Here is a 288,358-nt window from a genome sequence, read left to right on the forward strand (position 1 = left end):
GTTCTCTGCAGTACTGGTGATCGGGTGACCAGATGCTAGCCAAGTGGTAAGTGGATCCATGCACTGCTTCTCTCCTCTGATAACGAGGAGTAATCTGTGGAAGGTTAAAGTTCCCTTCATGAAAACATTCACTTTTACTTGAGGCATTTTTTTCCTGGTCAGTATATGCACAGGTCTAGGGGATTAAAAAATTCACTTATTTTTGAAACCCAGTGGTCTTTTCCTTTGCCTCTAAACCATCGTATTGACAAACAAGTGACAGCAAAGAGAGAATTAAACCAGGCTCTAGAAGGTTCTTTTGGGGCTTGCCCTGCCAATCCCTATGAGACTGTCCCATCCACAGGTTATTCGGGGTCACCGGAGGCTTGGATGCCCACACTTCTCAGACCTGTTGTCACTTCGTCTGGAGGCTTGTGTCTGGGAAAGACCACCGAGCCAGCACCTGTTGTCACTTCATCTGGAGGCTTGTGTCCAGGAAAGACCACCGAGCCAGCACATAGCCAGTGACATTCAAGCTCCACTCAATTTATGTCAGTAGACCAGTGACGAAATTCACAACTCCATCGTCCTTGGGGGCTGCTAGGGTTGTCTGATGGGATGGAGTCTTGTGGTGACCTGCGCCAGGAGCCACAGTAAGTCCTTCTCCCTGCCTGTTGATGAGCTGCAGCTCCAAGAGATAACTTGGGAATGTGCTGACAGCAGGAGCCGGCTCAACACTCTGACCCATTTGTGCTAGGACCCACATGGGCATGAGGCTCTCAGCTGCTGCCAGTCAGGAGGAGGAGGGACCATGCTTCCTTATGGTGAGCTTCTTCACAATATTCCATCAGCTTTGGGCAGAATTCAGAAATACCCACAGGGTGTAGAAGTGAAACCGACACATGCGTATCTAGTTGGCTCTGAAGCACTATCTTCTGCAGTCTTTGCAGAACTGGGTTCTTGCAGAAGCTGGCCAGTCCTACTAGCATACAGACTCGGCAAAGGCAGCCTTGCCTCCTGGTCCTCACACGTAGGTTGGCACAGAGGATCATCATGGGAGCCCAGGAGAGCCGTTTGACTGTGTCCAAAGCCCTTGGTTCCACTCATGGCTCTGACACTTTTTTTATTGACATGGGACAAGTAGCTTGGTGTCTAGGGGACATCCTTATCCTCCTCATGACTTCTGAGAAGCGATCAGGGGGTTCACCACACATGCATAAGGTATCTGCTTCCAGGGACATGGATATAAGGTGGGGACACTGAGTGTGCAGCCACCTCCAGCTCTGTTTCCTCCTGAGAGTGTGGCCAGTGCCTCAAGCCACTCCCTCAGCTTCCAGGACTCTGGTAAATCAGGTGACATGATAGGGCAGCCAGTTGTGATTTCACTGCCTTCTTAATGGAGGAAGGAGCTGCTGCCCTAAGAGCTTAAACAATGCACCCAGTCTTGTGTGTCCTGAGAGCGGGTGTCATCATCTATGCCTTCCATTCTGAACTGTTTTCCCAATGAAACAAATGACCAAACCAGCCCCCCTAAGACAGAACACTAGTAACAGTAAAAATATCCTTATAAGGGCTTGGGGAGATGACCTCCTTGCACACGTGAGGACCTGAGTTCAGATCTGGCCACGACAGCAGACACTTGCAGTCCCAATTCCCAGAAGCAGAGATAGACGAGATTTGGGGCTGACTGGAAAGCCTTCCTCGCCTGATGGGTCAACCACAGGTCTCAGAAAGCAAGGTAGCTGGCTCCTGAAGAAGACAGTCTCTAAGGTGTACACGTATACATGCTCACACGCATCTATACCCACCCACGTAAGCACACACACAATGAATTTAAAATGCGAATGCTGGAAAAACAAGTTCTTGCCAGGGTCTCAGCAGCAATCCCTTCCCCGATTCCTGTGTATGTAAGGCAGACCGTGGGGTGACCGCCTGTGATTCTCTGTGTGTGTCCCGTGCTCTGTCTTGCTGGTGTATCTCAGCTAGAGAGCTGCTAACCAGAGGTGGCGAGGGCGACTTAAGTCCATCAGGACCTGAGTGCCGGCTGGTCTCTGCTGGGTACAGTTGACAGAAGAAGTCTGTAGACCCTTCTGGAACAACCGAGAGATTCTGCATCTGTCCTGTCCAGGACAGCAGCATGTGGCCGCATGTAACTACTGATCCTTGATTGGGCTCATGCCACTGAGAAACTGAATTTTAGGCTTATTTCTTTTTAACTGATTCGTGTGTGAAGTTATACTGCCACATGGAGCCAGCGGCTTCTACACTGGACAGCACAGGATAGCCTGCTCTGTCTGGCTACGGTGGCCTGCTGTGAACACGTCCCTCTACGAGGATGAACTGCTTGCTCCTCTGGACTATGCTCACTGCAGGCCTACTCTTTACCACCATTTTGGGTTCAGCGTGTCTCTTCTATTATGTATTGCACATACATCTCTCCTTGGTATCTCTGATGATTCAGTTCCCCATGACTTAAACTGTGTGGACAAGGGAGGGATGTAAGGGGCATCAAATCACGTCCTCCACCCTCAGTGAATGATCTCCTTAGCTCTTGTCCCTCTGTATAGTCAAAAACTGCTCTTTCGTTTCTGGGCCACCCAGATCCAAATAATCACACAGAAACTATGATAATTAAAACACAGTTTGATCTATTAGCTCAGGCTTCTTATTAATTGACTCTTACACCTTAAATTAACCCATTTCTATTATTTTATGTTTTACCATGAGGTTTGTGGTTTGTTACCTCTTGCTTCTTAGGCAGCTACATGGTGCCTCTCTGACTTTGCCTACTCTCTCTTTATATCTCTTCCAGCCTGGCTATATTCTGCCCTGCTATAGGCCAAAGTAGCTTCTTTTTAATCGATGGTAATAAAACATACTCACAGCATACAGAGGGGAATCCCACATCACCTCTGTACTCTTATATGAGTACCGAGTTCACTGCTCAATGAAGAATCAGCTACTCTCTACTCTGGTTTTGAAAGTGAGGTTGTGCATATTCTTTTCCAATATCTGGTCTTGCCTTGATAGCACCCCTTCCCTTCCAGCATCCTCCCCTCTACAGTCCCCTCCCCTCCAGCACCCTCCTCTACAGCACCTTCTCCTCTACAGCACCCTCCCTTTCCAGCACCCTACCCTCTATAGTACCTTTCCCTACAGCACCCTCCCCTCTCCAGTACCCTCCCCGCTATAGCACCCTCTCCTAGTGGCTGAAGGCAGCAGCCACAGCTAGACTTCTTTTTTTAAATTGATTTTTATTGAGCTATACATTTTTCTCTGCTCCCCTCTTTCTCTCCCATCACCTCTTCAACCCTCTCCCGAGGTCCCCATGCTCCCAATTTACTCAAGAGATCTTGTCTTTTCTACTTCTCAAGTAGATTAGATCTATGTAAGTCTCTCTTAGGGTCTTCATTGTTGTCTAAGTTCTCCGGGATTGTGATTTGTAGGCTGTTTTTCTTTGCTTTATGCTTAAAAACCATCTATGAGTGAGTACATGTGATAATTGTCTTTCTGTGTCTGGGTTACCTCACTCAAAATGATGTTTTCTAGCTCCATCCATTTTCCTGCAAAATTTAAGATGTCGTTATTTTTTCTGCTGTGTAGTACTCCATTGTATAAATGTACCACATTTTCCTTATTCATTCTTTAGTCGAGGGGAATTTAGGTTGTTTCCAGGTTCTAGCTATGACAAACACTGCTGCTATAAACATAGTTGAGCACATGTCTTTGTGGCACAATCGAGCATCCTTTGGATATATACCCAAAAGTGGTATTACTGGGTTTTGAGGAAGGTTGTTTCCTAATTTTCTGAGAAATCGCCACACTGACATCCAAAGGGGTTGTACCAGCTTGCATTCCCACCAGCAATGCAGAAGTGTTCCCTTTACCCCACAACCTCTCCAGCATAAGTTGTCATCAGTGTTTTTGATCTTCACTATTCTTGCAGGTGTAAGATAGAATCTCAGAGTTGTTTTGATTTGCATTTCTCTGATGACTAAGGATGTTGAACATTTCCTTAAGTTCCCTTAAGTGTCTTTCAGCCATTTTAGATCCCTCTGTTAAGACTTCTCTGTTTAGATCTGTACTCCATTTCTTATTGGATTATTTGTTCTTTTGATGACCAATTTCTTGAGTTCTTGTATATTTTGGAGATCAGACGTCTGTCTTATGTGGGGTTAGCAAAGATCTTTGCCAATTCAGTAGGCTGCCGTTTTTGTCTTGTTGACCATGTCCTTTGCTTTACAGAAGCTTTTCAGTTTCAGGAGGTCCCATTTATTAATTGTTTCCCTTCATTATCTGTGCTGCTGTGGTTATATTTAGAAAGTGGTCTCCTGTGCCAATGCATTCAAGTGTACTCTCCACTTTCTCTTCTATGAGATTCAGTGTGGTTGGCTTTATGTTGAGGTGTTTGATCCATTTGGACTTGAGTTTTATGCATGGTGGGTCTATTTTCATACATGTCTACATGTTGATATCCAGTTATGCCTGCACCACTTATTAAATATGCTTTCTTTTTTCCATTTGATTTTTTTGCTTCTTTGCCAAAAATCAGGTGTTTGAAGGTGTGTGGATTAACATCCAGGTCTTTGATTTGGTTCCATTGGTTCTCCTGTCTGTTCTTATGACAATACCAGGCTGTTTTCAGTACTGTAGCTCTGTAGTAGAGTTTGAAGTCAGGGATTATGATGCATCTAGAAGTTCTTTTATTGTACAGGATTGTTTTGACTATCTTGGGATTTTTTTGCCTGTATTGATTCTCATATTTATTTTTATTTATTTATTTATTAAAGATTTCTGCCTCCTCCCCTCCACTGCCTCCCATATCCCTCCCCCTCCCCCAACCCAGTCCCCCTCCCTCATCAGCCCGAAGAGCAGTCCGGGTTCCCTGCCTTGTGGGAAGTCCAAGGACCTCCCACCTCCTTCCAGGTCTAGTAAGGTGAGCATCCAAACTGCCTAGGCTCCTACAAAGCCCGTACGTGCAGTAGGATCAAAATCCAGTGTCATTGATCTTGACTTCTCAGCAGTCCTCATTGTCCGCTATGTTCAGCGAGTCCAGTTTTATCCCATGCTTTTTCAGACCCCGTCCAGCTGGCCTTGGTGAGTTCCCGATAGATCATCCCCAATGTCTCAGTATGTGGGTGCACCCCTCGCGGTCCTGAGTTCCTTGGTCGTGCTCTCTCTCTCCTTCTGCTCCTGATTTGGACCTTGGGATTTCAGTCTGGTGCTCCAATTTGGGTCTCTGTCTCTGTCTCCTTTCATCGCCTGATGAAAGTTAATCTCCATAAGGTTGACTATATGTCTTTCTTTGGGTTCACCTTCCTATTTAGCTTCTCTAGGGTCACGAATTATAGGCTCAATGTCCTTTATTTATGGCTAGAAACCAAATATGAGTGAGTACATCCCATGTTCCTCTTTTTTTTAATTTATTTATTTATTAAAGATTTCTGTCTCTTCCCCGCCGCCGCCTCCCATTTCCCTCCCCCTCCCCCAATCAAATCCCCCTCTCTTCAGCCCAAAGAGCGATCAGGGTTCCCTGACCTGTGGGAAGTCCAAGAACCACCCACCTCCATCCAGGTCTAGTAAGGTGAGCATCCAAACTGCCTAGGCTCCCCCAAAGCCAGTACGTGCAGTAGGATCAAAAACCCATAGCCATTGTTCTTGAGTTCTCAGTAGTCCTCATTGTCCGCTATGTTCAGCAAGTCCGGTTTTATCCCAGGCTTTTTCAGACCCAGGCCAGCTGGCCTTGGTGAGTTCCCGATAGATCATCCCCATTGTCTCAGTATGTGGGTGCACCCCTCACGGTCCTGAGTTCCTTGGTCGTGCTCTCTCTCCTTCTGCTCCTGATTTGGACCTTGAGATTTCTGTCTGGTGCTTCAATGTGGGTCTCTGTCTCTGTCTGTTTTCATCGCCTGATGAAGGTTAATATTCAGGATGATGCCTATATGTTTTTCTTTGGGTTCACCTTCTTATTTAGCTTCTCTAGGATCATGAATTATAGGCTCAATGTCCTTTATTTATGGCTAGAAACCAAATATGAGTGAGTACATCCCATGTTCATCTATTTGGGTCTGGCTTACCTCACTCAGGATAGTGTTTTCTATTTCCGTCCATTTGCATGCAAAATTCAAGAAGTCATTGTTTTTTTACTGCTGAGTAGTACTCTAATATGTATATATTCCATACTTTCTTTATCCATTCTTCCATTGAAGGGCATCTAGGTTGTTTCCAGGTTCTGGCTATTACAAACAATGCTGCTGCTATGAACATAGTTGAGCATATACTTTTGTTGTATGATAGGGCATCTCTTGGGTATATTCCCAAGAGTGGAATTGCTGGGTCCAGGGGTAGGTTGATCCCGAATTTCCTGAGAAACCGCCACACTGCTTTCCAAAGTGGTTGCACAAGTTTGCATTCCCACCAGCAATGGATGAGTGTACCCCTTACTCCACAAGCTCTCCAGCAAAGGCTATCATTGGTGTTTTTGATTTTAGCCATTCTGGCAAGTGTAAGATGGTATCTTAAAGTTGTCTTGATTTGCATTTCCCTGATCGCTAAGCATGACCTTAAGTGTCTTTTGGCCATTTGAAATTCTTCTGTTGAGAATTTTCTGTTCAGCTCAGTTCCCCATTTTATAATTGGGTTGATTAGTTTTTTACAGTCTAGTTTCTTGAGTTCTTTATATATTTTGGAAATCAGACCTTTGTCAGTTGCGGGGTTGGTGAAGATCTTCTCCCAGTCAGCAGGTTGCCTTTTTGTCTTAGTGACAGTGTCCTTTGCTTTACAGAAGCTTCTCAGTTTCAGGAGGTCCCATTTATTCAATGAGGCCCTTAATGTCTGTGCTGCTGGGGTTATACGTAGGAAGTGGTCTCCTGTGCCCATGTGTTGTAGAGTACTTCCCACTTTCTCTTCTATCAGGTTCAGTGTGTTTGGACTGATATTGAGGTCTTTAATCCATTTGGACTTGCGTTTTGTGCATGGTGATAGATATGGATCTATTTCATTCTTCTACAGATTGACATCCAGTTATGCCAGCACACTTTGTTGAGGATGCTCTCTTTTTTCCATTGTATATTTTTAGCTCCTTTATTGAAAATAAGGTTTTCATAGGTTTGTTGGTTAAAGTCCAGGTCTTCTGTTTGATTCCATTGGTCGACTTCTCTGTTTTTATGCCAATACCAAGCTGTTTTCAGTACTGTAGCTCTGTAATAGAGTTTGAAGTCAGGGATGGTAATGCCTCCAGACAATCCTTTATTGTATAGGATTGGTTTTGGCTATCCTGGGTTTTTGTTTTTCCATATAAAGTTGATTATTGTCTTCTCCAGGTCTGTGAAGAATTTTGATGGGATTTTGATGGGGATTGCATTGAATCTATAGAATGCTTTTGGTAGAATTGCCATTTTTACTATGTTGATCCTCCCAATCCAAGAGCAAGAGAGATCATTCCATTTTCTGGTGTCCTCTTCAATTTCTTTCTTCAAAGACTTAAAGTTCTTGTCAAATAGATCTTTCACTTCCTTGGTCAGAGTTACCCCAAGATATTTTATGCTATTTGTGGCTATCATGAAAGGTGATACTTCTTTGATTTCCCTCTCTGCTTCCTTGTCCTTAGTGTAAAGGAAGGCAATTGATTTTTTGGAGTTGATCTTGTATCCTGCCACATTACTAAAGGTGTTTATCAGCTGTAGGAGTTCTTTGGTAGAGTTTTTGGGGTCGCTTATGTATACTATCATATCATCTGCAAATAACGAGAGCTCAACTTCTTCCTTTCCAATACGAATCCCCTTGATCCTATTGCTAGAACTTCAAGCACTATATTGAAGAGGTATGGAGAGAGTGGACATCCTTGTCGTGTTCCTGATTTTAGTGAGATGGCTTTAAGTTTTTCTCCGTTTAATTTAATGTTAGCTGTTGGCTTGCTGTAAATAGCTTTTATTATATTTAGGTAGGACCCTTGTATCCCTAATCTCTCCAAGACTTTTATCATAAAGGGGTGTTGAATTTTGTCAAATGCTTTTTCAGCATCTAATGAAATGATCATATGTTTTTTTTCTTTCAGTTTATTAATATGGTGGATTACATTGATAGATTTGCATATGTTCAGCCAGCCCTGCATCTCTGGGATGAAGCCTACTTGATCATAATGGATAATTTTTCTTATGTGTTCTTGGATTCGGTTTGCCAGTATTTTACTGAGAATTTTTGCATCGAGGTTCATGAGTGAAATAGGCCTGTAATTCTCTTTCTTGGTTGGGTGTTTGTGTGGTTTTGGTATCAGGGTAACTGTAGCTTCATAAAAGGAATTTGGCAATGACTCTTCTGTTTCTATATTGTGAAATACATTAAGGAGTATAGGTATTAGCTCTTCTTGGAAGTTCTGGTAGAATTCTGCATTGAAATTTTCTGGTACTGAGCTTTTTTTGGATGGGAGATTTTTGATAACAGTTTCTAATTCTTCGCAACTAACAGGTCTATTTAGATTGTTCACCTGGTCTTGGTTTAACTTTGGTATATGGTACTTATCTAAAAAAAATGTCCATTTCTTTTGTATTTTCCAGTTTTGTGGCATACAGGCTTTTGTAGTAATGATTCTCTGAATTTCCTCTGTGTCTGTGGTTATGTCCCCCTTTTCATTTCTGATCTTATTTATTTGTGTGTTCTCTCTCTGTCGTTTAATTAGTTTGGATAGGGGTTTGTTGATCTTGTTGATTTTCTCCAAGAACCAACTTGATTCTTTGGACTGTTTTCTGTGTTTCTATTTTGTTGATTTCCTCCCTCAGTTTGATTATTTCCAGTCTTCTACTACTCCTGGGTGCATTTGCTTCTTTTTTTTTCTAGAGCTTTCAGGTGTGCTGTTAAGTCCCCAATGTATGCTTTCTCTGTTTTCTTTAAGTGGGCACTTAATGCTATGAACTCTCCTCTTAGCACTGCTTTCATCTTGTCCCATAGGTTTGAGTATGTTGTCTCTTTATTTACATTAAATTCAAGAAAGACTTTAATTTCTTTCTTAATTTCTTCCTTGACCCAGCTGTGGTTTAGTAGTTGACTGTTCAGTTTCCATGAGTTTGTCGGTTTTCTGGGGGTAGCACCATTGTTGCCTTCTAACTTTAATCCGTGGTGATCTGATAAGACACAGGTGGACACTGATATTTTTCTGTATATGTGGAGGTTTCCTTTGTTACCGAGTATGTGGTCAATTTTTGAGAAGGTTCCATGAGCTGCAGAGAAGAAGGTATATTCTTTCCTATTTGGGTGGAGTGTTCTATAGATGTCTGTTAAGTCCATTTGCTTCATTACCTCCAATAATTCTCTATTAGGTTTCTGTCTGATTGATCTGTCCATTGGTGAGAGAGGTGTGTTGAAGTCTCCCACTACTAGTGTGTGTGGTTTGATGTCTGCCTTGAGTTTTAGTAATATTCCTTTTACATAAGTGGGTGCTTCTATGTTAGGGGCATAGATATTCAGGATTGAGACTTCCTCCTGATGAATTGTTCCTGTTATGAGTATAAAATGTCCATCTCGATCTCTTCTGATTGATTTTAGTTTGAAGTCCATTTTGTTAGAAATTAGTATGGCCACACCTGCTTTTTTCTTAGAACCATTTGCTTGAAAAACCTTTTCCCAACTATTTACTCTGAGTAGATGCCTGTCTTTGTGGTTGAGATGTGTTTCTTGTAAGCAACAAAATGTTGGATCCTGTTTTTGTTTCCAATCTCTTAGCCTGTGCCTTTTTATAGGTGAATTGAGTCCATTAATATTAAGTGATATTAATGACCAGTGGTTGTTTACTCCGGTTCTTCTTATTGTTTTTGGTAGTAGAGTTTGTGTGTCCCCCTTCTTTGAGTTGTGCTGGTGAAGGGTCGCTAGACGCCTGAGGTATTGTAGGCAGTGTTGGCAATGTTGGATTCCTTGGGTTGTGATTTTCCTTCTGTAACTTTCTGTAAGGCTGGATTTGTGGCTACATATTGTTTAAATTTGTTCTTATCCTGGAATGTCTTGTTTTCTCCATTGATAGTGAAAAATAGCTTGGCTGGGTATTGTAGTTTGGGTTTGCATCCATGGTCTCTTAGTTTCTGCAGTACCTCTATCCAGGACCTTCTGGCTTTCATGGTTTCCATTGAGAAGTCAGGTGTAAGTCTGATCAGTTTACCTTTATAAGTTACTTGGCCTTTTTCCTTTGCAGCTCTTAATATTCTTTCTTTAATCTGTATATTTTGTGTTTTGATTATTATATGGCAAGGGGATGGTTTTTTTTTTGATCCAGTCTATTTGGTGTTCTGTATGCTTTGTGAATATTCAAAGTAATATCTTTCTTTATGTTGGGAAAGTTTTCTTCCATAATTTTGTTAAAAATATTTTCTGGGCCTTTGAGCTGTGACTCTTCTCCTTCTTCTATTCCTATTATTCTTAGGTTTGGTCTTTTTATCATGTCCCATATTTCCTGAATGTTTTGTGATGAGATTTTTGTTGGCTTTGCTGTTTTCTGTGATCAGTCATTAATTTTCTCTATGGTATCCTTAGAATCTGAGATTCTTTCTTCTATCTCTTGTATTCTATTAATTATGCTTGTTTCTTTAGTCTCTGCTCGTTGACGTAGATTTTCCATATCCAGCTGGTCCTCGGTTTGTGTTTTCTTCCTTGCTTCCATTTCAGTTTTCAATTCTTGAACAGTTTCCATTACCTGTTTGATCATTTTTTCTTGGTTTCCCAGGGTATCATTTATGTATTTACTCATTTCTTCAAACTTTTTGTTATACTTCTCATCCATTTCTATAAGGGCATTTTTTACAAGTTGTTTAAGGGACTCTAATGCTTTCATAAAGTCAATTTTTTCCACTTCTTCTATGTTAAGGTGTTCCAGACCTTCAGTTGTAAGATCATTGGGTTCTGGTGTTTTCATGTTGTTTTTCAGATTGTTGGGTGAATTTTTGCCTTGGCACCTGCCCATCTCCTCCTATTGATGTATCTAATGGGTTTGATTTAATTGTAGTGGGGCGATCTGCTGTCAGTGTGGGCTACGATGTTTCAAGCTTGGACCATCCTGTCTGCGCTGGTCTCCGCGAGGCCGCGTGTCTGCGCCCGTCTCTCTGAGCCGTGGTGTCTGCCTATCCTGGGATTTTTGCTTTTCCATATGAATTTGAGTACCATTCTTTTGAGGTCTGTGAAGAATTTTGCTGGGATTTTGATGGGCATTGTATTGAATCTGTAAATTGATTTTGGTAAGATTGCCATTTTTACTATGTTAATTCTACCTACCCAAGAACATGGGAGATCTTTCCACTTTCTGGTGTCTTCTTCAATTTCTTTCTTCAAAGATTTAAAGTACTTGTCATACAAGTCTTCCACTTGTTTGGTTACAGTTATTCTGAGGTATTTTATGCTATCTGTGGCTATTGTGAAGGGTGTTGTTTCTCTGACTTCTTTCCCAGCCCTTTTATCATCAGTGTACAGGAGGGCTCCTGATTTTTTTGAGTTACTCTTGTATCCTGATACATTATTGAAAGTGTTTATGAGTTGTAAAAGTTCCTTGGTAGAATTTCTTGTGATCGCTTATTCAAACTATCATATAATCAGCAAACAGTGAGAGTTTGACTTCTTCTTTTCCAATTTGTATTCCCTTGATCTCCTTTTGGTGTCTTATTGCTCTAGCTAGGACCTCAAGAACTATATTGAATAGATATGGAGAGAGTGGACAACCTTGTCTTGTTCCTGATTTCAGTGGAATCACAGGGAGTTAACCAAAAGGCAGAGAGAGAATATCCAAATTAACAAAATCAGAAATGAAAAGGGAGACATAACAACAGACATGGAGGAAATCCAGAGAATCATCAGGTCATATTTCGAAAACCTGCACTCCACAAAATAGGAAAATTTTAAGGAAATGGACAACTTTTCTGGATAAATATCACTTACCAAAATTAAATCAAGACCAGATAAGCAAATTAAACAGACCTATAACTGTTGAAGAAATAGAAACAGTCATCAAAAGTCCCCAACCACAAAAGCCCAGGGCCAAATGGTTTCAGCTCAGAATTCTACAAGACTTTCAAAGAAGAACTAATTCCAATACTCCTCACATTATTCCAGACAATAGAAACAGAAGGAACATTGCCAAACTCTTTTTATGAGGCTACAATAACCCTGATACCCAAACCACAGAAAGACATTACTAAGAAAGAGAATTACAGACCAATCTCATTCATGAACATTGATGCAAAAATACTAAATAAAATACTGGCAAATCGAATCCAAGAACACATCAGAACCATCATCCACCATGATCAAGTCGGCTTCATTCCAGAGATACAGAGATACAAAAATCTGTCAATGTAATCCACCATATAAACAAAATGAAAAATAAAAACAACATGATCATCTCATTCGATGCCAAAAAAAAATTCAACAAAATACAACATCCCTTCATGATAAAGGTCTTAGAGAGAGCAGAGATACAAGGAACATACCTAAACATAATAAATATAATAAATAACATACCTTGCAATATACAGAAAGCCAACAGCCAACATCAAACTAAATGGGGAGAAACCCACAGTTTGACTTCTACAGCTCTACTGCTAAGCTGGCAAGAATGGCTGCGGCCTGAGTGAGTGGGCACTGATTCATAGAAGCAGACCTTCTCAAATGATGCATGGTCTTTGCACAAACTGGTCCATTGTAGCCATTCCTAAAGGCCTCTGTTGACTGCCAGAAATGATCTCAACTCATTTTCTTTTCTTTTGAAAACTTTATTTTCAGTGCTACCAGTTTTTAGGGAGTCAGACAATTTAAGGGATTTTTGCTGGGTGTTTGTTTGTATGTTTTGTAGGCTTAAAATGTCTCCACCAAACGTCTTTGAGAAAATAAAATTGCAGTTAGACTTTCAGTTTCCAGAAAGATGGTCTTTGGAAGCACGCTCACAAGTTGGTGTAGTGAACTCCCGGTTAGTGGCAGTTCCTCTCTTCTGGTGCTCAGAAGACAAGCACCCAGGTAACTTTGAATCCTCCTTCTCTCACACACAGCTCAGCAGAGAGGCGAGGTTGGACACCTTGCCCTCCTGTCACTGCCACCTGCTGGCCTCAGCCATCACAGGCTCTCGCGGGTTAGTGCAGAGGATGCTCGCTTGACCTCCTCACTGCATTTCATGTGCCTCCAAGATCTGTCTTCTACCCATCAGCCAAAGGGTCCAGCCCTGTTCTCCTCCTTGGCTCTCCTTTTCATTCAAGTACAGATTTTTCACTCAAGTACAGATGTGAGTCAGCTGGATAAAAGTGATCACTGTGCACAATGGATGGAGCCAAGTGACTCCCAAAACTCTTCCTCTGACTCCAGACCTGAACTGTGGTACAGATGTATCTTTACACACACACACACACACACACACGCAGATGTACACACATACATACTTGTGCACACCTACACACACACACATTTATGCACACAAACCAATACACAGCATCTGCATTCCCATATACACATGTGCACATGCACACCTCATACAATACACATAAATAAGCAACAGACACCCACACACATGCACACAGATGCATATGCACACAATACACACACAGCACTAATAAAATGTAAAAAATAAGGCTTGTAAAAATGAAGAACACAAAGAGTAAGATTTTCGTGGTCAGCCTTCTTCCTCACCTCTACTCCTTTGCACACTCGTCTGCCCCGTGCTTTTCCTGGGGAGGCCCTGCTCTTCCCTCTCATCCTAACTCCCCCAAAGCCTCTGTCCTCACTGTTTCCACTGCCAGAATGCTTCTCTCTGGCCTCAGCATCTCCTCAACTCTCCGCTCCTTCCTCAGCCCCCTAGTTGCTGTTCACCTTGCTTTGGTTTCTCTGCGAGCATTTCACGTTCTCAAGCACTTCTTAGTTGTCCTGTTCACCTCCAATCTTCCTCCATCAAAATATAGTTACTGCCCAGAGAAGCACCTAGCACTCAGGAATATTTAAGTGACTCCATGAATAAGTCTCCTCCAGGGCAGGACCCATATTCTGTGTTTTGCTGTGAATCTTGGCTTCCTTGACCAGACCCACCCTCTAGTGTGATATGGTTGCATCATGGAGATGGGAGTCTAAAATTTTGTACTAAGTTTAAGGGAAAAAAACCCCAATATTTTGATGTGTAAACAATGTAAAACAAATAGCACATGTTTCAAATGAAAAATGCGTTGTTTTGAATTATATTATTTAATTTCTAGCTCTGTGGGAACTCTGCAATGATCTTCCTATTGTTGATTTCTAACCTGCCTGAGCTGTGGTCAGACGACACATTGTGTCAACAGGAGACTTTTGAACATAGCGAGACTTACTTTCTAGAATGTGACTGCCTTTGTACTTGGTACTTGCTTACTCTACTAGAAAAAAGGGTGCAGTTTTCTCTTTGGGGAAGAGGAGGGACAAATGGCCAATAGGTGGCCTGCCTGGCACCTCTGTCTCTGTGTCCCAGCCCCTTCAGTGTCTGTGTGCCTGTCTGTCACCTACTGATCTCCCACTGTCATCAGGGGACCTTGTTGTTCCTCTCACACCAGCTGGTTTCTGCGTCATGGTTTTTGAAGCTCTGTTGTTAGCTACACAGACTTCCAGGATTATTTTATCCACTTAATGAATTAACCCTTTAAGCTAGAGAAAGTCTTTTTACACATGGTTCTTGCTTGGTCTATGTTTTTCTTTGTTAGACAGAAACTCTAGGTTTTTGGTCTAGTGTTATATGTCACAACTTTTTGCCCTCCTTTGCCTTTTATCCTGGGTTTTCTTTCTTCATACTTATTTATCTTTTGCTTACAAGCAGCATTTAATTGGATTTTACCTTGTGTATACGGTGACAGTTTGTGCCTTTTCTTCCTTTTACTTGGACCTTTGGGCTCACTGTCTTAATTTCTTTCTCCATTGCTGTGATAAAATTCTGTGAAAAACTTAGGGGAGTAAGGCTTTATTGTCACAGCTCAGGGGTACAGTCTATTGTGGCGGGGGAGTGGGGTGGGAGGAGCTAGTGGCAGCTGGGCACACACCATGTACTATCTCAGGGAGCAGGGACACAAATGAGTTCAATTCTTAATGCTCGTTTCCCCACTATGCAATTTGCTAATGATTTATCTTAATTTTTAAAGAGATTTACTCATCTTTAATAAATATGTCTGTGTGAGTATATGTATACACATGTGTGCCCACACAATAGACATTTCTATGAGAAAAACAGGCTCTAGTTTCTATGTTGGAACTGACCAGATGAGTGGGTTGTGGGTCTTGCTCCCCAGGTAATAGATGCCATAAATACTGCACAGATGCAGCTATGTCCCCTTGGCTATCTCTCACTAGCAGGCAGGCACCCCTTGTTCTGTGTGGGGAGAGGCTACTCTATCACCTGGGGTTCTGTCGTCCCTGTGAAGAACCCAGGAAGTTGGCAAAGTTCATTTCTTTAAATCCCGCCTTTTGCGCCCCTGAGAATTTTATGACCCAAGCCCCCATGGTGTTTAAAATCGAAGCTCAAAGGAGCACGGCACCTGGAAACACCCCTCATGACGTGGTCTGAAGACGCTGGACTATTTTGACATTTCCCTAGCCGTTCCACAAGGGTTCTGAATCCGCGGTAGCATTTCCATACACGGTCTTCCCGTACTCTGGTTCATGGGTTCACAGAGGTCAGAAAAACAGAAATGGGCACAGTCAGGCCCACGGCAGCCCAGAAATAGCCTGTCCTTTGCCAGAGCTGAGAACACACAGCACTGGTGCACTTAGAAACCTGGACATTTGCACCAGTGCCTCCTGCACCCTGCCGTCTATTTTTGGTCTTTGGCATTGTCAGAGCTTTGACCTACAAATATGGCCAAAATTTCAATAGCTTTAAAAAAAATTCTATTCCTTTTTATAATTTGTGATGAGATTGAATTTTAATATGGACTATAGTATTTACTTGGCCGCTGTGAATACTGCCTGTAAGTGTGGCTGTGAGGGTGTGCCACCGAAGAATCCTTCAGGTGTCCACCTTGACGTGGCAGAGCTGGGTCACGTGCTATGTCTGTGAGTAGCTTTTTTTGGAACTTGGTATTCCCGCCAGCACTGTATGAGTGTTCCTCTTTCTCCAACTCCTTGCCAGCATTTGTTGTCTGTTTTAAAAAGATTTATTTATTTGTATTTCACGTGTATGTGTGTTTCACCTGCATGTATGTATGAGCACCATTGGACGGGCATGTTGCCTAGGGAAGTTAGAAGAAAGTGCCGGACGCCCCTGAAACGGGAGTCATAGATGGTTGTGGGCCACCGTGTGGGTGCTGAGACTGAACCCAAGTCTTATGCAAGAACAAGTGCTCTTCACCCCGAGCCTACTCTCCAGCCCCACATTTATAGCCATTTTGAATGGAGTCAGATGAAATCTCAGTGACGTTTCCTTGGTAGCAAAGGATGTTGAACACTTTTCAGTTTTGGCTAACTGTATTTCTTCCTTTGAAAATTGTCTAGTTCATTAGCTCACTTACTGATTTTGGATTTAAAATTTCAAGTTCTTCCTAGGGTCTAGAGTTTAAACTCAAATTGGATGTATACCTGGCTTGAACATTCTTCTATTTTTCAGGCTGTCTCTTAGCTTTGATACTGTGTTCCTTTGCTGTACAGAACTTTTTAATTTTGTGTGATCCACATACAAAATTTTGGGCTCATTTTCTGTGCTATGGTTTCTCCAGAAATTCCAGGGTTCTAGGTATTGCATCAATTTACTTGTGATTGAGTTTTGCGCAGGGTAATAGGACACAGAGACCTAGTTTTGTTCTTTTCCATATTTTTTTCTCAGCAACATTTATTGAAGAGGATTTCCCCCCACTGTGTGTGTGTGTGTGCATGTGTGTATACATAATACATATACCCATACAATGTATATATACATATGTATATATCTTTATAATTTTGTCAAAACTTACACAGCTATAAGCCATGGTTGCTTCTGTGTCCTCTATTTTATTCCTCTGGGTCTTTGCATCTGCTCTCGTGTCAGTGCCATGCTGTTTTGTCACTGTGGCTCTGCAGTATGGTTTGGGATCAGGTGTTATGATATCTCTGGTGTTGTTCTCACTGCCTAGGATTGCTTTGTTTGGGGTCTTTTGTACTTTCGTGTAAATTTTTAGAATTTCTTTTCTATTTTTGTATAGAATATCAGTGGGATTTTAAAGGGGGACTGTGTTTTTTCTGTAGACTGTATTCAGCAACCTAGTGATTGTCACATGCTAATTTGACCAACCCATGAGCACAAGGGGTCTTTCTGTCTTCTGATGCCTTTAATTCCTTCTATGTTTTAAAGTTTTCATTGTACAGGTCTCGAACATTCTTCCTAACCTTCTGAGAGATTCTTGGATGCCTTCCTTTCCTGTGTGCATCTCTTTGGTTTATTTTTCTTAGCTTACTACTCTAGCTAAGACTTGGAGCACAATACTGAGTAAAAGATATGACAGTGGGCATCCTTGTCTTGGCCCTGATTTTAGAGGAAATGCCCTCAGTTTTCCATTTAGTACAATGTTATCCTTAGGTTTGTTGTATACAGCCTTTATCGTATTGAGGTGTCCTCATTATATTCATAGTTTCTTCAGGGATTTTATTATGAATGGATGATAAACTTTGTCAAAGTGCTTCCTGGGGTCTGGAGAAATGTTTCAGTGGTTAAGAGCTCTTGTTTTCGCAGAGGACCTGGGTTTGATTCCCAGCATCCACATGACATCTCACAATAGTACATAACTCTGGCTCCAGGGTATCTAGTATCTCCTTCTGATCTCTACAGGCACCAGGCCCACACAAGATGTACAGATATACATATAAACAAAACCTATATACATAAATTAAGTATGAAATTATTTAAGTGCTTTTTATATCAACTGCAATGACTTGAAATTTCTACCTTTAAGTTTATTTATATATATTATTATGTTTATTGATTCATGTAAGTTGGACCATCCTGGCATCCCTGGAATGACTGCAACTTGGTCATTAGCTTAATATATATTCTTGAATTTGTTTGGTAAGACTTTTATTGGGAATTTTATGTTTATGTTCATCTGGGAAACTGATGTATAGTTTACTGTTCTATCCTTACCCAGCTTTAGTATCAGGGTAAGGTTGACTTTATAAAATGAGTTTGGCAGAGCTGCTTCTGTTTCTATTTCATACAGCTATTAGAGGAGCATTGATGCTTTAAAGACTGAGTGGAATTCAACAGTGAACCCATCTGGTTCTGGGCTTTTCTCAGAGGGTGACTGTTGTAGGAGGCCGCTTGTTCCTTCCCAGCTGCCTAGACCACAAAATAATCACTCAGAAACTATATTATTTGCAATACTGTTTGGCCAATAGCTTAAGCATATTTCTAGCTAGCTCTTATATCCTAAACTAACCCATCTCTATTAATCTGTGCATCACAATGAAGTCATGACCTACCGGCAAGATTCTAGCGCAACTGTCTCCAGAGGCAGGCAACGTGGCTTCTCACTGACTCTGCCTTCTGTCTCTCAGCATTCAGTTTAGTTTTCCCTGCCTAGCTCTATTCTGCCGTATCAGAGGTCAAGGAGCTTCTTTATTCATTAACTAACAAAAGCAACACATACATAGGAGGACTCCCCACACCATTGGCTTGTACATTCTCCTCTGGTGGCTCCATGGTGTCTTTCTGACTCTGCCTACTCTCTCTCTATATATCTCTTTCTGCCTGACTTTACTCTGTTAAGCCATTGGCTGAAAACAGCTTCTTTATTAACCAATGGCAATAATATGTATTCACAGCGTACATCACCTCCCACATCAGGAGACTTCTTATTACTAATTATTATTAATCTCATTGGCATGACTTTATTAAAATTATTTATGTCCTCTCCATTTAATTTTGATAAATTGTTTGTGTCTAGGAATTTAACCATTTCTTTTAAGTGTTTCAGTATTTTATATTATAGATTTTCAATATTTCTCCTAGGGTTCTCTGGATGTCGTTGTAATCTGTCACGATGCCTACATTTCATCTTTAAATTTTACTGATTAGGGTCTTATCTCTCTTTTCCTTGGTTAGTTTGGTTAGCAGTTTTGTTGATTTTATGTTTTCAGAGAACTAACTCTTCATTTTGTTGATTCTATGCATTTCTCTTGTAGTCTCCCTTTCATTGATTTCTACCTGATTTATTATTATTATTTATTTAGATCTACTGCTATTGGGTTTGATTTGTTCTTGTTTTTCTATGACCTTGAAATACATCATTAGGTTATAATATAACTGTCTGGCAACTTAATGTAAGCGTGTGTAGATATCAACTTTCCTCTTAGAATTTCCTTCACTATATTTTACAGGATCTGATATATTGGGCCTTCATTTTTATTTGTTTCTAAGAATTTTAAAATTACTTCTTGATTTCTTCAATGGCTTATGGGTCATTCTGGAGTTTATTGTTTGGTCTCTAAGTATTTCTGCCGTTTCTATAGTTTTTCTTGCTAATTATGCCTACTGTTATTCCACTATAATCTGACAAAATATAAGAGTTGTTCGTTAAGATTTTCTGGACATAGAGAGACAGCATAGCATTTAAGAGCACTGCTTGCTTTTCCAGAGGACCTGGGCATGATTCCCTGCATCCACATGACAGCTCACAACCATCTGTAACTTCAGTCCCAAGGAAGCTGATGTCTTCTTCTGGCTTCCTCATGTACCGGACATGCATGTGGTGCACAGACATACATGCAGACAAAACATCCCTACATATAAAATAAATAAATATAAAAAATATTCTTTGTGAGCTACGATGTGATCTATTTCAGAGAAGTTTGCATGGACTGCTGAGAATATATTCTTATCTGTTGGATGGAATATTCTGCAAATGTCTATTGAGTCCTTTTGATGTATGACACAGTTAACTTTTAAGCTTCTTAGTTAATCTTTAGCTTGCATGACCTGCATAAGGACAAGAGTGGGGTATTGAAATTGTCTACTATGATTTTATCAGGACCATGTGACCTTTTGTACCCATTAGTGTTTGTTTTTATAAAATTAGGAAGCACAACTTTTGGTGATTGAATATTTAAAGTTGTTATGTTTTCTTGATGAAGCATTCCTTTATTAATTTGTAATGGCTTTCTCTATCACTATTGACTAATTTTGGCCTCACGCATACTTCATTGGATATCAGAATAGCTATGCCAGTGAGATGGTTAGTGCTGGTTTTGTCAGTGTAACGAAATCTAGGATTACCCAGGAGATGGGTCTCTGGGTGGAGGGTTTCATTGATTGCCTTACTGTAGGTGGGAACACCTGTGCCCTGTGCATGGTGCCATTCCCTGGCTGGGATTTTGGACCACTTCAGTGGAGAATGAGACCAGGCAGGATGCCTGCATGTGTTGCTCTCTCCTATTGACTGTAGATGTGGGGGGATGGGCTGCTTCAAGCTCCTGCTGCCTTCAGTTCCCCACCATGATAGACTGTACCTTCATAAACTGTGAGCTAAACAAACACTGGCTCCCTTAAGTTGCTTTGTTGGGACATTTGATCACGGAGAAAATAAGGCAGATGCCTGCTTTTCAGCTTCTGCTTGCTTGGTTAGTGGACTCTATACTTAGACTCCTAGTTGTAGTAAGAGGCTGCTTGTTCGTTTCCCAGTGGCCAGACTCCTGAAATAACCACACAGAAACTGTATTAATTAAATCACTGCTTGGCCAATTACTTCAGTGTATTGATAGCTAGCTCTTACATCTAGAATTAATCCTCTCCATTATTTTATATTTTATCACAAGGCTTGTGGCCTACCAGCAAGGTTTTGGCATGTCTGTCTCTGAAGGTGGCTCCATGGCTTCTCCCAGCATTCAGTTTAGTTTTCCCTGCCTAGCTCCATTCTACTCTATCACAGGCTCAAGACAGTTTCTTTATTAACCAATGGTATTCACAGTGTACAGAGGGGACTCCCACACCACCTAGTTTTTGGATGTCTTTGCTTATTAGATATATTTCTTGGGGACAATAGATAGTTTATCTTTCTTTTTAAGACTAGCCAGTCTGTATCTCTACTAGTGAACTGAGTCCATGCAGTTTAAGGGTGGACTTTTGTTAATTCCTGTAAATTTGTTGGTTCTTTCTGTGGTTGGTTGGATCATACTGCCCTCCCCACCCACTCACTAGAGTCTATTTTCCTTGTCCTGACTGCTCTTTTTTACTGGGCCATAAAGAAGTAATTACCAGTCTTTAGTCTGCCATCTTACCCAGAAATTGATATTTTCTTATTTCAAGGGATTTTTTTCTCTCTAAGTTATGACCTATTTTATAGGAAATTTATTGAGGTATAAGATAAGGCATTTATATTATCTTTTCCAAAATTAAAAAAATTTATAACACTTATCTAAGGCATCCATCTCCAGTAACTTGTGACACCACTTTTATGGAATGTTTATTACTGATATGTCATAAATTCTGGTTATGGGCCCTCTGCTCTGTTTTAGTTATCTTCCTATTTCTCATTAGCTCTGTACTGCATATCAAAATCACTTTAACTTTGTGTGTGTTTATGTGTGTGCACATGAGGCATCCAGGGGACAGCCTCAGCTGCTATCCTCAGCTGCTATCCTCTTCCTATTTTGAAAGAGTTTTTTTTCCCACTGGTCTGGAGCTGACTGACTGCAGGCAAGGCTGGCTCACTGCAGGCAAGGCTGGCTCACTGCAGGCAAGGCTGGCTCACTATAGGCAAGGCTGGCTCACTATAGGGAAGGCTGGCTCACTATAGGCAAGGCTGGCTCACTATAGGCAAGGCTGGCTCACCATAGGGAAGGCTGGCTCACTGCAGGCAAGGCTGGCTCACTATAAGGAAGGCTGGCTCACTATAGGCAAGGCTGGCATACCCAAAGGGAAACTTGTTAACATCTCCTGGACTTCCATCCCCTGGGAGATCACGAATGCTGATAATATTTAAAGATATTCTCACTTAAAGGAGTATCTGAAAATAGCACTGGCTAGAAGGACGAAGCTGAGAACAGAGCCACAAACACTGTCTGGTGCCATGTCCTTTTCTCCCTGAAGAAGCTGCTCTCCTTACTTTTTTCTTCCTCGGAATCCCTCCGGGCTCACAGATGGAGGGGAAAGGGGAGGTTTCAGAAAAACAAACCAAGACAACGTAAACAGATTGGAGAACAGACAGAGGAGGTAAAAAGGCTAAAGAAAGAGGCCTGGGGGCAGCAAATGGAACACAGCACCCTGGGGTGCAAGAATTAGAGGACCCTGCTCCACTGCAGCAGTGCAGGGAAGGGCTTTTGCCCACAAGGCTCACCCATGCGGAGCCTCGCATGCCTGTCCCAGCAGGCAGGGTTCAGGGCACAGTGGGCAGCATGAATGGTCCTGTTTGTCCAGAGAGGCCTGCAAAAATAAAATCTGAACCCAAGAAACTAGATATCAAGAAAACAAATTACCTAATTAAATAATAGGGTATAGATCTAAACAGAGACTTCTCAAAGGAAACTGAAATGGCCGAGAAACACTTAGAGAAATGCTCAACATCCTTAGCCATCAGGGAAAAGCAATCAAAGCTATGAGATTCCATCATCCACCTCTCAGAATGGCCAAGATCAATACCACAAGTGACAGCTCATGCTGGCAAGGATGTGGAGCAAGGGGAAGATTCCTTCATTGCTGGTGGGAGTGAAAACTTGTACAATCACTATGGAAATCAATATGGAGGTTCCCCAGAAAACTGACAATCAATCTACCCTAAGACCTGGCAATACCACTCTTGGGAAATACTTAGAGGACACTCCATCCAACCACAAGGTCACTTGCTCACCTATGTTTATTGCTGCATTTTTCATAATAGCCAGAAACTGGAACTGAAGAACGGATAAAAGAAAATGTGGTCATTTACACAATGGAGTGTTACTCAGCTGTTAAAAATGGCATCGTGAAATTTGCAGGCAAATGGGTGGAACTAGAAAAAAATGATCCTGAGTGAAGTCACCCAGAACCAGAAAGACAAATTTGGTACGTATTCAGTTATAAGTGGATGCTAGCCATTAAGTAAATGATAAACAAGCTACAGTCCATAGACCCAGAGAGGTTAGGTAAAGAAGAGATTGGGAGATGCATGGATCTCCCTGGGAAGGGGAGATAGAAAAGATTTTGTGGGTGAACTGGGAGAGAGTGGAGATGGGAGCAGCAGGGATCAAATGAAGAGGAGAGATGGGATGGAGGGAGAGATGGCTGGAACTGAGGGCATTTGGAGGTCAGTGTGGAAACCTAGTGCAGTGGAAACTTCCAGGAATTTATGAGGGTGACCATTGTGAGGACCCCTAGTAATGGGAGACATGGAGTCTGAACCGGCCATCTCTTGTAGCCAGGTAAGGTTTCCAGTGGCAAGACCGGTTTTCATTCGGTTGAGTTGTTGGTTGAGGGGGCCCTGTGGCCATCACCAAAAGACCCAGGTTGATGCTAGGAAAGAGGGTTGCTCTCTGCAAACTCACAGCAGGGGCCCCATTGCAGAGGACAACGCGCAAACAGCTCAATGACCTGATGCCGCATGGAGCCTTCACCCTTACATTCTAATCTCTTTGGTGCAATCAGGTCTCTGCAGGCTAGGGAAAGAGAAACCTGGACACCAACCTAGTGACAAAACCTTCAACCTACAACCTTTCCTGCCTGCAAGACGTACTGGAGCAATGGTGGCACAGACTTGAGAGAGTGGCCAATTGATGTCTGATTTAACTTGGGGTTCATTCCAAGAGAGGGAGCCCATGCTTGACACTGATTGAATAACCAGGAACCTGAGACTGGATAGACCAGAGACCTTGGGTAGAACAAAATACCACTGGTCAAAAAATAAATCAATGCAATGATTCCTAATGATATTCTGTATACTCATAGATTGGTGCCTTGTCCAGCTGTCATCAGAGAGCCAACCTTCAGCAGCAGAGGGGAGCTGATGCAGAGACCCACAGTCACACATGGAGGAGACAGAGTCTAAATTGGATGCCTCCATGGGGTCCCTCCCCTTGGAACTATATGGGCTCACCGAGCCTGAAGCAACAAGCATGGGGCCTGCACAGGTCTGCACCAAGTCGTCTGTGTATGTGTGGTGGCTGTCAGCTTGGTGTTTTGTGGGACTCCTAATTGTGCGAACAGGGGTGTCTCTGACTCTGTTGCCTACTCCTAGGACTCTTTTCCTCCTGTCATGTTGCCTCGTCCAGCCTCAGTTTGAGGATGTTTGTCTTGTCTTATTGTATTTTGTTTTGTTGTGTTTGGATGTTTTTTCTTGCAGGTCTGTCTTTTCTGAAGGGAGGCAGAGGGGGAAGGGATCTGAGAGAGAGGAGAGGAAGGTGGGGAGCTGGGGGGAGTGGGAGGAGGGGAAAGTGTGTTGGGATGTATTGTATGAGAGAAGAAGGAAGAAGGGAAAAAAAGATGAAGAAGAAGAAAAAATCTGATGGTTCATTTTGAAAGATGCCTAGAGTTAACTTAGGTCCAACTACAAATGAACAGAAAATACTAGACCCCTGCTATTGTCTGAAGTCCAGCTCCCTCCTGCTAATTCTGCTAAGATGCTTTCCCCACCCAAAATAGAAGAATAGTGTGGAAAATTGCTAACAGCCCAGCTTGCCTTCAAGGTCACACAGCTGAAAATGTTTAAAACGAATGGTGTGAAATGTATGGCTAAACCCATGTGTACTTTCTGTTGAGAAAAAGAGAAATATAAGCAATAGAAAGAAAGGTAAGACCCAGATGATGTATAAGACACACACACACACAAATGATACTAATTTTAAATTAAATTGGCTTTTAATAAAACTGAAAGTCACAGAGTCAAGGCTCTCTCTCTCTCTCTCTCTCTCTCTCTCTCTCTCTCTCTCTCTGAAAGACTCCAACCAAGATGAAAATTCTGAACCATGGCAGGAAAGGGGTCCTGCCCATGGGCAGCAGCTCTTGCAAGTTTTATCAAAAGGCAGAACATGTGTGCACAGAGCCAGGAGACACTGTCCCGTTGCCACCTAATCTGTGTGACATGAGGACCCCACTGGGGAACTGAGCAGAGGGATTCCTCCACTCCTTGTTCGTGTTCCCTTCACTGTCATTCCTGGACTGCCTGGGAGGCAGAGGAGGGAGAGCCTTGAGGGTGTCCAAGCTACACAACTGGACATCCTGTCAGAAGAGGGTCCTCTGGCTGCTGCCCCCAGCCTGGCTGCTGTGCTGTGTGCTGGGGAGGGAGCGGCAGCCTTGCTGAGTGCCTGGTGGGAAAACCATTATCCTCCTTAGCTGTCTTGTGCAGCCACATCAGACTCCAGAGGGAAAAGCTGTGGGAAACTCCCGATCTCATGGGCATAGGTAAGATCTTTCTAGACCGTATATCTAGATTAGCCTGAATTAATTGCAGTGATGACAAGCCTTTCTTGTAATTGGATTTTTATCCCTTATGAAGCAATCTCCCAGAATAACCCCTAAAGTAATGAGGAGCTATTAATGATCATAAAAGTTAGTACTATAAACTCAGCCAAGAACCTGTGGTTGGCATGGGCAACTAGAGAAGAACTCATTGTTATTTGTAAATGCAGACTGCTCACTTGTTTCCTGGCCTCCCAGACCCGAATAATCACACAGAAATAATATTAATAACAACATTGTGTGGCCTATTAGATCAGGCTTATTATTAACTAACTCTTCTTAAATTAACCCATTTCTATTAATCTAGGTGTCACCATGAGGCTGTGGCCTACTGGTAAGATTCTGGCATCTGACTCCTTTAGCAGCTACATGGCTTATCTTTGACTCTGCCTACTTTCTCTCTCTATCTCTGTTCAGATTTCCCACCTAGCTTTACTCTGCTAAGACATTGGCTGAAACAGCTTTATTCATCAACCAATAAAAGCAACACATATACAGAAGGACCTCCCACATCAGTTATTGATTTAGCTAAGTGGGTGCAGTATCAAATCCACCTCTAAACACTTATCTTCACAGCCATAGATTAGTCCAGCTCTTAGCCAGAGAAGTTTTTATAATGAAGTAGACAGTGGTTAATACAGAAACTCATGATTGGTCAAGGTGCAAAGGGACACCTGTATCACACATGCTTCTATATACATGAAAAGGCCCAGGGAACCTGGAGGAAGAGAGTTGGGGACACTGCTGGGAAATGGCGTCTTCAGGTCATCCTACGGCAACTGAAGCCATGAACTCACAGATCTGGTTGCCTACACAAGACCTGTTCAAGACTAGGCCAGTCAAGATTTCATCACAGAAAGGGAAGGCCTCAGGTAGTTCCACCCCTTTCTGAGGGACTATTGACAATGGTGCCTGGGAGAAGAGCTGTCACTGTCTTGATTAGTGTAGATGCTGATGAATTGCCCATCTCCAGCAAATACCCTCCCACCTGTGCTCACGGGGTAGCCTGACCAAGCTCCTTGGTTCACACACACACACACACACACACACACACACACACACCATATAAAAAGAGGGTGACTTTTCATTTTGCTCTTGGATTTGGGAATTGGAAGGGAACAAGTTAGTCTGACATCAGACAGACTCTCAGCAATGACCATTGCTCTATCACTGGTATTTTGAAAATGGTATCTGGGATATTTCCTCTGCTAGGAGTTTTCTTCAGATAAATACAGTGCCCTACTGGATGGCTTGTGTGTTCTAAGATACCATGGACCATGTGAGAACAAACCCAAAGCTGGGTGTTATGGCTCATACCTGCAATCCCAGCACTCAGGAGGCAGAAATGGGGAATCACCTAGGAGTTCAAGGTTAGCAAGTTCAAGGCCAAGCAGACCTTATCTCTAGAAATAGCCACAAACAGACATAAAGAACAAAGGGGGCTGGAGAGATAGTTTGTTTAGTAAAAAAGGCTTGTTGTTGATCACGAGGACCCTAGTCCAAGCTCCACAAGCCACAAAAAATGCCAGGTATGCGGGTGCAGGAGCAGAGACAAGTGGGTCCTTGTGGCTCTCTGGTGGTCAGCCATGCCTGCTCAGGCCAGTGAGAAACACTGTCTCAGAAACAAGGTGAATGGTTTCTCAGGAACCTGTGGCCTCCACACAGGTTCACCTGCACATGCACATACACCCTCCCCTCATACACACACCAAAACAAAACAGAAATGTGAAGTTTTTTTATTTTAGAGATTTGTTACATGGATTATTGAGCCCTGTCCTCATGGGATCTGAATCAAAGACTGGCTTCCTAAGCGGGCCTCTTAGGCTGAGTTATTTGGGAGTCACAGTCTCGACCTCTAAATGACGGTCTGGCCAGCATATGGTGACAACCTCAGTATCCCACACTAGTAGGTAGGGCACCAACCTGAGGGCCATGATCCTATTTACATGCCACACATGGAATATGTACCTCATGTCCCTGATGCTTCTGTGTGCTGCTTTGGCTGGACTACGCGCTGTTCTGTTCACATGTGTGCTTGGCCCCCAACACTGTGCCTGCAATAAGGTCCGTCTATAATACCTCCATCTTTCATGCTTAGGACATGCACTCAGCAAGTTACCTACAACGAAGTTAACAAGACGCACCATGAACACATTGACCCTATGTGGCTATCACTTGGTGCCTTTATATAGTTTGAGCAGTGTTCCACTCCTGCTGGAGTCCCAGGTAACCAAAATTCTCTGATTTTGATGTGGGCAGTGATTGGAAACACATGGCCCCACCAGAGTCAAACCTAAGGCCTGGACAGGCCTCCTCTCTTTCAGGAACTCTGACATCTGAGCAGGACCCTTGGCTCCTTGGAAGGACACCCCATTTGGTCACCCTGCTCTTGTTCACTCAACCATCACGTAGTTCCCTACTAGTGCAGACACCTTGGTGCCATATTCAGGAAGTCTTCCTCACCCTGATCAAACTCAACATCTCCCACGGGAGGACTTCTACCTGCTCAGCCCCAGTGGCTATTGGTCTGTCACTCAGAAAGGAAGGTGAGGGGAGAGGAAAGAAAGAAGGGAAGGGAAGTGAAGGGAGTGGACGGGTCAAGGGAGAGGGGAAGAGAAGAGAAGGAAGGGGGGATGAAGGCAGAGGGGAAGAGGTGAGGAGGAGGGGAGGGGCAAGGCAGGGAGGAGGGGGAAGGCAGGAGGGGGAAGGCAGGAGGGGGAAGGGAGGAGGAGGAAGGAAGGAAGGAGAAGAAAGGGAGAGGGGAAGGCAGGGAGAAGGAGGAGAGAAGGAGGGGGAAGGCAGGGAGGAGGGGAAGGTAGGGAGGAGGGGAAAGGCAGAGAGAAGGGGGAAGGAAGGGAGGAGAAGAGGGAAGAAAGAACCATATGTTATCATTCTCATTTATCAACAGCCCCGACATCTCTCCAAGTAATTTCACCAGGGCAAGAGCAGCAGTGTTCCTTGGTATGTGTGTCAGGTGGACGCCACCAGGCTCCTTTTGATGAGCATCCCTCATGTTTCCCGTGTTTGGCTAGGATTGATATCCCTTTGCGTGCCCTCATATACTTTGACTTTTTTTACAGGACCAATTCCCAGAGGTGTGTGGAATGCTGGATCTAAATTAAAGACATTAATAGCACCTGGGCATTCTAAGTCTCTGTGAAACAGCTGTTTTTTTCTGATGGGAAACTGAGGCACTGAGAGGCATCTGATTACCATAGCAGCCACGGAGCTTGGCTAGCCTCTAGCTAGGCTGGGGGAAGGTGTAGGGGGCGGGGTTCGTGTGTGGGAGTCCAGTAAGTGGGCTCTTTGCAGTCTCTTCTCAAAGCATCCCGCTTCACTCCCGCTGTTCACCACAAGGGGGCGCAGCACACCCCACCCTCAACCTTCAGGAAGTCACAGTTCAGAACCCCGGGTTCAGCCACAGGTGCGCACAGCCTGCCGGCCACACACAGACCAACAGACCTTTGCCCACCTCACAGCGCTGCTAGGAGCTCTGAGATCTCGGAGCAGGGCACCTTGACGCCCAAGCAGGGTGCAACCAGGACTTCCCAGAAGGGTGACTGGTACTGAAGGGCATGCAGGTGCCAGTCTGGCAAAGCCCACAGGTGTGTATGACTAGGAAAACAGGCAGGGAGGCGTGGCTTATTCGGGAAAGCCTTTCTTCCTCCAGCTTCCAGGCACCGGGTGGAGCCTGTGTCTGCCAGGATCTCCCTCAGCTTTGTCCCCACCAGGAGCAAGGGCCCAGTTCAGACTTGTGTTGGGTTTTGTCAACTGGATACAAAGTAGAGACAGCTGAGACGGGGGAACGAACATCAGCCTAGGAATCGCCTCCATTAGGCTGGCCTGTGCGCATGTCTGTAGGACCAGTGTGGACAAGGCTCCCTGGGCAGGGCTGAGCAAACCAGGGGGCCAAGCCAGTGAGCAGCGCTCCTCCAGGGTCCCGGATTCAGTTCCTACCTCCAGGTTCCTGCTCTGGCTTTCCAGGTTGCCAGACAAACCCTTCTCAAGCTGGTTTAGTCCTGTGTTTTATCACAACAACAGAAACCAAAGTAAATCAGGACCTCTCTTTCTAGAAAAACCCTTTCCCACGTCATCTGGGAGGTCTTTCATGACTGCGGACACTTACTGCTGACGCCCAGAATATGCCCTACCAGCGTTTACAAGACAGGCCCTTGGGCAGGCCGGTGGTCCTCTACCGGAGTGCGGGTCCACTGTGCTCACAAAGCCCCTTCCTAAGCCTGGATCGCGGACCGTGGCTCAGCTCCGTGCTAGAGACTTGAGCAGTGCCCTGATGCTGCCCTGGGCATCCTGCAGGCCTCAGCTGTTGGAAATCTCTGTCCCCATTCCGAGTCTTAGCCAGGAATGTGGAGAGGATACTCGTCCTACTTTTGTTTTTGGGTAAGTCTTCCAATTTGCAGTTTGCCCATGGTGGGGTCAGGCACAGAATTATCCTGCCCACAGGAAGAGAAAAAGTTGTTTTTCTACACATTTTGTCTGCCACCAGCGTTGGCAAGCTGAGAAACCTCTGTAAGGACTTTCCTGGCAAAATTTGGCTCAGGGACCTTTGAGCTGTGTCTTAATTAAGCTTTTGTGTTTATTTTTATGTGTACGGGTGTTTTGCATGTGTAAGCGTGTGTACTGCGTGTGTGCCTGGTGTTCAAAGGGACCAGAGGAGCAAGCACATCAGATCCCCTAGAACTGGAATTGCAGATGGTTGTATGCTACCAGGGCTTCTGGAATAGCAGCCAGCGCTCTTGACAACTGAGCCGTCTCCCAGCTCCTGCATCTCGCTTTAAATGGACCTTGTAGAGTTGACACAGTCTTGAACCAGGAGGGGCATGAGTCACTGTGCTGCTGGTCCCTCTGTGTTCTGGATCATTCCTTGGGCTAAGTGACAGTAGCTGGACATCTGAACCACACTGAGAATACAATTCTCCAGCAGCCCCCACCTGCCCAGGGCCAGTGACACATACTTGGTGACATTTCTGAGGTCTGGCTTCTTATAGACCTACTAAATTTGTCGCTGAAGCTGATTGTTCTCTTTGACCCATATTTTGCAATCTAAACAAAAGTTCCGTTCTTTTTAATTTCAAGTTAAAACAGTTTAAACCAAACTCATGTTCGCAGGATGTTTTGATAAGGCATAAGATGCCTGAACTAAAGTGTTTCCTGGGGCCCTGAGCCTTGAACCCATTAGCTGCCTAAGCACCCTTCTGCCCCTGCTGGTAACTGCAGGGTCCAGATTTAGAAAAGGACTCACTCTGAGGATCTGATCAATCCCAGGCTGACACTATTTCTAGGCAATTGTTCCTGCTGGTAACCAGTTCCGAGAGCGTCCTTGACACAAGAGCTGACAGTCAGCTGGCTAGACTCTGAGAGTCAGTGTGTGAAATCACCCACAAGTTCTCCCAGGAAACACACCCAGGTGTCACGTGGTCAGTGTTACCTGCTCCAGCAGGAGGGGACCGGTGGAGGTTCCCGTTCCTCTCCAAACTAGTTTTCTGTGCCTTGGTCTTGTTGGAGGTAGTGGTGTAGAACCCTGCACAGACAGACATTGCCTGTGGAGACTCCTTCTGGCATAAGTTGGCCCATTTCTCCCATTACTGCTGTGGGTCTTGCTTATTTCGATGCCACTGCCTGGGTCAGGGTGGGACAGCCCTGAGAGGGTGTGTGAGGGAGGCAGATCTTCACTTGAGACAGGTACTGAGTCTAACCGGGAAGGAGGGGGTTCTGGGAAGGAGAAGGTCATTGTTGGTGCCTTAAGGGCACCAGGCAGGGATGGGAGAATGGGAGTCTGGGTGAGAAGAGAGGGTGAGAAGCGAAGGTCACACACTCCAGATGTTTTCATTAGCTGTTGGCAGGTGGGGCACAGGCTTGTTGGAGAGAGTCGTGTATGCAGTTGAGGATTCTCCTGACTGGACGGCTCCGGTTGGGTTGCCTTCATGGGTCAGGAAAGGACATTTCAAGAATGTCACTGGTGACATGGAGTTACTAGTGACAATTAAATATAAACACAAATCAAAGCAACGGTGGCCCAACCCCCAAATTCTCTTTTCACTCATTTGAGAGATAAGAATTCACTGACAGGCGTGAGAGGGGCCTCAGAGATGAGAGCAGAAGAATAAAAGTTTTAACAATTGATTGATAAACATCAGATAACACTAGCACAGAGCGGTGCTGTGGTAGAAACCACCCATTGTACAGTCAGGGAAACTGAGCCTTACATAGAATCACGGAAGAGCGGATTTGAAAATATAAGAATACATCTTGCTAGTATTTACAGGGAGTGACATAAAGCAGACTTCCTTACGAGCTATCAGTACTCTAAATTCTAGAAACTCTACAATGAAAAGCCTTGGAATTGAAGTTATGGAATCACGAAGCAAAAGAGACTAAACCAGAAAATTTTTTTTTTAAAAAAATCATCTATGCATGAGCCCTTGAAGATCCTCCACGGTGTTGTCATCCTAATGCCTGGTGTGTGACACACGGCATGTGTGGAGGGACCAAATGCATCTGCTGCGATGCGCAGTTGTGGGGCTGAGGTGGGCAGCAGAAGCGGGTCTGGCGGGAAGCTTTCTGTGCAGGAAGAACACGTTTGTCAGGGCATGATGACTCTAAGCTGATCCTGACCCGGATTTCAGGAAACTACGGCCTTGCCGTATTCTCCTGCCTGTTCTTTACAAACTGCTCAGGAGGCTGATCTGAGCATGGTGGGCCGGGAAACACTGCCAAATGCTGGACTGGATCTGTGTCCATTTTCAGGGTTGGCCAGATGGCATAGGGGCCCTGTCAAGCTTTTACCAGAACAGAATGAAGGGTTGTCTGGGGGACTGCCCTGAAGGTAGGCAGCAGTCAACGCTGTCTGCCACTCAGAGAAGCTGTGTCTTTAAAATGGGAATGTGTGGGAGCTAGCTGTCACACCCCATGCTTGGCAAGCTCCTTCTACCCAGAATTCACCTCAGGAGTTACCAGGCTAGGGGTTAAATACTTATAATCAAAGGACAGTTTGGATGTTTCTGCAGAAGAAAAAAGCACCAAAATTAACCATGGTGGCTACGTCTGGGTCCCTCACTTATAGGAACCTGCAGTCCCAGCACTTGGGAGATTGTGGCTGAGAAAGTCTGAGTTTGGGACTACCTTGGGCTACTGTAGTAAAACCCTGTCTTGAATAACTTTTAAAATAACAACAGCAAAAATATCCAAATTAAAAGTTAACTGGATGTAAGCTTCTATTTATATAAACATACTTGATCATATGGCATTTATTCTTTCCCCGTGGCCATCATTTTTGGAGGGTGAGCACCGTGGTTTGGTGTTTTGATCCAATCTGAACTCAGTGTCTCTCTAACTCAGAAATCTAACACACGCTCTTTAACTGAAGGACAAGCTGTAATTGAATGTAAGCAAAAATAGGCTGCTTTCTGTAAAGATGACTATGTGGTTACGATAGCCCGAAAACCAATGGTCCCCACCGCTGAGACCAAGTCCCTTCAACAGAGACCCTGGTTTTCTGAGCTGTCAGCCTCTTTCCTCGAAGAGCTGCTTCCTCTGTCTCTCCCTCCACTTTCCTGGCTCTCAGAACTTTCCTGATCAGTCTCCTATCACAATGCTGTGCCAAGGGAAAGATGTTGCTTCCAGCTACAGTTGCTAATGTGACCAGCATAGCCTCTATGCTCCTGGGGGAACATTCTGTGTGGAAAACTTGTCGGGAATTATGCAAGGGAAATGTTGCTGTCAAATACAGAATTTCACAATCAAGTAAGAGATACTTCAGAAACCAAGCCTTACATATACCTTGACATATTAAAAAAACACAAGTATTTTTAAGTTCTTTTTTTTTGTTGTTTTTTGTTTTTTTTGAGACAGGGTTTCTCTGTGGTTTTGGAGCCTGTCCTGGAACTAGCTCTTGTAGACCAGGCTGGTCTTGAACTCACAGAGATCCGCCTGCCTCTGCCTCCCAAGTGCTGGGATTAAAGGCGTGCGCCACCACCGCCCGGCAGTTCTTTTTTCTTTAATATTTTGTTTTATGTTTTAATTATGTGTATGTGAGTTTGGTGGAGCCGAGTGTGCATTCATGAATTCAAAAGAGGGCTGGAGTTACAAGTAGTTGTGAGTCCCACAGTGTGGGTTGTGGGAATTGAACTCAGGTCCTTTGGAAGAGCAACAAGACCTCTTAAGTACTGAATTAAGTACTGAATACTTAACATAGATATGCTAAAAAAGCATATTAATAAGCAGTCTTTGGCTAACCCAAGAATGTCAATCCAGTCTTACTTCCCTGTCAACAACAGACATCTGAGGAGCAGGGCTCTCAGCTTTACAAGTATCTTCCAGGGCATGCTGTTGGAGGAAGGCAGGTTGTTTGTCCCGGCCACCCAGAACTGAAATAATGACACAGAAACTATATTATTTAAATCACTGCTTGGTCCATTAGCTCTAGCTTCTTATTGGCTTACTCTTACATATTAATATTACCCATCTCTAGTAATCTGTGTATTGCCACGTAGCTGTGGCTTACTGGGTAAAGTTCCATCTGGCTCCGGCAAGGCTATATGGCTTCTCTGACTCCGCCTTCCTTTCTTCCAGCATTCAGCTTAAACCCCCCCCCCACACACACACACCTACGTATATTCTGCCCTGCACAGGCCCAAAACAGTCCTTTATTAACCAATGGTATTCACAGCATCCAGAGGGGAACCCCACATCAGCCAGCAGGTCAAGCTTCCTGCCTAGGTCCCTCACTGAGACCCCATTAGCAAGAGTCCCCTTTGGCTACTTTTCAACTGAATGAAATTCCTGCTGAGTGGGACTAGGTGCAGACTGAGATGGGGGCTTCATTTTAGCTAAATCTCTCTGCCAGGTTAGGGTGAGAACAAAATATATAAGCTTCCCTTGAACAATCCAGATCATTAGCAATGCTGGGATTACCAAAAGAAAAAAATAACCCACAAGACACAAGCAACCACAAAACATTTATGCAATCCTATATAACAGAAAAATCATCAAAACCGATCGCATACAAAGTCAGCAGTCACAAACAAGGAACAAAACTGTAGGTAGGGATTGCAGTCAGGCCTTGGCGCTTCTTGATGGGCTCATGGCCTGTGTGTATGCACCAAAGGATGTATTCAGTAATCAGTATTCTTTTTTATTTATTTTTTATTATTAATTTTATTGAGCTATACATTTTTCTCTGCTCCCTTCCCTTTTTTCTCCCCTCCCCTTCAACCCTCTCCCATGGTCCCCATGCTCCCAATTTACTCAGGAGATCTTGTCTTTTTCTATTTCCCATGCAGATTATATCCATATGTGTCTCTCTTAGAGACCTCATTGTTGTCTAGGTTCTCTGGGATTGCGATTTGTAGGCTGGTTTTCTTTTCTTTTTTTGTTTGTTTGTTTGTTTAAAAGCCACTTATGAGTGAATACATGTGATAATTGTCTTTCTGGGTCTGGGTTACCGCACTCAAAATGATGTTTTCTAGCTCCATTCATTTGCCTGCAAGTTTCAAGATGTCAGTATTTTTCTCAGCTATGTAGTACTCCATTGTGTAAATGTACCATATTTTCCTTATCCATTCTTCCGTTGAGGGACATTTAGGTTGTTTCCAGTTTTGGGCTATGACAAGCAATGCTGCTGTGAACATAGTTGAGCACATGTCCTTGTGGCACGATTGAGCATCCTTTGGATATATACCCAAAAGTGGTATTACTGGGTCTTGAGGAAGGATGTTTCCTAATTTTCTGAGAAATCGCCATACTAATATCCAAAGGGGCTATACCAGCTTGCATTCCCACCAGCAATGCAAGAATGTTCCCTTTACCCCACAATCTCTCCAGCATAAGCTGTCGTCAGTGTTTTTTTATATGGGCCATTCATACAGGTGTAAGATAGAATCTCAGAGTTGTTTTGATTTGCATTTCTCTGATGGCTAAGGATGTTGAACATTTCCTTAAGTGTCTTTCAGCCATTTTAGATTCCTTTGTTGAGAGTTCTCTGTTTAATTGGGTTATTTATTTTTTAATTGGGTTATTTATTATTTGATGACCAATTTGTTGAGTTCTTTGTATATTTTGGGGATCAGTCCTCTGTCTGATGTGGGGTTGGTGAAGATCTTTGCCCATTCTGTAGGCTGCCATTTTGTCTTGTTGAGTGTGTCCTTTGCTTTACTGAAGCTCTTCAGTTTCAGGAGGTCCCAATTATTGTTTCTCTCAGTGTCTGTACTGCTGGGGTTATATTTAGGAATTGGTCTCCAGTGCCAATGCGTTCAAGTGTGCTCCCCACCTTCTCTTCTATGAGATTCAGTGTGGCTGGCTTTATGTTGAGGTCTTTGATCCATTTGGACTTGAGTTTTGTGCATTATGATAGATATGGGTCTATTTTCATTCTTCTACATGTTGGTATCCAGTTATGCCAGCACCATTTGTTAAATATGCTTTCTTTTTTTCATTTTATATTTTTTGCTTCTTTGTCAAAAATCAGGTGTTCATAGGTGCTTGGATTAATATCCATGCTGTGGGACATAGGTCTTTTTATCCTGTCACGTGTATTATTTTTAATAAAATGTTGATTGGCCAGGAGCCAGGCAAGAAGTATAGGTGGGGCAATGGCAACCAGGCAGGAAGTAGAGGTGTGGCAATGAGAATTCTGGGAAGAGGGAATTTTCAGTCTGCAGTTGTCACCCAGACACGGAGCAAGCAAGATGTGACTGCCTCACCAAAAAAGCTACCAAGCCAATGGATAACACAGACAAGAATTATGGGCTAATATAAGTTACAAGAGTTAATAAGAAGCCTGAGCTAATAGGCCAATCAGTTTATAATTAATGTAGGCCTCTCTGTGTTTCTTTGACTGTAGGACCTGATGGGACAGAAATCTCAGTCAACATATCTGGGCCTTTGATTTGGTTCCATTGGTCCTCCTGTCTGGTTTTTTTTTTTTGTTTTGTTTTGTTTTTTGCCAATACCAGGCTGTTTTCAGTACTGTAGCTCTGTAGTAGAGTTTGAAGTCTGGGATTGTAATGTCTCCAGAAGTTCTTTTATTGTACAGGATTGTTTTGGCTATTCTGGTTTTTTTTACTTTTCCCTATGAAGTTCAGTACCATTCTTTCAAGGTCTGTGAAAAATTTGCTGGGATTTTGATAGGCATTGCATTGAATCTGTAGATTGCTTTTGGTAAGATTGCTGTTTTTACTATGTTAATTCTACCTACCCAAGAGCATGGGTGATCTTTCCACTTTCTGATGTCTTTTTCAATTTCTTTCTTCAAAGATTTAAAGTTCTTGTCATACAAGTCTTTCACTTGTTTGGTTAGAGTTACCTCAAGATATTTTATGCTATTTGTGGCTATTGTGAAGGGTGATGTTTCTCTGATTTCTTTCTCAGCCTATTTATCATCTGTGTACAGGAGGAATACTGATTTTTTGGGGGGGTAATTTTGTATCCTGCTACATAACTGAAAGTGTTTATGAGTTGAAGAATTTCCTTGGTAGAATTTTTAGGATCACTTATGTAAACTATCCTATCATCAGCAAACAGTGAGTTTGACTTCTTTTTTTTTCAATTTGTATCCCCTTGATCTCCTTTTGTTGTCTTATTGCTCTAGCTAGGACCCCAAGAACTATATTGAATAGATATGGAGAGAGTGGACAACCTTATCTTGTTCCTGATTTCAGTGGGATCGCTGTGACTTTCTCTTCATTTAGTTTGATGTTGGCTTTTGGCTTGCTATATATTGACTTTATTATGTTTAGGTATGTTCCTTGTATCCCTGCTCTCTCCAAGAGATCATGAAGGGATGTTACATTTTGTCACAAAAGCCTTTTCAGCATCTAATGAGATGATCATGTTGTTTTTATTTTTCAGTTTGTTTATATGGTGGATTACGTCGTCAGATTTTTGTATGTTGAACCATCTTTGCATCTCTGGGATAAAGTCGACTTGATCATAATGGATGATGGTTCTAATATGTTCTTGGATTTGATTTGCCAGTATTTTATTTAGTATTTTTGCATCAATGTTCATGAATGAGATTGGTCTGTAATTCTCTTTCTTAGTAATATCTTTATATGGTTTGGGTATCAGGGTAATTGTAGCCTCATAAAAAGAGTTTGACAATATTCCTTCTGTTTCTATTGGGTAGAACAATTCAAGGAGTATTGGTATTAGTTCTTCTTTGAAATTCTTGTAGAATTCTGAGCTGAAACCATCTGGTCCTGGGCTTATTTATTTATTTATTTATTTGGTTGGGAGACTTTTGATGACTGTTTCTATTTCTTTTGCAGTTATAGATATATTTAATTTGCTTATCTGGTCTTGATTTAATTTTGGTGAAGTGATATTTATCTAGAAAGTTGTCCATTTCCTTTAAGTTTTCCAATTTTGTGGGGTGTAGCTTTTCAAAATATGACCTGATGATTCTCTCGATTTCCTCCATGCCTATTGTTATGTCCTCCTTTTCATTTCTGAGTAATCGGTATTCTTAACTCAAGGTTGGAGGTCACCACTCTCTGTGGTTCTCACATGGATTTGGACATCTTCAACTGTAAAACCCATTGGTAAGACCCTTCTGGCTGGCCATGGGAGAAACAAATGTTCTTGGATGTTTTGAGACACATTCCCGAGTGTGAAATGCCTGGAACTGGATGGGACTCCTGGAGAGAATACTTTTTGAAGCTCTCTTGGAGCAGACGAGGGAGAAATTGCGCTTAATGTTTTTGCAAAATGGGGAAGGAGACCCAGGGGAATTGTTCTATGCACTAGGTTAGGTTTGATGGGGAAAGTGGCATTTGTAGCTGTACATAGAACCCTGGTGGCCCATTCCAGTCCTCCCCAGAACAGGATACCTTGTGGGATCCTGAGTGGGTGGGGTTTATTTTTGGTCATAGAGAGGAGGATTCTGAGACACTGAGGTACTTATTTTGTTGTTTTTGTTTATTTTGTTCTGTTTTGTTTGAGGCAGGCTCTCATATAGTTGTGGTTAGTTCTGAACTTGCTATATAGCTGAAAATGACCTTGAACTTCTGATCTTCCTTCCACTGGCTCTTGAGTGCTGGGATTATAGGCCTGGGCTGCCCTGTTGGCGGAGGCTGCTTATTCATTTCCTGACTGCTCAGACCCAAATAATCACTCAGAAACTGTATTAATTACATCACTGCTTGGACTATTAGCTTATGCATATTTCTAGCTAACTCTTGCATCTTAAATTAACCCATTTCTATTAATCTGTGTATTGCCATGTGTTTGTGGCCTACTGGTAAGGTTCTGTCTAGAGTCTCGTGTCCAGCATCAGACCTCTGTGGTAGCTGCATGGCTTCTCACTGACTCTGGCTTCTTTCTCCCAGCATTCAATTTAGTTTTCCCGCCTAGCACTATTCTGCCCTATCACAGGCCAAAGCAGCTTCTTTATTCATTAACGAACAAAAGCAACACACATACAGAAAGGAATCTGATATCACCACCCCACCTGCTTTATGTATTGCTAGGGGTTGATCCAAGGGCTTCCTGCATGCTAAGCAAGTGTTCTATCAACCGAGCCCCAGAGAACCAAATGTGGTATCTCCAAGGATGTTAATCATGACTGATGATGCTGGAGATGGGGGTGAGATTTGCCTTGTCCAATGGTTAGAGAACCTCTGAAGAAGGCAAAGGTTCTCTCTCTCTCTCTCTCTCTCTGTCTGTCTTCTTCTTCTTCTTCTTCTTCTTCTTCTTCTTCTTCTTCTTCTATCTCTTCATCTCTCCCCTTCCTCTTCTCTCCTCTCCCTCTCTCCTTCCTTCCCCTTCTCCCCCTCATTCCTTCTCCCTCTTTCCCTTTCTCTACTCTCCCTCTCTCTCTCCCTCCTCTCTCTTCTCCTTCCCTCCCCTCCCCTCTCTTTCCCTCCACTCTTTTTCCCTCCCCTCCTCCTCTCCCTCTCTCCCTTCTCTTCCCTCTCCCTCCCCTCTCTTTCCCTCCCCTCCTCCTCTTCCTCTCTCTCTCCCTCCTCTTTCCTCTCCCTCCCCTCCCCTCTCTTTCCCTCCCCTCCTTCCCTCTTCCTCCCCCTCTCTCCCTCCCCCTTGCTCTCTCCTTCCCTCCCTCTCTCTCTTGCTCTGTAATTTTTTTCTGAGGTAGGTTGTCATGTGTCTTAGGCTAGCTTTGAACCCAGCACATAGCTGAGGATGACTGTGAACTTCTGATCCTCTTGCTGCTGAACCAGCCTGCCTTCATCTTAGTCTTAAAAGCCATCTTACATAAGTAAAGGCAAACTAGGTTCATTCCTATTTGATTAATTCTCTGTTTTTCAATGATCAGGCTATACCCCACCTTTAACCTTAAGGGGTTTATACTGCTTCTTCCAGGAGACTGCAACCATGACTTTGTTTTATTTTTTTATTTTTTTTTTCATTTTTTATTGAGAAAAGGAGACAAAAAAAAACAAGTTTCCACCTCCTCCCAGCCTCCCTTTTCCCTCCCCCTCCTCCCACCCTTCTCCCCCTCCTCCCACCCTTCTCCCCCTCCCCCAACTCCTCTCCCCCTCCCTCTCCAGTCCAAAGAGCAGTCAGGGTTCCCTGCCCTGTGGTAAGTCCTAGGTCCTCCCCTCTCCGTCCATTCCTAGGAAGGTGAACATCCAAACTGGCTAGGCTCCCACAAAGCCAGCACATTACGTAGGTTCAAAACCCCGTGCCATTGTCCTTGGCTTCTCATCAGCCCTTATTGTTCGTCATGCTCAGAGAGTCCAGTTTTATCCCATGCTTTTTCAGTCACAGTCCAGCTGGCCTTGGTGAGCTCCCAATAGATCAGATCCACTGTCTCAGTGGGTGGGTGCTCCCCTCGTGGTCTCGACTTCTTTGCTCATGTTCTCCCTCCTTCTGCTCCTCATTGGGACCTTGGGAGCTCAGTCCAGTGCTCCAGTGTGGGTCTCTGTCTCTATCTCCATCCATCAACAGATGAAGGTTCTTCTTACTTAGCTTCTTTGGGATCACCAATTGTAGACTCCGTGACCCTTGTTTATGGCTAGAAACCAATTATGAGTGAGTACATCCCATATTCATCTTTTTGGGTCTGGGTTACCTCACTCAGGATAGTGTTTTCTATTTCCATCCATTTGCATGCAAAATTTGAGAAGTCATTGTTTTTTACCGCAGCGTAGTACTCTAATGTGTAGATATTCCACACTTTCTTCATCCATTCTTCCATTGAAGGGCATCTAGGTTGTTTCCAGGTTCTGGCTATTACAAATAATACTGCTATGAACATAGTTGAACAAATGCTCTTGTCATATGATAGGGCATCTCTTGGGTATATTCCCAGGAGTGGTATTGCTGGGTCCAGGGGTAGGTTGATCCCGAATTTCCTGAGAAACCGAAACACTTTAGTAATGTGGCAGGATACAAGATCAATTCCAAAAAATCAGTCGCCCTCTTATACACAAAGGATATGGAAGCAGAGAGGGAAATCAGAGAAGCTTCACCTTTCACGATAGCCACAAACAGCATAAAATATCTTGGGGTAACTCTAACCAAGGAAGTGAAAGATCTATTTGACAAGAACTTTAAGGCATTGAAGAAAGAAACTGAGGAGTATACCAGAAAATGGAAGGACCTCCCTTGCTCTTGGATTGGGAGGATCAACATAGTAAAAATGGCAATTCTACCAAAAGCATTCTATAGATTCAATGCAATCCCCATCAAAATCCCATCAAAATTCTTCACAGACCTGGAGAAGACAATAATCAACTTTATATGGAAAAACAAAAACCCAGGATAGCCAAAACAATCCTATACAATAAAGGATTGTCTGAAGGCATTACCATCCCTGACTTCAAACTCTATTACAGAGCTACAGTGATGAAAACAGTGTGGTACTGGGATAAAAACAGAGAAGTCGACCAATGGAATCATATAGAAGACCCGAATTTTGACCCACAAACCTATGAACACCTCATTTTTGATAAAGGAGCCAAAAGTATACAATGGAAGAAAGAAAGCATCTTCAACAAATGGTGCTGGCATAACTGGATGTCAACTTGTAGAAGAATAAAAATAGACCCATATATATCACCATGCACAAAACTCAAGTCCAAATGGATTAAAGACCTCACTATCAGTCACAACACATTGAACCTGATAGAAGAGAAAGTGGGAAGTACCCTACAGGAGATGGGCACAGGAGATCGCTTCCTATGTGTAACCCCAACAGCACAGACATTAAGGGCAACATTGAATAAATGGGACCTCCTGAGACTGAGAAGCTTCTGTAAAGCAAAGGACACTGTCACCAAGACAAAAAGGCAACCTACTGACTGGGAGAAGATCTTCACCAACCCCGCAACAGACAAAGGTCTGATCTCCAAAATATATACAGAACTCAGGAAACTAGACTTTAAAATGCTAATTAACCCAATTAAAAAATGGGGCACTGAACTGAATAGAGAATTCTCAGCAGAGGAAGTTCAAATGGCCAAAAGACACTTAAGGTCATGCTCAACCTCCTTAGCGATCAGGGAAATGCAAATCAAAACAACTTTGAGATATCATCTTACACCTGTCAGAATGGCTAAAATAAAAAACTCCAATGATAGCCTTTGCTGGAGAGGCTGTGGAGGAAGGGGTACCCTCACCCATTGCTGGTGGGAATGCAATCTTGTGCAACCACTGTGACTTTGTTTTAAAACTTGTCATTACCATTTTGAAACCCTACCTCTGTCTCAAAGAAGGTTTGTTATGACCACTTGGTTATAACCACCTTGCTATGTTGCTCCTGCAGCCCCACCTATTTGCCTGCCAAGTCCCCCATTTGAAAACCCCAATCTCTGAGCTATAAAACTTATTTTGCCCATGTCCAAGGCTGACGTTTTGAACCCCACTTGAGGGGGAGGCAGCCTGTGTACTTGAATGAAAAAGCTTGCTTTAATAAATTGCTTGCTTTAATTAACTTGATTACAATGATTTAAGTCTTGTCTCTCTCCTAGAAATTTTGGAATTAAGCCTTCCTCTTCCTCCTGAATGTTGGGGTGTAGGCACACACTACCACGCCTGGTTTGTGTAGTCCTGGGGCTGCAGCTGGTCTAGTGCTGCCCTGCATGCGTGGAGATCTTGGGTGTGGAGATCCTGAGACAAGCAGGAGCTGTGATCAGCCTTGTTCTCTGGCCACCAAAGCACCCTAGGCTCAGCGCTTATGCCCTTTGAGCAGTCCACAGCACCGAGCACGGCAGCACACCAGCTCCGGGGCTGATGCGGGCCACCTCACAAGTCTAGGGCACAAGCACCGAGGGGTCGGGGGACCTGCTGCAGCAGAAAGGCCTATGGCAGTAGAAGACTGTACAAGGCCTCTGCATGTCGAGAGCATAGTGAGGAGAGACTTGCAGGGAGGATGTGGAGATGGAGGCAGAGACCGGGTGGGGTAGCCATCTGCTCGGGAATACGTGATTCTCAGGAGATGGAAGAGCTAAGGAATGGAGCCTCCCTAGTAGCTCTGAAGGGAGCTTGGCTCTGCCAGCAGCTTTGTGTCCCTGTGTCCCCCCACCTGATACTCCCCTCCATCTCTCTGGCCTCTAGAACTATGAAGGGAATAGATGTTTGTTGGTTTGAAGTCCACGTTTATGGTCGTCTGGTCTCTGGTTCTCAGCATTTTGTTTTCTGCCTCTCCATTTCTGGCTGCCCTGTCGGGAGATAATTTTAGTTAGACTGTGCTCAGAGCAGATAAGTACTGTGGCTGAATGAGCGAATTCCAATGAGAGAGGCCTTATTTCTGGACAGCAAAACCGCAAGTATTTCTCCAGGGATGAACTTGTGGTCTATGAGGTGCACTGTGGGGTTCTGGAACTTTCCACTCACTGACCATGTGGAGAGTCCCTACACTTCTGACAGGGGATGTGGAGAGTAGACTACCAGCAATATGGGGTATCAATCTCTTCATCCTTCATGATGATGGCAGAGTTAAGGTTTCTAGAACCAGAGATAGAGATTTATATAATATATAGAACTCAAAATTAATCTGTAGTCATAAAATACTGCTAGGCGTGATGGATCATACCCATAGTCCCAGCACTAAGAATGCTAACAAGGCAAGGTTATTACCAAGAGTTTAACACCTAGCATGGGCTGCATAATAGGCCATAGGCCAGCCTGGGTTATACAGAGTGAGACCTTTAGAAGACCAGAGAATTATGGGAAAGAACAAAATGACAGCTTGCTCTTTTATCCCTTGTCATCACTGTCTGGGCTACCAAGCAGAAAAGGGAAGTGGGGCTTAGGGCTTGTGTTCCAACATCAACTGCCAGGAGGCAGACAGCTCTTAAGAGCTGAGCTCCTAAGAGAATTTTCTGTTCTGGGGAAGGAACAGTACAGAAAGAGCTTTATGGGAGATATTTTCCCCATATTTTATTTGTATCTTTCTAATATTTTTATTAAATATTTTAAAATAAAACAACCCAATGCTGCAACGTATTTTCAAAGGAGAGGTAGAGACTGAGAGGAAACGCTAGTCTATGTAGCCTAGGCCCATCTGGGCTCCTTCCTCACCCCAGATGTCAGGCGTCGGGGCCCAAAGGGAACAACCCGTAACAGACTGAAAAGTTCTTGGAAGGGTCTTGGGACCACTGATCCCCTGGTTGTTCCTAGCTTCAGGATTTATGCTTTGCAAAGCTACCTCTGGCTGCACCACAGAGCTTCTGTGCCAAGCTGGGTGTGGATCTTAGACTGTGAAGGCAAAGGGGGAGGGGGTTAGAGATGGGGCTGAATCAGTGGTTCTCAACCTGTGGGTCACAACACACGATTTAGAGCTTGGATTTGCTGAACCTCATGTCGCCTCCCACTGATGCACATTTGTTCCTATTTTAACACCAGTCTCTCTGAAAGAGAGAAAGCAGAGTGGCCAAGTGCATACTCTATTGCTTTACAATTTGTTTTGCATTCCCTTTGTAATGAAAAATATTTTTCCATACAACGTGTTCTGATCATGGTTTACTCTCCTACATCTCTTCCAAGATCCCCCACCTCCCCACCCATCCAGCTTCATGCCTTCTGCCTCTATCTTTTTAGAAAACAAGCAAATATTTTAAAAAGCAGAGTAATAAAAAAAAGACCAATAACAGAGAAGTCTGAGAAACACATACATATGCAGACACATACACACTCAAACAAGCAAACAAACGCAAAACTTATAAAATCACAGAATCAGAAACAATAATATCTAAGCAAAGGATAAGTCAGAGATAGAAAAATGCCCAAACAAAGCAATATGAGACAAAAAAAACCCTCAAAAATTACCATTGAGTTCATTTTGTGCTGCCAGTCTACTGCTGGGCATGCAGCCTGCCCTTAGATATGAGCTGTACACTCAGTGAGACCATATCAGACAAAACTAAATCTTACTTTGTAAGTGGTTGTTAATTTGAGATAGCTTCTTGGTCATGGTCGGGGTCTTATGTCTACTTCCTCTCCCAGTCTTGGGACCCCGTCTGGCTTAAACCTGTACAGGCCCTGTGCACACTGTCACAGTCTCTGTGAGTTTATATGTTCATCAGTCCTGCCATATTTCCTTGCTGTCTTCTGATGTGGGAGGTCCTTCTGTACGCTGTGAATATGTGCTGCTTTTATTGGTTGATGAATAAGGCTGCTTTGGCCTGTAGCAGGGCAGAATATAGCAGGAAAGCCAAACTGAATAAGGGAGAAGGAAGGCAGAGTCGAGAGAGATGCCAGTTGCCGCTAGGGAAGCAAGGTGTGAGGTAATAAGCCATAAGCCTCGTGGTAAAATATAGACTATTAGAAATGAGTTCATTTAAATGTAAGAGATGGACAGTAATAAGCCTGAACCATTGGTCAAACATGTTATAATTGATATAAGCCTCTGAGTGGTTATTTTATAATTGGCTATGGGACTGGATGGGATGCAGAAAAGTCTCTGGCTATTGTCTTCCATCCCCCCTGGTTCTTATAATCTATATCTTCCACATAATTCCCTGAGTCCTGAGGTGGGGGATTTAATGAAGACTTCCCATTAGGCCTGAATGTTTCAAAGTCTCCCTTTCTCTGCACATTGTCAGTTGTGGATCTGTATATTTATTCCTATCTATCGTAGGAAGAAGGTTCTCTGATGAGGGCTGAGCCAGACAGCAATCAAACAGTACAGCAGAATGCTGTTAGGAGTCATTATATTGCTATGTTCCTTTAGCAGAACAATATTGTTTGGTTTTCCCCATGGCATATCTAGTCTCTAATTGTTGGTCACCTGAACAGTGTCAAGCATTGGTTGCATCCTATGGAGTGGGCCTTACATCCAATCAGATAGTGGTTGGTTTCTCCTATAGCATTTGTACCACCGTTACATCAGCTTGTCGTTCAGGTAGATCACCATTGCAGATCCCAGGGTTTGTAGTGTGGAGTTCTGGTAGTATCCTGAGTACCTTTTACTACCATGAACACTAGTCAATAGACATGGAGTCTCTAGTTAGGCAGCAAGTAGACATCCCAGCGGTCAATTAGGTATGTCAGCTGTCTTAGCAATATGGCCTAACCATCAGTTTGTGGAGAGCAACCAATATCCTTGGCAATAGCTTGTGCTGTTTGGGGGGGTTTTATGGGACCCCTTTGGCTAACAACTCAATCAGATGTAACCCACTCTGGCACTGGAACTTTCTCTTGATGTTGAGAGATGCCTCCCTGTTATTTGGTGACTCCATTTAGAGATCGTTCATGGCTCTTAGTGTTAGCCGCCCCTCTCTGTATTCCCTTCCTTACCCTTCTTCCCCCTCTCTGTTTAATCCCTTTTGTTCTAGTCTCCCCTCTGTTTGAATCCCTGCCTTCCTCTACAAATAGACCAGACAGATTAAATGAGATGAAAGTGTAGGACTGTTTGGAGGCATCACAGTAAGTGTTCCTCCCAAAGAGGTGAGAATTGAAAAAGTAAAATAAAATAAAAGTCTGTGGAAATGAGGTAGATGAAAGAGGGAAGCAGTGTGGATCAGGGAAGAGGAACAGAATTTGAATCCATGAGGTGTAGCTGTTGAGACGACCCAGTGCAGTGCCCTCCTGGTTTGCACATTGACTTTGAGCCCTTTCATACTTGGGGGTGCAGTTGCTCCTATACCTGCGCCCCCTCCATGATGACTGCCCAAGATTTCATAGTTGAGGAGGGTATCCCGGATAGGACCCCAGGAAGACTCACGTGAAGGATGGGTAGAGTGAGGTACCCACTGATAAGCCTGAGGGGTGGGCTTTGAGAAGCCGGTGTTGTGGATGCTGATAAGAAAGGACACAGTTAAGGCGGACACAATACATCGGGTTGTTGGCACGTTCTGAACTGAGTTTTTCTGGGCTTGAGCCTTTGTGTGTCTAGCACTGCTCATGATAGCCAGGAAGTCAGCCTAGATAGCTGTCAGCTCATGAATGGATGAAGAAAATGTGGCATGTGTACAAGACAGCATATCCCTCAACCATTAAGAAAAATGAAATCATGTCATTTACAGGAAAATGGACAAACCTGGAGATCATTGTGTTATTATAATAATCCACACTCAGAAAAAAGAAAGTATGCTTTTTATTACACGTGCAACCTAACAAACAAACAAAGTAAAAACATGACTTTAAGGAACTAGGGAGGAAACAGAGGGGGGTAGTGAACAGGAGAGAAATGTGGATAACAGGATATTACAAGTAACCATATAATTTCATATATATACATATATATGTATATATATCTATGAAACAAATCTGTTTTGTACAACTAATGTGCACTACTAAGAAAATTACTAATCAAAAAATGAATCAAGTCTTACTGACTGGATGTGTTTATCCTCTTTCACAATTCCACCAAGAGGGTAAGGGTTGAGCCCATGCCAAAGACTGGTAGAAGGAGAGGGAAGACGGCCTTTGACTGAGCAGGGGTGGGGAGTGCTTGGAGGCCAAAGGTGTCTATGGGGGACATGATTCCTTCTGCCTCGCCCCCCTCATTAGTTCTCTTTGTCCTCATTCCATCCTTTGAACTTCTGTCTTTGGTTTTGTGAGAAGGGTCTTGGAATGCATGCTGCCTGGGAAGCCTGAAACTCCTCCTAAACACTGGGGCTACTAGTGTGTACCCTCCCTTCTTTGAAGCCTCCTTAAATTCTAAGAAAAAGAAAAACAGAAGATATAGACACATGATTTCTCACCCCTTGCCCATGTGATTTCATTGCACAACCTCTGAAATGCCAGCCAGCGGCCCCCTGGGTACTTGGAGTCTCACTGTCTAAAATCCACCCGTCCGTCCTGCCGGTCTCTTGCTTCTTTGTCCCCGTGGCCAAGTCTGACACCGGTGGGGCAGCCTGGAAGCCTGTTTCTCCCACCTCTTCTAACTTCAGGCATTTCTATCTCCCCTGTTCCTTCCGGTACGTGACCTCTCTGCTGGCCGCCGCCAGGGGCTCCCGAGAGGCCACTTTGCTTCTAGTCTCCGCTGCTTTTCGCTCAAGCTCATCATCAGGAGTTTTCAGAGTTCCAGCTGTTTGAATGATTTGCACCCTGGCTAGTTCACGTTTTTAAATCTGAACTTCTAGGGAGGGTCCTTGGGTGTGTCTATCCATGCACCCTAGACAGAAACACGCACCTTCTGTGTAAGAGGTACCTTTAAAGACACTCGGTCACACTCACATCCACTTGGCTTCTGCCAGTGAACTGGAGTCCATTTTGTGTCATCATCCTTCTGCCGTCCTTTCCCTGAAGCTTCAGAGGCCGCTGCATCAGTCAGAGCTTGGGCCTGCTCCTGCAGCAGGGGCACTTCCCACCGTGACTCCTGAAGGGAAGAGGAATTTCAAAATCTATCCTAGAAGTGGCGTGGGAGAGCCCAGCTTCACGGCTCTTCCTACTTCAGTTCCTAAGAATGTGGATTGAGTCACACTGTCAGTAACCACACCGAGCCACTTGGGAAGCCCTCCCTGTGATTTGCAGGGCATCTGCGCCACTTCACAGCTGAGGGGGGCTGAGGCTGATGGCCCCTGACATCTTCAGATCTTGTAGAAATTGTCTGATGTCCCCGAGAGGCAGCTTCACAGTCATAAAATACCCATGGAAAAATTTCTGCAATTAGTTTTTCTGCCACCGTATCTGCAATGAGAAGCACACTCTCTCAAGCCGACGCCTGCCTCTCAGATCGTGTTTGTGGAACACCTGCGAGGGCAAATCAGAAGCCACCCTGCCAAGTTTCCTTTGGGAACTGTCGTGTTGGCATCACCCATTCGTGATAGGCTGGTCAGAGGCACAGTGGAAAACGTCCGTTGGGCAATAATTAGTAACTGCGTCAGACATCTGGGCCCATTTTGATAAGGTGAGATCATGGGTGTCTTGCTCTTGGATGAACAGGAAGGAGCGTTTTCTGGAAGCCATGGGGGACCTAATCTATTTTCCCTGTTTGGTTCTGGGGAAGGTATTAGTAAGCGAACGTATCAAAAGACAAAGAGGCCCAGGAAGTATGAGTCTTCTAAGGCGGTAGGTGACTAGTGAGTGAGTCACCGTGTTTCCTTCAGAAGGACCCAGAGAACAAGAGGAGCATTGGCAGTGCTGTCCCGAGTACTTCCCAGTGGGAGAGATATGTGATGTGGTCCCCATCACACTGAGAAGAGGGTGCCAGCACTAGCAATGGGATTCCCAAGGAGGAAAGCACCCCGCAGCTCAGTGGGTTGTGTGAGGCTAAGTATGCAGGGGGTGACACGGGCACCCGCACTTCAGAGTTAAGAGAAAAAAGTAGATTTTAGTGAAGAGGCATGAGAAAGTAACTTGGAAATACAAATATTTTTTAAAAATAGCTAATGTTAAGGGTTTAGCTCCAGAGTTTCACCCTAAGGTGCCAACCGAGTGAATTCTTTTCTTTGTCTCCAGTTTCGTCCTCTGCTTCTAAGACAGTGGTTCTCAACCTGGGGACCGAATGAGCCTTTCACAGAGGTGTCCTAAGACCATCAGAAAATACAGATATTTATATCACAATTCATAACAGTAGCAATTATAGCTATGAAGTAGCAGCAACAATAATTTTATGGCTGGGCATCACCATGAGGAAGTGTGTTAAAGGGTCGCAGTGTTAGGAAGGCTGAGGACAGTTGCTCTGAGGAGTGAAATGAGGGACAGAGGTGGAGTTCCAGATCTGAGCCTGGGAGCTGAGCGAATAACCATCTTGCTACAATAACTAATTCAGTTACAGTCGAGGGTACAGGAGTGGATGTGAATTGAGGGTGCAGTGCAGGGTGAACATTAGATAATAATAAGAAAGAATTCCAGAATGGAAAGGAGTATTGAGCTCAGTAGAACAGTGGGAACCAGACTGAGCTGGGGTGGTAGCAGTAGGGAAATCGACTGACGGGTGGAAAAAATAGATCTAGTCAGGGCCAGGTGGGCAGGTTAGGTGGTCAGGGCCAGGTGGTCAGGCTAGGTGGTCAGGGTCATGTGGTCAGGGCCAGGTGGTCAGACCAGGTGGTTGGGCTGGGTGGTCAGGGCCAGGTGGTCAGGTCAGGTGGTCAGGGCCAGATAACAGGTCATGTGGTCAGAGGTTAGGTTATATACGGCTTTGGTCGGCAGGTAGTCTTGGCATACAGCAGAGGAGGGACTGTCTGGAGTTTGGATTTGAATCTGTGCTGGCTGGCCAAATAGATGACAACCAAAATTGGAGCCTGGGCAAAGAGGGTGTTGGGTGAACAATACAGATGCTCAGGGATATCCCTGGTTTGATCAGAGATCAGGGAATCTGAGGAAAGAACTTGGACTCAGGATGCAGGCCTATGCAGACGTAGGGATAAACTAGCGGCAGGGGTCACTGGAAGCCATTGCTCACACAGCAAAGGAGCAGGAGAAACACGAAACCTCTGCCCAGGCACCATTTCCTCCTGGGACTTGGCTTGGGCAAATATGGCTGATCACTGTATTGACCAGATCCGCTTCTTTGTCTATGTAAAGACCAATTCCAATAGAAGAAATCCACAGCCCGCAGCTTTGTTTCTCCTGCCCCATAAGTTAAATGTCCTCTAGGCGAAGGCTGCTCTCAGGACAGAAAGCAGGCACACAAACTCCAGCAGAAAAGAAGTCTGGCTGCAAGAATACTCTTGTAAACTGGTTTTCTGGAATGCTGAAGCATTTCCTGCGGAAATAGTGGAGTCAGAACTCAGGCTCTCCTGTAAATCTGTCTGAGCTCTGGAGTGAACCGAGCCATTGAGCAACACTAGGGCTGAGGATGGGGCACCTCTGGGGGCTGCACTTGAGGTTCCCTGCGGATTTCGTCATGTTTTTCTGAGGAAGAGCTCAATGGCATGATCATTTTGCCACAAGGTTTTCAGGACTCTCTAGCCTACAGTGGATCAGTACCAGTACTCAGAAATACCTTTTCTTTCTAAAATAGTTTAAGACCCAAAGGAGTTGTAAAAATAGCACGGTGAGTTCCCATGGTTCTTTTTTTTTTTTTTTTTTTTTTTATTTTTCGAGACAGGGTTTCTCCGTAGCTTTTGGTTCCTGTCCTGGAACTAGCTCTTGTAGACCAGGCTGGCCTCGAACTCACAGAGATCCGCCTGCCTCTGCCTCCCGAGTGCTGGGATTAAAGGCGTGCGCCACCACCGCCCGGCTCCCATGGTTCTTTATGGGTTTGTTGTTGTTGCTCTGAGAGAAGAGATCTCAGGGATGGGGCTGGCTTAGAACTCACTATGGAGCTGAGGGTGACCCTGGACTTCTGGTTCTCTGGATTACAGGTGTGTGCCTCTGCACCGGGTTTCATGCAGTGCTGGAGACTGAATCCAGGGCTTTGTGAATGCTACACAGCCCCTCTGTCAGCTGAACCATGTCCCCAGACCCTCAGGGATTCTTTTCTGTGATTAAGGACTAATTGCATCAGCAGAATTAGGAAATGAATGTTGGCACCATCCTCTGAGGGAAAGAGCTCACTCTGACTTCACAAGCCGTCTTTACTTTGTCCTAAGCAAATATAGAACTTAGAAGTTGTTGAATTGTTTTCGTTTTCAAGTCATATGAATACTCAAAATCTTTACCTTGGCAATATAAAGCTTCCATTTATTTCCTGTGGGGGGAAAATTATTTTTACTGACAATGTTCTTTTGGCTGAAGACTGAGTAAATTTTCTTATATTCACACAAATTAATTTTAATAATTATTTAAAAAATTGTCTACGGTGTATTACATTTTTGACAAAAAGAATGACCTACAAATGAGAGATTCCAAGAATCAGTGTGAGCTGGAGAACTTATAGTTGTGTGCAAACCTGGGTTCGAGCCCACTGCTGCTATAAACTGAGCAAAGCCATTCGCTTGAGTCTCTTACACTCTTTGGTCTCTCGTTGGCTGACTGAAAAAGAAGGAAATCAGAGTGATTGGGGCTTTGAGAATATCTTTCAGTTTTGAAAATGAAAAGTTCTTGATAGTCCAATGCCAAAGATAGTCTATATTGAAAGCATACAATGGTTTTATTTAAAAAACAAACAAGCAAACAACAACAACAACAAAAAAAACCCAGAAAACGGGCTGGCAATAGGGCTCAGCAGTCAAGATCTCTTAATGTTCTACTGGAGGACTGGAGTTTGGATTCTAGCATCCACATCGGGTGGCTCACAAATACCTGTAATTCTAGCTCCAAGTCCACAGCCCCTGTTCTGACTCTCTCTGGCACTCTGCATGAAAAAAATAAAATAAGCCCGCTCCCCCTTTTTTTAAAAGATGGAGCACAAGTGAAGTTTTATATTTGCAGAAAGTCACAGAAGAGGGAATGGAGCATTTCACAGCTGTGGCGGTGATGAGGATACCCAGAGGTGCTGAGGATGGAGAAGAGGACATTGTAGTCTGAATTCCCCGAGTCGTCTACCCTTCCTGGGAGGTACCTGATTAATGGGACTCTAAGATGAAAGGTGAGACAATATATAAAGCACACAGGAGCAGCCCTGGCAAGGGGCCTCATGCTATGAATGCTAAGAGACCAGAGAATGCTGTCCTTGGATCTGGAATGTTCTCCAAAGTTCATACACAGAGAGCTTAGCCCACAGCCTGGCACCATTGAAGTATGTGGCTGGCTTTCCTCAGAAAGTGAGGGAGGGAGATGCGCAGTTGGAGCATGCTCTGGATTGGCAGAGGAGCGGTGTTGATGGCCCCAAAGGAAAAACAAAGACAAAATGAAAACAATAGTTGATTCTGAGCTGCATATGAGTGACACAGATTCAGGTTGCTTTGGGTGACATGTACCTCTGGAGAAGAGGTTACATGAACATTCTTTGTCAGTCACAGAACAACAGAAAGTCAGAAATCAGCACATGAATTAATTCACAGGCTGCTTTGCTAGGACATTCTGTCGAGCCCTTGACAGCAGAGTACGCTACTAGGAGAATTAAGATAGGACCATGGCTGCTTTGGCTCTCAATTTTCAACATCCCATCTCTCCACACCGTGATTCCATTCAGCCAAGTCTTCTGCCAGATCTTTACCACAGAAGTGGCTTCCTCAGAGAACATCAGTCTACAGCAGAAAACTGAACACTGGGGTGTTGATGGAGGTTTCTGTCCCACCCGGTCCTGAAGCCATTCAGTCCCAAAGAATCACACAGAGGTCTGCATTAACAGTAAACTGATTGGCCTATTAACTTAGGCTTCTTACTAACTCTTATAACTTACATTAGCCCATAATTCTTATCTGTGTTAGCCATGTGTCTTGGTACCTTTTTCAGTGAGGCAGTCACATCTTGCTTCCTCTGTGTCTGGGTGACAACTGCAGACTGACTCTTTCCTCTTCCCAGAATTCTCCTGTTCTCATTGCCCCGCCTCTACTTCCTGCCTGGTCACCCTGCCTATGCTTCCTGCCTAGTTACTGGCCAATCTGCATTTTATTAAACAAGTACAAGAAACAAATCTTTACAGGGTAAAATCATTGTCCCATAGCACTGGATCCCCAATCTGTCTTTAGAAAAAGTAACACATCCCACACAACTCTTGCTGTGGATTTGAGATCAGATTTCGGGCTGTGGATTCCAATGACTGCCTATCTGAAACGTCATAATCTGAAAACAAGACAACTGTGGTCTACAGTCTCACTCAGCATGGCTCCTATGAGATGTGCACGTGTGAACCTCTTCTTCCTTGGCTTTCCTCTCTTGCTAGTGCTCTCAGATGTAGCTTCCACTTGCTGTCAATCAGGACCATTGAATACGGAATCTGCCAGCCTTCTATGCTCTGTATTAGCAAACTCGTCTCAGTAAATTTAAGGAAGTTGCTTTAGAAATGACCTGAGTTACTGCACTGTCTGCATTTTCTTTGTAGTTAAAGGAAAAGACAGTTTGAACCCATAGCCCGTCACAAACGGGAAGTGGACTTGTGTTACTTTCTTGGCACTGCAGCCAAATAACCAGACGATAAGCAGCTTGAGGGAGAAAGGGCTCATCTTGGCTCACACTTTGAGGGAACACAGGCCACTGTGGTGGGGAGGACATGCTGCCAGGAGAGGGACACCAACCGGTCACATTGTGTCTATGATCAGGAAGCAGAAAGAGGACAGAACAGGAAGTGAATTCCAGCCATAAAGAACCTCAGAGCCCACCCCCAGTGACTCACTTCTTCCCGTGAGGCTCCACCTCCTAAAGGTTTCTCAACCTTCCCAAATTGTCCCACCAGCTGGGGACTAAGAGTCCAGGGAGATTAGTGGCTCCTGGGCTGAAGCCATGAACTTCGCAAGGGCAGATACTCTGTAGCCCAGGGTGGAAGATGAAGACTGGTCACTCCCAGAAGAAAGCCAGCCTCCTCCCTGTGTGACCCAAGCCCTCCCATGATGTCCCCCAGACAGTGCTCTACTGAGCCCAGAGGAGAGACGCCATATTCCACTCTGTGATTTTGATTATTTTATTTTATTATTTTGTGACCCAAGTTAGCACATGGACTTTTAAGCTGTTACAGACTTGATCTCTTTTGCCTGTGACTGATGCAAGCCTGGCTGAGAAGGGTTTTGTTTTCCTGCTAATATCGCCGTTTCCTGTCTGAGGACATTCGCGCCTTTGCAGGCTTCACACGGTGACGGTAGCTCTTGGTTGTCATCTTCAGCCTCTCGCTGACTGCTCAGGATTCTCGCTGGAAGCAACTGGATGTCAACTGTCTCAGTCTGCCTGTCTGCTGAGATGGACACCACTCATGGGGACCCTGAATGACAGACACTGATTTTCCCACGGTCCTGCAGCTGGAGGTCCAAGCTATAGCAGCGGCTGGTCAGAGAGGCTTTCTTCTCTCGCTCTGCTCCTTTAAAGGAACACATATCATTTAAAGAAAGACACTTATCTCATCACGAGGGCCCCATTCTCGTGACCTCACCTCACCTAAGTATCTACCAAAAGCCATCTCAGTGGAGGCTAAGGCTTTGAGACAGGAACCCGGTGGGTCACGTTTATGTCTAAAGTGTCAGTGCTGGCAAAATAAGAGATCTACCCAGAGGGATCAGGCAACAGGAGGGCTGCAGAACGGGAACCGGAAGGTGTCCTTCCTGATCAGAGGAGAAGTCAAGCAACAGGCGTCACCACCCAGGGTGTGTCCAGAGCTGGTCCCAGCAGGATTAACCATAGAACATATGCATTTTGAAAAGGATACAGTATCAGCAGCTTTTCTTCTCAAATAAAGGTTTCTTCCAGGGAAGTAAATAAAATCAATCGACAAAGTGAAAGGTGATGATGGCCATTGGCCAGTTCAGTTGGGGCTGGGGTGGGGCAGCTGCAGCCGTCGAGTAAGGGCAGTGCCCAGGAGGAGCTCCTGCTACACTAAAAACGAAGGTGGAAAGAGCCGCTCCACGGTGCTAACTATGGAGGAACAAGTCTTGGGGCATTCGGACCTACTCCTTGAAACCGGGGAAGGAAGATGTGAGTCCTTTTGCTCTCTGCCCTAAGCATGCACTGGTCCCAGCTCACCTGCCAAGTCCTCTTCAGTGCATTGACAAAGACTGTATCTTAGCATTTATCATAGTTTTCCAAGACAAATAAATTGTGGTATGTGTGAGTGTGTGTGCATGCATTCACACTTGTGTGGGTGTGTGTACGAGCACATGCTTTACTCTGTCCAAACAGAATAAATGAGATATACTTAACTTGGTCACTCAGTATATGGCGAGTATAATGCCTTATATTTACCAGTCCACAACTATCAGAATGACGTCTATAATTTTCAGACAAGTAAACCAAACAATCATGTTTCCAGAGCTGGAGAAATGGCTCAGTGGTTATACACACGTATACTTTCCCAGAGATACTGTTTGCTATACCGTTCCTATGTCGGAAGGCTCACAACTGCCTGGCACTCCAGCTCCATGGATCCCATGACGTCTTCTGGCTTCTCATGTGCACATAGCCACATACAGACACACAAGCCTAACTAAAAGTGAACACACACATAATTAAAAGTGATCTTTAAAAAAATCAATCACATGAGTGTGTTTTACAAAAGCTGAAGGCAGAGGGAAATTAATTATTATTCAATTAGCATTTTATCTTTCAAATGGATATATATTGCTTATATATGTTTGTGGAGTGTGGTATAGTAGGTTTTGACCAAATCAGGCTAATCAGCCTTTCAATCTCTTTAAAACTGGTCATTTCTTTGTATTGTGAGCCTTTGGACTTTTCTAACTGCTTAGAAATGCATCTTAAATTGTGGTGCCATGTGCTTACCTGATTGCGTCAGGTAACGCTGGGACTTAATTCCTCCTTCAGCTGCATTTGGTAACTGATCTATAACCTCTGTCTCCATCTCCTCCACCTCTCCTGGGCTTCAGCAACCAGTGATCCTCCTCTTCCCTGAGTCAGGTCAGTCTTTGAAGTTTTCACACGTGAGTGAGAACACGTGGGTTTGACTTTCTGTGTCCAGCTTATTTTATTTAACATGACATATCCGAGTTCCAGCCAGTCCCGCAAGTGGCTGGATTTCATTCTTTTACTCTGGCTGAAAAACATCCACTTGTACACATCCACTCGCACACTGTCTACATAGACATATATTTTTTCTTCATCCCTTCATCTACTGATACACAGATCCTTCACTCATGTATGCATGGAAGTCATATGTGGTTCCATACCTTGCTTGTTAGAAATGGTGTTAAAATGAACATAGGAGTAAAAGTATTTTCATTATATCGTTTTATTCCTCTGGTGGCTATGTAGTGAGTGGTATGGCTAGGGGTTCTATTTCTGGTTGTTTTTGGAAACCCCAACTAGAATTAGTTGGTCACAATGTCTAGTCAGTAGTATGCCCCAGAATGATGTCCCCAGGTAAAGGAAAAGATATTCTTTTTTTTTTTTCAGAAAGCACATGTTAGCCACTAAACACATGTGGCCACGAGGAACACAGTTTGTCATCTTTTCCTTTTCATGAATGAGAGTTTAAGAACTTGTGTCTAACTGTACCACATTGGATGGTGTAGGTGAAGAGCAGTGTGTGATGGGTTTGTTGTTTTCATCGAGACCGGCTCTTACGACATAGCCCTGGATGGTCAAAATTTACCATATAGACAAGACTGGCCCTAAAATTGTGGCTGTCTTCCTGCCTCTACCTCTCAAGTGCTGGGATTACAGGTGCGTGGCAATATACCCAACTGCTTTTAGTGTTTTGAAGATAAAAAAGGCCAAGGTCTGGCAATATAGCTCATTGGTAGAGCTCTTGCCTAACACAACTGTGTCCCAGGGCTACCTCTCAGCACTGAAATATATGTATATTGTACATACATATATGTGCATATGCTATATATATAGTATATACTCATATACAATATGTGTGTGTGAATATGTGTGCCCACGTGTGTAGACATGAGAGAAAGAGAGAGAGAGAGAGAGAGAAAAGAGATATTAGGTTTTTTTTCTCTCAAATTCCCTTCAAAGCAGAGGTGAAAAATAAAGCACACATATGACTTTAAATAAAAGTCTCAGTCAAATATGTATGGAATTTATCAAAATGTAAAGTGCATCTGGAAGATAAGAGCCCCAGGAATGGCCAAGTTCACTCTGAAGAGGGCGGGTTGAGTGGGGAGGAGAGGCAGGACTGGCTATACTAGTTATTATGGCTGTGATAGACAGTGGTGAACAGTGGCGCAGCTTGGGGACAGACAGCCACAGGCCAGGATGAAGGGCACGGGTCAGGTTCTTCCGGCACAACTAGGGGCCTCATAAAGACAGAGACAGAGCTGTGAATCCAGGCGAAGTTATGTGCGTTCAGCGCGCTGCTCGATCATATGGAAGGCACGAGTAAAATTAGATCCTGCCATACTCTGCACAGAATTCGCTCCAGAGATATTAAAATTCAATGTGAAAATACCATTTAATAAAGCTTTATAAAGGACCAGGGTGTAGTGCTGTCTAGCACTGAGTGCTGGACAGTGTATATGTGTGTGCACGAATATGAGAAAGCATGATTATTATTGACAAGCTATGAAAAAGGAGTATTTTATTCCGTCCAAATTGAGATTTCTTATAGTGTCAGACAAACAGATGTTAATCCACAGATTAAGAAGATGGCACTCATGTTATCACACAGGTTCATTCATGAGCAAAGCCCACAGATATGCAAATAAGGTCTCCCCCAAACCCAACAAGTCCTCAAGAAACAGAAATACGCAAGCAGGGGACAGAAAGAGAAGGTTAGGACTTGGAAAGAGCGTTGAGATGAAGGTTTGACTTGGAGAACAAGACGTGTCCCTGAAGAACCGCCAAGCTGTCTGCCTCATGGAAAGTCGTCCTCAGAGCAGGCTGGCCCAGAGGACAGAGGCTGCCGTGCCTAGAGCAGCTGACCGTCAGCAAGGACCAGAAGTCGGAAAAGAGGGAGACAGGGCACACTCAAAACTGGCAGGACATGACAATCAGCCTGCGTTTATCACAGGAACGTTTGCTAGGGACGTGTTGTGCGTGATTGTTGGTACCGACCTGAGGCCCAGAGCAAACTTTTCTCCCTGTGTGAAACTTGAGATGTCGGGGAGAAAGAATGAGGTCACGAGTAAAACTATAAGATGAACGAATAAATGCGTACAGGGATTAGCTGGGGGTGAGAGCTTTGAAGACAGGACAGGAAAAGGAGCCTGGGGTGTGCTTGTGTGGGGTCAGGGGTTGAGCGTCTACTTGCATAGTCACCTGAGTTAAAAACTAAGGAGTGAGAGGGACTGGGGTGCTCCTGAGATTCTGAGTCTGGGGCAGGAGAGATATGCTTTCAGCAACAGCCAGGTCAGGAGGCAGAAGTGGGCTGGAGAGGGGAGGCCTACTGGGTGTGGTGGCTGGGGTGGGGAGATTCCAGCAGACAGTTACAAATGGGCCGAGGGAGGTGTGAAATACACAAATGCAGAAGTGGCTGGGGAGTAGGTGGTGTGAGGGAGAGAGAGGGAGAGAGAGGGAGAGAGATAGAGAGAGGGAGAAAGGGAGGGGGAAAGAGAGAGGGGGTGGTCTTTCTATGCCCTATGATTGCAGCAATTCTTGAGCTCATCGGTGGTGATGTCTGCTCAGTAGCAAAGAGCAGCTGCAGGTATGATTACTGAGTGAAAACCCGGAGCCTTTTCTGGTGTTTTCCTCTTGTTAATCCACTCAGTCTTCGTGGGGGACCCTATAAAGTAGGTATGTTGATAGACCCACTTAGAAGATGGAAAAATCAGGGCTGGTCAATTAAATTCCTCCGGGTCACAAGTAGTAAGGGGAACGAGATGGGCTGGAACAAGGCAGCCTGGCTCTGCCATGTTTGCTGTATGCGGGGAAGGAGTTAGATCTGCACTCTCTGGGTCCCTTGAGAAAGTTAGCTAAAGGCTGGTTGATGGCATGAGTTAGGGGCCGGGAGAAGAGCTGGCTGGAGAAATTAGAATACTGAGCAGAGCATGCTAACTCAGATGCACTGGTCAGCACTGGGGAACCTGCAGCCTGGTGGCTGATTGCTAACACACTGGACCTGCCGATGGGGCGTTGTGGTGCGGACCACACATGCTGTGCATATTACAGGATCTGCAGATCTTAGAGACGCAGCAAAGACGTTATGATGGAGTCAAATGACCAAACACCACTGTTTCCCAGAGATTCAGGATGCGAGTACATGCAAAAGACTTTGCCTTAAAGTGGTAGCTTCTCCTGTTGAACTTTAGGGCCAAACAAATCTCTTAGCCCTGTGTGCTGTCCCTCTGTCCTGCTGGAATAGTTATCAGTTTCTGCTATGTCTCCAACGTCCCAGGCAGGGCAGGGGCAGGTGTGAAGCCCTGTTCCTGGAGCTGGCCGACTGTCACCTTGGGATTTCAGTGGCTTCTGCTCCAGCAGCCTCAGAACACTGGAGGCTAGTCCTGGAGTCTGCAGAGTTCGGGGTCTGTGAGGCTGGGTGATCCTGGAACCCAGGGAACTCTGACCCGGGGTTGTTTCTTTAGGGCAGGCTACAGGTCCGGGACCTTGGTGCACGGTGGCACCGCTGTGAACCCACCCCCAACCTGCTCTCCGGGTCTGCGCCAGCCCAGGGCGCGAACGGCCGGGAGGCCGGGAGCCTGGAGCGGGAGGAGCGGCCCGGGGCGGGCTGCCAGGGCGAGAGAGGAGCGAACGAGGCGGGGGCGGCGGGTGCAGAGCTGCGGGCGGCGGCGCCCGCGGGTCACTTGCAGGCGGAGCGGCGGGCGGCAGGACGCGGGGTGGCGGGGCGCACCATGCCCACGTTCGACCAGGCGCTGAGGAAGGCGGGCGAGTTCGGGCGCTTCCAGCGGCGCGTGTTCCTGCTGCTGTGCCTGACCGGTGTCACCTTCGCTTTCCTCTTCGTCGGCGTGGTCTTCCTGGGCAGCCAGCCCGACTACTATTGGTGTCGTGGGCCGCGTGCCACCGAGCTAGCCGAGCGCTGCTCCTGGAGCCCGGAGGAGGAGTGGAACCTCACCGCACCGGAGCTCCGCGCTCCGGCCGAACGCCGAGGCCAAGGCCACTGCCACCGCTACCTGCTGGAAGCCACCAATGCCAGTCCGGAGCTCAGCTGCGACCCACTCGCTGCCTTCCCCAACCGCTCCGCGCCCCTGGTGCCCTGCAGCGGGGACTGGCACTATGTGGAGACCCACTCCACCATCGTCAGCCAGGTAAGCATGGCTCTGTGCTTCACCTCGCCGTCACACTGCAAGTGTGGGAAGGTGGTCGCCAGACTAGGTCTCTGAAGTTTTCCTGACTTGGAGACCCAACTCCGGATGATCAGCTTTGGGGACCCACTAGGTTTCAGTGCATGCTTACAACTGCTGTATTGAAAATACCCGGGAAAGTCTTTTGTTTATGTCCCTGTCCCAAGGCTAAGAGATGATCTGATTTCAGGTGAAAATAAAAACTTTCCTAGAAGCCAACTCGGAGATGCTTCACACACCTGCCCCCTCGGTTGTCACTGAGATGTGTTGGCATAGTGATTGGAGGTTATGGGTCCCCTTTTGACTGGGGACTTTCTGCTTTCAAGTGGTGTTGAACTATGTTGGTATGTCTGGGTTGGTTTATCCCCGCGGGGGCAGGGGAGGGGGACTAGGAGAGGAGAACTTGACTTTGGAGACTTGAGGACCAGCAATTTTTTTTTTTCCAGTGCCCAAATGATTATCTGAAATGCAGGAGACAAAGGTCGAGGCTCTCCCGGGTAGTAATTTTGGCAAAACTGCTTGGGAACAAAGAGCAGCAATTGAAGAGAAGTTGGGAAAGCTGGGGTATTGGAAAGAGTTTATGATTTTTCCACTAGTAAACTATAGAAAGGCAGCAGGAGGGGCACCCACTCCACACACTATGGTGGCTGCTGGAGTCTGAGGAGGAGGCGATTCTCACACTTTTAGGGGGTCTCTCTCCCTCTCAGAACCTAACTTAAGTCTGATTCTACACCCTCTGGCACCATGAGCTGGGAGGCTGCTGAGTTCATGTTTGAAGTAAGCTTAGAGACTGCCTCAGAGGCACCCAGTCCACGGGACTAACTGTTCTAAGTCTGCCTAAGTCACTGCTCAGCTTAATCTTGTAAGATGGTTGACTGTACTCAGGTAAATGCAGGAAGGACAATTTTCTTCTCTTAGTTCTTGTCCAAAACACTCGCTTAGGCAACAAGGAACACCAGGAGACAGGAATGCCTTTCCTGTAGTTTCTCTGTCTTGGTGGTCGTGTGTCAAGTTAGGATACAGCTCCATGAAGCTGTTCTTTCCTGTAAGGCTATACATGGGTATGGTAGCCTACTCAGTGAAGTTCTGGAGATCCTGCCTCAAAAAACAAGTTGCTGGGTGGTGGTGGCGCAGTACTAGGGAGGCAGAGGCAGGTGGATCCCTGTTAGAAACCTGTGTGCAAATCCTCTGACGGCTACTTCAGGATTGTACTGGGGGGTTCCGGGGTTGATAGAACTTTACTGAGTGATTGACAGTTCCTAAAAATGGAGCAGAGGAATAGGAAGTCAGGAGATGGTCCTGTCAGGGCCTCTAGGGGGCTGGGTGGCTACAGTGTGTCAGTTGCTTCTTCAGCCCCGGCTTCTCATTCTATTCATGCCATTATGGTCACTAGCAGGTGATGTCTCAGTGTGCACAGAACAGGGGTCAGACTGCTTCACGGGCGAGCTAAAGGGTTATTTAGGACTGTCTTCCTTAAAGCTGCAGATGAGGTTTTGAAACCTACTGGAAAGATTTCGCTTCTTGTGGCTCATCTTTCATGTGTCAGCTCCCGGGAGAAACCCTCCCTCTCCCATCTATCCTGAAAGCCTTGCCCCCGAAAGTAACTCAGAATCCCACAGACCCTCCCAGACTCCCTCTTGCTTTCTTTCATTTTGAATGTGAACAAATTCATTTCTGACATTTCAGATACTATCAAAGTCGTGAGCACAACTGTGGTTCTAGCTTCCGCAGATGTTATGGACTGAGCAATATTTCCAGGGACCTGAAGTTTAAGACATACAAAGGGGACACCCTGGAAGAAGTGAAAGTGGACAGGCTGTGGTGGTACTTGTAGGGGCAGACATGATAGATGGTCTTAGCTTCGTAGAAGGAAGAGCTGAGGCTGGTAATGTCAGAGAACCTGTCAGGGTCCCAAGCTGTCATGGAGGTTGCCATAGGTCAAATTTAGCTCTCTATTCCTATGGTGGTCCTCCAGTCAATGTGCCCTGTGTTTCACTTGGTGGCATTGGGAATACACCAGCCAGACTGGCTGTTGGGGAAGCTGTGACATCATTGGTGCAATGGGTTCTTATCATCCTTGTGAACAAGGGAAAGAGGTTGTTTTGAACACATTCACCCTAGCCATAGCTTCCTAACAACTGGAAGGAACTCCAAGGAGCTAACTCAGGAGCGACTGTCAATGTCTATACTCAAGGAGATTTCATATCTGTGCTGAACTCCTCAGGATGGACTTTTTGTTAGTTATGGGGCAGAATCACCTCAATGGAATATAAACCTTAAATCAAAGCCCTTACCCACTGAATGTTTCAAATCACTACCCAGGGAGGGAGCCTTTAAGACTGATGGTGAGAATTTTTTGAGTGCTTGCTAGCACCAGGAAGGAACAAAAGTCATCTTTCTATTTCAGGGTAAACCATTGCTTTGCCATCTCTTTTCTTCTGAAATACAAGAAAGGTCAAGATGTGGATGATCTGTTGGAGAGAGTGCTGGCTACTTTGTTCTCAGGCTTCCTCCTTATCCCTTAAAAGCCTGGTTTGATTCCTGTGCAATTGTCCTAAGATAAAGGCCAACTGGGTAGGGTGATCCCCCACAGTGCCAGCCTAATGCTGGCTCCCTAAGGATTTGCTAAGTGCTTTACTGAGCTATTGCGTGTGCTGGAGAAGGGTGTTAGTCAAGCCACAGTTCTGGCCTAAGCAGGATCTCTAGTTCACTATTGATGCTTTAGAAAGAAGTACTGGGGCTGGAGAGATGATTTAGTGGCTAAAAGCCCTGACTGCTCTTCCAGAGCAGGTTCAATTCCCAGCATCACATGGATGCTTACAGCAATCTGTAACTCCAGTTCCAGAGCATCCAAATCCCTCTTCTCACTTTCATGGATACTAGGGATGCATGTGGTATACAGACATACATGCAGGCAAAATATACATTTAAAATTTCCAGAGAGATTATATTGCTATATTATTTGAATGTGTAATGTCATTTGAGTCTTCCTTTTTCCCCCTCTCCATTAGCTTGATCACTGGAGTATCTCTAATGTTATTTATTTAAATACACAATTTTGGCATCATTTGTTTTCCACCTCATTTTCTCCTCTTTACTAATTGTTGGTATGTTTTTCCCAGGCTAAGTTGAATCTTCTACTCAAATTTTCTAGCCTTTTTAAGAATAATGTAAATATTTAAAGCTATGAATTTGCTTCTATGGACTCCCTTGGCTGCACTTCAACAAGTTTCTAAATGTGTCGTTTTCAAAATAGTATCAGATTTAGTCTGTGAGCAAATACAGATGTATGTTATTGTCTGGGCTGCGTCTATATGCAGAGCAAAGGATGACGCGTAAAGTGTGGTGTGCCTCTTTGAATCCAAGCAGCAGTAAAAATCCATCTTTACTAGCTCATATCTGAGGAGCAGAATCAATGCTGTGTGTGGCAACTGAGTCACCTTGTTCAGTTCAGCATTCGCTGACTGTTTCGTGTGTAACCCCCAGACCCCCAGGAGAGGAGTGAGAGTTCTAGGTGTTTTAAGGAATGAAATTTTATCATCAAGGAGACTTTTCTTTCCTACAAATAAGCCAAAATGAAAACAAAATCAAACATGCAAAGAGAAGGCGAGAGGGCTAAGGTGAGTTAGCACACACCTGTAATCCCAGGCACTTGGTCTGACCTAGGAGAGTCGCTTGTGCCCAACAGTTTAAGGCACAACAGCAGAGCTCCATCTCAAAATGTAACATAAATTACACCGAGATGTCCACACCCTTAAAGCGCCCCACTGGAAGAATTACTCTTTAAAACCGCATCTATCAGTTATCTCCTTCCAATACGTGAGTCCTGGGACTGGAACGCAGGCTTGGCAGCAGGTGCCTTTACATAGTGAGTCATTTCACTGGCCTTGAAGGAAACCCTCTTAGACTAATCAAGCTGTTTAATGTCCTGGCATAAAAACACAAATACAAGAAATTATTATAAAGTAATAAATGTCTGTGCATGTCGGGTGTGGCAGCGCACAGCTGTAATCTCTGTATTTGCGGAGGCTGATGCAGTTCAAAGATCAGATATTTAAGGCCAGGCTGGTTGCACATTAAGATGGGGGGGGGGGGGCAAATTTAAACATAAACATTGGTATCTGCTATTTTTACCACATTCTTACCTCTAATACCCAACTTCTGACTCCAATAGACTATGAAGCAGTTTGGTAACTTATATCTGTGTACAAAGGCTCCTAAACAGACACTAGTCTTTTAGTGACTCTGAACGGTCTTAGAATGCTGGCCCTGGTGACTGTAGTTCCACAGGGCAGGAGGTGGAAGAAGAGAGGTTATTAACTGGAGACCAGCCTGGATATACAGAGAGTCTCTGCCTGGAAGCTAACAAACAGGAAGCAAAAGAAAGAGGGAGGGGATGAGAGAAGAGAACATGAAGGAGGGAAGGGGAGGGAAGGAGAGGGAATGGAAGTGGAGGGGAGGGGAGGAGAGGGAATGGAAGTGGAGGGGAGGGGAGGGGAGGGAAGGAAATGGAAGTGGAGGTGAGTGGAGGTGAGGGGAGGGAAGGAGAGGGAATGGAAGTGGAGGGGAGGTGAGGGGAGGGAAGGAAATGGAAGTGGAATGGAGGGGAGGGGAGGAGAGGGAATGGAAGTGGAGGTGAGGGGAGGTGAGGGGAGGGAAGGAGAGGGAATGGAAGTGGAGGGGAGGGGAAGGGAGGGGAGGGAAGAATCCTGGAGACATATGCCTTTAGGTACAGTAACTTCAAAGCCTCCATCATTGTTAAAGCTAATCAAATGAACGAGACTAGCCTGTCATCTGGAACCTGTGTTTGAACATAGATACTTTTCTGCCCTGGCTCTTCACATAGACAAGTTGAAGGTTATAGGAGGAAGAACAAATTCAGCCTTCTCTCAGTATATACATTTCCCTACATGAGTATATACTGTACTTGGTCCCAAATCATCAGATTGCAAAAAAGAATAAAAAAAAGAGAAGTTAAAACACTGAGAAAGGCCATTCTCCACCTGCTGGGACAATCAGAGTCTCTACCACTTCACCCTTGTGATCTCACCAGCTCCTCTCTGCTGTGGGGAAGATCCCTGTCATTTTCAGCTCCGTGTCTTCCTTCTCAATTGCCACCCGCGTCTTTTTCATAAGCTCCTCTTTATCCTCATACACAGTTTCCAATGGACTCTAGCTTCCCGCGGCAGCCAGTGACCTGCCCTGCGTCCTTCGGAGGACTTCATACGTCTCTTGCGGCCAGGGGTGTCAGCCCTGGCTGCTGCTCACATCTCTAGAGCTGTCTCCCTGCACCAGCCACCACATCCACCCTGCCAAAATGTGTATGTTAACTGTTACTCAGTTCTTAGTATTTTAAATCCTCATTGCTCTTCCTTCCTTGAATCATACTTTATTTTTAGAGGCTAATTATTAAACTAATTTAAGCTGGCTCCTTTTTAAATTTTTTTTGCGTTCTTTTTCTCGGTGATATGGTCAGAGAATGTGATTTTTATGATACTGATTTTTTTTTTAACTTTTATTAACTTTGAGTGTTGTAAGTGTTCCTTTTATGCTTGGCAAGAATGTTTGGTTTTTAGTATAAAGTGTAGGTTTTATAGATATTCAACAACTGGACCCAGCTATGTCTACTGTTAAAGCATCCTATATCTGAGTTCAGTTTTCATATGCTGGTGATTAATAATTACAAAACATTATTTTATTTAGGATTTTTTATACAAGATGTAATTTTACTGAATGTGTGTGTGAATTCTTCATAGTGAATTGAAGGCTTTATTATAGTATAAGATCTGATAGGAGATCCAGGGTATGTTTTATATTAATATCTTTATTATCTGCTATTAATATGGCAATTCCATCTTTTCTTTGGTTAGTATTTACCTATAATTAATCTTTTGCTACCTTGAATTTCCAATCTCCCATTTTCCAGTAGTTTTAAGGGGCTCCTAAGATGCACAGAAGATGATTTTGCTTTTCTGGAACATGCTTTAGTGTCCATGTGGTAGTCAGCTCTCCCTTTCGGTGGCAAAATACCAGAGACAATCAGCTTACAACGAGGAAGCTGTATGTCAGCTCGCGGTTTCAGAAGATTCAGCCCTTGGCCACTTGACCACATCACTTGGGCCTGTGATGACACAGCTTCTCATGGTGGAAGTCTGTGCACAGTCTGGAAGCAGGGTAGATGGGTGCCCTGTTGTTGCTTTCAAGGGTACTTCCTTGTACGAGGCTCCCCGTCATAAAGGTTCCATTGTGTCCCGATAGCACCCAAGGTCCCAGCCTCAGTGCTCCTTAAGTAGTGTGGTACTTGATCTCTTTAAATGTGCGTGGGAAATTGGTGAGTTTAGGCTTGTTAGACCATGTTTTTTCTCTTAATCTTGGCCTTTCTATGTTTTTCCTTCTGTGAAAGCAAAATAGTTAGACCTGCTTTTCCTACTCCATTTTATTCCTTCTTTTATTTGTTGGAAATGTAGCGCCTTTATTTCACCTCTTGTAGTGATTACTCCTGGAACGGTGAACACGCTTATTTAACTGAGCCTGAATTTAATGTGGGGGCTTCTTCCACCTCAAGAAAGGATTATGTATGCGTGTGCATGTGTGCCTGTGTGCATGTATGTGTGCCACTTCTGTACAGGTGGCCATAAGGTGTTAGAATTCCTAGAACTGAAGTTATAGGCAGTTGTAAGAGGCTGTATGGATGCTGGAACAGAACCTTGGTCCTTTGCAAGAGAAGCAAGTGCTCGTAACCACTGGGCCATCTCTCTAACCCCCTAGATCTTCTCTTAGACAATCTAAGAAACTTAGAACACTTGAATATAGCCGCTGCTCCCCCATCTTTTGATCAGTATTATAAATGTTCTTTGTCATTCTATTATTAATTCATGTTTTTTAAATGTTGTTTATTGTGCCTTGGTTCATATCCATACTATATTTACCCATTATTCTATAGGATATCTCCTTTCCACCTTTCCTCAGTGGTTCTCAACCTATGGGTCTCAAGCCCCTTGGGGGGAGGCCAAATGACCCTTTCTCAGGAGGTGAATATCAGATACCCTACATATCAGATATTTGCATTACGATTCATAACAGTAGCAAAATTACAGTTACAAAGTAGCAACAAAAATAATTTTATTGTTGGGGGCGGTCACCATAACACGAGGAACTGTATTAAAGGGGCACAGCATTAGGAAGGTTGAGAACTGCTGCTTTAATGTATATTTGTAGGTAAGAAATGTGTTTTGGGTTTTTTATATTTATATATTTTTATTTCATCATTAGTCTTGAAAGTCATCTTTCCATGTGAGTGGCCCCCTGTCATTAGCTGTTTTCCTTCTCTAAGAGAAGTTTTAGGTCAAAGGGCCAGCTTGCTGGACTCCAATATGTCGGGTCCAGCCACTCTCTCTGAGGGGAGCAAAGAAAGGCAGTGATGGTAAAATGACACGCGTGGCTGGTGATGCCATAATGGGGCCTCCTACTTTGTATGATAACCAAAAACTTAGAAAAGAGTCTAATTGACATGAAAAATGGGGACCATAAAGAGTCTCTCAGGCCACTGTCAGTGTAGTGACACGTACTTTAAGTGGGAAGTGTCTGGGCACGGGCGAGAGGGCTATAGAGCAGAGTGGTCTCCACCAACCCCGGGGATGCTCACATCTCAGGGCTGGTTCTGCAAGTAGGTGGGGCTTGGAGAAGCCTTTTTGCTTGGCATACACACTAAGAGATGCTGCTTCTGCTTGGGGGTGATCGCATCATGGGATGATACGTGAGGGACCTACAACCCAAGGAGACAACGGTTTAGAACAGTGGAGACTTTGGGCCACCTTTTCAGAGTTCTGGAATAGGATATTCATAAATGCTGGCATCAAAATACCTTGGTCTTGTCTTTGCGTCTTCAGCCTTGAAGAGGCTGTGATGGGTTTGAACGTCAGGTCTGGAACTGCGAGCACCGCCCCTTGAGTGCTAAACACGACGATGTGCAGAGTCAAGCAGGAGAGTGGAGCAAAGTAGAGGAGCTGGACCCAAGGGATGGGGCAGGGAGGGCAGGCATCCATCCTGCTTCTGTGCACCTCGGGGGCCCAGAAGGAAGATGCAGTGTTCTTCAGTAAAGGCTGTTTCTAATCCTCGCTCCATTTTGAAGAATGTGGATCTGTCCCGCACCTTCCATCTTGCTCTGGAGAAATCTGTCGTGAGTCTTTCTGTCCTGGTGCAGAAGATCTTGTTTTCTCTTGGAAGAGTTGCCTCTAAAACACAATGGGCATGCGCTAAGCACTCACTAAATGTTTCTTGAGTGAATGAGTATGTTTTCTCTGCATTTGGCCTGTTAATCGCTTCTGAATGACACTCCGCCATTCTCTCTCCAGTGCGGCCTTTCCATCCTCGGCCTTGCCTGCTGAGATTCTCGTTAGATATAAGTTGGACTTGCTCTTCCTTCCCTTGGTGACTTCCTCTCATATTGTCCGTTTCTGTGTCTATAGATACAGTCTGGCTCGCGGTGTCAAATCTTCTGTTTAACCCATCCTTCGAACTTTTCATATGCCTGGTCATTTATTGGTGGCTTTCTTCTTGCTTCCTCTCTCTACTTTTTTAAATCTCTTTAATTCATTTCCCCACAACTGCTTTTACTTCGCATGTGGCGACTACCCGATGTCCTTGATGTTCTCTATTGTTTGTGCCTTACTGTGTGTTTAATGATTGTTGGCTTATATGTTCCCAGTCCTTGGTTGTCTCTGTGGGAGTTTAGTTCCTTCCATGCAGGATTTCTTCTCACTTCCTTAGATGCTTGGAGACCGCAGTTGCCTGGAACTCTGCCTCCCTTCTAGGCAGCCTGGCTGGATCGAGAATGACTGAGGCTTTTGCCTGTTTTGATTGGAAGTATGAGCTTTCTCTTTACTTCCTGAACCACTTTAGCATAAGGCCATCACAGTAACTGTTTATTTCAGGCAGTGACAAATGTGTCTTAGTAGTATGTGTTTTTAATGGAGTAAAATCAGGACCCTAATGAATGGGGCCACACCACTAAATGTCTGCTCTGAGGTTTAGGTAGGAAGACCAAACAGATGCACCATCCGGTGAAATTTGTGGACCCCAGAACAACCAAGAAAGTGTTTGCAACAGGGCCCTCATTGTGGGAATGTGTGAGAGCCCTTCCTGCTTCCCCTGGCAGCTGGCATTCTGGGTTATCAACAACAGTACCCACGGAGATTATTTACATTCAGTGCACGCCAGGCACTGGGCCGGGCCGGAGATACAAGGATGAGTGAGATCCTTTCTCCACCGAGCTCCGGGCCTGGCAGGGCAGACTCTTCTGAGACCGCAGTGAGATGAGTTCTGTGGTGAGGGCCCGCCTTTTCTCGGGTGCCAGGTGAGCCAGGGCGCCATGTATGCTGACCTGGATCTCAGTCTTGGAGGACAAGGATGGGTTCGGGATAAAAATGCCAGAGAAGCAGTGTTTGGTTTTCGCATTCTCTCATCTTTATCTTCCATTCCTCTGTAGCCCTTGAGGGCCCCGCAGCAGGGCTGGCCATGCATTCCTAGGTCCCACCCGTAGAGTTTGGAATCCAAAGATGGGGCTGGGTTCAGGACTCTTTCTTACTTTCAAGCACCCTAGGTCCTTGCAGGTGGCCCACGGACCTCCCAGGGAGACATACTCTGTTTCTTAATGAGGAGTGTGATGAGAACCTCATGACAGGAAGACAAATCAGCAACGGATCTGCCAAACTCACCCTGCAGACTCTGGGGTGAATGTCCTTTCCCTTTAGCTCCCGGCAGAAGTCCTGGTCTTCTCTGATGAGATGCCTTTGTTTATTCCCCAAGATCTCTGCACTCCCCAGAGATGCACAGCAGATAGGAAGATTCTTTGACTGATGGGGGCAGGGCCTAGCTGGGCCACACTGTGACAGTCTTACCGAAGGTTGGAGAGGAACTGATACAAAGACACTGCCGTATGCAGGTCAGACAGGTGTGGCATCTTCACAATCTATGGCTGTGTTTTTTCTTTTTCTTGCTATTGTGTCAAATGCCTGGCAAGGAGTGGTGTATTCTGGTTCCCAGCTTGGCTCTGCAGACCACCATGGTGTAGAAGGCACAGAGGCAGGAGCAGGAGGCAGCTGGGCACATTGCATGTGCAGTCAGGAAGCAGGGAGTGAGGAACGCTGGCTTAGCTCACTTTCTCCTTTCATTCATCCCAGACCCCTAGCACATGCAAGGGTGCTACCTACATCCGGGGTAGGAACAGAGCTGATTCAATCCAAACAGTTCCTTACAGACACGCCCAAGGGGTTATCTCCTAGTGATTGTGGATTCGGTTGACACTATTCATCATCACAACTGGCTAAAGTGTTTTGTGTAAACATTGTAGTAGACTGGAAAGGGAGCACTTCCTGGATTAGATGGTGCTGGGCCTAGATCCCAGCTCCTCTGTCTCCCAACCTCAGCAACAAGTCCAGCAAATGCCCGACTTAGTTCTGGGGTAGCCATGTGTTGGGATGCCTAGCATGCACTGTTTGGGGAGACTGTGGAACCTTGGGGTGTGGGGCTTAGCTGGTGGGCATAGGTCATTGGGGCAGGCCTTTGAAGACTAGATGGGCTATTGGTTGTATCTGCTGACTGTTGTAGCCGGAATTCTCTGCCTGCTGTCTGGTACCATGGTGGAAGGAGCCACAGATGCCTGTCTTACCTGCCACAAACTCTGCCACATTCTCTCTATTATGAAAGACTAAGTCTTATGAGACTGTGAACCTAAAGTAGTGCTTCCTTCTCTCCTTGAGTTTCTTCTCTGTGTTACTAGATCACAGAGACATAAAAGCCACTAACCAGAAGCTAACTAAAAGTAGCTAGCCCCTCCTTAGTGGTTGTTTGGTGTGAGATGGGTAGCTACTTTTGTATCTAGAGGGGTAGCGACCTTTGTGTCTAGACATTGTATCTATCAAGCCATCCAGCTGCTCAAAACGGTGGCTTTATGTGACTGTGTAAGGACTTTTGAGTCAGGTGGAACCTGAGGGAAAGCAACAGAGAACAGGCTGACAGACAGGTATGGCCCTGGGACTGCAGTTTGTGGACTCCTAGTCTAATGTAATAGATCACTAATAAGTTCTCCCTTAAGAAAAGGTCACTAATTTCTGAGGCAGTCATTTGCACTCGAAGCTGAGACTATGCCAGGACTTGCCCTCTGGGATGCACAGCTGGGTCACGTTATCCAAGTCTCTTTGCGACTTGTAGGACAATGTGACCAAGTCCTGGTCAGTGGGGGGAGGGGGAGAGACATGGGACCTCAAACAATACTGCAAGGCCCAGAGACAAAAGAACCTTCCCTTTGCATCCCACCCCTGTTGTTTTCTTCTAGTACTTGGCAGCAGCGAACCTCAAAACCTTAGTGGCTGAGGGATTCTTTAGATGGAAAAAAACAGATTCGGAAAGTCTGCAGGAATGGCAGCCCCTCCCCACACTCAATTGACCTGAATGAGAGTATGTGACTATGGATGAGACAAACTTTAATTGTTTTTTCAAGGCAGAAAGGGTCATGTATACTAGGCTGGTCTTGAACTCTTGCAGCCCACGCTGACCTTGAGGTTCAGATACCTCTGCCTCCCCCAACTCCCCTGCCCTGGTTCTGGGATGACATGAGTTCATCATATCTAGTTCATGTGATGCCAGGAGTTGAACTCAGGGCTCTGTGCATCTTAAACAAACACTCCATCATCCGAGCCCCAAGAGACAAACTTTCTGATATAAACCACTGTCTGTTATAGCTCTTCCTGTGAGCCAGTTCCGAGTGATGAATTTTGGTTCATTTCCTATCAGAGGGAAGACCATAAGGTTATAGACTTCAACACAACAGCAGAACGTTGACTCCTGGTCTCCCTTGTCTGGCATACAGGGTCCTGGGTGATCCTGCCCACTCACTGGCTATGCATCTGGGGCTCCTCTCCTCTCTTGTGTCCCTGGACCCAATGAGGCACGCCTGCCCTCACATGGGTCCTTGCGTATGTCCTTCTACTTCTCCAAACACCTTTCTTCTTTCTTCCCAGTCATCCCAGTTTTCCCCTTAGCATTCACATTAGAAGTTGCTGGCATGGACAGAGTGTCCCCTGACCCTCACCTCCACCCTGGGGCTAAGGCTGGGTTCCTTTCTCTGCCTCCTATTTCTCTCCCACTAAGTGTTGATGGTTGAACAGCTGCCTGCCTTATCGAGAAAGCACGGGTATTCTGACCCTCTTCTTAACACAGCACTTAGTATATATTTCTGAGGAATTTCATGAGTGAACGAGAAAGGGGCTGAGTGGCGAGTTCACCCCTTGTTGTAACTCTCGCTAAGCTAATCCTGAAATGGACTGCCATAGACTGAGAGAAGCCACTGTCTCCTGACATTGCAGCTTCTTAATGACGCACGACAGACAGGTCCTCGTGCCTTTCTCCTCCCTAGATCTGTGAGGTGTGACCACTCATCAGGTGGTCAGGACCACATACAAACAGCGTCAGAGTGCTCCGATCCTCCCTTGACTGGTGTCTGCCTGCGTGTGGGCTGTCGTCTGTGGGTGCGTCCTCTGAGGGATGTGACCTGGCACATGAAGAGAACAGGGGGAATGGAGCTGTCGGCTTCCTGAGGTCATCATTTTTATGTGCTGACGTCCATTGTGCAGAAAAGACTTTTCTCAGCTGTCCTGGCTCTCCTCGGCAGGCCTATGTCGTCAGCAGAGCCTTCTGTGGGGGCAGCTGGCCACAGGCGCAGGGCTCGGCAGAGGCAAGGGGCACGCAGGAGCTGGTGCTTGCAGTGCCAAGGGACAGCTGGACCCTCTGCCCTCTAAGGAGTCGGAGCCAAAAACATGCCACCCAACCTTCGCAACAAAAGGAAACTTTCCAATGTTCTTTCTGCCCACCCTACCCCCTTAAACAAAGACCAAGAAAGGAGTTTATTTCTACAGTGTGAGGGAAGTGGACTCCCTGGCCTTCTCAGGATGGTGCTTGCAGAGTGAGAAATGCCCGAAGAGGGAGCAGATGGCTCCTTTATCTGAACAAGGGATCAGAAACGAGGCTTCTAGGAGACTGTAGTCTCTTGTTTCTCTTCTGTGTTTGTAATAAAACAAAAACACTTTGGGGCTGGTTCCTGTGTGATAACAGAGAGCCACAGGGAGGATGAAGGCTGGGGGCTTCTAAAAAAGGAGGTAAGCCGGGCGGTGGTGGCGCACGCCTTTAATCCCAGCACTCGGGAGGCAGAGGCAGGAGGATCTCTGTGAGTTCGAGACCAGCCTGGTCTACAAGAGCGAGTTCCAGGACAGGCTCCAAAACCACAGAGAAACCCTGTCTCGAAAAACCAAAAAAGAAAGAAAAAAAAAAAAGGAGGTAAATGTGATATTCTAAAAGCCCTTGTGCACTACAGTGGTTTGATTGGTGGGTGGTAAGGACCCAGTGTAGCCTTCAAAATCAAAACTAATTTAGCATTTTTAATCTTCAAAACTGAGGTCGGGGAGGAAAACTGAAAGTCAGGCAGGAATATGGGGCTATTGTCAAATAGCTTCCAAGACCTCTGGTGCCCATGTTTGTCTAATCAGAGAAGCAGGCACTGTGGTAGGAAGACTGCAGGGTCCCTCTGGTTGTGTCATTTTCCTGGCAGCTGAGTCAGTCAGTGTTCAGGTTCCTGAGGTGTTTAATCCCCAGCCCTGCATTCAGAGATACCAGATCTATGTGCAAGCAGGAAGATGTCTCAGGATGAAACCAAACTAACATGGAGGTGCGGGCTTCCTGAAATCAAGATTTCTCGAGTCCCTCCCAGGGTGACCTTTCTTCCTGGTGGGTTTGCCACGCCACACATGGCATTGACAGAGATCTGGTTTGTCTGCTAAACATCTAGACCCTCATAGGTGGTCAAGGAGAGAACCTGACATAGGCTAGGAAAATGCTACATGGAGGTAGAGTGGGCTCAGCCTCAGACTTAAGAAACATGGATATTTGCTCTTCTGCCAAACCCAGTCCTAAGGAATGAGGATATAGCACACACACACCGTGCAGAAATCTGTGAGTCAGGTCACCAGCACTGATCAACTGAGCCAAGGGAGTACATGCCTAAATCCAAGCACATGGGCCGTAGACACCAGGGGATCAGAAGTTCAAGGGTATCTTTTCAACCTGGGGGTTCAAGGCCAGTCTGAAGTACGTGGTCCTGCCTCAGAGTCCAGCAAGGAAACAGCCCGGTCCTTGGAAGGAGCTGCCCTCCTGTGTAGGATCACTGTAGGGCAGAGGAGAGAGCCGAGTGACATGCAGGGCTCTGGCTTTCCCTCCCGACAGCAGTGCCCAATCACAAATGAATCAGAGCATTAGAAGTCCGTCCACACCCAAGGCTTCCCCACAAAGGTCTGATTGTAGCCGCTGATCTTAATTACTGGTTTGATTGAACAGAGAAATGCAGATTAGTGAGACACACCTCCACACGTATCTTACACGGATGTCATGAGACTCTGTGCTGAGAGTGGATCAGTCCTTTTCATGGCTTCCTACCATGGCCATGAAGGAGGAGGTCGAGCTTAGCTGGAAGGTGGAGATTGCTGCAGGTGAGCTCTTGGGATCTATGTCATGCCCGCCTCCTTCCTGCATCTCCTCCCTCTACTTCTGTTCACCAAGAAGTTGTTTCTTTACTACATGCTCCCACTGCCATGTTGATCTGCCAAGCCTGTGGGCCTAAGTGACCATGGGCTGAACCCTCTACAACTGTAAGCCGAATAAATAATTCCTCCTGTTAAATTGTTCTGTTTGGTATTTAGTTCATAGCAAATCAAAAATAGCTAATGCAATATTTAAATATTTAACTTCACATTTCACTTACCTGGTATAACAGTCAATGTCTTATACTAACTTTGATAATATCACATCTGCTTAGGCTTGACTAAGTTTTTGGTAGGTTTTGTTGCTAACTTATGCCTTATTTATGAGTAAAGATATCCTATAAGCATGGGATACTATACTTTCTTGTTGCTCAGAAATAGTGCAGGATAAAATTTAGGAGCATCAAATGCTATGACAGCCTGAATGTCCCCTTTTTCTGAGGACGTTTGCTGTTCCTGTGTAGGCAGAGAGCATGCAGGAGTCATTTTCCTCTCCCACCCAGCAGACGTTGGAGTCCTTGTGCAGATCTCTTGCTGGTTTCTGCTGCTTTGGTAGCTGTGCATTGAGATGACACTGTCCCATCTCCCCATGGCTTCCTCATATAGAAAGGACAGGTTTGGCAGAGACCTCAGGGAGTTGCATGGGGTATGTTTGATCTCTAAGGACCAGTAGGTCCTTAGAGAGAGTTTCTATTTTCCCCATGTGGTATGGAGGTAGATTGGGTGGAATGGTGGCTTACTATGATGTACACAGTGGTATCTAGAAACAGACACTCAGAGGAAGGCCTCTACCAAACTCAGGTGGGATTTTGAAGGTCCTCTCCTAAAAGGAGTGGGGACAGAGACAGACGGAATGCCTTAGACATCATAAATGCTGATACAGACTGGGCTCAACGTGATCTATGTTGTAGTGAGGGACCTGGTTGTCACACACTGAAGAGGCCGAGGGCACCGGGATCCTTCTGAGAGCAGCCTGGACCACCGTTGTCTGGACCACACTTTGTCAGTAGCATACAAACCATTCTGAGGCATGTGATACCCCAGTCCAGGACAACTGCATCCTTGCTCCAGCGTTCCGCGTCTCGAATGCCTTTCCCAGTTGTTGCTCAGCCCAGTGTACGCACAGGATGGCTCTGATTTCATGGTGTTTCTGCCAACTGGAAGGGATGGGCGGCCAACAGCTCAAGATGAAAGGCGATGTGTGCGTCTCCAGTCCCAGAGGGCGATACACTGTAAGCCGATGTCGTTGAGTCATAAGCAGAGGGGGCCAGGGGCCAGGGTTCCTGCCTGAAAGCGCTGCAGCACATTTATGGAAAAGGAGCAGGGAAAACAATGACACCTCTTTAATTCTGATTTTTCAAGTGATGTCCTCCAGATAACATCAAATTTCCTTTCGTTGCTCAGGTGAGTTTTCAAATTACAGACTCATAGGAAAGTCACATGCTTTGCCCAAAGTATTAAATATCCATGGTATAAGAGAAAAGATTAAAAGATGCTTTTGCTGCTTTCTTAGATTATGTGTATGGGTACATGCATGTGAGTGCAGGTGCCTATGGAGGCTCAGAGGAGGTCTAGGATTCCTTGGGTTTGGGGTTATAGGGAGTTGTGAGCCCAGCATGGGTGCTAGACGTCTAAAACTTAGATTCTCTGCAAGAGCTCTACACATTCCTAACTACCGAGCAACCTATCTCTCCATCCTTGGCCTCAACTTTTTAAAACGTCAAATAAGGAAATAAATTTTAGTTCTAGAGTGTAAGAAATTGTATGAAGAGCCTTTCCTGAGGAGGCACCTGTCTGTGTGTCTTAGTTAATAATGATCTGGTGATCATGTGACCAGTTTATCAGAGACCTCTTTTGTCAGAGACCCTATAGCATGACTGGGATCCCCTATTTAGTACACATGTTTGTAGGGCTTGTTGCTATAGAGATTTGTATTGGTATGGATCTTGGTTTATTGATACAGATTTAAGCTCAATTTTGTTATGTATATTTCAGCTCTTGATTAAGGTATTGTGTTTGTGCAGCTTATTTAAAAATGTAATGTGCCGGGCGTTGGTGGCGCACGCCTTTAATCCCAGCACTCGGGAGGCAGAGGCAGGCGGATCTCTGTGAGTTCGAGACCAGCCTGGTCTACAAGAGCTAGTTCCAGGACAGGCTCCAAAACCACAGAGAAACCCTGTCTCGAAAAACAAACAAACAAAAAAAAAAACAAATAAAAATGTAATGTATAGTTAAGAAATATAAGTAAATAGATTGTCATCTATAACAGTCAAGCTTGCAGTTATGTTAGGTTTTCTAGATGTACAGAGATGTATTTCAGATAGGCATTCTTCAAACCTTTCAAAGACTACAGAATATGGCATTTAAAATGTTTAATAACTTAGGACTTTTCATGACAATGAGACACATCTGCCCCTGGTAGTACCAGTCTACTTCAAGGGATGATGGGCATCAAAGAGACTCCTTATGGCATTGGTTAACCATTTGGGCAAGAAACTGCTCTTGTCTGGACTGCTTCATGATATGCTGTAAAGACTGGACATGTAGGATTCACAGAGAAATGACTGCTGAACTTGCCTCAAAGTGAGTTGGTCCTTCAGGGTTCCTGCTACATGAAAGAGTCTGTAAGACATTCTGCAGGACACAGAAAAATGTGATGGACAAACTATCAGTATAGGTAGAACTGTCTTTGAAATTTCCTGCCTCATGAAAAAGTCTGCTGGATACTATGTGCCTGTAGGCTGAAGATGGATGCCCCAACGGTACAGAAGAACTTTGGGTGACTGTCCAGGCAGTGGGATGTCTCTGTCAAATCTAGAGTTTTGGAAGTAGTTGTTCCCTGTTTACTTCATGTTTATTATTATAATAATAATATTATATCCTTCTGGAGTCTTTGATGGAGTCGAAGAATATGTAGTTATAGTTTTTATTAGTTATGATAAGAGATAAAGTAGATATAAATATTGTAACTATAATTCTTACTTGATACCTGTTTTGTTATATATAATTTTACTGTATTAAAGTTAAAACCTTCCTTTTTATTTAAACAGAAAAGGGGAGGTAATGTGGAATTACCCCCCCTGTATGCTGTGAATACCATTGGTTAATAAAGAAGCTGCTTTGGGCCTGTGATAGGGTAGAGCAGAGCTAGGCAGGGAAAACTAAACTAAATGCTGGGAGAAAGAAGGGCAGGGTCAGAGGAAGCCATGGAGCCGCCACCAGAGACAGACATGCCAAATCTTTGCCAGTAAGCCACAGCCATGTGGCAATACACAGATTAATGGAGATGGGTTAAATTAAGATGTAAGAGTTAGCCAATAAGAAGCTAGAGCTAATGGGCCAAGCAGTGATTTAATTAATATAGTTTCTGTGTGGTTATTTCAGGGCTGAGCATCCTGGAACCAACAAGCCACCTCTTACAACAGCTTCTCTAGAAGAATTTATATTTTTAAACTTAACCTAGTCCAGTAGATTATTATATAAATATATACTATTATATAGATTGTTATATACAGATTATATTTACTATTATATATTAGACTGGGTTATATAAGTATACACACATTCACACACACACACACACACACACACACACACACACACAGATAGCAATCCCAGGCTTGAGATGACATTTGCTAATCAAAGTGCCAAGACTCAGTATAAGAACCTCTCACCAGTCTAGTATTTAGAGAGAGATGGGTCCCCCTGCTCTGTCTCATGAACAGTGGTAGGGAGTTTTATGTCTTCTTCTGACTCTCAGGGCTGTGATTAATGATTTGCGCTAGACTGACATAAAGCTTTGTTGAATTGTTTCAATTGCTGTTAGTTTTATGTAAGTTTTTCAAGTTTTTAAGCACTTCTGATTTATTCTCCTATGAATGAAGAATTGGGAATGCTGTAAAAAAAAAAAAAAGAACCTCGCACCATCCATTCTTGAGCTGGACAGTCTGAAGCATAGGAATGAAGACTAAAGAAAGAGCCACGTCAAAGCTAGGGAAATGGCTCAGTATACAAAGAGTGCTTGCTGCCCACGCATGCGGACCTGAGTTTGAATCCCCAGGACCCATGGAAAAAATAGGAATAGCCACATGTGCCTGTAACCTCAGCAACTACAGGAACCAAAGGAAAAGGGGTGTGGAAGCTTTCTTTTTTTTTTATTTTTTATTTTTTTTTTAATTTATTTATTTATTAAGTATTTCTGCCTCGTCCCCACAACCGCTTCCCATTTCCCTCCCCCTCCCCCGATCAAGTCCCCCTCCCTCATCTGCTCGAAGAGCAATCAGGGTTCCCTGACCTGTGGGAAGCCCAAGGACTGCCCACCTCTATCCAGGTCTCTTAAGGTGGGAATCCAAACTGCCTAGGCTCCCACAAAGCCAGTACGTGCAGTAGGATCAAAAACCCACTGCAATTGTTCTTGAATTCTCAGTATTCCTCAATGTCCGCTATGTTCAGCTAGTCCGGATTTATCCCATGCTTTTTCAGACCTAGGCCAGCTGGCCTTGGTGAGATCCCAATAGAACATCCCCATTGTCTTAGTGTGTGGGTGCACCCCTCGTGGTCCTGAGTTCCTTGCTCGTGCTCCGTCTCCTTCTGCTCCTGATTACGAGTCTGCTCCAGGTTGCAGAAGAGACCCTGTCTCAAAGGAATAAGGTAGAGCGTGATAAAGCAGGACACCGACGGTCTCCTCTGATCTCTACACACATTTGTTTAACACACACACAAACACCACACACGTGTACATTCTATACATGTACTCACATATAAATACATGTACTCACACATACAGAAAAAGACCCAGGGTTGAGAGCCTCAGGTGACAGTCTCTCCTCTCCAGATGGCTATGATGGCTGAATGAAGAACGTGCACGAGACAAGATTGTGGAAGGACACCTTCCCGCACGCCCCTTCCCTCACACACACTCACGCCCCTTCTTGCTCTATCACTTCGTATGGCCCCCAGGTCCTCAGTGTACCTGATCTGCTCTGGGCTTGCAGAACCCAGACCTGCTCAGAGCCCCACATGGAGCTCTGGCTGCAGAGTGAACAGATGGAAAGAGCCATAGACATCCCAAGTAGAAAGATGCTAGAGTCAGGGTTCAGCAGGGCTTGAAGAGTGGGCCATTGGCTGCAGGCTGTGTGGGAAGCCTGAAGTGGATATAGATGGAATGAGTGTTGGCTTTCTGCTTCATAGCAACCGTGCCGGGGGGAAGGGAGGATAAGTGGTGGCCTCCCTGAGAGGAGGACCCAACAACATTGTCATGTAAGTGACAAGCACCCTTACCTCAGAGCCTGTGACTGGTCCCCTCCCATCCTGAAGGACTCCTTTGTCCACACGTGTAGTCTCTGTTGGGGTCAGTGTCGAGTCTGCCTTGCACAGCTGACCCACAGCCTGAGTAGGGAACCAGGCAGGAGAGGGAAACTGCCCTGCTCATCGCTCCAGGAAGCCATCTCATCTCTCCAATCTGCATGCTCTCTGCTCTTCTTCATCTCTGTAGCAGCTTCCATAGGTCAGGTGCTCACTGGGCGCCAGACACTGCCCTGCATGCCACTGGCTTTGTCTCTTTCCCAGGGTTAGAAACCCCTGAATAAAGAGAGAGGGCTCAATGTATTTCAGATCACATGATGACCAAGGGAAGCTCATTCAGCTAAAGTGTTTGCTCCAAGGCTCAGCCTGGTACCCACTTGGGTGACTCTGTGGCCTAAACTGGCTTTGCCTTCTCTGTGGTGTGGCAGGTGCACGTAACAGAATATTGGACAACTTGAAACTTTTGCGCTTCACCCCAAGGAGGTGATAATGAGGCATCTTTATGCAGTTGGCACCTTTTTGTTGCCAGAATTCATGGGTTTGTTTGGTTGCATGCGGGCTTTGGATTTCTCCTGGCAGCATCTGGTGTCGTTAGATGAGCCTGCTTCACTGGCAAAAAGACTCGAGTTGAATGTCATGTTTGCAGCTGGAGTGTTCAGAGACCCCACGAGAAGGGTTGCAGCCCAGCAGTTGGATGATGGTTAGAACCAAGGTACACACTGAAGCCCTCTGATCCAATGCAGAGTGTACGGCTTCTCTGGACAGTTGAAATGGTAGCTTAGTACCAAGCTCCAGCTTGGTATCATCTTCCTTGGGGCTGTAAGGACCGAGGGTTAATGTCTCAGGGCTCAGTGGCATGCATTTTACCTCACTGTCCACACTGTCTGAGACCCTTTCAGAATGAGGACATCATTTTGACAGAAAGCTCTGTCCATGAGTAATCTTCCCACAGGCTCCCTTTTAATAAATATGTGGCACACAGCACTCAGAGCTATGAACGTATGCCTCTATTCTAGTGGGGTCAACAGGAAATTTTTGTGTCATATTTTGGGGTGCTTGCAGTGGTAATCAAAATGTTCTATCACTGCCAGGCATGGTGATGCATGAATGTAATTCTGATAGTTGGAAGGCAAAGGCAAAGGAGACCAAAGCCCTGGGTTTGATCCCTGGAACAAAATGCCACAGCCTGATGCCGCCACCACCACCACCGCCACCACCAAAATATGCCTACGGTGATGGTGGGCATTGATCATGAGCATTGAGGTTTAGGGTAGGGCTGAGCGGAATTTGCAGGTACTATTGGATTGATGTTAAACTTTAACCTTTATAAGTCGCTTAATTAGGGGCTGGAGATTGGCTCAGAGGTTAGGAACACTGTCTGCTTTTCCGGAGGACTTGGATTTGATTCCCAGAACCTGAGTGGTGGCTCAAAATCATCTGTAACTTCAGCAGGGGATCCAATGTCCTCTTCTAGTCTCTATGGGCACCAGGCACACAAGTGGAATCTAGGCATATGTGCACATGAAATAGCCATGATAAACAAACAAACAAAAGCAGCCTTATATCCAGTAGAGACAAAGTCCTATGACATACTACATTGAACCGTAGGGTTGAATTTCATGCTTAGAAATCTCTTTTTAAAAAAAAACATATTTTGCATTTATTTTATGATTTTTTGCATGTATGTATGCATGTGTACCATGTGTGTGTCTGGTGCCAGAGGAGCACATTGGATCCTCTGGAACTGGACTTACGGATGGTTATAAGTCATGATATGGGTGCTGGGAACCAAACCTGAGTCCTTTGTGAGAACCATAAGTGCCCTAAGCCACAGAACCACCTTTGTAGCCCCAGACACATCTTTCTTACTTATTAGAAAATGCAAAAACTATAAGTGTAATATTGGATTACACTAAAGCTTAGGGAAAGAGACTGTATTGTTCCGCGAAAAAGAAACTATCCCATATGGATTTTTGAGCTGGAAGAAAACCCCACAGTGTAATTAATGGTCTGTTAGTTAATGAGTTAATTAATTAACCAAACAGGTCCTGCCATAGAGCAACAGAAGCAGCAATTAAATCCAGCTGGTACGGCTTGACAAGTCATAGTCTCGAGAGATAAAAACGCTTGGGAAAATGTTGATAAGACCGAGGCCAGCCTCACTCAGTAGGGTGGATGCTGACCTCTGCCCTAGATTCTGAGGATAAACATATGGCCTGCATTTGAACAGTGGCATTTTACTGCCCTTGAAGATGATCTGGGAAGAGTGGCAATAACATTGGCAAACAAAGCTGAGGACGGCGATTCCTGGCCCATTAGGGAGGAGTGACATTTGGTTTTTCACGTTGCTAGGTCTCTTAGGAGAGTGGTAAAAAGGCCTCTTATACCTCTTGAGTGTCTATAACTTTGGTGTTCTCTGGTATAGTCAGCTTCAGTCTTACTTAATAGAATGTTATGTGGACATTTCTTAGGAAGTTTTACAGCCATTTCACCCACGGTAGCCACAGAATCCATCAATGTCAAAACATATGCAGGCTATAAATAATTATAAAATGTTAAGTATCTGTGTTTTAACTGTCTTCCCCATCCTCTCAGATACTCTGAGAGGATTAAACTCCTTTAAAAGCTCTGAGTGTCCAGCTTTAGTCAGTGTTTGATTATTGTCCCAAGTGACACTTTCCACGGACGCTCACTCCCTGAGTGAATGCTAATATGTGGTATGTGCCTCATTTATACACCCGTTTCCAAAAACGTAGCCTGTCTTACCTGTGTGAGCACCAACCTAGGATAGATATGTGCTCTGCTTTATCATTGGTTAACAAAGGAGGAGGAGGGGATGGTGGTGCTGGCTAGGCATGGTGGCTCACACCTGTATCCTCAGCCTTCAGGAGGCTGAGGCAGGAAGATTAGGAGCTGAAAGTCGGCCTTCTTATAGGAAAATTTGCCTTATAACCCCCAATAGTAAGGCAAGAATAAGAGCGAAGAAACTGTTGGTGAATGTTTCTTTCCCGCCAGCCACTACTAAGTAACCACACTGAGGCTTATATTAATTATAAATTCTTGGTCAATAGCTCAGGCTTGTTCCTAGATAACTCTTACATTTTAACTAACTCATATTTCTTATCTATGCTTTGCCACATGGCTTGGTATCTTTTTCAATACCGCATCCCCATCTTGCTTCTCCCTACATCTGCTGGCAGTTCCTCTGACTCTGGCCTTCTTCCTCCTGTCTCATGGCATGCTGTCTCACCCAATCTCTTCCTGCCCAATTATTGACCAATCAGCTTTTTATTAACAATGAAAGCAATACATATTTACAGTATGCAGATGTAATATTGTAATATTTACACAAAAGATTAATGTAATAAATATAATATTATAATAAATGTAATTCATTTTAATAAATGTAATATTGTAATATTTACATGGTCTACAAATAGGTAAATCACTCTGAAATGGGGGGAAGATAGGAAGTAAAGAGAGAAAAGAACAGCATGAGGTCAGATCAAGAACAGAGAAACAGCCAATGGCAGGAAATGATTCTGGAGACTGACCCCAGCCCAAGGCCAGGTCCTACACAAGCTTGATGGTCCCATGATTCTAAGGGGAAAAGGATGGACTATGTGATAAACTGTGTGGAAGATCCCACAGTGATTCTTCAGATCAGGAAGACAAAAACCTACCTAACACTACTTTCAAAGGTGGGCTCAAGGTTGGTAGACTCAAAAATCCAATGACAGAGTTACTGAAGGAAATAGAGGCAGGCAGGGGTGACAACGTCAAGAGAGGCATTTTTAATTAATATGTGCACACGTGTGTGTTTAGGGTGTGAGCAGGTTCTGGAGGTTAACAGAGTGTCTTCTGCTGAACCTGGAACTGCCCATTTCTCAGGACTTTCTGGCCAGTGAGCTGTCGGGATCCTTGTCTCTACCTCCCCAGCACTGGGATTACAGGGGCTCATCTCCTGACTTTTATGTGGGTAGTGGAGTTTGAACACAGGTCCTCATGCCTGCATGGCAAGCATTTTACTGACTGAGCCTTCTCCTTAGCTCCAGGAGAGGGTTTTTTAATATATATATATATATATATATATATATTATTGTATAATTGTATAATATTAATATATATATTGTAATACAATAGTTGATTATCTAGATGTTTATAGGTTAGATTCTAATGGTTTAATGACAGACATTAAAGATGTTGGCTGATGATAGAATAGCATTAGGCAGATGTTCTACATTCATACCATCCTGTACCATGTACCTCACACACCCAGAACTTTAGGGATGCTGACTGTGCTCCACAGTGCTGTAGACACCCCACTTCATGGATGCCTATTCAGTCCCTGCCCTGTGAGTTTCAAGCTGGAACCCACATTTAGTAGGAGGAGGAGGTGATGATACAGAGAGACGATACAAATTGCCTTCTGAAGCTTTGGAATTGCTGCAGAAGAGCTGGGAAAATACCTACAAGGTCTGAGTTTGTGAATGCTCGTGGATGATTCTAGAATATAAATGGAACTGCTGTGAATCAGTAAGACAAAGGACATGGGAGGAGAGGCAGCAATAGTGTCTTCCTTTCTGAAGGTCCCCTCTGGGCTCTGATATTCTGTAGTTAACAATTATGCCTTGTGTACCCTAAACTTGGAATGAAGTCAATGTCCAGTGTACTGAAGCTTCTAATGTCATGGTCTCTCCACTCCCAAGGCCTGATCCTGGCCTTCCCAGGAATTGTGTGTAGGGGCTTCCCACTGCTTCAGGATAGCGTAGACCCCAGACAGGTGAGATTACCTGGGTAGCAGCTGCTTGCCCAAATCCCAGTCATGGCTGCATATGTCGGGAGGCATCAGTGTTTCCACCTGAAAAGCTTGATAACGACTTGATAGTTAACTATCAAGTTATTTTAGTAGTTGGATTACCTAAATTTTGTAATTTTAATATTTGTTTTATTTTTTAAAGATTGTGTGTGGTGTATGCTTGCGTGTCTGTCTGTCTGTCTGTGTCTCTATGTGTGTATGTGCCTGCATCTGTCCGTGCGTCTGTGTGTGTGTGTCTGTCTGTGTGTGTGTCTGCATGCTTTTTCATGGGTGAATTTTCAGGCATTGCTTTGCCCAAAGAGCACAAAGTCAGATCCTTAAAGCCCCCCTGGGTAGACGAATCCCACATCCCTGGGACAAGATGCTGTACTGGCTAAGCATGTCTTCCCCCTTTTTACTTCCTTTTCTGTCTGGGACAGAGGTGGCCCGTGAACTCACTTATTAGGTCAGCAAGAAACCAGTAGCATTGAAAGGTGGGCGAGGAGTCCCTTGTCTCCGCTGGCAGCTGCTGCTCAGGGCAGTGGACTGATGGCAAGCCACGGGGTTCACTGTGAGGAGCCAGCACTGTGTGTGTGTGAGAGAAAGAGAGAGAGATAGGGAGAGGCAGAGAGCAGGAATGGATGAACAGGAAGAGCTGATCCACAGGCATCAAATGTTCCTCTCCAGGTGTTAGCTTTCCCCACGCCGGTAGATGGCCTGGGGTAACAAGCAGCAACATCAATGTGGAAGCCAGAGGTGCAAGGTGGACAAAAGGCCAGGAGCTGCCAGGTGGTGAAGGGGATTCCCGCAGGGTTGGAGACAGGTAAGGAGGCCCAAATCCTTGCCTGCTCCCTCCAGGCTAGAGTGTACTCCTATCTGTCTCAAGTCACAGACTGTATCTCCAAGCTCTTGCCTTCCTACCTCCCAACCCCTCTATGTCTTGGAGTCCTTGTCACTGGCTTTTATCCACTAGGGGACAGTTTCACAAACCTCCCTCTAGCTCTATGCCCCAGCCTCCTCTTAACGGAGTGTCCTAAATGGACCTCTTTGCAGAGGTTTCTCTTAGGATGCTGTGCCCAACATCTGGACCCTACTTCTTCCATTTTCTTCAGCTGGGAGTCTCCCAAGGTGACAGGCCAGCTACCCTGACTTTCCCATGACTGAGGGGGTTTCCTGACAAGGACCTGTCAGTGTTAAAACTAGGAAAGTCCCTGGCAACACTTGGTTGCCCTACATGCCCCACCATGGGAAATAAAGGATCCAAAAGATATAAAATAATGAAACTTATACATGCACACAGCGTGGATGCTTAATAGAGAAGGCAGGGCTAGAGAAGGTGTGAAGTAGGCACAAGGCCATGTTGGATGCCATGCTGAACTTGGTGAGCAGAATGAAGAGCGAGGCCGGGCAACAGTAACTGCAATCGCGCTCAGCCTGGTGGGGTCTGAGCCATGAATGCAAGATGACTTCCCCAAAGCACACAGGGGCACTAAGCCCTTCTCAGAGAGGCTCGGGAGAGGAGGCCCTCAGATCTTAGGCTCAGAACATGGCAATGACCTCCACAAGCTGCTATTGTGTCTTATGAATGAGAAGGTTCTGGGCAGGAGCAGTTTTCAGGGAGTGCTGTTGTGTGCAAGGGACAGAACCAGGCCTCTGCCAGTCACAGGCGTCACATTGAAATTAGAAGACACCATCACTGATCACAGATTTCATAAAAAGATGCAGGCAGCCATGCTATAGGAGTGCAGATGTTACCCCAGGGTTTGTGTTGTGGAATGGAGTCCCTACTATGAGGTGGTGAGATGCTAGAAACATAATCTGACCTTGGTGTTTAGAGGTTGAGCTCTGTGCTGATCCGGATTATGTAGGTCCATTGGGGTGGGCTTCATAGTTCAATTCTGGTAGCTCTATGAAATAAAGCAAAGCCAGAAGACGTGTGTGTGTGTGTGTGTGTGTGTGTGTGTGTGTGTACACACACACACACACACACACACACATATATATACATCACCTACCTCTTGCCATGTGATGCCCTGTATCACCTGGGGACTCCATAGGCAAGAAGATGATTACCAGATACAGACTCTTGAATCTACTAGAACTCTATGTGGAGGAGGTGGGGGTGGGGTGAGGTCATAGCTAACACAAGGAGTGTGAATGGGGGCATGGCTAAGCCAATGAACGGAAGTCATCATGGTTTCTCCATTTTCTACAGTGTAGAAGTACAGTGGGACTGTGCTGCCCCACCTGCCAGCTCCCAAATAACCACATGGAGATTTCCTATTATGAGAGCCGAGCCAATAGCTTATCTTGTTCCTAATTAGCTGTTATGACTTAACCCATTTCTATTAATTTATTTTCTGTCTCATGGCTTTATCACTTCATCTCCGTAGTGCCCATCCTGCTTGCTCTGCTTCTCACTGGTGACTCTGCCTTTCTTCTTCCCAGGGTTCCCTCTGCCCTGAAGTTCCTGCTATACCCCCTGCCTAGTTATTGGCCATTTAGCTTTTAATTAAACCAATCACAGTGACACATGTTCACACAGTGTAAAGGAGTATTCCCCAACACAGAAGTGTGTCTGTAAGCAGTGTGTGTGGCTTTCCTAAAACAGGATAGGTTGAGGATGGGGTTTCCTCCAGGGTGGTCTCTCAAACCTCTGTGCTGTCCCTGACAGTGACAGCAGGACTCAGGGTCACCTGGGAGCTTTTGATGGCCACTGGGCTTCCCTAGAATGCTGTGACTCGGTGGGTCTGGGAGGGGGTTGAGAGTCTGCAGATCTTCTGGCTGCCTTCTAGATGACCATGTCACTGCGGGTCTATTGACACTTGCACCACCCGCCTAGAAGGAGGATTGCTTCCGACAACCAGGTTCCTGGTGATAATGACTGACTGTCTAGCCGCATACTTGAGTGACTCTCCACATTAGCAGACATGTTTCAGAGGAGTAACTTTGGAGCTCGTTGGGTGAGCATCATGACCTCAAATGGGGCCCTGGGCTCTTCTCCCTGTATGTAGAGTCTGAATGTGGTTGACATCCTCTCTGCCTGCCAGGCCAACCCTACTGCTCAGTGTTCCTAACTCCATCTCCAGTGGCCTCTCAGTCACCCCAGAGGCCATGCCCTGAGCCATCCCTAAGGAGCTGCCAGTCCATCCATTTAAGTGGAGGATGCAGAGTGACCAGGGTGCCTGACATGGTAGAGGCTCTGGCACACCACTGTGAACAGGCGGCCCAGGCCCCTCACTGTACCTCAGCGACTAGATTTCCGATGTTTGCAGCTATCTCCAACTTCATGCTCTCTCCACCTGATGTCCAGCCACCTGCAATGTCTGGGCTTCTCTGTGGAACCTTCCCCTCCCTCCCTCCCTCCCTCCCTCCCTCCCTCCCTCCCTCCTCCCCAGTCAAAAGCAGCTCTCTATTCTTCAGTTGCCCATCCTGCAAAGCCTGTAGGCATCCTCCATGCAGAGCCCACGAAGTCCCCCAGAGCCCCTCACTTACCACTCTGTCCTCTTCTCTTGTCAGGTTCCAGGATGCCTGATCACCTGGCTCCACATGTGGCTTCCCATGCTCTCTGGTTCTCTGGTCTCTGTTATCTGTGAGCTATCAGTGCCCCGAGTCCCACCACTCTGACCCCTCACTTCCCATTTCCTGGGAACTTCGAGCCTGTAGTCTTCAGGCTCTTCCCTATCCCATCTCCCTGTATCAGCTGTAGCCAATCAGCAGAAGTGTCAGAGCAGCCTCCTGTGGAGGCCCTGACTTTCCAGCTGTGCTCTGGCCTGAGAGGGGTAGCCGAGACCCCAGTCATGACTGGAGCTGGCATTAGCAGCCAGGGCTCAGGAGGCCCTAGTAATTGTATTGCCAGCCTGAGCACTGGGGCAGCCTTTGCAGAAAGTGAACAGGAACTGCCTGGTGGGGAACTTTGGAGGCAGACTTGTTTTCTCTCCTGGGGCTGGTGGACTCATTCCTGATTGGTTCTTGCTTTTTTTTTTTTTACCTTATTACCTAAATAACCCCAGCTCTCATTTGTGCCTATATAAGACCCAGGGCATAGCCTTCCCTCAAACCCCCAGCTCTTGGCTGGCATCTGCCCCTCAGGCTGGCACCTGACTCTTGTGTGGGAAATTCACTCCTGATCTTCACTCTTTGGAGGAAGAGAGTGTCCTGGCTTCCACGAGGCACTATGCTTGTCACCTTTGCCCCTCAAGGTGACCTTCTCTTTCTTCTATGTGTTTTCTCACAGCCAACTCAGCCTTCTGCTCTCATCTCAGCCCAGTGTGGCCTCCTCCAGAGCATCAGCCATTCCCAGGGCTCTGATGAGGATGAGCCTCCTTGTTCTTCATACCCAGTCTTATTCCTGGTCTTCCGAGAGAAAGGCATAGGAGCCAGGCTCCAGGAGACACTGTGGCTTACCCAGGCTGTGCGTCCACCACCCTATCTCACCCCTCACTCATCTGGTGCTCTTCAGCACGTCTAGCTTCCCAAACAGTCTACCAAAAACACCTACGCAGACAGGTACCAAAGATGCCTACACAGACAGGCACCAAAAACGCCTACGCAGACAGGTACCAAAGACGCCTACGCAGACAGGTACCAAAGACGCCTATACAGACAGGTACCACCGGCCTTCAGTTGACTGCTGCCTGGGAAGGCTTCCAGGAACCACCCAGAATCTAGAGACTGCCTGCAAAAGAAAAGAAAGATCCTATTTAGTAATATTTGGAAGGAATATGATATGTGGTAACTATCGTTCATTTAATTATCTCCAACACTCTAACGATTTCTGAGCATGGACTTGTAGTGTAGATGTTCCCTGGGGCTTCTGTTTCAATGATTTCATTTTTCTGTTTCTCTCTGTCTTTCCAGTAACCCCCCAATCTATGTATGACCAAGCTCAGAGCCTGCCATAGTGTGTCAGCAAATTATCTCGAAATGCCTGTGCTTTTTATAAGCGCCTAGACTGGGCCAAATCTATTAGCATCTCTGAAACTCACATAAACAACACTGTGGCAGGATGCTGATATTTTCTAGATGATTATAAAATTTTATCTCATGTATTAGTCATCTGAAAAGTATCACATTTTGCCACTGTGTAGGGTCATATTATCACAGTGATGCATGGTTTCCTAAGGAGACACAAACAAAAGTCTATCTTCTCAGAGAGACCCCCCAAAGACAGAGCAAAGGAACTGCCCAAGTCTTGCTTGGAGAAGCAATGGGCTCATTGGCATTACTTACAGGAACATGGGTGACTCAAAGGCAGTTGCGTCACTGAGCTCAGCCCGGGATGGGTGACAGACAGCTAATGGAAGCTGTGTCCCTGGATCTTAAACACTGCTTCCAAAGGCCTGTCCTGACCCAGGCCTTCCTGCAGGGCTCACCCTTCTTTCCTTGTGCTTGGAATGCAGCCTGTGGTTCTCTGACAGCATTTAAACACACCCAACTTTGTATTCCATTGCCAGTGTCACATCCCTAACACTTAGCCAGGAGCCAAGTCCAGTCTAGACCCCTTCTAGGTGTACAATGGTATGTCTTCCTTCCTGGAGCAATTCATGAGTCTTTTGAATGAATGAGTGAGTGAGTGAGTGAGTGAGTGAGTGAGTGAGTGAACCATCTTTCTGTCCAGTAGGGCAGGAAGTCAGTGATAGTTGAATTTTAGGTTGGATGCACGCTACTGCACAGGACATCCCGTGCACTTATCCACTTGAATGTGCACAGTGAGAACTTGTGATTGCTGGAGGCTGCTGGCTGACTGTGCTCTGCATCTTGGTTAGTATGTATTGGGAAAGCAAGCTCTGACAACACAGGGCCAGCGTGAAGTTCATGTGCCTTTCTTGGTATTCCTGTCCTCCTATTTGGCAGTACCGAGCATCAAACCCAAGGCTCCAAGAAGGCTAAGCAGGGTTTTTCTTCCTGTTTGTTTCAATAACCCCAAATCATCACAACAAAAGCAATTCACGTGTGAAATACTTTATGAAACGAATATTTTCCATCTACAGCCTGTGCAACCTTATTGGTCACAGGTCCCATGTGACTGCAGAGCCTGTGACAAGCCGTGGAAAGACTGGGAGCTAAGTCAGCCTGGCCCCAGGGCTTGGCAGAACCCACAGGTGAGTGGAAAAGACAAAGTCCATCTTAGCATGCTGTCACCTGAACAAGGACATCCTGGGGTGTCCTGTGGAAAGGGCACTGCCGAGCGACCTCGAGTGCTACAAATAATGTCTTTCTGCGTTATGAACTATTCAGAGCCTGCGCTTTGGGCTGCTTAAATTTAAGCAGGACTGTGACCTCTGAGGAGAGAGCACTCAACGGTTCCATTGTCTCTGGCTAGCCTGGGTGTCCTTGAAGCCATCCGTCTTCAAACCTGGCCGGTGCTGTCCTGAGATGAAATGTTTTCCTGATGGCAACCCATGGGAAATGTTATGAAAACAACTCTGTTATCAATCTTACTTTCTCTCGCTCTCAGTCTCAAACCGCCATGAGAACAATAAACAAAGTCAAACTGAGCGCAAGGCCCGGGAAGGAGGAGCCGTCCCCAGGGTCTGCTAAGAGCACTGGGGTGTGGCGCGAGGTTTCTTGTTTGAATCAGGGAACAGTTTTTAACCCTGTCGTCGTTTGTTGAATGATTCTAATGGCAAGGAAGAGGCTTTTGTGTATTGTCGTGTTTCTTCTCCAACTCTTTTGTCTCTGACAGTAGCCGGCTCAGTGACACGAGGACCTTTGTGTTTGTGTCTAACATGCCCTCGTGTTCACAGAAGAGGAATTCCCTAGGCTGCAGGACTAAGCAGCATTCTCTGATTTGATGTAAGAAGATTCTAGAATGGAGTGCCAAAGTAAAAACTGAGGCAGTGGCCTTGGAATACTGCTTCTTAATGCTCATGTCAAATGTGCTTATTCTATGACATTTATAAAAACCACACCTGTTAGACCAGGAAAAGACCAAAGATTTTGACTCTGAAGGCTAGTTTGACATTCGGGAAAAGTCGTGTTTTTCTGGTGACAGTGTCATCGCCTTGGCTGCCTGGGTCCTGAGGGTGTGTCCTTATTAGAAAATATGACCTTTGGCAAATATTAAAAGGTACTAATGACCCCAGTTTCTGACAGAATTATGCAAAGCATTGGCAACCCCACTTCCCAAGCAGAGAAGTGGCTGGCAGTTTGGAAAGACAGAAACTGAGCTCTAGTAGATGGGTAGGATCTTGTTCTGCAGCCTGGGATTCCTTCTCGGCGCTGTAGGTGGGGAGCCCCTTGGCTCTTCAGGATGGCGGATATCTAAGAATGTGAGTCTGGACGTGGAAGCATCCCCAGTGCTTACCATGAACTCTGGATCACACCCTCCGCAGGAGGCAGGGGCGGGGACCGCTGGAAAAGGTCAGAGCTTTAAAAGGAAATCAAATCACTCTGTTGTACTAACTTGTCAGTAAATCATCACACATCTAGACCGAGGCAGCCACCGCACAGATGCTTAGATTAAACAAGTCCCTCCGTAGTCCCTCAGGGACGGATGGAGGCTTGTGAACCTTCCCCTGTTGGACCACGAAATGCTGACAGCTCCAGCTGTATGCAGGTCGCGTGCAGGTGACCACAGCAGATGGCCTAGTGTAATGACTGCGTCCTGTCCCATTCAGAGGAGATGACTGTTTCTCAGACCACACCTCTGGCTCTAACATTTTTTTTTCTGTGTCCTCTTCCTTGGTGTCCCCTGAGTCTTTCACGTGTGTAAGAAGTGGTATGGTCCTGTAGAGTCAAGGATGCTATGGTCCCTTCTCTGCACCTTGACTAGCCATCTGTCTGTGGATTAACCACTGTCTATAGCAAAATAGAGTTTCTCTGAGGGAAGCTGAGTGCCAAAATAATCTATGGTCATACAGATAAGTGTTTGGAGGTGTGTGTGTGAGCCCACCTAGCTAAATCAATAACAACGGGTCTTGGCCAGGTTTATGGTATCACCTTTTTAGGTATTTTTTTAAATTTAAGATTTACTTATTTTATGTTATGAGTGTTTTGTTCGCATGTGTGTCTGTTTGCCATCTGCATGTCTGGTGCCCATGGAGGTCAGAAGAAGATACTGGAACCCCTGGAACTGGAGTTGTGATATAATATGTAAGTTCTGGGAATTGAACCCTGTTCTTCTGCAAGAACAATTAGTGCTTCTTTTTGTAAGAAGTATTTAATGATTTGTTTATTTTATTTTATGTGCATTGGTGTTTTGCCTGCATGTATATCTGTGTGAGGGTGTGGTAACCCCAGAAACTGGAGTTACAAACAGTTGTAAGCTGCCACGTGGGTCCTGGGAATTGAACTGGGTCCTCTGGAGATCGGCCAGTGCTCATAACTACTGAGTCATCTCTCCAGCCCTGGTTTTAAAGTTTTTATGGCTCTTCATTCTTCAGGGGTTATTCTGGGAGATTGCTTCTCAGGGATCTTAAAAAATCAACTCTAAGAAAAGCTTGTTGCCCCTGTTATTAATTAAAGTTAATCCAGATATAGAATGTAGACAGATCTTATATATTTAAATAAAAAGAAACTGTGGTTAAAATTTTTGTGGAGATAAAAGTTGACATTCTATGGAATGTGGTCAGAAGTATTTATTTTGGGAGGTTTTACAAGAGTGAAATTGACATAAACTATCAAGTTTTATTACATAGTATTTTAAATCTTGTTTTAGAAGTATTTGGATTGTAAAGTATATAAAACAACCAAATAATTTTACTAAAATTATGAGGATTTTCTTTTTAGCCAATACTTTTTATGTTTACTATGACTTGACTACACTTCCAAACTCTTAGAGACTCAGAGTCATATTTTTAAAAGAAGGCTCTTGGTGTTTCTGATTCCTGTGTATAAGAAGCCACATCATCCTTATCCAAAATAAATGGTTAGTTTAAGAATAGGAGTTGAGACTGGGCATATGGCACACTCCTTTAATCCCAGCACTTGGGGGGCAGAGGCAGGTGGATTTCAGTGAGTTTGACACCAGCCTGGTATACAAAGTGAGTTCCAAGACAGCCAGAGCTGTTACACAGAAAAACTCTGTCTCTAAAGAAAAAAACAAAACAAAACAAACAAAAAGAATAGGAGTCATGTTTGCTCATTTATGGCAATGATCTACAAAAGAGATTCATAAATCATACTCAGATTTTATAAAGCAGTCATGGACCGTAGTATCACATACACAGGTAAATGCACAGGAAAAAAAATCTCAGAGACTGCAAATGTGTGGAAACTTAAGAGATGGTAATGAGTTCTCCTGTTTTTGTCTAATTTGCATATACTTATATTGCAAAACATTAAATTACAGTCAATGCATTGTAAAAAGTATTTATTCTCCCAGCTTTTTCATCTGTTGGTGCAGAATGGGAATATAGTAAACCCCAGATTTTGAATAAAAATAAATCACAGACATGCTTTTAGAAGTAAAAGGTTCATTTAGTCACAAATAAAATTATAAAATTGTGACTTTTCTGAAAAATTCAGGATGTGTGGTCAAAACTGAGTGTTTATCATCAGAGCTAAATGACAATGGTCTCTGCAAGGCCCAGGTGGGGATCTTCACTCTGGTAACCATGGTGATTTGAGAAGAGATGGAAAACTGATGTTGCAGACAGAGGAGCAGCATCAGGGACTCAGAAAGGGAAAAGTGACATGAACACAGTGTGTGTGCATGGCGATGCTGAGGTGGTAAACAGCACTGGACCAGAAGAAGACCTGGAGGATGGGTCCAGGCACTCTGGGAAGGGCCTTGATGAGTATAAAAGTGTAGGAGGAGAGAGGCTTATTGGTTCCTGCTGCCTAGTTCCCGGCCACCTGGCTAGCTTAGCCCTGAAATAACCACACAGAAATTGTATTTATTAAAACACTGCTTGGCCCATTAGCTTTAACTTCTTATTGGCTAACTCTTATATTAATTTAATCCATTTCTATTAATCTATATATGGCCACATGACTGTGGCTTACTGGGTAAAATTCCCAGCATGTGTCTCCTATGTGGCTCCAATGGCTTCTTCCTAACTATGCCTCCTTTGTCCCAGCATGCCATTTATTTTCCCCATCTACCTAAGTTCTGCCCTATCAACAGGCCAAGGCAGTTTCTTTATTAATTAACCAATGAAAGCAACACATAGACAGAAGGACCTCCTACACCATAAGAGCATGACTCTTCTGTAAAGTGAGAACCAGCTTAGATCTGAGCAGAGTATCTCCAATTTCTACTGTAACTTCAATAAACTCACTGGTTCACCAGCTAGACTTATGTAGATCCTTTCTTTGGTCTGTCGTCCGTACCTTACCTGAGTGAACATTTGTCCATATGCCCCCAGGAAAAGCCACAGAACAGGAAAGTCCAGGTAGGAGCTGTTGTTTTAGATGGATTATTTGGTATCTAGTGAATACAGCTCCAGTGGGCCCCCTTTCTCAGTGCTGAAGTAGTGTTTTTTAAAACATATCAGAAGACCTAGGTACCTTGAGCTTGAACTTTGTGTCTATGAAGATACAGTAGGTATCACAGACACCAGCTCCTCTCTACTACTCCAGGTGATATTGGCCTTCAGGATTGAGAATATCAGTAAAAACATGAGTGAATATTGTATATAATTTTGAATTAACACCATGTTAAAGAGACATTAGATGAAATGTAGTGTTTCAAACCCTAAGACTTCAGTTATTCTACACTGTCTTGAAAGTTTAGACATAAATCTTTGAGCTATAAATTTAGTTGGGCTTTAAAAAATGCTTTAATGTAAATTTATTCATTTATTTTTATAAGTTATATATTTTATAGCTATAAGGATAGTAGATCATTTATTAGCAAAAAGTAGCCACAATTTGTCCTACAATCTGGGATGATGAAACCAATATGACTTAGTATAATGTGTTGGCATTGGAAGCAAAGAGAGTTCTGGAAAGATCCTATCTCTGGAGTCCTGTCACCATCCTGGTAACAATAACACTTCATTTAGTCAGGTTTCTGATGTGTCTCGTGAAATCAAGACATCTTAAAATTCTCAAAGTATGTACTCACAATGGCAGGGGCTATTCTGTTTTCTTTAAAACACAAAACATCCATTTTTAAATGATTCTGTAATCTAAAGTATATTTCATTGAGATTTTAAAGTATGGAAGAGGGTAGCATTATCATGTAGGTATTATTTTACAAAAACCAAAATGTGTACATTTTTTCCAAATTGACTTCTTAGAAGAAAGGAAATTTTATTCAGATTGACACAGAGTATATCCTCCTAGCATATGGACAGTTTGGGGCCAGAAAGCTGAAGGTTTGAGGTATAGGACTCAGACAGACCCACCAACTGGTGGCCAACAGGAAATTAGCTGATAGACAACAGGAAGTTAGCTGGTAGGCCAACAGGAAATTAGCTGATAGACAACAGGAAATTAGCTGATAGACAACAGGAAATTAGCCAGCAGACCAAAAGGAAATTAGATGGCAGACAAGCAGGAAGTTAGCTGGTAGACCAACAGGAAATTAGTTTATAGACCAACAGAAAAAATTATCTGATAGACCAACAGGAAGTTAGTAGGTATGAATCCTTCAAAATATGAGAACCACAGAAATGATGAACACCTAGATTGAAATATAAACTTCTGACAAACCTTTGACTGATCGCCAATTTATGCAATTATAAATTACCCCACCCCTTGACAGGACACAAGACCTTAAAGCACACTGAATGTATTAATACAGATGTTTTTATTTAGAGTTGTTGGTGTGTGTGTGTGTGTGTGTGTGTGTGTGTGTGTGTGTTGCTTTGTTTCTTTGAGACAGGTTCACAATATGTACCCAAAGCTGTTTTGGAACTTACTATATAGTCTAAGCAGGCCTTGAACTATCAATTCTGCTACTTCAGGCTTCTGGTTACTAGGAATACAAGTATTTACCCCATTCCCAGCATTAACACAGTTTTGGTCAGTGGTATACTTTTTACTTTCTGTTATAACTATTTACCTTGAAGTCACCTCCAAGGGATTCAATGGCTCTGATCTTCTGAGTCACTGAATTCCTTCCAGGCCCATTTCTGATTCTACTGGTATTTACAGAGTGATATTGTTTATCTGGTGTTTGTGAGGACACATAATGTCACTTAAGTTCTTAGCTCCAACTTATTGTCATTGTTTCTGGTTTCTGTGGCACCAAGAGATGGCCCTGAGTTCAGGAGTTTACAGCAGCTTTCCTTTGTGGAGTCTGATGTAGCTGCACTGGACAGCTAAGGAGGATGAGTGCCTGGTTTTCCCACCAGGCAATCAGCAATAGGTTGTTGCTCCCTCCCCAGCACACACAGCTAAATAGCCAGGCTGGGGGCAGTATTCAGAAGGACCCTCTTCTAACAGGATTCCCAGTGTAGCTTGAACTCCCTCAAGGGCCTGACTCTGTCTCCCAGGTGGTTCAGGATTGACAGAGAAGAGAACAGGGACAAGCAGTCGAAGAATCTCTGTGCTCAGTCCCCAGATGGGGTCCTCATGTCACACAGGTTAGGTGGCAGCAGCACAGGGTCTCCCTGGCTCTGCACACACACATGTTCTGCTTTCTGATAAAACTTCCAAGAGCTGCTGATCTACAGGTAGGTCCCTTTTCCTGCTATAGTTCAGAATTTTTATTTGTATGCTGGTTGAGGCTTTTATATGGAAATTGAGGAAGAAAGAATCCTAAAAATTCATAACTCTGTGACCCTTGGATATTGGAAGCTAATCTTTTATTTTAATTAAAAGATTTTCATTTCTTCCTTTCATTGGTATGGTGTTGACAGAGGTTTCTGTCCTTCCAGGTCTCACAGTCATTCAGTCCCAAAGAAACACACAGAGGTCTACAATAATCATAAACTGGTTGACCTATTAGCTCAGGTTTCTTATTAACTCTTGCATCTTAAATTAACCCATAATTCTTGTCTGTGTTAGCCACATGACTTAATACCGTTTATCATTCTCATCTTGCTTCCTCTGCATCTGGGTGACAACTACAGACTGAGCCTTTTCTCTTCCTAGAATTCTCTTACTATGGTCGCCCCACTTATACTTCCTTCCTGGTCTCCCCACCTATACTTCCTGCCTGGCTACTGGCCAATCAAAGTTTTATTAAATTGATACAAGTGACAAATCTTTACAGAGTATAAAACAATTGTCCCACAGCATTTCCCCCATTTTTCTAAACAAAACGTCTGAATCTAATCTCCTTTGTTTAGCATTCTTCCTGACCATTATCCATAACAACTTGTAACCAACACTCTAAACAAAGACAAATATCCATAGTCCATTTTTGGGAATGTGGGTGTGGTTTTCTCCTGCTGATGTGAGGCACTGATAATTTTCTGAGGACCTAAATAAAATTTAAGATTATGGTCAAGTCCTGACTAGAGTATTCTGTGAGACTTGATCATCTCAGCTAACTGTCTTGAGACAGTTCTGGATGTAGAACTCAAAGGAAGCTCCTACAGAGGTCCTCTGAAATGTTGGATCATCTGGACCATGCACTCCTATCAGAGGTTTTTCTCAGGGGGTCTTCCTTGATCAAGCCTGATTTTTCTTAATCCACAGATTCTCATTTCCTGTGGAAACAAAAGTAAAACCTTTTCTCAAAAGTAACGTATCTTTTGACTTAAATTTTTAAGTCAAGGCATTTTCAAAACATATATGTTGGATTAATCCAGCAACACTTATAATCAAATGTCTTTTAGCAGCTGTTGCTTGTTCCTCAGTCATCAAACAATTCAAAGACAACACAATAACACACAGTATCCAAATTCTCTCTGTATTTTCCAACTTATGTGGTTTATTAAATATTTATTTTATTTTTATTTTTATTTTTTTTGTTTTTTGAGACACAGTTTCTCTGTGTAACTTTGTCTGTCCTGGAACTTACTCTGTAGACGAGACTATTCTTTTTTTTAAAATATTTATTTATTATTTATTATGTATACAATAATCTATCTGTGTGTATGCCGAAGGCCAGAAGAGGGCACCAGACCTTATCACAGATGGTTGTGAGCCACCATGTGGTTGCTGGGAATTGAACTCAGGACCTTTGGAAGAGCAGGCAATGCTCTTAACCACTGAGCCATCTCTCCAGCCCCAGAGACTATTCTTAAACTCACAGAAATATGCCTGTCTCTGCCTCCCAAGTGTGGGATTGAAGTTGTGTGCCAAGACACCCAACTACTCTCTTTCTTTTCTTTTCTTTTTTTTTTTTTTTTTTTTTTTTGATTTTTCGAGACAGGGTTTCTCCGTAGCTTTTGGTTCCTGTCCTGGAACTAGCTCTTGTAGACCAGGCTGGCCTCGAACTCACAGAGATCCGCCTGCCTCTGCCTCCCGAGTGCTGGGATTAAAGGCATGCGCCACCACCGCCCGGCTCTCTTTCTTTTCTTTAAGGACTTTATTGTTTTTCTTTTCTCTCCCAAACCTACATATGTTTTTAAACACGCTTTAAACTGTGTAGAGGTTTGGTATTTTTTTGTCTGAATCTATCTTTACTGTTTATCTCTCTTCTTCTGACAACATGAGTCTTTAATTTGTGAAACAATATTGCTAGGATTAAAGCCATGGCTTTGACGGCTGGATCCACCCCCTTCCTTAGCTTTCTGAAAGTCTACTTTCATGGCTGAGGTACTGGTGGGAGCCATGTTTATTGTCAAAACTCTATGGAGTTTCAAGGTCCTAGCCACCACCAAGAAGCATGTTGTCAGCTATTCATAAACACCATTTAAATGTTTGGTGGTGGGGCCTCTTAAAAGAGCTGCAAGACTTTTGCAGCTAAAGCTGAGTCAGGAAGCCTCTCTTAAATGAGATGCACTTGCCTCTAGCAAACAGAGTCCGCCCAAAAAAGTGCTGCTATCAAGAGGCAGTGCTTAACTCTGTTCTTTTGTGTCTAGAATTACTTCCCAAGCTCTCTCAGGATTTACGTAGATGTAATTGCCCCCCATTGGGCATATTATGCATATTATTGTGATTTCTTTATATTTTGTCTGTGAATGAACTAAGTATAGAGAGACATTTCATTGTACAGGCTGCTAAGATTGCTAAGATAAACCAACATATATATTTTAAAGGTTTCTTTACTTCAAAATTTGTGTCTAAGAATATGTTGCTTTGGAAAAGAGGTTCTGTTTTTGTTTCCACAGAGGTTGGAAACCTATGAATTCCTTCCAGACTAATGTGGTTTCATAAACCAAGACCCCCTGAAAGGTCTCCATAAACCCCTAAAATTACTTTGCCCAACAAAAAGTAGAAAGCAATTTGGATAGAACTAATTCCCAAATATTGTTTATTAGTTTTTGTTTACATCTAAAGATGGATATGCTATAGAAATGGATACTTTGCATTGGTATGGATTTTGGTTTATTGATATAATTAAGGTTGATTTTGTTAAATGTATTTCTGCTCTTTCTTAAGGTATTGTGTTTGTGTAGCCCATTTCAAAATGTAATGAATAATTAAGAAATACAGATTATTAGATAGTCATCTATAAAGTCAAACTTGTAGTCATGTTAGTTAGGTTTTCTAGATGTACAGAGATACATTTCAGATGGATAGCTATTCTTCAAACCTTTCAAAGACTAACAGAATATGGCATTTAAAATGTTTAAGAACTTAGGACTTTTCATGACAATGAGACACATCTGCTCCTGGCCACACCAATCTACTTCAAGAGGATGATGGGCATCAAAGAGGCTCCTTATGGAGTTTGCTAGCCATTTGGGCAAGAAACTGCTCTTGCCTGAACTCTTTGATGTTATGCTGTATGAACCCACAGAAAAAAATGACTGATAAAATTGCCTAAAGGTGAGAAGGTCCTTAGGGTTCCTGCTTCATAAAAGAGTCTGCTAGACATTCTGCAGGAAACAGAAGAAGTGTCTGATAAACTGCCAGTATAGGTGAAACTGTCTTTGAAATGTCCTGCTTCATGGAAAAGTCTGCCAGATGCTATGGGCCTGTAGGCTAAAGATGGGTATCCCAATGTTACAGAAGAATTTAGGTGACCATGCAAGTAGCAAGATGTCTCTGTTAATTCTAGAATTTTGGAAGTTGTTTCCAATGCATTCCCTGTTTACTTAGGTAATATTATATCCTTCTGGAGTCTTTGATGAAGTTGAAGAATAGACACTTATAGTTTTCCTTAGTTATAATAAGAGATAAAGTAGATATAAATATTGTAACTATAATTCTTGCTTGATAACTGTTTTGCTGTATGTCATTTTACTATGTTAAAGTTAAAATCTTCATTTTTATTTAAACAGGAAAGGGAAAATGGTGTGGGAAATCCTTCTGTATATGTGTTGCTTTTATTGGTTAATGTAAAGAAGCTACTTTAGCCTGTTGATAGGGCAGAATAGAGCTAGGTGGGGAAACTAAACTGAATGCTGGAAGAAAGTAGACAGAGTCAGGGAGAAGCCAGGTAGCCACCACAAGAAACAGACACCTCTGCCAGGAACCTGCTGAAAGTTTGCTGGTAGGCCACAACTTCATGGTGATGCACAAGGGTAGAATGGGGATGGGTTAGCTTAGGATATGAGAGCTAGCTAGAAATATATTGGCCAAGCGGTGTTTTAATTAATACACTTTTGTGTAATTATTTTGGGTCCGAGCAGCTAGGAACAAATGAGCAGCCTCCTCCTACAGTGTAGTGGAGCGCTCGTATCAAAGTACATGCACAGGGGTGAGAGGACAGTGCTGTGGCTCTGGTGCTTTCCTTTTTCCTTTACCCGGGTTCTGAGGATCCATCTCAGGCCATCCAGCTGGCAGAGCAAGAGCCTCTACCCACTGAGCCATCTTGCAAGTCCTCCTTATTGTTTTTAGGACATTGTATTGATTATTTTCTTTTTGCTGAGATAAATGCCTGACAGAAAAATAGCAAGGGAGGAAGGACTTTGTCTCACAGATTGAGAAGGGAGAGTCCATTCTGGCTGAAAAGGCATGGTGAGGGGAGAATGAGGAAGCTGATCGAGTTGCATCCTGGTCACATGACATCTGCACTCAGGAAGCAGGGAGAGAAGCATGCTGGTGCTCAACGAGGTTTCTCCATTATTTCCCTTCTTTCAGTTTGAGAATCCATCCCGTGAGATTGTGCCGCCCACATTCAGAGCAGGCCTGCCCTCCTCAGTGAATTTGCTGAATACCTTCTCAGACCAGTCTGGCGGTGTGTCTCCCAGGTGACTCTAAGTCTAGTCATGCAGACAGTGAAGGTTAACTGGCATTACCCTATTTCTAAATGTGAGTAGCAGTGTTTCTCAGCTCACAAAACCAGGTGCCTGTGGACAGATGTGCACATTCACACTGCCCACTGTGCTCTGCACGGTGCTGAAGAATGTCCTCCACCTTCTGTTTGAGACACAATCTCTCCCTGACCTGTAGCTTCATTATGTAGGTGAGGCTACCTAGGCAGAGAGCTCCAGAGACCTTCCCATCTCTGCCTCTGCCTCCATCCCTCCATCCCTGGCAGCCCTGGGATCACAAGCATGTGCCGCCATGCCCAGCTTTTTGCCTGGGATCTGGAGATCCAAACTCAGATCCTCACACTTGCCAGTGTTTGTTACTTGAGACTTTGCCTTGATCCTCTAACAAAACCTTGTAAAGTCTTCCCATGATTTCCTGTGGCCTGGACAGCAGATGAAGAACAAGGGTGCCCTGTCATGAGAAGGTGGCATCTAGGAGAAGGGATGGGGGAAGAGTGCAGAGGGGTAGGAAGGTGGGTGTACTTCCTATGGGATCCTGGACCCTGATGACCCTGCTATACAGCCACATAGAGGCATTCCTGCTCTCCCAGGAGACAGAGGTCCAGGAGATGGCAGCACTGCATGAAGCATCCTGTCCTTGGAGCTCTGAGCATCCCATGGAAGGGAGTCTATTGAAGACTTAGAGAAGTTCATCTCGCTGCTCTGCCTGCTGTTTGCTGTCCCCCGTCTGAACAGGGCACACTTTCAGGTGGCATTGTAAGCCTTCCTCTGAGCATCCACTGGGGCAGCTGATCCCTGCTCAGAGTGCTGGAAGGGAGCCAGGGTCTCCAGTCAGGTGTGGGTATCTTTCCTTTACTGGACACTGAATTGTGCACCTAGCCCCACTATGGGACAGGCTGGACTACGGGGTCAGGATATGGGCCTTGGTAGTAGTGAGGATCAGAGGGGGCAAGGACAAGAGTGTTTGTCTCCTGTCACCTGTGACTGAAATAAAGCATGAACACTGTCAGTACTATGGCATTTCCTCTTGTAGTCTCTTCTCTCCTTCCCCCTTTTCTTCTTCCAGCCCCTCAGGACTCACTAATTAAAGGAAAGAATATTCCCCCCCAAAAAAATAATTAAAAAGACAGGCTGAAGTCAGACTGGTATAATAACTTACAATAAACTAGATTACTGAAAGTGCAAAATGGGGGGGGGTCTATTGATCCGTGCTATCTGTGATCATGTATGGTGGTGATGTGTGAAGGTGTACAGGGCCACACTGTTGACAAGTATAAATAGTCATGCTTTCCTATGGGTGCACAGGGTCATGCTGTGTCTACAGGTGTGCAGGGCCGTGCTGCGTCTACAGGTGTGCAGGGCCGTGCTGCGTCTACAGGTGTGCAGGGCCATGCTGTGTCTACAGGTGCGCAGGGTCATGCTGTGTCTACAGGTGTGCAGGGCCATGCTGTGTCTACAGGTGCACAGGGTCATGCTGTGTCTACAGGTGTGCAGGGCCATGCTGTGTCTACAGGTGTGCAGGGCCGTGCTGTGTCTACAGGTGTGCAGGGCCATGCTGTGTCTACAGGTGTGCAGGGTCATGCTGTGTCTGCAGGTGCGCAGGGCCATGCTGTGTCTACAGGTGCACAGGGTCATGCTGTGTCTACAGGTGTGCAGGGCCGTGCTGCGTCTACAGGCGTGCAGGGCCGTGCTGTGTCTACAGGTGCACAGGGTCATGCTGTGTCTACAGGCGTGCAGGGCCATGCTGTGTCTACAGGTGTGCAGGGCCGTGCTGTGTCTACAGGTGCACAGGGTCATGCTGTGTCTACAGGTGTGCAGGGCCGTGCTGCGTCTACAGGCGTGCAGGGCCGTGCTGTGTCTACAGGTGTGCAGGGCCATGCTGTGTCTACAGGTGTGCAGGGCCGTGCTGTGTCTACAGGTGCGCAGGGCCATGCTGTGTCTACAGGTGTGCAGGGCCGTGCTGTGTCTACAGGTGTGCAGGGCCATGCTGTGTCTACAGGTGTGCAGGGCCATGCTGTGTCTACAGGTGCGCAGGGCCATGCTGTGTCTACAGGTGTGCAGGGCCATGCTGTGTCTGCAGGCGTGCAGGGCCGTGCTGTGTCTGCAGGCGCGCAGGGCCGTGCTGTGTCTGCAGGCGCGCAGGGCCATGCTGTGTCTACAGGTGTGCAGGGCCATGCTGTGTCTACAGGTGTGCAGGGCCATGCTGTGTCTGCAGATTTTTGTGTCCACTGTGTCCCTGAAGGAATACTCTGTGTTTTCTATCTGCAGCCTCCACAGAGACTTTGTTTCCAGCCTCTCTGCTGGCTCCTGTGGGTTCCTCCTTCCTTGGTTCTTCTTGGCTGATGACTTATATACTGTTATTACTGTTTATAAGGACCACTATGCCTGGGTTAGGGGCCGCCGTGACCTACTGTTCCTTCATCATAATTAGTTGCATCTGTAGACTACCCCTACAGAAGGTCCAGCTGACATGACATTTGAGGGCAGACACTGTCGATGCCCTAAAATATGCTCAGCTGATTGTCCCCCCGAATCACCTTCAGCAGTTGGCAGCTCCTACACATCTGTTACACATTAGACTAGGTTCTGACTTCGCTGGTCTGTAGTGGGGCTCATGCATCTTTTTCTGTTAATCTGGGTGTTTCCAGGGCGCATCCGGTGTCAAAAGCTACTTTGTGAAACCATCAGTTATGTTTTTTCACCATCAGTGCCTTGTGTCACGGGTCATGGTGCAGTCAGCATCACTTACTGAATGATTCTCGTGGCTCAGGCATTAAACTCTGCCCAGCTCGCATCCTCAGCGCATGACAGGGCACGAGGGGTCAACACAACTCACCAGAGGATGCAAAGCTGGAAAAGAGGGCAGAGCCAAGGTCACCTGACCCCAGAACCATCACGTCCCTGCCCTGAGCCCCTGCAGGAACTGAGAGCCTTTCATCTTTGGAGCCTGAGAGACAAATTACAAACACATCAAAATAAGTAACAGTGTCTTCACTGCCAAGAAATAAAACGGAGGGGTGGGTGATGTGTCCTCTATGATGGGTGGGCACAGGTTAGCCTGCTACAGGACATGCATATCATCAAATAGAGTTAATGCTTAGATTTCTCCCGGCATCATAGGTTCAGACAAAAGGCATGCATTTGAGACGTCTCTCCACACTATTTCAAATTGGTTTTGTTAATAATGTGTTGACAATGCCTACGATGAACTCTGGAAAAGGGTTTCGGGTACTGCAGGTTCTATGAGCCTCTGTCCCTCAGTGTGACTTTTCACACTGAGCTTTGCTACTGGTTCTGGGCCGTTACCACAGGCCTTTCCGGCTGCCAGTGGGGCAGGGTGCACTTTGGGCTCAGCACTGAGAGAGCATAAACCCTCCCCAGTGCCCACCTTGCTGCCTCCACCTCTCCTGCCGCAAGTGCCCTCGGTGCCATTTAGTCTAAATCCACCTTGGCGTAAGCGACTCCTGCTTCTGCTGTTGTTTCTTTCTTTGAATCTCTCACACTTAGATTCTCCATTTAGATTTCAGTTGGTGTATTTTTGCTTCCCATAAATTGACCTTGGCTTTCCAACTGTGTCCCAAGCCGCTCACATAGACAGAGAGTAGATCTAAAATCAGTGAGGTTCTTCCCTGGCCTCGGATGCTTAGCACCAAGGTCGCCAAGTTAGCTAGAAATACCTGTGACTCATTTTTATACCTGCAGCTTGTCATAATGGTTCATAGCTTATATAAGGAAAGCGTTAACTTGCTATTATTAAATGATCTCCTAATAGTGTCACCAGATCTTATTAAAAATGTGTTTATTACTGGGTGGTGGTGGCACACACCTTTAATCCCAGCGTGTGGGAGGCAGAGGTAGGCAGATCTCTGAGTTTGAGGCCAGCCTGGTCTACAGAGTGAGTTGCAGGTCAGCCAGGGCAACACAGAGAAACCCATCTTGAAAAAAGCAACAAAACAAAACACCCAAAACTGTGGTGGCCACTTGTGGTGGTACACACCGGTAGGATTTTCTAAAGAAGGTGGATGCAGGAGGATCAAGAGTTTGAGGTCAACCTGGGCTACCCATTTTTTAAAAATGTGTTTATAATGACCATAAGAATTGGAGTTCTGCCGGGCGATGGTGGCGCACACCTTTAATCCCAGCACTCGGGAGGCAGAGGCAGGAGGATCTCTGTGAGTTTGAGGCCAGCCTGGTCTACAAGAGCTAGTTCCAGGACAGGAACCAAAAGCTACGGAGAAGCCTTGTCTCAAAAATCCAAAAAAAAAAAAAAAAGAATCATTGCATGGCTCTGTTTTGTGTTCTACTGTTGACTTAAAATGGAAACTGGTGTGTGATTGCTTTGGTCTGTGCCACACATAGCAGGGGTATGCCACACCTGACGGTGAAGAATTTTGCCATTCCTGCTTTCAGGCTCAGCACTGATTTGGAATGGTTCCATTTATAATGTTGTAGTTGGAGGAGGAGGCTAATTAGCTCCCGGCCACTTAGCCCTGAAATAATCACACAGAAACTGTATTAATTAAATCACTGCTAGACCCATTAGCTCTAGGTTCTTATTGGCTAACTCTTACATATAAATTTAATCCATCTCCATTAATCTGCGTATCATCACGTGGCTGTGGCTTACCAGGTAACATTCCGGTCAGCATCTGTCTCTGGCAGGAGCTACATGGCTTCTCTCTGACTTTTCTTCTTTTCTCCCAGCATTCAGTTTAGTTTTCCCCACCTACCAAAGTTCTGCCCTATCAACAGGCCAACGCAATTCCTTTATTAACCAATAGTATTCACAGCATACAGAGGGGACTCCCACATCATAATGTGTTCTTACCCTTTGTTGTTGTTATTAGAACAAAATTTCTGAAACCTGGTGCTTATGAAGAAAAGAGGTTATGTAGCCCACAGATGTAGAAGTTGAAAGTCCCCATCTGTTTGGCTTCTTTTAAGGACCTCATGGAGACAGCATCACAAAGATATGGGGGAACCAAATAGTAAGAAAGGAAGTCAGAGGAATCTAGAGGTCAGCTTATTCCTTTTTATGGCTTATTCCCTTTTATCCCACTTATGGGAACTGGGGATCATGCCTCCTCCAAGCTGTGCCCCATCTCCCATCTGTCTCCCAGCAGACACTGCTCTCAGAGGTTCTGCCACGATGCTGGAACCAAGTCTGAAGGATAAAATGGAGGCTCTTAGCCTCTGGAGCTGGACTTCAGAGACCTCACCTTCTCCCTTCAGATGCAGCAGACGAATCGGCTGTTTCTCATGGCTTTATGAGGACTTGTGTTGTTTTTAACCTTTACTTCTCACCTTTGACCTTTGTATGCCTGAGAACTTTTGTGGCTTGGATTTTAGAAAATTTGAAGATTTGTGACCTTCCAATACACTAAAAACTTGTGCATTTGTCATTAAACTCAAAGCAACATAGCATCTAACATAGTGTCCAACATAGCATCTAACATAGGGTCTAACATAACATCTAACATAGGGTCTAACATAGCATCTAACATAGGGTCTAACATAGTGTCCAACATAGCATCCGTCCAACATAGGATCTAACATAAGGTCTAACATAACATCTAACATAGGGTTTAACATAGCATCTAACATAGTGTCCAACATAGCATCTAACATAGGGTCTAACATAACATCTAACATAGGGTTTAACATAGCATCTAACATAGGGTCTAACATAACATCTAACATAGGGTCTAACATAGTGTCCAACATAGCAGCCGTCCAACATAGGATCTAACATAAGGTCTAACATAACATCTAACATAGGGTCTAACATAGCATCTAACATAGGGTCTAACATAGCATCTAACATAGGGTCTAACATAGTGTCCAACATAGCAGCCGTCCAACATAGGATCTTACATAAGGTCTAACATAACATCTAACATAGGGTCTAACATAGCATCTAACATAGGGTCTAACATAGTGTCCAACATAGCATCCGTCCAACATAGGATCTAACATAAGGTCTAACATAACATCTAACATAGGGTCTAACATAGCATCTAACATAGGGTCTAACATAGGGTCTAACATAGCATCTAACATAGGGTCTAACATAGTGTCCAACATAGCAGCCGTCCAACATAGGATCTAACATAAGGTCTAACATAACATCTAACATAGGGTCTAACATAGCATCTAACATAGGGTCTAACATAGGGTCTAACATAGCATCTAACATAGCGTCCAACATAACATCTAACATAGGGTCTAATATAACATCTAACATAGGGTCTAACATAGCATCTAACATAGCGTCCAACATAGCATCTAACATAGGGTCTAACATAGCATCTAACATAGCGTCCAACATAACATCTAACATAGGGTCTAACATAGCATCCAACATAGCATCTATTTGTATTTTAAGAGCTGGGAAGCTCTCAGGAAAAGGCCTCATCTGGAAACCCTTCAGAAATACCTGATTTCCCTAGAGTTACCCATGCTTTCTGCAGAACAAGGCACGTGGAATCCTTTCAGCCTTCCAGGAAGGGCTGCCTGAGTCTGTTATCAGATTGACTTTCTGCCTGTGCCAAGGAGAGTTACTCTGTGTAAAGTGACTTTGAAGATTAATAAGTAACAAGGTGGCCACATAGGTTTATGGGTATTAAGGATATTTAAATGCTTCTGGTAGGCACACCCTGGAAAATCAAATTGGATGTGGCTCACTTGCTCTGAATAGGTTGCCTTGAGAGAGAGACCTACATTTTTGTGTCTCTGATGAAGACTTTGGTAAATTTGGTGATCTAAGGTGACCTACTGACCAGTATCAGGTGTAGGTCCCCTGAGGAGCCATGATGAGTCCCTGTGGGAGAGCATTTGGTGAGTGTGTTAGTCGGGGTTCTCTAGAGGGACAGAAGCAATAGACTGACTATAACATACACACACGCACGCGCACACACACATCAATGTACGGGATTTATTAGAGAGGCTTATAATACTGTGGTCCAACTATTCCAACAATGGTTGTCTCTCTATGGAAAGTCCAAGAATCCAGTAGTTCTGGATGTCTCAGCTGTTCTGCAGTATACAATGGAACCCTAAAGATATAGGCTAACTCCAGTGAAGGAATGGACTTGCTAGTGAGAGTAAGGCAAGCAGGCAAAGAGCAAATGCTTCCTCCATGTCCTTTAGATAGGCAGCCACCAGGAGGTGTGGGCCAGATTTAAGGTAACTCTTTCCACCTCAGATATCTGGATTTAGGGTAAGTCTTTCCACTCAAATGATTCAATCAAGAAAGCTCCCTTACAGGTGAACCTAGTCACTTGGGTTTTAGTTCATTCCAGACACAGTCAAGTTGACAACCAGGATTAGCCATGACAGAGAGCAAGTATCATATCACAGTTGGCATGATGGGGTCCTGCAGCAACAACCTTTGGATCCATAGGACAATTGGAGTTTCTGACTCTTGTAGTTCCTCAGAGGAAAAAAGAGGGAGGTTCCTTGCAACATAGTCTATGTGGTCTCTGACATGGAGGAAGGCTGTAGACAAGAGACTGAAGCTACAAAGGAAAGTTCTCAGGCTGGGCTACCATGGGCAGCTGGGCCTCCTGGCAGCTGTAAACAAGAGAAAAGAAACTGTAGGGCCACAGTGCAGCAGGCTTCTTTGTCAACTGTCCAAGGACTGAGGAGCATGACCTGATTCTGGGCAAAAGAGGGGCAGTTAGAGGATCTGTGATGTAACAGACACGGAAGAACACCTGTGCATTTGTTTAAATACACACATTGTTGACCCTTACTTTGTACTGTTGCAAGCCAGCATGGTGCCAGTCAGAAAAATAAAAACCAGGCTAGATATGTTAGGCAGGAGTTAGCAAAAGGATGGCACTGAGCTAATTTGGAAGGACTCGAAAAATAAAAAAGAAACATAGGCTCTGCAGTCTTGGTAGTCAGCCCTGCCCAGACTACCCAACTTTGACATCCCTATGCCTGTACCAGTAGGGTCAGATCCCTTTGTCCACATGTGGCTAGGTCAGGGCTGCAAGCAGGGAATGACAGACACCACCAGCCACCAGCCACCGCTGTGGCAGCCATAATGGGAGCAGGAGCTGTATCAAGACCAGAAGCAGAGTCCTTCCCTTTGATCTTGCACCAGCTCCCTAAAGCCAAGCAGCTCCACACTGGCAAAGGAGCCTGAGAAATGCAACCTCTGTCTTTGGCATCTGGCATGCAGAAAGCTCAGAAGAGCAGGCACTATCTGGCTCAGACAGCTCTCCAAGTATTTTAGAACATACTGATGGGTATCTATTTTCAATTAATCTTATATAAATATGGGGTGTAAAAATCCTTTCTGATTGTTGCTCCTATGGAGAAGCAAAGAGGAGAACCAGTTTGATATAAAAGAAATTACATGCGTTTGACGACAGTTTGGGGCATTTAAACTCACACAACATGGAAGAAGCTATGGACTCTCATTAAGAGGGTCACTCCTGGCAGGAGCCTTGCGCCTGTCTCCATCTCCCTAACCCAGTTATTTATAAAGCTCAGCGGTTTGAAGCAAATCCTGCCATGCGGGTTTTTATATTTGAGGCTGCTTGTCACTTTTCTAAAGCAAAACGTTGTATTTTTTTTTTCTGGTAGCAGTCTGTCTGCTTTCGGAGTTTCTCTGCACATTTCTCTAGATGTGTCTGCCACGAGTCTAACTCCATTGTTCTGATAATCCCACACGTGACAATAAAATCGGAATCATACCTTCGAGGACTTGAATTAATGACAAAATCCTCTAACATGTCAGTGTTAGCTTGTCGCAGAAAGACTCTAAGAATGGAGTGTCAGTTTCTGCATAGCTCACTGCAAGTCGGATCACAGAGCTCACGATGTCGGATGAAGGCAGGCGGTCACCATAGCGTCCACATGCCATGGGTGCACATAATAGACTTAACTAACAGCATTGTTTTAAAATGTCAGTATCCACCGTATCCTAGGGGTTCACTCCCTTGCCGTCATTTCAGCCAACAATGAAAATATGCATAGATCAGTGTCTATGCATGCATATGATGCATCCTCAAATTTCACATGGGGCATATCTAAGCAACTCTCGTGAAGATGGTTGACCTACATTAGAGAGAGTTTTGAAGGCGAACAGCTCCAGGTATCTTCATGCGTTTTTCTTTGATTCCCCAGTTTGACCTTGTCTGTGCCAATGCCTGGATGTTGGACCTCACCCAAGCCATCCTGAACCTTGGCTTCCTGGCTGGGGCGTTCACCTTGGGCTATGCAGCGGATAGGTAGGTATGGGTAAGCTACCGGCTGCTTCACTATTAGCACACTATCTATGTGGTGGTGGGGGAAATGCTTTTTTATCAGCTACATTCACTTTTTATCCCACTGCCCAGGACATCCACTCTTGTTCAGTTTGACTAATTCTTCCCTTTCCAAACTTCTTCTCCTTGTTCCTTGGTAGAAAAGGTTCCCTTGAGGCTGAGAATGGATCCCGGGGAAAACATTGGCCCCAGAGCAGTGACGTCAAGGCTCAGGCGAGGGGTAGATTTAGTGCTCAAAATAGTCCAGTGGCTGGGGTTTGGTTCATTTACTCATGAGGTCAGCCATTCTGATTTTTTTTTTAATTTTTGTATTTTATTCTACAAATTTGTATTGAAACTTTGAAAAGAATTTTTCTCAGCATTATTAAGGGATTTTCATATACATTTAATTTCTTCCCTCATTGGCTATGGTTGGAACTGGATTACGTTTTTCTCATTTTTGTTTATGTCGGTTTCTCTTTCTGGTTTTGTCTTCTTGGTTTTGGACAGAGTCTCACTATGTGTACTGGATGAGACTCAAACTCCCAATCCTCCTGCCTATCTCCTGAGTGCTGGAATTGCAATGCAGCTCTGGCTACTGTAACTTAATCTTCTTATAATTGGGTCTTGCTTATGTATTTCATCCTACATGATCAATAAACATATCTCCTAAAATAACTCGGCATAGGAGAGGACTCAAACTCTAGTCAGGGCTGAGGGGCTTTCCTTGTAGCTGACATGAGAGAAGGGCTGTCAGAAACCCTGCCTCCTACCAGCACCGACCACCGTTATGTGTCCCCCACCCCCACCCCATGTGTGTCTGTGTGTCTGTGATTTATATTCCTTAAAGACAAGATGAGAGGTATTTTAATAGGCATGCCCGTGAGAAGAGAGTGGTGAGGACGGAGCGAGCTCAGACTCTAGACAGGGACTTCCAAGTGAAAAGCTTCTCATCTCCACTCAGGCAGGACAAGGATGAGGTGGAGCCAGCTGCTAAGTCAGCAAAGCTGCCCAGCTGTGAGGTCACAGGGCAAGCAGCTGCTCCCCAAATTGGAAAGCTAAACAGATACTAGGAACCGGCACTTACTGGAGCAGAGGCTGCTGGGTAATGAAAACCTGGCCGGAATTGCTGGAGTGTTAGAGGCTTAGTGTGTGAACCGCTCTGAGAGTGAAAACCCCTGGGAGGTGGCTAAGGGTAGGGTAGTTGCAGAGGAAAGGGAGGGAAAAGGAGAAGTGAGGGAAGAGGGAGGGTGAGCAGGGCAAGCAAATTCCAGGAAGACCTGGTCACCAGATGCCCTGGAACTGGAATCACAGATGTTGTGAACCCTGGTGTAAGTGCTGGGGAGGAGCCCAGGTCCTGGAAGGACAGTGATGAGGGGAGGAGCCCAGGTCCTGGAAGGACAGTGAGGATTCTTCCCCGATAGCCACCTCTCCAGCCCATGTTTGTGATTTTTACCTCTTGTAAGTGTACCAGGTTTTCAAGGTGACTATCAAGAAAAATTTCCCCATGCTTCTGTTCATAATAAGGCCTGCTCCCAGAAAACACATGTGCGCGCACACATACATACCCCCCATACACACACACACACACACACACACACACACACACACACACACCAAAAGCCAAAACAAAACAAAACAGAAAATGAAAAATCCACATCTGGTTAATTAGAACCTAATCAGCAGGTTTATTGAATGTCAGACCTGAGGGGTGAGAAATTCCTGTCTTAAGTCAGCACTAGCCCTCCATGTGGGAGGAGCTAAATACTAAGTCCAGCCTGCTCTCCTCACCATCTAGTCTAGGTCTAATCACCATGTCCCAGTTAAAGTGAAAAAGAAAAAAAAAAAAAAAAAAGGAATGTCTGCAGTATCGTTGTCCACGGGCTAAAGAAACAATTTAAAGTTTTTTCACAGGGCATGTTAAAATGCCAAGCAAAGAGGGCCATAAAATGCCAGTAGACAAACCCGGAGCTCAATCAGGGGCCGCACACATCAGAACCAGATATGGGCATGGATGTTGGAGCTGTCAAGCCAGATAAATTTAAAACCATGGTTAATATGGTAAGAGGTTAATGGATATAATACAGCATGTTTGGGGGTTGGTGGGCAACACAAACAATGATGGAAATTCTAGAACTCAAAGAGAAATGCCCAAGATCAAACACTGTGAAGAATGCTGTCAATGGGTTTATTAAAAGACCAGACTTGGGGGCTAGGGAGATGCCTCAAGTGGAGGAGGTGCTTGCTGTACAAGCACAAGGACTGGATGGGTCCCCAACTCCCACATCCAAGCATGGGGTGCACACCTGTAACTCCAGTGCAGGAGGGCAGGGACAGAGATAAAAGGGTTAATGACACTTGCTGACCGGCCAGCCTAGACTCTAGCTTCAGCAAAGGTTCCCCCACCCCTGCTACCGTGTCTCGTGTAGTCCAGGTTAACCTTGATTGCTACTTAGTCAAGGATGACTTTGCATTTCTGATCGTCCTATGTCTACCTACCAAATGCAAGCTCATAGACACAATCCCACCACGTCCATTGTAGGGCCCCATGCAGTCCAGACAAGAACTCTATTAACTCGAGCTTACACCCAGCCCAAGACCCAGTCACAACAAAACACAAGTTTTCAGAGTGGATCAGAAGACCCAACAATGAGTTGCCGATAAGTAACTCACTTTATCTGTAACGATGCACGCAGTGGAGGGTAAATGAGTGGAGAAGCATAAGCCACACTAAGAATAACCAAAACGAAGTAGAACTCATCATATTGATATTAGGAAGGATAAACTTCATAATGAAAACACGGAGTTAGTTATAATTATTCAACAAGACACAACAATCTTTAACATGTATGTACCTAGCAACAGAGTATCAAAATACAGGATGGAAAAACTGATGGAACCACAGGATAAACAGATGAATCCCTCATTGTAGTTGAAGACTCAAATACTTTGTATCCAAAATGTAAAAATCCAGCCAACAGAATATTATAATCAAGACGTAACTGAATTCAGCAATGCCACCAGTCAGCTGGATATAGTGGACACCTACTGACCACATCATCCAACAATAGCAAAATACAAGTTTTTCTTAAATACATGTGAGACATTAATAAAGTTATTTTCTGGGCCACGAAATACATTTTTAACAAAAATTAAAGGACAAATCTTTTAATCCTTTGTTTCCAAGAAACAAAACAATAAATCTGTAACAAGAAACTGGAAATTCCCAAATACTTGGAAATTAAGCATTGTACTTCTGCTAACAGAGAAGAAATCCCAAGAGAAATTTAAAATACTTTGTACACAGTGAAGAAAAAGGCAATGTATCTGATTTATGGGCACAGCAAAAGCAATGCAGAAGGGAGGTCACTGCATTAAGATTCTTCCTAGAACATAAGATTTACCTAAAACCCACACTTTGAATTTATACACTAGGTATCAACACCAACAAAAATGACCAAATTAAATACTAAACTAAACAGAAGAAAATTAATGATACAAATTAGAATAAAAAAATCAAAGAAATCGGAAACAATAAGTCAGTAGAGAAAATTAATATAGTCAAAAGCTGGATTTTGGAAAGCCCCGAAATCTAATAACCATTTAGATAAACCAACTAAGAAAAAGAGATGGGACTCAAATTAATGGTGGTTTAAAATCCCAAAGACTTTAAAAACATAATAAAGAAACAATTTAAATGACTCTGTGGCCCCAGATTTGACAACCAAGATCGAGTGGATCTGTTCTTTGAAAGACATAACCCACCTGAACTCACATAAGAAGTGAATTCTTTTAATAGGCCTATGTATATTAAATAAATTGAGTCAATATTGAATAACCTTACTGAACAGGAAGTACCAGGTTCAGATTTGGGGCAGGTAAATTCTACTGTGTAGATAATAAATCATACACAGTAGTCTCCATTTCTTACAGAAGATAAGGGTGAAGAAACACTCCCTAACTTGTTCTGTGACATCAGTACTGCCTTACTGCCTAAACCAGAAGAACATATTAGAAGAAAATAAAACCTCATTGCCTTTAGCTTTCATGAACACAGATGCCAAAACACAAGATAAGGTTTGGGGAGGTGGCTCTCCCAAAGGACTCAGGTTCAATTCCCAGCACCCACATGGCAGTTCACAATCAGCTGTAATTCCAGTTCTAGGGGATCGGATGCCCTCGTCTAGCCTCTGCAGGCACTACACACACATGCTGCAGAGATACCTGGAGGCAAAACACCCACACTCTTAGCAATTTTCAAACTAAATAAATTGGGGATAATACATTAGCAAGTGTGTGGAACCACAGAAACTGTTGCTCCTTGCTGGGAGGACACATAATGGCACAGCAGAGAGGAAGCCAGCTTGTCAGTTTCTTGCAAAACGAAATGCACAGGACCAGAGATTACAGTATTAGTATTCACCCAACAAGGCTGAAAATCTACATCCACATGTAAACTTTCATGTGGACTGTACAACAGATTTATTCATAATTGCCAGCATTTGGGGGCAGCTGTTTTTCAGTAGGTGAATGGATAAATGACCCATTGTCCAGGCAGTAGAATATTACTCCACACGAGAAGGAGACAAGCTAGGAATCCTAAAAAAGACATAGAGAAAACCATTCAAGAAGCCAATCTGAAAAGATTTCAAGCTGTATGATTCCTATAGAATCTTAGAACATCCCTATAGATCTGTAGAACATTCTAGAAAGTTGCCAACAATGGAGACAATGGTTGCCTGGGATGCAGAGTGACCACTAGGAACTAATAATGGGTAGTATCATTTGCATTCCTACCAGCGAGGAATTAAGGATGTGATGTGGAAGTGTGGGCGTCTCCCACAGACTGTCCAACACAACAGTGAACCTTGGGTGGGTGTAGATCAGTGGCAGAGCTTTTTACCTTGCTTGTCCAATGTTCTGGGTTTGATCCCTGGCACTGGAGAATGGAACTCGAAAGCCTAGTGTGAACTGTAGACTTGTGCAATGATATGTCACTTTAAGCTTACTGATTGTAACACACGGATCACTCAATGGGGGGTGGGTGATAGGGCAAGTGTGCATGTGTAAAAGGAGGGGTGCATGGGAACCCTGTCTTTTCTGCTTAAATTCGGTTTGAACCTAAAGCTGTTTTAAAAAATAAAGTTGACTTTTAAAACATGTGGCTACATTAAGACTGTTTCCTTCTCGGCCCTTAATGCAAAGACGCAGAAGTAAGAATGATCTAAAAATTTGTAAGGAAAATACCACAGGAGGAAAGCTCCTATAGGTTATTGAGGATGAGCTCCTGTCAGCCAATCACCTGGAACAACTGTGGGATCAGCTCACAACAGACTGGGGAACTGGCCACAGAACCCTATCCCTTTGACTGAGCTATTTGGCTATAGTTCTATGAAACACACACACACACACACACACACACACACAATAACAACACACATTGATTGAACTTTATAGTTTTCACATTACAACCCCATTTTCTCCTCTTTACCATCACTAACAAAAAGAAGGGGGTGACTGGAGAAGCAAACAAAACCTGAGTCTTAGAGCACTGAGGAGTTTGCCCAAGGTCCTGGACTAGTACCTGGATGAGGCAAGATTGAAGTGGAGACTTCTGTAACGTGCATGGCTCCTTCATTCTGCCCCCACCTCCCTGAGATTCCACCCACAGAAATGAAAGCAAATGTCAGGACCAGGCCAGCAGGGAAACTGCAAGAACAGCATTGCAGAGAGGGTCACCACTGGGAATTATTCGGTCTCAAAGAATGTGCTGTGGGCTGTTGATTTCGTAATGTCCCTGCAGAGATGAGTTCCAATTGTTTCCCTCTGGTTTCCTAGGTGTATTATCAACATTGTTTACTGCGATGGTGGGCTACAGAGGATGCTGATTTGTTTGTTTGTTTGTTTTTGCATCCTGTCTCATTCCATTTCTATTGTGTTGAAGACCATGTCTAAGGGTCTCTCTCTTCTCTTTCTCATGAAGGTATGGCAGGATACTCATTTACTTAATATCCTGTTTCGGTGTTGGCGTCACAGGGGTTGTGGTGGCATTTGCACCAAATTTTTCTGTGTTTGTCATCTTCCGCTTCCTGCAAGGCGTGTTTGGAAAGGGGGCGTGGATGACCTGCTTCGTGATTGGTAAGAAATGTTTTGTTGCAACCATTCCTCTGTGTGAGAACTTGAGGGGGCGGGGCGCAGAGGGGGGGCGGGAGTCTAGCTCAGCATTCCCACAACGAAATCCGGGAGACCTCATTGCAACACGTGCTCAAGCAGGTGGAGGACTTGGGCTGGGATTCCAGCTGCTGCACAGACTGGGGGCTGTTTTAAAATGGGAACCAGACAGAGAATATGAAACTCTGCCCCTTGCTTATGTTTGGTCCAGGCTGCTCCCTTTGGCTCTGATTCTAGAGCAAATCAGCCACCTGCTTTAAGTGGTGGAGGATTTATGAGCAAGGAAGTTAGAAAGCTCATCTGACAGTATTGTCTCAGATGCTCGGATTTCCAATCCCGCCCACGACTACTGTGGGAGACCCTAGCAGGGGCGCTTTAGATACCTGAAGCTCTTTTTATGGTGGGAAAAGGAGAGTGGGCACAAGTAGGGACTGAGAGTCACTGGCTGGAATGGAGGGATGACTGAAGTGTGTGGCATTTTTAACACCACCCAAATCTATGTGGATGTTCAAAACTGTGAACTTAGGGCAGCTGCGAGGCAGCCAGCAGGATGATGAGAACAAAAAAGCACTTAGTGGGAAGGTGCAGAGGAGGTCGGGCTTCCAGCAACACATTTCCCAGGTGGATTTTAGAGATCTGTTGCATACATGAAAAGTCAAACAACATGCATAATCTAAACTGTCTTGGGGCGGTGGAAAGTACAGGCAGAGTCTGATGTCCATGCTAATTCTCCAAGAGGGACTATAATTTACATATCCTTAGTGTTACAGTGATAAGGGTGAACTAGCTTGCTGTGTTTGGTTTGATAATGGCAATGACCTTCTCAACAGCCATAGTGAGATGACCTAAAACCAGCATAGGTGTTCCTTGCCCTCCTCAGCCACACTCAGAGGGTGCTGGCTTGAAAGCCTAAGGATCAGGGCAGGAAAAAAAAAAAACTGGGAAAAACACACATTGGGTACCTGGAGAGCCATCTTCAGAAGTTCAGCACATATGGAAGCCCCCATGTCCTTGGGCTCTGGAGTAGTCCAACAATGCCGGAAGATTTTTAACAGGTGTCGATTCTGTTTGTTTTGGAGTTGACTGAGAACTCCCCTATTCGTCTGTGTCTGTTTTCCCTCCAGTGACAGAGATAGTAGGTTCAAAACAAAGGAGGATTGTGGGAATCGTGATCCAGATGTTCTTCACGCTTGGAATAATCCTCCTCCCTGGGATTGCCTACTTTACGCCCAGCTGGCAGGGCATCCAGCTCGCCATCTCACTGCCCAGCTTCCTCTTCCTCCTTTATTACTGGTAATATGATTTTGGTAATCATTGCATTGATCCTATTGCACATGAACAAATGCCAAAACAATGCAGAAATGAGTTCTGAAATGAAGATTTCCTAACTCTCCAGACTGCCGTGGTTAGGGAGTTAGTAGAGAATTTTGACAACTTGTAGGGATTATTGGTTGCTTGACTAAGAGTGGCCATTGCAAATAGTAAAATACCCCAATACAAAATTCCAGACTAGGTGATTGCATTATGATTTATCCCTTTGCGATACTTTCATGAGAATTATGAAGTAACAAACTCGATATTTCACCATGAAGATTAAATATGATAAAAAAATCCATTAAACAAATTAACCTTCTCTGATGAATAAGAGGTTGAGAATGTCAGAGAAATAGGCTGTCAAGATGTTCCAGATGTATGCACTTGACTCATACTGGGGCAAATGTAATTTATTCCCCTCATTGAATTTTAATGTATGGGTAAATCAGGCTCCATGAATAAGGGAAGTCTTTATCTTCTCCTAGATACATACTAAGCCCTACTCCTTTTCATATCTGTAACCGGAGACATAGTACTGTAGGGTTTCCTGAACTGTGGAGAAATGGTTTTCGGGTATTTTTTTTGAGGGGGTGGGGGGTTCATAGCCAAGTTAGCCTGTTTCCCATTCATTGTAAATTTGCAAAGAAAATTCACTGCTGAGAGCCTGTTTTCAATTCTGAGAACTGTCCTGACTTGTAAGCTGATTGCTGCAAGATCCTGTTGGCTAGAAAGACTCACGAGCTTTTGGGTTTTCAGATTTCTGACCTAATTCAAACGTCTCCTCCCTTACCAGGGTAGTTCCTGAATCTCCCCGCTGGCTGATCACCCGGAAGCAAGGGGAAAAAGCTTTGAAGATCCTGAGACATGTGGCTAAGTGCAATGGGAAATACCTCTCACCAAATTACTCGGAGGTAATGCTCCTCATTACTAGTAATAAACTGTTAAATTGGGCGGAGTAATTCTTTATGACTTCTGCGCTTATCTCCTTAAAATTATGCATGCATATTATCATATATTACATGCTATCATATGTAATATATTCAATATATAATATTATAACATCTAATATATTATTTTATATAATATACTATTATGTATAACATATAATATCATTGTATATAATATTATATAGTATTATATGATGTTATGTGTTACTAAACATCTATCATTTTTAGTTATTCTTTGGCGCTTGAACCATTGTTCTTTACTGTAGATGAATAGTGTCCCCTCAGTCACCTTTGTTATAAAAGTTACTGGTTTTTTTTGACTTTTGAGTCTTTCTTGAATTGGGTTCTGCTATTCTTGTTATTCTTATTACCCCTCGCTTCCACCCATGTGGGCTTGGGATCAAACTGGGAGTCTTTCTCTCGCCAAGAAAGTGCTCTACCACTAAGCTGTATCTGTCGATGTGTTTTCTAAGGCAGCCTTAGAAATGCTAGTCATTCACACAGATCTTGAGCGATAATGCAATGTTTCAGTTTTAGACTTAGCATTTCCTTCCATCTCTTTCCCCTCTTTCTTTCTTCCTTTCTCTCCTCACCCCTTTACTTTCTTTCTCTCCTCTCCTTTTTTTAGCAAACACCTTTTAGATGACTGTCCCTGTCCCCACCTCCACTCCCACCCCTAACCTTCCACCTCCCCACTTTGGAACTAAAAGGAACAGAGAATGCCTTCTCGTGAACCAATCACGAACCACTAAGACATGCTTATTCTTGTCGCCCTTTAAAGAAACATTTGAGATGGGGAAGAAGTCATCCACCACTCGGCCAGCCTCCCTTTATCTCACTGCAGGTCCTCACAGCTGGATTAAGGTTATGATTACATGTGTTTAGGATTTTATAAGTGTGTATACATGTGTATGTGGGTGCACATCCATGTGCGCATGTTGGTGTCAGAGGAACACCGTAGATGTTGCCCTTGTGGCACCAGGTACCTTGCTTTTTGAATCAGAATCTCTCATTGACTTGGACGTTTCCAAAGAGGTTAGGCTGGCTGTCCAGAAAACTCCAGGGATCCACTCTCCTTTGCCTCCCCAAAGCTACAGTTACAGGCCTGACATTTCTTCGCCTGGGTTCTGGGGATGAAACTCAGGTCTGAATGCTTGCAGAGCAAGAACTTGACTGACTCAGTCATCTCTCCAGCCCTCCCTGTTAATGGCTAAGCAAGTATTTTTTGCCATCCACTTAGCAGCACGCTGAAGACACTGCGTACATGGTCCCCGGGGTGGAAGATCCAGATCAAGGCTTGTGAGGCCCGAGAAAGCACAGCTGCCTGCTGGGGGCCAATGAGATGAGATACTGGAGTCATCTAAGGGTGGACAGATGTGCTGCCCCCCACAGTACATCTGGTCAACACACAGCACTCAGTCTCCCAGTGACGATCATTTTAGCAGGGGAGAGGTTAGCGTTCTACATGACTGTACTTGTTGGAGATCCTGAACTTGAATGCAGTGGCTTCTGAGTCGTCATGGTTCCCGTGTAAAGCCAAATAGGCAAGGGGTTTCCATCCCAAACCAGACTGGATTCCCTAAGGGATGTGTTATGGTATCCCAGCTCCACTGTCAGCATTTTGCCTTAGATCCTCCAGGATCAGAGTTATAGATAGTTGTGAGCTGCCACATGGGTGCTGGAGATTGTATCTGAGTCCTTTGGAAGAGCAGCCAGTGCTCTTAACTGCTAAGCCATCTCTCTAGCTCCTACAGGTCAAGAGATTAATAGAGAAAATTTCAAGCATATTAAAATAGGAAAAATAGGTTGATAAATCTCTGTCCATGTATCATATAGACCCTTTAAATTGCTGGCTTGTGATCAAACTTGAGGTTTCTCTGCTCGACCTTGTCCTCTCCCTGGAATACTAACCTGGCTGCATCTTATAACATCTCTCAGATATAGAAGCGTAAACGTATTGACGCAACTCTGGGATCACAGGTGCTGTCCTCGGGGCATGGATGAGTGGATAGTGATAGAGATACTCATTTGACTCAGACTCAAATAATCAGAGTTGCAATCCAACGGCTGGGAATGAGCAAATCGGAAGAGTGGGGATATCCAAAATATGACTTTGATATCATTACTCTAAGAAGAAATGATTAGACACAGTTACCTATGGTGGCACTTAGCATTGCCAGCTGCACACCCGAGAGGCACGCGTCCAGGCACACCTGTGAGGGATTGTCTAGATGAAGGTTAGCCTCCGAGAATGTCTGTGAGGGACTGTCTTGATTACATCAATTAATGGGAGAAGACTGTGTTAATTTGGGCAGGACTATGCCCCGTGTGGGGATCCCCAATTGTGTCAAATGGAAAGAATAAGTTGAGTGCTTGCCTGCATTGGCTCATCGAGTGCATTCATTCACCTGCACCTGACTGGATGTAAGCGACATGACCTGCTCTTTTTTACTCCAGCTGCTGTGACCTCCCTGCCATGGTAGGCTGCAACCCTGAACTGAGAGTGAAATTAACCCTTTTCCTCCCATGAGCTGTCTTTGCCCTGGGGTATTTCATCACAGCAATGGGAAAAGGAGCTAAGATATCTATCTAGTATCAAACAGCAAAGTGGTGTTTCCCATACCTTAATCGGCGTCTCCTGGTGTTTAGATATTGTGAAGACACATCTCTTTGAGTTCTCCATAAGTTTGTCTTCTGTTGCTTTTCTAAGCATCTCTGAGGATGAAGACTCTTACGCAGTTTTTATTTAAGCAAAGTTGTCTGACCTGTAGCATGTGGGCTTCCTGTGGTCAAAGGAGAACTATGGATGTCACTAATGAAAAACTTCTAAAGCTAAAATATTATGAGCTGTGTGTGTGACTTTTTTGTCACATGTTTGCCCCATTCTCTGAAGATGATAACTTCCTGTCACGATGTCAGAAGGTTGAACATAGCTTATTGATTTCTAAGAACCGATTAATATGATCTGCTGTCTTTGTATTCCCTTTCAGTAGCTAGAACTAGACTTTAGTTGAGTTCAGGCTTGATATTTTTGGCAAGCCTACTTCTTAAGTGGCTCAGTACATATCCATCAGAGATATCTGCTCGCCTGCCTGTCTCTCTGGGAATGTTGGTGCGACTGGCAACCATTGTCTGGGTGGATTAGTTCATCAAGAGTTGCAGACGAGTTATTCTCATTTCATTCTTATTGCTACATTTATTCCTGAGATATTTATATAGATACTAAGTTTTCTTACCAGCTTTTGGTTGCCCTTACATATAGTAGTCTAGGGATGGAATGCTACATGCTTACCTCTTCCTTTCCCAAGGAGTGGATTGGTCTTCAACATCTTCTAATGGTGTCTGGTGAGTCGCATCCTTTGGTCTCCTTCTTAACTTCAGCAAACTGCGTATGTTTCAGAGCTTTGTGGCTATTTTTGGTCACGTCCTATTGATGCCCACGTTACCCCATCTTGGGCAGATGAGGCTTCCTGTGTTGGATCCTCCATCTGTCCTGCACTTTCTGGGCATTTTCTTGCCGTTTAGTTTGGTGGCATTTTCAGGCTCACCTTCTGAGTTACAGCCTTATCTGTGGAACCATCTGTTCTTTTTGGTTTTGAAACGTGTCTTCAAATTGATGCTATCAACATCCCTCCCTTTACATGGGCCTGTGTGCAATCTGCATACATGTGTATGTATGTGTTTGCAGTTGCGTATACATGTGCGTGGAAGCCAGAGCTTGACGTCAGATGTCTTCCTCGGTTGTTTTCCGTTGATTTGCCAGTATCCCCTGTCTCTGTCCCCAAGCACCGTGACTATAGATAGGATGTTGTGCTTGCTCAGTTTTTACGTGGATGCCAGAGATCAGACTCTTGTCCTCACACTTGTGTGGCAAACGCTTTACCTGCTGAGCCATCTCCCTAGCCCCACAAACCTTTTTACATCAACTGTTCTACATCAACTCAAAGAATTAACATTCTCAGTGCAAAACCCTGGGCTAAACTTAGAACAAACCACAGATTCCTATCTGGAATGTTCCTCAATTCCCATGAAGCGTAATAAGGTACAAAATACCTCTTATGATAGCCCAGAAATAATAACCAGCACCACAGGCTGCTGGCCTCTGACACCAAAATCAAAGCAGGGTCCTATCCTAGCTTTTGTGCTTTGGTAAGCACGGCAGGCATCAATTACTCTTATGTCAGTCACTTAAATAAGTGTTGCCGGTGTCAATGTCAGGACCGCCTTGAAACCTTGTGCTTGTGTCCTCACCGCAGATACCAGCATTACCTGCATCTCACTTCCATCAGTACACATTGCTGTTCCAAACAGTGGACGTCACAGTGGCGCTTCTGTTCAAGAGTGTTGGGAAGTTTGGCTGTAATCACTTCCACGTAACTGCCTTCCCTTGTATCTCAGATGAATGGCACTCGTCTCCTGGCCCCAAGCTCCTGGCTGGGCCTGGCTTTGTTGATGAAACAGCCTGCAGCACAAAACAAAAGCGCAGGTGCCCCAAACACAAAGTGACTGATGTCCACTGAGAACAGAACTGAAGCCCCGACAGGTGTGTGGTCTGTAGAAATAGGGGCGAATCCGCGGGCGGGGAGGATTTTTAGCGGTGAGCGGTGCGTATGAAGGATTCGCCTGCACACTAGACCAGCCATCCTCTGACTTTCAGCATTTGTGTGCTATAATTATTAAGATGTACTCAGAAATAGGGATGAAATCTTAGTGCCTCGACAGTCGTTACACCAAGGGCACAGCTACAGCATGGTGGGTCTCCCAGTGTCTTCAGCGGCACCCACTGCCCCGCATGACCCCTAGATGAAAGAACTGGCCACCTCCTTTATTTTGCTCATGAGGTTCTAGCATATTCCAGGAACTGAATTTTTCCTTTGGTATCAGTTTGCATTTACTTCCCAACATTTATAACATGCCGTTTCTTGTCTGACACCTGGCTAGAGATGACTCAATTAATTTCCCACTCTTACATGATAGACACTTGGGAGTTTTATGTGGGAGAACTGAATGCAGGTGAATGCTATGAACGGTGCATTGAACACCAGCACTTACTTGAGGATAGGGCCAGGTGCCACATGCTTGGGGTGACAGAAGAAGTGGACAAGCACTTTTGATAATAGCAGGCTTGGTCTATCAGTGAGTGATGGAGAGCTGGGTCTATTATGTTTTTTTATCTTATCATAAAAAGGTGTTATCCGTGGTAGATTGGTAGTATTCCAACTGCTTACACCCTCCCTGTTGGAAGACAGCCACTGTTGGTTCCCGGCTGCCCGGCTATCTTAGACCGGAAATAATCACACAGAAACTGTATTAATTAAGTCACTGCTTGGCCCATTAGCTCTAGCTTCTTATTGGCTAACTCTTATATTGATTTAACCCATTTCTATTAATCCTTATATTGCCACGTGGCTGTGGCTTACCGGGTAAAGTTCCCAGCGCCTGTCTCCTATGGCTCCATGGCTTCTCCCTGACTCTGCCCTCTTTCTCCTAGCATACAGCCTAGCTTTCCCACCTAGTTCTGTTCTTCCCTGCCATGGGCTCAAAGCAGTTCTTTATTCATTAACCAATAAAAGCAACACATAGACAGAGGACCTCCCACACCACCTCCCTGTAAAAACATACCTGCTAGCTGCGTCCATTGCCACTGGACCCTACAGTGATCTGTCATCCACACTGTGTCAAGCTCAGCTACCTGACTCACCTGGGCTCTGCTGGTTCAGGACAGAGCTCTACCAGGCACGGACTTCTCCTGCTCCCTTGCTCTCCCACCTGCCACAAGGACAGGACAGCACATCCTGAATCAGTGCCATCCCTGGAGAGCCTCCGAATGAGCAGAGTCACACTTTGGGGTGGACTGCCTTGTGGACCGTGGCCAGGAGGTCACTGTTTCCTTAGAAACCACCACATACTCAATGTGTCTCTGAACTGCAGAGATGAGGGGTGGGTGTTGTCTACACACAGTTCGAGTTCACTGTTGTGGATCACAACAGCACTGTTTCAGCTACCAGAGGAGGAGGGGTCAGCATACATCAGGCTCTCCAGAGGGCTTTTGATGGAGGTAGGGCAGCTTACTGCTGGGAAATGCTCCTATCTTCTCCCACATTTCCATATGATAAAAACACTTCTGGTTCATTGATTCTGGGCGTGCTGACGCAAGCTTTGCCCTCACTGTAGGAGGGATGTTCTTCCTGCCCCCTGGGCTGGGTGCTGTGATTTAGCTTGGGGTGGATTGCCAGGTGGTGCAGCTGGGGCTTGAAAATGTTTGTGTGGCTGGGCCTTATCTCTGGACTTCATCCAAGGATAAGAGGAAAATATTCCCAGGCTCACCTGATGGTCCCAAAGGATCCTGAAAGAATTTGGAGTAGAGTTGCCTCAGCAACAATTGCCCAAAACTAAACCAGAACTCTCCAGATCTACCCACACGTGTGAGCTAAGCAAATGCTGATTAGTTTATACTTAGTCGACTGATGAGTGTGAGGCAGACTTATTTACCAGGAGCTCACTGCTACGCTGAAAGAACAGCCATTGCCACTGCCCTGAGCTAGACTGGACCCCAGAGGTAGTAGGTGTGGCAGCAGGTTTGACTGGGGGATTTTAAATGCCTTCATCCTCATGATTTTCTCCCTTCTAAAATCCCGGCCTCTCCCCAAATAGGAAAAATTCTCTGAGAATGTAGCAGGTTACAATTGTAGGTGACAAAGCCTCTGTCACCACAGGACTGAAGGTCCATGCTTGTCAGTGATGTTTTCAGGCCACTCTGGCCCAACCAACCCATAGACTTGGTTATAATTTCTTTGTGAGCTCGCTGCTGGTAGCTAACCTACATCTTATCAACATATTTTCTCTCCTAGACACGCTCCTGGGACGTTCCCAGGGTAGAATGTTTGGACATTTTTTGAGCTTCTTCATCCCAAAAGGATTTCTTTGGGTTCATGATTAATATCAAAGATCCCAACGGGAAAGGTTAAAACCATCTCAGTTCTTAGACAGGCTTGTGGCCCTTGAACTTTGTTCTCACTCTTGCATGTTAGTGGCCCGCTGCATGGACAGTAATGTTGCCGAGGGAAGGGACCTTCCAGTTTGAGGATACGTGGGAAGTCCCTTTCTGCAGCAGCATGGATATGTCTCCCAAAGGACAATTTTTGTCTCCATAACCTTTGCTCTTTGCAGAACAGAGCTGTATGGCGTTTCTGGGGTCTGTGGAGCCCATCGGGGCTGTGTGGTATTTTAGTCCAGTTTTTGTGCTGTTTTAAGGTTCATTTCCCTTGTAATTTTGTGTCTGTGTGGAGAGAGCTATGTGCATGCGGTGCCTGCAGAGGCTGGAGATGTTGCATTCCTCTGAGATGGAGTTACAGCTGGTTGTGAGCTGCCTGACATGGGTGCTGAGAATCAAATTCAAGTCCTCTGGGAAAGTGGTGTGTGCTCTAATTGCTGAGCCATAGAAATTGCTGGAGAATCCCTGCACTGGGCTTTTAATTGCTTTGTTTAGTTGTTGACTCCGAGCTGAGATACAAGTGCTCTCTCATGAACTGCTGAAGGGTTTCCAAGCCTGGCCTGTTTCAGATCCAGGATGAGCATGAAACAGTGAAGGAATTGGAAAGACACTCCCGGAAACCCACCCAGAGCTGACATTGCACCCCCTCACCTCACAGAGGGAGCATTCTGTGGGGAATTCTCCTATCCCTGCAAGGCTGTCTGACGTTGACAGCTTTAGCATACACGCTGTCACGCTCACTTTAACTCAGATGTTCCTGGATGCATGAAAAATATCGAGACACTTGATGTACAACACAAAACAGGCCTTTGAGCCATGGTTTAGCGTGATATCCTTCAGATTGTGGAGAGTGGTCTGAGCCCTGTGAATGCCTTACAGGATTTTACAGTGTTTGCAGGAATTTCTTCAGTTCCCATGTCTTTAACTTTTTGATGCTAAGACAATGCTGCATATGGTAGGAAAGTTGACTGACTGAAAACATTATGGAATAGCCATGAAGACTGATCAACTGTGATGTCCAGAGCAAGACAGGATGTCCATGCTCCTTCCCCAAACTTGACAAGCAATAGTTTTTTTTTCTACTTGGAAGAGCCAGGAATGAAAATCTTTTCCTTCTCGTTTCCTATGCTCTCAGAGCCTGGCGAAGCTCACTGGCAGAAAGTTGTGTGGGTTGAGTTCCAAGCTCCACCTGGTGACAGCACACTTGGTGGCCAGTCATTGTCCCGTTGTGTAATCTGCAAGTCAGGGGTGGCCCTTTGTTCCTCCTCAATAGCTGACCTTGGCTTTGTCCTTTAGGGACTGGAGTCCCTTCTACTCCCCAAGCCTCTGTGTGTGCAGAAATGCCTCTGCCTGCTTCTGGTCCAACCCAGTCCCTCCTGGTTCAACCAACAAACTAAAATACGAAACAAGATGAATGAAGGCCACAGGGTTGCTTTATTCTGTTTGGCTTGGTTGTTCTTTTCTTTTTCTCTGATAATTGCAGAAGTTCCTAATTCAATTCTTTTCATTCTGGGTCTTTGCCTAACGGGACAGAGGGGTATGTTTTCCTTTCCTTTTTCTGGTTTTGAGCACTCTAATCCTGTCTTTGAGTCTTCATGCTCATACTGTGAGAAAGACAGTTGACTCTTTCAAGGGTCTTGTTCCCATGCCATTTGGCCAGCCCCTGTGTTTTCTGCAAAATCCATTTCTGTGATCCAAATCCCTGGGCTTCCTCCTGTGGTGCCTCTCTGGGAACGCGCTGTCCAGTGGTGTGAGGGATGAGTACAGTCTCCAGGCTCCACGGCACTGCACTACATCGTCTCTGGTGGGCACTCCACAGTGGTTCACAGCCCTCTGACCCACCCCGATGAATACCTTTCTTCATGAACTCTTCTTAAAGATGTGTCCGGGTGAGCAGGTGAAATCTGCTGTACTCTACAGAGCTGGAGGCAATATCGGTGCACAAAGATAGTCTCTACTATGTAGACAACCCAGGAGGGACTTTTACTACACATCCCAGGAACAAGCACATTAAAACTAATCTCTTGGGGTCCACCAGGAGCTGGCAAGCAAGGTGCCAGATGCTGGATTTTCCTGGGATAAAATCCTCTGTTCTCTGAGAAGAATTGAGTTCAAGATTCCTGTGATCCATGACTAAATGGTTTGATGACATAGTAGCATGTGGGCACTGACCATGGTCCTTCCTGCTCCTGACAACAGGACCTAGTTTGATACTCAGTTCAGAAGCAGGAACAAGTAATATGTTCCATGGTGTGTGTTCCTCACTTGAATTCAGTGTTAGTGGAAGGAGGAAAATACAACTTAACACCCATGTAGAAAGGGAGGCTGAGAGCTTTCCTTTTACCGTGATGAACTTGTCTCTTTCAAGGGTCTGAATAAAGAAAATCTTAAGAGAAGAAATCTCTAAATCCTTTGTCAGAAAAAAGAAGAAGATGACGACTTAGGGCCTCTTGAGAAACTAGCCAGAAGGCTTTGTTGACTCCCCCATGGGAGGCCTTACCCTTTCTAAGGAATGGATGGATGATGGGTTAGGAGGGGAGGTGGGGGAACTGTGGTTGGTATGTAAAGTGAATTTAAAAATTTTAAATAAAAAACAAACAAAAAGAAAAAAAGAAAGAAAGGAAAGAAACTGGCCAGAACCAAGGACTTTTTTCCTATTTAGAGAAATTATTCACGTGATAGCAAATTCTTGTCACCTTCCCCAGAGACAGCCATGGAGAGGAGGCCAAGAGGATCCCCTGGGTGAGTGGTTGCAACAGTTTTGTTCACAGGCCTGTGTCCTAGCAGATGTAAATTCAGTCCCAGAGGCTCTAGAAGGGTCACGTGGCTGGGCCAGCTCTCTATTTGCTGTGGATACACTGCTTGGGTGCACAAGCCATTGGCATTCAGACCTTGTCTGTATGATGCATTGGAGTCTGACATAAATGTGTGTTTCTTCAGGTGAAGGGAAGTGCCATCATAGTGAATAATTACTAAGGAACAGGGTGTGATTAGAGCATTTGGATATGTACATGGTCTCGGTAACCAGAAAGTAGAACATAATCCCTGCCAACCTCTAAATGTTTTCACCTTAAGTCCTCATACTCAGGATTGAAATTGCTGACCTAGAAACACATACAGGGCACACACAGGGCACCTGGAAGCACACACAGAACACCTGGACGCACACACAGGGCACCTGGATGCACACACTGGGCACCTGGACGCACACACAGAACATCTGGATGCATATACAGAGCACCTGGAATCACACACAGGACACTTGGACGCACACACAGGGCACCTGGATGCACACACTGGAACCTGGATGCACACACAGAACATATGGATGCATACACAGGGCACCTGGAATCACACACAGGACACCTGGACACACACACAGGGCACCTGGACGCACACACAGAACATCTGGATGCATACACAGAGCACCTGGAATCACACACAGGGCACCTGGAAGCACACACAGAACACCTGGACGCACACACAGGGCACCTGGAAGCACACACAGAACATCTGGATGCATACACAGAGCACCTGGAATCACACACAGGACACCTGGACGCACACACAGGGCACCTGGATGCACACACTGGACACCTGGACGCACACAGGGCACCTGGACGGACGCACACACAGGGCACCTGGACGCACACACAGGGCACCTGGACACACACACAGGGCACCTAGATGCACACACAGGACACCTGGATGCACACACAGGGCACCTGGACATGTTTGTATCTTCGTTAACTGCTGAACTTTGTCCCAGGTGACTAATGTTCAAGGTAGGACTTGTTCTTAGAAAAAAACTAAAGTCAAATCCCATAGACTTGATTAGCTTAGAATCCTTGATAGGTTCTAAGCATCCTTGATTAACTCACACATTGATTATGTTCTGATCATTTACTGGCCTTAAGGATGAGTTTTTTTATGCTAATCAGGCACTGAGTTCTTATGTGCTTCATCAGCTCTCAAAGGAGAATCTTGGTTTCCCTTTCCTGCTTTTACTAAGGTCAACACGCCTCAAATGGCCTAGATCTTGAAGGAGGCTGGGGAAGACTTTTTGGATGGCTATTGTCATGATTATGTTTGTCAGATGGAGTGAAGAAGAGATTAAACATTTATTCAAGTGTTTCCAGAAGCATATGGAACCTCAAGTCTTAAGCATGTCTCTGGGACCTGACCTAGACAGCTTATAAAAGCCAGTTCATGTATTCACTCTGAAATTCAGAGCAACCTGCTCAATTGTCAGCTAGGTGAAATATACAACTACCTCACCCAGGATTGCTTACAGTCTCCTTTCTTGGGGATACTCCATGTTCTAAAGATAACTAACCTCTCAAGTTCAACAAGTCGGTTACTAATTGCTGTAATGAAATCTTTTTCACATTAAAAACTGAACACATTAGAAAACTCCAGATGAACAGAGCTTCCCAGAGGCTTTCTCAGAAACACAGATGTATTGACACACACACTGTAACTGGTTCATCCTCATGTTCAGGGTAGGTTCAAGGCTCTGTATTGGATGCTGTTGTTAAAATAACCTGCATAATATTTGCCCTCCAGACTGTCTCCCCCATACATTCACCATCCCTGTATTTTCCCTAGCACTGTATTGTTGCATTTATTCATTTATTATTTATTTATCCTCTTTGAGATCTCTTTTCTGTCTCATCAATAGTTATGCTTTTTTGTTCTTTAAAGGTTTGTTTCTGCATTGTGAGTGTGAATATGTGTATGTCTATGATGTATATGTGTCTATGTACATACATGTGAGTGTGAATATGTGTATGTCTATGATGTATATGTGTCTATGTACATACATGTGAGTGTGAATATGTGTATGTCTATGATGTATATGTGTCTATGTACATACATGTGAGTGTGAATATGTGTATGTCTATGATGTATATGTGTCTATGTACATACATGTGAGTGTGAATATGTGTATGTCTATGATGTATATGTGTCTATGTACATACATGTGAGTGTGAATATGTGTATGTCTATGATGTATATGTGTCTATGTGCATACATGTGAGGAATGCACTCACCTGTGTACACAGAGACCACATAAGGGACATCCGGTGCGGTCCTCCATCACTGTCCATGTATTCCTTTGGGGGAGGGTTTCTCCTTGAACCTGAGTTTGGGTTTATTGACTAGGCTGAGAGCTAACAAACCTCCATAATTGTCCTATCCCAACTCCCTTTGGAATAATGTATGGGCAAGAAGCCCAACTTGTTACATGGATGCTGGGACCTGGACTCCAGGCTTCATGATTGAACAGCATGCTCTCATAAGCCCTGAGCCATCACTCCTGTCTCCTAAGACTGTTCTCTATCCTGCTATACTTCCTTGCCTTACAGACGTGTTTAAAGAGACCAAACATGAGCTTTCCCTCTATGTTGACAGAGTGAGCCCCGGCATGCTTGAATTTTGATTGCTTTGTGAATAAACATTGGGAATTTTGAGGGGTTGGGGAGGTGGCCCAGTCAGTCATGCGCTTGCCATGCAGATGAGAGGAAAGGACCTGAGTTCAGAGCCCCAGGGCCAAGTAAGGTCCAGGTGTGGCACACACATCTGTAACTCGGTGCTGGAGGTCTGGAGACAGGTGGAGCCCTGGATTTACTGGGCAACCAGTCCCAGTGAGGTCCAGACTCAGTGAGAAATTCTGTCTCATAGATAAGGTAGAGAGCAGTTTCGACAGATACCTCCATCTGCGTGCATATGTGTGCACGCGTGCGCTCGCAAACACACACACACACATGATAAAGGCATCAAATTGAAATCTTGGCCAGTATAATTATTAATTATGAAAACTAATCTATCTATTTGTTTGCAATAAATCAAGTCACAGCTCAGAAAGGCAGGGATAGGTACAGCATGATGTCGTCACATATTATAATGATGCAAATCCTACCAAATGTCATACTCCCCTTTCAGTACAGTTCCAATCTGGAACCCCAAGGTGCTGTGAACCACCTGATCATGGCTTGCACATTCAAACGTCTCCTCTTCCCCTAGGAAAGGTTCTGCTCTGAGTGACAAGAATACACGGGTAAACAGTAAGTTACCGTATCCAGAATAGTCTGAAAACCGAGACCCAGAAAGAGGAACCCTCATCAAAGGATGAGGACATTCATTGTGGAGCATGTAAACTGATCTCCACACTCCTCGGTCATACCGGAATTTCTCGGGTAATTTCTCAGCACTCCCAAATGAAACATTGAAAAGGGGGTTGATTCTGAAGAGACTTCGGTGGCCCCTATGAGAGCATTTGGTGGCTGTTACTTATTCTCAGGTGTAGAGTGGAATTAGATCTCGCGTCTCTGTGCTGGTACAGTTTCCTGAGTCCTTAACTTAACTTAACCGATTTGAGGACCAGGTAAGAAGCAGACACGTGATTGCACCCTTTCCATTTCTGAGTCTAACCTGGTTTTCTGGATTCCAGTTCTCAAGGGCTTTAGCATGCACCTCTGTGCAACTTCAGTTGGGGGCACAGACCGGCTGCCTGAGCCACCAGGGAGCAGCACCTGTCTTGGGTTGTCCCACTACAGTGAGACAATGCCTGGCTGGGAGCCGCTTCAGGGGAAAGGGTTTGGTTCACAAGTCCAGATGTAGTCCACCATGGCTGAACAGTCACGGTGGTGTGAGAGAACTGAAGAACTGATGTGTGGGCGCTCGAGCTAGGGCCACTTTCTCCCTTTTAGACAGTCCCACCCCTCCTGTAAGGCGATTGCTGCTCCCCAGCACTCCCTCACCCCCAGCTCTTAGAGAACACCATCCCGGACTAGCTCCGACTACCTTTGCCCCACGTGATGTGGCCTGCTGCCCTCGTCACCCTCATCCTGCAGGGCTATTACCCCAGCACCAGTGTGAGAGCGCCTGACGGTGGAGTGGACGCCCTCCACTTGTGAGCAGAATCTGGTTGTTACATACCAAGGCATCAAAGACCAAATTCTCAGGACAGTGACTCCTGGTGCGTAGGGAGACAGAGACGTAGAGACGATGGGAATCATGATGGCATGGGTTTGGGCTGTTTTATATGTTTCACTTTGTTCACGGTGCCTTTTTTCCTCTTCCCATACCACACGACACTCCCTGTCTAGCGTCTTACCCAGTTTGCCTATCCAGAACTGAAGTCTGTGTGTATCCATGCGGGCTACTGTTGTTGAAGACAATGGACATTCTTTTTGTTTTGTTTTGTTTTTTGGGGTTTTTTTTGTTACAGATTTTTATTTTCCATTTTCCAAGTAAGAATGGAAACAAGTTGTAATAAAAAACCCAGTGTTTTCATTATTTATTTTATTTTATGAGGCATTATATTTCATATGATGTTAATGAAGAAACATGATTATGTTTATATATATTTTAAAAACAAAATTTCTCAGCATCTCAAATATTAGTATGCAAGAGAACAGAAGTCAACTCAGTTCTGACACTGGGCATTCTTGAGCTTTGACACTGAGAACAATTCTGTTTCTGTGGTGGTTATGAACATCCATGAGTGCTCCTGGCAAGTTCCCTACCATGTCTGATTCAGTCCCGTGACACCAAACCCTGTCTCCCACACATCCTGTGTCTCCTGAGCGCTAGAGTTTTGGAAGTGAGTGCCGTCTCCTGCTCCCTGGAAGACACTACTTTCATTAACGCGCCTAGGAAAGAATAAAAATAAAAAGCGTCCCCAGCTTTGTTTCTAAGGTGAAGAAATATATCCACAAGTGAATCATAGCCACAGCACTGGGCCTTTGCTGAGGCTGTGGCAGCAGCCGGTCCCTGGGGGGGGCCTCAGATGGGAGCCACCATGGTGGTTCTGTAGCATGTGCAGAATGCCCAGTCACACGGGTGGAGACAGGGACTCCTTCAGGGCCAACGAGCTCTCAAAGTAGATCTTAGCCGCAGAAGACCTGAGGAAGATCCCAAGGTCTAGGGTGTCAGTGCCCGCTGTCTAGTACCATAGCCTCTGGCCTCACATGCGTGGTGGGGGGCGGGGGGATCAATTGGTTCATTCTAAAATTTACCATAAGAGAAAACTGCGTGGTTGAATTGCAAAGATTTGCTCTAAAACAGTACAAATGCTTCATAAGTGACTTCATTTGGACTTGATAACATTAGACTAGATTATGGCCAATAAAACACATCAGAGTGATCAATTTCACCTATTATCTTTACCATTTGTGCCACAACTACTAGGCAGCTCACCTATGTGGCTCATACGTAAGTTTTACTGTGCAGCTCTGGTCCTGGGGACTACAGTTCATCCTTAATTTTGATAAGCAATGGTCATTCCTAAACATCTTGGCACAGATATTTCCTTGTTGTGGATGATTTTCAAAAAAAAAAAAACTGTAGGCTTTATTAAAGAGATACAATGTGTTTGTATCATTTCCTCACCACCTCTCCTCTTATTCCTTCCCAACCCCTTCTCAAATTCATGGCTTCCTGTTCTTTAAGTATTGTTGTTAAACACACACACCACGCACACACACAATCATCACACACACACCACATACACCCACCACACACACAATCTACTGAGTTCATTTAGTGTTGTTCGTGTGTATGTGGACTTAGAGCTGGCTGCTTGGGATTGGTTAACCTACAGGAGCTTCTTGCTAGAGCGGACACATTCCCCTTCTCTCTCGGCAGTGTATAGCTCCTCTTCTAGTGGCAGGATTTGTGAGGTTTCCCCCATCCAGGTTGGTGTGTCAGCTGTGGTTGTCTTTTCCCAGGTCTTGTTTAGGCAGCCATGCTGTTGCGATTTCATGGGTGTCACATGTAGACGACACTGTCTTCAGCAGGTGTCCTGATCCTTTGCCTCCTACACAACACGGACGTTTCTTTATGTGCTCTCACATAGTAGATGTTCTATTTGCCCTCGTTTTTAGTTTAATAGATTTTTCTCTAAGTTTCTCAAAGTACTGCAGGTAGCTTGGCAACTCTGCTTCATGGAGAGCAGGCAGGATATACTGTGAGTAGTTTGGCATATCGCTCTCTTCATGTAGAGCAGACAGTGTGGATTGCAGGTAGCTCGGTACCCTGCTCTCTTTACGGAGAGCAGGCGGTGCTCTTCTGCCCAGGAGTTGGCTGAAGCTCTTTCATGTCAGAGTTTCATGTCAAGTTCAGATGCCAGAACTTCTGATGTTTCTGGGGCTTGCCTATGTCTGAGTAATGGGGTCATGCACTAGACAGTATGTGAAAGACCCGCGGTATCCCCCAGCAGTCACTGGTCACCTTTCCAGCACCTACAAACCCTCTTCCTCTTTAAGACTTGGAGGTTTAGCTTTGAAGTGGTTTCTAACCCGCTCAAATAAGTAAACCTCAAATCTTCAAACAACCATTGATTCCCACTGACTTAGAAAATAGGAGCTTCTTGAGGGTGGAGCCTGTAGTCAACCTATGACAACATCATCATTGGATACATCGTGATGGTGAAGGGCTCATGGCCATCTCAACCATATATTACCTACTGAGAACTACCAAATGATTTGTAAGGCTACAGATGCAGCCACCAGCCCTGTGCCCTTCTCCTGCCCAGGGCAGATCCTGTGTGTAAACCGTGTTATTCCCTCCTGAGCCTGGGGGACCAACACCTCTCCTAAACCCAGGGTTCTGGGAAGAGCTAAGGCTTAGGAGTCGGCAGATGAACTGTAACTATTTATTGACTCAGTTTCTTCTACTAGTTCCCAAGGAACCTGAAATGTAAACCAAGATCTGAGGCCTAGGGCAGTACTTAGTGAGCCCGTGGGTACAGTGAGCTGGTGATTGACTCCGTGTACCAAGTCTCTTGAACACACTAGTTGTGTGTACATTTTAAGATAATCACACCCACCTTATAGCCTGATATGTCAATGATGACAAACTGATAATAATGTAGCTGTTATATTAAAAACACTGCATTGAAATGCAAGTTTTAAAAATGGATGGTGGCAGTTCCCATTGGGAAGGGCTTCGTGTCTCGGTGCATTTTGGAGTATCTGTCTGTGTGACAGCAGTGGCTATGAGTAAGCAGTGAGCGAATTATCCCCTACAAGTATTTCCTTTTAAATGTTACTTTTTAAAAAATAACCCTAAGACTAATAGCATCCGGCATGCATGAGCATGTATCTACACACATATACATAAGCATCCAACTGAATCTTCAAAATCATAGAGTATTAGCTTCCTTGTACTACTGAAGAGAAAACCATGCTCATGGTGCCCCAATAACGTGTGGAGTGGAAAAATATATATTGTGAGCCAAATATCACAGCACTAGCCTAATCCATCTGGGTGTGTTTTCTGACCTGAAAGTAGTTCTCCATCTGGGGGGCTCTGAGCATCATTTTTGTTTTTATGGCATGGTTATTTGTAAAGCCCTTCTCTTTCTTGGCAATCTAAATTGAAAATTCACCTCAAAGAAACATATCTTGAAGAAAGGTACCAGGAAGAATTATAAAGGCACCTGAGCTAATCACAGAGTACTCTTTTTAACATAGCCTCTCTCCCTGTTGATGGTCTATGAGACCTTGGCAGAATGGAAAGGTGGTCGGGGGGATGGTTAGAGCAAGTGGCTCTTCACCTTGGTGAGAAGCAAGGAGGCCAACATCCATAGCTGAGCCTTGGGTGGTACCTTTCTTGAAGAGAGCATTACTAAGCACTGAGCCTCTAAACAGACAAGTATTATACAAGCAACTCCCTGCCCTTTGCTGCAAAGCAGGGCCTGTCCCACTTGGAACCCATAGAGGTGTGGCAAAGAAGAGTGGTAACCATGGTGTGGAAGAGATTCTGTGTCTATTGAAGTTCTAAAGAAAGCAAAGTTGCTCCAAAACCACAGAGAAACCCTGTCTCGAAAAACCAAAAAAAAAAAAAAAAAAAAAAGCAAAGTTCCAACAGGGAGCAGATAAGGGCTACCCTCATCCAGAGTTTGGGGAAATCATGAAGGAACTTGGGAATCGTGGGCATGTGCAATGTTGTAGGCACAGTCATTGTTAGGTGGTCATGGATCCATCAGAATTCTCAGAGGGCTCCGTTTTAAATTGCTGGGTTTTAGTGTATAGAGACCACGTCTTATTAAAATGCATTTTTAAAAAAAATATGTAACAATCTAGAATAGCATTTCAGGTCTTTTGTTTCTGACTCAGACTAGGCAAGAGTCCAGCACCCTTTGGCAGTAGAAAAGAATCACAGCTATGGAGGGAGGTGTTCTGTAAAAGAGCAGTAGCCCAGACGCTGTGTTCATGAGTTGGCAGGACGCGACTGGATATGTTCCATCCAGGATATGGCTCTTAGTCTCTCGAGGTCTCTGGACATCCAGAAAGTGGGTCATCTTTCAGAATATCTGCGTCACTGCGGAGACGCTGCTAGTAAATCAGAGATGAGCTGGATTCACTTACCTGCCTGGCAGTACTGTTAATCCCTCCATTCACTGAGCAGGGAAGGACCGTGTTGTGACTGATTACTTTCCCTTGTTTCGGGGAGTTCGTAGTCGCCCCACAGGTGATTATACATCTACACGTTAAACCTGGGCTTTGGAAAAGCAGAGTTGAGTCCCTGCTTTGTCCCAAATCTCAAGAATTTTACACTGAAACAAGTATGTTTACAGCGAATTGAAATCCGAGTGAATTAGAATATGGAAGCGGTTGTTTTAACAATAAAATTATTTTGCCCAAAATATTCAGAGGTCAAAGCAAGAGATTGTTCTGGGTTGGAGTCTTCAGATAATTCTGCTTTGGCCGTTAAGTGGCAGAAAGCCAATTTAAATGCTTTGGGACAATAAGGACGGGCTCATGTGTCTGGAAGTCTAGACCCAGCTGGGTTCAGAGGTGTCCTAGCCAGGGTCTGGGCAACTCATTAAAACTCTGCTTATCCCTCTCCCCACCCTGAGCAGCCAGCTGCGTTCTCAGTCTGGTTCCCTGAGGATGTGGGGTGTCTGCTAAAATCTAGTCAGGCCCACTATTTTGTCATTAATTTTTTTTGAGGAGATTCCTTTGGGTCTCTCTGAATTAAGGGAAGTAAAGGATTTTTTTTCCAAAATAAGAACCATGAATGAGATGATCAACCTACACTTTTAATCAGTATCATGGTTCTTATGAGTTAGGGAGACTATGGTGATTTTTTTCTCTTCTTCTTCTTTTTTTTTTTCCTGTATATATCCTCTTTTAAAACCAGCTAGGTGGTTATCATATGGGCATGAGGACATGAACTCCATGCCCAGAACCCACATAAAAAAGCTGGGTTGGTGCTGTGTGCCTGTGACTCTGGTTGGGAGGCCTATGTTTGAGCTCCAGGTCAATGAGAGACCCTCTCTCGAAAAATGAGGTGAATGCCTCCTAAGGAATGACACCAGGGGTTAACTTTTAGACTCCAGGTGTGTGCTGGGTGGCCAGTGTGAGGATGTGGACGCAGTGATGTCAGTGGTTCTCAGGGCTGAAGAGAGAGGAGAATCCTCTGACTCGTGGGAAAATCTGACCTGAAGGAAAAAGACGCCCCGGCCAAGCTGGTCATGATGTGTCTATGCGAGAGACATCCTGCTATTGTGTGTTGTTTTCATCTTGAAATTAAGATCCTTTTTGAAAAACCTAAATGATTTCACTCAAATCTAATTTACCTAAATCATTTTAGGCTTTTCATGTTTGAACTGGAAGATTCCATTTTAATTATGATGTTCTTTAAAACGCACATGGAAATGGCCACCAACCATAGAACGCTTATGGTTAGAAGTCTCCTCCACACTCCACAGCAGTGTGGGAGGTCAACAAGAGAGGAGTTCCTGGATACAGGTGTCAGATACTGACCTGTACCCTCTGCTATTTAGTCCTTGTGGTCTTGACTTTTCTGAATTTCATTGACAACAGGGGTTGGGAACCTTCTATCAAATTGTCCAGAGATGGGAGTATATGTATCTAGGTGCAGGCGAGAGACTAAGGGTCCTGAGGTTACATGGTGCATTTTATAAGCATCGTATATGAGATGGGAGAACTAGGCTGCCAAGCCCATTGTTGTGAGAGGTTAGTGTACATAAACCGAAATCAAATGGGGATCCCAGTGTCCTACATTCTCCTGTGCTTGCCTGCCTCAGACAATGCACAGACACACTGTGGGAAACACTTGATAACGAACCACGGGAAGCTATCACTGCCATCTGTGGGTGCCTACCCTCTACTTGGTATCATTGCCTTACTCTGAAGTGGTGAAGTCGAGAACATAAAGGGAAATCCCTCTGTAGTTCTGCCTGCTGTCATTTTTGTTGCTATGATAAAAATGCCCCAACACGTACCGCTTAGAGAGGAATGGTTTTATCTAGCTCACAGTTGCAGCTTACAGTCCATCTGTCCGGGGAGCCAGGACAGAACCTCAAGCAGCTGGTCACGACATAGCCACAGTCAAGAGAAGCCAGGATATATGAGTCCTTGCTTGGTCCTGAGCGTCCTTTCTGATCACCACCAACATTCAGAGTGAATCTCCGCACCTTGATTAGCCTTCAAAACAGCCCCCGCACAGGTGTGTCTGCAGGCCAACATGATCTCAAAATTCCCTCACTAAGACTCTCTTTACAGGCGCTTCTAGGTTATGTGAAGCTGACAGTTCAACAGCATAATACCCTTACATTGAGGTTTTCTGGGAAACAGGTGTTAGCTGGGTGCTGAGAGGAAAGGTACATGGTGACATAAGGGGAGCGTGATCTGAAACAACTTAGCACCAGTACTGGATTTATCCTCAGACGTTTGCCTGAGTTAACTGCATCTCTGTGGGTCCGACCTACTGAAAATGCTGGAAGACAAACTCTTCTTTGCCCAGTTTTGAAGATGGAATTGTGAAGGGCCCAGAAGTCCAGGAACATCACTTTAATTTTGTTCGGTTTACACGCTTACACAATGTAGGTGTACCTTGCTATAACATGGTACTGAAGTCTGTCTCTCTCGTTCAGATCACTGTTACAGATGAAGAAGTTAGCAACCCATCCTTTCTAGACCTTGTGAGGACTCCGCAAATGAGGAAGTGCACACTCATTCTGATGTTTGCTTGGTAAGTTGACTTGGGCTGACTTTTGGAGCTGGTGGTCAAGTGCGCCATTTCCTTCTGGTTGCAGGCCCTATTCTCTCTCACTTCATCTTGTAGGTTCACAAGCGCCGTGGTGTATCAAGGACTCGTCATGCGCCTGGGAATCGTCGGAAGCAACCTCTACATCGACTTCTTCATCTCAGGGCTCGTGGAGCTGCCTGCAGCCCTCTTGATCCTTCTGACCATCGAGCGGCTTGGACGACGCCTTCCTTTTGCAGCAAGCAATATAGTGGCTGGGGTGGCCTGCCTGGTCACCGCGTTCTTACCAGAAGGTATCTTCCTTCACGTTTAGCTGATAGTTCTCAAAGAACTTACCAAAAATGTAATGATTGCATATGGTGGAGCTGGTGGGGGTCACTTGTCTTTATGAGCTGTGCTATTGCTTCAAAAGCTTGGGTGATGTCATCCTATTTTCTTTCTGGATGCAAAGATTGAAGACAACTTTACATCAATCTTTGCTGAAATGTCAGGTTTGTTTGTTGATGGGAATGGGATTGCTAGATCTAGGTCATGGTGATGTGATGTTTAACGTATTTCCCATACCTACCATGCTGCAGACACCAAGCTTCACCCCAGGTTAGGGACAGAAAGACCATGTGGCTCTTGGCTTCATTTGGCTCACAGCCTTTTGAGAGACATAGACATTTTCACAACATCACAACAAGAATGTGGTAAATAGAGTTGACAAAGGTGGGGGAAAGGAGGGTGAGGGAGAGGAGGGCTGAGGAAGAAGTACTGTGTAGACCCTAGGGAGAAGCCAGAGCTCTTTACTAACTACCGTTTCTTCCAGCTATTTTCCCAAAACATAAAAAGTTGTCATGAGTTCAGGAACTTAGGCTTCCTTGTGATTGCAGGAAACTGCATGACGAAGTCAGAGGAAGGTCAGTCCCCAGCACGACTGTCCCCACAGGACATGGCAGGACCTGCTGCTGCCTATGAGCTCCTGGAGAAGGGACTAAGAGCTGTTCACACCTGTAGTGCTTTGGGGTATGGCAGGAGGGGGAGACACCAGAGACTGGCTCGCAGCTGGGTAGTCTGGCTGGGATGGAGGAGGATGGCTTCTTTTAGAGGTGTTGTAGAGGTCAATATTCTGGGGCTTGAGGGCTGCTGGATGGGGGTCAGGAGGAAGAAGAAAGGATAGAAAAAGACTAGATGCTCAGTCTGCAGCCAGATGACCTCTGCCACAGAGCACAGCTGTAGCTACAAAGAAGCCATTCGGACCCCCCAGCAAGGTGTGAATTGGAGCACAGGAGGTATTTCTGTATTCTGGGTTTGCCATGAAGGCTTTACAGGAAGCGGGGTTCTCCACAGTCCCTGTGCTTACGAAGGAAGCCGTCCGTCTCTGAGAATACCAGGGCCAGGAAAGACACAGCTAACGTGGAAAAAATCAGAGCAGACACGCACAGGAGACTTCATTAACATTAGACACCTGTTTATGAATTCCTAAAGTAGCAGTTAGACCTTACTTGGATTAAAAACTACAGAAACGCCAGCCCTCAGGACAGAAAAGGTAAATTACGTGCAATTCCACCCTGCTGCCGTAACTGATGAAGAGCAGAAACACGGGCTTCTTTCCTTTTCCTCAAGTGCTTCCGACTCCCCGGACCACAGCAATGAATCTCCACCAGGCGGGTGGCTGGACAGCAGACACCCCTCCCTACATCACCCACTCTTGACGCAAGGAGGGTGACCTCTAAAAGCACAGTGCCAGGTGGCTCCTCCCAGAGCCTCTGAGCGAGGGGCAGCGTCTCTAGCCTCTCTATGGTCACCCTCATCTTTCTTTCCCTCCAATCTCTGCCTCTGTCATCACGGGACACACTCTCCCTCTTGGCCTCTGTCCCCTAATGTGATCGCATTGTAAGCTTCTAAGTAAATATGAATCCAAAGAAACACAAATAGCCCACGACACAGTTAGTGTTTCCTTTTTTTTTTAAAGATTTATTTATTTATTACGTATACAGCATTCCTTCCATGTATGCTTGCATGCCAGAAGAGGGCACCAGATCCCATTATAGATGGCTATGAGCCACCATGTGGTTGCTGGGAATTGAACTCAGGGCCTCTGGAAAAGCAGTCAGTGCTCTTAACCTCTGAGCCATCTCTCCAGCCCCAGTTAGTGTTTCTTAAGAGCTATGAAAGCTGGGGCCGGAGAGATGGCCCAGTGATTAAGAGGACCCGCTGCTTTTCCAGAGGATGTAGGCGCAGTTCCCAGCACCCACATCAGGCAGTTCCCAGACACCTGCGACTCCAGCTCCAAGTATCTGATGCCCTCTTCTGACCTCCACAGGCAGACAGACAGACAAATAAAAATAGATCTTTTAAAAAAGCAGCGCAGAAGCTAAGAAATAACCAGCCATCAGTGTGTCAGTGTGTATGTATTTAATATTGATTAATTGCTGGCCACTAAACAGAGAAAGGAATGGAAAGGAATGAGAGAAACATAATTGCCTTTCTCAGAGGTACACAATTTTGATTAAAGGGTAAAAATTTAAGAATGTTATAGAATTCTGAGCTTCACAATTCTCCCTCCTTTCCTCCTTCCTTCTCTATGCCCCTCCCTCCCTTCCTACTTTCCTCCCTCCCTCCCTTCCTCTCTCTCCTTCTCTCTCAGTCTATATGTATTCGTGTGTGTTGATGTGTGCACAAGTGCTCATGCTGGTGTGGGTGTTCCCAGCCATGTGCAGAACAGAGGTTGGCATGGGTGTCCTCGCTCAGCTCCATCTGTTTTGTTTCTTGGGACAGGGTCTCTCACTGGCCTGTGGTTTGCTAAGCAGCCAAGGCTGCCTGGCCAGTGAACCCAGAGCTCCCTGTCTCCACTTCCCTAGTGCCGGGACTTCAAGCCCCTCCCCGTGCCTCACTTGACCTTTTCATGCGAGGCCTGGACGTCAAACCACGTCCTCATAAGCGCTTTTAGAGTCCTAAGTCTGCGCAATTGATGGGCCAGAAGATGTTCCAAATTTCCAAAACGAATTCCATCTATGAACAGAAGCCCCTCTATCCAGCGAGTGCTCCTTCCGATTTTAAGGACTCTTGACTCCAGGGACCAGGGAGGGGCTGTGGAATTAGCATTTGGAAAGTCTTTCTAGCTGCCCTTCCCGGCTGGGCTTGACATCTCCTCAGCCCCTGGCTAGAATGCTGCCAAGCCTTTTGGAGAGGTCAACTCTGAAAGTTAGTTCTCTGAAAACCTTACTTTTTATGGTCTGAGAATGAACTTGGGGAAAAAGAAATGATCTTTGCTGCTAACTCTCAGATTCGCTGTCTAGAAAGCAGAATCCTGGAGCCTGGGGGAAAAGCACTTTCTGTTTCTGTTGCACACAGCCACCTGTCACCATCACTTGTTTCTACTCAGCGTGGCAGCAAACCTAGCTGTGCCGCAAGTACCCCTCCCAGAACGAGACTAATCTTTTACTTTGCTTTCCAAGTGGAAAGTGCGTCTGTCTACCCCAATTTACATATCTTTCTTAGGACTTTTCTCTAAACTTTATTTCAGGACTCGGAGCAGATGGTACATCTAGGAGAGAGTGAAAGATGCATCTTTTAAAATTCTATATCTTTTCTTCAAAAGCTGAGTTTCAGGGCTCTAGCTGCCTGAGCAAGTCCCCGTCATAGAGGAGGATCGTTTCTCTGTGTTCACACACGACTGTGGAAAGTGACTTTAGATGCTGTGGTCATTGTTCATCTATGTGAGCATGTGTGGGAAGAAAGAGAGACAGGCACACACACACACACACACACACACAGAGAGAGAGAGAGAGAGAGAGAGAGAGAGAGAGAGAGAGAGAGATTGTACATCAATGTAGCCCAGACTGACCTCAAAATTGCTATATAGCTGAGTATGACCTTAACTGTAGTCAGATTTTCTTTTCTTTTTGGATCTCCAGGCACCAAATAATGACATGGAGACTTATTATTATTATTATTAATTAAAGTTTGGCTTTTAGCGTAGGCTTGTTCCCAATGAGTATTTATATCTTAAATTACCCTGCTTCTATTAATCCTCATTCTGCTGTGTGTGTGTGAGTGTGAGTGTGTGTGTGTGTGTGTGTGTGTGTCTATTTTTACCTGTCCTCCATTTTGTATGTCCGACCCCCTCTGTGCCTCACTGGCATCTCTCCCACATGCCTGGATTTATCCTGAGTTTCTCTCTTTGCCTGAAAGTCCTGCCTAACCTCTTCTGCCTGGCTATTGGCCATTCAGCTCTTTATTAAACCAATCAGATGACTTATACAGGCAAGGCAAAACCAGACCACATCTCTACACAGTTTTCTCAAATATCCCACAACACTTAACTTTTAAATCCTCCTGCCTCTACCTCCTGAGTGCTGGGCTTCCAGATGCCACCAAGCCCAGTTTAGGATGGAACCCAGGACTTTGTACATACTGGGCAAACATTCTGCTAGCTGAGCTACATTCCCCCATCTTTGATATTTTTTAATCTGATTTGTTTTTACCATCAAAAACATGTCTATTATCAGAATAATCAATCATTTTCATTTCCATATGTAATTGTGCATAATCTACATCTGCTAATGAACTGTTTTCTAGTTAATGTAGTATGGTATCTTTGGGACTTCTTTCCCTCCCAACGAAAGTTCTGTGGCAGTGTAGTGTTTGAGAAAAATAGCTGAAAGTCTTTAGGCCAAGGTCTTGTAGGACAGACCACTTCTGCAAAGGATGTCAAACTGATAACACTTCCTGTTCTATCAAATTGACTAGTTATTTATGAATTAACCAAATTTTTTTTATGATGGTAGTGATGGTGGTGTATAGGAAGAACATGGATGTGTTTTAAGTTGGTTTCTTAGTCTTTAATTTTTTTCCCATTGAACAATGTAAGCCTCAGTTATAAACCTCAATAGACATTGAACTTGGTGGGACTCACAACCGCCATCTTGTTATAGTAAGAAGAGGCTCTGCCTGAGGCACCTACCCTGGATAGTGGTTTCCATGGAAGCAGACAGCCTCTTCTGTGGCTGCCCTTATCATCCCATCAGCTGCGACCCAGGGCATCTGGGTGAGCTTCTGCTTTCCTCTCCATTGCATCTCCAGTAGCAACTGCTCACTGACAGACAAGGGTGGAATGCATTTCCTAGTCCCCTCTGGCTTTCACGAGGATGCAAAGTCTAAATAAGACCCACGTTTACAGCTGTCCTGTGTCTGAGCAGGTGGCGGCCCGGAACATGAACACAGCTCTGACCTTCCTCACGCCCTGATTTAACTACTGTTGCAGCAACTGCAGGTGTCCCATCTGCAAATGCAGCAAGTGCATGGGATGTCTTCAGCCAGCTTGCAACTAAATTTTAATCCTCTGGAGCTTCCCAGCAATGGTCTGGGCTCTCAAAACCTCGTTCTCTGTTTGCCTACCTGACAGATGTTTGTGGTTTGAATTTTTAATTTGTTGAATATTCTCAAGAGTGAGCATACACTGCTGAGCTTAATTTCTTCTTTCATCATCTGTGTTTGTGATGACTTCTCCATAAAAAAAAAAATATGGGGCTAGGAGGTGGTGGCACACACCTTTAATTCCAGCACTCAGGAGGCAGAGGCAGGCAGATCTCTGTGAGTTTGAAGCCAGCCTGTTCTACAGAGTGAGTTCCAGGACAGGCTCCAAAGCTACAGAGAAACCCTGTCTCAAAAAAAAAGGCAAAAGCAAAACAAAAACTATGCCTTGTGTGGTAGTGTATGCTGAGAACACTAGAATCCAGCACTCAGGAGGACGACACAGGAGAATTGAGAGTTCAAGACCAGCTTGAGCTTAACTTTGTCTCAAGAAATGAGGGTCCTTATCTAACTCAGGGGTGAGCACTTCCCTGCCATGCGTAAGTCCTGGGTTCAAGCCTCAGCACAACAAGACAATAATGCCTAATTACACCTTCAGGGAGATGCAATGTTTGCTAAGAGATGAGAGAATGATCTGGTGTGGTGTGAACCTCTGTGCAGAGATGCTGGTACCCCAGCTGTGCATCGACCAGCAGATACAGTCTCCATTCTGTCCCATGCCCTCATACCTCTAGGATAGGATGACATACATTGTATAACTCATAAGACATTCATAAGGCCTGACTGTTTAGAATGAAAATGTTGCATTTTGTCTCCCTTAAAACTGAAGAAAGTGTTTCCTAGAATATTTGCTGTGTCCCATTGCTACAGCAGAAGACAGGTTGGGGCAGGGGTCTTCATCCAGTAAAAGCAGATGGTCCTAAAGCAGTTTATTTTTTAAGGTGAGCCAGTTATGTGTATGAAACTGGCTTCCTGGAGGAAGAAGCATGGCTGGGGATGAAGGCAATGAATGACACACGCCATGGGGATAACACAGAATCAAAGTCCCTTTCCCAGGATCCCAGTTCTCAACCTTCTTCCTCACTGGAAACCAGCCTAGCTAAGGAGAACACCTATCTGGGTCTGTGCAGAACAAAGACGGACATCTGACTGTAGCCATGGTTTTCAAGGGGACACGAGGGACTTCCAGATCAAGGCCAGTGCTTGGTCTCTCTAGGACGGCACTACCTGGGACATTTTTAGCATAGTGATTGCTCGGCAAACAGCTCTTAATTGTATTTCTACAGCCAATTCTGCACTCAGGAAAGCATCTTCCACACACTAAATGGTAGCTATCGAGGTGGGATTAATGGAATTTGTCTATAATATAAAGCTTTTGCCATTTGTTCTTAAGTTATCAAGGATTTAGGTTGGGGAGACCAATAGATGCATTTTGTTGTTTTGTAAAACGTTGCTGAGATCATTAGAGCCCTAACTCTCCCCTTCTACACATTCTGTTCACAGGGATACCATGGCTAAGGACCACAGTTGCTACCCTGGGAAGACTCGGGATAACCATGGCCTTTGAAATAGTTTATTTGGTAAATTCAGAGTTGTACCCGACAACATTACGGTAATTCTGGCATTTATGTTGCCTTTTCTCCTAAGTAACTATAGCCAAATGTTTCCAGGGTTGCTGATCTATTAACTAGGGCTCAGTTTAGCCCCTTAAGACAATGGGCTTTGAGTTGTAGCTTCCGCTCATTACCTACCACATTTGGTGACTTAGAAATATGTCCAGTGGCTGTAACTGGAGACAAAACTATGATTTTTGAAAGAGCACTGACTTGGGACCAGAAAGTCTCCTACCATGCCTGCTTAGATGGTAAGTTGGGTCTACCTCCACCAGCAGCACCCTGTATCGAGGCGAAGCCTTTTCTGACATCCTATCTTGCTTGTGAGCAGCTGGCTACGGAAGGAGTGTTAGGGCAAGTTGCTATATTTCTGCAGGCTTAGCTTGCAGGGTACCAAAGTGACCTCCGAGTGTCATGGACTGGCAGGCTATGGAGCTGCTGATGAAGAAACATCTTTTCACCAACATTGGAGATGCACAGACACTAGTCTCACTGCTTGACAGTACAGAACGCGAGTGGCTTGTTTAGAGCATGAGGCGGTGGTAGCTTTCAAAACTGAAAATGTTGGGAAAGTTCGCACTGGCTTTGTGGGAGCCTAGGCAGTTTGGAGGCTCAACTTACTAGACCTGGATGGAGGTGGGGGTTCCTTGGACTTCCCACAGGACAGGGAACCCTGATTGCTTTTCGGGCTGAGGGGGGGGGGACTTAATTGGGGGAGGGGGAGGGAAATGGGAGGCGGTGGCGGGGAAGAGACAGAAATCTTTAATAAATAAATAAATTTAAAAAAAAGAAAAAAACTGAAAATGATAGGAAGTATTGACACCACTTCTGTAATTTAGTATGTCTGGATATTTCTATTTTTCTGAGTTTGTTTTGCAAACTTCCACCTGAAAGTGTGTTTTAATCTGCAGGAACTTTGGGGTTTCACTCTGCTCAGGCTTGTGTGACTTTGGGGGGATCATAGCTCCGTTCCTACTCTTCCGACTAGCAGCTGTGTGGCTAGAACTACCTCTGATCATCTTCGGTAAGACTTGATTCATGTGGGAGTGGGTCTGAGTGAGTGGAGGGGTGGGGCCATGTGTATGTAGGTGGATGCGAAGGTACATGTGTGTACATGCTTGCAGAGGCCAGAGGTCAACCTCTGGGTTGTTTCTCGGGAGCTAGCCACCTTGTTTAGCAAGACAAGGTCTCTCTCTCATGGGGCTTACCCATTGGACCAGGCTAGCCAGCCAGTGAGTCTCAGGGGTCCATTCACAGAACCGTAATTATAAGTTTATGCTACCATCATGCTACGGTCACGCTACCATCATGCTACCGTCTCGCAATCATCACACTGCCGTCATGCTATCATCATGCTATCATCACGCTGCCGCCATGCTACCATCATGCTACCGTCATGCTACCATCACGCTACCGTCACGCTACCATCATGCTGCCATCTCGCTATCATCACACTGCCGCCATGCTACCATCACGCTGCTGTCATGCTATGATCATGCTACCGTCGTGCTATCATCATGCTGCCATCACGCTATCATCACGCTACTGTCATGCTACCATCACGCTATCATCGTGCTACCGCCACACCATCATCATGCTACCGCCACGCTATCATGCTACCGTCATGCTATCGTCATGCCGCCATCATGCTACCATGCTCAGCTTTTTACTTTTTTTCTGCAGCTATAGCTCAGGTCCCCCTGCCTGCGTGGCAGATTTTTACTGACCCATCTCCATGTGGGTCTCAAATCTTCTCACTTGTTCATGCATTACAGAACCTGTAATGGTCACTGGGTTAGATGTTGCTGACATCCACTCCATCTTCTGATGGCTGTTTCATTTCTAAAGAGTCAATCTTGTTATCATTACATTCAAAATGCTAAATGGCTTCAAGTCACTTTACCTTAACAGGATGTGATAAACAGTGTCTGTGGCAGCTTCTGTCGTGAGGTTCTGAGTTAAAACCAAACACTGTGAAATTCTTCGATCCATTTCCAGGGACCAAGTTTTAGCTTCATTGCCTTATGTTTAAAGATGGGCCTGAAAGCTAATTGTATTTCCTAAAATATTCAAGGTCTAAATTTGCTTCGATACTGCTTTTACACGTACCGTGATCATCCATGCCCCTCATGCGTCCTGTCTGAGGATACTGTAGACTGGAGACCCCACTGTCCATCTTGTTCTAGTGCCTTGTGCAATGAGGTCAGGTTGGTGGCTTGAAGTGTGCATACAGCAGCATTGACACTCTGGGGATGGGCAAAGCCAAAAGTCAGCTCTTTATCCTCAGGAGCCAGTTGTTAAAGCTTACCAGCACATCACCTAGTCTGTGACGATGGAAAAGAAATAGCAGAAAACGCTTTTCCCAGAAGTTTGGCTCTAAGGAACAGCAAAGGAAAGCTGGGTGGTGGTGGCGCACGCCTTTAATCCCAGCACTAGGGAGGCAGAGGCAGGTGGATCTCTGTGAGTTCAAGGCCAACCTGGTCTACAAGAGCTAGTTCCAGGACAGGCTCCAAAGCTATACAGAGAAACTCTGTCTTGGGGGGAAAAAAAACCAAGCAAACAAAAAGAACAGCAAATGTAGGTGGTAGCCAGGGGTTGGTATGGGGTCAGTAGCTCGTGGAAGAAGAGGGTTGGTGTGTTTGAACGTGTCTGACAACAGACTGAAGATGTCTGAGAAGTAGATTAGACACTTCAGTGAGGGGTCCCCAAAGGCAGTCATGGCCAAGGCTTTGCCCAAAGAAGAAAGTGGCCCTAGACAGTCATGTGACCCTAGACTGTAATGCGGTAGGAGGGTCACAGAAAGATAGTAGGTAGAGGGGGCTCCTGTGCACTGACTCGGTCTTCCCAGTGTACAGAAGAGGCCCGGAGTGTCTGCAGCCTGGTAGATGCGCTGGGAGCATAGCCACATAACACAAACATGGAGCCGCACAGCCTGCATGGTGGCACCCTTAAGACCGCATCGCCTAGCAATGGCACAGCTGCCGTAGCTTACCTGTGTCCACTCTATCTGTGGTGGTTACACAATGAAATCGCTACGTTTCAGTGCATGTCCCTACGGTTACATGATATCTGAGTGTCAGTGTACACCAGGAGCACAGGGACCATGAGCTGTGCAGAACTGAGGAAGGTGGTCATGGTGAGCAGAGGGGTGTGGCTGCTGAGGGCAGGTGAGGTCAGGGAGTGAGCGTAGCGGTGGGAAGGGACAGTCTGTGTGTTCCTAGGTGGTCATGTCTCTCCTCATCTGGCAGGTATCCTGGCGTCTATCTGTGGAGGCCTCGTGATGCTTTTGCCTGAAACCAAGGGCATCGCCTTGCCGGAGACAGTGGACGACGTGGAAAAGCTTGGCAGGTACTACGTGATTCAACACTCCCTAAATGAAAGCATCTTATTAACCCATGGGGCATTGGTTATCCACAAGGGAAATCACATTGTCTTCATTTTATACCTTAAAACATTCAAAAGATTAAAAAGGTTAATGCAGAAGATCTTAGAGCTATAAAAAGAATGTGGGCTATTTTTAAAACGTGGCTGAGAAGCATTTCCTAGTAAGGTGTTAAAATTCTAAGTGATTTAAACCAGGGCTGATAAAGAGACCGTGACAACACCCAAGTGTGCATCAGTGAGGAACTATCGGGAAGATGGCACCGCATCGGAATATGGGCCACCCTGAGATGAAAAGTGGTGTCTGTCCCGTGGACCGACACCGATGTTCCTCGAGATCCATTACAAAGGGGAATGCAAGCAGTGGGCGTAGCATCATTTCAAAGGATGATGATACGGGAACATATATGACAGACAAAAGAGAGCTGGAGCATTGATAGATAGGAATAAAGGAGATAAATGATGATACCTAGAAATTAGATAAAAAGACAATAGATAAATGATTTGTTGATAAATACATAAGTTAGAAATAAAGATAAGAAAGACAATAGATAGGTAGATAGATGGATGACTGGAGGATAGATGGATAGATAGATAGATAGATAGACAGACAGACAGACAGACAGGTAGATGATAGATAGATAGATAGATAGATAGATAGATAGATAGATAGAATAGATAGACAACAAGAGAGAGATCAAGCTTTGGAGAGAATATCTATATCATTTCTGGTTATATATTGATTCACTTCCAACCACTACTTAAATTTGAAGAGTAATATCTACAAAAATTTTTATGTGTACAATTTTTTACCATTTCTTCTGAAATATTTCACAATACAAAGATAGAAACATGAATGTATAATAATTTTTAAAAATTGTCCAACAGTAATCTCCCCCCGTGGGAAAGGACAGGAGTGGGAAGAGTGTAGGAGGAGGGTCAGCCTTTTTCGGTCCACATAATTCTGCAGTGTTTGATCGGTTTCAATTAGATGACATGGTCTGATGTTATTTGCATACTTAACAAATAATTTGGTGCTATATTAAAGTAACATATTAAAGGTAATAACTAATCTTACTGAGACAGAAATTAAGGGTAGAGATCTAAATTTTAAAAGTGATCAAATATATGCATTTTTAAAAGACTCAGTTTTGTTCCTTTCAAGGCACTGTTTTTCCTTGCTCACAGGCTAGAAAGAATGTAGAAATTGATATTTTAAAATACCTACATGCTCCATGGTTTTTCGTGTGCTCTTTCATTTAATAGTCAAAATAGTTTTGTATAGTAGAGATTTTTTTTAGCCCCATTGGGAAATCAGAAAGGCTTTTCACCATGCTAGGAGTGGTGCTGACCCTGTCGGGAGCACCAGGGTGACTGCAGTGCAGTGCACATGGGAGCACTAGGGTGACTGCGCTGCATGCAGGGGCACCAGGGTGACTGCGCTGCATGCAGGGGCACCAGGGTGACTGCGCTGCACACAGGGGCACCAGGGTGACTGCACTGCAGTGCACATGGGAGCACTAGGGTGACTGCGCTGCATGCAGGGGCACCGGGGTGACTGCGCTGCATGCAGGGGCACCAGGGTGACTGCGCTGCACGCAGGGGCACCAGGGTGACTGCACTGCAGTGCACATGGGAGCACTAGGGTGACTGCGCTGCATGCAGGGGCACCGGGGTGACTGCGCTGCATGCAGGGGCACCGGGGTGACTGCGCTGCACGCAGGGGCACCGGGGTGACTGCGCTGTACACAGGGGCACCGGGGTGACTGCGCTGTACACGGGGGCACCAGGGTGACTGCACTGCTGTGACTGCACCAGGGTGACTGCGCTGCTGTGACTGCACCAGGGTGACTGCGCTGCTGTGGGGGCACCAGGGTGACTGCGCTGCTGTGACTGCACCAGGGTGACTGCACTGCATGCAGGGGCACCAGGGTGACTGCACTGCATGCAGGGGCACCAGGGTGACTGCACTGCACATGGGGGCACCAGGGTGACTGCACTGCTGTGACTGCACCGGGGTGACTGCACTGCTGTGGGGGCACCAGGGTGACTGCACTGCTGTGGCGGCACCAGGGTGACTACACTGCTGTGACTGCACCAGGGTGACTGCACTGCTGTGACTGCACCGGGGTGACTGCACTGCTGTGGGGGCACCAGGGTGACTGCACTGCTGTGACTGCACCAGGGTGACTGCACTGCTGTGACTGCACCAGGGTGACTGCACTGCTGTGACTGCACCGGGGTGACTGCGCTGCTGTGACTGCACCGGGGTGACTGCACTGCTGTGACTGCACCGGGGTGACTGCGCTGCTGTGACTGCACCGGGGTGACTACATGTGGTTCTGTTTTGTTCTGCACCCTACTGCGATATTTCTAAAGCATGAAGAGCACTCCAGTAGGATTGGAAAGTCCCTTCCTATGACCACATCCTCACACTCACCAGCCAGGGGTCAGGTTCTGAGAAGAGTCAGAGAAAACCATTGGAGTTCAGGACTCTTCCTCAAATCATTCATACTAACACTAGGTCAAAGTACTGGACAAGAGAATTTTAGGGGTTAGGCAGACCTAAAATATTTGTGGGGAAAATCAGTTATTCAAAGTATTATAGAAACATGAAAAAATAGATTAAAAAATTTAACTGGGCACAAATTCTCACTTTTTCATGCTCATAAATTTTCCATAATAGAAAGTAGAGTAAATTAATTATACCTAGTCTCTATTTTCTGGGAAATAGTATTGTGGGGTTGGACAGATGGCCCAGCAGTTAAGTTACTGTTCTTCAGAGGACCTGGGTTTGGTTCCTGGCACCCATATGGTGACCCACAACCCCTGATAACTCCAGTTCCATTGGCTCCAGTGTCCTGACTTCTTTAGGAGAACCATACACTTTCATACATGGAGACAAAACACTTGTACATATAAAATAAGTCTAACTTCTTTTTAAAAAGAAAAACAAAGAGTAATTTATAGTTCTACAAATTAAGACGGCCCATAATGATTTACCATAAACTAAAACTACCTAGCACCTGTTTATCACAGCCCGTTAGCATGTTTCCTTCTGAAACCAGGAGGATGGATCTTCTGTCCCCATCAACAGCTTGGTTCCAAACCACGTATGTCATTTAGTAAAATCTTTAAGGCTCTTGTGTGAACCTGATGTGGAAAGTGAGCCTAGAGCCGCTTCTTAACTTTTGCATTGGGAAAGTCAGGCAACAGCATGGGTGTGTTTGATAGAACAAACCATGCTGGTGAGGACAGATGGCTGTCTTCCAGTGCTCTCAACCTCCCTGATGCTGTGACCCCTTAATACAATTCCTCATGTTGTGATGACCCCCAAGCCTAAAATTATTTTCATTTCTAATTTATAACTATAATTTTGCTACTGTTATGAATCATAATGAAAACGACCTGATATGCAGATGGTCTTCTGGGAGCCCTGTGAATGGGTCGGTTGACCTGCCAAGGGGTCACGACCCACAGGTTGAGAACCACTGTAATCTAAGCCATCACATGATCCCTTGTTTGCCTTTGTCTTGTCAGCTCACAGTTGCATCAGTGTGGCAGGAAGAAGAAAACCCAGGTCTCCAGTTCTAATGTCTGAGGCCCCTACATTGCCTGGAGGGCTGGAGCTGTGTGGGTACCACCCACAGCCAGGGGAAGCCGAGCCTGCTGGGAATATGGTTGTGTGGTGCGCTTCAACTCCTCCTGGTGACGCCTTTCCAAGGAACCTTAAAGTCAGAGTATTTTGTATGGTATAGGACGGAGAAGGTTTGTCATGCTACCCAAGCTTCTGGGAACACGTAATCTTTGACCTGTCTTGCAAAGCGCCTATATGTACACAGATTCTGCGTAGGCTTTCTTTTGTCGGGAGCATTGGCTCTGACCCATTGGGTTAAGGGGAGATGGTCCTCAGGATAGCCCCATCCAGGAGGCAGGATGAACAAACCGAGGATCGGCACGTGCACAGAAATGTGGTCCGCGATCCCATCAAGACAGCAGTGAGCTGTGTTTCGAAGAGTCTGTGGACTGCTATTTCTGCTTCCCCTGTGCTCCAAACACACGCCTTCACGAGCCGACACCTCAGGTGTTGTGTCCCCATGTCCGTGTGCCCCCCACCCCTTCTCTCTTCTACAGCCTCTGAGTTTCCAGGCCCCAGACTAAACACAGTTCCCTAAGTAAGGACAAATCACACATCTACAACACCTTGTGAGAACCTGGCTGCATTCGTATACAGTCATACTGGGGTCCTGAGACCCTGATATTTTGTGTCCTCCTTCAGTGGACCCTTGTGATCACAGACTCATTACTGAGGAAGCATAAAACATGGTTTATGACTTCTTGGGTCTTAGAATTTTAAAGGAAAAGAGTAATCATGTCCCTTTGGTGAGTTCAGTTCCAGTGGTGCCTGTGGCCGAGAGTGAAAACACGCACAGCCTGCCTTCGGGCCATCTCAGCACTTTTGACTTGTCTTGGGGTGGGGATTTATTTTTCATTTAAAGGGAAAGTCAGCTATATCCACACTAAAGAGAATTAGTAGCCGCTTCCTAAGTGACTTCGTAAATGAGGGATTGGACCTTTTTGTTTTAAATCAAGACTTTTCTGGTGTGAGGACTCAAACGCAAACACCGTGTTCCACGATCTGTGCTGTTCTTGATTTATTTTCAGACTCAGTATGTATCTTAGGCTGATTTTTATTTTTACTTCAAACATGATGTGGGCAGGCAAAATTAGCAGTAAAAGAAAGCCTTACCCATGTGGAAGAAAAAAACTATGTGTGTGGAGAACATCTGTGTTTCTGACACTATGAAGCTGTGTGTAATGACAGTAAAACAAACGTTGTAATCCTTAAAGTACACGAGAACCGAGTGTGAGTGTTGACTCTTGCACCAGCCTCTTGGGTGTCCAGTGCCACATCCACTGTGCGAGCACAGACATTCGTCTGTGCTTTTTGTGCGTTTCCTTGCTGTAGCACAGCTCACGTCCACTTTACTATTGCCTTTGGGTTGCATTTGGAGTTGATCGTTGTGTTTCATAACAATAAACAGGTTATATCCATCCCTTCCTGCTCCGTCTGGACATGTGCCATGGTAAAACACTATCCCACGTAACAGTGTGCTGTTTACTGTTTCCAGACCGGGAAAAACACTGCTTCACTGTTAACTTGTTGTTCCTTTATGGGCTCCTGGCACTGTGCGTGAACTTGGATGTGACCCACAATAACGTTCAGATTCTCAGATGGTCTTGTATTAGATTTCCCTTGCCTAGTCTATGCCGCAACTCAGCTTCACATCCCAGGATCTGGGCTAGAGCCCAGTTGTCAGGACCAGATTTTGATCCCCAGAATAGAACTCATTCTCCTGACTCCTCGTCCATGTGGCAGCTTTGAAAACAAGGTTCTTGGTGCCAGAAAGGGAGACATTGAAGATGTGTGTCAGGTTGTTGTTAGCTGACGAGGCCAATGTACAAGTGACTTACTGAGACCTTCAGCTCTTTTCTTGGTGGCCCTACCGTCTGCTTAGTCCTACGGGCAGCTGGCCCTTAGGAAAACACCTAAGTCCCTTCAGTCAGTTGTCTTTAAATTGTTAGGGTGAACAAAGAGTATACAAATATTGAAGACTTCCCTTACCCCCAAAACCAACTCAAAGCCAAGTAACTATAGAGTTTATTTTCAACAAATACCACAGCAGTGTTGGTCCTATTATCACAAAATCCAGAAGTCCGTGGACAAGAACAAAGTTACCCACAATAATACAAAAAAAGGGGCTGAGGGGGTGACGGAAGCTGTAGTGTCTTGGTCTGATTATTGCCAATTATTTCCAAGAAACCCAAGTCCCCTCCCTACCTTGCAGCGTCTAGGAAGTTTTAGTAAGTAGATGCTTTGCTCTGCCTCCCACCCAATTAATTATTTTTCATCACTTCTTCTATCCAATTAACGAACCATGAAACGCGAACATAGACACCGGGCTTATTGGGGCGAGCACAGCCAAGACCCCAAGAAGTGACTCCTTGTAAAATGTACTTGTCCTTCTCGAAGCAAACCAGAGGTCCTCCACTGTCACCCTAGATGAAGGAAGGAGAGTCCACATGAGGCTTGAGCTACACCTTTAGGTTATGGATGTCATCTTTGTATTATCTTTGTAATGGTTTCCTCTGCAGGTCCTAGGTTGTCAAATTCTCTTGGACTGAAATTCCAAGAGGCAGAGATGGGTCAGCCCACGACCAAGGCTGGTCTCTTTTCTTACCTGGCAGCTGTCAGTGCCACCGGACAAATTCCCGGCACAAAGCTCTCTGGAATTGACTCTGCCATTTAGATACTCATAGCGGTTGCACACCTTATTCTCAATCACAGGCAGCTGGGCCTCCTTGAGATAGCCAGCACCGAAAGTCCCTGGAATAAGCAGTAAAGACGTGGTTAGAAATCCAGTACAGGAAACTTCCAGAATGACAGAGGGCAGTTACAGAGCTCTCGCTTGTCAGGTTGGGTAGCACAAGGAAGCGCTACTATCTCTTTTAACCCTCTAAGCTGTAAACATAATACAAGATGTTATGTGCCCAGGGTCTGCCGTGACATTCCCGGCGTCTTCATGGTGTTTGGAGCTCTGCTGTTTGTCCACATTTTATTTCCAGCTTAAAACAAAAAAACCAAATACATTTACTATAGAGAGCTTTAAAAATGCAATTGCTACTATTGTTACGTAATCTTTTTTCAGGTTCTCTAGGCTTTGTTTATCACCCATATGATATTGCTCTACTTCAAATCCAGCTGGTCCTTGTTGTAGCATAAGGATGGGGGTGTGGACCAGAGAACAATTTCAGGTGTCATTTCACAGGCACTGTCCCTCTTCCTTTTGAGACAAGGTTTCTCTCTGGCCTAGAACTCACCCCGTAGGCTAGGCCGACCGGCCAGCAAACCCTAGGGACAGTCCTTGTCTTCTCCTCACCAGCACTGGGATTACAGTGTGGGCCACCATACCCAGATTCTTTTACATGGGTTCTGGGATCAAATGCTGTTTTCCAGGTGGACATACCCAAGACTTCTCCATGCTTTCATAGATAATCCCATTCTCCAACTGGGCAAGCCCCCTTGCCAGGTAAGCACTTCACCAACTGAGTTATCTCTTTAGCTTCGTAAGAGTGTGTGCGGAGTGTGTGTGTCTACATGTGTGGTGTGTGTGCATGTGTGTGGTGTGTGTATACATGTGTGGTGTGTGCATGTGTGGTGTGTGTGTCTAAAATGTGGTGTGTGTGCATGTGCAGGGTGTGTGTGTATACATGTGTGGTGTGTGTGCATGTGCAGGGTGTATACATGTGCGGTGTGTGTGCATGTGCAGGGTGTGTGTATACATGTGTGGTATGTGTGCATGTGTGTGGTGTGTGTATACATGTGTGGTATGTGTGCATGTGCAGGGTGTGTGTGTATACATGTGTGGTGTGTGTGCATGTGTAGTGTGTGTGTGTATACATGTGTGGTGTGTGGGCATGTGAGGGTGTGTGTATACATGTGTGGTATGTGGGCATGTGAGGGTGTGTGTGTGTATACATGTGTGGTGTGTGGGCATGTGAGGGTGTGTGTGTGTATACATGTGTGGTGTGTGGGCATGTGAGGGTGTGTGTGTGTATACATGTGTGGTGTGTGGGCATGTGAGGGTGTGTGTGTGTATACATGTGTGGTGTGGGCATGTGAGGGTGTGTGTGTGTATACATGTGTGGTGTGTGGGCATGTGAGGGTGTGTGTGTGTACATGTGTGGTGTGTGTGCATGTGCAGGGTGTGTGTGTATACATGTGTGGTGTGTGTATATACATGTGTGGTGTGTGTGCATGTGCAGGGTGTGTGTGTATACATATGTGGTGTGTGTGCATGTGCAGGGTGTGTGTATACATGTGTGGTGTGTGTGCATGTGCAGGGTGTGTTCATACATGTGTGGTGTGTGTGCATGTGCAGGGTGTGTGTGTATACATGTGTGGTGTGTGTATACATGTGTGGTGTGTGTGTATACATGTGTGGTGTGTGTATACATGTGTGGTGTGTGTGCATGTGCAGGGTGTGTGTGTATACATGTGTGGTATGTGGGCATGTGTGGTGTGTGTATACATGTGTGGTGTGTGGGCATGTGCAGGGTGTGTGTGTATACATGTGTGGTGTGTGGGCATGCGTGGGGGGTGTGTGCTAAGCGGTGGTGTGTGTTGTGGGGGGATGTGTGTGTGCATGTGTGGTGTGTGTGTACGTGTGTGTGTGTGTGTGTGTGTGTGTGTGTAGGCCAGAGGTGAATCTCAGGTGTCATTCCTTGGGATGTTACCCTCCTTACATGTTTTTGAAATAAGGTCTCTCACTGGCCCGGAAAATGCTTAGCAGGCTATTCCGGGTGGCCAGTGAGCCTAAGGATCCACGTGTTTCCAGCTCCCTAGAGCTGGTGTTACAAAGACAGATCACCGGGGCTGTATTTATGGCTCTGGGGATCCAAATCAGGTCTTCAGGCTTGCATGGCAAACACTGCACCAACGGAGCCATCTCCCCAGCCAGCCTCTGCTGTTTTAGCAATGCTCCAGTCTCCCTGATAGCTTAACGGGGATTAGTTGCTTAATGACCATGGGGTTTCCCATGAGGAAAATATTCTGGAAACATGACGGTGGTTGCACAACATTGTAAATGAACTACAGGCATTTCAAACAGTCCATTTTATGTTGTGTATATTTATGGCCCCCCTAAACCATAAAAAAAATAACATAGTTGTCTTTTTCTAAGAATTAACTGTTCCAGGAGCAAGCTGGTGGCATAGTGTAATTTCATTTTATTATTGCACTAGTGCCAGGAAGTAGGTACCTCTTTGATTCTTGACATGCAGTTAAAGAAATGAGGCTTAGTATGGTCGTGGTGTTTACCTGGACCGTGGGACACACTTCTTCACTGTGCTCTTTGGCCCCTCCTGCTCACAAAGGTATGACATCTCTATCACTACAGTTTACCTTCATCCCACGGTATTTTCTTAAGCCTCGGTTCTCAGACTGACAGACACATATTTATGGTCAGGTTATTGTCTAGACTGCTATGGCCTTAAAAACCCCACTAGAAAACACCAGTCCTTACCAGCCTTATGAGTGTCCACATTGCACTATTAGTAAAATGTTGTAACTTTTAAAAACTGAGCTAATGTAGTAGGCGTAAATCATTCTCATTTATTCTCTAATTTCTACTTCTTTGGCACTTAGAGGAAGGGGACGCTCATTCCCTTACTGGTTTTAGGAGTTTGTTTTTCTTCTTTGTATGAAAAGCTGCTGCTACTGTGAGCCAGCCTGAGACTGGACTCCTGCAGACCCCCCCCAGGAGTGCCTGCCGTTGTCCAGAGAGACCTATCCAGGATTTCTCGCAATTGTGAACAGCACCCAGCTTTCCAGTCCGCAAGCCCAGCTTTCCTCAGAGTTTTGTAACATACCTTTGCCTTGCTAGCATGGAGCAGCCAAGAAATAACGGATAGTCCCTCCCCAGACACTGTGACTAGACTTGTCTTGGGCTCGGAAAATATGTCTGTCTGGTGATTGCAGGAGCTGGAAGAGACTTAAGGCTGTGGAACCAGATGGGGTGGTGGGCATTGCTTGAACCAAGTACAGGGATGGAGGCGGTACCCCTCTTAAAATACTTGACTGACCGTAAATCTACTGCAGTGCCGCTACTGTTGTTCACTTTCTGAGCTCTGAGAAAAATCACCTCCGGGTGACTGGAAGTTTCTGTAGTCTGTGGAGATATGCTGCCATCAGGTGGCCAAAGTCAAGAAGGCATCTCTAGCGGCTGAGGACTACTTAGATCAGAAACTCGGCTGAGAGGAACCAGCAGGCCAAGTCTAGCTTTAGCAGGACCCCTGAAAATGAGGGGGACAGCAAGGGCCATCCTGAATGAGTCCTCAGCCTCAACAGCAAGTCAGCGTTGGAATGTGAAAACCCGATCAAGTCCAGGGCATGAAGTGAAGCGAGGGAGAATTCCGGTCTAAGAAACTAAGAGCGCTGACTGGCTTGATGCCATTATGCATATGGAGAAAAAGTGGTAAGTGAGCTAGAGTTATGTGACTCATCTCAGTCCAGTTACTATCCTGAGAATCATTTTCTCAGGAGGTGTGTTATAGGACCAGGAATGAGAGCGAGCTTGGTGTGGGATAGGGTCAGAAACCTGTGGTGGGGTAGGAAGGAAAGGAAATGGGCTTGGAGAATCAGGTATGGCTGAGCTCAACCCTTTGGTGATGTGAGGATGGTAATAGTGATGATGGCACCGATGGTGAGGTGGAGAGATGACAGAGATGCCGATGATGATGGTGATATGATGGAGACACAGACGGTGAATTAGTGATGTTGATGATACTGATGAGGAAGAGGGGATGGTGATGGTGGTGGTGTCATGGTGAAGATTGCCGTGATGGTAATGGATGGCGAAACAGAAGCGTTGCTGGCGATGGTGACAATAGTAATTGTAACAATGACACTGATGTGGAGGTGAGGGTGTTGATGATGATAGCTGTGGTGGTGGCAATAGTGATGGTGATGATGATGCTGATGGTGCTGAGGCAAAGATACTGGTATTGATAGTGATGGTGATGATGACAACGAAGATTTTGGTGCTAGTGTGATGATGACACTGATGCTGGTGTATTAATTGTATCATAATATTAATATCCACAATGCCCTTATAAAGTACTACAATGGGGACCCTGACGCTTACAGAAGTTAGCTAACTTCTCACTGTCACAGGGACACCGAGCTAGAACTTACTATCAGATACTTGGGAGCTGGGCTCCATCTTTAATCAAGATACTTTCCTTGTTTCCATGAGCAAACCCATGATGGAAAGGGAGGAATAGTCCTTTTGGTCTCTGGCTTGGGGACAGCTGCAGTTTGCAGCAGTGGCAGGAGGCTACCTGTCACATCTTGGGATCAGGAAGCAGCGAAGGGAGGGCTGATGCTCATGGGTTACCCATCTGGGCTTCCAGCTGTGGGCGGACCTTCCTCCTCAGTCAAACCCCGCTGGAAATGCCCTCACAGAGATGTCTCTCACGGGTGACTCTAGTCAAGTTGACATTAAGATGTCCCTCTGTATCCACAGCTGGTAACCTGGGCTCCTCTCCAGGTCTCTGCAGCCAGGAACAGCGCTGTGTCCCTGCTGTGCAACCATATGTCCCTGAGCACCATGTTCCTCATTTACACAAAGGAATTTTTTTTTTTTTTGCAAAGCACTAAGAACCATATAACACTTCCCTGGGGGACACGTCAGTTTCCCAGGTTCCCCTTCCTTGACCTCAGTGCTGCAGAAGTGTGGTAAGGGAGACTGGAGGTCAGTGAAATAGGGAAAATCAAGGAATAATCTAGACTTAGTGGTTCTGCTTGTGTGTTTGTAAGTCACAAAAATCTTTCTTTGAAAGAAAGTCTTCTCCAGAACCAGCACACGCCTCACGTGTGTACTGAGAGGGAGCCCATGTTTGTAAGGTGGCTTTACTGTCCCCACAGCTGAGGCAGCTTGCTGGATCTAATCGTCATTAGGCGTATGCGAAGAGAGAAGGAAGAGCCCCCCAGCCCCGACCAAGTAAGCACAGATTCTGATAGGGGAGCCTACATGAGGTTTCTTCCAGTCCTAACCCCACCAGCTGTATCCAGACATCTGGGGGCCTTTCTCTCCTCTCCAGACAGACAGCTTGTTCCCTCTCTGAACGCCTTTCACACACATTAAGTGTGTGATTATTTGGGAAGATAGCTAGGTTAGCCTCAACTTTTGCTGTTACTGTGTTACATCGTATTTGAGAACTCAAAATAATAAAGTCACATGAAAAGTGTAGGCTAACTGATGGGTTGTGCCAAAGCCCTCCCCTGACAAAGGGACATTTGTAGGTTAAGGGTCTAAGGGGCAGTACCCCTCTTCCTCACATCTTGGTGACCAATTATAGAGATGTAGCAAGTGGCCAGACAAATCCAGAAAGGGGCTGGACTGCATTCCCATGCAGGACCTTGTATAACTTGCTCCCCACTGTTCCCCCTGTCATAGAGGCTGCAGGTCAAAGTCAGTTCATCTCACCTTGAGTTTCTCCCCAGCCAGTGATGTAACACAGCATCCCACCGGCAACCACATAGTTTGGAGATGGCAGACAAGCTGGAATGACTTTATCTGTGATGGTGGCTGGGCTGAAAAGTGAGCATGAAATGTTACATCTGCTGCTCTGCTGGAGGCCTCCCCCCCCCCATTCACCTGCAGCTCACCCACCGCCATGAATCACCTGCCTCGATGTCCCAGCATCCTCTGAGCTGGTATTTCTCTACTTCACTGACACAGAACAATACAGAAAACTCTTCAACCCCACAGTGCCCTACAGTGTCCTATGAGCTAAACCATCAATCGTGTGGGAGGGTGTGTATGTTTATGCATGTGTGTCCACGCAGGTACCAAATGCACACTTGAGCATTTGCAGATAGAGGCCAACAGTTGACATTGAGACTCTTCTTCAGTTGCCCATCATTTGAGACAGGGTCTTCCCTGAACCTGGGGTTCACTGAGTTGGTGAGCCTGGCTGCAGTGAGCTGCAGGGATCCTCCTGTCTCTGCCTTCCTGGTGCTGGGGCTGTAGGTGTGCATCTTCAGGTCAACCCTTTTACATAATGCTGGAGGTCTGAGGGTGGGTCCTCGTGCTTGTGTGGCAAGCTCTTTGCCAACTGAGCCCTCTCCTTAGAGCTGTCCTATGGTCAGCTAATTTAAGATGGTGCCGTTCTGTGGGTGGACCATCTAGATGCCACCCAGCTACACTAAGACCAAAAGGTATTTGTCCAGGACAAGGGGCTCCACCATTTCGGGGTCCCAAATCTCCTCACCAGTTAAAATGGTTAAAATGATTATAAGAATCCAGGCAAAGGGCAGGAACCAAGCAAGAGAGGGTTTGAAGTAAGCTCCCTGCAGAAGCAAATGGCCCAGTTTCCAAGGAACCTTCACCTGCATAGAGGTTCATGGATGTACAAGAGTTCTAACTTTGGTTTCTCAGACCTTAGTGAGTTCAAGAGGAAAAATGACTGGAAATGAGAAATGCCCTGTTCTCATAAAGAATCCACACTGTCTCCAGCTTCAGGGAAGATGCATTTTCCCAGAATGACCAAAGCAGACCCAGCCTCTCTCAGGGATGTAATTCACAGGCTCCTGTGAGGGACACCAAAGACCTCAGGCCCTCAGATTGCAAGGTGTGGAGAGGATGCAGTAAACCCCCCCTGCCAAAAACAAATATCAGGCTGTCAGAGAACACGATCCTCCTATTGGCTGAATTACTTGTTTGAGCAATCAAGGACAGGAGGTCTTGTTTTGCTCATTTAGTGGGATGCAAGAGAAGGTTCTGGGGAACACGAGGGAGGTGAGCTGCTTTATGGATGCCCATTCTTCTGGTGCATCTGAACGACCCAAGACATCAGTTTACAGCCCCAAAATGCTCCCTCCAGCAGCCTGCCCTAGCTGGACCAGTTCCTCTCACTTCCAGAATCCTCTCCCTGATATCTGGACCCCATCAGGCACAGCTAATGTGATCCACGTGCCTGCTGCCCGTCCCGAAGGAGTATCTCTCAAAACAGCTTACTGCTTGTGAGCTGTATCCACGGGGACCTGTTTCCAAACATTCCTAACTCTATGGCACAAGCCTAATTGCCCAGTGTCAGGCTTTAAAACCACACACACACACACACACACACACACACACACACACACACACACACTTCAGCAGGGAAAACAGGGCCAAAGAAAAGAACAGAGGTAGAACCTGTGTTTGTGAACTGTTTCTTGTTTCATTCTGCGTGTCCTATGTGGGTTTATTTGTTTGTTTTTTAGTATACGCATGTGCACACACGTGCATGGGATGCCAGCAGAGGCCAGAAGAGGGCATTAGATCACTTGGAGCTGAGGTTACAGGTGGTTTGAGATCTACTTGATGAAGATGCTGTGACCCAAACTCTAGTCCTCTAAAAAAAAAAAAAAAAAGAAAGAAAGAAAGAAAAAACAGCAAGCCCTCTTAACTGCTGAGCCATCTCTCCAGCCCCTCAACATCTGTGGGGTGTTATTTTTGTTATTGTTTTGGTTTGTTGAGATGAGGTCTCTTTACATAGCCCTGGCTTTCCTGGAACTCACTCAGTAAACCAGGCTAGCCTCAAACTCATAGAGATCCACCTGCCTCTGCCTCTCGAGTGCTGAGACCACAGGCACGGGCCACTATGTCAGGCATATGTTTGTGGTTTTAAAAGTGCTTTGAGATACATAATGTCATTTGAGTCTCTCAGCACATTATATCAAGATAGCCTTTGTGAGCCTGGGGTAACCGATGGTGAATGTATGTCAGCTGGTAAGCATGAGGGGCAAGAAATGCTGAGGTGATAGGCCACTTTACATTTTAACTCTTCACGTGAGGAACCGGAGCTGATTCCCTCCTCAGAAACGTGCCTGTGGGCTTGCAGAACTAGGCTGGATTCTGGTTTCTGATGAAGTTGGCCCGGTTTTCCCAAACGCCCATGCTTTTGCATCCTAGGCAGCACTTCTCTAACCCCATACATGGTTGTTGCTCATAAAACCCAGCCATGAACCACCGTCTTCACTCAGCTTGGGGTGCAGTCCCCAGGGAACGCATACCTGGCTAGCTTTATCAGGGCAATGTCTGCTCGGGTGGGCTCCAAGAACAGCTTGGCTACTTCTATTTGCTGGACATCTGACCCACGAATATTTTCTTCATGCGCACCCAGGACAACCTTGTAGAATCCAGGTCTTGAAGATCTGAAAAGATGGTGACATTAGGAGTAAAACATGGTCCAGACCTTTCCTTGGTGCCATCCTGTGTCAGACACAGGCAGCCAAATACATGCAGTCGCCAGCATCTGTGACTCCTGGATGGCAAGAAATGGAATCCAGACTTGTTTGAACCTGTGATGTTCTTGACCTTGACAGGACCAGTGCCTGCCACTGAACAGATCCTTTTCTCCAGGCCCGGGCCCTGCTCTGCATCCTTGGCAGATAGATTTTCTTTAGAACTGTTTCCCTTCTGCCTGGTTGACCTGGTAATTGCTGTGGACTTCTGCATACATACTCCTGGGTCTCTTATGCCACTGCCATGGAAGGCAGTGGGAGGAGAGGAGGGAATGACAGAGGGGAGGAGGGAAGGAGGGTGTCAGTCTTTAGAAGGAGACCTCACACCAGTTACCCACGGAACGTACTTCTCCAAGCAGTGTGCAGCAGTCAACACCCACTCGGGGGATATCAAAGTTCCTCCACAGAAGTGCTGTCCAGTGAATCTAGAGGGGGAAGCGAGAACTTCCGGTTAAGCCAGATGTTTTGTTTCATCCAATAGCACAGAAAATCAGAAAGACAAGTTCATTCCCAGAAGAAGGGACCGCCAGCCCGTGTACAGAATAGTCGTGACACTGCACCATCTAGCTACCCAACTCTGAAGATATCTGGGGGAAGTATTAGGGGCCACTTGTCTCCATGAAGCAGAGGCCGTGGCTCCAGTGTGGTCCTGTGCCTACACTTTGACCTATTAACCCTCAACCCCAACATAAACCACCAGTCAAAACCCGCCCTCCAGGCTGCTGCCTTTATTTCGTCTTAGCTAAAATTTTACAAAAAGTCTTCATGGATCATCCTTTGAGAAGCCAAATATGACCCCAAGAGCAATAATTCAGGATGACAAGATCACCAGCTCCCAACCAGGGTGGAATGGCTTGAATGCAATCAGCTTACTGTGTAGGATGAGGTCAGTGAAAAAGCAGACAAGCTCTATGCTGGAGAGATGGCTCAGAGGTTAAGAAACTGGGCTGTTCTCCCAGAAGAGCCAAGTTTGGTTCTCAGCACTGACACAGTGGCTCATGCCCATCAGTAGATCCAGTTCCAAGAAATCTGGCCCCCCTTCTGGTCAACAAGGACACCATGTATACATGGTGTACATTCATACAAGCAGGCAAGCATTCATATAAATAAAATAAAAATAAGTATCTAAAAAAATACCCCGTAACAGAGTGCAACCAACCGTGCCCACATCTGTCAGTGGCGTTCTGCAAATCTGCTGAGGGGACTGTGAACAACAACTGAGCATGCATGGAGGTCTGGATGTGAGCAGGGCAAGCCAACACGCCCGTGCTGAGCCTGCTGTACACGTATACTTTAGAAGCCGTGCCCAGGAAGAGTGAATTAAGACCTACAGATGTTTTCTGCCACACTCAGCCCTGCTCCCACAGGCTCAGATGCATCACTCTTAAACCAGGAGAGTCACGTGCTGGTTTGTTCACTTATTTGTAAGGATATAAGCAACCTCTCTGTTAAATTCAAGGGGGGTCACAAAAAGGCACATAGTATTGTCAAAGCCTTGCATCTCCAGCAGGCAAACCCCTTCTGAGCCCACACCTGCATAGTGTCGTGTCTATGAAGATATTCCTTTCATTTTACAACAGCCAGTGGGTGCACGTACCCCCTAAAGCGCCTCCATGTTCTCTGGGAATGATATCATTTCGCATGGTTTAACGACAGCAGCCCAGAGTTGTTTTTTCCTTAAATACCATTTTTAGTCAGTTTCAAAGCAGAGAACCCAATAAGGTGGCTTTTGAAAGTTTATGGCGCTGTCTTTACGCCTTAGAAGGACGCAGAGGAAGGTGGTGACGTTGGCCAGCTTTGGTTTAGCACGACAGCCACGTGAGGTTCACACAGGCAGGAGGGAGAACACGCCTACGAACTCTTACCTGGTTCGAAGGCTGATTTGCCAGGGCCAGGAGTGTGGATAGGCCACACAGCCGCCCACTATCCTCCCAGAGCATTTTCTCGGCTCCACACGAGGCTTCCCACACTCGTACGGTGCTTGTGCTATGAAACGATGTGGGAGAAGAAGGTCATACAGAAGCAAACATCCTAGTTCTGTCAAAGAGTCCTGCAAAAGGCAGCTGTGGCCAGGTACCAAGTTTGTGGCATCCCAGAGTCATAGTCAACCTTTGGAACAGTTCCCCTGAGATTTAAAAGTAGTGCAGGCAGCACAGAAGCCTCTCCTCTGAAGAAGTTCTAAACTCTAATTGGTTAATTAAATTGGCGTAGTATAGAATTAAAAGAAGAGCTTTTCTTGGTGTGCTTTGATTGACAAACATAAACATAGTTTTCTGTAATATACTAGATATATTGTATTTGGGACACCAAGCTTTGCTTGTCAACACCAGCCTGCAGCCTGCAGCCCCCAAGATCTCAGGACAGCTCCAGATGTGTCACATCTGTTGATGACACAGCATCCTGTTGCAGTGTCAAAATTCCCAACCACAGGGGGCTCTTGAAGGCCATAGCTCTTCCCCCATACTGAAAGACAGTGTGGTTTTTTTTCTTGTGTATTTGTGTGTGTTGTGTGTCTGTATCTGTCTGTATGTGTAGACAGCAAATGCACTATTCTCAGCTCAATTTTACCTTCTCTCTGCTGTTTCAGCACAGACCCAACCCTTGCTCCCCCATCCCACCCCATCCCACCCCACCCTGCACACGACCCCAAACAGCCTACTGTAATCAACCACTGTCAATCAACCCATGTGTCCCCGCCTGCTTTTCCTCTCTGTTTACCTCCTGCATGCGCTCCCTCTCATCAGCCAGCCTACCAGTGAACTAGACAGCAGGGTCTGCGTCCATCTTTGGTAACTCCCACTAAGAAGGGTGCAGGGGATATTCACAAACACTTCTTGGTGGCCTGCAGCCTCTGAGTCTTCAGAAAGGCATCTGGAAGCATTGTTCATGGCATTCCCTAGAAGAAATTCCTTCAGCCTTAGTCAACCAGAGAGTCCATACTCTGAAGAAGCTGGAACCGCAATGCTTAACTTTCTATTTGCTGTGGCCTGTTCTGAGGATCTATGTAGGGAAGGCTTTTCACACACAGCTGCATTGTGGCGAGAGCCCCCTCACTAAAGCTCAGCTCAGTGGCTACGTCTGTGCCTTGTACTTCAGCCACGTGCACACACGGGCTAGTGTTGTCACGAACTGCAGGCGCCTGGGAAGAGGGACTCTCAGCTGAGGCGTTGCCTCTATCGGATAAGCCTTTGGGCACATCTGTGGGGCATTTTCTTGATTAATGATTGATGCGGTAGGGCTCAGCCCACTGTGGGTGGTGCTATCTCCTGGGCACGTGGTCCTGTGTGGTACAAGTAGGCTGAGCCAGTCATTAGGAGCAAACCGGTAAACGGTGTCCTCTCATGGTCTCTGCTTCAGTTCCCGTCTTCCGGTTCCTCCCTTGAGCTCCTGCCTTGCTTCCCTCAGTGACGGATTGTGATATGAAAGGGTAAGCCAAAGAAACCCTTTTCTTCTCCAGGTTGCTCTGGGTTATGGTGTTTAATCACGGCAACAGAGAAACTAACTAGAACAGACATTGGTACCAGTCAGTCGGCGATCGCTGTGGCAGACCTGAGTGTGTCATATTGGGGAGGATTCTGGAAGGATTTTGGAGATTTGTGCTGGAGCTTAAAGAGCTATTCGGTGGACGCTTAGGAGACAACTGTGCTGTGGGGCAATGGTCTGTACCCTGTCACTTGTATTTTAATTAAACACTGACTGGCCAGTAGCCAGGCAGGAAGTAGAACCAGGGTGGCCAGGCAGGAGGAGGCAGGGCAATGAGAACAGAATTCTGGGAAGAGGAAAGATGTAGTCTGCAGTCCTCACCCAGACACAGAGGAAGCAAGATGAAAACACTTCACTGATGAAGGTACCAAGCCTCATGGCTAACACAGACAAGAATTGTGGGCTAATTTAAGATGTAAGAATTAATTAATAAGCAGCCTGAGCTACTAGGCCCACCAGTTTATGATTAATGTAGACCTCTGTGTGTTTTGTTGGGACTGAACAGCTGTGGGACCATGTGTGATAGAAACCTCTGTCAACAAAAATGAAGATCTGGCTTGTGACATTCAGAGGGGAGTCTGAGAATCCTCAAAGACGCTACCGGCCCTATTTATGTGATATTTTGAATTTGGAATCTGTGAAGTGAAACCTTTGCTTTGTTTGGATAATCAATGCTGGTCAGCTGTGATTAACAAGAGACCATTATTTTTGAGGTGGAACCTCCTGGAGAGACTCTCCTCAGATCAGCACACGGGAGTTGTAGTCTGTTTGGGGTGAGGGTGGGGTAAAGCTGCACATCAAGCTGGCAGCGGAATTTGGCAAATTGTGTTTAAGCCCCTCCCATGTGGTACTTGTTTTGAAGGCATGGAGGGATTATGGAGAGTATCTGAGGCTTGGCATTATGGGACGTGGCTTTGGGTACTAAGACTTGACTATTGACTCATACTGAGATGAGTATCTCATCTGGTATTCAAGGCTTTTCCAGAGAGGATCAGAGGTGAGGGGATCAGGAATTTGTGAAGCCAGGATAGAGAGCCCAAGGTCTGAATGCCATACTACCACATAAGGGCAGCCTGTGATGGGGAGGGGAAGACAATGGGGGAGGGGCATACAAGGGATAGAAACTGAGAACAGAGATTGAGAGACACTGACACCTTAGGAACTTTCAGGTAAAGAGGCCACCAAGACAGTGTCTTCTAAATATACAAAAGCCCCCGCTAGAGAAAAAGGTCTCTATCCATTTCCCCAACTCTTATGGTAACACTGGCAAGTAGAACCTGCCCATCACCTCCTCCTCTCCCTCTATCCCCTGTTCCACTGAAGAGCCACCTACATGCTCCTAACCAAAATACCAGGGACACAGCCAGCCCCGGAAAGCTTTGCGAAGTAAGCCCCTCCCTCCGGGCCCAGCCACGCCCTCCCCCAGGCAAGCACACTGGGAGAAAGAAGAGTTCACAGTGATGGGTTCTAACTGCAGAGCAGGTGAGCACAGGGCAGAAGCAGCTTTACCTGCAGAGTCAGCCGTCAATTTGTCACCCCGATCTCAAGAACTAAAGTCAACTCTCTTTTCCCAGGTCCCAGCCTCTTCCTCCCCAAGAGTCTCAACTCGCCAAGGATGGAACCTAACAAGGCATCTCTAAGTTAGGTGGTGAGTGAGGAAGAAATCCATGGTGGGGGATAGTGGGGCTAATAGAAAGATCTGCATTTTTTTCAATGAAATTTGAGGAAGATATTTTGTAAGCTTTCAAAATATATGCGTATTTTCCCCTTCTCTGAGGCTGAAGAGGAAGATATCTTCGGTGCTTTAAATGAGAAATGTCCCTCAAGAGCTCGTGGATGTGAACACTGGTTTCTGGGTGGTGGGGTTGTTTGGATAGGTCAAAGATCTTCTGAGATGTGGAGGCTTGTTGAAGGAAGTGCATCTCTAGGGCTTGGGCCTTGAGAGTTCACTACTTCAACCCCCCTCCAGTCACTCTCTGCTTCTCTGGGTGCAGTTGACATGGTCCATAAGTCTCTGCCACTGTGGATGTCTCATTCCTTGGAGCAGTGGGCTATGAGTACTTCCTTAAGTTGCTCTCCATCACGGTATTTTTATTGTAGCAGCAACAAAATAGCTAACACACGTCCTAGTCCAGTGCCTCTGAACTTGTTCTGTGAGCATCTCCAGTCCAATGTGGAGGAGCTCCTGGGATGCCTCCTGGAGCTGATTCAGTCGTTCCCTTCTGCACTTTGAGGATTTAGTATTAAGTTTAGCTGATATGGGGCAAGGACAATAATAGGCCAGGTTCCAGATGTTTGGATGAGGGCCCAGGGTAAGAGGCAGCCATTGTCTCCTCAAAGGCACTCTGCTCAAGCCTGCCCGTGGTGCTTGTTTGTTTTGTGTACATCCTCATGAAGAAGATGGTCACTCTATGTTCTGGAAAGTGTTTTTTTTTTTTTTGCCAAAGAAGGAAAGAGAGGAGAGAAGAAGGGAAGAGAGGGGAAGGGGGACAAAGGGAAGGGAGAGAGAAGAGAGAGGAAGGGGGACGAAGGGCAGCGAGAGGAACTTACAACACACGGGGACATCACAGTAATCATAAAGTTTTCTGGGGTTTGTTGTGTAGCACCAAGGACCATTGACATCACCATCCGGGTTTCGGCAGTACTGAAAAGAGACAGGAGTTTGAGGGGAGGCTCCCTGGGGTGGAGGGGACTCCAGATGTAGAGACGCAAACCTTCTCACGGGGGGTGGGGGAGGGACTGTCCCTTTGCTTTCTTCCCATCTTACTTTTTGATAGTTGGTTTAAGATTTTTTTTAAAGTCTCAGACTGTCACTGGTCATATCTCTGCTCAAACCAAGTTCCAGCTAGGAAGCCACTCCCTGGGCCAGATGTAAGAGAGCCAGCCATCAGGGACAGTGGGCCATTCCTGGCTGTCTTGTCATGAGGCCTTATCGTTGTTTAAAAAGGTTTGTGCCCTCCATGGGGCCATGTTTTTTTTCTGATAGAGTCATACAAGTGTATAAATACAATGTGGTCTCTGCTCTGTGCTTCCGGACTCCTATGACCTATCCTACATCCAGAGGAGCGTCAGCTCCTAAAGCCTTTGTGACTTCCTTGATTGACAAGAGCATCTTTTGCTCTAATGAAGTGAGCAAGAGAGCATCTAGAGGGGCTAGGGATGTGGGGGTGGAGGGTGTTTAGCAGAACCTCTCGTGAGCAAAGAATTGTGACTTTTTGCCTTATGCTCTGACCCCCAACAGAAGGAGAGAGCCTGAAGGTTGCTCTGGTCACCAAAGGCAGTACTATGAACAACCACGCCAACATAACAAAGCTTCCATTAAAAAAAAAATTACATGTTTAAAGAAATTCCCAGGCGGTGTGGGGATCTGGAGAATGATGTACCCAGAAAGTTCAAGAGTCCTTCTGTCTCCACACCCCTCCCATGCAGTGCCTACCATCCCTCCCCACAGTAGTTACCCCAGGAGCCATGGGATTTGGCTCTGCCCAGACAGTATCAGAATGGGGTCAAACTGGAGGACACCGGTCATGGCCTCAGCTTTGTCCCCTAACCCCAACCTACTCCAAATTTCCCCTCCCTAACTTTCCCCTCATCATCAAAGACCAGCCCTGGCCAAGTTGGTGTAACCCCAAATTGAATCTGTTCAAGAAGCTGATGTATGGGAAATGCGGAACAGAACATGAACCAGAGTAGCTTACGTTCTTTTCCAGACCTGCCCGTGGGTTTGACACCGGGGTGAAGATGCTGTGAGGGTGGGGTTCCTGGGCAGCCCATTCCTGGCAGGGGGTGCCAGCCGCAGTGACGGCTATTTTGCCTCGATAGTCTTTACCAACCCCAATCATGCAGTCTGTAGGAAGAGGGAGATTATGTACCCTGGGAGGTCCAAGCATGGTACTGCATAAATGTGTCAGTCTTAGCTGCTCTAATACAGTGCTATGACCCTTTAATGCAGTTCCTCATGTTATGGTGACACCCAACCATAAAATGATTTCCATTGCTTCTTCATAACTTGTTTTACTACAGTTATGAATCATAATGTAAATATCTGTTTTCTGATGGTCTTAGGCAACCCCTGTGAAAAGGTTATTAGACCCCAGAGAGGTCTGGACCCACAGATTGAGAACCACTGTTCTAATATGTTGGGTTGCCCTCTAGTGGCGGACCCAGGGTCTCAGCAAACACCGACACTCTGACAATTAGCAAGACTTGCTATTTGGTTTAAGAAGTTGCCAGAAATGTTTACAGGCACAGGGTTGGAAACGATCCCATCATTGGTAGGATGTTTTAGAAGGAGAATTCAGGCTAGAAGACAGGAAAGCCAAGCTTTACAAGAGTGTGAATAGTTAGAACACCTGGAGGGCTCACAGGGCACCTTAGGAAGCTGTCCCTCCACCTTCTGCCGATGATCACCTCCCCCACCCACCGCAAGATGGCACTCAGGCTCATTCCACAGAGCAGACCCTCAGCCCCCATGGGTGTCCTACACAGTATGGGAGCGCCCACATCAGTACCACTTCCTCTGTGTCCAGTGTCCACATCTGCCCACAAATGTCGGATCACCCCCTCCTTACCTGGCTCAGAGGTGGCCTCCACATCTGGAACTTGGGGGACCACGGGCGGCTCTGCAGCACCCCCTCCTGTCTCAGAGCATCTCCTCAGGTTGCAGTATTCCCACCTGACGCTTGGGTCAGTGGTGTAACACCAAGGGCCCTTGTCGGCATCTGGGTTCCTGCAGTAGTTCATTTCCAAGCCTCTGCAAACCCCAAGACAGTGGTTCAGTGGTGGAGGAATTCAGCTCCTTCTCAATTTTGTTACAACAGTGTTAGCAAGGTACCTTTGAAGACACATGTATCATCATGTATCTTAACCAAAACCGAGACAATGTAAATATAATAATTTATATTGCATACGGTTATAATATATTTACATTGTATCAATGTGAATTATATCATAATGTACAATATATTAAAATGTACAATGCAATATATTTACATTGTATAAATGTAAAAGCAGGCATCATAATATTCTCCTTTGATACTCTGTTAAATACTTTTCCCCAACGTAGATCTTGAAATGTAATTTTAGATTGGAAAAAACAAACACAAATGCATCAATATCTTGCTTTGTTTGGGGTTTGGGTTGGGGGCATTGTTTATCTACACAGTATTTGTTATGCCGGGTTTTCTGGAAAAAGACGCCCCTTATGCGTTGAGCTGCTCTGCCTCCTGCACTGAAAAAAACATCTGTCCATATGAGCCGGAGTTTGTTTCTGCACTGTCCCCATTTCCCTCGTCTCTGTCCCTTCCTGCTGACACCATGTTACTACAGTGTCTTGATCACAGTGCTTCTGTGGACTTCAGTGCCAACCCTCCAGAACTGCTCATTTAACCATTATCTTGATGATTCGGAGAACTTTGCCTGCAAATGTTGCCACTTTTTCCAAAAACAGACTGCTAGAATTTGTGGGCTGAATCCAAAGCCTAACTTGGTAATGGACTGATATTTAATCTTTTGATCGCTATACAGTATCTCTCTTTATTTAGCTCTTAATTTCCCCCTTAACAATGTTTAAGCTATACAGTTGCAGTTCTTAGGTATGCTACTTTAAAATTTTCTCTAAGTACTTTGTGGTTTTTATGTTATTGCTGGTGGTGTTTAAGGTTTCGTTGTTAGTTAAGTGTAGCTAGTGTAGAGTGCAATGACTTGAATGTCGGCCTCGTGTAGACCGGATTCTTTTTGAACATGCAGACTTGCTCAGTTGTCAGGACTGTCTGTGTCCATTAGTCATGTGCCCTACCAGTAAAGATGCTGTACTTCATTTCAAAACTTGAGGCCCTTCCTTTCCTTCTGTCCTTTGTTCTTTTCCTCCCTCCCTTCCTTCTGTCCCTTCTTCCTCCCGTCACGTCCTTTCTTTCTCCATTCTTTCCTTTCTTTCTTCTCTCCTTCTTAACTTGATTTTTTCCTTCATTTCCTCTGTCTCCACTTTCTTCATTCCTCCTTTCTCTCCATCCTTTCCTCCCTCCCTTCCTAACTTGTTTTCTCCCTCTTTTCCTCCCTCCTTCCTTTCATCCATCCATCTTTCCCTTCTTTCCTTCTCTCTGTCCCTTTTATCCTTCTTCCCTTCCTTCTTTGTCTCCCTCGCTCTCCTCCTCCCTTCGTAACCAGCTTGCTTCCTTTCATTGTCTAACGCAGTGGCTACCCACACTGGTATTCTCTGGTAACCCATACCCCTTAGGGATGCAGGTGCAGCTAGAAAGGCTGGCCTGGAAGTCAAGAACAACAGCAAACTCAGACACCATTCCAGTGGTTTCCATTGGAGTGGCACACCCCAATGCTGAGAGGTGGCATGATCTTTAGCGCATGTTGGGGGATGGTACCATTTCTAAGCTTTATGGTGACTTGTTCTCTCAAGATTTCCACCAACAGGACCTTACCACCCATTGCCTCCACAAAATTTCTCAGGAAAGGGAGCCAGTAGGTGGCTTCTCTTTTCTCAGGCCCTTTTTGCCAAAACCGAGTTCCTGACAGTCTGCCCATGTGCCGATCTCAGAGAATTTTGGTTCAAAGACTTTAGTTTAGAGCGTGGGTCAGTATGGGGAAACCTAAGTCAGCTATTGCTCTCTCATGGTTAAAATCAAAGACATACGCATTTGGGAACTTCTCTGGGGTCTTCTGATGCCGGTGTGGGGTCATAGATGCCCAGGACTGGCACTTTTTCCCTGTGATGGTGGTGGACGATGTGCCCCGATAGCTCTGCCCATTGCCTTGATAGCATTCCTGGACCACAGGTGTCTGCTCTGGTAGAACTAAAATTAAAGCAGAAGAAAGGGGAACAAATAAGACCTGGAGCAGACACCTGGACACCGATTTATGACACTCACAGTAAAGCAGTGTGGGGATTCCTTTACCATATTAACAGGTAATTGGACATCACACACATGCACGTATGTACATGCATACACATGCATAGTCCAGTCACAAACACAAGATTTATAGTATAGAACATATTATGAAAGCAAAACGAAAGCCCTTGGAAGAGGAACAAACAGAGTACTGCTAACTGAAAACGTCACTGTGTAAAAGTTATTTTGATAAATTACTACCAGGTGGTCATGAGGACAGTGGGCAGGCGCTCCATGGTGAGGGCAGCAGGTGGGACTGGAAAAACGACAGACCTGAAATGCTTGCCTACTTCCCTAGACCCTCTCTTTGCTCATAGGACACCAAAGCCTTGAACTTCTGGAGATGGAGCAGAAGGCGGCCCTGCGTCTAGGGTACATGAAGAGCTGTTGCTCCTTAATGATGACCACAGTCCAGCACTATCAGGTTGGGTGTGAAATAGTCTTGGTTAGTTGTCGGTGGATCTTCTGGTGAAGATGACCAAGGGGGATAAAAGGAGAATTTGAACAGAGGTAGAAACGTCTAAAAATAATAACAAAATAGAAGTTCAAGGAGCCAAACCTACAGCATCGGAGACGAGGAATGTCTTCAGTGACTCGGTCAGCAGGTGACACAGCTAAGGGATAACAAGTCAACGAAAACATAGTTGGGTAATTGTGTTCCACGTGACACACAAAAGAGGAAGGACGAATGGTGGCCACAAAACAGGGGACAGAACAACTCCCTTAACAATGGGCTCAAAGCCAACCACACACAATTGTATAAATGCAAAGTTCTCAGTTAGAAGGTCAACTTGTACAGCTGCTTTGGAAATCAATATGGAGATTTCTCAGAAAATTAGGAAACAATCTACCTCAAGACCCAGCAATACCGCCGCTGTTGGGTATATACCCAAAGCATGCTCAGTCGTGCTGCAAACACACATGCTCAACTATGTTCATAGTAGCATTATTTGTAATAGCCAGAACCTGGAAACAACCTCAACTGAAGAATGGATAAAGAAAACATGGTACATTCACACAATGGAGTACTACACAGTGGAAAAAAAATAATGACATCTTAAAATTTGCAGGCAAAATGGATGGATCTAGAAAAAAAACCATATTGAGTGAGGTAACCCAGACCCAGAAAGACATAATACGTATTCACCCATAAGTGGCTTTTAGACATAAAGCAAAGAAAAAACAGCCTGAAGGCTACAACCTCAGAGAAACTATATAACAAAGAGGACCCTAAGAGAGACATACATGGACCTACATAGAACAGTAAAAAAAAAAAAGACAATATCTCCTGAGTAAACTGGGAGCGTGGGGGTCACAGGAGAGGGTAGAAGGAGAGAGGAGAGGAAGGGAGGGGAGTAGAGAAAAATGTACAGCTCAATAAAAACAATTTAAAAAATCAAAAAAGAAGCCGGGCGGTGGTGGCGCACGCCTGTAATCCCAGCACTTGGGAGGCAGAGACAGGCGGATCTCTGTGAGTTCAAGGCCAGCCTGGTCTACCAAGGGAGTTCCAGGACAGGCTCCAAAGCTACAGAGAAACCCTTTCTCGAAAAACCAAAAAAAAAAAAAAAATCAAAAAAGAAGGTGAATAAGTTACACAAACACTAGTGTAGGCAAAGGCTTCACATCAGCAAGATAAAATCAGAATGAGGAGTATGTTCAGAGACTTGGGGAGACATTACACCATAACAAAGGAGGCCTTCCATCAAGAAGATGAAGACAATGCGTGTGCATTATGACAGAAGGCGAACAGCAACCAAAGAAATACAGACTGATATGTGGTTAAAGTTGGACAGGTAAGCAATATAACGGAAATACAGAGCCCTAATAAGATTTGTTCACATTGACTTTTAGAAGAAACTTTCTTAACACAACAGCAGAAAGTCAAATTTTCAAGACCTCGGGAAACACTCATGAAGTCTGTACCCGGAGCCACTAGACAAACAGCGAATTGAAAACGCTGTCCTTGAACTCACACAAGCAGCACTCTGGCCCACAGTGAGACCAAGTGCGCTGTGAAGAGGCCATTCGAGCACAGACATGAACAGAGCAACCCGACTCCCAGTGAGCTCTCGTGACCCACTCGTACCTGAGGAATCGGAAAGTTCTGACAAGGATGCAGAGGAGTCACAGGACGGAATCTCACAGTATTCCCACCTCAGATCTCCATCCGTGGTATAGCACCAGGGAGCAGTTTCTCCATCGGGGTTACGACAGTAATTTTCTTCCAGATTTCTAGAATAGAAGTATGAGTTTTGTTCCTCAAAGAGATTAGAGGGGGGTGCTGCACATAACTGATACTCTAGAATCTCACACACTGAATGACTGTCAGGTACCAGCTTACATGGAGCTTAGATATCATGTCACGGACTCTGACCCAGAAGAACTGATGGCTCCAAACTATTCCTTGTCTTCGTGTGATGGGATAGGTCTCTAGTACTGTGTTGGGCACTGGGTTGTACACAGGAGTAATGAGGACATTCCACACTGTCCTTAGGGTCTCAGACTTACTAACTCTAGAGTTGAGCCCAAGACTTTGCATTTCTGGTAAATTCCTGATGGTATTGGTGGGGCACACTTTGAGAAAGACTTGTAAGAGGAAAAACATTGCTGGATGTCACTTTCCTTGCATGTGACCTGATCAGTCTTTATTCTTGAATTTTTATGGTACAACCAAGGTAGCATCAATGGACTTCACAGGCCCACAGTTACCAGAGCAGGGAAGGAAGCAGGAGGGACATACTTGCAGGGGAAATTTTCTGGCGTCCTGTTGTGCTTATGAGGGGTCTGCTCACTCCAGCGCTGGCAGGTTTTCCCGGACACGGTGACAGAGACGGTCCCTCGGTAGTTCTCACCTCTTCCCTTCAGACATTGGTAGGTTGGACCAGAAGAGGGTGGGGGTGTTGCTTGAATAGGGGAAAGAATTGATGGTGAATGTTCTCTATAAAGAATGATCCAACAGATGTTATGGGAAGGTGAATGCAAAATCCTCTGCCTACTACCCCCTTATTCCTCCCTTGGGATTTTACACTTGCTCTTCCACCATGCCCCCTTACTCCTCCATTGGGGTTTTATACTTGAGAACTTCTTAGTGTCTTCAGTTCAGTAGAATCTGTATCTTTAAGGCAATTTCATCAGGGATGTCTCTAAACATGGACCCTTGGGTCAGATGCTTCTCTCTCTAGTCTTTTGTGTTCATCAACCATGGCAAAAATCAGTGTTAAGTCCTCTCCAACCTCAAGTCCTTACATAGACCAGTGATCAGGGCCCTTTTATGAAGAAGACATGATTCACTAGATACACACAACTGAACAGCATCCATCTCCCATAAAGACACAGAACTGAGAAAGAGCCCATGGGAAAAGGAGAGTATCTTTGATACATATGCATCCTAACAGCAGAGCTTCAAAATACAGAAGGCAAACAGAAATCGATTAACCCAGAGTGAAAACAGGATATGTAACTACCCATCTTGCAATAACCAATAATATAAAAACACATAAAGATAACACTAACTCAATATCTTTAAGGAAAAGTGTATAATCAGAAATTAAGACATTGTTGAGGGGACAAAAATTTTAAAAATGGAAGGAGAAACTGGTTTAAGGAGAAAGACTCCCTGAGGAGCTCTGCTTCTCAGTGATGCCTGAGCAAAGAAGAGAGGCTGTCACCAAATGTCTTCTCTAGCATTTGCTAATGGTCTTTCTACAGTTTCAGACTCCGTGTTCCAATTACCCAAGAAGGAGCTGTGTAACACAGCTTCGCCATGTGTCGTTATGAGCTCTGCTTCTCTTGAGCACCCCCAAGTCAGACATCTGAAACATCTAGTTACTCACAGACACCTGTGTTCACAGGCAACAGTTAGGGAAGAACTCTGGCTGGTCATGAAGTTCATGAGAGCTTGGCTGAGGGGCTCTCTTCAGCCCAGGGAAGACTGGAATGGCAGAGCCACCACCCTGCCTCTGAGTGTGATTGTGAAGAAGGGTGCTGACCCAACTAACTCCAAGTGGTCCCTTTGTCTCTATTTTTGCCTCTTTAACTCTTTCTTCCTCAATCATTTGGTTCTATAGTCACCTTGGATTTCAGAAATAACTGGACTGATGAATAAACAGCTTTGTGTGTGTGTGTGTGTGTGTGTGTGTGTGCGTGTGTGTGTGCGTGCGCACATCTTCATATGGATGCATGCGGAAGCCAGAGGACAGGCCCACTGTCATTCCCTAGACATTTTACTTTTTTTTTTGGAGACAGGTCTTTTACTTGAAAGTACCAAGTAGGCTAGTTGGCCAGCAGATCCAGGGACTGGCTTGTGTGCACCTGCTCTGCCTCCCTCCTCCTGGCCAGGACTAGGATTATAAACCACTGCTATATTCTCGGTTGTTGTTGTTGTTAATGTGGGTTCTAGAGACTGAACTTGGGTCACCAGGCTTGTGGGACAAGCACTTTACCTACAGAACTATCTCATCAGCCTCTGGGTCATGGCAGAGTGAAACCCCCAGAAACTCCGCACCTCTAGGGACAGATCATCCCTAAGTGAGGGCAGCTACCCATGGTGATGAGGTTACATCACAGAGAACCATCATCTCCTGGGAACCAGACCACTCCTCTCAAGTGATGATGATAACAGTCTTCTCCAGCAGGAGCAGAGCTGAGATAACAATCCACAGCCCACCCATGACCAAGACCACCTGTTCCATCAGCTGTGTGAACCCCAACCCCATTTCCATTTCTCCCCTTCCAGAAAGTCTCAGAGCTCCTGTCCCCCCTTAAAGATGTACTTCTCAGTTGGCCACACTGATTACATCTTTTTCTGCTTACATCTGTTTATCTGTCTCTTATTACTCCTGCGTCTTTAATGGACAAACTGAAGTGGGTGTCGAGTCCAATCTGTCAGGGCTCATAGAGCTAGAGTTTGTCTTAAAACTGATACTGTTGACAAAAGGCAGAAGACTCTGGCTGGGGACAAATCAACAAATAGATCCTCTTATCAGCTGTTAATGAAAGGGGACAAGAATATCCTGCAGATCTGTGGACTGCTCCCTAGGACCTGTACTCAGCACCAACATAATTCCCGAAAGGGGCAGGTAGGGTGTGCGCAGTGTTCTGGCTGTGAACTTACTGCAGCGGGGGATATCACAGTATTCCCAACGTTTGTTGAGGTCTGTGGTGAAGCACCAGGGGCGTGGCTCCCCATCAGGATTGCGACAGTAATTCTTCTTCAGGTTCTTGTTTGGAAATCTGGGTGGACAAAAAGGATTTTTTTTTTTTTTGCTTTTGTTTGGTTTGGTTTTGTTTTTTGTTTTTTGAGACAGCGTTTCTCTGTAGCTTTGGAGCCTGTCCTGGAACTAGCTCTGTAGATCAGGCTGGCCCCAAACTCACAGAGATCTGCCTGCCTCTGCCTCCCGAGTGCTGGGTTTAAAGGCGTGCAACACCACTGCCTGGATGAAGGATTTTTTAAACAGCCATTGTAAACATTAATGCTTGAGAATCTTTGAGAATGAGCAGCCTGCAATTAGAGGAAGGTGGTCCTCTGCTGACAATCCAGGAAGAAAGAAGGATCTGCCTTCCAAGGACTGTAGTTCTAGAAGTTTCCACATGTAAGACTTAACAGAAGAGGGTGAGAAACTGTATCTTTCTCACCATGCAGAATTTTGAAGTAAACAAGCTCTGGTTATTTACTACAAATAATAGCACTCTTCAAAGAACAACATGTTCACTGTCTGAAGACAGTGACGTGGTACAAGCAAGAAGTTGATGCCTGGTCCTACTCGTCTACCAGGCTCCCCTCCCACTACAGGAAGCTTCGAGAATCCAAGGTTGGGGAGCTATGTTCCTGCAAGCACCTGGCCAGTGACACCTCCTTGGCAGGGACCCAGGGATCTAGCTGGGAGATTGTCTCTGTTCCTTGTTCCTCTCTAGGACTGAGAGCTTAGGACAAAAAGAAAAAAGCTAGCAATGGTGAATTTATTCCCCCGCTTCTGATTTTCTACAAATGGCTTGACCTAGTCACACTTTGAGGACCCTACTGTGCTTGCCTTTGGAAGACAATGGCAGGAACCATATTTTAAGCTATATGGAATGGGAAATGCGAAAACTCAGTGATGTCATCTTCCACAGGAACAGCTGCGGCTCAGCCACATTACCTTGAGTCTTAGAATCCTTATTAATGGCACTGGGGTCATCATAGAGGGAGGGGGAAGAGAGCGGCATCTGTGGGAAATGTTTTCCTGTGCAAAATGTCAGCTTGAATCCTTGCAAGTGCTTATCTGAAAACCATCCTTGCTTTCTGGAATGGGGACCCCCAGGTACTCTGCTTAAATTCATAGTTACCTGTGAGAACTCGGTAGAAGTTGTGAATGACCCAATGTAAATACATATAAAATACCAGGGATTTGCAAGACCCTTGGTATTCATTCACGCATAGATCAGAGTCAGGAAGTCTACAGTGTAACTGGAGTTTAAAAGAAAAGGAAGGGAGAAAAGGGGACATCACAAGCTAAGTGTGCTTCTCAGTTTTAACAGAATCACAGATTGACTGTGGGTTTGGTTATAACCCAAATTCTATTCATACGGCCTGGGATGCTGCCTTTCTAAGAAGAACCCATGATGCCCCTTGGACCATGTGATGATTAACAAGAAGATACACTTCATAGGCAGCCAATGGGGGAGGATGCCAGCTGGGAACTCAGTCACCTAGCCTTCAATTCCTGAAGCAAGCAGACATATCGGAGGAGTGGTGCATGTCTAAAGAGCCCCCACCTTGGCCGCATGACTTACTTGGCAGGGATATACCCATGAGCATGTGGGCTCTGCGAGTCCCAGGCCTGGCAGTTGAGTCCAGACATGGTCTTGGAGATCTTTCCCTCATAATGTTCTCCACTGCAGTGCATACATTCTTCTGTGTGGTGAAGGAGGGGAGAGAGAAAGGAAGAAACAGAAGTGAAGCCCAGCAGAGCACAGACTGGGATCCCTCTAGAGAAGTCACCAACGCTTCCTGCCACTCATCCAGACCTGACTTCCGATAAAAGGCTTGGAAGGTTGTGACGTAGTCAGTGCTCTGTTCTCTCTCCGAGGTGGTATATTTAGGCTATTTGGGTCTGTGCCGCCTTAACTATGGTGACCGTGGTCAAATTCAGAAACTGGCATACACGTCCTTGAATTTGGAGGCATGCATGGGAAGACACATATTCTCAGAAGCCTGTATATTCTCCATTTTAATTTTTAAGTAGTGGACATCATTTCTAGAATAGTCTTTTAAAATTCTATGAATTTATTTTCATCACTTGGTGACTGACAATATATGGGCACCATCTTGGAATTTTTCTGCTAGATTTTCTTTTGATACCTGCCACTTCGCCTCAAATCTCCCAAGTGTCTGTGTATTGCTGAGAAACATGGCTGATGGGGGTGGCCTGAATGTTGTCATGTTTCTCTCTCTTTTTTTTTTTTTTTGCTCTCTAATTTTTTTAAAGACTTAGACTTTGACTTGAATTTGTTAAAATCCCATGGTGTGGAGGAATAACACAGAACTGGAGTTTTATGAGGTCTTTAAAAAAAACAGCTGTGAAATTGATATGAAAAGCACATGCTCATGGGATTTCAAGGCCAAATGACCTGTATCCATATCTAAATACAGGAGCTCCTCTGACCATATAGATAAAGTCATGAGACAAGCGAGCTGGCACCTGAGACATGCCCGCATTGCCCCGCAGCCCCACCTGGCTCTTTTTCTTGCTCTAACAGACCCACCAAGGAATAGGAAAAGATGACATTTTTCCAGTCAATGTTAATGTTCTCTGTGAAGCTGATAGGCCCTCTAGAATGCAGGCATGCTGACATAAAAACGGGTGTGTCGCCTAACTTCAAACTCAACAACATAATCGCCCACATTAAATCAGTCCCCTCCTCGAATTTCATTGATTTTTATGATTTTAGTTTAGCTATTGAATTCAAACCACTGTGTGTGGGTTTTAACCAGAGGAATTTGTACCCACAGTTTGGATCTGGCTATCCATGCTCACACATGGATATAACATGTTAATAAAGAAGGTTAAGGTCCGAACTGGGCTCCTTTAGAAGAGTCCATTACTCTGTTTTGTAACATAAAGCATGAATCTTTTTTTCTTTTGTTATGATGTCTATGTGGGCAATGGCTGGATAGCATAGTCCAGGTGACAAGCAGACATGAGGAGGTGTCTAGAGCCACACCTACCTTCACATTCAGGGATGTCACAGTAGTCAAATCTCTTCTCTGGGTCTGTTGTGTAGCACCAGGGTCCCTTGTCATCGTTGTCTGGATTCCTGCAGTAATTCTCCTCCAGTCCATCATTGGGGTGTGTGTTGGGGGAATAGCTGCAGGGTAGCAATGGAATGTGGGGCCTGAGTCCTAAAGAGCGGTGCGTGTGAGCAAGGCAGGGGACGCTGTGCTTCCTACCCAGGGGCTCAGTTGAGCCGTCTGAATGTCTTTTAGCTACTGGTTATCACATCTCTATTTCTCGATGGGTGGGATGCTTGGGTCAAGCAACCCATCCCGCCGTCCTTGCTCTATGACCAGCTAACTCTCAGAAGTCCAGCCAGAGCATGTGTACCGAGCAGCAGAACACCCAGGCCCCAAATGAGGAATCATTGCCTCGTTCCAAACCCAGGGTTTCTCTGGTTGTCCTCCTCCCCATGCAACCATGGCAACGATTGCTCTTTTGTTTGCGTGAACTCTGCCCCTGCTGATCCACTAGAACCCCCTTCTACATTCTGCCACTTGCCCTTACTGAAAATAACCAGCTCAAAAGGGGTCATTACCCCCATGTTACTGCTGGGAAAACTGAGTGTGGTGAAACAGGCACAGCAGGTGATGTCTAGGCGTGCCTAGCCAGCCAGGGCCAAGTGGAGACCGGGAAGTCCATTGTCAGATCACACAGGACCAGGTTTTCTCTGAAATGCAGCCTTGGTGAAGAGGTGGGGGAAAGCTGAGCCCATTGTCGTTTCTGGAAAGAGTTACTGCAAAGATAGCTAGGTAGAACATGCAAGAACCTGCACTCTAAAGAAGCAAGCTTGACTTCTGGTTCCTCCGTGTACCTGGGGAGAAGCTCAGCTGCCTCATAAATGAGCCTGGACTGTGGCTATGGCCCCTGGAGCCATCACATAGAGCTCAATGCCACCTAATGCTGCACTGGGGAGACACAAACAGAATGGCCCTAAAGTTATAAATAAGATGCAAACTTTCTATTTGTTTTCATGTTTTATATCCTCGTTGGGTCGTTGCATTGAGATGGGCATATTATGCAAGCTCTAAATTGGTGTCTGACTGAAACACATCTCTCTCTAAGCACACATCATTTTCTATGATAGCTGGTTTGTCGACTGTGTGTGTGCCTGTGAGGGTATTGTCTTATTACATTGATTGATGTGGGAAGATTGAGTCCATCACGGGCAGTGCCATTCCTTAGGCAGGAGATCCTGGACTGTCTAAGGACAGAGGGGGAGCTGAGCACCAATAAGCCTGCATGCATTTGTTTCTCTGTTCTTGACTGTGGTTGTGATGTGACTACCAGAGTCAAGCTTTTGCTGCTGTGACTTCCCCATAATGATGGACTATAATGATGGCAATCTGTAATTGTCATCTAAAATAAAACCCTTTCCCCCAAGAGTTACCTTTTTGCCGCAATAATTCTTTTTTAACACAGCAACAGAATGAAAATGATGACAGCCTCCAATTCAGCTGTACGGTCTTTAACACGTCCCCCTCTGTGTCAGGACTTCTGGGGTATTATAAGACAAGACGAATAGAAAACAACCCTTTTCTGCTTTAGAGCTGTGAATAGTGCAGCTGTTCTGCATCCGAAGGTTCTCTATCTGCCCGCGCTCAGCATTCAGGTTTGGTTTAGGAGCAATGGAATCATTCTAAATACTTCCGTAAGTACCAGCATCAAAGAGCAGGGTATGGAAAGTGGAAAGGGCTTACTTGGGTATGTGGGGGGATGTGGCACTCCACTTTTGACAGGTAACCCCATTCTTCGTCTTGGACATGGTTCCTCTATAGTTCTTCCCGATGCCAGTCTTACACTCCGACAGATAAACTGAAAGACACACCCACACAGTCGTTCAAAGTGCAAACAAACAACCTTTCCTAGCATAGTCCCACCATGGGAAAGACCTCTAACCAAGCCATGTCTTCCTCCTCTGAAAATGCTCTTTGACGTTGATCATGTGATAGTTTTGACTATTGCCTTGACACACCTAGAACCTTCTGGGAAGAGTGTTAATTGTCTAGATCAGATTGGCCTGGGGGTGTATCTGTGGACGGATAATTTTTAGTAATTTATTTAATTTTATGTACCTTGTTGTGAGGATGTCAGATCCCCTGGAACTGAAGTTACAGACAGTTGTGAGCTAGCATGCAGGTATTGAGAATTGAATCTGGGTCCTCTGGAGGAGTAGCCAGTGCTCTTAACCACTAAGCCATCTCTCCAGCATGTGAGAGGGTTTCTTAATTGAGTTAAATGAGGTGGAAAGACCTACCCAGAAGGTAAAGATTTTGTGGGTTTGTCCCTGAACTCTATGAGAGTGGAGAGAGCTGGCTGAGCGAAAGCAGCAGGTAAGCAACGATGAACACATGGTCTCTGCTCTTGACTATGGAGGTGATGTGACCAGCTGCTTGAGTTCCTGCCTTGACCTCCCCTCAGTGATGGACTATGACCTAGACTTAACTATGAGTCCAAATAACCCCTTGGTTGCCCTAAATTGCTTCCAGTCAGAGGGTTTTATCACAGCATCAGAATGAAACTAGAACAGATAGGTTTATTCCAAAGTTCTTTCCTTGGGCCCTCTGTGCCTAATTTGTGCCAGGACTGGACTCCAGGAGGACACAAAACAAGCATAGGCCACTCTCCTGGAGCATAAATGCTAATGGAGCTGGGCTGGGGACAAAAGGAATTAGAGAAACAGTTTGAAATAAGCTAACGTCCCAGCATCATGGGAGGGGGCAGAGTGATGAGACTGAGCAACAGAAAGGGAGGGGTTTTCAGGTAGGGAAGAGAAAAGCAGGCTTTTCAGAGCCCAAGAGAGTCCAACCAGTGTGTGTGTGTGTGTGTGTGTGTGTGTGTGTGTGTGTGTTTTGTACAACTCTCAATATAAAAAGTGCAGGCTAAGGGCAATCACAATGTTTATGATAAACACTCCCAGCCAGCCTCCACTTACCCAAACCGTCGGCCGTCCAGTGGGTCCCATCCTGTCTCTAAAATGATCAAATGCTACTGTGGCTCTCAAGTGATGGATTGACCCCCTAGGTGGACCTTTCTAGCATGTACCTACTTCTTTCCCCACCAAACATTGTTCGGTGTCCCAGGCGTTGTTTGTATGTAATGTGCAATTATCCCATTTGGTGATGCTTTGTTATAATTAACTGAGACATGAATAAGGAAAGAACAGTGCCCATATTTCATTTTTTAAAGCAAGTTAAATACCTTTTTTTTTTGTTTGTAACAGGGTTTCACTATGTATCATTGGGGTTAGCCTGGAACTCTCCATATAGACCAGGCTGGCCTTGAAGTCACAAAAGATCCGCCTGCTTCTGCCTCCTGAGCCGTGTGACTAAAGGCAAGAGCCTCCATGACCAGCCAGTTGAATACTTTTTTATGTGTGTTTGTATGTGTTAGAGTGAAGTGGGGTGCACATGTATTTGTGGGTGCACTTGGAAGCCAGAGGTTGACAGCAGGTGCCATGATCCCTCTCTGCCAGATTTTCCCAGTGGACCTAAGCTCACTGATTTGGTTAGACTAGTTGGTTAGTGACCTTCAGAGATGGGCCTGTCTCTGCCTCCCCACTGGCACCAGGGTTGCAGGCACACAGGACTGCCAGCATGTTATACATGTTCTGGAGAGCTGAACTCAGGCCCTTAGGCTTCGGCTATGGACATTTTACTGACTGAGCCATTTCCTCAGCCCCAAATGAAATGCTTTTAAGGATGTAAGGAAGTTGGATCATTTTAAAATTGCTGTCAGGTTTCATGAGGACAACACTCATATAACTGACTACAGTGAGCTTGAAGGGAAGTCATAAGAACTTAAAGGCATTGCAGAATCATTGTGTTACCAAGACTGCCAAGATCAGGAGACCAGTGTTAGAAATAACACCCTGGAACCCATTGCAGAGAGCCCCTAGTGGGGCCCTACATCCCAAGTGAAAGGTCTCTGCTCTACATCACAAGCCAGCTTGGATTTTCAGTAAAGACACACAATAGTGTTTCCAGTGTATTTGTGCCACTGAGATTCCCCACTAAGGCCTACTCTCTGGTTCATTGACCCTCAGGAAGTTTAACAAACCAACACTGTAAACAAGAGGGGCACTGTGGCTTCATGGGTATGCTTCATGGCAGGAGTGGTACCCCACACATCCAAGGTATAAACTTGAAGGGTGATGAGCAAGGGAGGCCTGGAGCTGGGAAAGGCTTTGAAAAACAGCACTCACCCTATCACAGCGGGGTGAATATGCCTTCAAACAGTTTACTATATATTAAAAAGAGTTAAAAGGGAAAAGTTTAAAGTTTCCCAACCCGTAGGAATTATTGTATGTTTGAAGAGACACAATTGTAAGCACTCTGATTACATCTCTCTCCCCACTCCTCAAATTATTACAATGTACCCTATAAATACATTAAATTATATTGGGAATGGCTTGAAGCCATGAAGGTCCATTTCTTAGCGGTCACATATACAGCTACAACCAGAGGACCAGTGACTGCAGAGGCACTAGCCAGACACAGGGTGGCTTGGTTCTAGACGTGGCAGTAGAGACAGTGCCAATGCAGCTGGTGAAATGTCACCAGACAGTGACGGATCCTAGCAAAATCCTGGCTGATAAATTAGCAACCAGTCCAGATTCAGAGTAGAGAAACCAGGAACCAAGAGTGATTGCCTCTGACTTTGCTCCTCCCTTGTTTGTTTGTTCGTTCCCAGCATGGTGGATATAACCTTTTGACCCACTGAAAACAAGCAACACCAGCCTTCAAACTTCAGACTTCAGCCTTGCAACTCAACCCTTGTGTTACTCCTGGTTAACCATTGACCAGCGTCATATTTAAGTCTTAGCAGTTCGTAGAAAGAATCCTACTCCGTCCTTCTTTATAAAATCCAGGCAATGGTGGGCAAGTCAATTTATCCTTTCGTGGTGTAAGAGCCAAATGCTTCACTTGATGAGATTTAGATTTAGGTGACTCCTGAATCTCAAGATACTCAGAGGCTGGGGCTGGAGAGATGGCTCAGTGGTTAAGAGCACTGTTTATTCTTCCAGATGACCTGAATTCATTTTCCAGCACCCACATGGCAGCTCACAACTGTCTGTAACTCCAGCTCCAGGGGATCTGGCATCCTTACACAGGCACACATGTAAGCAATGCACCATTGCATGTAAAAGAAATAAAGTTTAAAAAAAGATAGAGGCAAGGAAGGGAATACCAGGGAAACATCTCGTTAAGTGTAAGAAGGCGGATTGATTGGGGAAATAGCCCTAACCTAAAGGAAGAGGTTACCGCTGTGGTTTTGTAATGTGAAACATTATTAAAAGCCCAGGAAATCAGAACTCTCTCGTGCTTTTCAGCATTCCCAATACAAAACACATGGAGAACTAAATTGTTTCTATCAATGATCTTATTGTGCTACCCAATCAGTGGGAGAGTATAACAGAAGTTTTCTGAATGGCACAAATTAAAAACCCATATCCATTTAATAATACTTGTGTCTTCTTAAAAAGGAGTCTAGGCTACCCCCGGCCCTAAGCCATGGATTCTTGGTTTGTTGTAAAGGAAACTGGAAAAGAAATCACACATCTTATCATCTTCAAACTTTAAAGAAAGTGAGGAAAATACAGCCCCTCAACAGAAGAAGTGGAAAATCAAATAGAAGTAAGAAGGTTTGTGTACACCTAGATGTTACTGAGAACTGAAAACATCAGTGCCTAGTGTGTCAGGGCCATTAGGTACTCCATCCTAGAAAGAAAGGAGAGAGAGAGAGAAAGTGGGAGCCCAAGGGTACAGTCTTAACTCAGTGTCTGTGTGATACTCCCCGGTGTCATAAATTGAGGCTATGAGACAAAGGGAGGGGAAGGAGGGACACGGCCATACCTCTCTTCTCGAATAAGATGACGTCTCTCATCCGGATGATGGGGGAGCCCTTGCTGTTCTCAGCCATGATCACACATTGCTGCTCTTTGCTGTGGTACTGGAATGACCTGCAGGTGATGGGTGCATCCATTACTAAAGAGGACACTAACGAGTGTGCCTCTTGCTGGACCCTGGAGCTCAGAATGGTCACCTCTGGGCGGTTTGGTCACTGCGTCTGTGCAGTGCAGTCCTAAGGATATGTATACCAGCATGACAGCTGCTCTCGTGTTCTTAAACTTCCACGCTCGCCCTTGGTAGTCTGTTTCAGCCGTGCTCTCCCTCCACTTCTTTCTCCCTGTCCATTCCCCCTTCCTTCTCTCTCTCCTTTCTTTCTAGGATGGAGTACCTAATGGGCCTGCTATTCCTGCTACAGCCCAGGCCAGCCTCCAACTTTCAATCCTCCTCCCCCAGGAATATGCCACCCCATCTGACTCCTTTGCTTTCTTTCCCTAATGACAGGTGATGAAGGACTAACAGTTCCTGAAGCAGCCTCTGCCTGCTCTCTCTTCCCTTTCCTGCCATGTCCCCACTCACCACCAGGCCCTTGCTGGGTACAGCTGCCTGGCCTTAATTTCCAGCCTCCAGAACCATGCATTTGACACACTCCTTTCTTTTATTAATTGCCCAGTCTTGGAAATGCTGGTACAGTCCCAGAAAACAGCCAAAACTTCTTTCATCTTATCCCCATGTGATCCTGCCTTTGAGGCTCAGCTTGGCAGTCAATACCAAAGGCAGCCATCTTCCATTGGCAATCAGCGCCAAAGGTGGCCATCTTTCATCCTGATCCCCTCCCTAAAGGCTTTGCTTGAATCAAACAGGTCTTACGATTCTCTCACAGGCTAGCACCATGTTTCTCCCAGCCTAGAGTGCCTCTCCACCCTCCTGCAGCCTTGTCAAAATCCCTCTCCCCAAAGCCTAACTCTCCTCCCTCTTCTCCCTGACTCTGATGACTTTCCTTAACTCTCTCAGCTCCTCGGCGTTTTCCTCTGAACCTCTACAGAACACACATTGATTCTGCACTAAGCCATACCTGTCTTATCTTTAACATGATTGGTGTTTCCTTGGGTTATTGCATAAGTACAAAAGGACCCACCAGATCGTGTATGTATATGTATGGTTTTTTGCTCCTCTGGCCTGTTTCTGTATTCTCATTCTTCCTGTCATCCCTTCCCCCCGCCTCCGCACCACCCTCTGTGTAGGTCAGATGTCAGCATCATATGTCCTGCTCCAGCTCTCTCCGTCATATTTTTGTGCAGGGTCTCTCACTGAACCTGGAGCTCCCCCATTAGCTAGACTGGGTGGCCAATGAGCTGTGTGGCTCTGCTTGTTTCTGTCTCCCCAGTACTAAGATGACAGTCACTTCCTATTGCTTTTACACAGTGCTGGGAATCAAACCCAGGTCCTTATGTTTGCAAGGAAAGCATTTTACTGAGCTATCTCTCTAGCATCTCCTCAGGGACTTCTTTTTTTTTTTAATTTATTTATTATGTATTTCTTCCATGTATGCTTGCATGCCAGAAGAGGGCACCAGATCTCATTATAGATGGCTGTGAGCCACCATATGGTTGCTGGGAATTGAACTCAGGACCTCTGGAAGAGCAGTCAGTGCTCTTAACCTCTGAGCCATCTCTCCAGCCCAGGGATTTCTTTTTTAATGGAACACTAATAAACCTTAATAAGGCCTGACGGTGGTGGCGCACGCCTTTAATCCCAGCGCTCGGGAGGCAGAGGCAGGTAGATCTCTGTGAGTTCAAGGCCAGCCTGGACTACAAGAGATAGTTCCAGGACAGGCTCCAAAGCTACAGAAACCCTGTCTCAAAAAAACCAAAAAAAAAAAAAAAAAAACCTCTTAATAAGACCTATACTGTGAGTCTTTGATGTCATAAGCAAACTCCAACCCTATTAAGTCCCTTCTCATTAAAAAAAATTAACTTGATTTTATGTACATTGGTGTAAAAGTGTCAGATTCCCTGAAATTGGAATTACAGACCATTGTGAGCTGCCACATGGATGCTGGGAATTGAACCCCGGTCCTCTGGAGGAACACTCAGGGCTCTTAACAACTGAGGCATCTCTCCACCCTTCCCCCTTTCCTGGGTTTTGTTTTGAAATTTCCTTGAATTTAATTCTGCTTTTTTAACCTATTGTTAGTGTGTGCGTAGTGTGTGAACACAGGCCTGTTTGTACCACAGCATGTATGTGGAGGTCAGGGACAACGCTGGGGCTCCCTTTCCACCTTTGTGTGGGCTCTAGGGCTGAAACTCCAGTCCCTAGGGTATGGGGACCACCTCACTAGCCCCCCTCTCCCTCCTGACAGATGAATAGATTGATTTTCCTCAGAAAATCTGGGACAGCCAGAGGCAGGCTTGAGACAATGGCGGCGCGGGTACCTGCAGACGAACTCTGTTTCCTCTTCGCATTTAGCCGAGCATTCTGCTACGCTTCCTGCCCCTACCTGCTTCTTGGTGAGGCTGAACAGGGAAGCCCCTTGTGTGCTTACATACTCGTCCAGGGAGTCCCCTTGGCCTAAAAGGAAAAAATAAAAAGAAGAAAACTGAGTAAATCAGATGACAACGTTGTTTATGTGCATGGCTGTTTGAGTGTGTGTGTGTGTGTAGGTGTGTGTACTACAAGCACATGTATGTGCATGGCTCATGGCTTACTTAATTTATTATTTAAATTAAATTAATTACTATAATAAAATAACATAATAATAATTTATTTTATTCCAGTAGATTGCAACGTGTTGAAAGAACAGCTAGACAGACAGATTAGTACACGAGGCCCATGTAACCACCTCTCGATTACCGTATGAATATGAAGCTCGAAATAAAGAGTAAACAATATGGCTCACCATTGTTCACCCTGAGATAAGCCAGTAGGATGCCGTCAGTGGCAATCTGGTTTTTATTTAGTCTTCCCAGAGTGAGACTGGGATGTGGAAGCCACTGCCCAATGGCCAGTGGTGTATGCTTTCCTATGAGATAGGCTTTTATCCTTGGAGAAAGTATCTATCATTTCAGAGGAAGTTATATTTAAAAAAAAAAAGTAGAGCCTAGTACAAACACTGGGCTTCACTTTTTTCTTTGAGACAGTCTTTCTGTATAGCCAGCCCTAGCTGGCCCAGAACTCAAGGCAATCTTCCTGTTTCAGCCTCCTGAGTACTGGATTGCGAGTGTGTGTTCCCATGGCGGCCTGCCTTTGTTTTTTTGTGTGTGAAATGCGGTCTGAGGCAGAGTCGGTTTCTTCCCTCTTGTCACCCTAGAGGCTGGTCACAGCTGTCGAGTGTCCCCTGGGCTAAGGTGCTGGCTTAGGCTTAGACTGCTCTGCCCAAGCCTGCACCTCGGCTGCCAGTTGTTCCGTGTAAACACTCGGGATTTCCGGAGGGGTGAGAGTACAAAGAGGTTAGCGAACATAGCAAAGTCTTCATGGAATTAGGCAACGTGGCAACCTTGACCTCCTGAGGGGACCAGCGCCAGATGCAGCAGGTTAAAGAGTGACCAGAACTGGAAGTGGGAAAGCTTGAGAAGACAACTGATGAATTCTGACTCATCTTTAGAAGTCTCCCTTTCCCTCCTTGGTGACCTCATCCCCCTCGATGCTCCAAACTGGAAGGCTGACTAAAGAGTGGAAAGGTGGCTGGTGTGTTTTAAATTATCAAAGCACTTGAGTTAGGCATAAGAGGTGACGAAGACAGGGGCATTTAGGCTTGTGTTGTCTTCTGACGCAGACTCTTCCTTTTGAGAAGAGCTCTGTGTGATCTGGAAGACACACAGTCACTCTTCGCCCGTGCAAAGAGTACTGGGGAGTGTGCAAGGTAGGTTTCAGATGCCGATGGGGAGGAGAGAGCTCACTGGGCCATCAGCTCTGTGTCTGGCTTCATTTCATGGTGCAGTTGCTGAGATCCACCCAAGGAGCTGATGTCCCAGAGACATGTCCCCAAGGAGGGTTGAGTTTTTTTCTTTAATACTTAAAATTTCTCTCCAAGTCTTTACCTCCATGGCTCATGTAGAAATAAGGTTTAGTATAATGCAGTGAAATGAAAACTTTAAACAAATCTTTTAGTAGGAAAACTTACTTGTGTTGCAGCCCAAATATAGATGTGTATTATACCATCAAAGTGAAGACCACTTCTCCATCACTGTGTACGTGTGCTTGTGTGTGTAAATCTTAGCTGAGCTTGGTGGATGATACCTCTAATCCCAGTACTTGGGAGGCAGAGGTAGGCCTCTGAGAGTTAAAGCCTAGCCTCATCTACGGAGCGAGTTCCAAACTGGCCAGGGCTACATAATATGACTTTATTCTCCCACCCACCCCCCAAAAATCCCCAGTATTTGGTACACAACTGTGGAAACTTTTTTGTTCACTTTGATATTTACTCTCCCAGGCCATTTAATGCAATAAGAAAACGAGAGTCAAGTCATTTCCACAGAAAATGAGAGCCAATACTTGTACAAAGAGCTTACGAAAGAATCCTGCCTCGGTTGACTGAGACAGATACTAACTTGCTGCAGAGATTAGGTCTAGCCCCTGGGAGTGAGCCCTGAGTTCACGGTGTTGCCAATCCTAGGTTCTATGGGCTGAAGTGGGATAATCACACACACACACACACACACACACACACACACATACATACACACTTGCATGCACACGAGCGCATACAAACACAGAAAGGAGAGAGAAGACAGACAGACACAGAGGGGAGGGAAGGAAGGAAAGAAGGAAGGAAGGAAGGAAGGAAGGAAGGAAGGAAGGAAGGAGGGAAGGAAGGGGAAAAAGAATCAGTCAGACAGACACACACACAGAAAGGAGGGAGAAGAATCAGACAGACAGACAGACACACACAAACACCTCTGGATTTTTCCTGTCTCTAAGTGGTTTCCACTAAATTCAAATGTATTTAACCATAAAGAGCAACTTATAAAACTTTGGTGACCTACAAATTAATTCTCAAGTCCCTTGACAGTGTCAGTATGAAGAAGGCTAGCATGAAATGAAATGTCCCAGATAGCAAATCCATGAAGACAGAAGGCCAGATGGATGGGGCATAGGGCTGGCAGGTTGAGGCAAACAGAGTCTCTTTGTATGGGGCTATGAAAATATTCTAACTACTATTGTGATAGTTGAACACCTCTGAACATTCCAGAACCGAATGCACTCGATAGCGTGTAAAGCACTTCTAGAAAACATATGACTGGCTGTGTTTAGAATTTTTAAAAGCTTTTAAACAAAGTTGAAAAATAAAGAACACTAGATTCCTTCTTGGAAAGCACTAATTTAAATCCAAGTTTTTTACTTTCTTGATCCAGCATGGGCCATAGTCATGATTTTCCTAAGTCTAGATTCCTTCATCTACACAATGAGGAAGACATGCTACCCGCCTCTGCCATCAGCTCTGTAAGCTAGTATGAGTATACACACAGACCACAGACACACACACACACACACGTACACACACAGGAGCACACTCGAGAGCACACATGTGTCTAGCACATCCTAATCTCTGAAAGGTATTTGTTCAATTACCGTATTGTCATTTTAAAACAGATCTGTGTGACTCGTGGAGGCAGATATGCACCTATGCAAAGCCTTCCTTAAACCAACCAGAAAATTCCAGGGGGACCAGGACAGCTCAACAGAAGCTCTTTTCATCAGTCACACTGCAAACTAGGCCAAGAGGCTAACCGCTGCTACCGCCACCAGGGATCGAAGACCTCACATGTGCCGATTAGTCCCCACTGCAACGGTACTCACAGGGAGACTGAGCGTCTATGTCAAGCTCCTCAGTCTGAGCCATAAACCCAATAGCTCGATTAAAGGAATTGCACATAAAGTCATAGCAAATCTATTTTTAATATATGGCTAGAATTTTCTTTTTTAAGTTGAAACGAAACCATGCATCAAACCTTACCTGATTTCAGAAACAAGAGAAGTAGAAGGACTACTTCCTTATGGTCCATTCTGGTTGGGACTGGCCGACAGCACCTGGAGAACTGTGTTCCAGTTCCAAATGTTGACTTAAGGGGGACCAAAAGCACCCACAAGCAAGATAGTCCAATGGGGTTAATGATTCTCTGAGGCCCCCACCGCTGTACACAGAGGAGCAAACATTACCTCGAATAGGGAGGGAGCTTACAAAACGATTGAGAGTGGAGTCCGCAGTAGATGCTAGAGGAGGTGAAAGCGGCAACTCCCCCACTCCGCTCCTCTTCACTGTTTGACTCTCCTTCCCTCTTCACCCAGACACCCATTTCTTTCCCTCTTCTTCAGTTTCCTTGTTTTGGGGTCCACAAAGGAAATTGTGAAAATAGCTTATGTTTGCTGAGTGCCTTCCATATGCCATATTCTGCCAAATGGTCCACACACAGCCTCACTTGACCTTCCCAGCAGTTACCTGGACACTGTTCAGGCTTTCCGATTAGGGCCTGGGGTAGCAGGCGATGTCTCAATGCATTTATTACAAAACACTTATGAGCTTGTTTTTTCAGTTATGTTGTGAGTAGCCATTGGTTTTGTGTTGGCGATCCCTCACCTCTATCCCTACCCTGCTGTTGACTTAATCGATTGATTAATCTATATTATTTTTACAAAGGTGCCATATTCCCATTCCTTTCGAATTTAAGCACTATATAACCCATCCTGGTGCATCTTATTCCTTGCCTGGACTGTAGGGTAAAAGACTCAGAATGCCAGGCAAGAACTGTACCGCAGAGAGGCACCACTAACCTACTGTGCAGAACCGAAATCAGTTTGAGAGTTGGAGAGATGGCTCAATGATTAGGAGCACTTACTGCTGCTCCAGAGGACCTGAGTTCAGTTCCCAACACCCATATCAGACAGTTCACAAGCACCTGCATCTCCAGCTTCCAGGGGCTCTAATGTCCTTTCCCAGGCTTTTGAGGACACACACACAAACATACACAAGTACACAAATATTATCATCTCTCACTTCCCATTCCTTTCATTATCCACTTCCAATGTAGCCCTTTCTCCATCTGAACTCACAGAACCATGGTAACGCCTCATGGCATGAAGTAAAAGAGGTGGGATTCAGTTACAAGATCATCTTTTCGTCCATTTGTTCTTATTGCCTTGAAACAGCCTCCTAGTGTAGCCCAGGCTAGCCTGGAACTCACAGTGATCCCCTGTCTCTGTTGCCTGAGTGCTAGGGCTATGGGTGTGTGTCAGACTCTGGTAATCTTCTCAACTGTAACTCTAGAGTCTACTCTTTCCTGTCTTGATTAGACTGCTTTAAAGCTCGTGGTTTAGTGTTTGAAAATATTTTGAAATAAACTGACTTCTATTCCAGTGTGACATAAGGACAAGAGGCAGGTACTGCTCTTTCCTGGCTACAAAATCCTTCTCGTGACAATTAGTGCAGGACCAGAGGACCAGGATGCCTCAGGTAGAACCTTCTACAGAACCCCATGAGACTATGTGTGTGTGTGTGTGTGTGTGTGTGTGTGTGACAGAGAGAGAGAGAGAGAGAGAGAGAGAGAGAGAGAGAGAGAGAGAGAGAAGAGAGAGAGAGAGAGAGAGAGGAGAAGAAAAGAAAGCAAGGAGAGGGAGAGATGGCACCATGACGTGGCACTGTGAACCGCTCCTCCTCAAGGGAGGAAGGAGGTTCATAAGACTCAGGAGGCTGACAATCTGAGGAGACTCAGTCAGCTATAAGACCTACAAGGCCGACCCTCAGTTTCATACAAGCAGAGGCTTGAGCATGGGAGATTCTCCTCAGTGCAGCCGCCTGCAACTGGGGACAAACTCTAGATCACTTGTGGCAGCCATGTAGCTGCTGTTACCCATGTTCCTATAAAGCAACCTTCGTAAATCCATTGGTTCTCTGCTAGGCTCACTTGGAAGTGTTTCTTCTGGTCTGTCAGGTGTGCCTTATGGGGATAGACGTTTGTTCACACCTCCCGGGGAGCTTCACCCAGCAGGTTGATGGGGAACACTTGAGTGGGAGCAGGCCCTGCATTTCTGTCAGCCAGCTTTCTCCTCCCCTCACACTCATCCCTGACCTCATCCCCACTTCCATGAACCTGTTGGCTCAGTTTAATAAATTAGAAGCGGTTTCAAAAGTCAGTAACAAGCAGAGTTGTTGGGTTTTTTTTCTGTCTAACGTACTTTGGTGAAAATAAAACCAGACTCCACTAATAAATAATGGCTTTGGTGTGCCGGTGAGCATTGCTTTCCACTTCAAGTCTGATTTTAAGCCTTCCTCCTCCTCCTCCACCAATCACCATAAGAATGTTATCAGACGTGTATGCCTACAAACATACATGTTGTTTTGGCTTTTTATTTCAGTGACATTAAAGGTTTGAACATGATATGTCCCTACGGGCTCATGAATTTAAACATTAGTCAGCACCTGGTGATGCTGCTTTGGGAGTTTGTGGAATCTTTTGGTGGGGCTTAGCTTGTGCCAGTGGGCTGCTGTGGGACAGGCCTTGAAGGTTATAGTCCCTGAAAAGTTTCTGTACCCCAATAAACCTCTCCACCAACACAGCAATCCAAATCAGACCAAATCAAACCAAATTAGGAAAAGCCCAGGTTTAATGGATATGATGCTCCAGATGGCTTACTAGACCCCCAGAGAGGAGACAGGAAAGACAGATCACAAAACCACAGGTCTGTTCTCTGGGGGGCACTCCCTGTGGGAGTGGTCTTGAGCATCTCTGGGAGGGGGCATCGAAAGGTGTGCTTTCTGAGCTACAGCAGGGTTTGGAGAGAGATGGGGGAGGGGAGAGGGCTTCGGATAGAACTTTCTCCTGAACATTTCAGACTCTTTGGATATATGGATGCCAGGGGCTGAGGTGAAGTCCCTTCCTACTTCCGGCCCAGTTTGTTTCTAGCAGACACCCAGCTGTGACCAAGCTGCCTGGTGGTTTTGCTGCCTCAGACGGGAGCCTCTCCAGCAAAGGGTTGTTGGGTGGAAACAATCTTTCTTCCCAGCTGCTTCTGTCAGGTGTTTTGTCCAGTGATGAGAGAAATAATTAATATAGGTAGCATCAGTATGTGCCTGTTGTATGTGCCTGTCCTGCAAACCAAGCAGCAGCCACCTTGGGGCAGTCTGCTGTGCCCCCTTGTGGTGGTCCAGTGTGCCCCCTTGCAAAAAGATTATCCTAGTCGGGCTTGCCAGATGTCTATATTCCCTTATGGAAAGTCAGGGAGGGTCTTGAAACCCTCACCTCAGTATCCGGTTGCTTCCAGCTACGTACTGTATGCCACTCTGTCCTAACCATACATGGCCCTTCTTGGAAGGGGCTCTCATAGGCTGGGGAAGACCAGGGAAGGGAGGCCTCCATCTATATGACTATGGGAAGGCATCATCCCATTGAGGGAAGATTTTCTGGCCTTTAGGAGGAAGAGCACACACACGCCTGTAACCCTTCCCTTATGATCTATAAGGAAGCCCATTAAATTCATTTGTTCCCCAGAGGGAACTTCAGTGGAATCATGCCTCCATTTGTTGTCGTGATGCTGGGAGGAGGAGGGGACTTTGTTTAGGTCCTCCCCTAGGAACGAGTTGTAGCAACAGTGCACCCCAGACATAATTCCAGGATGCGTTCAATCCTACTGCGTTCCTTTGTAAATTGGGTCGATTCCTAAAGGCCTGGTGATTCTCTGTTGTTTTGTTTTCTTCCTACATGACAGCACACAGCACTCCCGACAGGAGGAGAGCAGAGCCGGGGAGGGCGTTGCTCAGCTATGGATGTGGGGGAGTACGTACAGACTTTTCCATAGTGGGTCCTACTCTAGCCTCATGAATAGAGTGAGTATAACACAATAGAGTGCTATAGATCATGCACAGAGATCTCCCATTCAATACTTAGGGACAGGAGAGGTCTGTCCATGGTGTTAAGGAGAAGTCATCTCAAAATATTAGCCGTTTTCCTCCTGAAAGGATGACAGGAACTAAGGAGCGGGTGTGAAGGCTTTACCATGCTGTCGCCAAGGTGTGGACATCCTGAGATTTATGTGCCCTTATGTAGTTAATTCTTAAGTATTGATCCCTGAGTGCAAACAAGAGTGGGTCACATTGTTCTGGGTTGTGTAAAAGGTGCTGTCTTTTCCTGTCTCCCTGAAGGAGCTCCGCACTTAAGCTAAGTGTTGAGTCTGTGGCTCTCCTCGGAGCTGAAAAAGAGGACAAAACAGCATGGAAGGCAAACCTAATTGCCTTAGCTCTGGGCAGCACGGGCTCGGACAAAAATCATGTATGCTTTCTGACAGCTGAAAGAATTCTCTGGTCTCTTGTCATACTAGGGCGGAATATTCCTTACAAGGAATGTCTTAGACGCAAGGAACGGTCAACCCAGCCTCACCAGAAGAGTGTACTGGCTGTTTTCGTCAACTTGACCCAAATCTAGATGTATCTGGGAAGAGGAAATCTTTTTTGGTTTTGGGTTTTTGTGTTTGTTTGGTTAGTTGGTTGGTTTGGGTTGAATTGGTTTTGTTCATTTGCTTGTTTTTATTTTTGAGATAGGGTCTCTCTACATAGCCCTGGCTGGCCTGGAAATGAAGTAAACCAAGCTTGCCTCAAACTCGGAAAGATCTATCTGCCTCTGTCTCCTACGTGCTGGGGTTAAAGGTGTGCCTCACCACACCCAGCTGGAAGAAAGAATCTTAATTGAGAAAATGCTTCCCTAAGATTGGCCCATATGCAAATCTGTAGGTCACTTTCTTTAATGATTGATATAGGTAGGCCCAGTTCACTGGGAGGTGGTGCCACACCTCGGCAGATTGTCCTAAGGTATAAAAGAAAACAGGCTAGGCAAGCCATGGGGAGCAAGCCACTCAACAGCTCTCCTCCATGGCCTCTGCTTCAGTTCCTGCCTGACTTTTTCTCAGTGACGGACTGTGACCTGGAAGTACAAGGTGAAATAAACCCTTTCCTCCCCAAATGACTTTTCATCATGACTTTTATCTCAGCAATAGAAAGTCTAACCCAGATAGGGAGCTAGAGTTTGCAGTCTCACCTGAGGTGAAGCTGTGGCCAGGCAGGCACTCATGACTCCTGAGGTAAAATGGTGTCATAGATCTGAGGTTTACAGCTGCCAGTAATCTCCCACCAGCATCTACCTCCTTCCTGTCCTGGGTTCTGCCTAGTGGGAGCCGTCATTCTAGGACGCTTTCCTCCCTTGAGGTCTCTAAAAAGCCCAATAAAACACGGCCTTTCAAAATGAAAACACCAAGATAAGGAGATGGCTGGGTGGGTAAAGCATTCGGCCAGGTACAAAGACCTGTGTTCTGATCACCAGAACCCACACAGAGCCAGATACAACGGCTTCTAAGATGGGAGATAAGACAGAATCCCCAGAGGCTCAGTGGGAGATCTAGCCTGAGGGATGCAGAAGCAGGTGAGAGAAATCTCAAAGGTGGAAGGACTCAAGCAGCACCCCCTTTCAGCCTTGAGGTTCTTGGCCCCTTTGCCTGTCCTTGGTGCCCACTTTCACCAGGTTGGTTTATCATGGCAAAGGCCTTAGGAACCTGTTCTAGCTCACCTGAAGGCAGCTGGGCGGCAGCCTTTGCTCCCCAGCCCCCAAGACCATGTAATGAGAGAGAATCTTATCAGTCTTCAGCTCCTGGAAAGAGGTTACACAGTGGTTAAAACATAACCTATGAGGGACATATTCTGAGCCAGCCCTTGGGATTTCTTTGGTGCCTGATGGTGTTTTCCTTAACTAGGTTATTCTGGAAGAAGTCCACATGTCCGCTCATCTTTGAAAGACCCTAGGCTTCCCTGGTCACCTCCCCAACACACTTGTCATGAGTTTGGAGAATAATCCTGACAGGGAGGAAGAACGCAACCCTAAAGCCTCCACAGCTGGGGTGGAGCTAAGAAACAGACACTTCCGGCTCTCAGGATCAGAGTCGCCATGGCGACAGCAGAGACAAGCTCTTTCATTGCTCTTCAAACTCACTGAGAAGGAAATCTTACATCACAGTATTGGGAGACACGGACAAGAAGAGACCACCGGAGTCTTTTAGGGAAACCGAGTACATGTTTACCCTGTGCCTAGTTCGTGACATTGTGGCTTCCTGGCTGTGACAACAAGCATAGTATGAAATGTTACTTTTGTAGGAGGCAAGACCTTGGGTACCAGGAACCTCTTAGTGCTATATTTATAAAATCTAATGTATTTACAATTAACTCAAGGAAAAAGATGTATGCATTTGTGTGTGTTTGTGTGTGTGTGTGTGTGTGTGTGTGTGTGTGTGTGTGTTTGTATTTTAGGAGCACCTAGGAGTGCTTGTATCAAATTAAAAAAGGAATCTGTCATTGCAAGGCTATGGGGGAGGGGCATGTAAAGTTATAGAATTCTTCCCTCAAGCTGATTGCTATGGGCTCAGGGGTAAGAAGAGAGGCCCCTGCCACCTCTCCAGTCCCCTGGCTGGAAGTCAGATGATCTTTAAGGACTGGTCTGTGTGACCTGAGCAGCAGCATCCACTCCCACATCCAGAACTGGGTGCCTGGGAAGATCCTAGGCTGCTTCCACCTCAAAGGTTTTTCAGCCACCCATCATGTCCACACCCAGCTGGGACACAGAGAAATATGCCCCCACAGTGCCACTGGAGCCCAGGGTATGACCGTTCTTCTCTTCCTCTCACCCCAGCCCTGCCAGGTCCCTGGCTCCACAGTCCACACCTGTGTCTGAGTGTGAAGGTGTGGGGTAAGGGGTGGGGGGTGGGGTAGAGGCTGCAGGGAGCCCACAACAACAGCCATCCTTACAAGTTCTTCTCTTTTCCGTGTCTGTTTCTTCAAAGGGCACATTGTGCATCAGGGTGCTGAGTGTTGGGGTATCAGGTGTGCCAGACTTGATTGCAGCGGGGGAAGGGGGGGAAGGGGGGGAGGGAGGACTTCTCTAAGGAAAGAGACTGACATGGAGGTTGAGAATAGACCAGGAGACTGAGGAAGGAGGAGATGCGTGCACCAAGCATATGGAATGTGTATGCCCTGATCCAGGCAATGGAGGCATTTAGGTTGGTGGAAGGGTTGGTCCCTCTGCCGGACACTGCACCATATCAAGGAGGTCAGATTTGAACAAAAAATGCAGCCGTTACATCAAAGGCCTTTGAGATCCAAGGATAGCCACACTGCCCGATGGGTTACTGTGGTGAATATTCAGAATTGTCAAAGACTTTTCAATTGTGTGCCAGTTGCACTGTTAGTCCATGGTACAAACACAACTGAGTGCAGGGAAGCAAGTGTGAACTCAGTTCCCCCTTGGCTGGACTTCAAAAACATCTCCTAACATCACCCAACACAAAAACGGTGATGGACAGAAACTGATTGTAATGAATGGGAGCTAAAAAATTTTAACTTTTTATTTACTTACAAAAGTGTATGATCCGGTTGGTTGGTGGTGGTGCACGCCTTTCATCCCAGCTCTCGGAGGCAGAGGCAGGCAGATCTCTCTGAGTTCAAGGCCAGCCTGGTCTACAGAGCAAATTCCAGGACAGGTTCCAAACCTACACAGAGAAACCCTGTCTCGAAAAACAACAACAAAATGTATGATCAAATAAACGCAATACTATAGAGCCCCTCTGGAGTCACCTCTTGCTGTGAAATGGGTCACCCCCAAAGACTCGGTCTAGAACAAGAGTGGCTCTTTTATTCTCTCTCGGTCATGGGAGCTGACTGGGCTCCCTGGGGGCAATTCTGTCATTTGAGGTCTCGTGAGGTTGCAGTCAGATTGTGGCTACACAGCTTCGTTGCCCCTCTGACCCATCTTTATACCGGCTTTCCCTGGGACCTCAGCAGGGACTGTCCACTTGGACAGACCTGGTTAAACCCAGTAGGTCACAAAGCAAAGGTAAGACAAATCAAAACAACATAAAAGCAGAAGGACTTGATGGGGTGGGGGGGGACTCATGATGTAGGTGAAGAGTTAAGAGGAAGACGGATGTGTGTTCAGAATGTACTATACATATATATGAAATTGTGAAAGAATGAGGTTTTTTAATCTCTCTCTTCAAATTCTTCCTTTCCCACCTTACTACACGGCTTAAATGTTTGGAATTCTTGGCCTTGATGGCTTCAAGTGCATTAAAAGTCAAGCCTCAGACTATGACTCCTTACTCCCAGCAGAGGGGCCAGCGGCATAAAAGCCCTTCGAGGCTACTGTCTTTAATGGCGAAAATGACTTAGATACGGGTTTCATTAGTGGCTAACTTAAGAATCCCATTATCTTGAAAGTAACTATAATAGCCTGGTATAGTAGAGCGTGCCTTTAACCCCAGCCCTCAGGAGGAAGAGGAAGTCCAGTCTCTGTGAGTTCAAAGCCAGCATGGTGTTTATAGTAAGTTCCAGACTAGCTAGAGCTATATACAGTGAGACCTTGTCTCAAAAATAAATTGTGTGTGTATGTGTATGTGTGTATAATGTGCATGTGTGTGTGTGTGTGTGTGTGTGTGTGTATATATATATATATATATATATATATATATGTTACACATAACCATGTCATGGTTTTATCATGCTATACTCACTCGCAGTGTTTTCTCTTTACTGTTACTGCCTTTTTGGAGATCAAGGCATGGAAGCTCACCCAAAGTTATGCCAATGGAAACCAGCAGAACCACATTCTGACCCAAGCACCTGGGTTCCAAGGGATCCCCTTTAGCCATCGCATTGCAGTTCCCTACTGGGAAGGGGGCAGCGATGCCCCTGGATCCTGTGCTGTAGGTGACTGTGTTTTCTTGTCATCCTGAAACTGCGAGGGAGTTACTAACCTTATGATTCACAGTTACTGACTGAGAGAGATCAGCCTCGAGAGTGCCTGTAACTTGTTTGAGGTGGCACAGCCAGCGAGACCAGCTGGAGCAGAGAATATTAGCACCAAATGCCGTGCCCTTCAGCCCCGTGCCTTGCTGCTGCAGACTGCTCCAACCAAGTCACTGCCACAGCCATCAGTGGCAGGACCCAGACGAGCACTTATCAGGCACCTACATTATTAACAGAACCCTTGGAAGCCCAGAGGGGCTAAGTTAAGCAAAGAAAGGAAAGAGCAGAATTCAAACCAGCGTCCATGGCCTGCTATGATCATCATGAACCACCAGGGGGCACACGGCCTACTCTAGACCGCAGTTGACAGGCCTTGCCTGGGCGTGTGCCTTTCGATGTGGGCTCTCAGCTTGCAAGGTTTTGTTTGTTTGTCTGGTTGGTTGGTTGGTTTAGGTTGGTTTTCTTGCTTTCTAGTGTTAGCAGGAATATCATCCAACGGGAGCTAAGTTCTAGGAGGAGCCATTCTGTCGTATGTCCCCAAATCTATGCAGGGCATGCGTTATGCCTATAAACTCCTGTTAAAATGTGTGAAGTGTTCCTCTTTAGGCTTTTTTTTTTTGTTATCTATTATTTATGCCTGTAGGAGTGTCCATTTCATAGGCCAAGTCAACAAACAGACAACCAATCGGCTCACCCAACTTTTCTTAGTGGGCCTCCTTTTGCAAAATGAAAAAAATCTCATGAGGGAAAAGGCTTAGGCCACACGACTTGCAAAAGGTTGCCTCACCCAAGGGCTTGGCTTTGCAGATCATCATCCCGAAACCATGTCCTCTGCGGGATCCCAGGGCCTGGAGGCAATTCCTCTGACGCACTCGGAATTAAATCCAACCCACAGAGGTGCTGGCTGAGCTGGGAAGATCTATTGCTACATCAAAGAGCAACTTTGCTTTTTTTCTTTTCTTTCATGTCGTTTACAAACTTTATCCTCAGCCGCCGTCGTCTGGAAATGTGATGCTTTCTGGAACATGGTTGAGAGATTTTTAAACAAAAGCACCTAACCACAACGGCCGACAGAGGGCGGCAAACCACTCTTTTTTTTTTTCTTTTTCTTTTTTTCTTTCTTTTTTTTTTTCCTGCAGCCGAGGCTACTGGAAACTCCAGGTTAGGAGTCGGTTGCATGGTTATTCCTGATGATTTCAGGTAGCAGATGGGTTCAAATCCTTCTAAAACTACAGAAACCTGTGTGGCTATGGTCAGAGAAAACAGTCCAAAAGCCGGGGACCGGAGCTGGTGCGAGCACGTGACTAGTTCTCCTGTTATTTATGTGGCAAAAGGAAAGCTGCTGGCCAAGCTGCAGCTGTCTGCATTCCTGCAGTGTCGCGGCGACACGTGCAGGTGGCCTCCCTCCCTCCTTCTCTTCCTCCCACGCCTCTGCCCTGGGCAGCCAGCGTCCACACCCTGCAGGGCAAGTAGGAGCAGGACAGTCACCCACTGTACCAGGAGGCTTGGCTGTTCTCTTCCAGAGCCTGCCCTGTGTGTCAGGTGCTGAGTGAGGCTACCCCAGTGAGGCTCCGGAGTGAACACTGGCAGGTGCATTGTCTACACTCTGCCAGAAATGAAAGCCTCACCTCCTGGCTGTTGTGAAGAAGGCTTGGCACTGCAAATTCTTGAAAAAGTGACAAGGCCAAAGGGTTTAGAGAAGAGTCTCACGTTTGGGTCATTCGAAATTAGGTCTAGTGCTGAGAACAAAGCCCAAGCGGCATACCTTTGTAGTGGGGTGCTCTTAATATTGCTTTCTCTACAGTGTGGCCAAACAGCTTGTTATTTAGAAGTGATGTGGGGGAAGGGCTTAAATTGCCCCCTTAAATTGCTCTTTTCTAGTTAAAAAAAATGATTAAAAAGAGAGATTTCATTGCTGACTAATTCCACATTTTCCCTCCACTATTCTGAAATTTAAGCTTCAGCAATTAAAAAGAAAAAACGGCAAAAAATAAACAAACAAAAACAATACTTTTGCTGGGGTGCTTAATAACTACAAACATTATTTTCAAATGTGTGTGTGTGTGTGTATTGTGAGTGTGTATGTTAATGTAGGTGCTCACAGAGGCTAGAAGACGGTGTTGGATCCCCTGAAGTTAAAAGTGGTTGTGGGCTGCTCTCCATGGGTGCTGGGAACCCAGCTTGGATCCTCTGCAAGAGCAGCACATGCTCTTAACCGCTGAGCATCTCTCCAGCCCCACGGAATAATCTGATTAAAACTTTGATAATCTGACCCATATGACCCCTATGGGCATGCTTGTAAAATTACTTTTCTTACATATGAGAAAGGAATATCATATTTTGTACTGTATATTGTTGCATATCATTAAGATATTTTTAAAGATTCATTTATTTATTTTATGTATATGACAGCTCTCTCGACTTTATGCCAGAAGAGGACATCAGATCCCACTATAGATGGCTGTGAGCCACCATGCGGTTGCTGGGAATTGAACTCAGGACCTCTGGAAGAGCAGCCAGTGCTCTTAACCTTTGAGCCATCTCTCCAGCCCTCATTAAGACATTTTGTAAATAGAGATGTATATGTATTTAATTATCTGACACGACATTATGCTACATGTTAGGAGGACTACTGCAGTGGGCTAAGTCAGCCTATGCATGTCTCACATCGTGCCCATTTCTCTCACCTATGGCAAGAACAGTGGTAAAATCCCGTCTGATCCCTTAAGGAACTGCCATTTTTGTGCTGAATATTGGATCCTTCCACGTGTTCAAGATGTCTGTTGAAAACTTATGAAATAGCCAGCAAAGACCAACACAGTAAAATCTGGTCAAGCAACAAGTTTCTCTTATCAGTAAACATTCTAGCCTACTCTTGAGAGAATTTTGGCCCTGAGGGGAGAGGCACTAGGCAATATCAAGCCTTCTCTGTAGCCTTCCCCCACACTTCTAAGGTCCCAGTGACAAACCTGACTTTCTCAGTTATTCCTAGGGAAACAATAAGTTTAACAGACTTTGTCACAGGGCATGGATGACTCCAAGGCAGCCACAATGGAACTCTACACCCAGCAAGATGATGGCTTCCACACAGCTGTACAGATGAAGCCCCTGTCCCCTGCCTTCCCAGCCCATCCCCCCCCCCCCAAAGACCCCGAGGCCACGGGCAGTTAGGGTAGAATTGCATAAAACTGGCTCGGAGGATTGGTGCGTAGGCAGGTGAGGGTCCCGTGACTCTTCCCATCCCCCTCCCGCTGTGAGAAAGCCCAGTGCGGAGGATCTTCCACACAGAGAGGAGCAGCTAAACTCTGGTGGTGGTGGTTAGGCTTGAAGGATAACCGTATGGCACCCACGAAGCGCTGGCACACTGGAAAGGCCTGGTCTGATGTGCTCTTTGGTCCAGATCACTGTTGTTAGTTTTTCTCCAGAAGAGGAGAGCGGGCATACAGCACCTGAGGTAGCCGAGTAGAAATTCTTTGCAGCCATTGTAGTCCACTCAAAGACAGCCACCACCATGAGCTTCTGTCCTTTGGGGCAGGCCTCAGGTCCTAAAAGTTACCTCAGTCCAAGCAGGGTATCAAACATGGGGTTTTCCTGTCTTAGCCTTCAGAGTGAGGATCCAGGCGTGGACCACTACACCAGGCTTGGTTATGCATTTCCCATTGCTCTTTAACTCAGCTGTTGCTAAGGAGCATGTTAGTTTTAGCCATTAGGCTTCTGAGAGTTTTCCTGATTTCTTAACTCAGAACCGATCTCTAGCTCATGCCTTCATCATTAGAAAAAGATGCTTGGAATGGTTGGATTTGTCGAGGCTTCTTTTGTAAGCCGCTATGCTGATCTGTCCCGGGCAAAGTGCCACGGATATTTGAGAATCAGGGATGTACTTCAGCGTCGGGTGAAATATTCATTTGCTCGTCTCTTAGGTCCGTTTGTCCACAGGGTTGTTGTGTGTACTCTTTTCCTACTGATTTGCTGTCTAGGTGATGCAACTGTATGGAGAGTGGCAGGTTAGTTTCTATGGTGACCGTATAGCCTTCCCTTCAGACCTGCCCAGTGTTCTATGGTCAGGGGCTCTACTATTAGGTGCATATAAGTTACTATTTTCTGCATGTTTAATAACCGATACTTTAATTATAGGATAGCCTTTGTCTTTCAGTTTCTTCATTATATATACATATACACACAAAAACTTACACAATTCGTAGATAAAAACATGTCAACCCAGTAAGGCATAAATAAATTTTGACATTTTGTCTCATAAAATGATCTGAATTTATCTTATGTAACCACGATACCTTTCCATGTGCTTTCTAAAAGTTAAAAATAATTCAGGACTGAGGCTGGAGGGTTGGCGTAGCAATTAAGAGAACTGTTGCTCCTATAGAGGACCCGGGTTCAGTTCCTGGCATCCACATGGCAGCTCACAACTGTCCATTTCAGGGGACTCAATGCCCTTCTGCAGCATCTGTGGGCACCAGACACACACATGGTGATGAACATGCATGCATGAAGCCCAAATACTCATATACATAAAAATAAAAAATTTTATACTACTACTAATAATAACAATAATAAAAATCTGGGGCCAGAGACAAGACTGGATGGCTAAAAAGACTCACTCGTCTTCTAGAGGACATGACTTCCGTTCCCAGCGCACACACTGGGAGGCTCATGGCTGCCTATAACTCCAGCCTGCATGATTAGACACCCTCTTCTGGCCTTTGCAGCTACCTGAACACACACACACATGCACACCAAACTAATTTTAAAAATAAAACAAATCTTTTTTAAAAAAAAGAGAGAGAAATCCTTAATAGCAAATTGAAGTAGTAAGGGCAGCAGGGCTGCATCCCCAGCACCCCAGCAACCTGTTTAGCTTATGCCCCGAAATAATTACACGGACACTGTATTCTTTTAAACACTGCTTGGCCCTTTAGCCCTAGCCCTTACTGGCTAATTCTGTTATCCCGATCAACCCATCTCTAATAATCGGTGAGCACTGGTCTTACCGGGAAGATTCTAGCCTAGTCCATCCTGGGTCGGAGCTTCATCCCGGGAGCAGGGCATGGCGTCTCTCTCAGGCGTCTGCTCCCAAGAGAGCTGTGGAGTCTCTGACCTCACTTCCTCTTCCTCCCAGCGTTCTGTCCTGTTTTCTCCTCCCACCTATCCTCTAACCAATAAAATGGGCCAGGGCAGTGCCTTTATTAGCCAATGACCTTCCTCCATCAAACGGGTGTGTGTGCACACGGCCTCAGTGTTCACCAAACACCTATTTTTAGATATGTTCTGTGCCGAACTATACCGTTACCCTTTTTTAAGTTAACAGCAATATTTCATCTTAAGATGTTTCTAAAATTGTGTTGGAGGCTTGGGAAAAATTCAGCCATTTTGCGGAAGCCTCTCTTCTTTCAAGGTTACAGAGGTACAAAGACTTGATTCAATTTGTTACATAGAGGACTTGCTGAAGGGAGAACGGGAGCTGCTTCTGCTTATGGAGGAGCCGACACTTTGCGGGCTCAGTGACAATTTATCACAATGTGACAAGATGTACTTTTCAAAGTCGAGGCAGAGCAGAAACATGGAATTAGTTTGGGGCAGAGAAGAAAGGCTCCTGTGGCAGTACCTAGGGTGTTGTATTTTGCCCCATAACCACAAAGGTTATAAATAAACACAACTGAAGTATGCCGATGTTCCTGATGGGCACTGGGCTAAGCTTAAAGTGCATAGCTATGAAGAGAAGTGGCTCATGTCATGTTTTCTGCCACCGAATTTCTTTTTCCCTGCTAAAGTTTTTTTAAAAATGAAAGTCTTTATGAGCTCCATAGCGATCACACAGTTCACAAATCCAGGCTACGATATTCCGTGAGGCTAGATGGGCATCTCTTTGCCTTTGCAGACTCTGTGGATTATTTGTAGGCAGTTGGCTATCTCTGGTAATCATTTTCAAAGCTTGCTTGCTGCTGCTTTCTCTCTGGGCAGTTCCTGGGCTTTCTTCGCTTCCAATGACCTCTCTCAGTCGTGTTTGCAGAATACAGTTTGCTTCTGAAGTTGAGAGAAGCTGTGCTTAGAGAGAAAGGAGCATGTGGCCATAGCATCTGGAGGTGAATGCGTGTCCCTTGGTTGATCTTGCTACAAATCCTTTGAACGATGATGACATAACCAGGTAATGTCTCACTCACAGAACCAGCCCAGGTGCTGTCCCCTCCCAGTTTGTTTACCTCAGACTATTCTAGAAACGAGTTAAGGGATGACTCACGGCCAGGGCTGTGCTGTTCGTTCAGCTCTTAAAATAATTTAGCAATGTGTGTGCTAATTTCACATTTCTTTGGTAATGAGCCATTGTATTTTGAAAATACAGACAACTTTAGGTCTCATCAGATATCAGTCATAATAAGCACTTTCAGGGAATTGGATAATTCCCTTTCAGGAAACCAGGATCTTGTATTTGACTTGCCCATGTACCATTATCATATCCAGTTGTTGGTATGAGAATTACTACATTTTATATTATTGTCAATCTTCTTCCACGAAATAAATGTGATCTGATAGCTTTTTATATGAGGACTTGCTAGACTTGCAAGGTCAAGGATACTTTTGTCTTCTATAAGGTCAAAAGTCGAGAAAGGGAAAACTGAGTCATAGGAAAATTATCAAAATTGCCAGGCGGTGGTGGTGTACACCTTTAATCCCAGTACTCGGGAAGCAGAGACAAGTGGATCTTTGTGAGTTCAAGGCCATCTCTGTACCTGCGACCAAATTCACACACTCCCATCATATGTCATACTACCTGGGGCTTTAGTGCATTGCTTAATTGTCTGTCTTCTCTACCAGGTGGTCAGCCATAGAGCCAGGGATGGTGTTTACCTTCTGTATGATAAGCTTCCAGGCTAGCAGGCGCCCTGGCACTCTGTAGGCACGCAGAATCACAAATGAAAGGCATGAGCTCAGATTTCAGATCATAAGTAAAAATCAGCCATACATTTTCAATTTGGTTGTATGCATGTGAATGTGTGCATGTGTGTGCATGCATGTATTGCATGCATGAGTGTGTGTATGTGTGTGCATGCATGTCTGTGTAATGACAGCTGAAGTTACTTAATAGACTAGAGCTCTATGGAACAATGAGTCTGAGTTTACCGCTGTCCTTGCCAGACTTACGACCTTGAGCAAGGGTCTTATCATCCTTGCACTGAGAGCACAGTTAGAGCTTTGGATGGCTGTAACCGCTGAGGTCTTGCTCAGCACTAACATTTTATGAGAAGAGAACATGCTGTACAGGACTAGCCAAGAAGAGATAAACAGTAGCCTGTTGCCACCGCTATTGACTATTCCAAAAAAAAAAACAAAAACAAAAAGTCCAGAACCTGCCTAACCCTGCTGCGGAGCTGCTTTGTGAGTGCTTGGGTATGCGTAGGCCCACTCCATCAAGAGGATCCGTGGTATTTGCTGTACATAGCCTGTGCACCATCGCCCTTGCCCTGCGTCCTAACAGCTCCACAGAGGGAAGGATAAGAAGTGGGCTCCGGCATTCACGGTACACTTGGTGTCCCCTGAGTCCACCCCCACCCGGCATCGCAGTGGGCACTCCAATTTTCTCTTGCCACCAAGGCTTGTCCGTCCCTAAGAAGCCCCGCACTGACTCAGCTCTTAAATGTCTCCTCTCTTTGCAAAAACGTCATTATACCCCAGAGGAAAGAATGTGAGCTCAGACGCGCCTTTGTCTCAAAGGATGTTGAAGACAAATTCTTTGCACTCTGGGGACAGTCTGCACACAGTAGTCCCTCTTCTCTTGGAGGCCTGAGCTTCAGTCAGATGTATTTTTCCCATGGTTCCATCTCTTGTGACTTCCTAGGGATCTTTCACTCTTAACGGAACTAGAGAAGAAAGTATGTGTTGTGGTCTCTAGGCTTAAAAGAAGTTTGAAAAACTCTTGTTTACAGTGTTGGCTTACGACTCTAGCTGCAGCTATGGTGGTTGTAACTCCATTACAAATGCACTTGGGTTCCAGGCAATTAGTGTGGCTCTGAGCAGGAAAACCAGTAAGCGTCTAAGAGATGCTGTTGTCAGGACAGGAGGGCAGGTCATGGAGACGGTGGCACCATGGCTCACTCTGACGATGCCAACATAAACCAAGTAAACGTATATCCTGGCTGTCCCATGACCTAAAACATCTAAGACAATAATCCATAAGCAAGTAGACACACAGTACTCATGCCCCGTGTCCTGTCAGAAGACCTTGGTTCCACTTGCTTAGCCTTATTCTGAGGCTGCAACAGTAGTGGCTCCTCAGACCCAGACTCAGCCATGGGACATTTCCTTCTGCACACCAGCAGGGCGCTCACTTCACATTTATCGGTGCTTTAGATGGTTCACGTCTTGTCCTTGTGTCATGGCCTCTCTGGTGTCCTATAACAAGCAAGACACCTGAAAACATTCTCAGTCCAGGCTCCAGGGAATCTGCTTTGACCCCAAGTATCTTGAACACCAGGAGAGCATTCTTTTTGCTGTTGGGAGCCTTTGTTATTCACGTGACAAGTCCTGGAAGGCTTATGGCGGGCCTGGTTCCAGGCAATGCCTGTGTCCTCATGGAACAGACGCCATCGGAGCAGGACTACAGACAAGAAGCCAACACCAGTAAATACAACACAGGCCAGGTGAGGGGTCTCGGACATGGCGGGGTCATTCTGTGACACAGGGAATTTAGGTAAAGCCTTGCTGACAACGTGACATGCAGCAAGAGACTGAAGTGAGTATTGCAACCATCTAAAGTGTTGCAATGGGCATAGCAAAGGCCCTGAAGCAGGACCGAGTCTGGCTATCTGAACACAACACGGAGGCCGCGGTGGAGTAAGAGGGTGAGAGTGCAGACAGGTGGTTAGAGAACATTGGGCGCACATCTCTCCAGCTCCCTGGGCTGCCAGGGGCCTTTGATTTTACCAAAGCAAAAGGAGCAGGCTAGGAGGAGCTGGAGGAGAGAAATGGTGGTTCATAGCTGCCCTTATCAGAGTCATCAGGCCAAGATGTGAACAGCCCAGAGGGAGGACTGGAGAGTTGGGCCAGTGGCCTCTCTCTGCAGGAGGTGTCCCTGGAATGATCCAGAATGATCCAGGTAGCTGAACCAAGGCTAGGGCAGTGAGGTAGCTGAGAAGAACTCCCGCCACAGCTGTGTTACGAGGTGAAGGTTTCTTCCTGGCACAAGTCTTCTGAAGGGAAGCGGTAAACGGAGAGACCCAGTTTGAGCAGACAGTCACTCAGCAAAGCAAAGTGGATAGACAGTATGTGCCAAAGGGAGAGACCGGAGCAGACCAACCTGGGTGGCAGCTTACTGGGTCCTATGTTGTGAGTTTTCAAGATGTTTATGGATATTTATGAAGCAGTGGAATTTATGAAATAAGATGACCCCCTTTTCCCCTTCCAAATCATATCAGCTCCAATATCCCCTTTAGAATATTTCTTCCCATGATTCTCTCAAAAAGCTTACAAAGAAAAGGGATGGGGGGGCACCAAACAAATTATTCTAATGGGGCCAGGGTCTTTTGAGGATGCAGGCCCTTCAATAGCAAGGATGAGTTGTGGCTTATAAAGCACCTGGTGCCTTCATTTCTGGTGCAGCAGCAATTACCTGACTGCAACTCATGAGGGGGCACTGGGACATGAGGAGCCACAACCAGCACGATGCAGCAGCCACTTTCCTTAGTTCCCTCAGGTCAAACTTCTTGCCTACTCAGCCTTAAACACATCTTGTGGATAGGGGTGGCAGATTGTGATCAAAGACGACTCCAGAGTTTGAGATCCAGATGTTGACAGTCGCTAAGTTTGGGGCTGGAGTAACTGGAAGAAGGCAGTCCTACAAAAGAGGCTGCAGGCAGAGTGCGTTTATTGACTCTCAGGGTGTGGTGTGACATTGGGAGCAGACAGTGACATTTATGAGGTATCATAAAGGTACCGTCTCAGGCATTTGGGGAGCTTTCTGGTAAGAGCTGGAGCCCGAGTTGGGAGGAGATAGGTGCTCAGAAGGCATCGGTGAACAAAGACCATTAAACTCACCGAAGCCAGGGAAACCATCTCAAAAGTAGGGTAAACAGGGAAGCAACCGAGGACGGAGACCTGCAGCATTCCAATAAGTGTCAGTCATGGCAAGGAGCCAGCACAGGGGCCTATGGGAAGGGGTGACTGTGACCATGGGACAGTCAAGGAGGTGGTGGTTTGGATGAGATGTATGTGTTATAAACGCTCCCAGATACTTGACTATTTGGTCCCCAACTGATGGTGGGTGCTGTTTGGGAGATGTTGTGGCCTTGTTGGAGGACGTGTGTCACTGTGTGGGCAGGCTGGGAGGTCTCTTTTGTTCATGTTTCCCTCAGTGTGACAGTCACTCGACTTCCTGTTGCCTGCAAGATGTAGGAGTCTCAGCTGTGTCTCCGGCACCTCATGCAACCATGCCTGACTCCATGCCGATAATGGACTGAGTCTCTGAAACTGTAAGCCATCCCAGTTAAATGCTTTACTTATAAGAGTTGTCGTGGTCATGGTGTCTCTTCACAGCAAGAAAAACCCTAAGATACTAGGAAAATGAAATGGCACCACTGTTACTGAGTGTTTGATGCAGAGAGAAGGAGAAAAAAAGGACTTCATAAAGTCCCATTCTCTACCTCCTCCAATGGTTTTTAAAACAGAAACACGAGTGCCTTCCTTAAACCAAACAACTTTGCTTCCTTACCAATCACCTCCAGAGAGGCAGATGACCACCAGGTGCCCTAGGAGTGTCCACTGGGCCAGACTTTCTGGGTTCACCTAACGAGAAAGTTAGACTTTGTTGGCTCTCGAGAATGGTTATAGAGTAATAACGTCGACTCTTATCTTGCTCCATTTTCTATGCCTTGCTTTCGGGCGAATCTATTCCAAGTGCTACATAGACATACTTGTACTTTGTGATCTGTGGTCAGTGCTGTGTTAAAAACCGCATGGGAGGGCTCATGATATGGCTCAGTGGGTAAAGATGCTTCCTGCCAAGCTGGAATGACCTGAGTTCGATTCCTGGGACCCACACGGTGGAAGCAGAACTCCTAACTCCTAAAACTGGTCCTCTGAGCTCCTCATGGACCCTGTGGCATGTGTAGGACCCCCCACAAATAAAATGTTAAAAAAAGATCTCTGTGGTATTAAATCCCCTGTCTTCACCATATTGTGCATTTTTTTTTTGTTTTTTTTTGTGTGTGTGTGTGTTTTAACATGTTGCAGTCCTCAGGTTAGAATTGTGGGTCTCTGGAGAAAACTGTTACGTACACAGTCAGTTTGGCAAGGGAGTAGCTGCTAGCTGGGCCTCCTGCTAGTTGGGCAGCAAATTGCAGGAGGAAGAATGCAAAAGCTCTGCCTTCAAGGTTCGAACACTGGAAGCTGATGAAAGGGAAAGTGAAAAGTGCTTCAGCCATCGAGCCGAAGCTCTTTTCCTGCCCTTTAACCCGAGCATTTCCAAGCATGTGGGGACCCACCCAGCTCTCCCGACGCTCCATTATCGTGACTGAATACCACTTCTGTTTGCAAAGTCGTCCCAGTGCCACGAAGCCTCCTGATGCCAGTCAAATGAGACTCGGGCTGAACTGCAGCTCCTTAGCCGTCTACCTCAGCTCCGTCTTCAAAGCCCTACAGTTCCACATGCTGCCCCGGGGCTGTTTTCAAACAGTGTTTCCAAAGTGATTTTTTTTTCCACATTCCTAGTAATGTGAGTAGGCCTAGCAATTAACTAATTTCCAGCAAAGGCTGAAATATCAAAGGTTAGTCCCCAGAGATGACAGCCAGCAAAAGAATGGGCGCTCTTATCTGAAAATTCAGCTGTGTTGATTCTGCAACCCAAGGCTGGAAAATGGCCAGCGGACTTATTAACCTTTTCAGTCTTCTCTAAGATTCCTCTCGTGTCTAAGATGCCACTTATACCCAAGAATCCCGGCGTCGGCTGCTCCTGTGGGGAGGCCTGCCGCTAAGAGTAGAGTTCACTGCCATGGGCAGGGGCTTGGGATCAGTGGAGGCCAAGGTTTAACCCAAGTCTAGGTGTCTGTCTCACTCGGCATCTCTGTCAAGTTCAGGACCACTTAGGGCATAGTGAGGGCCCACAGCAAACGGAGGATGTCCCAACAGGTCTCTGCTGAGGGGTTCATTCTGACTGCAGCTTGAGTTACAGCCTGTTTCTCTCTATCTTGTCTTTGCTTTCTATAACAGTAACCTCTGAGTTTCTCATCTTTCAAGTGTGGTTCTGCTGTTTTGAGCGAGAGTTCCACGTAGCTCGGGCTAGCCTCAGACTCAGTGGAGAGACCTTGGACTTATGACCCTCCTGTTTCCTTCTCCCAGGTGCTGGGGTCATAGGTGTGCCTAACCGTGCTCAGCCACCGTGCTCGGTGTGTGCAGCACTGAAGATCAAGCCCAGGGCTTCATGCATGCTGAGAAAGCATTCTACCAACTGAACTCCACCCAATGTAGCTCTGCTTTTCTGTTTCTCATTCCTATTTTCCTATCCTCAATCCCTAATACATTCCCTGGAGGCCTACCCCAGCTCTAAGGCTGAGGTCTGCAGAGCTGTGGATCTCAGATCTAAGAGAGCTACTTTCACCAATGAGGAACACCGCCGAAAATGTAGACACATATGCAGTGTTTATAGCGTGGTTTAACCAGTTTGAATATACATCAAGAAAAGCAGCATGCATCCATTTAAGTACAAAATGGAATTTATTCAGAAATAGATGAGTCAGCAAGCTTTTACAGGCAAATTCTCATCACATGCATATGGCAATAGAGTTTTGCAATGGCATTGGCTCCCACTCCGTGGTAGCACAGTGATAATCCTGGATCTCAAATCTACAGGAGCCTGAATGAAACACAACATACAAACCTGTAAGTTGGGAAAGAATGGCTTATTACATCCTTCCTGCTAAGGGGGTGGTAGCTGTGTATCCGTTTCTCTTTCAGCATTAATTCTGGTAAAGATTGGATTCATGTCATCAGAATTAAAATTTTATAAGTTGAGTACCTTCTATAAAAGCCAGCTATCAAATGTTTGAAATATCTGAAATACTGGTATAATCAAAACCCACTTTGGCAATGACTAAGTGCCTGTGCCCTTCCTTGACATCCAGTATGCAGTCATAAGCTACACTTGGGTGCAGATTCTAGACACGACAGGAAGTAGGCATGGTGGGGTGCTCCTGTCATCCTAGCACTTGCGCGGGGTGGGTGGGGGGACTCAGAGAATCAGGAGTTCGAGGTTGCCTTTTCCTCTGCTACGGAACTCAGAGCAACCTGGGATATGTGAGACCCTGTCTCAAAAACCCCAAACCAAACAATCACGGAGGACAGCAGCAGCCACCACAAAATACTGCAGGAAAAGATCAATTCTGCACCTCCCCAGGTTCATGGCTTCTTATATAAAGAAATAAACACACACATGGCCTTTTAAAAATGATCAGAACACAGTATCTGATTGGCTGTTTATTTGGAACACAAAACTCAATGAGGTAGAAGTTGGGTTTTTTTTTTTTTATGAATACAAAGCTCTTGTTCTGAAAAGTCCCAAATAACCTGGATAGCTATTGCCCACCTCAATGAGATGGTGCACACACCCTCCTTCTTTCCAGAGAGCTCATGTCAGAAGAGGGTTACTTTACAGTGGATCAGCTTGACAAACTGTGAGGGCAGATGGCCAAGGTGAGCACCAGCAAGCTTGCTGCCCTTTACGGGAGAGGACGAGGACAGTTCCACTCTTGTTCCTTTCCCTATGATCCTAATCGAACAAGAGAAAAACATCTGGCAAACTTCAGGTGCTGTTTGCCTTTCTACAGAATCCTTGATCACTATTCCTTCAAGCTGTTATAAAAAAACAAAACCAGAAACAGGGAAGGTCTGAGACATCAAGACAAGCAAAAGTTCCCAAGGAGACATGGTCACTAGAGGTAGCATAAATCTGGGATGGGATCCCGGAATAGAATAAAAAAGAATGTTAGGAATCTGGACAAGGGATGTGGTCCTGTTACTAATGAGGCATCCGTGCTGGCGGAGTGAACAAAGACATTTTCGGGAGAGAAAAGGCTGACTGCGGGGAGGCGGGAGCTCTCTCCACTAGTTTTACAACAGTTCTGTGAATCCAAACTGATGCTAAGTTTGTGATAGACTGTTCTCATGGTCCAACATGGCTTCCTCCACCACCCTGCATGCCTGTCAGCACCCAGCAGATCTCTGTTGCTGACTCAGACCCAGTGACCATCTCTAGACCTTTTCAAAGACAAATATTCATCTGGCAGCATCTTCCAAGTGACCCTACACACCTAGAACTAGGGATAAGGTCACACGAATCAGATGAACGAGATTGCAGCCCCACAGCTGTGATGGAAGACATTTGCCCTTGGCTACTTGCTGAGACCCTGACCTTCCTGTGTTCTGAGTCTCCACATAGCTTCCTAATACAGGAGTCAAAAATGCAAGGCACCAGCCCCAAGACTATCTTCTGCCACACAGTTGTGCATACGTGTGTCAGAATTAGAATCAGTGGGTGTTGCTGTGTTGAGGATGGAGGCACTGTGTGTGACAGTGAGAGGGGCCTGTGAGCCACAGTGACTATTGATAGGTAGCAGATTCCTCAAAGGACATCAACCCCAGGCTCGCTTTTACATGGGGAAAAAAACCACAGCACTTGTTTTCAAAAGAATGTTTTTGAGAATTTCATATGTAAATGCTATATTTCCAGCATTCCCTCCAACTTCTCCCTACTCCCTCTCTTTGTTATTCTTACACATATCTACACACATATATAACAACCTGCTGGACCTATTTAGTGTTGCTTGCATGTATTTCTTTTTTAGGACAGACTGTTGGGCATCGAATGAGATTGGGCATGTTCAGGGTGTTATGGTCATATATGCAGGGTCCATTTGCTATTGGATAATCCATTATGGGGCTCATCCCTGGGGAAAACTAATTCTCCCATTCTTGTGAGTCATGAGTTGCCTACAGCTCCTCATCTGGGGTTGTGAGATTTCCTCATCCATGTTGACACATTGGCTGTTGTTGTCATTCAGGTCTTATCTAGGCAGCCAGCCATATTGTTGAGATTTCATGGGTGTAGCTTCCCTGCCTGCCCGGTACTCTTTGTATGAAGTGTAACATACATTCATAAGGCTGTACAAATTGTAAGAATGTAGCTAGACCAGTTTTCACAACAAATAACAAGTCCTTATGACATCAAAAAACAAGACCCTCTTCAAGCCCAGTGTCAGTCTTGTTCCACACTGCCCAAAAGTGTAGTGAAGCGGCCCGCAGTTTCTTCAACACAAAAGTAATGTCTGCTCTTGCTTCTCAGAAGCCCTCTCAGAGCTGAGTTCTGTCTACATCTTGAGATTTAAACCATGGAAGGATGAGGCAGGGGCCTTCACTGTTGAGGTTCTTTGACTTAGCATTTGTAGGAAGGACCCTTCTTGTGCATGTTGTTCTGCATGCTCCATTCGCCTTGAGATGTAGTCACGCACACGTGATCATCCACCCCAGGAGTCACCTGTCCCTCTATCACGGTCATTTGGTTTGGGTTCAGGTGTGGTTCTTCTGCACAGTGATGCCATCAGCACTCTTGTGCATATCTGGTGCCTCTGCATTTGCACACACACATACACACACATGCACACACACACGCACACACGCACACACACACGCACACACACACGCACACACACACGCACACACGCACACGCACACACGCGCACACACACGCACACACACACGCACGCACGCACACACACGCATGCACACACACGCGCACACACGCACACACACGCACACACACACACGCACACACACACGCACACACACACGCACACACACACACGCACACACATGCACACACGCACACACACACATGCACACATGCACACGCACACACGCACGCACACACACACGCACACACACACACATGCACACACACACGCACACACACACGCACACACACACACACACACACTCCATTTTAACTAAGCCAGTCAGGTTAGCTTTTGTAATTTTAACCAAGAACTCTGTCTGAAACCCAAGTCATTTTAGCCCTGGTAACACTTCAGTTTGAGACAAAAACAGCTGAAGTCCACTCCCAGGAAGACAGGAAGGTATGAGGACACTCCTCAGGGTGACAACTGAGTTCTTGGACCTAGCCTCAGAGACTGATACTTATTTTCACGTGGTCTTTGTGTGTGCAGTTTCCTTGTTGATTTTTCAAAGATATTTGGCCGACAATGATATGTTTTTACCTCAACCTGATAACAGTTTTTAATGGGATGAAAACATTATGGGCAGTTATGGCCCTTCCTATCACAACTCAAGAAGTAGGACTTCCTCCTATTACTTTCAGTGAGCACCAGCAGGTGGACAATGGACTTCTTATTACATTTTTTAACCTGCTCTTCTGTATCTTTTTTCTTTATAATAAAAATTATGATTTTTAATTTATATTTGTTAATGCCATATACTCATTGTACATTATTCTGGTTTTCACAGAAACAATTTCTTCCAAGTATTTCACGTACTTTGACTATACTCACCCTACACATGCTTTCTCTTTCTCTCTTCTCTCTAGTCTCCCTATTTCCTCCATCTTTCTCCTTTCCCCCATATCATATGTAAAAATGGCTTTATGATCTATCTAAAATCTAAGACTGGGGGCTCAGTGGTTAAGAGCACTGACTGCTCTTCTAGAGGACAAGGGTTCGATTCCCAGCACCCACATGGCAGTGCACAACTGTCTGTGACTCCAGTTGCACAGGATCCAACATCCTTACACAGACATATATGAAGGCAAAAACACCTATGTGTATAAAATAAATAAATAAATAAATAAAATCTAAGATTGTAGATGGAGACTGTACTTTCATTTCCCAACTGCCCAGACACAAAAAATCACACAGAAACTATATAAATTACAACACTATTTGGTCAGTGGCTTGGGCATTATTCCTAGCTAGTTCTTACAACTTAAATTGACCCATTTCTATTGATCTGTCTATTGCCACAAGGCTGTGGTTAATGGTAAGATTCTGTGTCCTGTCTCATTCAACAGCTACATGGTATCTCCTTGACTCCCCCTACTCTCTCTTTATCTTTATTCAGATTTCCTGCCTGGCTTTACTCTGTGAAGCCATTGGCCGAAACAGCTTTATTCATTAACCAATAAAAGCAACACATAGACAGAAGCACATCCCACATCCTAAGACTCACAAGTGAGTGAAAATGTGGTATTTCTCTTTCTAAGCATCACTTATTTCTCTTGATGTGATGGTCTCTTATACCCATTTCCCACCAAAATGACAGTTTGTTCTTCTCCATGAAAAAGAAAATGCCACAATACACATATATGCCACATTTTCTTCATCCCTTCATCCCTTTGTGTGTTGCTGGACTTGGAGCTAATCCCACAGCTTGGTTACATCTGAGATCTTTAAAGGTTAAGTCTCAGTGTCCCTTCCTGCAGTGCTCAGTATGGTGGTTTACTAACGTCATCCATTAAATATTATGATAATATAAACTCTGGTAGTACTTTTGAAAGAAAGTGTGATTGGGTCAACATGTGCATATTTCCTTAAGCTCAGGGTGAAAGACATCAGGGATGAGAGTTACAGTAACAAGCTGGTTCAGTTGGTTGCTGGGCTAACTTGTACTTGTGCTAAAATAATCCATTTCTATGACAAGCTAAGACTTTGAGAGCTTGGTCCTTTTCCAAGGACCAAGTATGCACATTGTTACAACCCAGTGACTTATGTTAATGATTTTACAACAGTCCCAATGTCACCTCTTGGTCTTTATTCATGCATGTTATTCTGGGCAAAGTCCAGCTATAGTTAGAGGTGTGCAGGAAACTAAATCTATGTTATCATTTCTGAGCACGCAGAATGGAGTGGTGCCAATATTTATTCTTCTGATTTTTCATGGTTTATAGTGGAAAAGGTCAGAGAGTGGAGTCAAGTGCAAATGGGTTCAGATCTTGACTCCACCATTTATTGGCTCTGTGACTTTGGGCCATACAGGATTGCAGGAAATATCCTAAAACCTTAGTGGCTGTACATAAAACTGGGGCAATGGCACCTGCAGGAATTTGGAATCAGAAGACTTAGACAAAACTGTGCATATTGAGTGCTGACATGGTGGCTAGTGCAAGTATTTAATACCTGTGACATTTTTCCTGCTGAATTTATTTTCTTTTTCAGTTCCAGACATAGTATCTGCTTTCTAGATGTTTCTTTGTTGGTTTTCATGCCATGGGGTTTTACTTCTGTCCCTGTGTAGTGCAACACAAGCCTTCAGTATCAGCAATTTAAGAATAATTGCCCTCTCAGCCTCCCCTTTGGGTAGGAAGACATGTATGGTACATCACTACCACCTCTGCCTGATCAGAGTTGTGCATCTGCATCAAGGGAAACAGATCCAAAGTCTGGGATATAGAATGCTAAAAGTGCAGCTGGACCCAATGAGTGGACGTTGTTGGACATGGGGTTTAGCAGCTGAATAGGTGCCACAAGTTAGAGTCAAGGGCATTCAGTTTGAGCCCCTGCAGGGTAGAGGCTGGAGACCTGCCTTCCAGATCCAGATGCATTTCTATCTGATTTGGGTCCTACAAGGAGCCCTCTTTTCCTGGGATGTAGGAGCATGCCTCCACTAAAACCAAAAGAGCACGGGTAGAAAGACATCACCTCCAAGCACACAGAAAACACATGCTTCTCCTGGGAAACCAACTCTCCTGTCCAAATCTCTTGGAAATGTACACTTTTCAGATCTTTGGCTTTAAAGGGAGGACAAGAACAAAATTGCATGACAGATGAGATGTCATTCAAAGGTTAGGCTTCAGGCTGTGATATTTATAGAGCTGGATCTAATACCAGCCTGGAGACTAGAGACCTGGTAAACCAACAAGCAGCACTCGGCCGAGTTCAGACGGATGGGCCTTTGCTGGTTGTTGCTCTACAGACGGATGGGCCTTTGCTGGTCGTTTCTCTACAGATGGATGGGCCTTTGCTGGTCGTTTCTCTACAATCTTCTTGTTTGTTTCTCCCGTGGCCATAGGAAGATAGCGTTACCAGTCTGGGGTTAGAGATGTTGTATGAGTAAAGACGTAATGATCATGCAGGCAACATTTTAATTCGCTATCAAAGTCAGCCACGTTCAGATGCTGGGAAGAAAACCGAGATGTCAGCACCAAGAAAGACAAGACCATCTTTTGCTTGAGCACTTGTTAGAAACACAGGCATGTCCAGTCTGATGGCACACATTTGTAAGCCCCTGGCAGACGTTAAAACGGTCACCTTTGAATTCTCTTTCATGAACTGGGACAATTTAGTGAATGGAACTGAGGCTCGGTTTGTACTGAGACAGTGAGGTTGTCTTCTCTCAAGGCATTTTGCCATCGGCCCAGCGGATGGGAATACATGCAGACATTTTAGAGACGTGTGCGCCCACTAGAGAGCAAACCATTCCAGTGGCAGCGAACGTCAGCCAGTTTGCCTGCACTCAGAGTTCTGATCGCGCTGCTCTAGTTTTCCTAGTTCATATTACCAGATACATTTATTTGAAATTATTTGTTTCGCACCTGCAGCACACAGTCTCGTAATTTACAAGTTACATGAGTTATGTTTTTCTGTTTCTTCTGCTGTGAGCTCCCTAAGCTCAGAAGTTTTATCTTTTCTGCCTGTCTTCTCAGCCTTGGAGGCAGTGGCTAGCTCACAAAGAGAGTTCAGAGCATAGTGAGTGAGTTCGTAACATTGTAACGCATTAATCTCCAAAGGGGATTTCATCTTTTAAAGCTGATTGAAACACAGTGAGCAGACAGCTCTGGTGTCCCTATCTACACTTGATTAAACAACACGACCTCCCAGCCCAGCTCTGACCTGTGCAGTGGGAGTGATAACGCTGTGTTGCAGGTGTCCTCTGAGGCTGACCAGATGGAGAGGAGGTGAAGCTCCTGGGACAAAGGGTACCCAGGGTCTTAAGAAGTCTTAGAAGGCAGGAGTGGCTGGGAGCCAGGGCTGTGGAATCTGACCCGGGCTCTAGCAGTCTAAGTTCTGGTCTTTATGTGAGATACACAGAAATCACACCGCACTGTGCACAGAGTGAGTGATGGACAGCTCACTATTGCCAGCAGAAGTCAACTACTGCTACAATTCTCTTTTTAAAAGGGAAAAAAGATGTTCACATTAACTTAGAAGGGAGAGCAAGAAATTTTAAAGAAACTCAGGATGAGAAAATTTCTGTAATTGAACACCAAATCCAGGTGTGTGTCTCCTGGCAACCAGGGCAATAAAAATAACCATAATGCTTTACATAATTATCAATTTCAGTCATAATTAGTCAGCTACAGCTGTGATGTCCAGGATGGGAGTCAGCAGCCATGTGTGCCTCGTGCACATTTGAAATGGGGCAGACCAGAACCAAAATGTTCTAAAATAAAAATTAAAATAGTCTAGTTTTTAAAGGCAGTTTAAAATCAAAATGTCATTAATATCTTTCCATATTGATTGCACATTGAACTTGTGGTATTTTTAGTGACCTTGATGAACCAAAAGATATTGTTGAAATTCATTTCACCTATTTTTACCTACTTAGTATAGTTCCTAGGGTGAAAAGTTTAATTCCAGAAAAATATTTTTAAATTATTATTTTATGCTGGGTGTAGTGGTATATAACTTTAATCCCAGAACTTTGGAGACAGAGGCAGGCTGATCACTGTGAGTTCAAGGACAGCCTGGTCTACATAGTGAGTTCCAGAACAGCCAACACTACAAAATTGTTATTTTACTATTTAAAATTTTAGTTATTTGTTTTAGTGTGTATTTGCATGTTTGTGTGTGTGTGTGTGTGTGTGTGTGACAGAGAGATATGTGAATGTGGGTGGTTGTGTGCCACTGCTCACGGGTGGAGTTCAGAGGACAGCTGGGAGCTGGTTCTACCCTTCCACCTTGCTGAGTGAAGAAGGTCTCTTGTTTCTACCCAGCTGGTCCATGCGCTTCCTGCTGATCCTCCTGTCTCCAGCTCCCATCCTGCCAGGCCCGAGAGGCAAGCACCTCCACCCATGGTGCCATTTTACTGGTCTAGCAGTTTTTAATTGTCCACGTGGGGGCTGGAGAGAAGGTTTCACAGTTAAAGAGAATGGGTTGCTCTTCCAGAGAACTTGGGATCTGTTCTCAGCATCCATACGGCGGCTCTCAACCCTCTGTAATTCCAGGGGTTCCAACACCTCTTCTGGCCTCCTGGACACCAGAAACACAGGTGGAACGCTTACATACATATACATAAAATAAATAGGTCTATATTTTCAAAGTCCATGTAGCTCACATTTTTAGGTTACATCATATGTATATTAGCTAACATTGGAAAAAGTTTTTTCTCATTAAATGAATTTGTCATTTAGTTTTTGTATCAAATTATGTATGACATAATGATAACTATACAATAATATAGCAGAAATTATTAAGCTGACATAAATAATAGAACTGTATTGAAGTATAATAAAATGTTAGTGTAAATATCAGATGTTACAGATAAATATATTATTCTATGTGTTACTTACAAAAATGGCATTAGATGACCAACATTTTCACCAAAATACGCAGGGAATTTTGATAAATATCTGGGTGAGAGAGAAACAGCCACTTCTTGGATGCTTGCTATTGTCATCATAATAACCGTCAACTACTGAATGCTGTCTGGCGTACCAGGCACAGTACTGATTTCTTTACATATATCCTGCCTTGTGTGATTGTTCATACACTGAACCAGATCCTAAGATATAAAAACATCTGTCTTCCCCTCCCCCACACTGTTGGTGGTACCTGCAGCTTCTAGTGAGGGGCCAGCCAACAAGAGGAAGACTGAAGAAGCGTTGACCTGGGAATGAATGTGTCTTGTGCCTTCACTCCCTTGTTGCTCAGCTGTCCCGTGCTTCTCTTCTATCTTGACAGTGCCCAAGCATTTAAAAGACTGCACATTGTCACCTGCAGGCAGAAGATAATTTGCAGCTGGAGGCAGGACACAGCATGTGCGCTGGAGAGAGCCATGTGCAACCATTGTCTCCCCTTGCTTTCCTGGGACATGCTGGGCCAAGGAAAGCTGAACTAAAATAATTGAAGATATAGCTTTTGCTGTGGCTAAAAGATGGCTTTGAAATATTTAAGAGTTGTGTAGACACACATTACATCTTGTCTTGGACCTGATTACATTTTTAAAGGTTATAAAAAATAAAAGGGTTTTTTTTTATAAGCTATTAATGTGCAAAATGGAGTAAGAAAAACTGAGATCCTCTTACTCCTGGCCCTTTACTCCCAGCTGAGATCAGGAGAAAGAAACCATGGAATTTAGGGAAAGATTTAATCCTTAGCCATGAGTTAAAAAAAATACCATGTGTCTTGTTCTGAATGCAAGTTAGCACAGGGGCCACGCGGTCAAGAGCAGAGAGCGGAAAGGAGGATGCTAACTACTGAGGGATGGTGTGTTTGAATCTGAACTGCCGCCCCAGGCCCATGCTCCCTGGCTGGCGGCGCTGTTTTGGTAGGAAGCTGGAATCTTTAGGAGGTGGGGTCTGACTACTGGAAGTAGGTTACTGGGAGCTAGCCTTAGAGAATTAGAACCCTTCCTGGTTCCAGCCGGTCTCCCTCTATTTCCTGGTCCACTGCTCTGTGAGGAGTCCATACCACACACCTCTTTGGTCACATACTCTTCCATAGCTTTTTGATACGATAGATTGTACTATCGGAGATCCTGAACCAAATTAATCTTGAGCTATTTCTGCTAAGTATTTCTGTTACAGTGATATAAAAGTAATCAATAGAAAACTGGAGGAAGTTAGTAGGGATTTAAATATATGCATGCTACTGCACAGGATACCAGTCTACACTGGGATTCCATCTCCACCAAGACTGGGCAGAATGGACGGTCTTAACACATCTCAGACTGGAGGCCATGCATCTCAGCTGAGGTGTCGCACACTGGGGTGCACCGGGAGGAAGGCACCGTTAGGCTGTGCTTGTAGAAGCCTGGGCTAGTCTGAGGTTGCTCCAGCTAAGGGAAACTGAGTCCCTAGGGATGCTGATTGAACAGCAGTGTGCTAAACATACCTCTGTCCCTGGAAATAGTGGTCTGGAGAGGGCAATTAGGTACCAGATTTCTAGGATGCAATACATTCCTTCCACTCAAAACATGTACAAAACCAGGCATGGTTGCATACACTTGTAAACCTAGCACTCGAGAGGCTGAGGCAGGAGGATTTATGTGAGTTTGAAGTGATCTTTGGTTATATAGTATATAATATAATTACATGTTATATGTTATATATGGTATATATATTATATATAATATATCTTAGCAAGCTATAGTATGAGACCCTGTCTCAAAATGTTAAACTAAACTAAATTACATGCAAGAGGCAAGGGAGGTGGAGCTGTTCTTTCTGTAGGATTTAGTTTGGGAAAATGAGCTAGCAGGCCAGAAACTTGCTCTTGGCTGCACAAACAGGCCCAGGACCATAAAGGAAATGGTTCCGGTCAAGCTAAGTCCTTCCCCAGGCACTGAGGACACCTGCAGGAATAAGAGTTTGGAATGTTATGCATTTGAATTGCACTGGTTATCTTCTAACTCAGCACAGTTGTCTTGGGTTTGCAAAAGACCTCTCAAAAATATAGTATGTTGCTCATAAATTCGGGAGACCCAGGGAACAGGGAACTCTCCATAATAACAGTTCTCTTATTTTGTTGGCGAGAATCTGAAGCTTGAAAGGCAGTGGTTGGTTCATTTCCACAAACCACAGCATGGTGACATCTTCTCGTCCTGCCCAAATGTCACTTGGAGCCAGCCTCCCCATGTGGTCTTTCCTTTTCTATTTCTCTGGGACAGGTGTGGCAGCCGGCTGCTTGCTGTGATGTGTTATGCCCACCTTCCCGCATCAGGTGCAGACCCAGACACTGCGAGCAAGGATACAGAGAAAGAGTTAACTTGACACTAGGCTCCGCTTTGCACGTGGGTGTGCATGTTTCTAGTGTACCTACAAACACATCTCCGAGTAGTATTTATATAGCGGGCTTCTATCTGATGTTTGTTGATAATTATCTGCTTTTGTATAAAAGTCACTGATGCTCAGAACCTGCAGCCTGGGAGAAGTGAAGGATCTCACCACCCTGACGTGACTGTTTCTAGCAGCTGCTTAAGTGAAGACTCCGGGGATAATGTACAGATCCATTTCCATCAGTCCTTAAAGGATGCTGCTCACACCTACCTACGTGATTGTGACTCACTTTGCTAAGTAAATGTGGATGTGGCTTGTAGGCTCAGACTGAGATGGGCATTGATTTTTAAAAGAATACTTACGTAGGATTATGGAACGGATAGTGATAACATCACAGCTGGGTTGCTTGTGTTGTGCCTCCTTCTGGAAATTTCAGACTTTTCAGAGAGGCCCTGCTTCTGTTTGAACTTCTGGAAGGCTAATCAGGTACCGTGCATATGGTTCAAAGCAAGTGCAAATCTCATGATCTAAGCCCTGGGCATTATCCATGGACTGCTGAATCCTGTCTGTGTGGTACTTGTATGAGAGAATGCAAAGGAATGAGGTTGCCCACCTACCCCACAGTGGCCTCAGAAAAAACTCAGTGCAGCTGAAGGGATGAACGTAATGCCAACAGAACCATTAGGTCATCAGGGAAGGCTGTGTACAAGGAAGTGGGTTCCTGGAGCCCTGAAACTATCATGGAGCAGGGGACTGGACTAGACTGTCATGGGTGGAGAGTGCGGTGGCAGAGAAAGCAGAGGACACTGACTGGTGGAGGCGATCACTGAAGACGTAACTGTGCCTGCTTATCTCTAGCTAGATTGCGCACTGCCTGGCGACCTTTCCCTCCATGACCAGCACACAGTCATGCATACAGCAAGTGAACGACAAACATCTGAACAATGAGGTTGTGAAATGTTCAGAAATAAAGAGGGGAGGTGCACTCATTGCAGTTGCTAATATTAGTGAAAACGGACTTTTAAATTCACTGTTACCACCACCTAAATACCCCTGTGGCTATACTTACAAAGAAGGAAGAGAATCCTTATGGCTCCTTGTCTTAGGCTCTTAAGTTGACAATGGGTTTGTTTTGTGGATGCTGGGAATCAACCCAGGACTTTACATATGCTAAACACTACTCTACCCCTGAGCCACAACCCTGACCCAGACAGTGTTCTTTTTCACACCCAGCATGTTTGTTTTTTTTAAAAACAACAACAACAACAACAACAACAACAACAACTTTGAGCCTATTTTAAAGGACCTAAAAAGCACTCCCAAAAAGGGAGAGGGCTGTTTTGCATGGTGTGTTTTAGAGGAATTGGCTATTAGGGGCTGAGGTCACTGATTTGGAGGCCTGATAGCAATAGACAGCCGACTCTGTGCCCAATGAGGGATTTATCCCTGTGAATGTGTGCCCTGGGACAAAGACTGGGTGACAGGGCTCCCTCGACACTCAAACTAAGGAAGGAAAGGAAGGCATTAGAAAGCAGGGTCTCTCTTCACACAGATGGCGTCATTTCTGTTTTCACGCAGCAACAGTAACTGGTACTCCATGTTAAATGCACCATGGTTTCTCGTTTTCCAAGATGAAAAGGGAGCAAATCCAGAACCCAGGCGGAGGAATCTTCTTGCTCTCTCACACAGCTGCACTCCCATGGCCCAGGCATCCTGCCAGCTCATAAACACCTTGATGACTTACTCTGATAGACTTGCAGGCCTTGCAGGCAACAGGGGACCCAGGGAAGTTTGGTCTGAAATACTGATAATGCCACACACCCCTGGGGCTCACGTGACCCGTGAGCCCCCAGCGAGGATGAGGGATAAGCTTGTTGGGATGATGGAATGGGATAAAATTGCTAAGAAAGAGAGGGGAAAAAAAATCTCCTGAGATCTTGGGGTTTTTAGATGTGCAAAGGGCTGGGACCTTCTGGACATCAGCCTTGGTGACCATCCTCATTCTAGGGAACCCTTGACTTTAGAATCATCCAAATCTGCCCTCTTGTTCTGACAGTTTGCATCATACTGAATGTCTACAGTTAGGACTCTAAACAGTATAACTTGAGGGAAGTTGGGGATCAAAGTACAGACAGGCTCTGAGGAGTCTTCAGTGTTCAATCTTCACCCAGATCTCCACCCTGTGATCCAGAGAATCTGGGTTTCTATCCCCAAACCCTACATCTTTGCTTTCTACCCACCCTCAAGTTCACTACCTACCCTCTCAGCGTGGTGACATCTTCTCGTCCTGCCCAAATGTCACTTGGAGCCAGCCTCCCCAAGTGGTCTTTCCTTCTCTATTTCTTTGGGACAGGTGTGACAGCCCGCTGCTTGCTGTGATGTGTTATGCCCACCTTCCCGCATCAGGTGCAGACCCAGACACTGCGAGCAAGGATACAGAGAAAGAGTTAACTTGGCACTAGGCTCCGCTTTGCACGTGGGTGTGCATGTTTCTAGTGTACCTACAAACACATCTCTGAGTAGTATTTATATAGCGGGCTTCTATCTGATGTTTGTTGATAATTATCTGCTTTTGTATAGAAATGTATTGTGTGTGTTTACTAAGTATGTCTGCGCTTGATACACTTATGAAATTATTATGTGTACACTTAGACTAAAAATAACAGAAGGAATTGATTTGTGACATAGAAGCCTCAGTCATACCCACGTTTACTGATTCCTGATGGGGTCTGATGATCCATGTCTCCCTGGAGACCTCCAAGGCTGGTGTCTAGGGTCAGACTCCCAACTTTATGAAATTGGAAGAAGGGTTTCATCTTTCCTCTTGCTCTCCTCAAATTAGGTGTCTTTCAGTGCTGGATTTTGTAAGAGCTCACGTGATGGGTGATACGGTGTGTCAGTGTGGCAGGGTCATGGCATCAGATACATGGCCAAACATTATTCAGGATGCTTCCGAAACGTTTTTGTATGAGATTGGCATTAGAACTGTTTTTGTTGTTGGGTTTTTTTTGTTGTTGTTTGTTTGTCTTTTTGAGACAGGGTTTCTCTGTAGCTTTGAAGCCCGTCCTCTGTCCTGGAACTAGCTCTTGTAGATCACGCTGGCCTCTAACTCACAGAGATCCGCCTGCCTCTGCCTCCTGAGTGCTGGGGATTAAAGGTGTGCGCCATCACAGCCCAGCTTAAAACTGGTATGTTTTGAATAAAGCAAATTGATGTCTTCCATTGTGTGTGTGTGGGGGGTCATCTTGGTAGCTGAAATTCAGATGGAACAGGAGACAGACCCCTGTCCCAGAGGACCAGAGGAGTCTCTGGACAGCCCGCCTCCCACCTGCAGCCGCAGCACCAAGTCTTCCCTGGTCTCTAGCCTTCCAGGCCACTGTGAAGACTTTTTATTAATCCCGTGTCATCACACAAACCAGTTCCATCAAGGAAATCTCTTTCTGTATGTCTTCTTATATAGAAATCTCTCTTTATATGTCTTCTTCTATGTGATGGATTCTGTTTCTCTGGAGAGCTCTGACTTACTGTCTCCCATAAGATCCGAACTCAGCACCTCGCTGCAAACTCCAGGAGACTGCTGTGCAGTGTAGTGCCCACCTCTCAGGGTGCAGACGAGGCGGGAGTCCACAGGAAGAGTCCAAGGATCCCTCAACAACTCAGGTTCCTAGTCTGCAGCTTCTGAGGCTCTGTCCTCTCAGGGTTTGTATGGGCCCTGGAACCTGTACTTATAGGACACTGGGCTATTTTTTAACTATGTGACCCTAATTCATCTCAAACTGTTAAATTGCTCTGGTTTAGAGTACTGTAAAAAAAAAATCCCCCAAAATAAATAAAAACCAATCCTCTGGCCTGGGGTGTGTAATTCAAGTGAAAATTCTATTTTGGAGTAACAGAATTATAGTGACCCACTGTCCCGCGTTACACAGTGTCACCCTGAAACACACGTCTTTCCTGGAATCTCAGAATGTGACCATATTTAGAAGTAAGGTTGTTGCAGATGTAATTAGCTTAGGTGAGGTCATTCTGGAAGGGGGTGGGCCCTTAATCCAGTCTGACTGGTGTCCTTTGATGAAGAGGAAAAACGGCACAGGGACAGATACAGAGGGAAGGTGACCATGTGACCGCAGAGGGCAGAGCCTAGAGTTAGGAGGCTGGAATGCCAAGAAGCTACTATAGTCAGAACTCAGGGGACTCGAGTTATGCCTCAGAATCCCTGGGAAGGAACCCACTTCTCTCATATCTTGATTTTGTACTCTTGCCTTCAGAATTGTGAAAGAATGAATGTCTGTTGCCTTAAGCCGCCCAATTTGTGCTGCTTCATCCAGGTGGCCCCAGTAAACTAGCTTGACTACCTGCTATAAACAGGTCAATGGTTGGATACAATAAACACAGTTGTTTCCAGACATTGGACAATTGGCAATGCAGGCCTATGATCCTTAGAGCAGGCAGATGGATGTGAACCACCGTTATTATCAAAGCTAACTATGGAAACTCTGCCCCTAAAGAGCAGGGGTTCCCATTGGGAGGAACTTCCCATAAGAGCTGGTACTTAGCAATCTAGACAGCAGACATCCAACCTCAACCCACATGGCACTGCTTACTTCAGGCTCTAAGCACATGACCAAGGAATACTCGTGGACCGTGGCTCCCAGGCTGATCCTGTCTCTGAAGGTTTAGATCTTTAACAAGGATTCTCAACCCTGGCTGGACGTTGGATTGCCTGAGGAATGCTTGCACAACCTATGGATGTTTATTGCATTTCAGAACAGCTAACTGCAGATGCAGGGGGACGGGGAGAGGCAAGCATCCACATTTCTTCAGACCTTTGCCTGGGGTCTTGAAGATTCCAAAGGAGGTCCTCTGGTTACTTGCTAAATCACTCATCAGCCTCTTTGAACCTCCCAGACAAGAAGGCGGTCTGTGTCATGTGACATTGCTGGCCTGATGTCCTCCCCTTTTCTAGGGATGTTTTTCTCAGAGGATCAGCCACAGCTCCCTGCTGCGCACACTCTTATTTCCCAGGGCAGTTGGTGCTTTTTCTATGCGCAGCGAGAACCCCAGGGCTTTTGTGAGAAAAAGGCACAGACGGAGTGAGCAGCCGAGGACAGCAATGCATACTGTCTTCCGTCTCAGTTCTGGAAGCGAGACTGGAACAAAGTTTCTGTGGGCCACTCCTTGGCCTCTTTCTTAGCTTCTAGTGTTTGCCACTGAAGCTCGGGAATGTGTCACTTCTGCCTATGTCTCGGGGTCATAGGTTGTCTTCCTCCCAGGCTTGTGTCTTTCTGCACCTCCAGTCTCTTCTGAAAAGAATGTTGCTTTCCAAATCCAGTACTGAGGAATACACTAATGATGGAGAATTAGAATTAGAAACATTAAAATACACCACATTGTGGCTCTTTCAAAACAACAAAATAACTAAAACATCAACAACAAGAAATGGTGCCGATTAGGTTGAAAGAAGGGTCCACCCAACTTCATTGGGACACTATTTAAGTGACACCTTCAGAGGCCAGGTTTCCAAATGAGGTCCTATTCAGAGGGACTAGGGTTATAGCTTTATAATGACCTGAATGTTTGTGTCCCCTCCAGAATCTGTGTGATGTAATAAGAGGTAAAATCTCTAAGTGGTAAATTCTGAGGCCAGAGCCTTAGAAAATTATGCCGGTGACCTTATGAAGGGGCTGAGAATGTAGCTCAGTTGGTGGAGAGCTTTGCCTAGTATGCATGAGTCTTAGGTTCCATCCCTAGCACTATATAAAGATGCCTGCCAGCCTAGCATTTGGGAAGTGAAGGCAGGAGGATCCTAAGTTCAAGGACATCCTACCTACCCTAGAGTCTATCTTAAAACCGCATCCCTAAGTGCCACCCCCACTTGGTTTTGAGATAGCATTCAGTGTCCCTCTACTACTGAGATATCATCTTGGAAAACAAACACCAGACCCCTTACTATCTATGAACCAACCCTGCCCTTGGACTTCCTGGCCTTCATAACACGAACAGTGGCTTTATACTATTTACAAATGCCCCTCTTAACAGAGCAGCACGGATAGACTAAGATGGACTTCAGCATTCTCTCTTTGAGGGACACATGCAGCCCACAATACCACGATGACTACAGCTCTGATAGTTAATCTTCAGTGCCAACTTGAGTGGATGGGCATGTCTTCCGGGTGCCCTGGGCATGTCTATAGGGTGTGGGAATGCCCTGGGCATGTCTACAGGGGGTGTTTATAGAACAGTTCAACTGGGGAGGGAAGGCCCATCCTGAGTGTGGGCAGCAGCACCTGATGGGCTGGGGACCCAGACTGGAGAAAAATGGACAAAGGAGGAAGTGATCTGAGCATCAGTACCCATCGTTCTTCTTTCTGGCTGAGGATACAGTGTGCCCATCTTCCTCATGCCCATTGTCTTCCGCACCAGGATGGACTGCATCCTTCCAAACTGGTGCAGAACAAGCCTGCCCTTCCTGCATTTGTGAGCCCTTTTGTCACAACGAGAAGTAACAACACATCTGTGCTGGTTTTACCTGGTTGTGGGTATGCTTAGATAGCTTGGTTATTTTTGACTAACACAGTCACCTTTTCTTCTAGCTTTTTAAAGCAGAGGCCTGCAATTTATTCAAGGAGAGTTCCGTACCCTTGCTTTGCAAAGTGTAAGGAGTCCTCCTGCTTCATCTGTGGCACCCAGGTCACCTTGGAGAGCATCAGACATGCAGACCCTGGTCCCACCCACGCCTACCAAACTGGTCACCTGCAGTTCATCAAGCTCTCCAGGCAATTCAGGCACATGTCAGATTTTGAAGGGCAGTGGTCCATAGCACGAAGAGGCATTTTATTTTTGAACACATATAATGCCCTTTGTTTAAATGGGAACATTTAACCACTGATCAGTCCTTTCTCAAATATTCTCCAAATAGCCCTCTAATTATCAAGATAAATTTAAGAAGTTTTGAAGTCTATGCATGGTGGAATAGGCTTGCAATCCCAGCACTCAGGGGACTAAGGCAAGGGGATTGCAAATTCAAAGCTATCCTGGGACACATAGCATGTCCTGACTCAAGTTAATAATCTCAAATCCTTCATGTTTAACTGGAACTATTCCAGTGTCAGGTAAACCACGTTAAGGAAAAAAAATCTGACAGAATTATTCCCAGTTGGTAATAGTTTAAGCTTGGTGGGAGGCTGAGAGGTTGGTGATGGGGTTCAGAGAGTCTTCCCAGTGGGGACCACCCAAATGGTATTTGGGGTATTGGAAGGACAAGTGGCTTCAATCACGGAAGCCCAGGGTGGATGTCCCTGATAAGGACAGACAAGAACCTCCTTGCTGTCTCGTCATCTCGGCTCTCTGCACCTGGTTATACACACATAGACTCTGGATTGGGAGGGATCTGAAGGCAATGGAAGCAGGGCAAGCTGTAGTTTCTCAGTCTTCTGATCCTCTGACCTGAGCATCAAAGGGGGAATAAAAGAAGAGAAGCAGGCAAAGTCTCTTAGTGTTTGCTGGGACGGGCTGGAGACTCTTGGCTCCCCAGAAGTGTTCGGTTTTTAAAGCTGTTTTTTCCCTCTGCTGGATGGCAGAGGGAGAGGTGAATGAAGACACCCAGAAGTGGAGAACTGCAGGCTTGCTCTCTTGACTCTTTCAGAAGCAAATGAAGTGCTGTGCTTCACACCATGGCTGGCCTGACTCCCCACCTGCCCTGCTCTCTCTGGCCACTTCCTTTCTCTTAAAGCTTTCTTCATTGAATAAGACATACTGTTCCAACTTTTAAAGCAAGATTTCTTAATTTATTTGATAATTTTGTGTATGCCTATGTTATGAGCACCACATACATATAGGAGAGTGCCAGAAGGGAGCTGTGCATCATGGGAAACTGTAGTAGCTTTCATTTGTATTTTAATAAATAAGTTTGCCTGAAGATCAGAGAGTAAAACAGCCACACTGATCAGCCTTAAAGACCAGGCAGACCAGACACACACCTTCAATTCCAGTAGTTTGTCATAGAAACTGGGAGGCAGGGGTGCATGCTTTTAATCCCAGCCTTAGAGGGGAATATAAAATGGGAGGAGACAGCTCTCACTCAGTCTCATTCTGAGATTCCTGGAGGCAGGATGGTGTTCTCTGACCTTCAGGTTGAACCCCAGTTTCTGTCTCTGGGTTCAGCATTAATCATGCTACATGGAACTGGAGATGGGGGTGGTTGTAAACTGCCCTGTGGGGAACCCAGGTCTACTCTACTGTAAGAGTGCTGAGCATCATTAACCACTGAGCCATTTCTCCAGCTCCCTAGCCTTTTTTATTTTTAAGTATGCAACCTTTAATCCCATGCTTAATGAGAATAGGAACTTGGTTCATACTTTGTACAGAGACTAATGTCTGAAATGTGTTCTAGCGGAGAAATAACAAAAATAAACCTCCTCTTAGATTAAACAACAGCAAATGAAAAAACCACCACCACAACAACCAAAAAGAAACCAAACCAAAACAGCAACAACAACAAAAAAATCAAACTGAAAGAAAAAACCCCAAATTGAAGGTTTCACCTAACTTTCCACTATTGGGAAGTATGAAACTTTGTGTTATAAAGGACTATTTAAACAGTCAACTAAACATAGTTTACACGCACCCGTCTTTGAGTGTTTTAGTAGCAGGTAGAGATATACATGTACGTGTATCAGTCAAGAGGGGGAAAGACTCTGCATGTGCAGGATTTCCCTTGTCTCCATCACCTGGCAGGAGGCTTGTGGTGCTCTCCGTCTCTGTCTCTCTCTATCTCTGAATCTGCCTTTCCCTGTGAGCATTGAAGTGAATGCGAATTGGTCTTCTCCAACCAGGAGCAGGTTAGGAAGTCTGTACCATTCTTGTCTCTGCAGAGCTGGGCAGAAGTGCAAGCCACTGGGAGCAGAGATGGCCATGGCTGCTGAGGTCTCTGAAAGGTCACACAGGAAGCTGGTTGGCAGAGCTCACAAATACTACCAGGAAGGGAGAAAGTTATTTTAAGTAAAATGCATCACCATGCTAACAATGATGTTAAAACCTACAGCTTTGAAGTTTGGTCCTTTGAAACAGTCGATTATTATACACTTTGACACAAACTTCTTCTTGGATCATTTCGAAAACGTTTGGCTAGTACACTATTGTAGAAAGGATCCTAAGGTAATAGCCGCCCCCCGTGTGTGTGTGTAATATTCTCTCTCTCTCTCTCTCTCTCTCTCTCTCTCTCTCTCTGTGTGTGTGTGTGTGTAATATATACAGACACTACAGTTTGAAGTTTATAAACACGATGACATGCCCATAGTTTGTTAACTGTATATGGAAAGCACAGATGTTTACACACGAATGCAGCTGGATTGTGTGTGCATCACAACGGGGCTTGAAATTACAGGTGAATAAAGTGTGTTATGTACCTTAGCTTAAACTGGGTCCGTACTAGAACTGTTACTTCCCTCTTTAGGGTTATTTTTAAATGGTGTGTATCTGTGTGTGGGCGTATGTGCGGGTGAATGCAGGTGGTGCCTGCCTGACTCTAGATAGGAGTAATTGGAGCAAGAGTTCCAGGTATTTGTGAGCAGTCCAACATGGCTGATGGGAACAAGACTCAGGCCCCCTAAAGAGCACTAGGCACTCTTACCCTCTGAGCCATTATCTCCCAATTTTAACTTTTGATTTTTTTTATTTAATAATAATAAAAGCAACAGACACTATGTGAATTCAAACTTGAGGACACAGAGAGATGATTTCCCATAGATTTTGAGGTCACTATTTTGAAGAACATGATTAAAGACAATGTAATCAGTCATGTGCTAAACAGTAATTTTAATCTATAAATGTAAATCTCAATGATAACAGGAGTTACTAATTTAGCAATAGCACCCTGCCCAATGAATGTTGCCTATCTTTTTTTGTGGGCTTTTCACGTGGGTGGAGTAGTCTAATGAATGCAAGAGTTGATTCACAAGAAAAGTTTATGTGACTTTTATTAATTTCCTAGGATCTTCACAAAAGAGCAGAATTCAAAATGACCACACCATGATATTTTTATACATTCTAGACAAAGAACATTAAATTTGTGAAGAAATGGCGGAAACAGTCTATATGTGAGAGAGTATTGAATTCTAGGGTTGTTATTAAGAAACAGAGAGATGGTGGCGGATGCGGGGACCATAGTAAGGTGAGGATTATTTTGCAGTTTGTTTTCTCACATTTACAGAATTCTCACTTGCCAGTCTCCAGAGTGTAAGGGCATTTTCTAGCGCTGCTCTGTGAAGTAGGTCTCCCCCCCAAATAATCTTGTCCTGCACAGGAAGGTAGACCAATGGCTCCTTCTGACGTGATTTCAGAATGAAATTAGTCAAGGTGATGATTTGGCTTGTTCTGAGGTGGCTTGTCTTCAACACCTTTTAACATTGTCTACTAGGTTCCTACATGTGTCAGTACTGGGCTCCGTCCACTTGGTGGCTGGGCAGAACACAGGACTGAGAATGGTACCTGCTCCAAAGGGGGACACGCTCTAGAATAAAGAAACACCTCTGGGAAACCGAGGGGAGAATACTGCAGGCTCTCTCCTGGAACCTTGGAGGCCCAGGAGATGCTACAGAGGGGAGATTGGAGAAACAGCGAGTCTGCATACAGACCAAGAACTTGGCACTAAGTGATTTAGGTTTCTATGCACACTGCATGGTATGATGAGTTGAAGGCAAATTTGTTTGGCTTCTCTTAGAATACACAGTACCCAGCAGAAAACGAAGAAGACATAGTCGTGGCTCTCCCTCAGGAGGAGTTATGTTTGTCAAGTGTTTTGTGACTGGGAGGCACAAGTGTGCCCATTCCCTCAATTCCAGACCGTCAGAGGGAGGTTTCACTACCAACTTCAATGTACATCCTAAGGAGGGCTCAGGCTCGGTGATGTGCAGAGGGAAATGAAACAGATAATTAGACTTAACAGGGAAGTGGGAAATATTCTGCTGAGCTTTCTTCACACAATGGAAATGAGTCATTTAAAAATTATGTAGTTTTTGTTACGATAGGTTCAGTTTGTTTCCTTTGAATGCTCTTATTTGCTTTGTTTTCTTTCTCCCTTTATTAGGCTACTAGTTCCATGCAGGGAAGGGGCATTTACTTTGCTCTCTCTGCATCCTCCGAGTCTCCGAAGTCTTAATATGTACACTGAATACTTGTTGATGATATGTTGTTGGATAAAAAAGGGAATGTCAGCTCAGAAATTCGATACTAGCAGGCCATATACATAACGTAATCTATTGCAACAACGACAAGGGAATGCAGCAACTGTTTAATTACAGAGGCGTTTCTGTATCATAGCTAACTTCACGGGGTGTCCTTTATCCTGAGCTTGCTTAGCTCTAAAATCTTACCTTAATTTTTTTCTCATTTGCTAAGTTTTTAAAAAACCTTCAGGGTTGCGACTGTACAGTCCAAGTTTTTGGAAACGCGCTCTCTAACTTTGGGATCCTGGGTGAGGACGGTGTCCTCTGCTGCCCACTTGGTGTGTCACTCTGACGATCTTAGTCTGCAGAATGCCCGCGCTTCCATGTCAGAGCTGTGGGCGTCTGGGTGACATCATCCTTATCCCGAAATGCAGGATCCTGCGCCGCATCGACCTTGGGCTCAAGTTTATGAAGCATCCCTGCTCGCCCAGATAGCCCTGCCTCTCCTAGTGTCTCCTGCGTCCTTGGCCTCAGGACCTCCGGCGGCCACCCGGGGCCACTCGGTGACACCTGACGCACCGCGGGCCAGGGCTCTCCTCCCTCCCTCCCTCTCTGCTCGCCCCGCCCCGGCCGACCCAGTCGCCCGCCTAGGCGTGTCCCTCGCTGCCCGCCGTAGCCCGGCGCTCGGCCGGCCGCCGTTCCCAAGATGGCCGCGGCGCGCACGGCTCCTGCGGCGGGCTAGAGGCGGAGGCGGAGTCGAGTCCCTCCCGCACCCCGTGGCGGCTCCGGGTCTCCCGCACCAGGCTGCAGCTGACGACCCGCGGCGGCCATGCGGGGCTCGGTGCACGGATGAGAGACGCCATCGCCGAACCGGTGCCCCCTCCCGCCCTCGCCGTCACCCCTGCAGCCGCCATGGAGGAGCCGCGGCCGCCGCCGCCGCCGGAACCCGAGCCCGAGCCCGAGCGCTGCTCGGCGGCGAGGTGAGTGCATGGCTGCAGCGGCTGCTCCGAGGGAGCCCGACTGCGCGCAAAGGGGGCGTGGGGTCCTCCGCTGCGTGCCAGGTGGGTGAAGAGCATCCAGAGCTCCGGCGGCGGGAGGGGCGCGGTGCAGCCCCGGAGCCTGTGCTTGGCTTCCGCACGACCCCTGTCCGGGTCACAGAGGCCAAGCTTCAGAGCGACCACCGGCCCTTGCAGCCCTGCTCCCGGGGCCCCTGCTGCAGACTTCCCCCGCTTGCCTCCAGACGTCGCCGCCGCAGCGCGGGCTGGGCTCTGTGATCTGACTGAAGGAAGGTGGTCCCTCTTTTCCTTCTTCCAGGAAAGGAGAGGCGTCTTCCCCCTCCGTTCTTTCGCCCCTTCGCACCCCGCCTCCCAGCCTGCTGTCCCTAGGGAGAAGCTGCACCAAAACTGCAGACAGGGTTACTTGCTAAGGTCTTTTTTACTGTCCTTCAGCGGCAGCCTGATGCTGAGTATTGTGCACGGATAAACTGAGGGTTAACCTGTGAAACTTTGCTACCGCAGTAAACTCCAGGATGGAACTTTGGTGCCCAAAGTATCTCTTGCATTCTCTTCCATAGAAGCTCTCCTAACTACTTATAAAAGTCATTAATTTTTTTCTTGGGGAGATAAACTCACCGTGCCCTGGTTTTGTGTTTACGTGTCCCCTCTCTTCCAGTCCTTTGAATCTCAGGATAAGCTTTGGCTGCCCCCTGTCCCCTATAGTGAAGGTGTCCCCTCTCTTCCAGTCCTTTGAATCTCAGGATAAGCTTTGGCTGCCCCCTGTTCCCTATAGTGAAAACACTCCCACAGCTCCTCCCGGTTAAGGTCTTGCCCTATAATCCCAGGAAGAAGGCAGTTAAATAGCTTGCTTTTTCCTGCTTGAAGAAATAGCAAATTTATAGCTTAGTGAGATCTGGACACAGGAGCCATTCACATCCTTACCTGTCACCACTGGGGTGACTGGGAGGAACTTTTTTTTTTCAAAGCTGTGAAAACCACTACTTTGTTTCTTTTCCTTTCTTTCTTTCTTTCTTTCTTTTTTTTTTTTCGAGACACGGTTTCTCTGTAGCTTTGGAGCTTGTCCTGGAACTAGCTCTTGTAGACCAGGCTGGCCTCAAACTCATAGAGATCCTCCTGCCTCTGCCTCCCGAGTGCTGGGATTAAAGGCGTGCGCCACTACCGCCCGGCCTACTAATTCCAAGATAGTTCTGTGACATCTTAAGGGACAGTTTCTTTAAAGGCTTAGGACAGAGTGGTCTGAGAATTCCTCCAACATTTTTTAGACGTTTTATCAGAAAGTTCATAATTTTCCTAAATGTGTTGAGTTGTTGAGCAATTTGGACTCCTGCACACGTTATTTTTAGAACTAATAAATGTGAGTCCTTAACGCTTCAAGTGTTTTGCCCCTTGCCCATCACTTCTTTTAGTTCATTTAATCTTTACTACAATCTTACGAGTTAATTCTGCTATTCATCGCCTTTACACGGGAGGAAACTGAGGCAAAAGGTAAGCAGTGTATATGAAGATTAACTGCTGGTAATGAACGAAGGTCTGGCTGCATAGTTCGTGCCTTAATTATCGCGAGTGAGAGGGATGATTTCATATCCACAGGCCCGACGTTGTAATTCTGGGTAACTGTACTCTGGGGGGGAAATGGTCTTGAACGTTGTAAGGTAGAGGTGGAAAGGGAGAGGGATAAACAAATGTGCTGTGAAAACGCCACTTTTCTATTGATAAAGCAGCCTTGCTTTCCGGCCAGGATTCTGTCTCTTTGTTATAATAAAAATAGGTCAGGATAATGGGCTCCATCCAACTTTAAGTGAACAGCAGTGTACAGAACAAGAAGATCTTTGAAATATTTTTCTTAGCAACATTGCAGTTAATTTTACAATAGCAAATCTGTAAAGCAGATTCCTTGGTAAAGCTGTTGCTCTGCCTGCCTTTTTGCTGCAGTAATTGACACTGCCTCCTCTTCAATAGGCAGGGGTGACCTCTGGCATGGTTACTGTAGGTCTGTGGTGAGCGATGCTGCAGGGGAGCTGCAGTTGTTTATTTGCGGTCCACGTTCTTCACTATTTACAAGAGGCTCGCTGTGTGCATTCAGAATATGCTCAGCTCCTCCTCCAAAGACAATGGAGACCACTAATATGTTCCTTAGTGTTCCCAGGTTAGCTGGCTTGCTGACAGACCAGAATAAAGCTTCTGGCATTGTTGTTCATCTGCCGTACGTGTGTGTCATTGATCAGGAAGGCTGTATTAGCGCACAGGTCTTTGGTAGGAGTCAGGCCTGTACATGTTGGCCTCCAAAGCTGTATGGCAAGCACACCACTGGCAGATGCCAGCGCCCAGGACGTCTGCTGTGGGTGCGCTTTGCTCCTGACGCGTGAGTTATGCAATGATGGAAGAACACAAAACAGGTTGCCAGCTGACGGTGCTCTGTCATAGCTTTAGTGCTTATTGTCTGATCCTCCTTTTTGGTAAAGAATTCCCAAAGGTGATTCCAGTTGCTCTTAGAGATTAAGCTTTTGAATAAACATTCCTCTTTGTTTTTCAAGCATCTGGGTCAGTTTTAAAAGGATCCTGAAACTGCTTTCGAGAACTATTAGAATTAATTTGAAGCAACTTTTGTGATTTATATTTTATATCTGTGCATTTACAAAACAGAATAAATTTGATAGGAAGTCTGATATAATGTCCCTGCCTGTTGCAACCTTCGCTTTAAAATAGTTATGTTATCTATGGCTCATTGTTCTCATTCACTGGCTGTCTAAGTACATGCCAATAAATATCATTGTACGTCCTTCTAGCCAGTGGCTTTCTCATTTACTCTGAGTAGTGTGACTTTCTCCTAGCTTTATTGGTGATAATAGGATTCACTTCTTAAAAAGCATTTGAGTGTCCTCCCTGCTAGGCAGTCTGATCTTGGTGTCTGTCATCTTGAAGCCCCACCTTGAGCTCATTTGTTTCTGTCTTAACTCGTGATGTCACTTGTTACTAACCTTGTGAAGTGCCAGACTGTTTCTGCATCTGATGTGTCTCGAACCTAAACCACCAGAACAGTAGGTGCCTTTGCAGGGGCAGCTTTAGACAGCAAGGAGCAGCCAACTGGCCACAGTGACTTAGAGCTCCAGCGACGGCAGAAACTGTGTTCTGGCGTAGATATGACTTGGCTGTCCCTGGTTCCTCACTTTGTGAGGTTGCTTTATTTCCTTCTTGTATATCATCCTCTTGGTGCCTTGAAAATCTTGTTCTGAACTCTACTGAAAGATGGGGATACACAGGTTTTGCCTACTTAGTGGCTAGATTGCCTTGACTTCCTGCTGGTTAGTTCCTCATTCCTCACAGGCTATCTGTTCGGAGCATTCTCCTGTCTCCGGCTTCCCATTAGACCAGGGGCAATGGAATCTGCTAAAGGACTATGTAATGATGTAATGCTGTTGACGAGTCTACAGGCTACTGGAAATACTTTTATTGGGGAAAATGGAAGCAATGTTAGGCCAGGAGATTGGCTGACGATTCTAGGTCTTCCTAAGGTAGTGCCATATTGGCAATGAGCAAGTCCACCTGCTTGTGGGGCTCGTGTTTCAAGGTAACTATGGCCTATAGAAAACCCCAGAACACACACACACGCATGCACATACATATATATCTATGTGTGTATATGTATGGGCGTGTGTGTACATATACATATATAAGTATATATTCATACACACACACACACACACACACACACACACACACACACACACATATGGGGTCCTTGATTTCAAAGGACCCCATAATTAACGTCAGCAGGCCTGTCTTGGGCACAGCCATTGCCGCCAGTCTGAGAGACAAAGGTCTTTCTCTTAGGTATTCCTCTTTTTTGACATGGCATGGGTTACTTTCTCCACCCTGCGTCACAGCTTTCCCTCGATTGGGTTACATAGTTAGTTTTTAATCTTTAGTCGGCGTTTGGTACCTTCCTAGCTGCTTTTCGAGTATTCTGTTCGTGAAGGATCATGATGCTATGCGGTTTTTCTGGATCTCAGTCCACATTTAAAAAGTTAATTAGAATTTTGTAGCTATTAAAAGCCATGTTGTTAAAGAACATGTAGTGACATGGGAAATGCTCACAGAGCAAGTCTTTTTGGTAGGTCCTGACTACCTATTTTTAGAAAGATTCCCAAATGCCTCTACTGTCTGATGTGCCCTCCTTTGAGCCCGGCGTAGGAAGCAGTCACCACCAGGATCTGTAATGCACAGTTCTGAGTGGTTTGCTGCTCAGCTGCCAGCTCTCCAGCTGTCTGCCTCCTGCCCCCACCTGAAAGTACCTCTCTCTCCACTGCACTGGGCACCGCCCCCTGCAGCAGCACCGCCCCCTTTTTGAGCTCTGCTTGCAGGAATTGACTCCGTACCAAACTGTGGCCTCAGGCTTACTTTCTAAGGCTTGTCACTTCAGAGCTGGGGAGAGGAAACTCCCGTTTGATAATTGGAATGCATCATATAAAGTTGAGTGGAGAACTAACTCTCAAAAGCTGTGGCCAGCCTCAGAGAGGTTTGCTCTCACACTAGGATAAAGGTGGAGACTGGAAAGTCTTTGACTAGTTAGTTTCCTGTATGCCCAGTCAGTCCTCCCTTTGCTCTTCATTTGACCTGTAAACTAGTAAGTTCTCTCTTTCCTTCCTTCCTTCCTCCTATCTGGTTTATGTGTTCATGTGTGTATGCATGTGAATGCATGCACCTGTGTGTATGCATGGCAGCTAGAGGTCAGTGTTGAGTATCTTTGATTGCTTTCTGTTGTAGATTTTCTCAGTTTCTCATAGAACTTGAAATTCTCCATTTCAGCTCCATTGTCTGGCTAATGAGTTTCTTGTATCTTCCTGCCCACCCCCCAAGCCCTGGGGTTAGAGCTGTCAATCATGCCTGGCCTTTATGTGGGTGCTAGGGATCTGAACACAGCTCCTTATGCTTGCATAGAAACTCTCTCCTCACTGAAACATCCTCAGCCCTTAAATTCCCTGTTCTTAGAACTATAAATTGGACTAGGTGTCTAAGAATCCCAATACATAGTCTGATATCATTTTAAAAGCCACACACAGAAAAACCATTGGGAACATACTGTTTTTTTAAAGCTTTTCATAATGAACAAGTTATGTTTATTTTAAAATAATACATAACATAATTATAGGACTTAAATCTGTGTGTGTGCATGTGTGTTTGTGTGTATATGTGCACACGTGTGTATAGGTGCATGTGACCATGCACATCCTGCAGAGGCTAGAGGAGAATATTAGCTATCATCCTGTATTGCTTTCCACCTTACTTTTCTTTTTTCTTTTGAAACAGAGTCTCTGTGTAACTCTGTGTAGTCTCTGAAGTTCATCATTTTGGCCAGGGTGGCCTTTCAGCAGGCCCCAAGATCTGCCTGTTTTCTGCCCCGCCCCCACCACCCCCATGCTGGGATGACAGACATGCATCTGACTTTTACATGGGTGCTAGGATCTGAACTTAGGTCCTCTTGGCTTCACAGCAAACACTCTTAATCACTGTACTGTCTCTCAAGTCCCAAATTATTTTCTTTAAAAATGATTATTTTTGTTCATAATGTGAAGCACGATTAATACAAACTCAGAGAGAGAAATTGGGGTTCAACTTGAAGATCCGAAAAGCAAAACAGTCAGCCACTGGCTCTTACCTCCACCTCAGTCTGAAATGGCGATCCTGCCTCCAGGAATCTCAGAATAAGACTGTGTGAGAGCTGTCTCCCCTGTCTTACATTCCTCTCTAGGGCTGGGATTAAAGGCGTGCACCACCTGATTTCTATGGCAGCTAGTGTGGCTACTGGGATTAAAGGTGTGTGTTACCATAGTCTGGTCTTTAAGGCTGAGCAGCGGGACTCTTGTACTCTCAGATCTTCAGGCAGTCTTTCTTTATTAAAATACAATTGAACTGGCACTACACATACGTCTGAGAGTGTCTGCCGCTTGCGTGCAGTTTCCCATGGGGACCAAGAGGTGGCATTGGATCTCGCTGGTGCCGGAGTTACAACCAGTTCTGAGTCATCCAATACCCAGCCCCCAGATTCTTAACTACTACATTTATTTGAGTGTCTTGATTTTGAATTTTTACTAAATATTGAAATTTATGAGTTTCCATATACCCTATGAAGAGAATATTGTTACTAAATTTTAAATGAACTTAAATTTTATTTTATTAATTTTTGGTGTGTGTGAATTACCCGAGTTGATTAAAGCAAACTGGTTTTCTTTAACCGTTTATTTCATCTCCTATTAAAGGGTTCTTGAGTGGAAACAAAAGAAAGGGCTGGAGTTCTGATGGTCTTTCATATTTATAGAGAGCTTAGCTTAACTACGTTCCCCACACGTGTGCGTTGTTGAAAGCAACCTCTGTTTGCAGTGGCATATTTGAGGGGGCCTCATTCTCCTGGCGGTGGGTGTGGTCAGCGTGTTCTGGTCTCTGCAGACCTCAGCCTCCTGGAGCAGAGTGTTTGCTTTGCGGTGTGTGTCCACTGACAGCCAAGTGAAGGCTGCCTTTTCACTTGCAAGCACATCCACTTGTCCTGTGTTGCAGACCGCAGTGGTGTGTTCGTCTCCTGGATCTTACCGGTGGCACATGTCGCTAAAGCAGAGCGAGTGCTGCTGGGAATATATGAGGCCTTCTGTCAAAGTGTTTCATAAATGGATTTCATGACAGCGCTATTTCAGAAGGACGAAACTGTCTGTAGAGAAATGTGAACCCTGAGCTAGGAAGCTGACAGGGTTCTGCTTTTAGGGAGCTCTTTGCTTGTGAGCTGTTTGAAGGCGCTGTGCATGGATTTTCGGCAGAGGGCATCTCGCTTAGAGAACTTAGTAGAAATTGTTAACCTTTTTAGTCTTTTGATAGGGGAAATTTTGAAAAAAAACCTTTGATACATTTATTTAAAATCTGAAGTTTTTTTTATGAATTTGTGTTCTCATGTAGCTTAGCATAGGCATTGAAATACTGATCTTTCTGCCTCTCTTTTGGGGTGCTGGGACTATAGGTGTATGCCACCTTGTCTGATTTATACTGTCTACGGATTGAACCTAGGGCTCTGTGCATGCTAGGCAAGAACTCTACCAACTAACATCCCCCTAGTAACTGAAATCTAAATTATTAAATTTGTTAGCACATACTCATGATACAGAATAATGTGTATCACAATGGGTGTGCGGTTCTCATGTTCTTTGATGATATTCCTCTCTCCCATTGCACTCTCTTACTGTCTTCTTACTGATTTCTTCCTCTTCCCATTGGATTACCCTGATAAAGATGTAAAAGAATATAATTTAACTTTATTTTCTCATTAAAAGTTTGAAATAATTTGTTTACATACATTTAGTTTTTACTTAAATGAAGAATTATGCATTTACTAAAGCAAGTCTTAGGGATGGTAGACTCTTTAATGTTCATCTCATCCGACTTCCCAGCCATGAAGACTTTAGAGTAGTGGGAACTTGGAAAGACACATGCTGTGCCTCTCTCAGTGTAGAGAAGAGGAAAAAAAATGTCTCCAAAGGCTGCAGTTGCACCAGGTTATAACTTAGGACCAGGTCCACGAAACTGCTTCTCGCTCCCTTCATCACCCTGAGCCCAAGATGCTCTTTAGCCACCTAACTCGCTCACATAGCTGGGCTTCAACTCAACCCACGAAAGCAGTGCCTTGGCCTTATGGCCATTATGAGTCCTAGGTAGATCAGTTAGGCAGCCATTATGGGTTCTAGGATCAAATGGGGGGAGATTCTTTTCGGGGGCAGAGAGAGAGAGAGAGAGAGAGAGAGAGAGAGAGAGAGAGAGAAGACAAGGAATTCCCTCTTAAGTCATTTTACACAACTTTTTTCCCCCCATAAAAATGTTGGGCCCAGGATATAGATGTGCTAGAGGTTAAAATACTTAACATCAGTGGTTGATCGTTTGAAGAAGCAGGCAAGAAAGCTCTTCATGTTGTGAGCAGAGCTTACTAGGACATTGTGCTTGGAGTCTGGGAGACCAGCATAGCGGTGTGCATGCAGACAGTAAGAGTAGGCTCTGGAGGTTTCAGTGGAGGATAGGAATCTGTTGGGGACTGGACCAGTGGCCATTTGTGTTACATCTGGGAAGAATTTGGCTGGTCTGTGCACTGGAGACTCTGGTGTGTTAAAGATGTGAGGAATGTGGGGCTCCTGGAAGGCAAATTAGAGTGAGACCGAATTCTAAACTAGTGGGTGAATTTATTGGGTAAAAATGAGTTCAGCGCAGCCTGGTGTCCGGGGTGCCGCACGGTTGTTACTCGCTGCTTTTGGTCAGGTTTTCAGTGAGTTCACAGTGGAGCAGAGGGGCGTGAGGAGTGTGGGAGTGAGAGTGAGTGTGAAGTGTGGACAGAGCTGCTGTGGATGAAGCTGTAGTGACTGCGAATCAGAAAAGGAAGTGCCCTGCACGTGGGGCCATAAGACGTCCCGGGAAGCTGTGCTCCACTCAGAGGCCAGTGCAGCTGCGGTGAGAACCAGTCTCAGTGTGCAGGCGGACCTCCGTGCTGCCGTCCATGCAGTACTGGTTCTGCGTGAGTGGATCAGCAGACGGAAGGGTTATGAGGCCATGGAGCCTGAGCTAGGCGGTATGTGGCAGTGTTGACGTCCCTGTGGAGCAGGCTCTTTCTAAGATACACTGGAGAGCAAGCACAGTGTTAAAGGTGGAGGAACAGGGGACTCCTGGGGAGCCAGCACAGCCCTCTGGAGTCCAGTCAGTGTCAGCAGGAGCCCCAGGTTATGGCCATTGGTGCTCCTGACTTGCTTTGGCCGGTTTCACTGCTGCCCTCCTCCTGTTCCTCTCTTTTGGAACAGGGTTTTTTGTTTCATGTTGTTTTATATTGGAAGTGGGCATTTTGATTTTACAGTGGTCAGAGTCACAAAATCGCCTCAGCTCTCAGAAGACGCTGACTTTTGAGCAGTGTAGGAGCTGTGAGACGCTGAGACTTTCTGAAGTATGAACTAGATTTGTTTTGTATCATGGATGATGGTGTGTCTGTAGGGTCTATGGCAGACTATTGTCTTCAGTAGGAAGTATCCTCTGCAGGCTCACAACTGGTATGTAAACAGCTGGTCCCCAGCTGGTGGCACTGTTTGGGGAGATTGTGAAAACTTTGGAGCCTGGGGCCTAGCTGGCAGGGGTAGGCTATCGGTGCTGGCCTCCTTGTTGATGGAGCTCCCTGAATCCTGTCCAGAGAGATCTGAGCAAACGCCACCTCAAGCCTCTGCTGCCATGAGGAACTGTATTCCTTGAGCTGGGAGCCAAACCAAACTCCCTGTGAAGTTGCTTCCAGTCAGGTATTTGGCTACCTTGAGGAGAAAAGTTAGCAGAATGGGGATCAAAAGCAATTTTGAGAAAAATAGGCAAAATCTCATACTTTTGTGTCATGCAGCGGTGTTACACAGTCCAGGCCTTGTGTAGCCCATGAGGTGGTTCTCATGCCGTTTGTCCCTGAAGCAGGAAGTCTCTGAGCCTGGTTTAGGATTCACTGCAAAGAGTAACATTGGAGTATATGAATGCCTTTTCTTTAAAACACGACTGTGTTTTAAGATTTTTCAAATAGTGCAATCCTTAAAGATGAAAATTGGAACTCAGTTTTCATTGCGTGCGTGTGTGAGAGAGAGAGGTGGGGGAAGGAGGAAGGGAGGGAGAGCGAGAGATTAGGATACAGGAATATTGCCTTCATCCTTTCTCAGCATTGCCTACTTCAGGGTCACCCTCGACAGTGAGCGCTCTGTTGCCCTAGATTAGGGAGCGTCTGTTTGTGTCCTCTCAAGCCCCTGGTTTTCTGTGATGGTCCCGTGTCACCACCTGGACTTGTGCACCCATGCACACTCTCACTTGTTTATGTTGCTTGCTGTAAAGAAACATGAAACCCCTTGAGGGCAGGGCAGGGAGTTCTGTCACTTCCCGGTCTCATTTTCTGGCTGGGTGTAGCCATGCTACCACTGATACCTTCTGTCCCTATTGCTGAGAGTGTAGGTTTTGGTACAAATGGGTTTTGAGTCTGACCCTTTGGTTACTCACTGTGATTTGGGGAAAGTTATTTACCATCTTTATTTCTTTTGAAAAGCAAAGGCAGTAATGACATGCACTGCATGTATTGTTACTAACCTTCTATACTTAGTGCCATTTTGTATTGTACTGTATTTTTTGGCTTGTTTCTTTGTGGCTTAAGGTAGAAGGAAGAGGGAAAGCTCACTGCAATAGTCTTTTAAAGCCATCCATCAATACCCCTTGAAACTAGAAATCTTCCCCCATCTGCAGAAGCCAAGAAAATTGATTTTTGAGACCCAGCTTTTCCACATCCCCTCTTTTGCTCCAGTTGTTACTTCTTGTGCATACCCCCTTGCCGTGCTTGGCAAGACCAAAGTCATGCTGTTGAACTCTCTGGGGTGACTACTGATGGAGCGTCTTATCACAGTAAGTGGGACAGCTAGCTTTTGCTGTGGAAGCTCTCAGTTGTGCATTTGACTGGATGTTTTTGTGGTTTAGATTAATGTGCTTTTCAGTTTTTAAATGTTATCCACTATATTTAAGAGTAATCATTTTCTTCAAATTCCTGTAGTTCCTTCGCAGAGAAGTACATTAAAAGTAACTGGTTAAAGTAGTAAACTGCTCCCTAATTAAAGTAACCAGTTAGAAAGGCGGCTCCAGTCTATTGTAGAGAAGTAAGAGAAGCACAGAGACTTAGCAGCCACTGCTCCAGGCCACTTCAGTACTTATCCCTGGCATTGTGAAAACGATGAGGAACAGGTGTGTTTGTCACGCTGACGTTGGGTTGATCTTGTAGATCTGTTTGTTCCATAGCCCTGTGGCATAACAATGACAGGCATGTTCTTCTACTTATGTGATAGAACCTTGTGGATTATGGTACTGCATATTTATGTTATCAATGCTTTGTAACTTTTATGACTTGATACAAACATTAATGTACATTTTTAGTATTCTATTTTTGAAGGATAAATTTCTAGCTCCTAAGGTAGAAGTTTAAAGCTCTTGAGACATGTTGCTACTTTTTTTTTTTTTTTAAAAGAAATGTATCTTTACCCTTACTCACTCTAGTGTGAGAGACTCTGCCCTGGACAGTCCAAGCACAGAGTCGGTCTCTCAGTTCCTAGGAGTTATGTGGCTAGCGTATTAGTCCGTTTTTAGTACTGTAAATGACATACCTGGGGCAGGCCAATTTTATAAAGAAGTTTTCTTGGCCCAAACTTCTGCAAGCCAAAAGTTCAAACATCCCAGCACAGGCTCTGGGCACAACCCATGCTGGCTTCATCACTTCATGGCAGATAGCAATGGCTGGGACCTGGGACGTGTGTGAGCAAGAGGTTCCATTGCCAGACAGGAAGTCAGAGTGAAACTGGAGTCCTGAGAGTACTCCTTAGTCCCTGTTTAGGGCATACTTGCAGCTGACTGGTCTCAAAATGTTGTAGACTTCCACTCCAGGGACAAGCTTCCAACCCGTGAACCTGTGGGGCAGACCATGACCATGGTGTAGAGTAAGGCTTTATCCAGCAACCATGCAAACAACCAGGCTCATCCCCCCCCCCCTTTTTTTTTTGGTAATTCTCACTCTGCTTGATTCCAGTCAGTAGTCTTATGGACCCATCTGGGAGTTCCAGAAACCCCAGCTAAGCCCACTGGTATTTTCTCAGAGCTGTTCAAACATGCCTTCAGAAACCTGTACCCAAAAGTACCTGGCATAGTCCCTAGTTAGCCTGCCCTGTGGAAGACAAGTACTCTGGCCTGTGGCTGGCTGCAGGTACCAGCAGGAAGCAGCAGAGGAAAACAGAATCGAATCTGTGGCTGCAGAAACTTAGTGGCTCACAACTTGCTGCTGACAGTTGAAAGTATACAGGGCCCAGTGGGGATTGCTTGCCAGAATCAGGTGGTTGTTAGAGATGTTTGGTTGCTCCTACCACATGCAGACAAGATAAAAGTCAACCCAATAAGCTCTGGACACAATGTTTCTGAGTATAATGATGAACTCAGTGTTGAAGGAAGCATGACTGTTGGGTCTCATTTCCCAAAGTAGACACATGGTCTTTATGAAGGAAAATTGTTGCATATATTAGACTACACTAAGAATCCGTCAAAAATACCTAGTAAAGACTATGCCTGTGACTACTAATAAAAATCCAGAGATAAATTATATTAAAAAAAACAACTGGTCTAGAGGATGCTGCATTCAAATGAAAGAAGTCGAGGCCAAGTGAGCATATAAAAGCGTACCTGAAATTATGAATGATAATATCAAGCAGAGTCATGCCAGGACACTGAGACACCGATTGATGCCTGCTACAGCCAATGAGTGGATTGACAGTTCAACCACTGAAAACGTCTACAGCAAGTGTCTGAAATGTTTACATTTGACCTGTACAGACTTAAAGTGGAACAGTGTGTGTGTGTAAAAGTGTCTCTTCTGGTTGGACAATCCATGAAAAGTAGCATCAAACTATCCCAATTATTTTAAAATAAGACAGCAGACCAAATCTTTGGTTTTCCAGGGGCCTTCTGGGAAATCTCAAGGACAATTTTAGGTTTATCTATCATTTGGTTTGGAGAAGGAGGATTCTGCAGTTGTTCAGTTTGAATACAATGAGATGACAAGAATTGTCACCAGCTGTGTACTTTACCAAAGTACAACAGAATTTTTAAAAAGTTAACATAAGCAAGTGACATGTAAGGAACGGAAGAGTTTTGTTTCTTATGTAGTCAGGGATCTAAGTCAGGTATGAGCCACAGGTGACTGTCTCCAGTAACACGCAGAACTTCGCTGTGTAGACAGATAGTACAGAGGTATGGTGACCCTGTCACCCTCCTTTAGGAACAGGTCAGTAATCTAAGAAGCTTTGACATGGCAACACAACCGGATTTTAGTTTTGCATGGGTGTAACTTGATTCTCAAACAACAACAAAAATTTAGAAAAATTGGCTTTGACTCTGAAAAGTAAAACCCCTTCTGTAACTTTGTACATCATTAACAGGTTCACGTATGTGTACCCTTTCTGTGGCATATAAAAATAGAGGCTTATAAACCTAAATTATGTTTAATAATTGATGTTTTCATACTTTAGGCATGGTCTAAGTATATCCAGTGGGCAGCCATAAGTTAACTCAGTTTAGTGCCTATGAGAGATGGCTGTGTTGTTTGCGGTTCCCACACCTGTAGAGCAGCTTACAAGCCTTGCCATCTCCAGTTCTGGGGGCTCCGCCACTTTTTTCTGGCCTCTACAGGCACTTCATGCATATGGCGCACATACACACACATGCAAGCAAAACACTCACATTCATAAAATTTAAAGAGCTTTAGGTTATCTAAAGCTGGAGAGATGGCTCAGTGGTTAAGAGCATTGCCTGCTCTTCCAAAGGTCCTGAGTTCAATTCCCAGCAACCACATGGTGGCGCGCAATCATGTAATGAGATCTGGTGCCCTCTTAAGGAAGAGACCTGATCAATCGTCCTCATCAACTTAGAACATGAAACCCAATATGGACAAGTTCAGCAGAACTGCCATATACAGGCTGCCCATGCAGGCTTTAGCATCGCCAGGGCATAAATTTCATTTCATTTTCATTTCAGGTTATCTAAAGATCTAGCAATACAGTGTTATTATAATAGAGTTTGTCAGGGTGTGAATTTATATTCTCTCTTAGTGTGTCCAGAAATTCAGGAAGGATGTATATTAGCGCAAAAACCTCTGCGTAATTGGGAAACTCAAGAACAAACATTTTCACCAACCAGTGATATAAATTTGTTTCATTTCCCAGAGGGTTGTCTGGGTATTATGAACTTGAATTCTTAGTTTTCTGACTTAGTTTCTGGAGGACACTTCTTTATCCACCTCATGCTGAACCAAAGATCATGTCCCTTAATTTTGGCAGTTTTAGTAATGTATGGCAGGTTGAAATCTGCTGTGGTGTAGCTGTCTAGTGGTGGGAAATGCAAGAAGAGGGGAGGGCCTGAGTTTCAGACCTGGCAGGAAAAACTTACGTACCCAGTTATGTCATTTTAGCCGTGATTAAGAATGATCACAGGAGCACAGCGTCCCCCATTTCAAATCTGTGCCCGGTGGGCATGGATCCTAATTGATTTGAGCTCAAATCACAATGAGTAGTAGGCAAAGCAGAAAACCCTATGCTTTCTCTCAGCAGAGACGTGATCTCTGTTACCCATTAATCTGTTTATAGAGATTGGTAGATGATCAGACCATGAAACCGACAGAATCTCACAGAGAATTGGCATCCATCCCTTACTGTTAGGTCTGTGGTAAGGGCCAAAACATAAGAGGAGTAGAATTCACCCCTGGTCCCCATTGCAGGCCTCACGCCGAGATCCTGAAGATGGGGTCTTCATCCTGTCTGTCCTGGCTCCAATCCACAGCTGGCAGAGTGAACTGCATGGCCAAGGTGCTTTTATTCAGGCTGGCGCAGGGAGAAAGTATTCATTAGTGAGCATATGTAGCAGCGAGGGTGATATGGGATTCCCCTCTGTATGCTGTGATTACCATTGGTTAATCAAGAACTGCTTTGAGGGGGCTGGAGAGATGGCTCAGTGGTTAAGAGCATTGCCTGCTCTTCCAAAGGTCCTGAGTTCAATTCCCAGCAACCACATGGTGGCTCACAACCATCTGTAATAAGGTCTGGTGCCCTCTTCTGGCCTTCGGTATACACACAGATAGACTATTGTATACATAATAAATAATAAATAAATAATTAAAAAAGAACTGCTTTGAGCCTATAGCAGAGCAGGGAAGAACAGAGTTAGGTTAGGAGACAGAGTCATGGAGAAGCCATGGAGCCTGCCAAGACAGAGACAGACACTGAAACTTTAGTCAGTAAGCCACATCCATGTGGTGATACTCAGATTAATAGAAATGGGTTAAATTAGCCAATAAGAAGTTAGAGCTAATAGGCTAAGCAGTGATTTAATTAATGGTTTCTCTGTGGTTATTTCGGGAGTCTGAGCAGCCAGGAACCAACAAGCAGCCTCCCTACAACAGAAGGGGAAACATGGCTTGATGAAACATGGGAATCCCTGCAGAAGGATAAAGGTGAGGTTTTCCTCAGGACGTGGCCAGCCTTTGAGACTGAACTTTGGAATACAAAGGCATTTCTGTTATGTTCAGAGTTCAGATGCTGTTCAGCATGTCACAAGGAATATGTGTCCAGTTCACCAGTCTTTGTAATGCTAAGTATCTTCATTTGGATCAAATAGTTGGAAATAGTCGATTTTAAATTTGTGTGTTTGTTTGGTCTGCATATATGTATGTGCACATGTGTTCAGTGCATGCACCACACGTGTTCAGTATTGGGTCCCTTGGAGGTGGAGTTAGAGATGATGGTGAGCTGACATGTGGGTGCTGGCACTCCAACCCCAGCCCTTTGCGAGAGCAGTAGTGCTCTTAAGCGCTGAGCTGCCTCTCCAACCCCTGAAGTGGCCCTTACCCGATTCTGAGATTCTGGACATACGTATTTATAGCCCTGGAAACTGGACAGAAAGCCTTCATACTTTGAGCCGTTGCTTTGGTTCTGTAAGCAGTTAGTAGACACCAATTCTGTCTTTATTCATTTAGTGGTTGGAAATTGAGCTTTTGAAGATTATTTCTTCTACAGTCATATCTGTCATCTTTAAAATGCATTGTAATTTTATGTATCATTAAAATTTATGAATCATTAAATTATAACAGTGCTTTTTCGATATTTTGGTTGTAGGATATAGGGAAATATCAGCAATTACAATTTTGAAGTATGTGTATGCAGAGTGAAGCCGTTGGCTTCTTTTACTGATCCTGGTAAAGTCAAAGAGAGCAGAAAGTTGGATGCGGTGGTTTTCACCGTGTGATGTTTGGTCCAACCTTTGTCTGCCCGGAGAACTTGTGTGGCATCTGAATAGCATCCTCACCACTTTCTGCTTTCTCTCAGGAGGCACTTTGTTTTAGTCGACTGGTTGGTTAACTTGAGGCAGAGATCTTGCTGTGTTGCTTAGGCTGGTCTGGGACTCAGCGTCTTCTTGCCTTTCCCTCCCAGGTGCTGGGATTATAGGTACAGTTTGTCTTCATAAGTCCTCTTGGACTTTCTGGCTGTTTCTAGTTCTTTTGCTATTTTTCAGCTCAATTTTATGTATATTGATTTTTTTTGTTTTGTTTTTGTTTTTCGAGACACAGTTTCTCTGTAGCTTTGGAGCCTGTCCTGGAACTAGCTCTTGTAGACCAGGCTGTCCTGGAACTAGCTCTTGTAGACCAGGCTGGCCTCGAACTCACAGAGCTCTCCCTGCCTCTGCCTCCCGAGTGCTGGAATTAAAGGCGTGCTCCACCACTGCCCAGCATCAGGCTGTTTCAATAGAGTAAAATCCTGGAAATGTAACTGCTATCTCAGCATTTGTTTATGATGTCTCAACTATAGGATTTTTCTTCTATTGCACTGTATGTGGCAGGGCCCCACTTTTTAGGATTTTTAATTTATATGTTGCCAAATGCTTAGAATATTTTTGCTACTTTCTCCATAACCCCCTGAGCTTATTCTTGCATTGTAATAATGATTTTGAGATGTTGTCAGGCTTGGCAGAGGGCTGGGTGGGTGAAGGCACACAACCACACAAGCCTGGTAAGCTCCATTTGATTCCCGGAACCCATATGAAGGCAGAGGACAGAAAGCACTCTACAAAGTTGTCCTGTCCACGTGTGCTATGGCATGTGTACCCCCAACTCTGCCTACCCCCTTCTCTTTTCTCACTTGCATACACTCACGTGCGCGTGTAAATGCACGCCCGCGTGCACACGCACACAACTTGTAGAGGATCTGAATTTAGTTCCAGCACCAACCTTGAATGGCCCACAGCTGCCTGTAACTCCAGCTCATGAGAATCTGACGCCCTCTACTGACCTTTATGAGTCCTGCTTTCACTCTGCATAAACCCGTACCCAGACACATAAACATTATTCAAAATAAAAAGAAATATAAAGGTCTGGAGAGATGGCTCAGAGGTTAAGAGCACCGATTGCTCTTTCAGAGGTCCGGGGTTCAACTCCCATACCCACATGGTGGCTCCCAGCTGTCTGTAACTCCAGCTGCAGGGCCCCGAACCCATGGCAATGACACTGACGCACACAAACAAACAAGAAATGAAATATAAACAAACTAAGTTAACACAGTGCTTGTGACGCGGTGCTAGTCAGAGTTTACATTTCTTCCTGGTACAGTTTGGGATCTCTTCATCGCTTTATTAGACCATCAGGTGTTTTAGACAGGCAGAGTAACACAGCTTCACAGAGTTAGAGAGATGCAGCGTAAACAAAAGTCACACACCTGAAAATAATGTCCCCCAGCACTTGGGGGTAGTACCTGCCCGTCAGGTGTTCTCCGAATCCCTGTAGCACCCATTGCTGTTGCGGCCACATGAATTCTCAGGGTGTCTGTAAATGGGGGAGTGGGCTTGTGTGTGGGTGTGTTGATGCTCATGAGGGATTTCTATAGTGTTTCAGATTATTGTGACCTGTTTAGAATATTCACAAAAATGATGTAGGAGGGAAACTACGAAGGGGAAGGAAGCGGTCTGCAGGGAGGAGGGGGGAATGAGGATAATAGAGCAAAGAAAGACACAATAACTGATGTTTCTCTCCTGACTGAAATCTAGATTATATACATACACACATATACATACAGCAGGAGGGGTTGTGTTTGGAGTTGGAGAATGGTACGGACGCAAGTATAAGCAAAATACAAAGATAGGTATGTGAAAATGTCTTGATGTAATTTTAAAAAATTATAAAAATATTTAGAAAAGAATTGTGTAATAGATAGGTAGACATAGTACTTGATGAGAAAATATCCCATTTAAGCCTTCGATTCCAGTGTGTGCCAGCTGTGTGGTCTTTCTCACTCTGCCAGGCTACTACCGAAGTGAAGACTCCCGCTGTGGCCCTTTACCAGTGTGAGACTCTGGATGTGCCTTTAGCGAGAGCAGCAGAGATAAGCCTTGTCCAAGGCATGGCCCAGATCAGTCTAGGAAGGGAGGAGAAGGACGACAGCTGGGACGTGGTGGGGAGTGCTCACCCGCTCGTCAGAAGCCCGTATGTGCTTGCTCGTGTTTGTTCTCCATCACTTAGGTTGTAGCAGCTGTATGCAGTTTCTCTTGGTGGACAGGAAGGTCTGCTTAGTTACCATGCCATGACCTCTTGCATGGCCTTACTGATCCCTGGAGCACACTGCCTTTCACTTTCTCAACGTGCTCGTGTTTTCTGAGAATGAAATGTTAATGGATGAGCAGAACTAAGGAAAGACTAGCTTCCCCTCTAGTTCCTCATGCCAGACTTGTTTGCGCAGTTGAGTTACACACCTTAGGTGCTTGGTTAGAGCCTCCTGTGTGTGGTGTTTGACTGAGAGTTAATGCAGAGCTTGTTGTAAGGTCCCTCTTTCCTCGTGTCTTAGTATAATAGAATTGCCTTCCTTTCAAATAATACTCTTGCTATTGGCTTTTGAATCAATTTTTCAGAATCTGAATAGTAGGTGATTAAAATGGGCTAGGATGGTTGGCAAAGGTCCTTCCCTATTCCCTGATTTGCCAAACTTACTGCTGTTTTGTTTTCTCAAAAGAACAGATGAAGCACCCTTCTGTGTTGGAGCGCTGACAACTTGTACCTATTCTGAAGTGTGTTGGGATTCTGTACCACCAAGAGCCTCCCATCCCCGGACACCACTGCTCTAAACTAGTGGAAGGTGTAACTGAGAGATGCTCCCCCTGATGGCGTTCTGCAGTTTATCCTTTCAGCCGTGGGGTCCTGGGCTGTTTCCACGTTCTGACAGTTAGTAGTGCTGCTGTGACCACTTACGTACTAGTTTTTGTGTGGATATGTCCTGATTTTTCTAGTCTGTCCAACTAGTAGACTTGCTGATCACTTGTTCTGCATGGCCACACTGTTTGGCATTCTCACCAGCCACGTAGAGGGTTCTGATGTCTCCACATCCTGTGAACGGTTAGTATCCGACTTTTAGACTGTCCTGGGGGTGCAGACTGCTGCTTATTGGGCTTCTTTAGTGGTGGTGATCTTCTTTTCATGTGCCTATTGATCATTGTGTATCTTGTAGCATTGTGCCTTTTGGACAGGTCTCTTATCAGATCTATGATTTACAAGTGTTCCCTGCCATTATGTGAGCTCTGTTACCCTCTCAGAATTGCACAAAAGTTTAACATTTTGATGAGGACAGTTAATCAGTTTCCTGGCTTTTGTTTCTTTCTTTGGCAAGGGATTTTGTAGTAGGAAGATTGCATTGCTGCATCTAAGGCCTTGAAGAGACCCTGTTTGCTGCTAAAATGTCTTAGTTCTTACTCTCCATCGGTCTAGTTCACATCCATTTTCTTTGCTTTGAGCTCTAGTTGATCTTCTTTCCCGTGGCTGGCTGCTGCTGTGCTGTCTCTTGAGGACTCTTCCCTCTCAATGATGTTGGCACCTCAGCGGAACCTAGCTGGCTTTTAGAACGGGTTTATTTCTGGATCCTAGTTCTGTTCCACTGATCGATACATCTGGCTTTCCTGTCTAGCCATGTCTTTGTGGCTTATAGTACCAAGCTGGCCACACAAAGCTTTGTGGTAAGCTCTGAAAGTGGGAAAGGGAATGCTTGCTTGCGTTGCTTTTCAGGGTTGCATTGGTCTCCCTTCTCTGCAACTCTGTGTGAATGCGGTGCAAATGTCTCCACCCTCGTTCTTTCCATGTTAATAGAGTCCATTCAGTGTGTATCCGGTATGTATTGCCTCAGTAAAGGTCCGGTGTGCATTGGGTGAGAGAAAAAAAGATGACAGAGGTCTTAGTGATTAACCAGGCTGGTAGTAATCCACAAAGAAATGGTTAGACTCGGTACAGTTAAAATTATCCTTGTAAGAGGGCTTCATTATTAACAGTAAACTTTCAGATAGGTGTCAGAATTCCATACTGGTTTTGTGGCAAGTACATGAACTGTTGGAGGATTATTTGTCTTTGGGAACCATCTATATTTGAGAAGTATGTCACTTTTTTATAGTTGGGTGTTCTAAATGATGCCAGTTTCCCCAGTTAAATTTTAAGTTTTAGATATTTTATAATCTTCCTTAAGAACTGAATTTTCAAAGAATTCCTGTGCTCCCCTGAATAATCTGACACTGGGGCCAGGGTGAGGTGAGGTTGATTGTTTTTGAATAAAATTTCCCATCTGTTTTGTCCCCTAGAGGAATCCCTATGTAGTCCCTGTTATGAATGAAGTCTTTAGATTTGTTAATACTGCCTTTTCTATCTGAGTAATGAATTAAGTGATGTTGCTTAACTTTAACACAGAAAAATGTCCAAAGAACAGCCTTGTTGGCTTAAACTATGAATGCACTGCTTTTTAGATAGGCAGATCAGCGTGGGTGCAGAGTGCCTGCTCATGGTGCTGAGTGCCCACCAGCCAGGGCGATCCTAAGTCCCACAACAGGAAGCACACACGGCAAGTCTCTTGGTGTGCAATATTATTTTAAGGTGTTTTACATTTGTTTATGCTGTGGAACATTTGTTTAATGATGCAAAGATGTGTTGCGTTTAACTCTGCGAAGCTGTGTTACTTTGCCTGTCTAAGACAACTGATTGGTCTAATAAAGAGCTGAACAGCCAACAGCAAGGCAGGAGAAAGGCTAGGTGGGGCTGGATAAATAGAAGGAGAAAAGGAGAGGAAGCAAGAGGATCAAGGAGCAAGAGAATAAGGAGAGGAGGACGCCAGGGGCCAGCCACCTAGACACACCCAGCCCCACAGCCTGCAGTGGAGTAAGAGCAAAAGGTAAGATATAGAGAAGAAAAGCTGAAAGCCCAGAGGCGAAAGGTAAATGGGATAATTTAAGGAAAGCTGGCGGAAATAAACCAAGCAAAGGCCGGGCACTTAAAAGTAATGATAAGCCTCAGTGTGTGGTTTATTTGGGAGCTGGGTGGTGGGCCCCAAAAGAGTAAAGAGTAAAAAACATGTCTCTTCCTGGGTGGTTGTGTCAGGTTGAAGTGCAGGGAAGGCAACCCCAGGCCAGCAGTGGAGGAGTGAATTGAGCTTTGTGGGCTGAGGCCGTTGGAGGTTGAGGGGCCAGTACTTGAGAGGAAGGAAGAAGGCAGAAAAGGGCTCCAGGAGTCTGTGAGCCTCTGGGTTCTGTAAGGACAGACATACTTGTTTAGGATCAGATTGCTCAAGGTGAGGCAGAGCCTGCCACAGAGGCACTGTGCCACGGGAGTCTCCCAGAGGGAGGCACTGTGCATGGGAGGCTCCCAGAGGCACACAGAAGCAGTGGCCACCCGAAGCCAGTGTGATGATGATGGAGATGTATGTTGCGCGCTGATCTTGGAGCTGTAACTTAGCAGTGGGGCAGACTGCTAAGGGCTTCTCTGTCATTAGCCAAACTTGAAAGGAAGCCTGAAGGAATTAAGGGAGTTAGAAACAATTTAAAACAGCCAGCATTCACCCCACATTCTAAAATACAGCAACAAAACCCAGACATTAGCTTTATGACATCAGTATTCAGTAAGAAATGACCAGTCACAGGGTGGCAGCATGTGGCTGTAATTCCAGTGTTACGGAGACTGAGGCAGGAGGCTACATAATAAGACCCAGCGTCCAAAACAAAACAAACAGAACACTAGTCATTCCAATAAGCAGGAAAGCGACACAGCCAGGAGAAATCTGCACTTAGTGGGGACAGTGCCAGAAGTATTGGCAGAAGCCAGAAGTGCTATTAAGATAGATGCTTATCTTTAAATTTCTAAAGAAAAGCATGAATGTTGAAAAATTTAAGAAACACAAAAGCTCTTGTAGAGCTGCCTGAGATGAATGGTTTGCCATCCACAGTGAGAGCCGGAGAGGGATGGCTGGCACTGTAGACACCGAGCCGTGACTGGTCTGTGAACTTGGGATCACAGTAGCAGAAACTGCAGCAGTGGTCAGAGAGAGTGGCCAGAGGAAAGGTAGCAGCGAGCACCCGGCTCAGCTGGTGAAACACAGCAAGAGGAAACTGGGGCAGGAAAGACTAATGGGTCACACATAGGCGGCACAGAGCATAGCGCCCCCTGAGCAGCAAAGTTGTCTGAGTCTATGTAGATCTGTGTTTGCAGTGTTTGTCAGTCCTGTGAATGAGGTTAGTGGCTTTCCTCCTACGCTCATACCCACAGGGTTTTGACAGAACCAGTTCCTCTTTGATCCTTCACCAAATCAGTTTTTCTTGTTTCCTCAAAAATTTTTGCTTTTGTTTCCTTAAAACAACTTTGTTTGCGTTATATTTGGTCATAGCCTTGGGAGGATTGTTGTAATTATCCTTAATTTATTGGCTGCTTAGTTCAGTGCTAGCTTACTTAGTTTGCACTGTTTTTGGAGTGTGGGGAGGATTATTCCATCTTAGACAAAGGCATAAAATATTGAATTGTCTTACTTAGGGAATGTTTTGACTTGCATGTGATTTTTGAAGGATAAAGTGTGTGCATGTGTATGTGTGTGTTATGGCAGCAACTGTAGAGTGAGCATCCAGTTGCGTTCACTTTTCTTCTGGCATCTGGATCATCGTGGTGTCCTCTTGTATTTGTCAAGATGAGATGCCTTGAGAAGAAAACCTAATTACATATGTCAGTGCTTCTTAACCTTTTCGGGAGAGGGCACAGACTGTTTAAGAATATCTTGAGAACTGTGGGCTAGAGCCAGAATATCAGCACATGTACTGTAGAAGTGTGTACTGAGGGTTCTCGCAGTCTCCATGGACGAGCTAGGAAGTCGTGCGTTTTTCTTGCGTGATCTTCATCCTGTACATGCTGAATACATATTGAAAAATGTTTCAGAAGCCGCCTGTGATTTTTATGTCTGGAATGCACAGGGCCTCAAGATCTACATTGCTAGTACATTCCATGTTGGCCTTGGGTGTTCAGTTGCACCTAAGGGTTGTGTTCGCCTATGTGGGGAGAACAGTTTAAAATAAGAGCTTGCATGCTTCTGTCTGGAAGCCTTGGACTTCTATTTAAACTCTCCTCAGTTTGCAAAGTTTTTATTTGTAAAAAGTTGTTTCCATGAGTTAAACCTTACATGTGTGTCTCCATTTCTTTTGTGTTGGGTGTTTTTTACTTCCTAGTTGCCAGCTTGCCGTCCTTAAGTGTTTCATAATTCCACAGGGTGTTATTGTCTCAAGTAGACAGTTGTGTTGCCTCTGCTGTCCCAGCAGGTGGACTAGTGTTACTGTTGGAGCAGCGTGGACAGAATAGGTACTCGGGCCGGGTTCAGATGCTGCCATGCAGGCATAGTTATACTCTGAACCATCAAAATCCCATTGGAGGATAATGGAGCTGCAGACCTCCTATTGCGTGGTGACTCACTCTCATTTTTGTGATGCACTTTGGTACAGCTGTTAAAAAGTGTAATACATACAGTTATGCATAGTATATAATATTTGAAAATGAGAATAAACATGTTTCTGGCTAGTATGTTTGCTGTGCCTTTACTGGTGTGTGTGTGTGTGTGTGTGTGTGTGTGTGTGTGTGTGGCGCTATACTTAAGTGAACAGTATGCTGCTTTTGCACCAAGGTTGAACTGTAATAGGCATATATATCCCTCACCTGTGTGCTGAGATTACTGAGCATCAGGCCATGTCTGTCCAGTGCCTCGATAACATTTGCACAGTGACACAGTTATCTAGTGCTGGACCTGCTGGAATGTACCGCCAGTGTTGAAGAAATGCATGGCTAGAAATGGGAAGAAAAATCAAAAGTAGTGTCAGACAGCTGCATGGCTGTGTTCCTGTCTGCTGAAGCACACTGCTAGCTGTGTGTGTCTGTCTGCTGGAGCACAGTGCTAGGCTGGATCCCTTGGAGATGGTACACAACTTCTCTTTCCCATGCATGCCCTCCTTTTACATTGGGATGAGACATAGAATGTCTGCCCCGGGACTGCCCTAAGTGCCCTGGATTTCCCTGCCCATCTTGCTGCAGTGTGTCCTGGCCCCTTTCAGCCTCTAGAGGAGGAGCTGTGCTTTCTTGGGCCTCAGGCCCTTGGCACCTGCTGCTCTTGGTCTCAGAATCCCCAGACCTCAGCTCTTTCTGCTCAGAGCTTTATAATCTCCACTGAAATACTCTTTGGAGAAGCTTTTGTTTTCCTCCCAGTCCTCTGAGCCTTGGTCTCTGGCAGTGTCTTTGTCCTGGCAGTCTGTTCTCTATGCCTTGGTTGCTTAAGTCCCAACTATATTCTAAACTCTTGGGTGTGTAGTTTACATGCAGTGGGTGGATTTGTTGTTGTATTGTTTTTGTTTTGGAGACAGGGTCTCACTATGTAACCTTTCCTGGCCTGGAACTCTATGTAGACCAGGCTGGTCTCACACTGACAGAGATCCCCCTGCCTCTTCCTCCCAAATTGCTAAGACTAAAGGTGTGTACATGCTTCTCTACTAGCTTTGTCTTGAAGTCCTAGAAAGAGCAGCTATTCTGTTCGGAACTGTATTTTCCCAACTCAAGTTCTGTCCAGTTAGACCGGTGCTGAACCCAGTGAGTCCAGTATTGGCCCAAAGAGCTGACCGATAATTGGACACTATGCACACACTGCGGGTGTGCTCAGTGTGTGCTTCACCTGCAGACAAGTGACAAAACAGAAATGAGTTACAGAAAATAACGTCTTAAAAATTCTAACACCTAGTTTATCTCATAAAGCACCCTAACTTTAGCGGAAAAGGGGTAATGTTAATTCAGATTTTGGAAAGCTTGTTTTCCCTTCCTTCTCAGGGCTAGATTTCCCTCTGAGGTATAAACACACAAGCTGGAATGCGCTGAGCTCCGCCACCGCTTCCTTAAAGGTGCTGTGCATTTGTGCAGAGTTCTTGGTGGGAAGGTGCGCTCTATCTGAGGGAGAGAGGCTAGTCAGTCTTAGACCTTTGATCAGTAGGCCAGGCAAAATCTCAGTTTTCCTCTTACTTACGGTCTAGTCAGTGTGGGTCTCCACCTGGCCTTAGTCTACTGCCTTATCCCTGTTGGTGCGGGAGTCAGTGTGGGCAGACACTTTGCCAGAGCATGAGCCCTCACACTGGCCAGGCCGTTAGCCCTGTGAGTTTTGGGCGAGATCTCCGTCCTTTTCCCCGCTTCCTGTGATGTTTCTCTAGCCAGTGGCCCTCAAACCATAGTCTGTGGTGGAAGTGACCTGGCATATCTGCCCCTGGGAGAACAGAAGCACCTAGTGACTCTGGTGCAGGGCAGCCATGGGCGAGGCTTGGCATTTGGATTAGTCCACCACTGCAGTTCTGCCGAGACACAAGTCAGCAGCCCATCCTGAGGTCCTCAGATTTCTTCTAAAACTGCCAGGGTCCTTGGGACTACCCAGAAGGTGGAGCTTCAGCTAGGGTCTGGAAAAGAAAGGTTCTGCTGTGAGCACATCAAGTAATCACCTTGAATTGGCTGTCTGAGCAAAGGGTCTTTCCTTAGAGTGGCCCTGAAGGGTCTGGTAAAGATTAAACTCAGTTATGGGTGGCATTTGGCAGAGGGCCAGTACTCACTGTTTAATGACAGCAATTACACTGGCCTAATAAAAATCATTCTTTTTGTGTAACCAATTACAGAGCTGATTAAAAACACAGATACGAAGTCTGTTTATTGCTTTTAACCATTGGCTTAATTTTGGGTCTTCCTAGGTCTGTCTCTTCCACTGGGGTGAACGATAGATAACCGTGTTTCTCAGTCTCCATCCATTAGTGAGTTTTTGCTGTATCCTTATGCTATTGTTTACCCTTTAAAAATAATTTTCCTGTAGGAATTACATTTGTTTATAAAGGGAATCGAGCGTTATGGTGATGGTAAATAGAGAGCTGGAACAGTAAGTAGCCCAGACACTTTGTAGCAGTCCCCTGCCATCCTTTGCATCACGAAGATCTGTGCACTGGTCTCTAAGACTGCCTCAGAGCTGTTGAGGAGTCTGAGTTGCCTCTGCACTCAGCTCCTGGAGGAGAAGTGGGAACCCTGGGAGGATGGAAGAGTAGAGCTTGGCATTTAGATAGGAATTCAACACACAAGAATGACTAAATAGTAGGTGTTGTGAGTGGGACCAGGTATACAGGCATCACAGCCCACACCTCCTAGTTGTAATTCTTTGGGGGCACACCAAACTCTGTCATTTAGCAGTGAAGGTGGGGTTCTGATGCATTGCTTTTCTCCTCTGGCAGCATGCAAAGTAACTTCCAGCATCACACAGACTATTTAATGGGGGGGGGGGGCTTCTAGTTGGGCAACAGCTCGATTATCCATGTTTGATGACTGAGTAAGTGGTGTTTTCAACAATAGGGCCTTACCATCAAGTAGCCTGTGATTTTGCGGGGTGGAGTGGGGTATTGTCTGTGGAATCCCTTAGGCAGTCACTCAGCAAACTGTGACTCATGGTTGGCACTATGGGTTTTCTTGTCATCCTGCGTTATTTAGTTGGGGCATTGTCTCCTCTAACATGGTGATTCCAGTTTAATTCCTTTCGTATATGTGTGTAGTTCAGAGAATTTCTACAGTAATAGGTTTTAGTTGTTGTTTTGTTTTTGGTGTTTCAAGACAGAGTTTCTCTGTGTAGTCCTGGCTGTTCTGGAACTTACTCTGTAGACCAGGATGGCCTTGAACTCAGAGACCCATCTGCCTTTGCCTCTGGGATTAAAGGCAATTAAAGGCGTGCACCATCATAGCCCAGCTGGACTATAATATTTCAAGTGCCTGTAGTGCTAATCATCCCGTCGCATAGTCCTCCTTTATCTTGCCCTTCTATCTCCCTTCCCCAAACTGGCATTTGCAAATGGATGAGAAATTCCTTAAGAAAAAAAGAAAAAAAAAAGCAAAGAAAAAAAATGACCACACTGTCCCATTTCCCCTAGTAACAGGAATCTGTTTTGCTACTAAGCCATACAGAATAGGCAAATGGAGGGAGAGGAGAGAGCTTCACCCAGGTGAGCTACCGTGGGCTAGTGAATCAGAGACCACTTAATTCCAAAGGATGCACAGCAGAGCTTTGAGTGAAAATACAAATCCATGGGCTTTTGCAGAACCCCAGATGCTCCTGAACTCACCTCACACAGCTGTATGTCACCAGGCTCCTGAGCTCACCTCACACAGCTGTATGTCACCAGGCTCCTGAGCTCACCTCACACAGCTGTATGTCACCAGGCTCCTGAGCTCACCTCACACAGCTGTATGTCACCAGGCTCCTGAGCTCACCTCACACAGCTGTATGTCACCAGGCTCCTGAGCTCACCTCACACAGCTGTATGTCACCAGGCTCCTGAACTCACCTCACACAGCTGTATGTCACCAGGCTCCTGAGCTCACCTCACACAGCTGTATGTCACCAGGCTCCTGAGCTCACCTCACACAGCTGTATGTCACCAGGCTCCTGAGCTCACCTCACACAGCTGTATGTCACCAGGCTCCTGAGCTCACCTCACACAGCTGTATGTCACCCAGACTCCTGAGCTCACCTCACACAGCTGATGTCACCAGGCTCTTGAGCTCACCTCACACAGCTGTATGTCACCAGGCTCCTGAACTCACCTCACGCAGCTGATGTCACCAGGCTCCTGAGCTCACCTCACACAGCTGTATGTCACCAGGCTCCTGAACTCACCTCACGCAGCTGATGTCACCAGGCTCCATTGCAGTTTGCATTGTGTGTCACAGCAGAACTATTTAATCCCAAGGTCTTTGAAGTTGTGACTTGTTTTCTTTCTCTACATTTTTCATTAAGAGATTCCAAATCCCTTGGACCGAGTTCCAGATGTACTTTCGGTACGGGATCCTAGTGTAAAGTGAATGGCATTGGACAGGGTTTTATGTTAGAGAGAAGCGTTGATTTATGTGCCGTCAGAAGTTAGTCCTGGAAAGACATCTCACATTTGTAGGATTTTAGGCACAAATAAGGCAAACATTTCAGGGTGAGTCCTGTGGGCCTTGCGCTGCTCTCCGGTTCCCAATGCCTGGTATCCATGTAAGTAAACACTGCAGCGGTTGGCTACCACATTAGCTCACCTCACATGTGCTGCTGAGAGTGGGGCTGGGATGCTTGCGGTTGCTTAACTGAGTGATGCAAGCTCTTCTGAACACAGCGCTAGTGTTTATTTCCCTAGCTGTCTGTGTCCACCTATTTAAAGAAAACAGTAAGCTTGTTTGATACCTTTCCTCTGTTAAATATTACTTCTAAGCCACAGCTCCTAAAATGAGTTGTGTCTCTTTGGCTGCCTTAAATCCAGTACTGACTTCCAGCAAATTGTTTATGAAATGTATATTAAATTATTCCTAATAAAGCTGTTTTCTTCATAGTGGTCCCTAAGCATAGTTCTTGAAGTTTGTTGACTCTGAAAAACTTCAGCTCTCCTTTCTTTCCTGTGCCAGCTTCTAGCCTTGGACCTGCAACACGGGAGTTAGACTTCTCCAAGTGGTCCTGAGCCCCATTGTATTCCCTCCGCTCTCATCCAGCTCGGATTGCTTCCGTCTGCCCTGTCCAGGCTGCTGTTATCTCCAAAGTTTTTAATGCCTCAGGGCTAGTGTTTGTCTTTTCACGCCCCGTCACTCACTTACAGTCTGCCCCCCTTGACTTTTCTTTTTGTGACATTTTCCATTTTATGAACTTTGATAGGATGGCAGAAATCATGGGTTTTGGTTTTTGGGTGTTAGACTTTTTTTTACTTTTTTAAACAATGTTCTGTTTTGTTCTGACATGTCGTTAAATTGCTGAGTTACTTGGATGGAATGTAAACTAGAACATTTCTGATGGGGGTGAACACTGTCTCAACCAGTTTAAATGCACGTTAAGAAAGTACAGCAGTGTAGCTTCGCTGTCGGAGAGTAGCTTCTGGCTGGCTCCATGTGGCTCCCTGGCTCCTGGGCTGGCTGGCGCTCCTCATGTCTTTCTGGGCTGTATAAGGAGGAAGGGTGGATATGCTGTTTATGACAGTGCTCACCTACACTGCAGTGTGGCTCTTTAATGTTTGTTTGTAGAGTATCCCTCGTCCATGTCACACCCCCGAAATCCTGCACGGTGCTGCTGTGGAGGAAAGGGAGCTGCTCGTATTCTACTGAGCCCCCCGTTACCTCAACACCCGACACATTGGCTTTAATCCTCGTAAGGACAGGGTCTGCGGACTCTCTCAGAAGAGAGGTGTTGAGTAGTCCGTCTCAGATCCACACACTGAGCACAGTGCACAGCTGCACAGCCAGCGTTTCAATGTCAGTCCATGCCTAGGTCCACAGATCCCACACTGACAGTGATTCTAGCGCCATTTAAAAATATTTTTATCACTTCTTTGAGAGAACATTTTCGTCTTCTCCCACATCCACCTCCCATCTCATACCCCCTCAACTCTGTGTCCTCATTTCTTAAACACCCACCAAGTCCTATTCCTGCTGTTTGTATGTTTTTAGGTGTGAGACCGTCTCTTGGAGTGTGTTAGACCTACGAGAGTCACACCCTTGGTGAAACCGGATTCTTCCTCCCCCAGCAGACTTCTGTTACCAATAGCTCCTCAGCTAGGGGTAGGGCTTCATGTCCACTTCCACTCTCCGCGCTGGGATTTTGTCTGGCTGAAGCCTGTACAGGTCTCTGCACTGTGAGTTCATATGTGCGACTGCCCTGTTGTGTTTGGAATGGTTTCCATCCCCCATCTCTGGCTCTTACTTTCTGCTCCCTCTTTCACCAAGGAAGGGCATGCTCTAGATGTCTCCTGTTGGGCTGAGCATCCCCAGTCACTTAACATCTTGGCCAGTTGTGGGTCTCAGTGTTAACCACACTCTACTGTGCGGGTTGACAAATGCACTAACAGATGTGTCCAGGGAGAAATCACTAGGAGTTAATTCTGTGTTGATACTGTGTCCCTTTAGCAGAGTATTCATCCTAGAGTCTTTCCTAAGGCTTATGACCTCTCTAGCCACAGGTCCTCAAACTGGTGCCAGGTATGGGTTCCATCTTGTGGGTCAGGCCTTTAATTCAGTCAGAAAGTAGTTGGTTCCTCCCGTGCCATTTGTGCCACTATTGCCCCAGAGGGCATATCTTGGCACACTGGTCATTATTGTAGGTCACAGAGTTCACAGCAGGGGAAAATTGATGACTGCTTTTCTCCAGTAGCAAATATCGAACCATTCAGTACTGTGAAAACTAGCCAGTAAGGACGAGCTTCTAGGCCAATTGCAGCTCGATAGCTCCATGTTCTATGGCGCAAGTGTTTGACTCTCAAGTTTGGAAGGTAAGCAAGAGCAGTCTCAGTAGTCTGTGGGGCCTCACAGCCTGTTCTTGACATTGGCCTTTTTATCTGCTAGTGTGTGATGTGCTGTCTAGGGGGGCATTGTTGCTCCATTCAGAGTGACTGCATTGAAGTTCTTTTTAGGTTGTAAATGTTCATATTCTAGAAAGCTTCCGCAGTAGTATGAAGCACGATTAGTAAACATCAGAGAGAGAAATTGGGGTTCAACCTGAAGACCTGAAAAGCAAAGCACCCAACCACTGACTCTTACCTCGACTTTAGTCCAAAATGGTGATCCTGCCTCTGGGAATCTCAGAATGAGACTATGCATTGAGAGCTATTTCTTCCCATTTTATAATCCTCTTTAGGATTGGGATTAAAGGTGTGCACCACCGTGATTAAAGGCATGCACCGCCTGGTTTCTATGGCAACGAGTGTGGCTACTGGGATTAGAGGTGTGTGTCACTACCGCCAGGCTGTAAGGCTGACCAGTGGGGCTGTTTTACTCTCTGATCTTCAGGCAAGCTTTATTTATTAAAACACAGTTGAGAGGCCACTGCAGTAGTAGTTTTTCAGAAGGTTGTGAGCCACCATGTGGGTGCTGGGAACTGAACCCAGGTCCTTTGCCAGACAAGGCTCTTAACTGCCAAGCCATCTCCAGCCCAACATCCCTTTAGCTTGAGAGGAGTCCTTCTGTGAAACTCAGGCTGGCCTTGAACTTAGATCTGTGTGTGCCTCTACCTCCCAGAGCTGGGACTCTGCTGTTAAACCACCACACCTGGCAAACCGTGTAGTTCAGTAAAACTTTTGTGTTGTGCATGTGTGTATCTGCTGGCACATGCGCGTACTGACAGAGATAAATTGACAGGATATCTCCCTTGGCTGCTTTTTACTTTATATTTTTAGACGTAGCCTCTCACTGAGCCTGGAGCCTATAGGCACATGCCTCCACGCCACACTTTTCACATGGGTGTTGGCTGGGGCTCTGGACTCGGGTCCTCTTGCTCGTGCAGCAAGCACTTTACCTTCTAAGCCAGCCACTCAACCCACAATTTCTATTTTTCAGAAGATAGCCTTTGTTTTGATTTTGCTAGTTTATTAATAATGATGTCACACATCTTGAGCGTTTGTTTTGTTTTTTCTCATATCCTTGTGATTTTTGGATTAGCATTGGTCTTATGTTGAGACATTAGTTACCAGAAAGAAGACTGTACTGGACACAGTTTTGGGGTTGTGTTTAGGTGTTTATGAAGCTTATTTCATAGACAGTATTCAGAATGAGATGGGCAGTTGTGATGTACATATGCGAAACGTTAATTCCTGGTATGCCCATTTTGAGGTTTTAGAATTAGATATGCTCTCACTTGGTGTAACTGGATTTTACTGTGTGAGTTTCATAGAAAAGGAAATTTATCAAAATAGCCATGCTGCCTGAGAATTGGCTGGCTGGAGGCTGGCAGGCACTGTTTTCAGAAAACAAGTCGCAGAAGCACCGCCTCTATCAGAGAAGAGCAGGGAAGCTCTCCTGTCTGGGGCTGCCTCCTCTCACTGCACCTGTCTGAGGTTTGTGCTTTTTACCCTGCCACTCAATTTTATTTCTTTTTGTTCAAGACTTAAAGATTTTTTAAAATTATGTGCTTATTCTTTGGGAATGCCATACAATATTTTTTGACAAATTAAAAGATGGATAGCAAGAGTTTCTGTCGTAACTCTTTAGGTGGCTCAGTGGTGGTAGTGGGGTTTTCTGGACGCTGCATTGTGCCTCCCTTGTGGGCCGTGGAAATGCTCCTGCTCAGTCTGTGCCCTTCGGGAAGAGCTGGTGAGGCTCTGGAATCCAGGGCTGGACTGTGCTTGCCCCTCATCGCGTGCTTGCCAGAGCTGGGACACAGGCCTATTTTTAGCTCTGTCTGATTTGTAACTTCCAGTCTTTCACTGTTTTCTCTTTAATTTGTAGTTTTTGGTTTGAAACTCAGTTAGAAAGGGTTGGGAAACAGCATGCTAAGTGTGCCCACGTTGCACCTGACAGTTCACGCTAAGTGTGGCCCCAGGCACTGTCATTGCTCTCTTGCAGTGGAAGGAAGAGTTTCCACGGTGGAAACTAAAGGATTGCGAAGCTGCAGAGATGCAGGTGGAGAAGTTCTGCAGTGTTCTTGCCGCGCACCGCACCCCCGTGTCTGCGCTCTGTGCGCTATTACCCAGTTCGCGAGCTTCGGGCAAGGGGCTGAAGGTTGACAATACAGACACAGAGACAGACCGACACATGCAGAGACAGATCAACACACGGACCTCCCAACACTGGTTCAGAAAGCCCCTCTTTATTAACACCATGTAGGCTTAAATACACTGCAGTCAATGGCCAACAGGTGATAATCCCATCCTCTGAGCCTCTAACTAGGCACAGCTTCTAGTAACTTCAATTAGAAGGTTCTAGCAGGGTAGAGCATCTGAAGGCCAGGACTCATTAATCCCAACATCCAGCTGAAGGCCAGGACTTAATTGGTCCCAACAGTTCTCAAAGCTGCGAATGCAGCCCCTGTGCCGCTAACACTTGCTCTTTATTGCTTCTCCTAGGCCAGAGTGCATGTTGGGAGAGTCAGCTTGCAAGAGTCTGGAATCTGACCCAGAGGACTTTTCTGATGAGGCGAATTCAGAAAACCTCTACAGCACCTCACCCCCGAGCACGCCCCGGCAGATGAAGCGCCTGTCAACCAAGCACCAGAGGAACAGCCTGGGGAGGCCCGCCAGCCGCTCCAATTTGAAAGGTGAGCCTGTGACTTAAAGGTGCCCGTGCAAGGGTGTGTCAGGTTCAACGCCTCACCTTTATGTGACTGTATTGATTGACAAGTCTTTTTGACAGTGTTAATGACTCCTTTGTTTTAAATTTTACCTCAGTGTTGGCGGTAGGGTTTGTAATTTGAATTATTGGCACTAGCTGTGTTGCTAGTGGAGGGACAGTGATTATCCAGTGGAGGAAGCTTTGTCCTGGGCTGTGGTTGACGTCAGTGACAGTGAAGGAGGCTGGTTGTTTGCCAGCCTGCACACTCAAGGTGGCTACATACTACGGCAATGGCCTTAGTCTCTTGCCTGGGCTTTCCAAGTTCTTCTCTCCAGCAATTGTGTATGGGGGATCTGAGAGGCGACAGCCAGGCTGGAACTAACCAAAGCCTCTGTCTTCTGCCAGTGACACAGTGTGTAGGGCTCTTGCTTGCTGTCTTAGTTAGGGTATCTATTGCTGTGAAAAGGCTCTATGGCTAACTCTTATAAAGGAAAACATCTGATTGGGGGCTGGCTTACAGTTCAGAGGTTTAGTCCATTGTCATCATGGTGGGGCATGGCAGCATGCAGGCAGACATGGTGCTGGAGAAAGAGCTGAGAGTTCTACATTTTGATCCGCAGGCAACAGGAAGTGAACTGTGACACTGGGTGTGGCTGAGGCATATATGAGACCTCAAAGTCCACCCCCACAATGACACACTTCCTCTAATAAGGCCACACCTATTCCAACAATGCCATACCTTCTAATAGTGCTGCTCCCTATGGGAACCATTTTCTTTCAAACCACCACACTTGCTAAGCAACTGCTAGATGGGGGACCCCAAATCCAGAAGCCATAGAGGGAACCTAGGTGGTATCCAAGGTCCAGGTGCCATGGAGGCAACCTAGCTGGTACCCTAGATCCGGGACTCGTAGAGGAAACTGGATGGTACCTCATATCTGGGACCGTGGAGAAAACATAGATGGTACCACTGAGGGAATATAGATAGCACCCCAGATCTGGGGTCCACTGAAGGAACCTGTTCTTTCCCTTCCTGTTTGTGTAGGCTCTCAGAGCCCAGCTATGTCCTGTCCTAGAAGCTGACAGCATGGCTCTGTCTTCTTAACTTCCTCTGACTCATCCTAACTGTCCTTCCCCCAGGTGGGTGAGTGGACCTTTGCCAAGATGCCCTCAGTGTGCTCTGCTTATGTCCTACAGCCCAGTTACTGAAACCTCGGGGTTTTACAGTTTTCAGTCCAGCAAACCACTTTCTCCTCGGCTGAGGGTTTCCTCCCTTTGACCTGTGGGCCATTTCTTCTCTCTTTGTCCTTAGCTTTTTCTTTTCCTTGTTCAGTTCCCATCTCTGCCTCCCAAGTGCTGGGATTAAATATGTGCCAGCCCCATGCAATGATTTTCTTACAAGTAGTTAATTTTAAACTTTGTTTTAGAATATTTATTTACAGTAGAATTTTGATATAGCTATAGTTTAGACACTAATAACTGTATTAAGCATGTGACCTTGAGTATCTATCTCTGTCCATTTTCCCAGAGGAATCTCTCACTTGCCCCCTGAGGTTTCTGGCCTAAAACATAAGTGTCAGAGACAGGACACCCGCTGAGTCTGCCATTCAGCCAGCATTTGCTGGGTGCTGGGCCAGCCGTCACGGTATGTCCTCTCCTCATTGCTTGGTGGGCCAGGTTGAACATCTAGGAAACTGAGACTTGGGGGTTAAAGCAATCAGTTTGGACCTTATCTCCAGACGTGCGACAGGTTGGGCATATGTCACTGCTCCCCGCTCCTGTCCTTCTGCTGTATAGAGAATGGATGGAAAAGGACAACCTTCACTTTCCCTCCTTAATCGCTTTGAATTATGTTTCTTAAATAATACAGTTTGAGGGATGGAAGGGGTCTTAGTCACTCACATGTCCTCTGGAGGTGCTTCAAGTGAAGCAGCTAACTCTTGGGTTGTCACAGCTGTCTAGTCCAGGAACATGGGGACCTTTGTCACTTCTCTTTCTTAGTGCAAAGGATTGCAGATTGGTTGTGAAGCTTAGACACACAAACAGAAAAATCACTGGCACTGTTGGAAAAAATGAGCCCTTTGAGCGCATAGGCCTGCTGTCTGCTTGAGTCTTTAACTGCGTTTACTATTGACAGTGGGCTTCTGTGCTTACTGCTTTCTGAGCGGCCTATGCCTCCTAGTGACCTGTGCTCCTGGCTCCTGGGTGTGCAGTGTTCTCATGGACGTGGTAGAGAGTAGCTACACATGTGCTGTCCTGTGAATTTTCTGTTGTCAGATTTTGTTCATAAATGCCAAGAACAGATGGATGAGGCACCCAGCTGGGGCAAGTGAGCCATCCTTTAATAACCGTGGTATTTGTGTTGTGACAGTCACAGTAGCCCCATGGAACTCATTCGCCCTCAGAACTTAGATGTGTCGAATGCTGCACACGCGTCCAAACACGGTAGCTGTGTCATGTGGTACACACGTGTCCAAACACGGTCGCTGTGTTGTGTGGTGCACATGTGTCCAAACACGGTCGCTGTGTTGTGTGGTGCACACGCGTCCAAAACAGGTGCCGATATGCCTGGACTCCCTTCTGGCTCAGGGACGTTCTGGGTGTGCAACCTACTGGGTGTCATTCCCTTACCTGTGAACTTGTTTTTTACAGTGTGTTGGGGTTATGTGATAACTGTCATTATTATTACTTTAAACTAAAATTTTCCCTCAACACTTTTCTCTTTGCCTTAAATCTTAAAATAAGATTATATTCTTACATTTTTTTATCTTATTAATTAGCAGCCACATGAAGACTTTGATTGGCTGCTTGTGGTCACATGGCTATTTTGCCTGTATCTTTCTTCCTGGACATGTACCCTTTTTCACTGTGGCTACTGTAGCTGTTGCTGTTTAGTCTTTCCCTTCTCCCCCTTTTGTTTTTTCTTCTTCCTTCTCTTCTGTCTGTCCATGTTTCTCCTTCGTCCTTTCCATTGACTCCACAGACACATCCTCTCATAGATGATAGGTAAGACATGTTCCCGTGTCTCGCAGGGAACCTACAGCTCAGACAGCACAGGTGGGCATTGAGAAGACCCGGTAGTCCCAGCTCCTGCAGGCAACCCACGACTCAGAGGCGCAGCCTAGTGTGGTCTACTTTCCCGGCATCCGGCCGCCCGCATGGCTAGCTTTACCCAAAATAATTACACGGAAACTGTATTCTTTTAAAAACACTGCCTGGCCCGTTAGTTTCAGCCTGCTATTGGCTAACTCTTACATATTGATCTAACCCATTTCTAATAATCTATGTAGCACCACGAGGTGCGCTTACCCGGAAAGATCTTAACCTGCGTCTGTCTGGAGTGGGAGAACCATGGCGACTCCCTGACTCAGCTTCTTTCTCCCAGCATTCTGTTCTGTTTACTCCACCCACCTAAGGGTTGGCCTATCAACTGGGCCTAGGCAGTTTCTTCACTAATTAACCAACGAAAGCAACAGATTAGAAAGAAATGACTCCCACATCATGTTCAGGTGCATGAGGTCACCAAGGGTGCACAGGAGGGGCTTTGAGAAGACCCCCTGGACGACTTCCAGAACCAGTGATTCTTGTGCTGTGACCAGGCTGAGTCAGAGGAGCATGGTTTCAGACCAGTGCCTGAGTCATCACTGTCTGTTGGTCCCTCAGTGATTGAGAGCTCTGTAGAGCTATCAGCTTGGTCAGATTTCTTTCCAGAGCTTTCTGAGGTCTGGACTGGAGCGTTAGTCCTGCTTCCCAGTGACTCTGTGAGTCACACTGTTAACTTCAGGGCTGCAGTCCTAGTTGGACTCACCTTTCGGACAGTGAGTCCCTGATGAGATTTCCGTTATTCTGATTATCTATTGCTCTTTATAAACCACCTTGAAACTCTGGCTGACAGTGTATCTGTTCACTGCTCATATTCTGTCATGCAGGTGTTTAGGCAAAGTAGACGGTTATCTGCCCATGGTGTCTGGAGCCTTGGCTGGAGTGGTTCCATTGGCTGGATATATGGCTTGGCTTGGCTAGGGTCCCGACTGAGCCCTTAACCCTTCTCCGTGTGGTGCCCGCTGTGTCTCAGATGTCCCAGGTGGCTCCCTTGCTTTCATGGCTGCGTCTGAGCTGAGATGGCACTACCAGGCGAGGGCTGCCAGACACTGTTTTGTCCCTGTGGTAGTTTACAAGGTTAGCATGGATGTGAGCAGAGTGGCCTAGTCCCTGAGGAGTTGAACCTGTCACATGCATGAGGTTTCTCTCAGCAAGGTTTTGAGAGTCTAGTGTAGAGGTTCTGAGGCTTCCTGAGATTTGACCTTGCAAGTCTTGACACATCCCTTCTACTGCACTTCCTTGTGTGCAGTGCCAGCCACGTGCTTCGGGAGGGGCTTCACAGGGCCCCAGGAACCAGAGGTTGGTTCATTGGCTGTCGTGGACCAGCCCTGCAGGCCTGCCTGGAAAGCTCTGGGGAATTGGCATGCTGTCCTGTTGTCTTTTGTGTACTCTTGGCACTTCTTCCTCAAAATGCTAGAAAAGTGGGAGTGTAAGTCCCAGAGAGTCACTGAGAGCAGAGCTCAGATGGGGTGTGTTGCTACCAGGGCCGTCTCTAACTTTTGCAGTGGAAGTCATTGTTATAGATGTGATTTTAAGGTATTATTTCAGGCTCAGAGTGAGGCAACTTATGGTGTAGGCTTGAGTTTTAGGGTTTCTAAGTTCAGGTTCTGAAGATCTGTAGCACTCTGGTGCATATGTTGGTTCTTACTGAAATTATGTGGTGGAATCACAATAGTGCTGATTTCCTGTGGATTTCTATTAGTGATGTGTTGGAATGGTAAACTCAAGCAGTGACATCACAGGTGAGACACTGGTACTGGGAAGAGCTCAGCATCCTAGGGGCGGGCTCAGCATCCTAGCGGGAGAGCTCTGCATCCTAGTGAACTCTGCATCCTAGCGGGCAAGCTCTGCTTCCTAGCCGGTGAGCTCTGCATCCCAGCGGGTGAGCTCTGCATCCCAGCGGGTGAGCTCTGCTTCCTAGCGGGCGAGCTCTGCATCTCAGCGGGTGAGCTCTGCATCCTTGCAGGTGCTCTGCTTTGTAAAGCTGCACTGTCACCGGGCTTTAGAACTTAGTTGTTAGAGCATGCCGTTTGTGGGTGAAGCCTGCCGGCACATTTAAACTCATGCTTTCTCTGGAACCATTTTCTTTATGGACTTTCTCTCATATTTTCATACAAGCACTCCTGTTGGAGAAACATCTCATCTGTGTCTTTGTACACGTGTGGAGTTATTAGTGATAGATCTGCTGTTTTGGAAAGTGTGTGTTTAAAGTTGGTAGGTCATTCCTCAATAGGTCTATTTTCTTGTTTTACTCTTACAGTGTATGCAAGCCTTGTTTGTTTGTATTTTCTGTATTATTAATGTTTTGGGTTTCTGCTAGCCTGCTTTAGCTGTTTAAGTTTTCTTGTTTTTAAAAATATGTGTTCCTAAGGGGAAATGATGGTTGTAGTTAAATATATAAAGGTAGTGTAAAATTTATTAGAAAAGGAGGTCAAGTATTGTTGAAATACGAGCGGCGGGCTGTGTCCCGCCACCCGGCTAGCTTTACCCGAAATAATTATACAGAAACTGTATTCTTTTAAACACTGCCTGACCCATTAGTTTCAGTTTCTTATTGGCTAGCTTTTACATATTGATCTAACCCATTTTTATTAATCTGTGTAGCCCATGAGCTGGCTTACCAGGAATGATCTTAACCTGCGTCTGTCTGGAGTGGGAGAATCATGGCGACTCCCTGACTCAGCTTCTTTCTCCCAGCATTCCGTTCTGTTTACTCCGCCTACCTAAGGGTTGGCCTATCAAATGGGTCTAGGCAGTTTCTTTATTAATAAGAAATCACTCCCACATCATTTCCCCTTTTTCTGTTTAAACAAAAAAGAAAGGCTTTAACTTTAACATAGTAAAATTACATATAGCAAAACAGTTATCAAGCAAGAATTACAGTTACAATATTTATATCTATTTTATCTTTTATCATAACTAAGGAAAACTATAACTATCTATTTATTCTTCAACTCCATCAAAGACTCCAGAAGGATATAATACTACCTAAGTAAACAAGAAATAAGAAAACTCTAGAAATGACAGAGACATCTTGCTGCCTGGACAGTCACCCAAAGTTCTTTTGTATGGTTGGGGCATCCATCTTCAGCCTTCAGACCCATAGTATCCAGCAGACATTTCCATGAAGCAGGAAATTTCAAAGACAGTTTAGTCACTATCTGCTGTGTCCTGCAGAATGTCTCGCAGACTCTTTCATGAGTCATGAACCCCAAAAGACCGTCTCACCTTTAGGCAAGTTCAGCAGTCCTCTCTCTGCGGGTTCTCTGTGTCCATTTTATGTAACAGTCCAGGCAAGAGCAGTTTCTTGCCCATTTGGCTATCCAACTCCATAAGGATCCTCTTCGATGCCCATCTTCCTCTCGAAGTAGATTGGTGCCACCAGGAGCAGATATGTCTCATTGTCATGAAAAGTCCTAAGTTATTAAAACATTAAATGCCATATTTTGCAGTCTTTGAAAGATATGAAGAATGTCTATCTAACTGAAATGTATCTCTATATATCTAGAAAATCTAACTAACATGACTACAAGATTGACTATTATTGATGATTAACCATTAACCTATATTTTTTAATTATACATTACATTTTTAAATGAACTACACAATCACAATATTTTAATCAAGATCAGAAATACATATACATATAACAAAATTGACTGTAAAATCCACATCAATGCAAATTACTCATACCTATATCATTTCCCCTTTTAAATGTAAAAGAACATTTACAAACAATATTTTGGGAACATGGGCGCAGTTTTTTCTCTCCAAACTGCTTCCTGCTGAATGGGGGCGCTGTTAATCAGATCATTTAGGGTGTAACCTGTGTGTCAGGTTTATCTCAGTTGCCAGTTGAGTAAAGTAATTTTTTGATGGTGTTCACGGGAACTTTTCAGGAGGTCGTGGTCTATCATACCAAATTGGGATAGAAGAAATCCACAGGGTCTGGTCCTCTGTGAAAACAAAAGAAGACCCTTTTAGTGATAGATCTGCTGTTTTGGAAAGTGTGTGTTTAAAGTTGGTAGGTCATTCCTCAATAGGTCTATTTTCTTGTTTTACTCTTACAGTGTATGCAAGCCTTGTTTGTTTGTATTTTCTGTATTATTAATGTTTTGGGTTTCTGCTAGCCTGCTTTAGCTGTTTAAGTTTTCTTGTTTTTAAAAATATGTGTTCCTAAGGGGAAATGATGGTTGTAGTTAAATATATAAAGGTAGTGTAAAATTTATTAGAAAAGGAGGTCAAGTATAAATACCATGTGTAGATATAGTGTGTATCTAAGCACACGAAAGTGTGCGCACCAGCAGTGTTAAGCAGGGTGTTTGAGGAAGCGCAACTTTGAGCAAAATGCCAGGAGCAAGGGCCAAGTTGCCTACATCGTGGTCTCTGTGTCACTGTTATGGTGACTCCGGAGCCCTAGAAAGTGAATGGGCCTCTTATTGGTAACAGTCTGTAAGTTTCCTTCAGATTCTCCAGTGCAGCTTGTCATTCACAAAAGGTTAAGAAGCACTGGCCTGGGCTGCAGAGATGGCTCAGTGGTTCAGAGTGCTTGTGGTTCTTCTGGAAGATGGGAGTTCAGTTCCCAGCACCACATTAAACAAGCTGTCTTTAACTCCAGTTCTGGAGATGTGATACCCTCTTCTGGACTCTTCAAGCACCTGCACACATGCGGCATACACATGTATAACATATAAATAGAAGAATAATAAATCTTTTTAAAAATGAAGTACCGACCTAGAGTTTGTCACACACCTGAGAAATTTCTCTTCTCAGAATGGCTCATCCCATGTATAAAGGTGTTGGGTAGGCGGCTAACTCGTACCCATTGCTGTAGCTACAGTCTCTCTTGATGTTGACCTGGGACAGACCACTCCCAACTCCAGCCATGTATGGGAGTTTTTCAAAACACTGACTTAGAAAGCTCACAGTGAGGGTGTTAGTGTGATTCCAACTGTGGGGACATGCTGCCTGTGACACTGTGGTTGCTGCCTCATCTGTAAATTCCTATTTAATTTACTTAAACTATGAAATGAATCTTCTTTCTTCTGTTGGTTGTAAAGGAAACAAATTTAAGGATAAAGTGGTTTGACTGTCTTTTTCTTAAGAAGTAACATACACTTGGCTGATCATTGTTCAAACCTTATCAAAATCTTAACTGTTAAAGTACAGTCAACATTGCCATTATCCAAAGTATGATTACTTATTTATTTATGTACTTTTTGGAGGCAGAGTCTCACCATACATCCCTGGCTGAATTGAAACTCACTAAATAGACCAAGCTGGCCTTGAACTCACAGAACTCTGCCTGCCTCTGCCTCCTGAGTGCTGGAACTAAAGGTGTGCATCAGCCTCATAGCTCTTAAATATCCCTGTTCAGAGGCTCTGTCTATGCTGGAGTTTTGTTGATTTCAGAAGATTTAGTATCAACAGAAAACTGAGCAAACAACCCTGTGTGTTAGCAGTGAGCCCTGGGTGGTTCTAAAGGCTCCCTGGGTTGTCAATGGGGAGTACAAACATGCAGCTTCGAGGGTGGCTTCTGTGTCTAGAGCCTGGGTGTTCCCAGATCTCTCTGAGCTGCTGGATTCCCTGTGATGTGGGGGGCCTGTCTGACCATCGGCTTTTAGAGAGTATGTCTGTTTACACCATCAACAATAAATACATCATTTGAAGAGCAGAGTGTGCAGACTGATGAGCTAACCCCTGTCTTGGCTAAGTTTGCTTTCTGTTTGAATTTCACTGTAATATGTGAGTTTCTAATACACACACACACACACACACACACACACACATTTAAAAATCAACTTGTCTTTTCCTTTGGGGAAGAACCAGTTGTCTGTCCCATCTTGCCCCATTACCTATTTGTTTTCTGTCACGTCACACACTGTAGATCCGAGTGTTAAGCCACTGCTCTCTGTAAATGCACATTCCACACAGTTGTGTAAAAACACATACCGCATATTGAGTACTGAGCTCAGCTAGATTGTGTGTGTATAGTACGACCTACAAACACTAGCTTTTCATGTCTGCTAAAATGAGATTATGTCTACATTGTAGAGTAGGATCATGTCAGCCCTAGCCCTGCCATAGGCCTAATTGCTGAAGTAAGTAACCACATAAAGTAGGTTCGTCTCCTGTTCTCATGGTTTGCCTTTTGGTAGATACATTAGAGATCAGAACATAATGTTTGCATTGTGGAACATGAGCAAATAAAAGTACACCTTTTCACCGTTGTGTTACTTCTCAAATTATAAATGACACACATTCTGTGACTATTACCAGTAATGCATGCCACATTAGTTTTATGAAATGTGTGTGCATGGATGTGCATATGTGTGCACACTTTTTAAATGAAGAACCTGGAGAAAACAACCAGGAGGCAAAATGATTTAGACACCGGTCTTGTGTTTGAATGAAGGTTGGGAAGTGTGACTGGGTGGGGCAGAGCTGGTGGCTGCAGAGAGGAAGGTTGAGAAGACATTTATTTGGGTGGATTGCATAACAAATTGTTATGCAGGTAGAGTAAATAACTTTATAAATAACATTTCCATCAGTCTTAAGATGGCACTAATTTAAAAAGTAGTGGGGACTGGAGAGACGGCTCAGCACTCTGGAGCACTGGCCTCTCTTTCCGTTCCCTGCCAAGATGTCATAGTCATCTGTAGTCCATTTCTGGGGAATCCAAAGCTTTCTGGCCTCCGTAGGCACAGGGCACACGTGTGGTGCACAGGTAGACTGCAGGCTATCAGCCATGCATGTAACAAATAAATCAATAAATAGAATAGTTTTATGCTGAAACGTAGTAGACCTCTGTAGACAGACTGTTAGCAAGGCCTCAACCTTATCACCCTTGAAGACAGGCCTGAGCTGCATGGGACCCACATGGGGGAAGGAGAGAACCTGCTCCCGTGGTTTCCCTCTGATGTCATTATGCACACTGCGGTACATGTGTGTTTTCCAGCACATATGCATGTGCTCTCACACACAGAACAAATAAATGATATAAAAAATCACTTTTGATGGATTATAGCATCAGTATTAGGTAAATAAGCTATAAATATACTGGAAATTTGTTTAGTCCTTATTTTAAAATAATTTAATTTAGAAAGCAAATTGATCTTGTTCAAATTTTCCTTGTTGCATTGATTTTTATATGCATCACTCTGTAACTCATGTAATTATACCTGTTCCATCACACCTAAAGACATAACTGTGAGCATATGCTTGCCTTAACAGTGTGCTCTTCTGACAGACTTCTTACCTATTTGGAGAGCTCTTTATACTTTGAGTACTTATAGATTATTAAGAAAAACATGATTTCTTACTCTTCTTACATGTGTAAAGAAACCTATAAATGGAGTATATTGGTGACTGTGTGCCTGAACCTTCCATGGCGCCATTGACTGGGTGCCATTCTGATCCCAGAGATGCTCCGGAAGGGAGTTTGCATCCTAGATGGGAATGGGTGTGGGGTTCAGATGGTGGTGCAGCCTAGGAAGAAGCTGCTAGGGTTGGACAAGCCAGGACAGACCAGGAGAGTCAGTTTCAAGAGCAGAGCTTTGGAAACATCAGCATTCATCTAGTTAGGTGAGAGCTTTCGGAGGAGTGGGCCCGAAGGCAGCTGTGTTCCGAATGCTCTAGGACGAGGGGCTGAGGCATGGCTGGCTAGTGGTGGTAAAATAAGCAAAAAGGCAGATGTGTGTGTTTCCTCTGAAGTTAATATCAAATCAGTAGAGCCTTGGCATTGGTTTGGAGGAATTATGTGAGGCTTCCTTTCTTTTTTACTGATTTGGAATGACTTCCTATGCTAATATGGCAGAGTAAGTGAATCATGATCGGTTGATCTGTGTGTCTTCAGTTCTGTTCACCTTCAGGGCATTCGTTGTGACAGAGAAGGAAGCCAGAGATGAGGTCAGCGCTCAAGTTTTGTTTATTGGTTGCCTTTCTGCTCTTTATGAAACTAATCTTGAGGTGCTTTAAGCATTCCTGGTTTTTTTGCATATGTCTGGGTGTGCATGAGTGCTTGCTCGTGTGTGAGCACATTTATGTGTTCAGGTGTGTGTCAGTGCGTGCAGAGGGCAGAGGGCAGCACTGGGGTCTCTAGTTTTTTTACTGTGGCAGGGTCTCGTGCCGAACCTGGAGCTCCCATGCTCAGCGCATTAACTAACTGGCCAGCAGGATGCAGGTCTTCCTGCCACCATCTGGCATCACTGGGCTCACAGTTGACCATCATGCCCACTTGACTGTGGGCATTAGGGATCTAGTCTGCTTGAGTGGCAAGGACTTTACCCACTGAGCGTCTTCTCAGCCCAGTGCCTCACGTCTGATGTCATGTCACCTCATTCTGCCAGAAAGAAGAGAGACCCAGGAGATTTTTTAACAATTTGCTTCTAAATGGGCAAATTTTGTTAAGACAGAGGCGGGCATTGGCTGTTCTCTGGATCTCAGTCTATGACACTTCCCATGCCATTTCTCCTTCTTAAAGTTGGAGGTGCTTACATCAAATTGAGGGGTTCAGTACATTTTGTAATGTCGAATTTGACTGTTTGGTGGTTGTGAGTATAAAAGAATACAAGTATATAGTAAGGAAAATGAGTATAATCATTAAAAAATGACCACATGTCTTGTTTTCATGACTTTGGAGTTTCAGCTTCTGAGCCTGTTTTGCTCACAGGGATAGCCTGCGTGGACATGCAGGTGAGGATCAGTCTGGTTTAAAACAGTGACTAGCTTCATGTTTTAGAGCTTCATACTGTTGAATTTTGTTCTTTTCTTTAGAAAAAATGAACACACCAACTCAGTCTCCTCATAAAGATGCAGGGAAAGGAGTGGAGACTGTGGAAGAGTACAGCTACAAGCAGGAGAAGAAGATCCGAGCGACTCTGAGGACCACAGAGAGAGACCATAAGAAGAACGCACAGTGCTCCTTCATGCTGGACTCAGTAGCTGGGTCTTTGCCAAAAAAATCGATTCCAGATGTGGATCTCAATAAGCCTTACCTCAGCCTCGGCTGCAGCAACGCCAAGCTGCCGGTCTCTATGCCCATGCCTATAGCCAGAACTGCACGGCAGACATCCCGGAGTGACTGCCCAGCAGACCGCCTCAAGTTCTTTGAAACACTGCGCCTTTTGCTAAAGCTTACCTCAGTCTCGAAAAAGAAGGACAGGGAGCAGAGGGGACAGGAAAACACGGCTGCTTTCTGGTTCAACCGATCAAATGAACTGATATGGTTAGAGCTCCAGGCCTGGCACGCAGGTCGCAGCATCAATGACCAGGACCTCTTTTTATACACGGCTCGCCAAGCCATCCCAGATATTATCAATGAAATCCTCACGTTCAAAGTTAACTATGGGAGCATTGCCTTCTCTAGAAATGGAGCTGGTTTCAATGGCACATCACTAGAAGGGCAGTGCAGAACCCCTCACACGGCAAACAGTCTGGGCTGTTCAACATACCACGAGCACCTCCAGCGCCAGAGGGTCTCATTCGAGCAGGTGAAGCGGATAATGGAGCTGCTGGAGTACATTGAAGCACTTTATCCATCCTTGCAGGCTCTGCAGAAGGACTATGAACGCTATGCGGCGAAAGACTTTGAGGACAGGGTGCAGGCGCTCTGTCTGTGGCTGAACATCACGAAAGACTTAAATCAGAAGCTGAGGATTATGGGGACTGTTCTGGGAATCAAGAACTTATCAGACATTGGCTGGCCAGTGTTTGAAATCCCTTCCCCTCGGCCATCCAAAGGCCACGAGCTGGACGACGAGGGTGAGGACACAGAGGGAGAGCTGAAAGAGCTGGAGAGTGGGACAGAGGAGAGCGACGAAGACCGGGCTCCCAACCCGCGGGCTCCAGAGTTCAGGCCGTCCACAGACAATTTTCTGGACGCCCACTCACAGGACTGTACCTCCAGGAGGCTTGAGAGACTCGAGTCTGAGGAGGATTCTGTTGGCTGGGGAGCAGCAGACTGTGGTTCTGAGGCCAGCGTCAGCAGGCATTCTTTGACTTCTATTTATAGACCGTTTGTGGACAAAGCGCTGAAGCAGATGGGGCTAAGAAAGTTGATTTTACGACTTCACAAGCTCATGCATGGCTCCCTACAGAGGGCTCGAGTAGCTCTGCTAAGGAGTGACCATCCAGTGGAGGTAGGTTTCGGTGGCTGCGATGCCAAGATACCACAGCTTTAACCCCACTTCCTGTGCTGTGTTGATCATGTGACTTTCATAGTTTTAGCATGGCAAAGCATAAATGGCAGGTATAGGTTGCATATATAATTATTACCATAAAGTACTATGATAAGAGGATCTGTTAAAAGCTCACCCAAGTTTAATGAACAGAGTGAAGGTGATTATGCGGATGGAAGACACAACCATGTACATAGCATCTGGAGAGCGAGGAGTGAGGTGTAAAATGAGGAGGTGGTCCTGGGCGACCACAAGCTGCAGCTAAGTCAGTAATAAAGTCGACGTCATACACAGGCATTTCAAAATGTCATGGCCTCCAGAGCCACTGATCAGCCCTTCATTCTCTCGCTTGTGCACTTGTCCTGGTCCTGCGGGGCCTTGTACATGGTAGGCAGGTGCTCCACCACCGAGCTGAATCTCTAGCTCTTTGGATTCTTTGAAAAAGCTCGTTCTGGGTTGGGATATAGCTGAGTGCTAAGCCCTGGGTTTAGTCTTGGTCTCTAGCATTGCAAAACAACAAAAACAAAACACCAGAGAACTCCAAACCAGAAATGGAAA

General features: G+C 45.4%; 3 protein-coding genes across 5 annotated transcripts in view; 2 read left to right on the forward strand and 1 right to left on the reverse strand.

The window, feature by feature from the left end:
• Positions 1-59,856: 59,856 nt before the first annotated feature.
• Positions 59,857-156,290, forward strand: Slc22a3 (solute carrier family 22 member 3). 2 transcript variants are annotated; one of them, XM_041680149.1, is made up of 11 exons: positions 59,857-60,345; positions 111,381-111,484; positions 117,483-117,637; positions 118,795-118,963; positions 119,778-119,895; positions 140,838-140,935; positions 141,029-141,243; positions 147,755-147,863; positions 148,776-148,888; positions 151,113-151,212; positions 154,786-156,290. In XM_041680149.1, exons 1-11 carry the CDS (start codon positions 59,932-59,934, stop codon positions 154,844-154,846), a joined length of 1,656 nt encoding a protein of 551 aa, XP_041536083.1. In that variant the 5' UTR covers positions 59,857-59,931; the 3' UTR covers positions 154,847-156,290. The 2 variants fall into 2 exon arrangements, with proteins under 2 accessions (XP_041536083.1, XP_041536084.1); XM_041680150.1 differs by lacking the exons at positions 117,483-117,637; positions 118,795-118,963.
• Positions 156,291-156,891: 601 nt separating this feature from the next.
• Positions 156,892-196,673, reverse strand: Plg (plasminogen). Its single transcript, XM_041680195.1, has 19 exons — positions 196,542-196,673; positions 193,021-193,156; positions 190,592-190,698; positions 186,437-186,551; positions 184,691-184,830; positions 183,256-183,376; positions 181,598-181,716; positions 179,225-179,387; positions 178,571-178,716; positions 176,229-176,388; positions 174,154-174,335; positions 173,281-173,429; positions 172,133-172,226; positions 167,965-168,085; positions 166,447-166,524; positions 165,869-166,009; positions 163,296-163,402; positions 157,488-157,633; positions 156,892-157,305 (listed from the first exon to the last, which is right to left on the reverse strand). Exons 1-19 carry the CDS (start codon positions 196,588-196,590, stop codon positions 157,144-157,146), a joined length of 2,436 nt encoding a protein of 811 aa, XP_041536129.1. The 5' UTR covers positions 196,591-196,673; the 3' UTR covers positions 156,892-157,143.
• Positions 196,674-241,193: 44,520 nt separating this feature from the next.
• Positions 241,194-288,358, forward strand: part of Map3k4 (mitogen-activated protein kinase kinase kinase 4) — a 100,594-nt gene continuing 53,429 nt past the window's right edge. For both annotated transcript variants that reach the window (XM_041680091.1, XM_041680092.1), the window contains exons 1-3: positions 241,194-241,501; positions 274,316-274,506; positions 286,398-287,761. In XM_041680091.1, coding sequence (XP_041536025.1) covers positions 241,371-241,501; positions 274,316-274,506; positions 286,398-287,761 — 1,686 coding nt within the window. In that variant the 5' untranslated portion in view covers positions 241,194-241,370. The remainder of the gene's footprint in view (positions 241,502-274,315; positions 274,507-286,397; positions 287,762-288,358) is intronic.

This window comes from Microtus oregoni, unplaced genomic scaffold (assembly GCF_018167655.1).
Source record: "Microtus oregoni isolate MIOR12 unplaced genomic scaffold, Mior012 000033F_ref0000390, whole genome shotgun sequence".
Classification (NCBI taxonomy): domain Eukaryota; kingdom Metazoa; phylum Chordata; class Mammalia; order Rodentia; family Cricetidae; genus Microtus; species Microtus oregoni.

Excerpts from the sequence above, each read along its gene's own strand:
- Slc22a3 (XM_041680149.1), top strand. The coding sequence starts at position 59,932 with ATGCCCACGTTCGACCAGGCGCTGAGGAAGGCGGGCGAGTTCGGGCGC. Across the intron at positions 141,244-147,754 it reads CACCGCGTTCTTACCAGAAG|GGATACCATGGCTAAGGACC; the intron begins GTATCTTCCTTC and ends TTCTGTTCACAG. Across the intron at positions 151,213-154,785 it reads GACGTGGAAAAGCTTGGCAG|CTCACAGTTGCATCAGTGTG; the intron begins GTACTACGTGAT and ends TTGTCTTGTCAG.
- Plg (XM_041680195.1), bottom strand. The coding sequence starts at position 196,590 with ATGGACCATAAGGAAGTAGTCCTTCTACTTCTCTTGTTTCTGAAATCA. Across the intron at positions 181,717-183,255 it reads CATGGGTATATCCCTGCCAA|ATTTCCAAACAAGAACCTGA; the intron begins GTAAGTCATGCG and ends TTGTCCACCCAG. Across the intron at positions 178,717-179,224 it reads CCAGAAAATTTCCCCTGCAA|AAATCTGGAAGAAAATTACT; the intron begins GTATGTCCCTCC and ends CTTCTATTCTAG.